General features: G+C 44.4%; 7 protein-coding genes across 13 annotated transcripts; 4 read left to right on the top strand and 3 right to left on the bottom strand.

Annotated features, from left to right (window-relative positions):
• The first annotated feature begins 35,399 nt into the window (after positions 1-35,399).
• On the top strand, positions 35,400-64,487 carry LOC123729256 (uncharacterized). Of its 2 annotated transcripts, none has more exons than XM_045703550.1 (6): positions 35,400-35,713; positions 36,636-38,008; positions 52,654-52,773; positions 55,730-55,866; positions 62,177-62,244; positions 62,362-64,487. In XM_045703550.1, exons 2-6 carry the CDS (start codon positions 36,737-36,739, stop codon positions 62,412-62,414), a joined length of 1,650 nt encoding a protein of 549 aa, XP_045559506.1. In that variant the 5' UTR covers positions 35,400-35,713; positions 36,636-36,736; the 3' UTR covers positions 62,415-64,487. The 2 variants fall into 2 exon arrangements, with proteins under 2 accessions (XP_045559506.1, XP_045559505.1); XM_045703549.1 differs by having other exon boundaries at positions 36,484-38,008.
• Positions 64,488-68,625: 4,138 nt separating this feature from the next.
• Positions 68,626-70,468, top strand: tmem160 (transmembrane protein 160). The gene is made up of 4 exons (XM_045703548.1): positions 68,626-68,921; positions 69,094-69,118; positions 69,399-69,491; positions 69,663-70,468. Exons 1-4 carry the CDS (start codon positions 68,706-68,708, stop codon positions 69,965-69,967), a joined length of 639 nt encoding a protein of 212 aa, XP_045559504.1. The 5' UTR covers positions 68,626-68,705; the 3' UTR covers positions 69,968-70,468.
• Positions 70,469-81,054: 10,586 nt separating this feature from the next.
• Positions 81,055-139,198, bottom strand: npas1 (neuronal PAS domain protein 1). Of its 5 annotated transcripts, none has more exons than XM_045703543.1 (14): positions 139,145-139,198; positions 136,572-136,665; positions 125,992-126,098; positions 106,540-106,706; positions 105,014-105,252; positions 92,481-92,548; positions 91,016-91,105; positions 88,015-88,189; positions 87,804-87,922; positions 87,069-87,265; positions 86,769-86,875; positions 86,459-86,606; positions 84,091-84,203; positions 81,055-83,783 (listed from the first exon to the last, which is right to left on the bottom strand). In XM_045703543.1, the coding sequence occupies exons 4-14, from the start codon at positions 106,632-106,634 to the stop codon at positions 82,789-82,791; spliced, it is 2,346 nt and encodes a 781-aa protein (XP_045559499.1). In that variant the 5' UTR covers positions 106,635-106,706; positions 125,992-126,098; positions 136,572-136,665; positions 139,145-139,198; the 3' UTR covers positions 81,055-82,788. The 5 variants fall into 5 exon arrangements, with proteins under 5 accessions (XP_045559499.1, XP_045559503.1, XP_045559500.1 ...); XM_045703547.1 differs by having other exon boundaries at positions 87,810-87,922; XM_045703544.1 differs by lacking the exons at positions 125,992-126,098; positions 136,572-136,665; positions 139,145-139,198 and adding an exon at positions 117,725-118,930.
• LOC106612388 (calponin homology domain-containing protein DDB_G0272472) lies at positions 130,720-132,936 on the top strand. The gene is made up of 3 exons (XM_014213476.2): positions 130,720-130,825; positions 131,031-132,360; positions 132,522-132,936. Exons 2-3 carry the CDS (start codon positions 131,035-131,037, stop codon positions 132,885-132,887), a joined length of 1,692 nt encoding a protein of 563 aa, XP_014068951.2. The 5' UTR covers positions 130,720-130,825; positions 131,031-131,034; the 3' UTR covers positions 132,888-132,936.
• Positions 139,199-154,480: 15,282 nt separating the features above from the next.
• Positions 154,481-239,696, bottom strand: LOC123729254 (rho GTPase-activating protein 35). Its single transcript, XM_045703542.1, has 7 exons — positions 239,028-239,696; positions 180,253-184,068; positions 175,313-175,451; positions 166,260-166,337; positions 162,442-162,573; positions 159,319-159,424; positions 154,481-158,979 (listed from the first exon to the last, which is right to left on the bottom strand). Exons 2-7 carry the CDS (start codon positions 183,967-183,969, stop codon positions 158,532-158,534), a joined length of 4,620 nt encoding a protein of 1,539 aa, XP_045559498.1. The 5' UTR covers positions 183,970-184,068; positions 239,028-239,696; the 3' UTR covers positions 154,481-158,531.
• Positions 239,697-245,436: 5,740 nt separating this feature from the next.
• Positions 245,437-250,987, top strand: ap2s1 (adaptor related protein complex 2 subunit sigma 1). 2 transcript variants are annotated; one of them, XM_045703540.1, is made up of 5 exons: positions 245,438-245,699; positions 246,679-246,828; positions 247,232-247,345; positions 248,699-248,758; positions 249,423-250,987. In XM_045703540.1, exons 1-5 carry the CDS (start codon positions 245,697-245,699, stop codon positions 249,522-249,524), a joined length of 429 nt encoding a protein of 142 aa, XP_045559496.1. In that variant the 5' UTR covers positions 245,438-245,696; the 3' UTR covers positions 249,525-250,987. The 2 variants fall into 2 exon arrangements, with proteins under 2 accessions (XP_045559497.1, XP_045559496.1); XM_045703541.1 differs by lacking the exon at positions 247,232-247,345 and having other exon boundaries at positions 245,437-245,699.
• A 381-nt stretch (positions 250,988-251,368) lies between these two features.
• Positions 251,369-269,639, bottom strand: rab4b (RAB4B, member RAS oncogene family). Its single transcript, XM_045703539.1, has 8 exons — positions 269,443-269,639; positions 259,903-259,983; positions 259,219-259,333; positions 259,035-259,097; positions 257,907-258,061; positions 257,577-257,672; positions 253,756-253,932; positions 251,369-253,673 (listed from the first exon to the last, which is right to left on the bottom strand). The coding sequence occupies exons 1-7, from the start codon at positions 269,456-269,458 to the stop codon at positions 253,817-253,819; spliced, it is 642 nt and encodes a 213-aa protein (XP_045559495.1). The 5' UTR covers positions 269,459-269,639; the 3' UTR covers positions 251,369-253,673; positions 253,756-253,816.
• Between the last annotated feature and the right edge of the window lie 408 nt (positions 269,640-270,047).

The raw sequence follows: 270,047 nt of genomic DNA, 5'->3' as shown, positions 1-270,047 counted from the left end.
AATGCGGGGCACCGAGGGATAGGTTAGCAGTGCAGTGCACGTAACAATCACATTTGTTTTACACTTGCAAGATGTTATTGAGTTAAGTTGAAAAACCCTCCTTTCTCATATCCATTACATGTGCCAGCTATGAGTTTAACGTACTCTAGCTGAAGGCCTCATGACCCCCACACATCATCTGCAATGAGATCTCTCCCTATGATAGAGAATAGGTCATTTAGTTCACCACCACTCCACAACAGCACACTCAGCAGCCAGAGTCACTTTAAACATAAACCAGGAGTACAAGAGGGCCACAGAATCATTACATAATGCGTAAGGACAGCTAGATGAATAGGAGGCCAAGGCTTCGATGCCTGTAGAAACAGGAACACTGTCTTCCCAGAGGAAGGGTCAGTGAAAACATCAGCCTGCCTACCTGCACAGCCCTAGGCTCACAGCTAACCAGAGACAGGGGGGGCTTGTGATTGGCTGAGACAAACACGCCCGCTTCACCACCCCTCCCTCTCCACAGTCATGTGATAGGGCCTAGAGGACCTCTGCAGTTTTTGTCACTCCCATGCCTACTAATCTCTTTCCATTTCTATTATTCACATGAGAAATGAGCAGACAGAAATGTGTGCGGACAGAAACGTGTGTGTTAGAAATATGATAGTCTAATGGAAATGGAAAGAATAAGAATGACAGACTATTACTCTCTCCATCCAACTTGTTTTCCCCTTTCTCTTCTTCTATGTCTCTCTCCCTCTATTCGCTCATTATCCAAAAAAAGAAAAAAGCAGCAGGAATGAGAGAGAGAGAGTGAAGGAGATTGAACAGTTGAAGGAAGAGATCTAGAGATTGAATACATAACAGCACTCTTCCCCCCCAGCTGGAGATGTCATGTGCTCATGACATGCATGTGCTCTGTCTAACTTTGGCTTTTATTGACATCATGAAGCCACTGTGCTGCCCAAACAGCCGCCACGAAGTCAGTCAGCAAGTCTGTAATTAAGTCTTCATTTGTTGTAAAGCCACTTTCCTCTGACTTTGTTTGTACATTCTGGGGTGTATGTGTAGCTCTGATACCTGGCCCTGGAAAGCACAGAGTTCCAGTGTCGGTCTCCCCTCTCTTTCAGGGTGAGGCCACATGACCACAGGGCGTATTGTGATTGGCACTGTGGCAAAGTCAGATACTTCATAACTGTTTTTCACGGCCCTTGTTTGGTGACCAAAGGGTTATACTAAGAAGCAATCTAGATCTACTCAAGCTTTTCTAAAGCTAGCCAGCTTCAGATAGCTTCACATTCTTCATCCGTAATAAGGCAGATATTGCTAGTCCGCCTGCCGCTAACTTTAGCAAGCTTGTAACTAAGACAATCCTGAAACATCAACCCATGTGAGAGTCACACCTCAATTCAAACTGTTAGAAAATAAAACTTGTTTGAAAAAAATTGGAAATTGACAAGTTTAAACATAGATAATAGATCATAGATCATTAGCAGGCAGCGTGCCTTGGTTTGAGGGCAGGGTGGGTTAACTGTCCTGTGAAATAAAAATCACATGTTGGAACAATGAGTACATTCTGACATCAAGCGCATAAAAAAAAAAAACTCATCCTGGGGCGACCAATAGAGATATTTGGAACAAACATGTGAAAAGGTTAATCGACCTACCAGAGTGTTTACAAACGCTACAGGAACAAGATCATCCACATGTATTGATCACATTTTTATTAATACTGTAGAACTTTTTTATCTAAAGCTGTATCTGTACCCTTTGGATGCAGTGATGACAATAGTGGCTATTTCCAGGAAAGCTAAAGTTCCAAAAGCTGGGCCTAAAATAGTATATGAGATCACGCAGAAGATTTTGCTGTGACTCTTATGTGGATGATGTTAAAAATATTTGTTGGTCTGATGTGATTAATAAGGAGCATCCAGAGGCTGCACTTGATGAATTTATGAAATTGCTTCTTCCAATTATTGATAATGTCAAGAGGTGAGTGTAGCTGGTGCATGGAAGTCAGGCGCAGGAGAGCAGAGATGAGTGGACAAAGCACTTTACTGAGGGAATTATATGAACAGAATGCAACCGCGTCACAAAACGAATGCCCAAAGAACAAGTGAGGTGGCACAAAGTACAAAGTACCGGCTGCCACAAAGCACGGGTGTAAAACAAAATCCAGCGCAAACCAGCCGGAAACGTGCCCACCTGACAATAAACAATTTCACACACAGACATGGGGGGAACAGAGGGCTAAATACATGACAAGTAATGAGGGAAATGTAAACCAGGTGTGTGGGAAAACAAGACAAAACAAATGGAAAATGAAAGGTGGATCGGCGATGGCTAGAAGACCGGTGACGTCGACCGCCGAACGAACAAGGAGAGGAACCGACTTCGGTGGAAGTCGTGGCAGATAAACATGCGCCTGGTAAGAAACTGACTGTTAGAACTGTTAAGGCTCTATGGAATTGAAAAACTGTATGGTTGAAAGAGATGGGGCAAAAGGAGTGGCTGATAAGTCTGGCTGCACATCTGAATGGCTGATTTGAGAAATTATGTAACTAAACTCAACAAAAAGAAGAAGGAACTGCATTATGAAGCAAAGATCATTGATATAAAGAATAATGGAGAATTTTGAGGGGGAGTACATTAAATGAAATTATGGGTAGAAAGACAAATTCATCTTTCATCAAATCAGATGATTTATTCATCACAAAACCATTTGATATTGCCAATGATTTTAATGATTACTTCATTGGCATAGTGGGCAAACTTAGGCAGGAAATGCCAACAATGAACAATCAGCCATTGTACTCATGCATCAAAAAACAAATGAAAGAAAAGCATTGTAAGTTAGAATTTTGTAAAGTTAGTGTAGGAGATGTGGAAAAATGAGTTTTATCAATCAATTATGACAAACCTGGCATTGACAACTAAGATGGAAAGTTACTGAGGATGGTAGCTGACTCTATAGCCACTCCTACAGTATTTGCCATATCTTTAATCTGAGTCTAGAAGACAGTCTTTGTCCTCAGGCCTGGAGGGAAGCCAAAGTCATTCCGCTACCCAAGCATGGTAAAGCGGCCTTTACTGGTTCTAACAGCAGACGTATCATCTTGCTGCCAGCTCTTTGCAAACTGTTGGGAAAAAATGGTGTTTGATGAAATACAATGCCGTTTCTCTGTAAACAAATTAACAGACTTTCAGAATGCTTATAGAGAAGGGCACTCAACATGTACTGCACTGACACAATGACTGATGATTGGTTGAAATAAATTGATAATAAGCAGATTGTGGGAGCTGTACTGTTAGATTTCAGTGCAGCCTTTGGTATTATTGACCATAACCTGTTGATGAGAAAACGTACAGTACCAGTCATAAAGTTTGGACACACCTACTCATGGCCTCCACAATCCACAATCACCAAACCTCAACCCAATTGAGATGGTTTGTGATGAGTTGGACCACAGAGTGAAGGAAAAGTAGCCAACAAGTGCTCAGCATATGTGGGAACTCCTTCAAGACTGTTGGAAAAGCATTCCAGGTGAAGCTGGTTGAGAGAATGCCAAGAGTGTGCAAAGCTGTCATCAAGGCAAAGGGTGGCTACTTTGAAGAATCTACAATCTATTTTGATTTCACTTTTTTTTTAGTTACTACATGATTCCATATGTGTTATTTCATAGTTTTGATGTCTTCACTATTATTTTACAATGTAGAAAATAGTAAAAATAAAGAAAAACCCTTGAATGGTTAGGTGTGTCCAAACATTTGACTAGTACTGTATGTGTTATGGCTTTTCAACCTCTGCCATATCATGAATTCAGAGCTATCTATCTAATATAATTCAGAGGGTTTTCTTTAATGGAAGCTTCTCTAATGGAAAATATATAAAGTGTGGTGTACCGCAAGGCATCTTTCTTTTCTATTTTTACCAATTACCTGCCACTGGCATTCAACAAATCATGTGTGTCCATGTATGCTGATGATTCAACCATATACGCATCAGCAACCACAGCTAATGAAGTCACTGAAACCCTTAACAAAGACTTGCAGTCTGTTTTGGAATGGGTGGCCAGTTATAAACTGGTCCTGAACATCTCTAAAACTAAAAACGTTGTATTTGGTACAAATCACTCCCTAAATTCTAGATCTCAGCTGAATCTGGTAATGAATAGTGTGGCTGTTGAACAAGTTGAGGAGACTAAATTACTTGGCGTTACCTAATATTGTAATCTGTCATGGTCAAAACAGATTCAATGGTTGTAAAGATGGGGAGAAGCCTGTCCATAATAAAGAGATGCTCTGCTTTTTTGACACCACGGTCCACAAAGCAACTCCTGCAGGCTCTAGATTTATCTTATCTTGATTATTCTCCAGTCACATGGTCAAAAGAAAGAAAGACCTAGTTAAGCTGCAGCTGGCCCAGAACAGAGCCACACGTCTTGCTCTTCATGTAATCAGAAGACGAATATTAATACTATGCAAGCCAGTCTCTCTTGGTTTAGAGTTGAGGAGAGACTGACTGTGTCACTTCTCGTTTTTATAAAAAACATTAATGTGTTGGAAATTCCAAATTGTTTCCATAGTCAACTTACACACAGCACTGACACACACACACACACTTACCCCACCAGACATGCCACCAGGAGTCTTTTCACAGTCCCCAGGTCCTGAACAAATTCAAGGAATTGTCTAGTATTATACAGAGCCATGAGTGCATGGAACTCCCTTCCATCTTATATAGCGCAAATGAACAGCAAACCTGGTTTAAAAAAACAAATAGAGCAAAAGTCAGGCGCAGGAGAGCAGAGATGAGTGGACAAAGCACTTTACTGAGGCAATTATAATAACAGAACACAACCGCGTTACAAAACGACTGCCCAAAGAACAAGTGAGGCGGCACAAAGTACAAATAACAAAGCACACAAAGTACCGGCTGCCACAAAGCACGGGTGTAAAACAAAACCCGGCGCAAACCAGCCGGAAACGTGCCCACCTGACAATAAACAATTTCACACACAGACATGGGGGGGAACAGAGGGTTAAATACATGACAAGTAATGAGGGAAATGTAAACCAGGTGTGTGGGAAAACAAGACAAAACAAATGGAAAATGAAAGGTGGATCGGCGATGGCTAGAAGACCGGTGACGTCGACCGCCGAACGCCGCCCGAACAAGGAGAGGAACCGATTTCGGCGGAAGTCGTGACAGATAAACATGCACCTGTTAAGAAACTGACTGTTTGAACTGTTAAGGCTCCATGGATTGATGAGGAATTGAAAAACTATATGGTTGAAAGAGATGGGGCAAAAGGAGTGGCTGATAAGTCTGGCTGCACATCTGAATGGCTGAGTTACTGAAAATGGAGAAATTATGTGACTAAACTCAACAAAAAGAAGAAGGAACTGTATTATGAAGCCAAGATCATTGATATAAAGAATAATGGAGAATTTGGAGGGGGAGTACATTAAATTAAATTATGGGTAGAAAGACAAATTCACCTTTCATCAAATCAGATGATTTATTCATCACAAAACCATTTGATATTGCCAATGATTTTAATGATTACTTCATTGACAAAGTGGGCAAACTTAGGCAGGAAATGCCAACAACAATAAGCCATTGTACTCATGCATCAAAAAAACAAATAGTGAAAGAAAAGCAATGTAACTTAGAATGTTGTAAAGTTAGTGTGGGAGAGGTGGGAAAATGAGTTTTATCAATCAATTATGACAAACCTGGCATTGACAACTAAGATGGAAAGTTACTGAGGATAGTAGCTGACTCTATAGCCACTCCTACAGTATCTGTTATATCTTTAATCTGAGTCTAGAAGAAAGTCTTTGTCCTCAGGCCTGGAGGGAAGCCAAAGTCATTCCGCTACCCAAGCATGGTAAAGCGGCCTTTACTGGTTCTAACAGCAGACGTATCATCTTGATGCCAGCTCTTTGCAAACTGTTGGGAAAAAATGGTGTTTGATGAAATACAATGCTATTTCTCTGTAAACAAATTAACAGACTTTCAGAATGCTTATAGAGAAGGGCACACAACATGTACTTCACTGACACAAATGACTGATGATTGGTTGAAATAAATTGATAATAAGCAGATTGTGGGAGCTGTACTGTTAGATTTCAGTGCAGCCTTTGGTATTATTGACCATAACCTGTTGAGGAGAAAACGTGCAGTACCAGTCAAAAAGTTTGGACACACCTACTCATGGCCTCCACAATCCACAATCACCAAACCTCAACCCAATTGAGATGGTTTGTGATGAGTTGGACCACAGAGTGAAGGAAAAGTAGCCAACAAGTGCTCAGCATATGTGGGAACTCCTTCAAGACTGTTGGAAAAGCATTCCAGGTGAAGCTGGTTGGGAGAATGCCAAGAGTGTGCAAAGCTGTCATCAAGGAAAAGGGTGGCTACTTTGAAGAATCTACAATCTATTTTGATGTAACTTTTTTGTTGCTTACTACGTGATTCCATATGTGTTATTTCATAGTTTTGATATCTTCACTATTATTTTACAATGTAGAAAATAGTAAAAATAAATAAAAACCCTTGAATGGTTAGGTGTGTCCAAACTTTTGACTGGTACTGTATGTGTTATGGCTTTTCAACCTCTGCCATATCATGAATTCAGAGCAATCTATCTAATATAATTCAGAAGGTTTTCTTTAATGGAAGCTGCTCTAATGGAAAATATGTAAAGTGTGGTGTACCGCAAGGCATCTTTCTTTTCTATTTTTACCAATTACCTGCCACTGGCATTCAACAAATCATGTGTGTCCATGTATGCTGATGATTCAACCATATACGCATCAGCAACCACAGCTAATGAAGTCACTGAAACCCTTAAAAAAGACTCGCGGTCTGTTTTGGAATAGACAGTATACACTTCCTCAAAACAGACAGAATTAATCTAAGATAACTCTAGAAATCTGTTATTAATTTTGACGTTTTGGCCGAGGAGATCTTAGTCGAGCAATTTTACATAATAAATGTGGATTAAAAAACGCGTCGTCTCTCATTGAATGATAACAAAGACTTTATTGGAGAACCCCTACCGTTGACCAATCACCGACGAAGTGGCGTAGACTTCAGCTCCGAACTTCGGCTTGCCTCCTGAAAGAATTCTGTGTTCGCAAACAGCCGAAAAAACCCCCACCGAAGTCCAAAACTAACAAAAACGTCAAACAATATCGTCATAATACAGTATCTGCACAAACTCTTCCGAACTGGTTCCGCTGTGAGACCTCTTTAGCCTGCACCGGAACAAGTTCGTTTGGAAGGATTCGTTGCCATAGAAATTTAACTGGTTAAAAAAGTAATCCACTTTCGTGGTTTTTGTTATCGCGAGTTGAACTGAGAGTTGACCAAAATGACTTCGCTAACTCCTCAAGCCTGATTCGTAACATAGGGCTCTAGGCGTTTATAGGCAACAAGCAAACTTTAGAATATAGGTTGAGAATTCACTCATTTGCAACACAAGAATACAAACATTATACAGTAAATACACCAAAGATGCAGACTAATGTTATAAATGTGTCGACGACTTTTAACACAGTGAGCTGTTACTTCTGTGCATGTACTTGGTTGGGGGTACAGTCTGACTTATTTGACTTCAAAACAGGAAATGCTGTACAAATATCCACAGGTTTAGCTAAGACCCTCCAATCATTAAAAGTTAAGTTACCCAACAGGATAGAACTAGAGTAGGGGGGGGGGGACCAGGTCCTCTCTGGTAAGGAGAACATGTTGGTGTCACTGAGTGCACCCAGGCCTTTGGGCTATATAGGTTTCTAGGGGAGTTCTATGTTTCTTAAAGGAGCTCTTTGGGACAGAGACTCATTGTCCCATTACATCAGTAGGGCAACTATAAATCTATAAACACAGTGAAAACACCAGAAAAAGTTTTAAAACCATTCATAACACATATATTTGCTATTAAAGGCGTTTTTCTAGTGCGGATATGAAGTATTCAACAAATCAAAAACTTTGTTCAAAAGGGCTGTATATTAACCTAACAGTACAATATTTGGGCAGCAGCCAACACATTCTGATTAACTTCTATGGGCTAGGTGGGACACTAGCGTATTCAACAGCCAGTGAAATAGCATGGCGCGAAATACAAAACAGCAAAAATCTCATAATTTCATTTTCTCAAGCAATAAACTATTTTACGCCATTTTAAAGATAAACTTCTCGATAATCTAACCACATTGTCCAATTTCAAAAAGGCTTTACGGCGAAAGCATAAAATTAGATTATGTTAGGACATAAACTTCACAAGAAAAACCACACAGCCATTTTCCAAGCAAGGACATGCATCACAAAAACCAAAAATACAGCTAAAATATTCACTAACCTTTGATGATCTTCATCAGATGGCACTCATAGGACTCGATAAAGTTCATATTTATATCCAAAAACCCCATTTTACATTGGCGCGTGATGTTCAGAAAATGTATTCCCACCAAAACTTCCGGTGAATGAGCACATCAATTTTTTAAAAATACTCATCATAAACGTTGATAAAATTTACAACAGTTATTGAAAGAATTATAGATATACTTCTCGTTAATGCAACCGCTGTGTCAGATTTTAAAATAGCTTTACGGAGAAAGCACATTTTTCAATATTCTGAGTACATAGCTCAGCCATCAAAGCAAGCTATATAGATACCCGCCAAGTTCTGGGGTCAACTAAACTCAGAATTAGTATTATAAATATTCTCCTACCTTTGCTGATCTTCGTCAGAATGCACTCCCAGGACTCCTACTTCCACAAGAAATGTTCGTTTTGTTAAAAATACTCCATATTTATGTCCATATACCTCCGTTTTGTTCGCGTGTTCAAATCACTATCCAAAGGCATAACGCGCGAGCGTAAATCCAGACACGAAAAGTGAAATAGTTCCATTACCGTTCGTAGAAACATGTCAAATGTTGTTTACAATCAATCCTTAGGGTCTTTTTAACATAAAGCGTCGATAATATTCCAACCGGACAATAGCGTATTCATTACAGAGGAAAAAGAAGGAGCGGCGCGCCAAATGTGCCCGCGCAGAAAACAACTCACTGGTCCCAGGCAGTCCACTCATTGACTGAGCTCCTATTTTCTGCCCAGTAACAGGAGAAGGATGAAACACGTTTCTAAAGGCTGTTGATAGCCAATGGAAGCCTTAGGAAGTGCAACGTGACCCCACAGACACTGTAGTTTCGATAAGGATTCAAAAGAAGAACTACAATTCTCAGATTTCCCACTTCCTGGTTGGATTTTTCTCAGGTTTTTGCCTGCCATATGAGTTCTGTTATACTCACAGACATCATTCAAACTGTTTTAGAAACTTCAGAGTGTTTTCTATCCAAATCTACTAATAATATGCAAATATTTGACTCTGGGCCCGAGTATTAGGCAGTTTACTCTGGGCACGCTTTTCATCCGAAAATGAAAATACTGCCTCCTATACCTTAAAAAGTTAATAGCAGATGCAACACACCAAGGTGGAAAGAATTTGAACACGTGGAAGAGTGAGAGGAGATATCTTCTGCTGACCTAATAATGTATATCTAACACACATATATCTGGGTTATCATGATGCAGATTGTTTGAGGGATTGAGCGTTACGGCAAAATGTAGGATTTCCGCCTAAAAAGACATCCCAAAAGTACAATATTTTTTCATGAGATGGCCATAAACAATAACTAGTAATGCTGCATAGTTATAGAACGTTTTGGAACTCAAAAAATCATGCTGATGACAGGTAGCCCTTTGCTGGGGGAAAGGAGTTCCAATGACGGGCCTTAAGCCCTTAGAGTTGATGTCTCTAATTAGCATAATACAAAACTACCCATCGAGATCCATCTATTTAAGCTAGAGGTCTCAGTTTTTTTGCAAGGGCTGCGTCTCAATCCACCGCATCCAAGATATGTCTCCTGCCTAGATTTTGATGGTGGCCTTCTGGTCTTCTCACGAAAATGTCTGAACGGTATGGCCTAGAAAACATTTTCCAATGACGGGCCTTAACGGTAGTATAGCTAGCTGGTGGCGGTGGAAGGTTATCAAAAACTGTTGCTGAAAAACAGCAAGTGAGAGAACATGAGTAAGTTCACGTATGAATACACCCCAAGGTTTCCGCCCGTTGGTTGAGAGAGAGGGAAGTGATAATTGCAAGAGTGAGCCCATAGGTTAAAAAGCAGCGTGCGGAATCTGCATTATCGTGCAGTGCTTAAAGGCTAAAGGTCAATCCGCACATGGCTAATAGGAAGAGGAGAAGAACGAGACGCTATGCCGATGACACGTTTGTATTAATTCCCTCTATGCCTGTATAATAGGAAATAGACTGAATTGTTATGCTGCTTGATGAAGTTAAACAAGCATTCAGACCAGCCTTCCTGATTGAACTTTCCTAAAGTACATTTGCGTGTAACAGGTAAACATTATGAATGTCTATGTAACATCATGGTGGGCAGCACCTCTCTGCACCAATCCCTCTGGTCCACATGCCTCCACGGTGATGTTGAGGAAGCTGAGCCAGGCTGCTATAACCACCAGCAGTATCCATGTTGATAGTGGCTGTGTCCCAATCCAAAGGCACCTACAGTACCTTAGTAGATAGCACTTTCCCAGTAGGTAACTGCCATTTGGGATGGGATTCAAAGGCAGCATCATGTGACAACACATTCGCATTCTGCCCGAGCGCAAAACGTTTATTTACATTGTAGCCACTTTAGCAGCTTGAGCAACTAGCGCTAGCAATTCAGTGAACAACTAGCCCAAAATGAAAAATGTCTGACACGAACAACAAGTAAACATGTAACAGAATCAATCTCCTCGGTACCTGTTCATGAATGAAGTTGACACCGACCAGAATAATTACCCTACGGTCTAAGGTCCTCCTCTCGCATATTGCTTAGTCTGCTGAGACGTCGTTTTAGACAGACAAGCAAGCTTGCGTGCATGATACAGGATAGGATTTTTGTTAGACGGCTAAATACGATATTTTACTGACTGTTTAAGAATGATTAATAGCCAAAATAGTAGTGTTTCACTGTGAAGCTAATATTGCATTAGAGCTGCTAATGTGTCTTCTCGTGCACAAGAGCAGAGCAACTCTCTAGTTCATATTCTGTCATTAGGTCCCGTTACGAAAGGAAGACAGACTCAACTGACTAAATTACTGGCAAATGATTCTCCCTTTCCTAGAACAAGAACAGGGTAGTAGCTCTAAATTAGCCTAAACTGGCAGAGTTGCTCTGCTTTAGTTCATTAGTACTGACTGACAACAGTAGACATTGATAAAATCAATGCTGTCTTGTGCTGTGACATCTTATTAACGTCCAGTCAATGCCCTTTCTGTAAAAATATGCTTTGACTGACCAGTCGGTTCCCAGAACAGTCCATTTCACGAAGTTATTCCTTATTCTTCTGGAAAATGTTCTCCCAAGCGAGGACTTGTGTCTCTCTCCCCCTCTCCTTCCCTCCCTGTGTTATGGGATAGCCTCCCTGGCGAAGGATAAATGGGATGCTGTCTTCAAAATTGCTGGAATGAAGGCACCTAAGAAAGTAGCATTTGAAGGTACCTTTAGATTGGAACATGCCAATTTTGACGTCCTGCCTAGAAATGCTGCCTCAAAAGGCAGCATCCTTGTCGATTTGGACACAGCCAGTATCTCATCTTTACCTTGGATCACCATCTTCGATGGTCTGGTCCTACAAATCACAAAGTAAGTGGGCGTGGGCAGGGGGTCTGGGACTAACATTTTAGTTACATTTCCATCCATTCCATAATGCTGGGGATAAAGGGCTGAGAAACTAATTTCTTCATGTAACCCACTGAGTTTGTTTCATATCCTGTCATTAGGCACGATTAGATTTTTTTTTTTTTACTTTTTTTTTTAATACCTCCTCGGTATTAAAAGGACTTTAGGTATTAAGGACGATTATCTTCTATCCTGTCCTCATTTTAATGTTTGCGTTTTTCCTCTTTCTCCTTTTTACCTGTTCATCCTAATGATATCCACACACAGTCAGTTTTGTCATGTTGTGTGTTGTGTGTGGGGAAAGGGAACATCCATTGGCACTTGAAGTTGTTTTTCTAGATTCCACACATTCCAGAGCACTGGCCAATGCTCCTGAATTCAAAGGAACATTGTGCTCACTTTTTGAAGGACTATAAACTCATGTGTAATTAAATGTATCCTGGTATCCACAACCATATCTTCTTGGAGAGAGAGAAGGGCATGCATGTGTGTGCTGCACTTTCACAACCTTTTCTTCACTTCCATACTGTTCATGAACCTTATTCTGTAAGATTTATGTCAGAATGAACCCTCAGCAAACGCATCCATCAGTACAGTATGTCCACCTGATATAGATGAATATCTTGGGCCTGTAGAAAACATTACTTCAACCATGTCCTTTAAGGTCATGGCTGTAGTTTCCATGGTGACAGGTTTTTATTGTCCAGATAATCAAGTGAAAAGTGATTTCTATTCTGAGGCATCGTTTACATTACTTTCTCCCATGGGGTCTATCTGTTTGATTATAATCAATAGTATGCTTCCTTACTTGTGTGTGTGTGTGGATTTGTGTGTGTGTGTAATTATGTGGGTATGTATGCGTTTATCACGGCAGAACAGGTTATGTAGCTGTTCGCGCAGGCCAGCGTGTGGCCGACTCCCACACAGGGCCGCTTAGACAGGCTGACCCCTCGTCTGACCCCACTCTGGGCCACTGGTGAGCCACTCACTCCCAGACCCATCCCTCTCTCCATCCCAGCCCCATCCCTTTCCCTACCTAGTTAACCCCATCGCTGAGCTAAAATTCCACCCTACATCCCTATCTAACTTTCCACCAAAAGAGTTGGAGAGACTGGTACATCTGCATATGGTCTTTCAACCGACTTAACACAAGCAACAACGTCTCCTTCCTCTACCAAACACCCTACAAGCACTCCACAGACAACTACGCGTCAGCACACACCTTGCATGTATTGCCACCTCTCCTCTTTACAGCATCAGCCTTCACACCAGGCCCTGTACAGGTCTGCGTGGACGTGGAGGCTGCGAATGTTTACAGAGTGAATGTTTGCAGAGTTGCTCTGCTCTTGAGCACTAGTACTTACTGACAACAGTAGACATCAAGAAATCAATGCTGTCTTGTGCTGTGACATCTTATGAACGTCCAGTCAATGCCCTTTCTGTAAAAATATGCTTTGACTGAACAGTCGGTTCCCAGAGCAGTCTCAGTTTTGGCTAATTTAGAGCTAGTTCCCTGTTCTTGTTCTAGGATATGGAGGATCATTTTCCAGTCATTTAGTCAGTTGAGTCTGTCTTCTTTTCATTTTGAGCAGAATCCCTTCCTAATCGTTTTCCTCCAAACATAACGATGGTCATTATGGCCAAACAGTTCTATTTTTGTTTCATCAGACAAGAGGACATTTTTCCAAAAAGCACAATCTTTGTCCCCATGTGCAGTTGCAAACCGTAGTCAGACTTTTTTATGGCGGTTTTGGAGCAGTGGCTTCTTCCTTGCTGAGCGGCCTTTCAGGTTATGTTTATATAGGACTCGTTTTACTGTGGATATAGATACTTTTGTACCTCTTTCCTCTAGCATCTTCACAAGGTCCTTTGCTGTTGTTCTGGGATTGCTCTGCACTTTTTGCACCAAAGTACATTCATCTCTAGGAGGCAGAACGCGCCTCCTTCCTGAACGGTATGACGGCTGCGTTGTCTCATGGTGTTTATACTTGCATACTATTGTTTGTACAGATGAACGTGGTACCTTTAGGCGTTTGGAAATTGCTCTCAATGATGAACCAGACTTGTGGAGGTCTCCAATTTTTTTCTGAGGTCTTAGCTGATTTCTTTTGATTTTCCCATGATGTCAAGCAAAGAGGCACTGAGTTTGAAGGTAGGCCTTGAAATACATCCACAGGTACACTTTCAATTGACTCAAGTGATGTTGATTAGCCTATCAGAAGCTTCTAAAGCCATGACATCATTTTCTGGAATTTTCCAAGCTATTTAAAGGCACAGTCAACTTAGTGTATGTAAACTTCTGACCCACTGGAATTGTGATACAGTGAATTATAAGTGAAATAATCTGTCTGTAAACAATTGTTGCAAAAATTACTTGTGTCATGTACAAAGTAGATGTCCTAACCGACTTGCCAAAACTATAGTTTGTTACAAGAAATTTGTGGAGTGGTTGAAAAACAAGTTTTAATGACTCCAACCTAAGTGTATGTAAACTTCCGACTTCAACTGTATATACTGTATTTTATACCATCTATTGCGTCTTGCCTATGCCGCTCGGTCATTGCTCATCCATATATTTATATGTATATATTCTTATTCCATTGCTTTACTTAGATTTCTGTGTATTAGGTAGCTGTTGTGGAATTGTTAGATTACATGTTAGATATTGCTGCACTGTCGGAACTAGAAGCACAAGCATTTCGCTACACTGGCAGTAACATCTGCTAACCATGTGTATGTGACCAATAACATATGATTTGATTTGATTCGTGAAAATAATCAGGGTGAAAAGAGAATGAGAGGGTGGAAGGCAGAAAGACAAGGCTTGAACGAGCGGTTGAGAGCGAAAGCAAGAGAGAAAAGACAAGGGTTGGAGAGGGGCTAGAATACCAGGTAGGGCCAGATGTCCAAGTGTTTCACAGTCCTCTCGGAAGCCCGTCTAAGGCCATGGTCTCTGCTGCTGCTTGACAGAAAACAGAAGGCACTCCAGCTATTTGACGTATGCAGGATGTTCATCAAAGTAGGATTCAGAGCCAAACGTCACATTTCCTGATTTGCACATCTCAGGGCCATAGCGCATATTAATGCCAGTGTATTGTGTGCCTCCTCTCCATGCCTGCCTGTTAAAAGAATATCAATGCGCGACGGCTAGCACTTACTCTGGTTTGCATGTCACTGTGTAGCGTTCATGTCAGTTCATAGTGACATCAAGACATACAATGGAATCATATCCCACTAGTGCTTACTAAACAGTGGTGCATGCATATAATTAGGAATTTGAATATTAGAATGGACATTAACCTTCTTATGATAGGGTAAAAGTCAGTCATTTTGGTCAGGGAGTTTTGTCAACTATGGCTAGCCTGTGCTGTGATAAGATTGTGTAAAATAAAATAATGAATTTGAAGTATTTATCTGCACTGTATGTTTATTAGCTAGCTAGCCAGACAGTTTTAGAGAAACTGGGGGGGGGGTACTGTCACATCCTGACCAGTAAAGGGCCTATTTGTTATTGTAGTTTGGTCAGGACGTGGCAGAGGGTATTTGTTGTACATGTTTTTGGTTATGTGTTTATATAGAGGGTTATTTTGTGTAGAGTGTTTCTGGGTTTAGTGGTGTATCTATGTAGAAAGGGTATTTGATTTAAGTGGTTCAGGGTTTATTAGATATGTATTTATGTAAGATGGGGTGTTTGATTTATGTGTTCCGGGTTGTTGGGTATGTTCCTGTATTGTATTTCTAGGGGGCTGGTCTAGTGTTGTATTTCTGTGTTGGCCTGGTCTGGCTCTCAATCAGGAACAGCTGTACATCGTTGTTGCTGATTGAGAGTCATACCTAGGTCACCTGTTTTCACCTGTTAGTTTGTGGGAGATTGTTCTTGTTTAGCTGTTTGCCTGTCCAGTTCGTTTTGTGTTTTTTGTATACGTGTTTTGTGTTTTCCTTCTTCACCAATAAAAAGAAGATGAGTGTACATTTCCCCGCTGCGTCTTGGTCTCTACCCTACGACAACCGTGACAGAGTGTTGGAGTGTGCCTCTGGCTATCTGATTTATACTTTTACTTTTAACCTGTTTAGGATAGGGGGCAGTATTTACACGGCCGGATAAAAAACGTACCCGATTTAATCTGGTTATTACTCCTGCCCAGGAACTAGAATATGCATATAATTATTTGATTTGGATAGAAAACACCCTAAAGTTTCTAAAACTGTTTGAATGGTGTCTGTGAGTATAACAGAACTCATATGGCAGGCCAAAACCTGAGAAGATTCTATATGGGAAGTGCCCTGTCTGACCATTTCTTGTCCTTCTATAGCCTCTTTATCGAAAATACAGGATCTCTGCTGTAACGTGACATTTTCTAAGGCTCCCATAGGCTCTCAGAAGGCGCTAGAACGTGGAATGATAACTCTGCAGTCCCTGGGCGAAAAACAGTAGGGGTTTTGGAAAGTGGTCGTTCTGAGAACAATGACACTGGCGCACGCGTGCATGTGACGACTCCATTTTACTTCTTTCAGTGTTTGAACGGATACAACATCTCCCGGTTGGAATATTATCGCTATTTTACGAGAAAAATTGCATAAAAATTTATTTTAAACAGCGTTTGACATGCTTCAAAGTACGGTAATGGAATATTTTGACATTTTTTGTCACGATACGCGCCGGCGCGTCACCCTTCGGATAGTGTCTTGAACGCAAGAACAAAACGCAGCTATTTGGATATAACTATGGATTATTTGGAACCAAAACAACATTGGATGTTGAAGTAGAAGTCCTGGGAGTGCATTCTGACGAAGAACAGCAAAGGTAATCCAATCTTTCTTATAGTAAATCTGAGTTTGGTGAGTGCCAAACTTGGTGGGTGTCAAAATAGCTAGCCATGATGGCCGGGCTATCTACTCAGAATATTGCAAAATGTGCTTTCACCGAAAAGCTATTTTTAAATCGGACACCGCGATTGCATAAAGGAGTTCTGTATCTATAATTCTTAAAATAATTGTTATGTTTTTTGTGAACGTTTATCGTGAGTAATTTTGTAAATTCACCGGAAGTCTTCGGTGGGTATGCTAGTTCTGAACAAAACATGCTAATGTAAAAAGCTGGTTTTTGATATAAATATGAACTTGATTGAACAAAACATGCATGTATTGTATAACATAATGTCCTAGGAGTGTCATCTGATGAAGATCATCAAAGGTTAGTAATGCATTTGGCTGTGGTTTTGGTTTTTGTGACATTATATGCTAGCTTGAAAAATGGATGTGTGATTATTTCTGGCTGGGTACTCTCCTGACATAATCTAATGTTTTGCTTTCTCTGTAAAGCCTTTTTGAAATCGGACAATGTGGTTAGATAAAGGAGAGTCTTGTCTTTAAAATGGTGTAAAATAGTCATATGTTTGAAAAATTGAAGTTTTTGGATTTTTGAGGTATTTGTAATTCGCGCCACGCTCTACCATTGGATATTGGTGAGGCGTTCCGCTAGCGGAACATCTAGATGTAAGATTAAGGAACATTGCACACCAAAACTATATTTTGTTATTTGTTTCATTAGTCTATTGTTGACATAGTCTTAAAATGTTTTGCTCGTCAGCAGTCCAGTTTTCAAGATATGTAACTTTAGAAATATAGAAATCATCCAGTATGATGCATTTTGCATCCTATAATGGTGCGTTTTGAATCATATGTTGCAAAATGCATCATACAGGATGATTCCTGTATTTTCAAAGTTACACATCTTAAACTTGAGTGCTGACAAGCAAAACATTTTTGGAACTATGTCTACATACTACTCAAGTATGACAATGAATTCCTTTTTCCACCACTGCTTTTACACAATTTCTGATATATCAGATGTCTTAGGACTACTTTTATGATTATGTCTCTACTGACATTCATTTTAAATAGACTGGTTTGGATTTCTCCCTCACCAATATGGCTGCCATTTTCACCCCATTCTGGAACTTTGTGGATTTATGACATAACCCCTTTAGTAATGTAATAGGATCTTTATTTACATTACATTTACATCATTTAGCAGACGCTCTTATCCAGAGCGACTTACAAATTGGTGCATTCACCTTATGATATCTAGTGGAACAACCACTTTACAATAGTACAGTTTATGGTTGCATGTGTTTATACAGACCCATGTACACGCGCACACACACACAGAATTAGATGCACACACACCAACTACTTTATGCATTCTAATCCTATTCCAATTCCATTAAACGGATGGTTATAATCCACCTTTAGCCACTCTACCTCAAAAGTAGTGTTGCATGATTACAGAGACACTGCACTTTTACTAACAGAGTACTAATAACAGTCACTGTAGATGCTTCTATGTCAAGTACACTCAAGTATTATTTTATTATCCAATGAAGGCCAATTCATTTGTTTACATGGTTGGAAAACTCATTTCTCTGTTTTCCCAAAATGAAAAAAATACTCAACATACTGACAACCTATACCACTGATATTGTTCCTAAATGTCACTTCATCCATTGTGTACCAATATGGCAGGAATGCAGCATCCACATAGACTGTCTTTGAAGCTCAGTTTTTTACATATTTCCTCAATAAAGACAGAAATGCAAAGTCATCACTCTAAATCCGGTCTTTGAATCCGATTGAAAGCGCCGAGACACAAGCACGCTAACATGCATGCAAACACACACCTCTGAATGAGCAAACACCTAAAATAATGATGAGTGTTTTCTCCCACTGAGCACCAAGGGATCTGTGAGTAGAGAGAGAGAGAGAGAGAAAAAGAAAGACAAAGAGAGAGAGCAGGACCATAGGTCCTAATCAACAGAAACCCACAAAGTGGTACTGAAACAAACACAACAACAGAGACATTATGTCAAACCACAACTCACTGAGCCAAAACAGAAGAATACAAGTACAACAATATGTCCTCTTCATCTTTACCTCTCCCTCTTCCTCTCTCCCTCTGTAAAGAAAGAGTTGAAAAAGGAGGCAATTCACAATGAAATTCCACACATTCGATGGGGACATTTTCCTGACAACAGCTTGGACATCTCTTTCCCCTGTTCCAATCTCCCTCTGCGGCCATGGCCTTGCTGTGTCTCTGTCATAACTCATAAAGTCCCATCAAGTCTCAGGGGAGAGATGTTCCGTTTCCAGGGAAGATTTACTGTAGCACGGGACTTGAGTCTTACACTGCATCAATCAGACACAGACACACTGCATCTATGGCTGCTGCCAGGGTTGGGGAGGTTACTTTTGAAATGTAATCCGTTACAGTTACTAGTTACCTGTCCAAAACTGTAATCAGTAACGTAACTTTTGGATTATCCAATCTAAGTAACGTAATCTGATTACATTCAGTTACTTTTAGATTACTTTCCCCTTAAGAGGCATTAGAAGAAGACAAAAATGTATCTTACCAATTGAACGACATCTATTGCAGGATAAATCAATGTTAAAGTTTACATAGCTGGCCATATATGGATGTTACATTTTACTTTATGGGTTGGTTATGTAGGCTTCTTTTAAGCCCTTGCTTTTTACTACATACAATAAAATGATTAAATTGTATATTTACATTAATATATATAATTTATAAATCCAAAAATGGATCAAATATTTGTTTATCAAATATTTGCGAGTTTGAACGTGTCCATTTTTTTTTTATCAGCGTGAATTAGAATGAGCAATAAAAGCCCCACTTTTATTCCATAGGCTGGGATCCGCACTGTGCTGCTGTTGCAAGAGCGCATTTTTCACTGGCTGTCCACTGGTTTCAAAAACAATGATTGATAGGCAGCTTAAACTTCTTGAATTCAACAATTTTTGGGTTCAAATACACATTTAGATTTGTGAACAGCCCTCCACAACAACCACAATCAAATAGCTAAACGAGAGCGCAGCCGTGTGATTCACATCAATCCACTATGTAGACATCAATAATAAGTGATATCCGTATGCCGTAGACTACACCACTGCTGTCATCCTTACCTCCAAGCGTTTATTCAAGTTGGATAATCTTTGGATGCCGACAGCAGTCGCACCATTGGAAGTCATAGCTTGGACTGTAGCCTACAAAAGCCTATTCCTGCTCTTTTCCAGCAATCCATCAAACACATTTGGTGTGCCATCAAGGTGGTATCTGACTTGTGGTCACACTCACTCAATTGAAACAAACTTAAACGCCTTTTTGTCAATGCTGATTTGAATGTCATTGAGAAAACAGAGAAGTGTCAAAGATATTTAAAAGTAATCCTTCGAAGAAATCGTCTAGTTTTTCAAAAGTATCTGTAATCTGATTACAATATTTTAGCTGGTAACGTAATGGATTACAGTTACCGTTTTTTGTAATCCCTTACATGTAACGGACTACATGTAATCCGTTACTCCCCAACCCTGGCTGCTGCATGGGCAATGGAGCTGGGCTACGTGATTTGTTACACCACAGCACAGGTGTCAGATCACAAATAATTTGTGTCGCAAACACAGACGGACAGGCAGACTGACAGACAGACGGACGGATGGACGGACGGACGGATAGACAGACGGATAGATCCAGGGTGTGTGTGTTGACCACAGATTAATAAACAGACGGGACAGGACACAGAGTTAGATGCTGAATATAGTGTCAGTACAAGTGAATGTCCTTTATGAGCGTGCTGCTGAACTGAAACTGTCGATTTAGGGAGTCACGGTACAAATGGTGCAGCCAAACAGGAAGAACACAAAACAATCCCTTCTGGGGTGTTATGAAAACACTTCCAATCTGATTGAAATTCTCTACCTGGATTAAAGTTAATCACTGTCATCTTCATAACAGCTATTCAACAAGGACCTGAAGCTGGTAACAAGACATGATACAGTAATGTTACATCCATACCTGTCGTCTGTGATATGTGATAACATATGTGATAATGATTGGAACCAAAACCTGCATACAAATGGCTTTGCATGGTGCCAGAGAAGGGAGGGGAGGGTCAGCTGGAAGGAGATGGTTTATATGGTGTGCATGTAAGGTTGCCTGGCTACCAAAACTTGGCCAAACGCCATGCCCACGAATGCTTCTTCTCCGAAATGACTATGGACTTGAGTCCCTCCTCTGCGATTTCTAGAACACAAACACATTGTAACCGTTCTGATTGGTCCCAGAAACCGATGGGTTGGGCCAGAGCCAGAACACACGTGGGTAAAGCGGCGTTTGGAAAATGTGTCATTGACTTTGAGACTGGGATTCGAGACGATCCAATCGCTGATGACTTTGTTTTGTACAACACCCCTCGTTTTGACGTCACCACAAACGACTTAAACAGTGGCAGTCTCAGACTGAAGTATGTAGCGAAAATAGAGCAGCAGAACAATTCAGTTTGAGTCGTCAGGCAAAGGTCAGAGGGTGAGAGTAAAACATCCCCTAACAACTCTCCCCCCGCACTGACTAGAAAGGAAACTCCTGCTATGAAATCATGTTGCAATTAACAGCTGTGTTACATTAAAGAGAGAAAGAAAATGAATCACGATAGGATAAGGGGAAATAAAAGCTGCTTGATGGCCAAGAAACAGAAAGGCCTTCCAGAAACATTACATTGCAAACTCATTACATCGGAAAGCTCCCTGAGTAACCATTCAAACATTGATCTTCCAGGAATTGCATCAGTGTTTGCCTGTAAATGGATGAAGAGGAGACCCAAGTTAGACCAATGAACAGTGACTTATGTAGGCGTGTGCATGTGTGTGTGAGTGTGTGAGCGTAAATGTGAGTGTGCATGTAGCAGTGGAGGCTAGTGGGAGGAGCTATAGGAGGACGGGCTCATTGTAATGGCTGGAATGGAATTATTGGAACGGAGTCAAACGTGGTTTCCATGTGTCTGATACCGTTCCAATTCTTCCATTCCAGCCATTACAACGAGACCATCCTCCTATAGCTCCTCCCACCAGCCTCCACTGTCACGTTGGCACGTTTGAGAATGTGGTCATGTGTGGACTACCGGTAATTGCATGGTGTTTTGTGTATCTAATATATGTGAATGTATTGAGTGAGCGAGCGAGAGAACGATTCTGAACGTATGAACAGATGCAGATTTTCCTCTAGGGGAGCACACCGACACTAAAAGCCTTCTGTACACAACAACACGGAAAACTCACTCACCAAACACACACCCATGTGCTGTACCCCCCCCCCCCACCACCACCCACTATCACACTAAAATATAACATAAAATTGGTCAAAAAATGCATGGGTGCAACTTTGGTTTAGAAGTGGGGGGGACATATAAAAAAAAAAAGCACAGTCGGATAAACACTACAAACAGCCTACCCGACCGCTCAGAGGCATCTGCATGGTCCTAAAGCACACCGTTGCCTCCTTTTGTATCACATTCCAATGATAAAACTGGGGGGGGGGGGCAAAAATGCTATTTCAGAATGTCACCAGTGAAAGATGCGCCCCTGATAAAATGCGTCATTAGGCTATGTAGTCAACTAACAGTTTGAGTTACATCACACAATCAAACAGACATCATCAGAACACTAGGCTGCATGGGGTATACTAGCTATTCCGGCAGTTTAGTTTCTGTGACAAGAGGCTTGACATCCAAACTTTTGTCGTCTCGCCCTGTCCTCTAGTGGACATATTACGTAACTATAGCAGGATTCAATTGGCTTCACTTGAGAAATAGGAAATATGAATGTCCTGTTTTCCATAGAAATTCTCAGTTTTTGTCATGTGATTTTGTCACAATCCTGCTACCTGAAAAGGCAACGCAGACTGCCCAAACGTAACTACAGAACCTAATATTTGTATCTAATATGTGGACCTATTATGATTATCCGTGTTGATTAAATCAAATTGAAATGAAAATAAAACACAAGGAATTAACCAAAACTATGTTTTTCTTATGTACTTCCTCTAATTAGTATCTAGTTTACAATTTAAGTCATCTGTTCTTCAAACTGCTGTGGGATGAGTACTCACCAGAAGGTGGCATAAGACAGCAGTACAACACAGTGTTCCTGAACAAGGCTTGCTTCTGAGCTACCTGTATTTCCTTTTCCATGTGGAGGTAGTAATACACTATAGAGCATCTCTGTGACACTCCACAACAGAGCCGCATTCAGCAGGACACAATGTTGGCCAACAATCAGATAGAAATGTATTATGTAGAACAAACATGCCTCTCTGGCATGTAGAATAACAATCTCTATTGATGACATGTCTATCAGCAACATTCAGATAGAAATGTATTACGTAGAACATGGCCCAGGTAAGTGGGCCATGTTCTACATCTCTATTGATGACGTTTCTATCTGCAAAATTCCACAATGTTTGTGTACTGAGCATGGCCCAGGTAAGTGAAGAGGTGTGCTGAATAAGAGAGAAGGCCCATGTTAAAAATGTTAAACCACAAAATATGGTTACACCCGCATGTGCCCGCACATGCACACGTACACACACACGTACACTCACACACACGTACACACACATGTACACACACACGTACACACACACACACACACACACACACACACACACACACACGCTTATAGCTCCATTTCCTATACTGTAGGTGTGGTCCAGGCAAGCAGGGTTCCCAAGATCCTTTGCAGGACAAATTGTATTTCATAGTGGAGTCTTGCCTGATATAGTGACGTCACATACACTACCGGTCAAAAGTTTTAGAACACCTACTCATTCAAGGGTTTTTCTTTATTTGTACTATTTTCAACATTGTAGAATAATAGTGAAGACATCAAAACTATGAAATAAAACATATGGAATCATGTATTAACCCCAAAAATATGAAACAAATTAAAACATATTTTATATTTGAGATTCTTCAAATAGCCACCTTTTGCCTTGATAACAGCTTTGCACACTCTTGGCATTCTCTCAACCAGCTTAACCTGGAATGCTTTTCCATCAGTCTTGAAGGAGTTCCCACATGTGCTGAGCACTTGTGGGCTGCTTTTCCTTCCCTCTGCGGTCTTACTCATCCCAAACCATCTCAGTTTGGTTGAGGTCGGGGGATTGTGGAGGGCAGGTCAACCTGATGCAGCACTCCATCACTCTCCTTATTGGTAAAATAGCCCTTACACAGCCTGGAGGTGTGTTGGGTCACTGTCCTGTTGAAAAACAAATGATAGTCCCGCTAAGCGCAAACCAGAAGGGATGGTGTATCGTTGCAGAATGCTGTGGTAGCCATGCTGGTTAAGTGTGTCTTGAATTCAAAATAAATCACAAACAGTGTCACCAGCAAAGCACCACCACACCATAACACCTCCTCCTCCATGCTTTAGGGTGGGAAATGCACATGCGGAGATCATCCATTCACCCACACCGTGTCTCACAAAGATACGGCGGTTGGAACCAAAAATCTCCAATTTGGACTCCAGACCAAAGGACAAATTTCCACCGGTGTAATGTCCATTGCTCGTGTTTCTTGGCCCAAGCAAGTCTCTTCTTATTATTGGTATCCTTTAGTAGTGGTTTCTTTGCAGCAATTCGACCATGAAGGCCTGATTTACACAGTCTCCTCTGAACACTTGATGTTGAGATGTGTCTGTTACTTGAACTCTGTGAAGCATTTATTTGGGCTGCAATTTCTGAGGCTGGTAACTCTAATGAACTTATCCTCTGCAGCAGAGGTAACTCTGGTTCTTCCTTTCCTGTGGCGGTACTCATAAGAGCCAGATTCATCATAGCGCTTGATGGTTTTTGCGACTGCACTTAAAGAAACTTTCAAAGTTCTTGAAATGTTCCGTATTGACTGACCTTCACGTCTTAAAGTAATGATGGACTGTTGTTTCTCTTTGCTTATTTGAACTGTTCTTGCCATAATATGACTTGGTCTTTTACCAAATAGGGCCATCTTCTGAATATCACCCTTACCTTGTCACAACACAACTGATTGGCTCAAACGCATTAAGAAAGAAAGAAATTCCACAAATGTACTTTTAAGAAGGCACATCTGTTATTTGAAATGCATTCCAGGTGACTACCTCATGAAGCTAGATGAGAGAATGCCAAGAGTGTGCAAAGCTGTCATCAAGGCAAAGGGTGGCTATTTCAAGAATCTCAAATATAAAATCTATTTTGATTTGTTTAATACTTTTTGGGTTACTACGTGATAAAGAAAAACCCTTGAATAAGTCGGTGTTCTAAAACGTTTGACCGGTAGAGTACTTAAGTGAGAACAAGGCTGTATGTGTGTTGTGTGTGTTTTGTGTGTGTGTTTGTTGTGTGTGTGCGCAAGTGTGCGTGCGAGTGTGCGTGCGTATGTCAGTGTGTGTGAAGTGGGAGGTGGGACGGCAGCTCATGGAAGCTCTCTTCCTGCTATTGATAACATTTCCCTGTCTACTGGAGCATTAAAAACTCTGTTCCCACTATACTGCCACCAGCAGTGAAATACACCACTATAAACACAAGCTATCAGGAAATGATTAAACTCACAAACACACCGATGGAAACAGACACAAGGCACATACACACACACGCACAAAGATGTTCTCACACCAAGTGTACGATGTAGGTTTGATTCCATTTCCATTCTAATTCATATAAAATGTATAGAAATAGACAACAACAGCTAGCTGACAAAAGAGAGCCTGCTGATGCTCATCTTTGACATCTGATCTACAGCCAAAACAAAGTCATTAAAGCAGGAAGGAATCGCAGCCTGACAACAGGCAATAATGTAGGGTTTTGGCTGGGCCATAACATTTCTGCAACGCTTGGACAATGTTTCCACAACATTACTAAACGTCTGGCTGCAAGTCATATTGAGGACACTGAACAGTATGGTAAAGCTTCCATCCTGGCCTCTCATCTGACCATGTAAGAGCAACAGGATATAATGTATTAGGCTACATATTATTATATATCTCTTTCCATCACATGTAGCCCTATGCGTCCTACTTACTGGCATTCGGAAAGTATTTCAGACCTCTTGACTTTTTCCACATTTTGTTACGTTACAGCCTTATTCTAAAATTGATTAAATTGTTTTTTTCCCTCATCAATCTACACACAATACCCCATAATGACAAAGCAAAAACAGGTTTTTAGATCTTTTTTCAAATGTATATATATTTTCTAAATTACAGAAATATAAGTATTCAGACACTTTACTCAGTACTTTGTTGAAGCACCTTTTGCAGCGATTACAGCCTCGAGTCTTCTTGGGTATGACACTACAAGCTTGGCACACCTCTATTTGGGGAGTTTCTCCAATTCTTCTCTGCAGATCCTCTCAAGCTATGTCAGGTTGGATGGGGAGCGTCGCTGCACTGCTATTTTCAGGTCTCTCCAGAGATGTTCGATCAGGTTCAAGTTCGGGCTCTGGCTGGGCCACTCAAGGACATTCAGAGACTTGTCCCAAAGCCACTCCTGCATTGTCTTGGCTGTGTGCTCAGGACAATGACCTTCGAACCAGTCTGAGGTCCTGATCACTCTGGAGCAGGTTTTCATCAAGGAGCTCTCTGTACTTTGCTCCGTTCATCTTTCCCTCGATCCTGACAAGTCTCCCAGTCCCTGCCGCTGAAAAACATCCCCACAGCATGATGCTGCCACCACCATGCTTCACCGTAGGGACGGTGCTAGGTTTCCTCCAGATGTGACGCTTGGCATTCAGACCAAAGAGTTCAATCTTGGTTTTAGAATAAGTTCAATCCATTTTAGAATAAGGCTGTAATGTAACAAAAATGTTGGGTCTGAATAGTTTCCCGAATGCACTGTACGTATTGACACACACACACACCCAGACACACACACACACACACACACCCAGACACCCACACACACACACACACACCCAGACACCCACACACACACACACACACACACACACACACACACACACACACCCAGACACACACACACACACACACACACACACACACACACACACACACACACACACACACACACACACACACACACACACACACACACACAGACGTTGAACCGATGAACAGAACATTCTTATCTTTCAAAACATCCCAAAATAAACTATGAAATAAAGTAAAGGAAGAGCAAAAGGAACCTGTCAGAATTAGATGAGAAAACAAAGGATGGAACACACACTTGTGCCCATATATAATTCTTCCCACAGCTTCCTGTTCCCTGTAGCGTTCCAACTGGAACACGACTTACAGTATCTGTTTGAGAGGAGAAAAACACTAACAATAAAACGTAGTTACATTTTAATAAGCTACCTAAACCATTAACTTCGATCTGATAACTGAAAGCAAATGTTTTTGTGTACATCTATGGAAACAAAGTAACAGATGAGTGCACACACATTGGTTGTACAGTGTTTATTTATTTGACCTTTGTTTAACTTGGCAAGTCAGTTAAGAACAAATTCTTAATTTCAATGTCGGCCTAGGAACAGTGGGTTAACTGCCTTTGTTCAGGGGCAGAACGACAGACTTTTACCTTGTCAGCTCGAGGATTCGATGTTGCAACCTTTTGGTTACTAGTCCAACGCTCTAACCACTAGGTGCCGCCCCAAGTGTAGACTACATATCGACCGACACTTATCTTTAACATTTATTTCCCGGAGCAGAAAAACATTGTAACAATCTCCAAGGTCACTGCTCCCTATACAGCTGCACTGGAGTCCCCCAACCTGCATTTCACTGAGGAGTGCTGCTCAGCACATCTAACTGCCCCCCCCTCTCGCTTTCTCTCTAGCTGTCTCTGTCTCAGTCTCTGTATCTCTGTGTCTCTCTCTGTCTTTGTCTCTCTCTCTCTCTCTCTACATATATACAGTACCAGTCAAAAGTTTGGACACAGCTGCTCGTTCCAGGGTTTTTCTATATTTTCTACATTGTAGAATAATAGTTGAAGACATCAAAACTATGAAATAACACACATGGAATAATTTACTAACAAAGTTTTAAAGTCCATATTTTGGCAAGAACAGCTCAAATAAGCAAAGAGAAACGACAGTCCATCATTACTTTAAGACATGAAGGTCAGTCAATTCGGAAAATGTCAAGAACTTTGAAAGTTTCTTTAAGTGCAGTCACAAAAACCATCAAGCGCTATGATGAAACTGGCTCTCATGAGGACCGCCACAGGAAAGGAAGATCCAGAGTTACCTCTGCTGCAGAGGATAAGTTCATTAGAGTTACCAGCCTCAGAAATTGCAGCCCAAATAAATGCTTCACAGAGTTCAAGTAACAGACACATCTCAACATCAACTGTTCAGAGGAGACTGTGTAAATCAGGCCTTCATGGTCAATTTACTGCAAAGAAACCATTACTAATGGTGTGGGGGTACTTTGCTGGTGAATTCAAGGCACACTTAACCAGCCATGGCTACCACAGCATTCTGCAGCGATACGCCATCCCATCTTGTTTGCGCTTAGTGGGACAATCATTTGTTTTTCAACAGGACAATGACCTAACACACATCTCCAGGTTGTGTAAGGGCTATTTGACCAAGACGGAGAGTGATGGAGTGCTGCATCAGATGACCTGGCCTTCACAATCACCTGACCTCAACCCAATTGAGATAGTTTGGGATGAGTTAAACGCAGAGTGAAGGAAGAGCAGCCAACAAGTGCTCTGCATATGTGGGCAATCCTTCGAGACTGTTGGAAAAGCATTCCAGGTGAAGCTGGTTGAGAGAATGCCAAGAGTGTTCAAAGCTGTCATCAAGGCAAAAGGTGGCTACTTTGAAGAATCTAAAATCTAAAACATATTTAGATTTGTTTAACACTTTTGTGGTTACTACATGATTTCATATGTGTTATTTCAAGTTTTGATGTCTTCACTATTATTCTACAATGTAGAAAACAGTAAAATAAAGAAAAAACCTGGAATGAGTACGTGTCCAAACTTTTGACTGGCACTGTATATTGGTACACTTGTTTCAGTTTCTGAAACGGCTTTGATAGAAACAAAATACAGATAACCTTGCACAGATTTATTTTATAAAGTAGTGTGTAGGCCTATGTGGTGAAAATATTGTCCATGAGTATCAAAGGAAAAATCCACCGATTTTTGATACAGTCCCAACATATTTTGCATGGCAGCAGTCAAGTTTTCAAGATGTTGGATTTTCAAGACGCAAAATGTCACTTGCCACATCATCATGATGCTGCTTTGTGCTAGTGACATTTTGTGTCTCAACAGTCAAATGATGTGGCAAGTGACACTGCTTGAAAGTCCATTATCTTGGGACTGTATCAACATGGGACTAATGGAAATATACCAAAAGATTGTTTTGGAATGGAATTTTCCTTAAGCCTGAAGGCTGTGGAAAGTCCCTAAGGAAAGCCCAATACCATGTATACCACTTCCTAATGGTCATGAGTGTCAGTCACAGAGTTGCTGACCCTGTAACCTATGACATCACGGTTTGTTTGGTTTCCCCATTGATCCCTGTGTCTAGCCTGTAGGCTTACACTATCGGGCATATCTCCTCTCTAGACTTTGCCTTATTGTCTCTCCATCTCTCCGTCTGTCTGTCTGGTCTGTGTGCATGTCTGTCTGTCTGTTTTTCTGTCTGTATTGTCCTGTAAGTATTGCACATGTGCCTGCCTGTCTCTCTCTGTGTGTGTGTGTCTACTGAGGTGTGATGATGGACAGTGAGGCTGGTAACCCAGTCACTTCACACGGCCCCTGCCCGTACCATTGTTCCTGGAAAATGGTAGACGAGAGTGGCATGCTCTGCGGTGACAAAACACCTCCCTGTCTTTAATCCCACAGAGTGGAGCACTAATCCACGGGCCACAGGGTCACATTATCTCACCTCCTCCTTCAACACATATACAGTGGCAAGAAAAAGCATGTGAACCCTTCGGAAATACCTGAATTTCTGCATAAATTAGTCATACAATTCATCTGATCTTCATCTAGGCCTCAACAATAGACAAACACAGTCTGCTTAAACTAATAACACACAAACAATTATACGTTTTCATGTCTTTATTGAACACACCGTGTAAACATTCACAGTGCAGGGTGGGAAAAGTATGTGAACCTTTGGATTTAATAACTGGTTGAACCTCCGTTGGCAGCAATAACCTCAAACAAACGTTTCCTGTAGTTGCGGATCAGACCTGCACAACGGTCAGGAGGAATTTTGGATCATTCCTCTTTACAAAACTGTTTCCGTTCAGCAATATTCTTAGGATGTCTGGTGTGAACTGCTAACTTGAGGTCATGCCACAGCATCTCAATCGGGTTGAGGTCAGGACTCTGACTGGGACACTCCAGAAGGCCTATTTTCTTCTGTTGAAGCCATTCTGTTGTTGATTTACTTCTGTGTTTTGGATCGTTGTCCTGTTGCATCACCCAACATCTGTTGAGCATCAATTGGTGGAAAGATAGCCTAACATTCTCCTGCAAAATGTCTTGATAAACCTGGGAACTCCTTTTTCCGTCAACGATAGGAAGCTGTCCAGGCCCTGAAGCAGCAAAGCAGCCCCAAACCATGATGCTCCCTCCACCATACATTACAGTTGGGATGAGGTTTTGATGTTGGTGTGCTGTGCCTTTTTTTCTCCACACATAGTGTTGTGTGTTCCTTCCAAACAACTCAACTGTAGTTTCATCTGTCCACAGAATATTTTGCCAGTAGCGCTGTGGAACATCCAGGTGCACTTTTGCAAACTTCAGACGTGTAGCAATGTTTTTGTTGGACAGCAGTGGCTTCTTCCTTGGTGTCCTCCCATGAACACCATTCTTGTTTAGTGTTTTACGTATCGTAGACTCATCAACCGAGATGTAAGCATGTTCCAGAGATTTCTGTAAGTCTTTAGCTGACACTCTAGGATTCTTCTTAACCTCATTGAGCATTCTGCGCTGTGCTCTTGCAGTCATCTTTGCAGGACGGCCACTCCTAGGGAGAGTAGCAACAGTGCTGAACTTTCTCCATTTATAGACAATTTGTTTTACCATGGACTGATGAACATCAAGGCTTTTAGAGACACTTTTGTAACCCTTTAAATTATGTATTCAATGTAGATAATTTGAGTGTTATTAGTTTAAGCACACTATGTTTGTCTATTGTTGTGACTTAGATGAAGATCAGATCAAATTTGATGAAGAATTTATGCAGAAATCCAGGTAATTCCAAGGGGTTCAGATCATTTTTCTTGCCACTGTAGATGTATGATCTTCATTTGATCACGCTGTTGTTGTAGGAAATGTCCTGCATTGCAGGAAATGCTAACCTTTAGTGTATTCTAGGTTTTAAAAAGCTTCTAAAATGTGTAATTTCCTCTTGCTTCCATTCAGCCACAAAAGCATTAATGAGGTTGGGCACTGATGTTGGGCAATGATTAGGCCTGGCTCGCAGTCGGCATTTCAATTCATCCCAAAGGTGTTCGATGAGGTTGAGGTCAGGGCTCTGTGCAGGCCAGTCAAGTTCTTCCACAACGATCTTGACAAACAATTTCTGTATGGACCTCGCTTCATGCACGGGGGCATAGTCATGCTGAAATAGGAAAGGGCCTTCCCCAAACTGTTGCCACAAAGTTGGAAGCACAGAATCATCTAGAATGCCATTGTATGCTGTAGCGTTAAGATTTCCCTTCACTGGAACTAAGGGGCCTAGCCCAAATCATGAAAAACAGCCCCAAACCATTATTCATCCTCCACCAAACTTTACAGTTGGCACTATGCATTGGGGCAGGTTGTGTTCTGCTGGCATCTGCCAAACCCAGATTGGTCCGTCAGACTGCCAGATGGTGAAGCGTGATTAATCACTCCAGAGAAAGCCTTTCCAGGGTCCAAAGGCGGCGAGCTTTACACCACTACACTGATGCTGCTCGGCCATGGAAACCCATTTCATGAAGCTCCCGACGGTAGTGAGTGTTGCAACCGAGGACCGACAATTTTTACACGCTACACGCTTCAGCACTCTGCGGTCCCATTCTGTGAGCTTGTGTGGCCTACCACTTCGCCGCTGAGCCGTTGTTGCTCCTAGATGTTTCCACTTCACAATAACAGCACTTACAGTTGACCGGGGCAGCTCTAGCAAGGCAGAAATTTTACGAACTGACTTGTTGAAAAGGTGGAATCCTATGACGGTGCCATGTTGAAAGTCACTGAGCTCTTCAGTAAGGCCAGTCTACTGTCAATGTTTGTCTATTGAGTTTATTGAGTTTATTTTATTTTTACAGGGACAGTGCACATTAATCAACGTTTCAGTAAAAGTGCCGGTTTTAGCCAGCCGGCTAATTTTCAACTGCAGTCCCTGGGGAGATTGCATGGCTGTGTGCTTGATTTTATACACCCGTCAGCAATGGGTGTGGTTGAAATAGCCGGACCCACTCATTTTAAGGGGTGTCCACATACTTTTGTATATATAGTGTATAATAGTTTAAGTAAAACATTTTCAATATAGTAGTGCACCCATAGCAATACTGTAGGCCTACTTTTAGGCCCAATCCATAACAAATCCAAATTTCGAGGTTGTAAATGTCAGCTTTAAGTTCAAAAGGTTTCAAAGGCTTTTCGTCATCACACTGGGAACAACTTAATAGCCACTGACTATCATTGACTTTTGGACCCATTTCCTACAAACAGGAATGTGATAGCCTGCATTGTTGCCAAACTCATGATAGGCAACTTCCTCAAAACAGTTAGTTACATTGTATCACAGAGGTTTTCCCTGCAGTAGCAGTGCTTAGGTAAAATCACTGGGGAAGCCAGGCCATTTAAAAAGCCATATTACAACCCATGTTGTGATATTTGCGTTGCTTGGTCTATAACCCATTAGTTCATACACCACAATAAGGCTGTGACAACAAAAATACAACATTCACACAGTGGTGGAATACATTCAACTACACAGTGGTGTAAAGTACTTAAGGAAAAAGACTTTCAAGTACTACTTAAGTCGTTTTTTGGGGGTATCTGTACTTTACTTTACTATTTATATTTTTGACCACTTTTATTTTAATATATTCCTAAAGAAAATAATGTACTTTTACTCCATACATTTTCCCTGACACCCAAAATGACTTGTTACATTTTGAATGCTAACAGGACAGGAAAATATGGTCTAATTCACATACTTATCATGAGAACATCTCTGGTCATCCCTACTGCCTCTAAACTGGCGGACTCACTAAACACATGCTTCGTTTGTAAATGGTGTCAGAGTGTGCCCTTGGCCATCTGTAAATTTAAAAAAAACTAGAAAATGTGTCCGTCTGCTTGCTTAATTTAAGGAATTAAAAATGTTTTATACTTGTACTTTTACGTTTGATACTTGCAGTTGAAGTCGGAAGTTTACATACACCTTAGCCAAATACATTTAAACTCAGCTTTTCACAATTCCTGACATTTAATCCTAGTAAAAATTCCCTGTTTTAGGTCAGTTAGGATCACCACTTTATTTTAAGAATGTGAAATGTCAGAATAATAGTACAGAGAATTATCTATTTCAGCTTTTATTTATTTCAGCACATTCCCACTGGGTCAGAAGTTTACATATACTCAATTAGTATTTGGTAGCATTGCCTTTAAATTGTTTAACTTGGGTCAAACGTTTCGTTTAGCCTTCCACAAGCTTCCCACAATAAGTTGGGTGCATTTTGGCCCATTCCTCCTGACAGAGCTGGTGTAACTGAGTCAGGCTTGTAGGCCTCCTTGCTCGCACACACTTTTTCAGTTCTGCCCACAAACTTTCTATAGGGTTGAGGTCAGGGCTTTGTGATGGCCACTCCAATACCTTGACTTTGTTGTCCTTAAGCCATTTTGCCACAACTTTGGAAGTAAGCTTGGGGTCATTGTCCATTTGGAAGACTCATTTAACTTCCTGACTCATGTCTTGAGATGTTGCTTCAATATATCCACATAATTTTCCTTCCTCATGATGCCATCTATTTTGTGAAGTGCACCAGTCCCTCCTGCAGCAAAGCACCCCCACAACATGATGCTGCCACCCCAGTGCTTCATGGTTGGGATGGTGTTCTTCGGCTTGCAAGCGTCCCCCTTTTTCCTCCAAACATAACGATGGTCATTATGGCCAAACAGTTATATTTTTTGTTTCATCAGACCATTGGACATTTCTCCAAAAAGTAGGATCTTTGTCCCCATGTGCAGTTGCAAACCGTAGTCTGGCTTTTTTATGGCAGTTTTGGACCAGTGGCTTCTTCCTTGCTGAGCGGCCTTTCAGGTTATGTTGATATAGGACTCGTTTTACTGTGGATATAGATACTTTTGTACCGGTTTCCTCCAGCATCTTCACAAGAGGTCCTTTGCTGTTGTTCTGGGATTGATTTGCACTTTTCGCACCAAAGCATGTTCATCTCTAGGAGATAGAATGCGTCTCCTTCCTGAACTGTATGACGGCTGCGTGATCCCATGGTGTTTATACTTGCGTACTACTGTTTGTACAGATGAACGTGGTACCTTCAGGCATTTGGAAATTGCTCCCAAGTATGAACCAGACTTGTGGAGGTCTACAATTTTTTTTTCTGAGGTCTTGGCTGATTTCTTTTGATTTTCCCATGAAATTATGTCAATTAGCCTATCAGAAGCTTCTAAAGCCATGACATCATTTTCTGGAATTTTCCAAGCTGTTTAAAGGCGCAGTCAACTTAGTGTATGTGAACTTCTGACCCACTGGAATTGTGATACAGTGAATTATAAGTGAAATAATCTATCTGTAAACAATTGTCAGAAAAATTACTTGTGTCATGCACAAAATAGATGTCCTAACCAACTTGCCAAACTATAGTTTGTTAACAAGATATTTGTGGAGTGGATGAAAAACAAGTTTTAATGACTCCAACCTAAGTGTATGTAAACTACTGACTTCAACTGTAAGTATATTTTAGCGATTACATTTAATTTTGATACTTAAGTTTATATAAAACCAAATACTTTTAGACTTTTACTCAAGTAGTATTTTACTGGGTGACTTTCACTTTTACCTGAGTCATTTTCTATTAAGGTATCTTTACTTTTACTCAAGTATGAAAATTGGGTACTTGTTTCACCACTGCAACTACACATACATTTGCTTCATCACAAAACCGAAGAGCAACGTCTCTCCAGCAATGTTGCCTCAATTATTTTGTTTTTGGGGCCCTGAGCAAATTTTAGGTCTTGTGAGCAGAAACTTGAACCTTGTGAGAATTTTGTGCAACTTCTGGCGCCCGTTTACAGTGAACACTGAGGCTGAACCCTTACAGTTTAAGACAGTAGCCAATAGTCTATTGTGGCTATTTGAGCATAATGTCGGCCTAGTGGCCTACCAACAAAAGCCATAACATTTTCACATGGAAATAGCTTTGATTTCTATGATATAGCCTACAGTAGCCTATATGCGGTATTCAATGCAGGCCTACATTGCATGAGACTTTTAAAACGTTTTTACATTATAAAAGGGCTTGACATTAATGCATTTTTTTACTTAGTCTGTAACACATTGGGCCAAATAGATTACTGTAAATTGCATTGTTGTATGATGCAAGAAACCACTTTACAAAAATATATATTATTACCATACAGACAATTATAGTAATATATGTAGGCTACCCCATTACTGACCTATACTTATCTAGAACGGAGCTGATAACTTGCAAACTTGCAAAGAATGTCAACAACTGTGCACTCAACCCGCCCTGATTTGAACGGTTCTGAATGACGTGTTCATGTGCACGTGGAACTGACAGGGTCGTTCATGGACAGGAGAGGGCGAGCGAGCGAGCGGAGAGAGACGCTGTGTGGAGTTACCAGCGGAGAGACACCGTAGAGAAATGGACCGTACTTTCTGGTGATTGAGGGGGACCTACTGTGACTCCCGAGGCAGAAGCGGTCGTTCTCTCCTAAGGACAAGCATCTGTTTCCAAATTCCACCCTGGGTGGTGGACATATCGGGATATTAATTAGCTGAACATAAAGAAAATCGTCTGGAACAACAGCAAGACAATCCCGGAAATAACAGACGTACCCTCAGCCGGTCACGTAGGCTACTCTACTGGAGCTTTGCGTTACAGATCGGTAAGTGTACAACCAGCTGACAGATAGAGGGGCTATACTTTACCCGGGTTACTATTATTATGCACTTTATTGAATTGATTTCAAATTCATAGCTAATCTCACTCAAATAATCCAATATAGGCTATTTGTATCTTGGAAGGGACACAAAACACGTGTAGGCTATATTTCTAAGTTATAGACTATGAATACAGGCTAAACATTAAGTAATAGGGTTGAATAACAAGGTGGAGTGGCATGTGTTCAGAGTAGCTGCTCTCACAATGTGCTTACCCCTTCTTCGTGACGTGGGGAATTATTCTTACAGATATCCGTATTATTACTGTAATGTGTTGTTATTGCCTGAAATATTTCATGTAAATGTAGACGCTTCACACAACCCCTTTTGTAAGCGACTCTTGCGTTGATATTTTAGAATTGAATTGCCGTAACAAATCAATGACTATTTAACTACCCGAGCCACTATAGCCCAATGTCTGAATATAATATATTATTCGAATATTATATAAGAATATTTAAAGCAATTTCGACATATTTAAAGTTTGTCAATAAATGTAGGCCACGCTACATAACATATTGGGTCTACAATTAAATGTGTCTAGCAAGTTTCGGGTCCCTTACAGGTTTCTTCATTTAGGGAGTGTGAATAGCCTAGGCCTGGTTTGAAAATTAGGCTGCTGTGTGTTTAGCTTGAGTATTTCGTCCCAAACCTGTGGGTGATACGATTTAGCCTAACGGTAATCACAGTAAGTAATTATTGTATTTTGTTTTAGAAACATCTCAAGCTTTGGAATATCAGAAAACATTTCAATAGAAGACAAATGTGAAACCATTTCAAGACAAACCACGAATGAAAGAAACTGAGGCGTATTCGGAGCTATTCGGACTTTTTAATATGAAACTTTCCAACGCTCCTCTCTCGCAGACTCGGCAGTTGTACTACACACTCCCTCTCGCACAGTGGCTCTGGTAAAAAATGAGGCGAGGACGTGGGCTACGTGCACATCCAGCACTAGACGAGATGAAATGGAGAGCTTGGAACACACGGACCTTTTAAATCCAAGCTCTTCCCACGGACATCACCGTCTTTCAGCCTCGCATGAGAGAGTGACAAACGGTGAACACATATTCGGAGCTGCCGAGCTTCACCCTTTCCAGACCAACATGGGACTAAATGGGTACTGCCCGGGCATGACGCCTGTTGGGAGCGCCACGGCTGCGGAGTTACTGTCAGGTCTGGCTTCCAAAGCAAGCTCTTCCGGAATCATGGTATTAAAGAAGCAGCCGAATACTGGGCTGCCGTTCTATAACGGTGGGATCGTGTCTCCGTCCGCAACCAATGAGGGCAACCACAGTGGGGTTTTGGCGCAAACTCCCAACGGTTGTCCTCCGCAAGTGAGGGGGGTGGGGGAGACACCGAATGGCCTTGCGCAACCCCTCGGCAACAGAGCACGCCTCGTGGAGAATGGGGACAGAACACAACATGAGAAATGTGCTCTTCTAGTGAAGAGGGCCAATGGTGACCCGCAGGTCAAACAGCACCATCGGAAGCGGAGAGGCGGGGAGAACCGGGACATGGGTCTGGAGACGCCCAAAGGATGTGGCTTGTCAGTGGGGTCAGGTTTAGGATCTCAAGGTATGATGTTCTACGGACCAGGAGAGTCGATAACCCTGGACTGCAAACGGAGACTAGTGGCAGAGAGCGACGTTCACAAAGCAGAGCCCTCCAAACCAGGCAAGGCGGTTCCGCTCGCTGCTAATGGCGACAACGGCATCAACAATAACCTTAGCAACCACAACCACGGGGCCACCCCTCACCCCCCTTTGCCCGCCCCTCACAACAACAAGCTGCACCACAATGTACACAAGCTGACACTGCTGAACACTGGGGCCGTTCCAGACCAGACGTCCCCAGTAGAGTCCAACAGCATCCCGTCTCTACGGTTACAGGCCGGGGCGGGCTGGTCGGCGGAGCATATCGCCCAGAAGTACATCGTGCCCTGTATGAATTCCTATGGTATCTGTGTGAAGGACAGTTTCCTTGGGCCACGGCTGGGTGAGTCGGTGATGGGCGAGGTGGAGAGTCTGAATCGCAGCGGGAAGTTCCGCGGGGGTCAGCTGGTTAGCCAGAGGAGCATCCCTTCGCGGAGTATCCGCGGAGACCAGATCGCTTGGGTGGAGGGGCACGAGTCGGGGTGTGAGGGCATCGCCACGCTGATGGCACACATCGACGAGGCCGTGATGCACAGCGCTGCCAACGGGCAGCTGGGGGACTGTGTCATCAACGGGCGCACCAAGGTGAGTGAACGGGGAGGGCGGCGGGAGGACCGAGGTGGTGGGTTTGGGGACAGGAAGGGATGGCGTCATCAATGGGAGCACCAAGATGAGGGGAGATGGGGGGAGAAGCTGGGGTAGAGAGAAATAGAGAATTGTGGAAGGGAACAGTGTGAGCTGGGGACTCATTGTCATCAAATGCCATATCCTGCTGAGAGGAGAATGAGGAGGGGAGGCTGACTGAAATAGAAAGGATTAGTACCAAAATCAACGTTTTATATAATTCTACTCTATAGATAGGGGGTGATTAGCTGTGGAGTCCCATTTTGATTACATCATCTATTGTGATGTTGAGCTGTCACTGTCATCTCACTGACAAAGGGTAGGTATGTAATCCCATCTGTTCTGCTCCCTGTCTGATTCATTGTGATAGGGCCACACCCTCAGGTAAGTGGGGCCATAGCTGTCCTATATGTCCCTGACTTCTCCCATGCTACTGTGTATGCCAGTATGCCCCTATTGTCATGCCACTGTTTATGCCAATGTTTCACTAGATTTGAAGGCAACTCAATCTATATCTCTCACCCGTACACAAACAAGGTATTCTTGTGGCTGGTTTGGTAAGAGTGTGTGTGTTTGTTTGGTAGTTGGTGTCTGTTTGGATGGCTGTGTACAGTATGTTTGACTGTTTGCTTGCCTAGCCAATCGAAGCTATTTGTATGGCCATGTGTGTATGCGCTTGTTTGGATTGTTTTCGTCTTTGTGCGTTTTGAGAATATGAATGTATGAAAGAGGGGTTCTTTTTAACCTTCCTTAGCATAGCATCAAACTTTGATTTTACAAGCTTAGACAATGGCCAGACATGACAAACAGGGTTGACAATTTGAACTGAATTCAGGAAGTAAACAAACAAAGACAAAAATAACATTTTCAAATGAGTACTTTCTCCTTTTAGGTTTATTGAGAATTCACTACAAATAAAATGCCTTTTTCAATTATTGAATTGGAATTTCAGTTTACTTCCTGAATCGACTGACTTCAATTAGAATTGACTCCAACCTTGATGACCAAAGAGTGGTAGTTGATTTTGCCCCATCCCTACTAGCCGTACAGAGCCTAGTTGGCTGCAGTGCTGTAAGCTGTCAGTGACCTTACTCAGTGACGCAGGTCTGGATATTTGAGCCAGGTTATGTCACGGTCCTACGTCGGTCTCACCCACTCTCACTGCATTCCCCCAGGTTTCCACCCCACCCTGAACCAGTTTCTCAGCCCACTCAGCCCTCTCCTAAAGCAGGGTTCAGACCTATCTAGTCCTCGTTCAACAAGACTAAGCATGGTTTGAGTCCTGCATAAGCCGCGCTACATTATACTGAATATAACACTATGTGTTGACTGTAAGTCGCTTTGATACAATCTGCTACCTAGTGACTATGTTATATTAACATATTATCTCAGTTGTTCACTACTGCACCTTGACCCCAGGGTCTACCTCTTATCAGTGGTGTTAGCCATTGCAGAACTGTCTAGACTCTGTTACGCCACATTTACTCTAGGAGGTTGGAGTGGAATATTTAATAGAAATATTTAGAGTAGCAGAAGTAGTGGTGGTGGGGATAATAGTCATTCTAGAAGTAGTAGAGGGGGTCGTAGTAATAGTTGTGGTAGTTGTAGCCTTAGTAGTAGTAGTAATAGTTGTGTTAGTAGTAGCTGTAATGTACTGTAGGACAGAACTATTTGAGGTAGTTGTAGCCTCACTAGTGGTAGTAGTTTGGCAATTCCATGGTAAGGCAATTATGCCGAGACTCACATTTTCCCTTTAAAATGTATACCAAACAAAAACCATTGATTTCAAAGTTTACTTAGAAACATTTCATGCAGAAAGTTTTACAAAAATGCATTACATGAAAAACTGTGCCAATACAAAGTTTGGTAACCGAGAAAAAAAAACGGGGATGTTACCGTAGCTCTGTTATCAAGCTTTGCATCGGCACAGTTTTTCCTGTAAATGTGTTTATTGATTTACTGTGTAAATTGTTCAAAGTAGCCTTCGAGCTTTGAAATCAATGTTTTTTTGTTTGGCGTACATTTTAGAGTCTCAGTGTAATTTTCTAACTGTGGAATTGCCCAGTAGTAATAGTTGTAGCCTTAGAAGTAGTATTAGCTGTAAGGTAGGGTAGTAGTAGTGGTAGTTGTAGCTTTAGAAGTAGTAGTAGCTGTAAGGTAGGGTAGTAGTAGTGGTAGTTGTAGCCTTAGAAGTAGTATTAGCTGTAAGGTAGGGTAGTAGTAGTGGTAGTTGTAGCTTTAAAAGTAGTAGTAGCTGTAAGGTAGGGTAGTTGTCGTAGTGGTACTGCAGTAGTTGTGGATTTAGGCTAGCGTGAGAGCAGGGCACCAGTTCCAGGGTGTGTGCAGTAGAGATGTGACGGGTAGCAGCAGTACCAGTGTTCAGTGGGTAGGAGCTGTCAGAATACGTTTGGGATCTACACCTCACCTGGGCTGCAGTCAATTTCACCCCAGTGCGTGTGTGTGCGCTCGCGTGCACACAACATAATCAAACCATAGCTGTGAGGTGACCCAGTCGGAGAAGTAAAGAGGCACACCTTACTCCCACAGTGATGCACTTTGTGTAATACCCAGACACCATGTGTTTTATCAGAGATGTCACTCTCCCAGACATCAGCCCTTTGCTCCTCTGTCATGGAACTGACTATTATGCTTCTAGGTCAAATGTTACGCTTGCTCTGCTCCATAAGTGTGGCAGGCAGGCAGCTGATGGTAAATGGGTTAGTTGAGTCTCAAGCCAATGTTGCTACCTATATGTTCCATACCCAACTCCTCTAATCTAGCTTTGGCATACTGTGCCATCTTGAATGGAAAGAATGTCCTTGCTGGGTGTTAAATAGTGTGGTGGAAGTTGATCGAACAGTAGGAATGAGTCATAGATCAAGGAATCAATTGAGGGGGTGGAAGTGCGTGAGGCAAAGGTTAGACTGAGGAACAGAAAGGGAAGGAGGCGTGCTGCTAAATTACAAGGTCATTGTACCAGCAGTTCTATTCTCTCTAATATACAGTTGAAGTCGGAAGTTTACATACACCTTAGTCAAATACATTTAAACTCAGCTTTTCACAATTCCTGACATTTAATCCTAGTAAAAATTCCCTGTCTTAGGTCAGTTAGGATCACCACTTTTATTTTAAGAATGTGAAATGTCAGAATAATAGTAGAGAATTATTTCTTTCAGCTTTTATTTCTTTCAGCACATTCCCAGTGGGTCAGAAGTTTACATACACTCAATTAGTATTTGGTAGCATTGCCTTTAAATTGTTTAACTTGGGTCAAACATTTCGTTTAGCCTTCCACAAGCTTCCCACAATAAGTTGGGTGAATTTTGGCCCATTCCTCCTGACAAAGCTGGTGTAACTGAGTCAGGCTTGTAGGCCTTCTTGCTCGCACACGCTTTTTCAGTTCTGCCCACAAATGTTCTATAGGATTGAGGTCAGGGCTTTGTGATGTCCACTCCATTACCTTGACTTTGTTGTCCTTAAGCCATTTTGCCACAACTTTGGAAGTTTGCTTGGGGTCATTGTCCATATGGAAGACCCATTTAACTTCCTGACTGAAGTCTTGAGATGTTGCTTCAATATATCCACATAATTTTCCTTCCTCATGAGCCATCTATTTTGTGAAGTGCACCAGTCCCTCCTGCAGCATGGAACCCCAAGAACATAATGCTGCCACCGTGCTTCAGGGTTGGGATGGTGTTCTTCGGCTTGCAAGCCTCCCCCTTTTTCTTCCAAACATAACGATGGTCATTATGGCCAACCAGTTCAATTTCTGTTTCATCAGACCAGAGGACATTTCTCCAAAAAGTACGATCTTTGTCGCAATGTGCAGTTGCAAACCGTAGTCTGGCTTTTTTATGGCGGTTTTGGAGCAGTGGCTTTTTCCTTGCTCAGCGGCCTTTCAGGTTATGTTGATATAGGACTTGTTTTACTGTGGATATAGTTACATTTGTACCTGTTTCCTCCAGCATCTTCACAAGGTCCTTTGCTGTTGTTCTGGGATTGCTTTGCCCTTTTCGCACCAAAGTACGTTCATCTCTAGGAGACAGAACGTGTCTTCTTCCTGAGCGGTATGACGGCTGCGTGGTCCCATGGTGTTTATACTTGCGTACTATATTGTTTGTACAGATGAACATGGTACCTTCAGGCGTTTGGACATTTCTCCCAAGTATGAACCAGACTTGTGGAGGTCTACAATTCTTTTCTGAGGTCTTGGCTGATTTCTTTTGATTTTCCCATGATGTCAAGCAGAGGCACTGAGTTTGAAGGTAGGCCTTGAAATACATCCATAGGTACACCTCCAATTGACTCAAATGATGTCAATTAGCCTATCAGAAGCTTCTAAAGCCATGACATAATTTTCTGGAATTTTCCAAGCTGTTTAAAGCTTAGTGTATGTAAACTTCTGACCCACTGAAATTGTGATACAGTGAATGATAGATGAAATAATCTGTCTGTAAACAATTATTGTGCATGACACAAGTCATTTTTCCAAAGTAGACTCCGGGATGCTGGCCTTCTAGGCAGAGTTCCTCTGTCCAATGTCTGTTCTTTTGCCCATATTAATCTTTTATTTTTATTGGCCAGTCTGAGATGTTACTTTTTCTTTGCCTAGAAGGCCAGCATCCCGGAGTCGCCTCTTCACTGTTGACGTTGAGACTGGTGTTTTGCGGGTACTATTTCATGAAGCTACCAGTTGAGGACTTGTGAGGCGTCTGTTTCTCAAACTAGACACAAATGTACTTGTCCTCTTGCGCAGTTGTGCACCGGGGCCTCCCACTCCTCTTTCTATTCTGGTTAGAGCCAGTTTGTGCTGTTCTGTGAAGGGAGTAGTACACAGCGTTGTACGAGATCTTCAGTTTCTTGGCAATTTCTCGCATGGAATAGCCTACATTTCTCAGAACAAGAATATACTGACAGGTTTCAGAAGAAAGGTCTTTGTTTCTGGACATTTTGAACCTGTAATCGAACCCACAAATGCTGATGCTCCAGATACTCAACTAGTCTAAAGAAGGACAGTTTTATTGCTTCTTTAATCAGAACAACAGTTTTCAGCTGTGCTAACATAATTGCAAAGGATTTTCTAATCAATTATCCTTTTAAAATGATAAACTTGGATTAGCTAACACAACGTGCCATTGGAACACAGGAGTGATGGTTGCTGATAATGGGCCTCTGTGCGCCTATGTAGATGTTCCATAAAAAATCAGCTGTTTCCAGCTACAATGCTCATTTACAACATTAACAATGTCTGCACTGTATTTCTGATCAATTTGATGTTATTTTAATGGACAAAAAATGTGCTTTTCTTTCAAAAACAAGTACATTTCTATGTGACCCCGAACTTTTGAACGGTAGTGCATAGAAGACGAAAAAATAAGGTGTAATATGCAGAAATTGTTTTCCTATTTTCAGTTTGTGACAAAACAAGCAATTTATAGTGTGGAGCATCATTGGACCATCTAATCCGCTGTGAATATCTTTTCAATAACCCAAAATATTGTATTTTCAGCTGGTGCACAAAACCAAAAGTAAAAAAAAAAAGCCAAATTAAACTTGAGAAGCATAGAAATAGCGCACATAGAACATATCTACCGCTTCTTAGACCTGCTTTCAGTGAGAATGACAGATCTATAACTCACATTTCAATGTGAATTTAGTCGGGTCTCCCAAACAGTTACATATTGTAGCTTTAATACTTTTTTTATTTATATATTTTTTTTTATCACAACAAAATATATACACATTTACCCCCTTTCCCCAATCTGAAACTTGCTTTCCTTTTCCTATGTCGATCTGTACGTAGCGCCAATCTGTAATAGCCTACTGTCTATATGGTTCAGTAAGTACTATGTCCCCCACTATGGTTTCTCTCTATTGTTGTATATTCATTCCCTTGTCCTTCTTTCTCATTGTTCCCTCTCCCCCCTTCTCTCTTTCTGTCCTCTCTCCCACTCCCTTTCTCCTGCGTCTTATCAGCCCCTCTCTAGCTTGTCTGCCAAACTATTTCCCCTCTGTTTCCTTGGTAACGGGGCCATACAGAGCATAGCACTGCAGTGTGTGTGTGTGTGTGCCCAGAATAATGCCACCAATGGCACCAGCTAGAGCTCAACCCAATGTGCGCTCGACAAACACACACCAGCTCGAGCTGCATCCAAGCGCAACGCAGCAGCGCCGGTATATCACCAGAAAAGAGGCAGAGAGAAAGAGCGGCGGAGAGAGGGATGGATAGAGAGAGTAGTAGTAGTAGATGAAGAGGAAGAGGGAGATGTGTTAGGGCGAGACGGATGTGCTTATCGAAAGCGTGAGATGAGAGGAGAGATAGATGGAGCGTGATGCGGCAGCCGTATCATAATGAGTGTCTGGTGCAGCGTGCCCTCAGATGCCCCTCCCAGAGAGCCAGCCGCGCCGCTGCACACAGGATCAGCCAGGGAGATGCTTGCAACTAGCGTTTTGCCTTGCGAACACACGGTGCAGTACCATGCTAGCTGCTAAGACAAAGAGAGATCTAAAACCAAATGATGAGAGCTTCATCTAGGCTTTAAGGTACTGAGAGGATCACACTGCTTTCACTTTCTGTCCTAACCCATTCAGTTTACAGAAGGCAGAAGGATAATGTAACCATTGCACTTGAATGCAAAATAGTTTTAAAGAGTATTTACTTTTCTCTGGGTGGCCTCCTAAGAGATTTTAGTGCTTGTTGTTTCTCCAGGGAGAGTAGGCTTTGGATGGGCCTGGTTCATGTGATCTCATCTTGTTTTGGAGCTTTGCACAGCAGGGGTTGATGACTCATACGGACTCTGAGGGCAGTCCGGGAATCTGGTTCGGTGTCCTATGCTAAACATTAACCCACCCACCTTTTTTTCAAGTGATTCTCACATACAGAGAGCACTGGCCAAATGCATTCCATCTTGGGTTTCACATTGTGTGTGTTTGAATGGTGTTTGAATGTGTGTGTGAATGCCGGTGCATTTTAGATTGTGTTTGTTTGCGTTCCGATCTCGAATTAAATTGAGAGTGTACATAGTGTAAATGACTGCTTTGCCATGTTAGTGGGGGAAGCGCGCTTACACACACACACACACACACCCTCAAGCCTGTGGTTAGTGTGACTCACGCAAGATGGGAGGGGGTCCATCACCAGGCATGACTCATCAAGGCTGATCAGTTGTTTTCTACTTGACATATTAACAAGTATACACTCAGCCGCAGTGGAGGGAAAGTGAGAGAGTTGATTTTTAGTATGGAAACGAAGATTAGAGAGGTGAGGAGAAAGATGGAAATATAATTTGATTTAATGGTTGAATATCCAATAGTTTCTATCACTAGAAATAAACCTGTAACAATGCACTCCTATTTTTTCCTATTTTCTTCCAATAATTCAGACAGGCATGGTGCATTACTTCATCAACATGTCAATGTCAGCTCAGCTGGTTATTCAGGCTCGAGACAGACGGCTTACAGTAGGTCCACAGTAGAGGTCGGCCGATTAATCGGATTAATCGGTATTTTTGGATGCCGATTTGGCCGATTTTTATTTTTATTTTTTACACCTTTATTTAACTAGGCAAGTCAGTTAAGAACACATTCTTATTTTCAATGACGGCCTAGGAACGGTGGGTTAACTGCCTTGTTCAGGGGCAGAACGACAGATTTTTACCTTGTCAGCTCGGGGATTCAATCTTGCAACCTTACGGTTAACTAGTCCAACGCTCTAACCACCTGCTTTACATTGCACTCCACGAGGAGCCTGCCTGTTATACGAATGCAGTAAGAAGCCAAGGTAAGTTGCTAGCATTAAACTTATCTTATAAAAAACAATAAATCATAATCACTAGCTACACATAACTACACATGGTTGATGATATTACTAGTTTATCTAGCCTGTTGCTCCAACGTGTACCTAACCATAAACATCAATGCCTTTCTTAAAATCAATATACAAGTGTATATATTTTTAAACCTGCATATTTAGTTTATATTGCCTGCTAACATGAATTTCTTTTAACTAGGGAAAGTGTGTCACTTCTCTTGCAACAGAGTCAGGGTATATGCAGCAGTTTGGGCCGCCTGGCTCGTTACGAACTGTGAAGACTATTTCTTCCTAACAAAGACAGCCGACTTCGCCAAACGGGGGATGATTTAACAAAAGCGCATTTGCGGAAAAAGCACTATCGTTGCACGACTGTACCTAACCATAAACATCAATGCCTTTCTTAAAATCAATACACAGAAGTATATATTTTTAAACCTGCATATTTAGCTAAAAGAAATCCAGGTTAGCAGGAAATATTAACAAGGTGAAATTGTGTCACTTCTCTTGCATTCATTGCACGCAGAGTCAGGGTATATGCAACAGTTTGGGCCGCCTGGCTCGTTCCGAACTAATTTGCCAGAATTTTACGTAATGATGACATAACATTGAAGGTTGTGCAATGTAACAGGAATATTTAGACTTAGGGATGCCACCCGTTAGATAAAATACGGAACGGTTCCGTATTTCACTGAAAGGAAAAATGTTTTGTTTTCGAGATAGTTTCCCGGATTCGACCATATTAATGACCTAAGGCTCGTATTTCTGTGTGTTTATTATAATTAAGTCTATGATTTGATAGAGCAGTCTGACTGAGTGGTGGTAGGCAGCAGCAGGCTCGTAAGCATTCATTCATACAGCACTTTCGTGCGTTTTGCCAGCAGCTCTTCGCTGTGCTTCAAGCATTGCGCTGTTTATGACTTCAAGCCTATCAACTCCCAAGATTAGGCTGGTGTAACTGATGTGAAATGGCTAGCTAGTTAGCGGGGTGTGTGCTAATAGCGTTTCAAACGTCACTTGCTCTGAGACTTGGAGTAGTTGTTCCCCTTGCTCTGCATGGGTAACGCTGCTTTTAGGGTGGCTGTTGTCGATGTGTTCCTGGTTCGAGCCCAGGTAGGAGCGAGGAGAGGGACGGAAGCTATACTGTTACACTGGCAATACTAAAGTGCCTATAAGAACATCCATTAGTCAAAGGTATGTGAAATACAAATGGTATAGAGAGAGATATTCCTATAATAACTACAACCTAAAACTTCTTACCTGGGAATATTGAAGACTCATGTTAAAAGGAACCACCAGCTTTCATATGTTCTCATGTTCTGAGCAAGGAACTTAAACGTTAGCTTTCTTACATGGCACATATTGCACTTTTACTTTCTTCTCTAACACTTTTGTTTTTGCATTATTTAAACCAAATTGAACATGTTTCATTATTTATTTGAGGCTAAATTGATTTTATTGATGTATTATATTAAGTTAAAATAAGTGTTCATTCAGTATTGTTGTAATTGTCATTATTACAAAAAACAAAACAAAAACGGCCGATTAATCGGCATCGGCTTTTTCGGCCCTCCAATAATCGGCATCAGCGTTGAAAAATCATAATCGGCCGACCTCTAGTCCACAGAGAGCCATAGAACCCGAAGAGGCTCCGTCTGTCCTTAGCTCAGCCTTACTGACTCATCAGGAAATACACAAGCCAGCTGAGCACACAGAGTTCACCTCAGTCTAACATTTATCACTGTCTGATCGACGCAGAATTTGCCAGCACAGCTCACCTCATTCCAGTCCAGTATAACTCACACATGCCCACTTCAGCTAAGCTCAGCCTGGCAAATCCCCAGCCCATCCCAGCCCAGAATACACCAACCTATCCCAGTGCTACCTAGTTAGCGTAGCACTACCCTGATGCTCTCTCCTGTCTGTCTGTGTGTCTGTCTCGTCAGCATCAGGCCCTGTATTTGTTCAGCCCTGCCCCCCTCCTGCTTCTGTCCTCCATGCTTCTTATCTGCTGGCAGTATGCTATGCCTGCGTGCTCAGCCCTTTTATTTTCCTTTCCAGGAACAGCCTGTTCTCTTTCTCTCTCTCTCTCTCTCTGGCCTTCATCTTGGCAGGCAGGCATGCGGGCTGAGACAGGAGGCAACGCTATTAGGGCATTAATGCTGGTGCCAGTGGTGCCCATTAGATTGGCAAGGAAGTGCAGAGAGATTGAAGAAGGCTGATATGATCGCGACACGTCGGGTCACGCTGTTCGACTGACTCGAGGCTGGGAGCAACAGGAGAGTCAAGTGACTGGGATGCCGTTGTTGGTGACGGCGTTTGTGACATTCGTATGCCGGTTTGACTGACTCTCACAGTTCTGGTTGACTACTGGTTTAGAACTGAACTAGCTCTGGTTTGGACTGTCTCATGTCTATGTGTGCGCTGGTGTACAATAACTTTTATCAGCTGTGTGTGTGCGTCCACGTGTATATCCTCCAGGCTAGGGCCGTGCTGTGGCACGGTACATGTTAATTGTGGTTAAGTAGGGTCATCAAGACTGCGACAGTTGCACATGCTCTCATGCCAAGAAAGACGACTTGTAAAAGATTAGACACTAATACATACAGTGGGGTCAGTGCAAGCATCAAACATCTATTGGCTGTATATCTACCTCTATAGTGCTTTTCCCTTTTTGTTCCGTTGACATTTTTGTAAGGTTAATGAGTGAGGTTAGAGGACGCGAGGTTAGAGGATGTGACTATTAGCGACTAAAACATTCTGGAAGCCCGCTGGCCGCGCTTCACAACATATAAATGTTTACCAGCGTTTCTCTGTGCCCTGACACTGATTGCTTAGCAACAGAGCAGAGTGAATGGAGACGTTGGGATTTTTCATCTCAATCCCAGATAAAGAGCTCTGCCACAGCGGAAGTCAGACGCAACGCAAATGCCTTAGTAAGGCCATTTCTTTCCCAGAATGCAACACCACCACCCATGGTGCTGAGGACGTCGCATTTCCCAGAAGCAGCATGGCCCACTAAGGGGGTCACCCTGACCCTGGCGTGAACACCGTTGACTAACTGTGAGCCTCGAACCCCCCCCCCCCCACACACCCATCTGTCAAAACACAATACATAAGATTTGAGCAACCTGCCCTATTCTGAGTGTTTTTACTGTACTGATTATACTGTATATGTTCACTTGCCAAATCCTTAATCAAGTCTTACTTACAGCCCATGTCCTGTGTGTTATACGCAACAATGTTATCAGTTGAGTTATGTAGCCACGTTCAACAGTCCCAGTACAGTAAATCACTGGATTACGGTCATGTGTCGGTCCTCTGACTCCTGGAGGGCCTTCAGATGAGCTTGTGTGTGTGTGTGTGTGTGTGTGTGTGTGTGTGTGTGTGTGTGTGTGTGTGTGTGTGTGTGTGCGTGTGCGTGCGTGCAGGACTTGTTGGAGGGTAGAGATCAGCGGGCTGGGGTCAGAGGTTAATGAACTCCCACAGCATGTGAGCGTCGCGCGGTAATGAGGCGAGACAATGGCGGCCGGCAGGCTGGCCAGAGAGTCACACAGACAGAAGGGAACACTTGTACTTTGGCCTGTATCACTCTTCCATAATGAGACTGAGCCAGATTTCATGGTTTGACTACAGATTGGCATATTTGCGTGTCATTTTGGTTTCCTGTGACTGTTCTCTATGTCGGATCTGATTATTGAGGTGTGTGTTTGACACAGCTGCTTTTCACCGGTCAGTATGCAAACGGCTGACCGACACTGTAATGGATTGTGTGGATTTGAAAGTGAAGGACTTTGTCGTCACTTTGTATTGAAGCTTCTGGGCTTGCCACTTCAAGGGGTGACACTGAATGACACTATGTTCTCTCCCTGCTCGCGCCTCATTGTTTGCTGATAACTGAGCCAATACTTGTGTAAGCGAGCCTAGCTGGAGTGAAAGAGGAACGCAGTCCACCGCTCTTCCCCAGTGTTTACTCCTCCCCCTAGTACTCGGTGATGGGCTGGGAGAGGGGAAGAGAGAGAAAGGAACTATGGAGGAACAGAGGAGAGGGAAGGTTAAGACCGAGAGGAAAGAAGAAGATATCATTATTAAGAGGAGAAGGGAAGACTAGGTGAGAGAGAAAACAAAGGAAGAGAGGAAGAGAGAAAGTTCAGAGTAAAACGAAGGGAGAAAAGGTTGTTGTTTTAGAGTCGGTGAGGGGATGAGGTGTCCTAGACTCTCCAGGGTCTGATGAGTTCTGACCTGTATCGTGATAAAGTATCAGTGCCCGGTCAGAACACCACGTCACCGGGACCCTGATGGCTCACATTCCTACACACACACACACACACACAACCTGACCCAAACAACCTCCCCAGCAGAGATACAAAGGCTAGGGGACCGTGATGTAAATAAATGTTTATGCACTTCTCTGTGCATATTCTGACTTTTAAGCGTGAGGATAGCGTGCTATTCACCTGCTATTCGTTTTGGGCGGAAATGGAATAAATGTAGGTGTGGCAGACGTATCTACAGATCCGCCGTATTCTGACCTTGGTGTGTTTCTGTAGAGCTGACTAAGACTTGACTTGGGGCCAGTTCTACGGACACAGATTAACACTAGTCCTGGACTAAAAAGCAAGTTCAAAAGAGAATCTTTTGAAAATGCTTTTTAGGCCAGGACTAGTGTTAATCTGTGTATGTAGAACCGGCGTCAGGTAGCCTAGTGGTTAGAGCATTGGGCCAGTAACCGGAAGGTTACTAGATCGAATCCCCAAGCTGACAAGGTAAAAATCTGTTGTTCTGCCCCTGAACTAGGCAGTTAACCCAGTGTTCCTAGGCTGTCATTGTAAATAAGAATTTGTTCTTAACTGACTTGCCTAATTAAATAAAGGTAAAATAATCTGTGTCTGGGAAACCACCCCTTGGTGTTGGATCAGAGCCTTTGTTACGCAGTATTATTATTAGGATTAGTATTGAACAAGGATTTGGACATGATGTGCTAATATGGCTAAGTTTACACAGGCAGCCCAATTCTGATCTTTTTTCCCGCTAATGAGTCTTTTCGCCAATCACATCAGATCTAATCAGAGATGATCTGATTAGTGAGAAAAAAATAATCAGAATTGGGCTGCCTGTGTAAATGCAGCCTGTGTGATACGTGGCGTTAGTGTCTGTGAGCTTTTCACAGAGTTGCGTGCAGCGGAGGAATGTGTACTCCCAAGCCCATTCAGACACACACATCCCTAGAGAAGCACATGGACATGATGTGCTTTAACACAGCCTTGCCTAGCAGGGGGAAATGCCAGCCAGAGGCCATTGTTACTCTACTAATACTCAAAGGACTGTTTCCAGTCCAGTACAGATGCGGTTGGAACATTAGCTGAGTAGCTACATGCTCACTGTCCTGTCCTCCACAGGACCAGCTAGTTAAGAGTTTTGGAGTACCGTCTTGTGAAGACGATAGCCCATTTCCTTCTCCGTGATAAAGTTCTTAGAACAGTCAGGGTTTATAGTAATGTGTGACCTGTAATGTAGAATTGTAGCCGGCCTACACAACAGTGTTTTAAGTCACAGAGAAATCACTGGAACGTTGACTGTCTCTACAGAACCACGGGACTGTGAGTGAGTACAGTAACCTATATGGTTCCCCATGGAGTGGAATTTCATCCCTACGAACACCAGTGAAGGGGTTAAGTAACCGTATACACAGCAGAGCCATACCACTGCCACTGCTCACCGCCTAAAGTCTCTTACCTGATTGGTGGGTAAAGGGTTCCGCCCACTGATATGGTACAGGTTCAGTGGAATGGAGGTGGCAACATGGCTGCCATACCCGGCCATCGTGGCTTAAAGGTACAGCATTTCGTTTCACAGCGCAGACTGGGTGTGCGTGCTTCACACCCAGTCTGGTGTCTTAAAGGGGAACTGCACCTTCTGATTTGGCCTAGTTTTTTAGCTTGCTCCTCAAGAAATGCTTGTGGCCATGACAGAAGCCAAACGTGAGTTTGCTTGGGGGTGTGGTTTGATGTGGGTGTTTCTTTCTTCCTTGCCACCACCAACATACACCATAAAGTACCACAGTATGAGTCATAATACCCATTAAACCTAGAGATCAAACAGGGAAATGGTTCCAATAGTTTTTCCACCATTCATTTTTTGCAATAGGAGATTTTAGAAACAATTAAAATAAAAGGCAATGTTTTGTGTAGGCTTACCCTGGCGTGACGTTCTGATAACCATGTAAATCTCTCGGACAAGGGGACTTTTATCAATATATTCAGCTCTATTTACTCTCAGATTCGAAAATGCTAATTAGCATCAAAGTAGACATCATGCAAAACTACAAATCTATGGGACTTCCAATCATGGCTGGTTGAGATGCAGCCTGGATGGTGATAATGATTATCAAAATATACATAACCAGCAGTCTGTCTGGCTACCAGTATACTCACCGCCACTGGGGACCAACGAAATCCAACCACCTATTCTGCATGATATAGGGTCCTTCGGCAGGGCATACAAACCATAGTGGCTGGCAGGGGGGGGGAGCCCCATTCAATAAAGAAAAGCGAAGTAGGTGGAGGTCCCAAACACCATTTTAGACGAGACTGACCTTATGACCAAAATGATCATATTTACAATTTGTAGTCAATTTTGACACTAGAATAAATGTTTCTGACTCACATCGATGCAGTTTAAGGGGATTCGTTTTTTTGTTTTGTTTTTGTGGTAGTCACTCTTTTTAAGGGCAGTCTTGAGAGGTGTGTGTTCTTACTGTAACCGACTGTTAAACATTCCTGCCTTCTCTCCTCAGGCTATGGTGGCCTGTTACCCAGGTAACGGCACGGGGTACATCCGTCACGTGGACAACCCTAACGGTGACGGCCGCTGCATCACCTGCATTTACTATCTCAACAAGAACTGGGATGTCAAGGTATAATGGAAAATTGAGTCTCGTACATCCAGAAATAAGTCTCTCACTGTTGCTGATTGTTATAGACCCCCTCAGCCCCCAGCTGTGCCCTGGACACCATATGTGAATTGATTGCCCCCCATTTATCTTCAAACTTTGTACTGTTAGGTGACCTAAACTGGCATATGCTTAACACCCCGGCCGTCCTGCAATCGAAGCAAGAAGCACTCAATCTTACACAAATTATCTAGGAACCTACCAGGTACAACCCTAAATCCATAAACTCGGGCACCCTCATAGATGTCATCCTGACCAACCTGCCCTCTAAATACACATCTGCTGTCTTCAACCAGGATCTCAGCAATCACTGCCTCATTGCCTGCATCCGTTATGGGCTCGCGGTCAAACGACCACCCCTCATCAATGTCAAACGCTCCCTCAAATAGTTCAGCGAGCAGGCCTTTCTAATTGACCTGACCCGGGTATCCTGAAAGGATAAAGACCTCATCCCATCAGTAGAGGATGCCTGGTTATTCTTTAAAAAGTGCTTTCCTCACCATCTTAAATAAGCATGCCTCATTCAAAAAAATGTACAACTAAGAACAGATATAGCCCTTGGTTCACTCCAGACTTGACTGCCCTTGACCAGCACAAAAACATCCTGTGGCGTACTGCATTAGCATCAAATAGCCCCCGCAATATGCAACTTTTAAGGGAAGTTAGGATCCAATATACACAGTCAGTTAGGAAAGCAAAGGCTAGCTTTTTCAAACAGAAATTTGCATCCTGTAGCACAAATTCCCAAAAGTTTTGGGACACTGTAAAGTCCATGGAGAATAAGAGCACCTCCTCCCAGCTGCCCACTGCACTGAGGATAGGATACACTGTCACCACCGATAAATCTACGATAATCGCTAATTGAAATAAGCATTTTTCTACGGCTGGCCATGCTTTCCACCTGGTTACCCCTACCCCGGCCAACAGCTCTGCACCCTCCACAGCAACTTGCCCAAGCCCCCCCCCCCCCCCTTCACCCAAATCCAGATAGCTGATGTTCTGAAAGAGCTGCAAAATCTGGACCCCTACAAATCAGCTGGGCTAGACAATTTGGACCCTCTCTTTCTAAAATTATGAGATCCCTAAAGATTGGAAAGCTGCCGCGGTCATCCACGTATTCAAAGCGGGAGACACTCTAGACCCAATATCTACCCTGCCCTGCCTTTCTAAAGTCTTCGAAAGCCAAGTTAACAAACAGATCCCCGACCATTTCGAATCTCACCATACCTTCTCCGCTATGCAATCTGGTTTCCGAACTGGTCATGGGTGCACCTCAGCCACGCTCAAGGTGCTAAACGATATCATAACCGCCATCGATAAAAGACAGTACTGTGCAGCCGTCTTCATCGACCTGGCCGAGGCTTTTGACTCTGTCAATCACCGCATTCTTATTGCCAGACTCAACAGCCTTGGTTTCTCAAATGACTGCCTCGCCTGGTTCAACAACTACTGTCAAATCGGAGGGCCTGTTGTCCGGACCTCTGGCAGTCTCAATGGGGGTGCCACAGGGTTCAATTCTCGGCCTGACTCTTTTCTCTGTATATATCAATGATGTCGCTCTTGCTGCTGGTGATTCTCTGATCCACCTCTACGCAGATGACACCGTTCTGTATACTTCTGGCCCTTCTTTGGACACTGTGTTAACAAACCTCCAGACGAGCTTCAATGCCATACAACACTCCTTCCGTGGCCTCCAACTGCTCTTAAATGCAAGTTAAACTAAATGCATGCTCTTCAACCGATTTGCTGCTTGCACTCGCCCACCTGACTAGCATCACTACTCTGGACAGTTCTAACTTAGAATATGTGGACAACTACAAATACCTAGGTGTCTGGTTATACTGTAAACCCTCCTTCCAGACTCACATTAAGAATCTCTAATCCAAAATTAAATCTAGAATCGGCTTCCTATTTCGCAATAAAGCCTCCTTCACTTATGCTGCTAAACATACCCTCGTAAAACTGACTATCCTACCAATCCTTGACTTCAGCGATGTCATTTACAAAATAGCCTCCAACACTCTACTCAGCAAATTAGATAGTTATGTAGTCTATTACAGTGCCATCCGTTTTGTCACCAAAGCCTCATATACTACTCACCACTGTGACCTGTATGCTCTCGTTGGCTGGCACTCTTCATATTCGTCGCCAAACCCACTGGCTCCAGGTCATCTATAAGTCTTTCCTAGGTAAAGCCCCGCCTTATCTCAGCTTACTGGTCACCATAGCAACACCCACCCGTAGTACGCACTCCAGCAGGTATATTTCACTGGTCATCCCCAAAGCCAACTCCTCCTTTGGCCGCCTCTCCTTCCAGTATTCTGTTGCAAATGACTGGAACGAATTGCGAGAATCACTGAAGCTGGAGACTTATATCTCCCTCACTAACTTTAAGCATCAGCTGTCAGAGCAGCTTACCGATCATTGCACCTGTACACAGCTCATCTGTAAGGCCACCCAACTACCTCATCCACATATTGTTATTTATTTTTTCTCTTTTGCACCGCAGTATCTCTACTTGCACATCATCATCTGCACATCTATCACTTCAGTGTTAATGCTAAATTGTAATTATTTTGCCTCTATGGCCTTTTTATTGCCTTACCTCCCTAATCTTACTACATTTGCACACACTGTATATAGATTTTTTTCTATTGTGTTATTGACTGTACGTTTGTTTATCCCATGTGTAACTCTGTGTTGTTTTTGTCGCACTGCTTTGCTTTATCTTGGCCAGGTCACAGTTGTAAGTGAGAACTTGTTCTCAACTGGCCTACCTGGTTAAATAGAGGTGAAAAAAAATTACATCTGATATACTGTACTTTACAGTCCCACCAGATTGTCCTGCCTCTCTAACCTCAAGGCTATGGATAAGACACTCTGCATCTAACAGGAAACCTATGTGTGTGTGGGGGGTCAGGTTCAAGGAGGTCTGCTGCAGATCTATCCAGAGGGGAAGAGTGTGGTGGCCAACATAGAACCGCTGTTTGACCGTCTGCTTATCTTCTGGTCCGACCGCAGGAACCCACACGAGGTTAAGCCAGCCTACGCTACACGGTGAGTAACCACTGTGACCACACATGCAGCCACGCACACAAGAAAGGCTATATACGGACACGCTTGGTGCCCAAATTGATGACGTATGTCACGCAGCTGAGAGTCGAGTGGAGACGAACGGATTTGTTTCAGTCAGTCGTCCTGATGAGCCCTTCCCAGCCAGCTAATTTATGCTTGTGGCTAGAAAGTTCAGTGAGAATTCGAAACCTGTCTGCCGAAGTTCTGACTTGGGAGAGTGTTCAGAATCCTTTTTTTGTAGACGTTAATGCCGTAGTTGTACATTTTCGGTGAAAACCATGCTTTACCTGTCATCCTGGCCTGATATTGGCTACGCTATTTAGCTACTTCCCTCTCCTCACTGCCAGACAGCAGTGCTCGTCGAGCGGGAGCAAAGGACATTGTGCGCCTTTGTGTTGTTGTGTTGCCAGCATGCGACACACACTCTCCCCGTTGAGCAGTAGCGTTAGACTGTATCATGGTGACATCCAGATGATTACTACCAATGCAGTATTACAAGTTCTTCTTGTGTAGGCTGCTATTCTACTCTAAGTAAAATCAAGTTGGATGGAACAAATTGGCTACATGAACTCCCTCCAGCGACCATGTGGTACAGCTGCCGAGTGGGAAGCAACTACATAGCACCTCGATACAACACCGTTGCAATGGTCATTTGCACCTGCCTGTCGTCACATTAGCTAATTGGCTTGTCACGGTGACATTCAGATGGTGACCAACACGACAAGTTATATCTCCCTCGCCAATCGAAATAAATATCTCTTTCATTTACAAGTTTGAACTAGCACCATACTGCTGCTGTTGTTGCCAGCATAAATTAGCTAGTTCAGTTCCGAAGGGCATATCAGGATGACTGACTGAACCTATCCACTCGACTCTCAGCTACGTGACATTCGTCATCAGTCTGGGCACAAGGCGTTCCGTATGGCCTCTCCCAACACACACACACACACACACACACACACACACACACACACTGACATAGACTCACACCGGGTCAGATAGGTGATACAGTATGTACGCTTACATAGTCACTGCATGCTCACTGAGACGCACTGTATTCAATCACACACACACAAACACACACACATACACATGTCCCATTGGTACTGTATATAGGGCTACATAGTGGCGAGTTGGTAATCTGCCATCAGTCCTATTTGCCAACATACAATCATTGGATAACAAAATAGACGAGCTACGATCATGGGTATCCTTCCAACGGGACATTAAAAACTGTAATATCTTATGTTTCACCGAGTCGTCTTGGCTGATTGATGTCATGGATAAAATACAGCTGGCAGGGTTTACGCTGAATCGGCAAGATAGAACAGCTGCCTCCGGTGAGACGAGGGGTGGCGGTCTATGTATATTTGTAACAGCTGGTGCACAAAATTTAATATTAAGGAAGTCTCGAGGTTTTGGCCACCTGAGGTAGAGAATCTCATGATAAGCTGTAGACCACATAGCTGTCTATTTACCACCACAAACCGATGCTGGCAGTAAGTCCACACTCAATGAGCTGTATAAGGCCATAAGCAAACAGGAAACGCTCATCCAGAGGCGGCGCTTCTAGTGGCCGGGGACTTAAAGAGGTCAAAGATGTGGTCAGATGACGCAGATGCTAAGCTACAGGACTGTTTTGCTAGCACAGACAAATATGTTACGGGATTCTTCCGATGGCATTGAGAAGTACACCACATCAGTCACTGGCTTCATCCATAAGTGCATTGATGACGTTGTCCCCACAGTGACCGTAGGTACATACCCCAACCGGAAGTCGTGGATTACAGGCAACACGCTCGTTGGATGTGATGGGGCTTACAAACTATTACAGCCCACAAAGGGAAGCACAGCCCAAGCTGCCCAGTGACACGAGCCTACCAGACGAGCTAAATGAATTCTATGCTTGCTTCGAGGCAAGCAACACTGAAGCATGCATGAGAGCATTAGCTGTTCCGGATGACTGTGTGATCACGCTCTCCGTGGCCGATGTGAGTAAGGCCAACATTCAGATGAATTACCAGGACATGTACTCCGAGCATGTGCTGACCAACTGGCAAGTGTCTTCACTGACATTTTCAACCTGTCCCTGACTGAGTCTGTAATACCAACATGTTTCAAACAGACCACCATAGTCCCTGTGCCCAAGAACACTAAGGTAACCTGCCTAAATGACTACTTACCCGTAGCACTCACGTCTGTAGCCATGAAGTGCATTGAAAGGCTGGTGATGGCTCACATCAACACCATTATCCCAGAAACCCTAGACCCACTCCAATTTGCATACCGCCCCAACAGATCCACAGATGATGCAATCTCTATTGCACTCCACACTGCCCTTTCCCACCTGGACAAAAGGAACACCTATGTGAGAATGCTATTCATTGACTACAGCTCAGCGTTCAACACCATAGTGCCCTCAAAGCTCATCACTAAGCTAAGGGCCCTGGGACTAAACACCTCCCTCTGCAACTGGATCCTGGACTTCATGACGGGCCACCCCCAGGTGGTAAGGGTAGGTAACAACACATCTACCATGCTGATCCTCAACACGGGGGCCCCTCAGGGGTGCGTGCTCAGTCCCCTCTTGTACTCCCTGTTCACCCATGACTGCATGACCAGGCACAACTCCAACATCATCATTAAGTTTGCCAGCGACACAACAGTGGTAGGCCTGATCACCGACAAAGATGAGACAGGTCAGAGACCTGGCCACGTGGAACCATAATAACTACCTCTCCCTCAATGTGATCAAGACAAAGGAGATGACTGTGGACTACAGGAAAAGGAGGACCGAGCACGCCCCCATTCTCATTGACAGGGCTGTAGTGGAGCAGGTTGAGAGCTTCAAGTTCCTTGGTGTCCACATCACCAACAAACTATCATATCACCCCTAACGAAAAAATTACATTAAAAAACAATCATGGTCCAAACACACCAAGACAGTCGTGAAGAGGGCATGACAAAGCCTATTCCCCTTCAGGAGACTGAAAAGATTTGGCATGGGTCCTCAGAGCCTCAAAAAGTTATACAGCTGCACCATCAAGAGCATCCTGACTGGTTGCATCACTGCCTGGTATGTCAACTGCTTGGCCTCCGACCATCTGGCACTACAGAGGGTAGTGCGTACGGCCCAGTACATCACCGGGAAGCCAAGCTTCCTGCCATCCAGGATCTCCCTTCAGATGAAGGCCCTAAAAATTGTCAAATACTCCAGCCACCCTAGTCATAGACTGTTTCTCTCTGCTACCGCATGGCAAGCGGTACAGGAGTCTAGGTACAAAAGGCTTCTTAACAGCTTCCACCCCCAAGGCATAAGACTCCTGAACAGCTAATCAAATGGCTACCCAGACTATTTGCATCCCCCCCCCCCCCTCTTTTACGCTGCTGCTGCTACTCTGGTTATTATCTATGCATAGTCGCTTTAACTCTACCTACATGTACATATTACCTCAACTAACCGGTGCCCCCGCACATTGACTCTGTACCGGTACTCCCTCTTTATAGCCTCGCTACTGTTATTTTACTGCTGCTCTTTAACTATTAGTTTTTTACATTTTTTACTTATCTATTTTTTTACTGAACACTTATTTGTTTTAACTGCATTGTTGGTTAAGGGCTTGTTAGTGAGCATTTCACTGTAATGCCTACACCTGTTGTATTCGGCGCATGTGACAAATACATTTCATTTGGAATTGTGCCACATGGTTTGAACATAACCACATCCACTCACCACCCCCACACTTCTTCTCTCTGCTGAGCCCTTACAACCTCTAACCCACTTTACTTCCTTCACACACAGTACAGTATATGTTCACTAAAGGCTCCTAATGTTGTTGGGGAAACGTTTACCTGCTCTATTAAAGGGATACTTTGGATTTGTCAGATGAACTCATGGATACCATTTTTATGTCTCGGTATCCAGCATGAAGGAAGTTGGAGGTAGTTTTGCGACTCAACGCTACTTAGCGTTAGCGTAATGACTGGCAGTCTATGGTATCTACTAGCGTGCGCTAACGCTAGTTAGCAACTTCCTTCAAACTGCACGCAGAGACATACAAATGGTTTCTGCGAGTTCATCTGCCTCTGGAGAAGTAGATAAAGGGCTTCATTGCCAAAATCCCAAAGTATCACTTTAACAGTTTATATATCCACTCTCACTGTTAAGAGAAGTATGAACTCAGACAAAGCTTATTCCTGCGTGATGTTGTGATCTTGCACAAGATTGTTTTCATCTACGTGCTGAATCCTGGAACGCATTAGTCAGAAGAACACCACAAAAATGTGACACGTCATTGGCTTGATTCTAGTTCATTAGTTAGTCCTCTCCTACTCTCCTCTCTGTCTGACAGCTGAGGGGTGAGGTGGGGCTCAGGACAGGAAGAACGTATTTCCTGACTGGGATTGGGTTCAGGGGTGGAGGGAGGGAGGGAGGTAGGGGGGCAGTCGTCGGTTCAATTGCAGCTCTCGGGCTTGAGGGAGAGAGACAGGAATAAACAACACAACCCCACTGAGAAGCCTCACAGGAGAGGCAAGAACCCTCACTTAACCCTCCACTGTCCAAAACCAGCTCTGACTTAACCCTCCACTGCCAATACAGTATACTGTGCATTTGGAAAGTATTCAGACCCTTTGACTTTTTCCACATTCTGTTGCATTACAGCCTTATTCTAAAATAGATTAAATACTTTTTTTCCCTCATCAATCTACACACAATACCCCATAATGACGAAGCAAAAACAGTTTTTTTAGAAATGTTTGCTAATTTATTAAACTGAAATCACATTTGCATAAGTATTCAGACCCTTTACTCAGTACTTTGTTGAAGCCCATTTTGCAGCGATTACAGCCTCAAGTCTTCTTTGGTATGACGCTACAAGCTCGGCACGCCAGTATTTGAGGAGTTTCTCCCATTCTTCTCTGCAGATCCTCTCAAGCTGTGTCAGGTTGGATGGGGAGCGTCACAGCACAGCTATTTTCAGGTCTCGCCAGAGATGTTCGATCGGGTTGAAGTCTGGGCTCTGGCTGGGCCACTCAAGGACATTCAGAGACTTGTCCTGAAAGCCACTCCTGCGTTGTCTTGGCTGTGTGCTTAGAATCGTTGTCCTGTTGGAAGGTGAACTTCACCCCCAGCCTGAGATCCTGAGTGTTCTGGAGCAGGTTTCCATCAAGGATCTCTTTGTACTTTGCTCAATTCATCTTTCCCTTGATCCTGAATAGTCTCCCAGTCCCTGATGCTGAAAAACATCCCCACAGCATGATGCTGCCACCACCATGCTTCATCATAGAGATGGTGCCAGGCTTCCTCCCGATGTGACTCTTGGCATTCAGGCCAAAGAGTTCAATGTTGGTTTTATCAGACCAGAGAATCTTGTTTCTCATGGTGTGAGAGTCCTTTAGGTGCCTTTTTGCAAACTCCAAGCAGACTGTCGTGCCTTTTACTGAGGAGTGGCTTCCGTCTGGACACTCTACCATAAAGGCCTGGCAGGTGGAGTGCTGCGGAGATGGTTATCCTTCTGGAAGGTTCTCCTATCTCCACAGAGAAACTCTGGAGCTCTGTCAGCATAACCATCGGGTTCTTGGTCACCTCCCTGACCAAGGCCCTTTTCCCCCGATTGCTCAGTTTGGTCGGGCGGCCAGCTCTAGGAAGAGTCTTGGTGGTTCCAAACTTCTTCCATTTAAGAATGATGGAGGCCACTGTGTTCTTGGGGACCATCAATGCAGCAGAAATGTTTTGGTCCCTTCCCCAGATCTATGCCTCGACACAATCCTGTCTCGGAGCTCTGCGGACAATTCCTTCAACCTCATGACTTGGTTTTTGATCTGACGTGCACTGTCAACTGTGGGACCTTATATAAACAGGTGTGTGCCTTTCCAAATCATGTCCAATCAATTGAATTTACCACAGGTGGACTCCAATCAAGTTGTAGAAACATCTCAAGGATGATCAATGGAAACAGGAAGCACCTGGACTCAATTTCGAGTCTTATAGCATAGGGTCTGATAACTTATGTAACTTTTTTTATACATTTGCAAAAAACTGTTTTCGCTTCGTCTTTATGGGGTATTGTGTGTAGATTGATGAGGGAATTTTTTTAATTTAATCCATAAGAGAAAAGGCTATAACGTAACAAAATGTGGAAAAAGTCAAGGTGTTTGAATACTTTCCGAATGCGCTGTATAGCACAACCCTCTCCTACTCTGTACTGTACTATACTGTACTGAATTGGTCTGTACTTCCTCCTGAGCTGAGAATCTCTGTTGTCAGTCTGATCAGATCTGTGTGTTACAGCTATGCCATCACTGTCTGGTACTTTGATGCCAAGGAGCGGGCCGAGGCCAAAGAGAAGTACAGATTGGGTGAGTTACAGTTCTGAATGTCTGACTTACATGCCTGAAACGGTTTATGCACTTTGTACAGTCCATTTTTCAAAAAGTATTCAGACTCGTCTCCTCTGCCATTTCTTGTGTCCATAGCAACCGGGCAGAAAGGTGTTCAAGTGCCCGTCACTCAAAACAACAAAACCTAAATCTCGTCCAATCCCCCCCTCCCCCTGAGTGCTTTCTGGATGTGCATGTGCCTACCTGTGCTGCTATTGGACATTTTATTCTGAGGGGGGGCGCTGTAAACCCAGCAGGCCCTGCCCACTCTGTCAGTCATCTGAAACAGCTCTTGATTGGCTGTGAGGAAATACGGCAGCATCTGATTGGGCGGTTGAAGGAAAGGGGGCGGAGATGGAACACGGGGAATCAGTTGGTGAGAAGAGCGAGGCAGGGTCAGACAAACTCAGGTGGCATAAGGGCCGAACAGGATAAAGATGACTCCTCTTCATCAGAGAAGTCAAAAAATCATTTGAGACAAGAAACCGATTGGACAGGTTCTTGTTTTTCAGTTTTTGCCCTTTCAATAATCATCGCTGTTATATTATAATCAGAAAGCAATCTTCTCTGCTCAGCTCAGTCAAAAGATAAGGGTATTTTGTCCAATCAGAAAGCAGGCCTAAGGAGACAGGAGCACCCTCTGTAGGGTCGGAGGAAAACGATTGCATCCGGTTTTCAGGGGAAATGGAAAGAGAGCCTGTGACGCGACTTCCACTTTTGGACGTTAACAATCTTAACTCCTCCTCCAAATTTACTACATTGGTTCAACAGTGCAGAAGATATCCTCCCCCAACATTTGTTTTGTTCTCTCATCAGGACAGTTAGGGAAATGTGTTTGGAGGTCCTGACCATCACACACATCGTGACACATCCAGCATGTTGCCTCAGCTACATCCAGCCATCAATCAACAACGCTCCGTTAAAGAGGAAGTGACCTCACAGGAAATGGTCCTTTACATATCATACAGTAGGGTGGCATTCAGCTCTCCCAGCAGTCATGTTGTTGGAGAAACTTGTAGGGTAGCCACCTGCCACCAGTGTACAGAGAAGACTGAAGACTCTCTTTAACGCAGAGAAGCATGAAGATTCTCTTTTAACTCGACTTTTAACTCAACTAGTCAACAGATAAAGTGCTTTCACAGCCTCATCAATAATGTTTGTTTGTTCATGCGACAGTCGGTGAGAAACATACTGAAGAATCTACGGAGTGTGTAATGTCGGAAAGCAATGTAACAATTCCAAGAGCGTGTTTTTGTTTGTGAAATGTTTTGAAGACAGCACCTACACAAAGCTCACACAGACGCTTCCATAAAAACACTGGAACCTGTGAAAGCCGTCGGTAGGAATGTCGAAACAGGGTTTGCTGAATGTTATAGGGTGTATTCTGTTGACGTGTATAGGACTGTGTGTATCTGTGTACGTGCGTGAGGGAGTGTAAGAAAATGTACTGTACAAGCAAACCTGTTACTAGTACTTTAGTGGTCCCAAATGCACCTGTAAGCCCTACCGGTACTTGTACCAAGACTAGAGGCTGCATCAGCACTATCAACACCTACAGTGCATTCTGGTCTACTCAATCATACAATAGATTAGACACGGTTTACCACAACATCTGAATCTAACCTAACCCAAAACCTCAGTCAACCTTGTTCCACAGAAGCAAATGTTAATGCGCAGAAGGGTCTGTGTGAAACTACTGCAGGGTGTGTGTGTGTTGGTTTAACTGTACTTGTGGGGACCAGAAGTCTCCACAAGAATAGTAAACAAACAGAAATTTGACCAATTGGGGACATTTTGTTAGTCCCCATGAGTATAGTTCTATGGGGTTTAGGGTTAAGGTTAAAATGAGGGTTAGGATTATGGTTAGGGGTTAAGGTTGGGTTTTGGGGTTAGGTTTGGGAAAATAGGATTTTGAAAGGGAATCGTGTGTGTGTGTGTGTGTGTGTGTGTGTGTGTGTGTGTGTGTGTGTGTGTGTGTGTGTGTGTGTGTGTGTGTGTGTGTGTGTGTGTGTGTTACAGACTGGGTAAGAGAAGTAAAAAATATCACTTTTCAGAAATGCTATCTGTAAATGATAACAATGGCAATTTTGAAAATGCTTTTATGCTGTGGATAATAAGGTTATTGAGATGCAATAGTAACTAAAACAATGAGAACAAAAAAAGTTGCCTCATTTTTTTCAGAATTTTGCAGTATTTAATTAAAATGTGTTTTTGTATAAGAAGACTTGTTTTTTTGCCTTCTTGAATATGGAGTACTGCTTTCTGATTCTGGACAGAGTCACTGATATCACACAGAGCATGGACCTTCACTGTGGACGTTCAGGGGAATTATGGATGCTATTTATATACACACACACACACACACACACACACACACACACACACACACACACACACACACACACACACTGAGACCATACAGTAAGAAATCCACTCTCTCTAACTACAATCATGCAGCCATTTCCTCTCCCAGACCTGTCTCAGCAGGAGTGAGGGAAGAATAGGGAGGTATAACGATGGCACGAATGGCAAGAAACAGAGAGAGGAATATAAAACTGTGGTAAGGTTGGCAGATTGCATGTCACTAAAGAGTTGAGATTACAATGTGGTCACACATTGTAATCACACATTGTTTTGAAGAACGGAATGAACTCTAGGGTTCCATTCCAAATGACACCCTATTCCCTATACAGTGCACTATTTTTGACCAGTAGTGCACAAAGGGAATAGTGTGCCATTTGGGACGTAGTCTATGAGATCCCCTTAATCTGCCCCTCCCCATATACTAACCCCATTCCTGCTCGTCTCTAGTACCTCTTTTCATAACCCCGATGCTCATAGCCTCAGCCCCCTTTACGTAACCATATCACGTATCTACCAACACGGCTGCTACAGTATGTGCCAACATAAATCCATTCACACACACACACAAAGATGCACACACGGAGAGAGACACACACACACCCACACATAATTTGAAAGATTAACACAGCCACACAAATGCACACAAATGGTCCTAGTGCCTCTCACTTCTCGTCTGGAAAGAAACTTCATTCACATCCACTTATTTTTCTGCTCACGCCTGGAGCCAGTCCAGAAGTATATAGTCACCACACAAGCACTTCTTCTGATAACCACAACTGCACAGTGTTCAGGGCCCCATCTCCCAAAGCGTCTCAGAGTAGGAGTGCTGATCTAGGATCAGTTTAGCCTTTAAGATCAGTTTATAATCTCATTAATATGATCCTAGATCAGCACTCCTACTCTGAGGTGCTTTGTGGATATGGTCCCAGACATCCAGACCAGTAGGCTGCCTTGTTGAATGGACTGTTCCTGTTGGAATAATACCGTGGTGTATTGCCCTTCAATTATCACAGTATAAAAGCATTTACATTTTAAAAGTGTGATCAGAATAAATTAAAACCCTGGCATCTTCTCATTTACAGAATTTAGCAGTTGCTCTAATCCAGAGCGATTTACAGTAGTAAGGACATTTTTTAATACTAGTCCTCCATGGGAATCGAAAGCCACAACCCTGGCATTGCAAGTGCCATGCTCTACCAAGTGAGCCACACAGGACACCTATTTAGTCTAACCCAGGATATTGACTGCTGAGAGGTCTAGGTATGTTCTGTACTGGAGCACACTTCTGCCATTGACTTCAACTAAAGAGGTTCTCCCACCTAAAGCTTTCACCTACTTCATATGTTCATTCCATTACTTTTGGTTTCTAATCAGATTTCCTCCAGTCCCTAGCCCTGCACATTATTCAGGTAAACACTAAAACTGATCTTAAAACTGGTGTGTGTGTGTGTGTGTGTGTGTCCAGCATGGTCAGTAGTAGGGTGGCGTGACTGAGACCAGAGTGTCAGCTGCTCATCACATCAAAGGGTTGTTGGCCTTCCTGAAAGCCCCTTGTTAACAAACACACACACACACACACCCTTGTTCCTGAGAACCCCCATCTGCCTCCCCGTGCTCCTCACGCTAAACAATTGTCAGGTAGGGCGGGCATGGTCGGTCGGTGTCCCCAAGGACTGCAGGGAGACAAAGGGCCCACCGCACAGAGAGACCGACAGGAAGAGGTCCCCCACTTCTCCTACAGTGACCAGTCACACATGCATGCACACACACATCCAAAAGCAGCTGTAAGCTACACAGTCATTGACACATACAGTGCCTTCAGAAAGTATTCACACCCCTTTACTTTTTCAAAAACAATGTTGTGTTACAAAGAGAGAGAAACATTTATTTAATCCTCTTTTTTTTCAACAATCTACCCAAAATACTATGTAATGTCAAAGTGGAAGAAAAATTCTAGCAATTGTAAAAAAAAATGTTTTTAATAAAACAAATATATCTTGATTAGATAAGTATTCGACCCCAAATTACCTTTGGCAGCGATTACAGCTGTGAGTCTTTCTGGATAAGTCTCTAAGATCTTTGCACACCTGGATTGTACAATATTTACACATTATTTATATTTTTTTAATCTTCAAGCTCTGTCAAGTTGATTTTGACCATTGCTAGACAGACATCTTCAAGTCTTGCCATAGATTTTCAAGACAATTTAAGTCGAAACTGTAACTAGGTCACTTAGGAACATTCAATGTTGTCTTGGTAAGCAACTCCAGTGTATATTTGACCTTGTGTTATAGGTTATTGTCCTGCTGAAAGGTGAATTTGTCTCCCAGTATCTGGTGGAAAGCAGATTGAACCGGGTTTTCCTCTAGGACTTTGCCTGTGCTTAACTCTATTCAGTTTCTTTTTATCTTTAAAAAAGTCCTTAGTACTTGCCGATAACAAGCATACCCATAACATGATGCAGCCACCACCATGCTTTAAAATACATACATAACGCTTTGTATTCAGGACATGAAGTTAATTTCTTTTTTGCACTTTTACTTTAGTGCATTATTGCAAACAGGATGCATGTTTTGGAATATTTGTATTCTGTACATGTTTCCTTCCTTGCACTGTCATTTTGGTTAGTATTGTGGAGTAACTACAATGTTGTAACTGTTTTAAAGTCACCATTGGCCTCATGGTTAAATCTCTGAAAGGTTTCCTTCCTTTCCGGCAACTGAGTTATGAAGGATACCTTTGTCTTTGTAGTGACTGGGTGTATTGATACACCATCCAAAGTGTAATTAATAACATCACCATGCTCAAAGGGATATTCAATGTCTTTTTAATTTTTTTTTACATCTACCAATAGTTGCCCTTGCGAGGCATTGGAAAACCTCCATGGTCTTTGTGCTTGAGTCTGTTTGAAATGTACTGCTCGACTGAGGGACCTTACAGATAATGTATGTGTGGGGTACAGAGATGAGGTAGTCACTCAAAAATCATGTTAAAAACTTATGGCACGTAGAGTGAGTCCATGCAATTTATGTGATGTAAGCAAATTATTACTCCTGGACTTATTTAGGCTTGCCATAACAAAGGGACTGAATATGTATTGACTCAAGACATTTTGGCTTTTCATCTTTAATTCATTTGTAAAAAATAAATAAAAATACTGACATTATGGGGTATTGTGTGTAGACCAGTGACAAAAAAAAATCTACATTTAATCAAGTTTAAATCCAGGCTGTAACAAAACAAAATGTGGAACAAGGGGTGTGAATACTTTCTGAAGGCACTTTACACGGCCTTGCATAGGTTCAAATGCAGAACATTCACACCCCTAACATCAACACTTCTGTAACATATTTAGAGTCAGAGATTCTAAGCACATTTATAAAGCCTATCCAAACACAAACCAACTAGAAACTAAAAAGCATTACCGTAGAGGCATAACTTTACAAAAACATTGGAAATGTTGTTAAACAAAAAACACTGATAACCAAATTCAACACATAACTTCTCACTACAATTGACCACATTTCGTCTCAATCAGAATGCATGGTCCCCAAAATGGTTGCCCACATGTGCGTAACAGCCGGGCACAGCAATAAAGCAGCACAGACTCTACACTGAACCTTCTGGAAAAAGCTTCACCGTGTCCAAGGGTTGTTTTTATACCTTTTACATGTTCCCCACTAATTAGGGTCCTAGGAGAAACCATGACACACAAACAATTTCAAACCCTAAAACTGTTTAGTTGGCCCTATGATAATGGAATCCATGTTGTAGTCTAGCGATGCCCTCTGGTGGCTAAATGCGCTAAACACAAGGTGCTTGTAAAGTAGAAGGTTAACAGGATGCGCCTAGAGAGGAAATCTGGTAGTCAAGGAGAAACAGCCTACGTTAAACATTTACAAAATAAAATACACATGTCATAAAGGAAGAATATGTCACGGTTTATTTTACAATAACAAACGCTGGACGGCGCTACAATAATATGTTTGCACGGGGACACCGCCTCCTTCCGTGTGTCGTTTGCAGTGTGAAGGTTCACAGGGCGTGCAAAGGTCGTGTTGTGTTTTTAGCGAGCTATGGCTGCCTTGAGTTGGTTTACGCGCAGACAGCTGCCGCGGATTGTAAATCGGTTCGCCTGGGTTGTGAAGCACGTCAGACCTCAGTACCTCGGGGGACTGCCGGTGAGGAGAGTCCACGGGTCTTCGCGGAAATGGGTGGCTGAGAAGGGGCCATGGGGCAAGGCTCGGATGCCAGAGTATCATCTGACAGAACTCGATAAGGCGGATGCCTTGGTAAGTTGAAAGTGAGAGTAAAGTCTTGCCATTCTAGGAAATCATGTTCGACTTGATTCACCTTTTTGCTTTTCCAAATGACTTGATTATACTCCTGCATTAGAGAAATTATCTGTGCGTGCTGACATGAACCACCTTTCTAAATCACTGGTATTTTTGTTTTGCTCTGCAGATGCTGAAAAAGTCCCACGAAACTGGTAACTGCACATTTAGATTAGGAAGAGGTTGAAAGACGTAGACTATTTATTGAATTACTTTGCTATGCATTTTGCTAGAATTCCTGTTGGCCCAGTTAGACCAGTTATTGTAGTGAAATAAGATTTACATGCATTAGTAGGCTATGTGTTTTACACATCTGAATCCAGAAACATGAGCAATCTGGGAAAAGCTCCTGACTGCAAACACTGGTAGGGTTAGAGAAAGAGGTGAGGGGTTGTTTTCAGACTGGGCTGTAAGCTCCGTGTTGTTCTGTTCTAGGGTTCCTGTCTTGGTTTCGGAACGGACTCCTGGCCACCGGGATCGGGGTCATCGCTTTCGTCCAGAGTGATGTGGGACGAGAGGCAGGATATGGTAAGGAGACTAGGAGGGCCAGGAGTGTGGTTCTATTCTATTGGAGAAAAGCTTAATTATGAGGGGAAAAAAACTTAAGGTTACTGAAACACACCCATTATAAACACAAGTTACTTCTTTAGGTCATCAGTCTTTCCACCTCTCTCTCTCTCGCTCTCCCCCCACCCCCAGCCTTCTTCATCCTGGGTGGTGTGTGTGTATCGTTCGGCGGGGCGTCCTACGTGGGCAGCCTGTTTTCGCTGAGGAGGATGATGCTTCTCTCCCTGCCAGCGGTGCTGCTGAACGTTGCCGTGGTGAGCAGCATCGCCCTCTTCTGGCTGTGTGCGGTATCTCTCTACATCGGACGCCTGGAGGTGGAGATTATACATGAGGAGGACGAGGACGATGACGGAGCGGAGTGCCCAGACTGTCGGGACCGCGGCAACCACTCGCATGGCAACAGGCACCACGGCAGCAACAAAGGCCAAGACAAGTAGAGAGTGTGAGTGGCAAAGGTGACGAGGTGTGTGTGTGAGTGAGACAGAGAGAGGACTGAGAGGAAGTGTGTATGACATTCAAATTCATAATATCAATGTTAGATTATTTTAATTTAGTTTTATTTTGCACACACACTCTGTGAGAGTGCCTGGTTTGAGTATATTTACTCCTGGTAATGTTTACTTTATGAATCAAAGTGCCCTGTACAATTCCTAAGCCATACTCTGAGCCAACTCATGCTGTGTTCACCTAAATATGGTTTTGATTGATGTAATTTTTTTAATCAGTTTATTCTATATTTATACAAAGGACTACTTGGATTCTCTGTAGTAATCCATGCTGGTGATGTAGAATATAAAGGACTACTTGGATTCTCTGTAGTAATCCATGCTGGTGATGTAGAATATAAAGGACTACTTGGATTCTCTGTAGTAATCCATGCTGGTGATGTAGAATATAAAGGACTACTTGGATTCTCTGTAGTAATCCATGCTGGTGATGTAGAATATAAAGGACTACTTGGATTCTCTGTAGTAATCCATGCTGGTGATGTAGAATATAAAGGACTACTTGGATTCTCTGTAGTAATCCATGCTGGTGATGTAGAATATAAAGGACTACTTGGATTCTCTGTAGTAATCCATGCTGGTGATGTATAATGAGATGTAGTCCATGTTGCGGTGTTGAATGGATGAACTAGCCATATGTGAATTTGCGATATAGGGTATAAATACTATAGGTAAGTAATTAGCAATGGTCTATCCTTGTGTAATCGATTTTCTCTGTGTGTAAAAGTCTGTGGGTTTTTCTTCTGTGTTCTGTTATTTTAGATTGCAAAGTTTATTTTAAAGGCTTTGACTTATGTTTTTTTCCAAAGGGTTTTGTGATTCATATAGTTTTGTCACAAAGCAAATGACAAAAAAAAAAAAAACATGGCAAAGTGCTATAAGTTATAATATTTAATTTAAACATGTTCAATGCTATCTTGATAGTCGATTTCTATAGAGTAGTTTAACTGTAAAGTAACGTTATTTCATACCTTTACTCAGTCGAGGATTGAAAGCTGGAGCCACAACTTAATCAAAATACCACCATGAACCTTTTGGAGAGATTTTAGTGAGAAGCTATAATATTTGTATAACCCGTGTGTTTGTGTGAGATGATGGAGTACATTTACAGTGCATTCGGAAAGTATTCAGACCCCTTTTTTCCCACATTTTGTTACATTATAGCCTTATTCTAAAATTGATTAAATAATTTTACCCCCCTCGTCAATCTACACAATATTCCATAATAACAAAGCAAAAACAGGTTTTTAGACTTTTTTTTTTTAACCACCTTTGGCAGCGATTACAGCATCAAGTATTCTTGGGTATGACGCTATAAGCTTGGCAAACCTGTTTTTGGGGAGTTTCTCATTCTTCTCTGCAGATCCTCAAGCTCTGTCAGGTTGGATGGGGAGCGTCACTGCACAGCTATTTTCAGGTCTCGCCCGAGATGTTAGATCCAGGCTCTGGCGGTGCCACTCAAGGACATTCGGAGACTTGTCCCGAAGCCACTCCTGCATTGTCCTGGCTGTGTGCTTAGGGTCATTCTCCTGTTGGAACCTTTGCCCCAGTCTGAGGTCCTGATTGCTCTGGAGCAGGTTTTCATCAAGGATCTCTCTCTAGTTTGCTCTGTTCATCTTTCTGTCGATCCTGACTAGTCTCCCAGTCCCTGCCGCTGAAAAACATCCCCACAGCATGATGCTGCCACCACCATGCTTCATCGTAGGGATGGTGCCAGGTTTCCTCCAGATGTGACACTTGGCATTCAGGCCAAAGAGTTCAATCTTGGTTTCATCAGGCGAGAAAATCTTGTTTGTCATGGTTTGAGAGTCCTTTAGGTGCCTTTTGGCAAACTCCAAGTGGGCTGTCATGTACCTTTTACTGAGGAGTGGCTTCCGTCTGGCCACTCTACCATAAAGGCCTGATTGGTAGAGTGAGATGGTTGTCCTTCTGGAAGGTTCTCCCATCTCCACAGAGGAGCTCTGTCAGAGTGATCATCGGGTTCTTGGTCACCTCCCTGACCAAGGCCCTTCTCCCCCGATTGCTCAGTTTGGCCGGATGACCAGCTCTAGGAAGACTCTTGGTGGTTCGAAACTTCTTACATTTAAGAACGATGGAGGCTACTGTGTTTTTGGGGACTTTCAATGCTGCAGACAATTTTTTTGGTACCTTTTCCCAGATCTTTTCCTCGACACAATCCTGTCTCAAAGCTCTATGGACAATTCCTTCGACTTCATGGCTTGGTTTTTGCTCTGACATGCACTGTCAACTGTGGGACCTTTATATAGACATGTGTGTGCCTTTCTAAATCATGTCCAATCAATTTAATTTACCACAGGTGGACTCCAAGTTGTAGAAACATCTCAAGGATGATCAATGGGAACAGGATGCACCTGAGCTCAATTTTGAGTCTAGTAGCAATGGGTCTGAATACTTACGAAAATAATTGTTTTCAGTTTTTATACATTGCAAAACATTTTTTAACTGTTTTTGTGTTATATTATGTGTAGATTGACAAGGAAATGTTAGCATGTATCCATTTTAGAATCAGGCTGTAACGTAACAAAATGTGGAAAAAGTCAACAAGTTTGAATACTTTCCGAATGCACTGTAGGTATGGTTAGCCTCTAGCCTGATCCACCATCCTGACCTGACCGCTGCGCTACAGAACATTAGCATGCGAGACCTGGATGGTGGAACGAGGCAAGTTAGTCACTGGGTCAGAGATAATCTGTATGGAGTTGCAGTGTGATGTATTTGATTTCTGCATGGCCTTCAGTACAACTTACTGTATATCATTAGACTTTATGTATGAATATGTACATAAACACAGTTACAAAATCAAACTGGTGTTGTGTGTTTGACCCCTACGTGAAAAGACTAATGTATGTTTGTGGTCAATACTTAAAGGTGCTTTGCAGGATTTCTTGAATTTTTGCATTGTAATTTCAGGAAATGTCCATAATATATTTTGCGCTAATAGTGGAATGATTGTTTTTCACAATATTACTTACCCACCGGTATTGTGATTGGCTGTGATATTCGCCTATTGATTACTCCCTCCGGAGCGGCATCTGTTGTCAAAATGGGGAAGCTGTTCTGACTTTGTGGCTGCGTTATATAGTGGAAATCGCTCTGTAATTTCCTTGGTTGATAAAATTCTACACTGTTCGCTCAATTTCAGTTTATGTGCGAAAACAAGCACTGAATAGAGTAGGGAATCATTGTACCATCTAAATTGCTGTGAAATTATAACACCTTTTAAAGAGATCAGAATTTTGCACAATCAAATGTAGGCTTATCTAGATGTGACACCATAGAAATGGAGTGAGAATATGAAATCAAAATGGCTGACATTCCCTTCATTTAAAATCGTGTTGTCGTTCGTTTCACTCAACCAAGCATTGATGCCATGTATTCCTCCATCCTCCTCTCTGGGTACACTACACACAGAGCAGCACCTCAGTGCTGTCTGGATAACACAGGGAGGGTGATGATAGTGATCACTTAATAGGTTACTGCCCAGGTGTGGGTTATCTCTCTCATCCATCGATTGATTCACTGGAGAGGTGAGAAGGTTTGGGTCGAGGCATGAGCTGCTGAGACTCCTCTCTGTCCTGAGGTCAGATGCCCATCCGCTTTTTCGATTAATCCCACTTTTTCTCTCTCTATATCAGTCTGTGTCACTCAGGTAAACTCCAGTGCATCTTACTAACCATCCCTCTCCTCTTTCCCTCTCTCTCTCTCTCTCTCTCTCTCCACCCCCCCACCACTCCAACCCAGGCGTTTTGGCGCAGTTTGTTTCTCATGCAGGGTGTGTCTGGGTGCTGCATCCTGCCCCCCCCCCCATCCCCTCCTCCTCGGGTGCGTCTGACTGCGCAGGCGGCTCTGTTTGGCATGCAGGCGGCTCCTGGGGCCTGGCGCGTCTAAAGGGCATGGCTACCCAGCAACACGCGCCCACACTGACAAACACCCGGACCATGGACTGACTCACAACACCCATCACCAACCCACCTCACGGCACCATGGCAGGTTATAGATGAGCATATTACCCTCCCCTCACAATCTGGACAGAATAGAGGAGGGGAGAGGGATGGGGCTGCAGCAGTGAAAGACTGAGTGGAACAGGCGGTGTGGATGGGGATGGAGAGATTGAAGGAGGAGGGTTAATAGTGTAAAGGAGAGGTGGTACGGGTGGTGTAGTTGGGGATAGGATGGAGGGAGGAGAGGGGATGTAAAGGAACCTTCAGTTCTCACTCAAATATTTCCCCTAATGTTTTCAGTTTCAGTGGCAGGCCCATGTGCAAAGGTATTTCCCTAGAGACTGCCCTTCCATTCAGGGGCTGAGATAACAGAGCATTCGGGAGGTATTTAAACTCCTTGACTTTTTCAAATTTTACAGCCTTGTTCTAAAAATGATTAAATAAAATGTTTCCCTCAATCTACACACAATACCCCATAATGACAAAGCGAAAATAACTTCATTGGACTCTGTAAACTGGAAACCATATATCCTGAGGCTGCATTTATTGTAGCTGGGGATTTTAACAAAGCTAATCTGAAAACAAATTTGATCAGCATATTGAATTCGCGACCTGGGCTGGCAGCATTCTGGATCATTGCTACTCTAACTTCCGCGACGCATACAAAGCTCTCCCTCACCCTCCTTTTGGCAAATCTGACCATGACTCCATTTTGTTGCTCCCATATAGACAGAAACTAAAACAGGAAACGCCCGTGCTCAGGTCTGTTTAACGCTGGTCCGACCAATCGGATTTCACACTTCAAGATTGCTTCGATCACGTGGACTGGGATATGTTCCGGATAGCCTCAGAGCGAGTTTATTAGCAAGTGAGCGAGTTTGGTTGAGAGAATATATTAGCAAGTGCATCGGTGATGTTGTACCCACGGTGACTATTAAAACCTTCAGAAACCGTGGATTGATGGCAGCATTCGCGCAATACTGAAAGCGTGTACAACTGCTTTTAATTATGGCAAGGCGGCCGGAAACATGACCGAATACAAACAGTTATTCCATCCGCAAGGCAATCAAACAAGCTAAGCGTCAGTATAGAGACAAAGTAGAGTCGCAATTCAACGGCTCAGACACAAGACGTATTTGGCCGGGTCTACAGTCAATCACGGATTACAAAAAGAAAACCAGCCCCGTCACGGCCAACGTGAGTAAGACATTTAAATGTGTTAACCCTCGCAAGGCTGCCGGCCCAGACGGCATCCTTAGCCGCGTCCTCAGAGCATGCGCAGACCAGCTGGCTGGTGTGTTTACGGACATATTCAATCATTCCCTATCCCAGTCTGCTGTCCCCACATGCTTCAAGAGGGCCACCATTGTTCCTGTTCCCAAGAAAGCTATGGTAACTGAGATAAACGACTATCGCCCCGTAGCACTCACTTCCGTCATCATGAAGTGCTTTGAGAGACTAGTCAAGGATCATATCACTTCCACCCTACCTGACACACTAGACCCACTCTAATTTGCTTACCACCCCAATAGATCCACAGACGACTCAATCGCAATCACGCTGCACACTGCCCTAACCCATCTGGACAAGAGGAATACGTATGTAAGAATGCTGTTCATCGATTACAGCTCAGCATTTAACACCATAGTACCCTCCAAACTCATCACTAAGCTCGAGACCCTGGGTCTCGACCCCGCCCTGTGTAACTGGATCCTGGACTTTGACGGGCCGCCCCCAGGTAGTGAGGGTAGGAAACAACATCCTCAACACTGGGTGGCCCCACAAGGGTGCGTTCTCAGCTCTCTCCTGTACTCCTTGTTCACCCATGACTGCGTGGCCATGCACACCTCCAACTCAATCATCAAGTTTGCAGACAACACTACAGTGGTAGGCTTGATTACCAACAACGACGAATAATAGTGAAGACATCAAACTATGAAATAACACACATGGAATCATGTAGTAACAAATGTTTTTTAAACAAATAGATTTTTAATTTTAGATTCTTCAAAGTAGCCACCTTTTGCCTTGATGACAGCTTTGCACACTCTTGGAATTCTCTCAACCAGCTTCACCTGGAATGCTTTTCCAACAGTCTTGAATGAGTTCCCACATATTCTGAGCACTTGTTGGCTGTTTTTCCTTCACTCTGCGGTCCTACGTATCTGAAAACATCTCAATTGGGTTGAGGTCGGGTGATTGTGGAGGCCAGGTCATCTGATGCAGCACTCCATATCTCTCCTTCTTGGTAAAATAGCCCTTACACAGCCTGGAGGTGTGTTGGGCCATTGTCCAGTTGAAAAACAAATGACAGTCCCACTAAGCGCAAACCAAATGGGATGGTGTATCGCTGCAGAATGCTGTGGTAGCCATGCTGGTTAAGAGTGCCTTGAATTCAAAATAAATCACAGTGTCACCAGCAAAGCACCATCACACCTCCACCTCCATGCTTCACAGTGGGAACCACACATGCGGAGATCATCCATTCACCTGCTCGGTGTCTCACAAAGACACAGCGGTTGGAACCAAAAATCTCAAATTTGGACTCACCAGACCAATGGACATAGTTCCATTGGTCTAATGTCCATTGCTCGTGTTTCTTGGCCCAAGCAAGTATCTTCTTCTTATTGGTGTCCTTTAGTAGTGGTTTCTTTGCAGCAATTCGACCATGAAGGCCTGATTCACACAGTCTCCTCTGAACAGTTGATGTTGAGATGTGTCTGTTATTTGAACTCTGTGAAGCATATATTTGGGCTGCAATCTGAGGTACCGTTAATTGCCAGTTTCTGAGGCTGGTAACTCTAATGAACTTAACCTCTGCAGCAGAGGTAACTCTGGGTCTTCATTTCCTGTGGCATTCCTCGTGAGAGCCAGTTTCATCATAGCGCTTGATGGTTTTTGCGAAAGCACTTGAAGAAACTTTCAAAATTCTTGAAATTTTCCAGATTGACTGACCTTCATGTCTTAAAGTAATGATGGACTGTTGTTTCTCTTTGATTATTTGAGATGTTCTTGCCATAATATGGACTTCGTCTTTTACCAAATAGGGCTATCTTCTGTATACCCCCCTACCTTGTCACAACACAACTGATTGGCTCAAAAGCATTAAGGAAAGAAATTCCACAAATTAACTTTTAACAAGGCACACCTGTTATTTGAAATGCATTCCAGGTGACTACCTCATGAAGCTGGATGAGAGAGTGCCAAGAGTGTGCAAAGCTGTGATCAAGGCTGGCTAATTTGAAGAATCTGAAATATAAAATATATTTTGATTTGTTTAACACTTTCATAGTTTTGATATTTTCATTATTATTCTGCAATGTAGAAAACAGTAAAAATGAAGAAAAACCCTTGAATGAGTAGGTGTCTCCAAACTTTTGACTGGTACTGTAAATATTCATACCCTTTGCTATGAGACTCGAAATTAAGCTCAGGTGCTTCCTGTTTCCATTAATCATCCTTCAGATGTTTTTGCAACTTGATTGGAGTCCACCTGTCGTAAATTCAATTGATTGGATATGATTTGGAAAGGCACACACCTGTCTATATAAAGTCCCACAGTTGACGGTACATGTCAGAGCAAAAACCAAGCCATGAGGTCGAAGGAATTGTCCGTAGAGCTTCGAGACAGGATTGTGTCGAGGCACAGATCTGGGGAAGGGTACCAAAACATGTCTGCAGTATTGAAGGTCCCCAAGAACACAGTGGCCTCCATCATTCTTAAATGGAAGAAGTTTGGAAACACCAAGACTCTTCCTAAAGCTGGCTTTCCGGCCAAACTGAGCAATCGGGAGAGAATGGCCTTGGTCAGGGAGGTGTCCAAGAACCCGAAGAGCTCCAGAGTACCTCTGTGGAAATGGGATAACCTTCCAGAAGGATAAATATTTCTGCAGCACTCCACCAATCAGGCCTTTATTATAGAGTGGTCAGACGGAAGCCACTCCTCAGTAAAAGGCACAGGACAGCCCGCTTGGAGTTTGCCGAAAGGCACCTAAAGGACTCTCAGACCATGAGAAACAAGATTCTCTGGTCTGATGAAACCAAGATTGAACTATTTGGCCTGAATGCCAACATCACATCTGGAGGAAACCTGGCACCATCCCATGGCTTCAGGACTAGTCTCTGAATGTCCTTGAGTGGCCCAGCCAGAGCCCGGACTTGAACCCGATCGAACATCTCTGGAGAGACCTGACAGAGCTTGAGAGCATATGCAGAGAAGAATGGGACAAACTCCCCAAACACAGGTGTGCCAAGCATACCCAAGAAGCTGTAATCACTGCCAAAAGTGCATCAAGAAAGTACTGAGTAAAGGGTCTGAGTACTTACATAAATGTGATATTTAAATGTTTGCTTTGTCATTATGGGGTATTGTGTGTAGATTGATGAGAGAAAAAAAAATATTTCATCCATTTTAGAATAAGGCTGTAACGTAACAAAATGTGGAAAAAGTCAAGGGTTGTGAATACTTTCCGAATGCACTGTAAGCCTTCAAAGTCCCTGACAGACAGACAGCCAGGGCATAGAGTTGAGGAGAGACGCCCATGTCCCCACAAACCCACAGTCCCTATCTGAGATGTAGAGACACACCTTTACACCCACCATGGAACAGGCTATCAGCTGAAGAACTCACACCTGAGAAAAGAAGAGATAGAGGAACCTGAGGTCATTTCTGAACTCTCTTTACACACACACACACACACACACACACACACACACACACACACACACACGCACACGCACACAGCAGACGTGCACATAAACACACACGGCAGACACACGCACGTACACTCAAATGTTCTCCCCAACAACTGCTCTTGTTTAGTATGCACTTCCTTTGGTCTTGAGGAGGAATGATCCTCACTCTAATGAACTGGGGCCTGCCACTTGAATGTAAAACAAGATTTAACCCGTCTTCAATGTCAGAGCCCCTCCCTAGGGCTGCCTGGAACAACACAACACCCGCTCTGGAACATACGCACGTACGACCCCTCGGTAACACACACACGCTCGCATACGCACACACAGATACACCGGCCATTCAAACAACACACTCTATGCATACACACGGCCTCAGGCAGACAGACACGCACTCACACACACAAACACTTCCTCAGTCACACACATGCACGTGCACACACACACACCCTTTGTCTATATCTTCCGAGCTATTACTTAGAGAGCTTTGGCTCATAAACCTGGATATATACTGTCTAATGGGCATGTTCCATCTGCACCACATCAGGCCATGGACACTCAAACCTGGTCCACAGGGACCAATTTGGATGATGGATATTACATCAGGTACTTTTTCATTAATATTGTTGTGTGGGCAGGTGTACAGTACCAGTCAAAAGTTTGGACACACCTACTCATTCAAGGGTTTTTCTTTATTTGTACAATTTTCTACATTGTAGAATAATAGTGAAGACATCAAAACTATGAAATAACACATATGGAATCATGTAGTAACCAAAAAAGTGTTAAACAAATAGATTTTAGATTCTTCAAAGTTGCCACCCTTTGCCTTGATGATAGCTTTGCACACGCTTGGCATTCTCTCAACATGCTTCACCTGGAATGCTTTTCCAACAGTCTTGAAGGAGTTCCCATATTTGCTGAGCAATTGTTGGCTGCTTTTCCTTCACTCTGCGGTCCACCTCATCCCAAACCATCTCAATTGGGTTGAGGTCGGGTGATTGTGGAGGCCAGGTCATCTGATGCAGCACTCCATCACTCTGCTTGTTGGTCAAATAGCCCTTACACAGCCTGGAGGTGTGTTGGATAATTATCCTGTTGAGAAACAAATGATAGTCCTACTAAGCGCAAACCAGATGGGATGGCGTATCGCTTCAGAATGCTGTGGTAGCCATGCTGGTTAAGTGTGCCTTGAATTCTAAATAAATCCCTGACAGTGTCACCAGCAAAGCACCATCACACCTCCTGGTGGGAACCACACATGCGGAGATCATCCGTTCCCCTACTCTGCGTCTCACAAAGGCACGGTGGTTGGAACCAAAAATCTCACATTTGGACTCGTGAGACCAAAGGACAGATTTCCACCAGTCTAATGTCCATTGCTCGTGTTTCTTGGCCCAAGCAAGACTCTTCTTATTGGTGTCATTTAGTAGTTGTTTCTTTGCAGCAATTCGACCATGAAGACGAAGTCTCCTCTGAACAGTTGATGTTGAGATGTGTATGTTACTTGAACTCTGTGAAGCATTTATTTGGGATGCAGTTTCTGAGGCTGGTAACTCTAATGAAATTATTCTCTGCAGCAGAGGTAACTCTGGGTCTTCCTTTCCTGTGGCGGTACTCATGAGAGCCAGTTTCATCATAGTGCTTGATGGTTTTTGCGACTGCACTTGAAGAAACAAAGTTCTTCATGTCAAAGTAATGATGGACTGTTGTTTCTCCTTGCTTATTTGATCTGTTCTTGCCATAATATGGACTTGGTCTTTTACCAAATAGGGCTATCTTCTGTATTCTACACCTACCTTGTCACAACACAACTGATTGGCTCAAACGCATTAAGAAGAAAAGAAATTCCACAAATTAACCTTTACCAAGGCACACCTGTTAATTGAAATGCATTCTAGGTAACTACTTCATGAAGCTGGTTGAGAGAATGCCAAAAGTCTGCAAAGCTGTCATCAAGGCAAAGGGTGGCAACTTTGAAGAATCTCAAATATAACATATATTTTGATTTGTTAAACACTTTTTTGGTTACTACATGATTCCATATGTGTTATTTCATAGTTTTGATGTCTTCACTATTATTCTACAATGGAAAGAAATAGTCAAAATAAAGAAAAACCCTTGAATGAGTAGGTGTGTCCAAACTTTTGACTGGAACGGTACATACTCAGCCATCCCCTTGTGACATCTTGAGATGAAGTTGAGACGACTTGAGACACTTAAGAGACCTTTCAAGACATCTTAAGATACATTTTGAAGGCATGTTTTCGAGCCAGGCGGTACCTCGGCCCACTCTTATCGACAGTCAGTCAGATACTAGAACAGATACTAGAACAGATACTAGAACAAGGATATCAGAAATCTTTCTTGTGCTCCTCTAATGGAATATTTTATTATCGTCATCAGTATGATAGTTTTTATACATTGGTTCATTTTAATTTGAAGATCAGAAGTGTATATTCACAAATATTTGAACAGAAACGGGTTAGAGTCACAGTGATGCTTAGTGTTTTTATCTGGTCATATTGTAGTAGCGCCAGTGGAATTAGAACCGACGCACAGACATTCCCTTGTACGACAGATAATGCCTTGTACAGCCGACATCCAACCCAGTCCATCAGTACCGCTTCATTTATGACCAGGATAGCGATTTAGGATCGGGACATTTTAATCTCTCTTTAATATCAGTTTGGGATGTCTTTCTTTTATGACCTCACAATATTTTGGATGGAATTTCTGGTGATGAGTATAAAAATGTATATATTTGATATGATTTAATATATGAATATTTGACCCCTGTTTTCCACCCCACCTCTAATGACCTAATATGGATGTTTCACTTTGAGAGAAAAAAGTTAGTTATTTTTTATTGACCACCAACTGTACTAAATCCCCACGGTCATATTTGAATGCCCACACGTTTAATGACCATGTATTAAAGTCCTGTGGTCTTTCTTTAATGACCCTACATTTTGTGGTCTGTTTATGGTATTCATCTTGACCACTCTTGTATTTAATCCTTAATACACACAAGGAAATTCAAAAGATGAAGTGCTATGTGTTCATAACAAATTTCAGTAAGTGCTCGGGACAAATATTGTAAAAACAAAAAAAAAGATTCCACCCCTCCCCAAACCCTTTATTTCTAATACATTTGTTGAGGGTTTCTGAATTGAACTGTGGCATTTCCCAACGTATGTCCTCTAGTAAGACAATAGTTTTTACACCTCTCCCACTTCACCCTATGACAACAACATGACAATATAATAGGAATATGGCTTTCATCTCGTACACAGCACAGCCCAGCGTCTTTAACTTTCACAACACTTCATTCTGTAGGACCATTTTCAGTTTTTACAAGACTGAAAACATTACAAAGTGACCAGCCAGTAGAGGTATTGTACGTTCCCCTCCCATGCCTTTCTTTCCCAGACAGAACAGTCTCAGAGTGGAATGGAATGTATCTGGGACTCTCTCACTCCTCTGTGCTTTCAGTGTTCCAAACCCTCTTCAAACCCTCTTCAGCGGGGTTCACATTATGGAAGGAAACCCGAGATGTGTTAAAATATTATTTTGGGCGTCCATGAGATAGGCTCAGACCTCTATATTTCCACTATTGTGTCAGAGTATAATTTCTAACTCTGTTTAAGAGATGATTCAGTGTTCCACACAAACAAGTGAAAAAATGTCATCCATTTTTTTCCCTTCTCTTTTTTTCATTCACACAGAAGTCAGTCTGACAGGCTCAGGAACAGTTGGTATAATACTGAGGATGGAGTAGTGAAGGTATGTATGGTCCTGTCTCTATGTACAATATGGCTTTTCTGAGTGGAAGAAAGGGACATGAAACACTGCACAGTCATTTAACAGCAGTGGAGAGAGGATATGGTAGAGCAGAGAGGGGGACAAAGCTTGGACAGCTAGTGGGGTAAAGTCAAGTGTCAAAGTCCACTTTGAGTGTCACCCATCCTGTCACCTGTGTTGGACACCATCTGACTCCCCATGGAAGCTGTGCAAATGGTCCTTTGTTCAGTTTCCCAACCCCACATGTCCCGATGTCCTGCCCCCATGTCTCTCTCTAGCCCCTCCTCTCTTTCAGTCCTCCTCGGACCCTGTGGCCCCCCTCAGTCCGTTCATACAGAAGGGGTTGAAGGGATTGTCCGAGGCAGAGAACCCACTGAAGGAGGGCAGGCCGGCCAGCCTCTGGAGGTGGGGGAAGAAGGCTGGAGGTCCCTTGTGGTGGTCGGAGCGCAGCCCCTCAGCACCGGGGTGAGAGGGGGGCAGCTCTGGGGGCGCATAGCGGATGGTACTGGGGGCGTACAGGCTCTGTGGCCCCTGGGGGCCGAGGGTCAGGGGGTGGAAGAGCACCCGTCCTGCAGCACCCCCCGCAGCCAGTCTCTGCAACAGCTCAAAGTCAGGCCCGCCCCCCCGGCCTCCAGACAACATTCCCCGCTCCTCAAAGGGTAGAGGGGAGGAGCCGGACATGGGAGGAGACATGGCGGGGGAGGGAGGGGTGAAAATACCTTTGGGTGGGGCTTCACTGCTGGAGGAGGAGTCTGGGATAGGGGTCGGGGGACTGTCGCCGTTCAGGCTGCCGCAGGGGGTGTGTGAGGGTGGGGGTTGTGTGTGTGAGGAGGTGTGTGTGTGTGTCCAGCGACCCCCTGCAGCCAGTGCCTCATGTTCAGTCTTGATGTTGTGGGGACCAGAGAGAGGCGAGGACACTACACTCTTCAGGTGCTGGATTACCGCACGACCGTTGTGCACCCTGCCACCCCTCTCGCCCCTCACTGGGGTCTCCCCACCTCGTTTCGAAGGCCCCTCTTCTCGTTTGACCCTCGCGCTGTCTCCCCCCTGCTCCCACGCTCTCTCCTCTCCCTCGCTCTCACTGCCCAGGTCTGAGGAGGCGGACACACTCCCCTCTCTCTGGCGGAACTCTTCCAGGCGACGCCGCGTTTCCGGTAGAGCACCTTCAGAGTCAGACCGCAGTGGACGCTTCCTCTTGTCCCCTGACTGGACTCCGGGATTATAGATCTCTCTCAGTTTAGAGTCAGGGTCACCTTTACACACAGAGCTTTTCATTGGCTGTGGACCTGGGGAGGGGAAAAGAGTTAGATATGTTTTTCATGAGGAAAAATGTGGATGTGTCATTACATTTGATGTTTTAGTCATTTAGCAGACGCTCTGATCCAGAGCAATTAGAGTTAAGTGCCTTGCTCAAGGCCGCATTGACAAATTGTTTACCTAGTGGTCTCGAACCAGCGACCTTTCGATTACTGGCCCATTGCTCTTAATCACTAGTCTACCTCCCATCCCATCAAGTATGTTTGTGTGAATGATTCAATGTACACTATAAATGTGTGAGTGATTGCATGTGTGTGTGCCTGTGTGGTTCCCTACCCCGGGCTTGTGGCGAGAGTTCCGAAGGGGAGGAGCTGGCTTTCAGACGCTCCGCCCTCAGACTCTCTGGGAGCTGCAGCAGATCGAGGGGAGTGTCTGGGAGCTCTGTCCGACTGAGAGAGAGAGAGGGAGAGAGAAAGGGAGGGAGAGACGGTAAATAAAAGACAATAAAGTCACCTTTTACAGCTCTTAGTGTTGCAGCAAACCACTGTTTATGTCTCCTGATTTAGCAAGATGGGTGCAGTGAGTACTTTACAGAGAGCCGTATATGGTCTTAGATTAAATTGTGTATTTTGTTTTGTCTCCCATCAACTTCCTTCTAACCATTACCCTCATCTATCAACAACAACCAGCCTCTTCTCCATGAATACCCCCCCGTCAGCTACCCCAACCCGCAATGCTGTATCCAACAACCCCCCCACTTGTGTACACACACACACACACACACACACACACACACACACACACACACACACACACACACACCCAGCCACCCCTGCTCTCCCATAGCCAGCCTCGCTCCACTCAGGAGCACACCCGTAAAGAACAGAGCCCAGACAGGATCAGGGGGGGCTGCTGCTGGAGAAGTTAATGAGCTCTTGTAATTACAGCACTAATTAACTAAAACACCATTCAGACCCAACATTCTGACATCCATTTGTTGTAATTATAAAGCGCTGCTCCAATTAGTATTGTAATTCAGCCTGTTCCCCTTGTTTTTGTCTGACTCCTCTCTTGCTCTGTACGTGCATGTGTGTCTGTTTGTCTTTGAGTGCGTATGTGTGTTTAGAGGCTGGGGGGTTGTGGGTCCTGAGACAGAGACAAAGGAAAATATAGAATTTCCTTGAATCCATGTGCGAATACTTGTATCATATCGGTGTTGTAAATGAACAAAGCTATACATTATTCTGTAATAAAATGTATATACTGTCATTAAGGTTTAGTATATAAAAATTACGGTAGACTGAAGGAGTGGGACGACTTGTCTAGGAGCATAATGCTGGACATGTTGTGCACTGTGTTTGACCTGCTACTGTGGTGACGGGGCTGACTGGAGACGGGGCTGACTAGCGACGGGGCTGACTAGCGACGGGGCTGACTGGAGACGGGGCTGACTGGAGACGGGGCTGACTGGGGACGGGGCTGACTGGAGACGGGGCTGACTAGCGACGAGGCTGACTGGAGACGGGGTTGAATAGCGACGGGGCTGACTGGAGACGGGGCTGACTGGAGACGGGGCTAACTAGCGACGAGGCTGACTGGTGACGGGGCTGACTGGCGACGGGGCTGAATGGCGACGGGCTGACTGGCGACGGGGCTGACTGGCGACGGGGCTGACTGGAGACGGGGCTGACTGGCGACGGGGCTGACTGGAGACGGGGCTGACTAGCGACGGGGCTGAATAGCGACGAGGCTGAATAGCGACGAGGCTGACTGGAGACGGGGCTGACTAGCGACGGGGCTGACTAGCGACGGGGCTGACTGGAGACGGGGCTGTCTAGCGACGGGGCTGACTAGCAACGGGGCTGTAGAGCGACGAGGCTGAATGGCGACGGGGCTGACGGGACGGGGCTGACTGGGGACGGGGCTGACTAGCGACGGGGCTGACTAGCGACGGGGCTGACTGGCGAAGGGGCTGACTAGCGAAGGGGCTGACTGGAGACGGGGCTGACTAGCGACGGGGCTGACTAGCGACGGGGCTGACTGGCGACGAGGCTGACTGGCGACGGGGCTGAATAGCGACGGGGCTGAATAGCGACGGGGCTGACTGGAGATGGGGCTGACTAGTGACGGGGCTGACTGGAGACGGGGCTGAATAGCGACGGGGCTGACTGGAGACGGGGCTGAATAGCGACGGGGCTGACTGGAGACGGGGCTGAATAGCGACGGGGCTGACTGGAGACGGGGCTGACTGGAGACGGGGCTGACTGGAGACGGGGATGACTGGAGACGGGGCTGACTGGAGACGAGGCTGACTGGCGACGAGGCTGACTGGCGACGGGGCTGACTGGAGACGGGGCTGACTAGCGAAGGGGCTGACTAGCGAAGGGGCTGACTAGCGACGGGGCTGACTAGCGACGGGGCTGACTAGCGACGGGCTGACTGGCGACGGGGCTGCCTAGTGATAGTGACGGGCTGACTGGCGACGGGGCTGACTAGTGATAGTGACGGGCTGACTGGCGACGGGGCTGACTAGTGACGGGGCTGACTGGCGACGGGGCTGACTGGCGACGGGGCTGACTAGTGACGGGCTGACTGGCGACGGGGCTGACTAGTGACGGGCTGACTGGAGACGGGGCTGACTAGTGACACGGCTGACTGGCGATGGGGTTGACTAGTGATGGGGCTGACTGGCGACGGGGCTGACCTGATGACGTAGTTGACCCAGATGACGTTGCGTTCGTGGGGGGCTTTGTGGTTGATGGAGACGGTGGCACAGGACTGGACCCACAGATAACCCCCTCTCCTCTGGAGCCAACGGTAGTACCCGGTCACCACCTGACCCTTCCTCAACACTGGGGGCGGAAGAGAAAGAGAAAGAAGAGAGAGTAGAGTGAGTTGGCATAGAACTACAGGGCTTTAGCAGCAGAGGGCGCTGATTGCAAAATATGAACTTAGTCAAAAATGTTAGCAGTTCAAAAGGCACACACGCACACACAGGGTGGGCAGTGACTCACAGTCCTCATGGCTCTGTCTGATGTTATCCAGGTCTTCTACGTGGATGAAGTGGTAGCAGGTGTTTCCCACCACCTCTGCCGGGCTCAGGTCCATGTACTCTGAGATCCTACAGGGAACAACGATGGTATTATCCACATGATGTAAACACACAGACACAGGCAAACAAACGCATACCATCTTAACTGAATCGAATACAACCACATACATCTTCACAGTACCACCATATATGCACCCCGTGCAGACATCTGTCCCTGTGTGTTGTCGTGTTGTTGTGTCGTTGTGTGTCACTGTAGCTGTACCTGTTCTCGCAGTAGGTGACCTGCAGGTCCATGTTGACCCTGAAGACAAACATTTGGCTTTCCATGCGCACCTCGTTCAGCGTGGAGGGAGGGAGCGTGTGCGCAAGGGCCACCAAGCCCATTGGCCGACGCACCGAGCGGGCGGAGCCTGGCACCATGGCAGGGCGACAGCGGATTCGCCCGGTCACATGGATCACCTGACAGGAAGAGAATAGAGTTTACAACAACCTGCATGGTTGTATATGTACAGTGTCTCTACTAAATGAATGGTGAGGTGTACATTACTAGAGTTGCAACATTCTTGTAACTTTTCAAAAATTCTCTGATTATCCAGAAATTCTGGTTGGAAGATTCCTGGGTTTACGAGGGAATAAACAGGAAATCTGGGAATCCTCCAACCAGCATTTCTGGAAAACCAGGGAATTTTGGGAAAGTTGCTGGAATTTTGCTACCGTATACATTACACACAGTCTTCATGATTTCTAGGAATGGAGAGTTTGATATCTCTATACATTACACACAGTCTTCATGATTTCTAGGAATGGAGAGTTTGATATCTCTATACATTACACACAGTCTTCATGATTTCTAGGAATGGAGAGTTTGATATCTCTATACATTACACACAGTCTTCATGATTTCTAGGAATGGAGAGTTTGATATCTCTATACATTACACACAGTCTTCATGATTTCTAGGAATGGAGAGTTTGATATCTCTATATATGTCTCTTACTCTGACCTTGTAGCCCGAGGACTTGACGTGGAGGCCTCTCTTGGTGAGGGTGGACTTCATACGGATGAAGAAGCCTCGGTCAGGCGGTTCGTTCCCTGGAGAGAGAGGGCTTGAGGGGGCTATGGAGAGAGACGGGGTGGGGGGACAGAGTTAACTTAGGAACAATCACATTTGGACCACATTCGTCCAGGCCTACGGACGTGAGACGTACCAGGCTCAGGGGTCCCTGCCAGGGAGGATGTGGAGGCAGAGCTGGAGGCGCTCTCGGGGGCCACGTGGCAGCCAGCCTCGGCCCTCAGGTGGGGCCTGATGCCCAGACGCTCTGCCATCTCCACATGGTCCGCTGGGTGGATGTAGTCAAACACACTGCTGCCCATCAACTCCACCTAAACACAATCAAATGTAGAGATGAGACAGGTTGTAGCGCAGACACAAACACACGTGCATGACCACCACGCACGCATGTCGCACACACACCCCTGAGTTGGGGGCCAGACACAGATTACACTAATACACATATGAAATCGGAAGGATAAAAATCTATTTGGTGATTAAAGTAAGCGAAGAGACACCAGGCATGCAGCATCTTTGAAGGTCAGATTTGACTATTTTAATCTGTTCATTCATTCCCTATTAATTCATAGGCATGAGCGTATCCAGCCCACTCTCAGAGAGGGATAAAGACCACTAACACCTCCCAGCTATCATCCTCCTGCATCATAGTATCCTACTCTAAACATTGAAGGTAATAATAACAGCATTTAAGGCTCTGGAATGGCATCCATAAAAACACAATGAGAGCGGGTTAGATTCCATCCATTTGATAAAGCGCCTGCCTTGCTCCCGGCCTGCCTGCCTTGCTCCCGGCCTGCCTGCCTTGCTCCCGGCCTGCCTGCCTTGCTCCCGACCTGCTTGCCTTGATCCCGGCCTGCCTGCCTGCCTGGCTGCCTGCTCCCTGCTTGGCTGCCTGCTCCCTGCTTGACTGCCTGCCTGCAGCCTCACACCCTTGTCTGTAGGACAAACCCATTTATTAAGGATTAGATCCATTTAGTGTGGGCTTTATGGGATTTCCAGCAGGCCTTCAAGGACATCACAGCCAGAGAGCTGAGCGAGGGAGCACAGATTAAGTGTGAACAAAGAGAAAAAAAGGAAGGCTAGCTCCTCTAAAGTGTAAAAAAACAGAGGGGAAGAGGAGGGGAGTAAGTAAGAGGGATCAGTGGAGAGATAAAAGTTTTAAAACAGCCCGATGTTAATGAGTTGCTAGAGCTAAACGAGACGTAAACGGACCCAAATCCCCTGGCAGAGACAGGAAGTCAGCCATGGTGTACCCCAGGCTTCCCACAGTCATTTTGCCCTCCTTCAGTAAAGAGCAATACAGACGTCTATGGTACTTTACCTGTCAGTCTACAGTCACAGGGAGGAAAGAGAGAGAAAACTATTGGGAAAAGAGACAGCTGAAAAATAGAGGAAGAGAGAGAGGAGAGTGAAAGGAGAGAGAGGGAGACAGAGAAAGACACAGGTATAGTGTGGGGGGTGGGTGGGGAGACCTGATATAAATAATAGCAGGGTGCTTTAATATGTATGAGGCATCCGGGCAGTCGTCCACAACACACTCTCAGCCCGCTGCTGACGGATGGAAGAGGAGAGAGGGAGGGGGAGTGATAGGGGCTGCATACTAACCAGTCCAGGATCAATTCCCCCATCCTCCATTCCTCCATCCTCCCTCCTGCCATGTAGGAGGTAAGGGGGGTTGAGTAGTAGGACCTGGGGTCCCGGGTTCAGAGCTGGCCTCTCCGGCTAGGAGAACCGGGGTGAGGGACATGATCACCTCCAGGTAGCAGGGGAGCGGACGGTGGGCTGTGCCCTTGGTCAAGGTGCCTGACCTGGGATAAGCCTGTCTAAGAAACCCCACTGTCTGGAGAGGGGCCCCGTGGGTAAGCCGGGGCAGAGGGGTTAGGCTGGGGGACAGGACAGGGCGGTCCACAGGGAGATCCATGTCCTCCAACAACAACCACCAGTTACATTTCCCTTCTCACTTGTTTTTCTTCTCTCTCTCTCTCCCCGTCTCTCCTCCCTGAGACAGGGATTTGTTCTATTAAAGTGTGCATGCCCTTTCTCCCACCTACATCCCTCTTTCAGTCTCTCTCTCTCTTTTTGTCTTTCAGTCCTTCTCTCTCTGTCAGTTTCTAAATGTGGTAGTGTGTGTTTTGGAGTTAAGGTAAATCTCGATTGTAATTTCGTTTTAAGGCCGGTGGGTTTAGTTCTGTTTGAGGAGATTTGACTAGTGAGGCCATCTGTTTAATGAATAAGAATGGCCTTTGTTGTTTACCTATTCAGTCCCATGATGCATTTCACTTCAACTGCACATTTAAGCTCTATTTGCATACCAAAATCCCCAGTGCGCTATTTCTTTCTCTCTATCCATTGCCATTTGGCTGTGTAGTCTTTTCACATCTGTTCAGATATATTTCATAATTAGATTTTAAGTTTGTGTTTACCAACAGTTAACAGGAGAAATACCGAACTGTGACGCAAGCAAACCGGCACGAACACACGCACACGCAAACACCGCTATCTCCAGGACAGTCCAACTGGGGCGGACTCCCAATCACACCCAAATTACCCCTTTTAAAATCCACTCAAATACCACCGCTATTGTAATATCCTCCCTCTTTTCTCTCTCTCATTCTGTATCCTCCATGTTTTTTCTTCCAAACATGTCTTATCACTCCTCTCTTCTCCTCCTTCTTTCTCTCTATCCCTATCTGTCTCCCCATCCCCCTTGGTGTTTTTTTCTCCTCCCCACAATCAATGGGGCTTTTAAGATGCCTATCGATTTGCTCCCCTAGACAGGCCCTGCGCGCAGGGGCGACACTTTGATTGCTGGGCCAGTAATTACTGTTATTATTTATGCATCTGGTCGAAATGGCAGGTCTTAACATTCACAGTGCAAGAGGCCACAGGCAATCAACAGAGGTGAGCACCTGGAGGTGGGGGGGAGAGAGAGAGAGAGAGAGAGAGCGGGGGAACTAGAGAGACACGCACAAGAAAACAGTCAAAGACATTCAGACACACACAAAGGTGGGAACACCTCCAAACACATTACAACATCTGATATGAAAAGAGAGATGATGGGAGTAGCCTGTATGAGTGACAATGTGAGTGACTGTGTCAGTGTGTGTGTGTGCGCGCATGTGTACAGAAGGCCTTACCTGTGAGAGGCCCAGGTAGATGGAAACAGTCTCTGATATGTAGAGGAATCGTCCCTCCGAGCTTACCACAAACACAAAGCCGTCCAGAGACTGTGGAAGCAACACAGACACACACACGCACAGCCAGACAGACAAATTAGAGCAATTAGTGTGTATTGAGCAAATTACAATGAGCTGCTGCCTGCCGCTGGAGAACCACCAACAACCAGCCCTTCACCGCTCAGTCTCCCCCCCATCAACAGTCCTGTCTGGCTGGCCCCTCAGGTACACACGACACACTACTGGTAAACACCACCAGCCTTTTCAGAGAGTCAACAAGGCACATTAAACACAGAGCAGGCAGACACCAACGGAGCTCTTTCAATCAGTGTTAATAACAGTAGGACGCCATGGTGTTTCCTGTTGTGTTGTGTCTGTCTGCTGACCAGAGACACCGGTAGGTAGGTAGAAACAGAGGTAGAGCCAGGGAGGGGTGATTATGATGAGAAGTGATAAGATATACAGCCACCCTATTAGGAAGGACTCCTTCACAGAATAATATTTGTTGTAATAACAAGCTTCCACACAACTGAGTAGTGGTGTGCTGGGAAGCTAGGGCCACTTTGCCCCGAAGAAAGATTGCTATTTTGGCGGTGGTGCTAAAGTGGCGGTAATTTATGCAACTGACACATTCAGTATGCAAATGCAGTGGCCGGGGGGTGGGGCGCGGCGAGCCCGGCTGAATGGCAGAGAAATAAAGTGCAATTATCAAGCTATTACTGACAGAGGACGGCAAGAGGAAAGAATCCTAGCGTGTTCTGAAGCGCTAATTTGATTTCCATCAGTGCCGTTCCCCCTCAGAACGTTCGGCGCAGACGGCAGCCTTTTGTCTTGGCATACCTCTCTCATTCAGGACATTCTATACACCCCGCCTCTTTCACTTCTATCTTCTTTCCCCTCCCTCGCTTTATCGCCCTCTTTCTCTTTTCTGTACTCCACAGTCATTTATTGGTGTTTGGCGGTCATTGACAGTACTACGGCGGGGCGGCGCCGGCTGTTTTGTTTCTTTTTACGAGTGTTGACTCGCTGGAGTGCAGACGGTTAGCGAGCACTGATCACAATGAGACATCAGAGGGGGTTCACGCACGCCTGTAAACGCAGGAGGAGACGCAACACAGAGAAGCAGCATCACACTGTCAGACTGTCACGGGAATAAATATGGCTACCTTATCCCATGAACAATTACAGCATGTTATAACAATAATCATATTTACATGGTTGAATATTTGAATATTGTTGGAAAAACATTTAAATAGATTAAACGTGGCAACGAACAAAAGTTCAGAGAATGTACCTCTTGAATAACCTGGCTTAATGTGTACTATTCTAAAATACTGTTTGTTCTCAATGACACGTGAATAAATATTAATTTATTAATTGATTTTAGAGGAGCCTGTGTGTGTGTCCGCGTCCGTGTGATGTTTACCTGTAGCAGGTGTGCTCCCAGGTGCTGTTCGAACATGTCAGTGGCCAGAGAGTGGGAGGATCGTCGCACTGCAGGGACACAGATCAACACACACTGATCAACACACACTGATCAACACACACTGATCAACACAGATCAGAGACACGAGGCAGCTAATCACTTTTAACAGATGCTTCATTGTTAGCCTGCAACTTAAAGTTATGCTTTCAATCTTTTTTTGGAATAGTAGTGTAGTTGATTTAGCTGGTCCTTGGGAAATGGCTGTGTTTTTAACACACACACACACACACACACACACACACACACACACACACACGCGCAACCATGCGCACACGCACGCTCCACACAGCCTCACCAAACACAAGCTATCACAGAAGCATTGCCATCAAAGTAGACCTGTTTACAGAGGTAATTACAACTGACAGGAAGAGAGAAGTAGAACAAAAAGAGACGGAGAGAGAAACCGAGATAGACAGCGACAGAGAAGGAGAAAGATGGACAGAGAGAGTGTGTGTATGTGTGTGAGACTGTGTAAGAGAGGGAGAGAGAGAGAGAGAAAGAGAGGAGACGGGGGATGAATCCACAAATTACGTTTTTACCGTTTTATTTCATAAAGAGTGCGTGTGTGTGCGTGCGTGCGTGTGCATGTGACTCTACCAGATTTGTTTTTGAACACTGCTCTGAGCAGGCAGCGGCAGTGTGTGTGTTAATGTGTGTGTGCATGCGTGCGAGTGCGTGAGTGTGTGTAGGGATCGCCAGACGTCCATGTGTCGTTGCAAGGCTTTGGGAAATCAATACACGTTATGACAGCAAAATTAAAGTGCTGTTCTGGGTTACAACTGAACACGGAGGTGGGGGTGGGGGGGCACACATCCATCCCCCATCCGTCTCTTTGTCGTGTCCCTGCCATCGGTCAGCCAACAGAACAGAAGGCATTCCAGTAGACTTGTACACACATACAAATCCCCCCCACACACACACACACACACACACACACACACACACACACACACACACACACACACACACACACACACACACACACACACACACACACACACACACACACACACACACATAAATACACAGTTGCCGGACAAAGCCACAGTGCCATTGTGAGATTGGGCTCCCCTTGTGTGAAAGCGTAGGAATATCAATGAGGCTGGTCCATTCAGGCTGAAAGGGGGTCTGAGGCTGGGGACCTTACAGCCACAACTCAGAAGCTAACCCAGAGGGGGAGGGGACCCTGTCGCTCTGCCTGCCTGCCTGGACCCAAGTGGGGCTACGGGGAGAGGGCTGGCCCACTGGGGGTATGGTACCAACCCCCATCATCATAACACACAGCATCACACCCCCCCGTGTGTCCCTGGAGATGCTGCTGGTGATCAGTGGCGATGAATACTGTCAGGGGGCCTGAGGAAATGGTGGGTGTGACATGAGGCCAGTGGGGCTGACGGATGAGTCTACACACAGATCCATTTACTAGTCACTCCACCCGCCTGCCTGCCATGCCTGGGGTCACACAATTGGGTGGCCATGAAACCAAAACAGCCTCAACAGGTTGTGTGTGTGTGTGTGTGTGTGTGTGTGTGTGTGTGTGTGTGTGTGTGTGTGTGTGTGTGTGTGTGTGTGTGTGTGTGTGTGTCATAGGAGAGCTCTTGGGGTACTTTCTATCACATTGACTTTTCATTAGCTTGGCTAGATTTGCTCTCCGTGGTTTAATTTCATTTGAGGAATGGGATGAAACGTCCACGTTAATTACAGTGTGACTCGCAGGTCAATGTTGGGGTCTTCCTGACATTCTGCACTGATAGAAGAGAGAAATTTGATTGCTTGACTTTTATGCTTCTGTTCTATACATAATTTAGTCCAAGTTCACTCATCTTCCCCACCTCTCTTTCTTTTACTTTCCACCCCCCTAGCTGTCGACCTTTTAAACAAGTTATGAAGTTGCCACGGGAACCAAATACAGTCAGGTCCAAAATTATTGGCTCCCTTGAAAAAGATGAGCAAAAAAACGAGTAAATAAATAATACAAATACTGAGCTATATTGTATGTACGCAAAACATTTGTTGACTATTATAGTATTTTATACCATTACAATTGCTCAGATAAATAGTTTAGTTTAACAAGTCATATAAGGGTCTACCTTATAGGGGTCTACCTTATAGGGGTCTACATTATTGGCAGCCTGTTTTTTAATACCGTTCAATACCTCATCATGCGAGGATAACGGCACTGAGCCTTTTTCTAAAAACAAAATATGAGATTGGATAGTAACCAGTAGCCGAAAAGTTGCTGGTTCGAATCCTCGAGCTGACAAGGTAAAAATCTGTCGTTCTGCCCCTGAATAAGGCAGTTAACCCACTGTTCACTGGTAGGCCGTCATTGGGAGAGGAAGGAAACCGCTCAGGGATTTCATCATGAGGCCAATGGTGACTTTAAAACAGTTACAGAGTTTAATGGCTGTGATAGGAGAACACTGAGGATGGATCAACAACATTGCATTTACTCCATAATACTAACCTAAATGACAGAGTGAGAAGAAGGAAGCCTGTACAGAATAGAAATACTCCTAAACATGCATCTTGTTTGCAATAAGTCACAAAAGTAAAACTGCCAAAATTGTAGCAGAGAAATGAACTTTATCTCTTGAATACAAAGCATTATGTTTGGGGCAAATCCAACACAACACATTACTGAGTACCACACTTCATATTTTCAAGCATGGTGGTGGCTGCATCATGTTATGGGTATGCTTGTCATCGGCAAGGACTAGGGAGTTTGTTAGGATAAAAATGAACAGAATAGAGTTAAGCACAGGCAAAATCCTAGAGGAAAACCTGGTTGTCTGCTTTACAACAGACAATGGGAGACATATTCACCTTTCAGCAGGACAATAACCTATAACACAAGGTCAAATATACACTGGAGTTACTTACCAAGACGACATGAAATGTTCCTGAGTGGCCTAGTTATAGCTTTGACTTAAATCGGCTTGAAGGTCTATGGCAAGACTTGAAAATGGCTGTCTAGCAATGATCAACAACCAACTTGAAGAAATTTGAAAAGATTGATGTGCAAATATTGTACAATCCAGGTGTGCAAAGCTCTTAAAGACGTAACCAGAAAGAGTCACAGCTGTAATCACTGACAAAGGTGATTCTAACATGTTTTGACTCAGGGGTGTGAATGCTTACAGTAAATTCGGAAAGTATTCAGACCCCTTGACTTTTTCCACATTTTGTTACGTTATAGCCTTATTCTAAAATGGATTACATTTTCTTTATCAATCTACACACAATACCCCATAATGACAAAGCGAAAACAGGTTTTTAGAAATGTTTGCAAATGTATATAAAAAAAACTGAAATACCTTATTTACATAAGTATTCAGACCCTTTGCTATGAAAATCGAAATTGAGGTCAGATGCATCCTGTTTCCATTGATCATCCTTGAGATGTTTCTACAACTTGATTGGAGTCCACCTGCGGTAAATTCAATTGATTGGACATGATTTGGAAAGGTACACACCTGTCTATATAAGGTCCCACAGTTGACAGTGAATGTCAGAGCAAAAACCAAGTCATGAGGTCGAAGGAATTGTCCGTAGAGCTCCGAGACAGGATTGTGTCGAAGCACAGATCTGGAGAAGAGTACCAAAACATTTCTGCAGCATTGCAGATCCCCAAGAACACAATGGCTTTCATCATTCTTAAATGGAAAAGTTTGGAACCACCAAGACTCTTCCTAGAGCTGGCCGCCCGGTCTGAGCAAACTGAGCAATCGGGGGAGAATGGTATTGGTCAGTGAGTGTCACGAACGTGATGAGAGACGGACCAAGGCGCAGCGTGATTAGAGTTCCACATCTTTTAATAAACAGTGAAACTTCTACAAAACAATAAACCAACAACGAAATGTGAAAGTAGTGGTGCTACATGCACATACACAAAACAATATCCCACAAAGCAGGTGGGAACAATGGAGAACTTAAGTATGATCCCCAATTAGAGACAACGAACATCAGCTGCCTCTAATTAGGAACCATACTAATATACCAACAGAAAATACAGACTAGAACACCCCCCTAGTCACGCCCTGACCTACAACACCATAGAGAACCAAGGGCTCTCTATGGTCATGGCGTGACAGTACCCCCCCAAAGGTGCGGACTCCGGCTGCAAAACCTGAAACCAAATGGGGAGGGTGGGGGGGTGACTAGTGTCGGTGGCGGCTCTGGTGCGGGTCACCGCCCTCGCCCAGACCCCAGATCCGGCCATGGCGCTGGGCTGAACGCCGTGCCTGGACTGAGCATCGGCGCAGAGGAAGGCTCCGGCCATGGAGCTGGGTTGGACGCAGCCTGGACTGGGCACCGGCGCAGAGGAAGGCTCCGGCCATGGAGCTGGATTGGCCGCCGTGCCTGGACTGGGCACCGGCGCAGAGGAAGGCTCCTGCCAGGGAGCGGGACTGGACGCCGTGCCTGGACTGGGCATCGGCGCAGGTTGCACCGGACTGATGACACGCTCCTCAGGTTGAGTGCGTGGAGCCGGCACAGGACGCTCCGGGCTGGAGAGGCGCACTGGAGGCCTAGTGCGTGGAGCCGGTACAGGTGGCACCGGACTGTTGACACGCACTTCAGGGCGAGTGTGGGGAGCTGGCACAGGACGTACCGGACTGGGGAGGCGCACTGGCGGCTTGGTGCGTGGAGCCGGCACAGGTGGCACCGGACTGGTGACACGCACTTCAGGGCGAGTGCGGGGAGCTGGCACAGGACGTACCGGACTGGGGAGGCGCACTGAAGGCCAGATGCGTGAGACCGGCACAGACTTCACCAGACTGCTGACAGGCTCTTCAGGTCGAATGTTGAGCAGAACACACTTGACCAACATCTCTCTCTCCCCCAACTTCTCCATCGCCTTCTTGACGGTCTCTGGCTTTTCAGGGCGAGTGCGGGGAGCTGGCACAGATGGCACCGGACTGGTGTCACGCTCTTCAGCACGCCTGCGCTGTAGCATACTCCTCGCCAAAGTCATTCTCCGATATCTCTCATCACACTGCTCCATTGACTCCCAGGCGGGCTCTGGCTCTCTCTTTGGCTCGGCCGACCACCCCTCGTGCCCCCCCCCCAAGAAAATCTTGTGGTTTCTGTGGCCGCGGCCCCCGGCGTCATCGCTGTCCTTCCTGATTTCCTGGCGACTCCCGCCAAGGAAGGGTCTCGCATCCTCCCATGATCTCTTCCCAGGTCCAACTCACTTTTCCCTCCGTTGCACGCTGCTTGGTCCTTGTTTGGTGGGATATTCTGTCACGATCGTGAGGAGAGACCAAGGCGCAGCGTGATTAGAGTTCCACATCTTTTAATAAACAGTGAAACTTCTACAAAACAATAAACCAACAACGAAACGTGAAAGTAGTGGTGCTACATGCATATACACAAAACAATATCCCACAAAGCAGGTGGGAACAATGAACAACTTAAGTATGATCCCCAATTAGAGACAACAATAAACAGCTACCTCTAATTGGGAACCATACTAATACACCAACATAGAAAATACAGACTAGAACACCCCCCAAGTCCTGACCTACAACACCATAGAGAACCAAGGACTCTCTATGGACAGGGCGTGACAGGGAGGTGACCAATAACTCGATGGTCACTCTGACAGAGCTCCAGAGTTCCTCTGCAGGGATGGGAGGACCTTCCAGAAGGACAACAATTTCTGCAGCACTCCAGCAATCAGGCTTTTATGGTAGAGTGGCTAGACAGAAGCCACTCCTCAGTAAAAGGCACATGACAGCCCACTTGGAGTTTGCAAAAAGGCACCTAAAGGACAGATCATAAGAAACAAGATCCTCTGGTCTGATAAAACCAAGATTGAACTCTTTGGCCTGAATGCCAAGCGTCACATCTGGGGGAAACCTGGCACCATCCCTACGGTGAAGCATGGTGGTGGCAGCATCATGCTGTGGGGATGTTTTTCAGCATCAGAGACTGGGAGACTAGTCAGGATCAAGGGAAAGATGAACGGAGCAAATTACAAAGAGATCCTTGATGAAAACCTGCTCCAGAACACTCAGGACCTCAGGCTGGGGCGAAGGTTCACCTTCTAACAGGACAACAACTCTAAGCACACAGCCAAGACAACGCAGGAGTGGCTTTGGGACAAGTCTTTGAATGTCCTTGAGTGGCCCAGCCAGAGCCGGACTTCAACCCGATCGAACATCTCTGGAGAGACCTGAAAATAGCTGTGCAGCGACGCTCCCCATTCAACCTGACAGAGCTTGAGAGGATCTGCAGAGAAGAATGGGAGAAACTCCCCAAATACAGGTGTGCCAAGCTTGTACAATCATACCCAAGAAGACTCGAGGCTGTAATCACTGCCAAAGGTGCTTCAACAAAGTACTGAGTAAAGAGTCTGAATACTTATGTAAATGTAATATTTCCGTTTGTTATTTTTAATACATTTGCTAACATTTCTAAAAAAACAGTTTTTGCTTTGTCATTATGGGGTATTGTGTGTAGATTGATGAGGGGAAAAAAACTATTTATCCATTTTAGAATAACACGGAACCCAAACCGGCCGTGCGCGTGCGATATCGTGCATAAATGCATTTTGTCCCCCTACACCAAACGCGATCACGACACGCAGGTTAAAATATCAAAACAAACTCTGAACCAATGACATTAATTTGGGGACAGGTCGAAAAGCATTAAACATGTATGGCAATTTAGCTAGTTAGCTTGCACTTGCTAGCTAATTTGCCCTATTTAGCTAGCTTGCTGTTGCTAGCTAATTTGTCCTGGGATATAAACATTGAGTTGTTATTTTACCTGAAATGCACAAGGTCCTCTACTCCGACAATTAATCCACACATAAAATGGCCAACCGAATCGTTTCTAGTCATCTCTCCTCATTCCAGGCTTTTTCATCTTTGAACTTATATGGTGATCGGCATCTAAACTTTCCTCGTATTACCACGATGACCGGCAAAACTGTTCATCTTTCAATCACCCACGTGGTTATAACCAATGAGGAGATGACACGTGGGTACCTGCTTCTATAAACCAATGAGGAGAAGGAAGAGGCAGGACTTTCAGCGCGATCTGTGTCAGAAATAGAAAGGTGTTCTATTTTAGCCCTTGGCATCGCAGACGCTCGTTGGCGCGTGCGAGCAGTGTGGGTGCAATAATTGAATAACATGGATTTCTAAATTTATTTTGCGACGCTTGCGCACATGACGTGTCCGGTCTGGTCAGCATGTAAGGTTGTAACGTAACAAAATGTGGAAAAGTCAAGGGGTCTGAATATTTTCCAAATGCACTGTATGTAAATGAGATATTTATGTATTTAATTTTCAATAATTTTGCTAAAGATTCCAAAAACATGTTTCCACTTTGTAATCATGTGGTATTGTGTGTAGATGGGTGAGAAAAAAACATATACTTAATCCATTTTGAATTCAGACAGTAACACAAAATTTGAAATAAGTCAAGGGGGTCTGAATACTTTCTGAAGGCACTGTATTATTAGAGATCTTAGACCCTTCCTCCATACAGAATCTTTCCAGTTGATATTCCTCACCTGCCCTCTTCAATTCAAACAACAGATTTTCAATGCGGTTCAAGGCCGGAGACTGAGATCGCCATTGCACATTGTTGATTTTGTAGCCAATTAACCATTTCTTTGCGGATTTTGATGTGTGCTTGGGGTTATTGTCTTTGCTGGAAGATCCACTAGTGGCCAAGTTTCTAAAAGAAGCAACCAGGTTTCTGGCTAAAATGTCCCAGTTCTAGGTAAAGTTCATGATACCGTTATAACCTTAACATCGGTGCCAGGACCAGTGGAAGAAAAATAACCCCATAACATCAAAGATACACCACCATATTTTACAGTAGGTACGAGGTACACATTTGGGAGGGATCTTAGACAATTCCACTGCTGTGCGTTGCCAAAGGACTGTATTTTCATGTAATTTTACCATAGCATCGGTTCAAATCCAAGTGCCAATGCCGTTTAGCAAACTCAAGGCATTTACATTTGTTGGATGACATGAAAATAGAGCTCTTTGGCCACGCACACCAGTGGAATTGTCTAAGATCCCTCCCAAATGTGTCCTCCAATTTCGTAAAACATTTCAGAAAATGTCTCAGTGAAAGTTTTTAAAAACAGGGATGGCAATCATTTTTACCCCTATATTTTTGAGAATTGTTCTCTGAGAAATTGTTTAAAATAATATAGTTTTCCATTTTTTTAAGCATACATTATAGCTTATTGTATTATTTATTTGACACAGTCTTTTCTTTCTCATCTTTATCAAGGGTGCCAATCATTTTGGACCTGACTGTAGATAAAACACGTGGTGGGCTATCTCTTTCATTTTCTCTTTTTTACTCAAGTTTGCTTATGCTAGTTGTCTTTTCATATGTGAACCTCATCACATAGAAACTTGTTTACTGAGCTCCAATTTTGATGGTTATCCAAGAGTGTGTGTGCGTGTCTGTTACCCCTGTAGGAACAGACAGAGTTTGAGGCGACAGACGGGTGAGAAAGAGCGGCCATAATCGCAACGTCCTTCTCCACCGCAATTATCCTCTCACTCCGCAATCCCTCTCTCGCTCGCTCCCTCCCTCGCTCCCTGTGTCTCTTTCTCTGTCGCTCCCTCACTCCTTCTGTGGGCGACCATAATTTGAGTGCAATTAACTTCCCTTAAAAGCCATCGCCACTTTAAACGCTGAGAATTAGGGGAGAGGCAGACATTGTGAAAGTGAAGAGAGAGACAGAGGAGAGGTGATCAGGAGACGGTAAGACAGAGAGGGGGAGAGAGAGAGAGATGACAGAGAGATAGAAATGAGAGGCAGACTAAATGTCAAGAGACAGCTAGACAGAGAGAGAGAGAGAGAGAGAGAGCGAGAGAGAGAGAGACAGAAAGAGGTAAGTTTGACCTCACAACCAGTTGGTCCCTAATTGCTGGATGTAGTCCTTAGAGGATCTGAGAGGCTTGTGTTGTCTGTCAGTGTATTCTGTCATGAGAAAACATCTCTACAATATTGTAAAACGGCTAAATACTGAGATGTTTCTGAAAATAGACAGGTTAATATTTGGCATTTCTACAAGGTGGAAGTCATATCTGAAAGAGAGATTCTCTCAAAAGCTCAAATCACCTGTGCATATACAGTAGTCTTGAATAATACATGAAATGAAAGGTTCAGGACTAACGCACTCCACTGTAGACCCAACCCCCACCACAGACAATTTGTGAAAAAAACATTTTACTTCACTGGTCCTCTCCCTTTCTACCGGTACTTCTTTTCGTCTTCCACCACCTCTCTCTCTCTCTCTCCCCCCCCTCCCTCTCCAATTTAACGGCTTTATTGGCATGGGAAACATATGTTAACATTACCAAAGCAAGTGAACTAGATAATAAACAAAGGTGAAATTAACAATACAAATTAACAGTAAACATTACACTCACAAATGTTCCAAAAGAATAAAGACATTACAGGGAAAATAAATAAACATACATATGGGTTATATTTACAATGGTGTTTGTTCTTCAATGGTTGCCTTTTTCTTGTGGCAACAGGTCACAAATCTTGCTGCTGTGATGGCACACTGTGGTATTTCACCCAATAGATATGGGAGTTTATCAAAATTGGGTTTGTTTTTGATTTCTTTGTGGATCTGTGTAATCTGAGGGAAATATATGTCTCTAATATGGTCATACATATGGTAGGAGGTTAGGAAGTGCAGCTCAGTTTCCACCTCGTTTTGTGGGCAGTGTGCACATAGCCTGTCTTCTCTTGAGAGCCAGGTCTACCTACGGCGGCCTTTCTCAATAGCAAGGCTATGCTCACTCAGTCTGTACATAGTCAAAGCTTTCCTTTAAGTTTGGGTCAGTCACCGTGGTCAGGTATTCTGCCACTGTGTACTCTCTGTTTAGGACCAAATAGCATTCTAGTTTGCTCAGTTTTTTTGTTAATTCTTTCCAACGTGTCAAGTAATTCTCTTTTTGTTTTCTCATGATTTGGTTGGGTCTAATTGTGTTGCTGTCCTGGGGCTCTGTGGGGTCTGTTTGTGAACAGAGCCCCAGGACCAGCTTGCTTAGGGGGCTCTTCTCCAGGTTCATCTCTCTGTAGGTGATGGCTTTGTTATGGAAGGTTTGGGAATCGCTTCCTTTTAGGTGGTTGTGGAATTTAACGGCTCTTTCTGGATTTTGATAATTAGCGGATATCAGCCTAATTCTGTTCCGCACGCATTATTTGGTGTTTTACGTTGTACATGTAGGATATTCTTGCAGAATTCTGCATGCAGAGTCTCAATTTGGTGTTCGTCCCATTTTGTGAATTATTGGTTGGTGAGCGGACTCCAGATTTCGACAACCCTAAAGGCCAATGGGTTCTATAACTGATTCAAATATTTTTTAACCAGATCCTAATTGGTAAGTTTAATTTTATGTTCCTTTTGATGGCATAGAAGGCCCTTCTTGCCTTGTCTCTCAGATCATTCACAGCTTTGTGGAAGTTACCTGTGGCGCTGATGTTTAGGCCGAGGTATGTATAGTTTTTTGTGTGCTCTAGGGTAATGGTGTCTAGTTGGAATTTGTATTCGTGGTCCTGGGAACTGGACCTTTTTTGGAACATCATTCATTTTGTCTCACTGAGATTTACTGTCAGGGCCCATGTCTGACAGAATCTGTGTAGATGTAGGTGCTGATGTATCTAGGTGCTGATGTAGGCCCTTCTTGATTGGGGACAGAAGCATCAGATCATCAGCAAACAGTTACACTGCAAAATTACTGCAGTAAAAAAAATGGTGTCACTTGGACGCAGTATTTGCAGCATACTGCGGTTGTACTGCACTCGACCTGCAGTTGTACTGCAGTGTAATGCAGTCATAGTGCACTCTGACTGAAATCTTTTTCCGAAAGGGCAGCAACCAAACAAGCCGCCTCGCACTATAGTAGACCATTATTTATCCTCAAATATCATCACATAGTACTTATCTTGACTGCATCAAACCGGGACTAGCTAATTAAGCCCGCTAACGTTAGCTCGCTATGCTAATTGAGGCTGCAGCGCATGAGCTTTCTCATCCTACAGTTACAACTACCCGAGACAATCATATCAGATCCGACCCAGACCTGTGTCATTATTTAGAATTCTGGATCCGGAACCGCTCGGGTCTCGGGTACAGGTAGATGACATCCAGTCCAGCATCACGCTCAACATTAACCTATGTGCGTGCGTCATACTTTCCCGTTTGTTGAAGGCTGATGTATAGAGGAGAATTACTTCTTTTTTTCCCCCAGATGGAACTTCAGTATAGATTTCAGACATTAAAAATAGATCAATGGTTAGATGTACTGCGTACATACAGCAGTACGGCTCTAGACTGCCATAGATGCATTTGTAAGGCTTTGTTAGAACATCTGCTAGCGGATTGAACGCGTTTCCATGGTACATGAACGTCAATTGAAGATTGATCGAAGCATTGAATAGAGAGATGTGCTTTTCAATGAGATGTCCACGTCTTGCTTTCACCAGGCCTCTTCCAAGGCCGGCTCCTCGAAAAACATATTCACCAAACAATGGTAATAAAATCGCATACAGTAAGTCTATGAGTCCTTCAAAGACTTTCTTGTAAAATAAGCGAACGTATGGGCATATGAGAACTGGACTGCCCTTGTTTGTTAGGTACATACTTATCCATATCTCCATATACGTTCATATCATACAGTATCAATGAGCTATCATGGGTTCGTCCCATTACAGGAGGACTTGCTGAGAGTAACGGGGACACACACACTGGTGCAAAAAAATGATAACACACCCACACAGACAAACACTTCTGCAACCATTGACACAGCCACGCACACACACACACTCCTCACAGGTGCTCTTATAAAACACACACACACGTACACACACACACTCCTCACAGGTGCTCTTATAAAACACACACGCACACACACACACACACGCACACGCACACGCACACGCACACACCTAATTGTTGCTGAGTTGTTTCCCCTCAGTAACAGTAGCAATTAGACAACCTTTATAATCACACTCTCCTCATTATATAGCTAATTTCTGTAATTACCAATCGCACCAATAGGCTCCTCCTTCCTTTGTGTATCATCTCTCTATCTTTGTCTCTCTGCTTCTCGCTCTGTCTGTCTCTCTCACTCCCTCTCTCTGTCTCTTTGTCTGTCTGTCTCTCTACTTCTCTTTATTTCTCTCTCTGTCTCCCTCTCTCACCCTATCTTTCTGTCTCTGTCTCTTTCTCTGTCTCTGTCTCTCTCTCTCTCTTTTTCTGTGATGAGGGGAAGGTAAATCAGGTATAGGGAGATGTGTGTCTGTGCGGTGCGTTGGGTGAGGGACTACATAGAATATTATAGTGCTGTTACAATGCTGATACACCTACAGTAACATTTGCAAACTGCTTTTGTTTGCACCATCGGTCACTGAGTTTTCCAGTCATTCCAGGTTAAGGTCATGGGTAAGGTAAGGTAAGGGTGAGAGCTCACCTTTGCTGCAGTGGTTCTCCCCCTCCAGCAGGGGGCACCAGGGCGGGTCTCCCTGGCTGGCGAAGGTGCACATGTGCAAGTAGCTGATGGTGAGGCGGATGACCGAGGCCTTGTCCAGCTGGCTGGTGATGGCCCCGGGGAGAGGGAGCATCTTGGCCAGCTCAAAGAACTCAAAGTTCTCCTTGCCGCGACGGGAACGAGCGGCATTACGAGACTTCTCCTTCCGCAGGTTCTGCAAACTGAAGGAGGAGAGGAATGATAGGAAACAGAAGGTAGAGGGGAACTGTAGGTGAAAAGGGTGTGTGGTTCATGCCAAAACTGCACTGATAAGGAATCCTAACTGACCGCAGAACGACCACCTGTGGGCTTGGTCGTGTATGCTAACGATGACCCGAGAATAGTCATTTAAAAAGGTATATAATGACACCTGCAATGTTAGTGAACCAATCTCAATTCTAACCGTCTCCAGCAGATTGTCTGTCTGTGTAATTACAGACAGAAAGTGCTCTATCTACCAGGGTCTATTCCCCTGTCACACTGGTATACACATGACTATTACACAGCACAGCTAGAGTCTCTGCCTCCAACACACACACACACACACACACTAGCATCCACACTCTCTCGCTCTTTCTCCGTCTCACACACAGCCATGCGACTGGCTGGCGGATCCTGGGCTGCAGTGGTGATTGAGGGATCAATTGGAGGGGGAGGGGCCGTGTGGCAGTGGGGGCCCAGGTAGCCTGTCTCTCTGATTGGGTATCGACTCCCCTCAATGGGGCCTGAGTGGTAGAATTATGTTGTCACGGCGACTCCACAGTTTGTGTCTGTGGTAGAATAAAGAAACAGCATTTCTCCCCCGTGTCTGTGACATCGATTCTCATTCCGGGCCTGCAGACTGCCTGCCACGGGAGGGTGTGTGTGTGTGTGTGTGTGTGTGTGTGTGTGTGTGTGTGTGTGTGTGAGAGAGAGAGAGAGGGCAATAGAGAGAGAGAAATTGAGGAAATAAAATGTGTGTGTACGCATGTTTCCGTGTGTGTGTGTATGTTTGTCTGCTATTACATGCATGTTTGTGGTATTTGTCCTCATCGGCCAACACATCCGTGTTTCCCCAGTCGGTCTGTGTTCTCCAGGGTGTGTAAACAGCTGTGTTTAGAATAGATCTGTCCTCCACAACGTCTCATTATTATACGAGCTCAACTCACCTGAGAGAACAATCGATACTCACCCATTGATTCTGCTTAGTTTTTATATCCGCCTATAAATGACCGTCCCATTAATAATCCCAGCCAAATGTACATAATCTCCCACTAAGGGAAAGGGATTAACAGCCATGACAGCCAAGGCTACAGAGCGATAACCATTTTACTATACAGTACAGAGTGTGTGACAGGGGCTGTGTGGGTGTGATGGTTTAGAATATGAGTAAGTATTTGTGTGTGTGTGTGTGTGTGTGTGTGTGTGTGTGTGTGTGTGTGTGTGTGTGTGTGTGTGTGTGTGTGTGTGTGTGTGCGCGTGTTTCTCACCAGGGCAGGGTGGGGGGTTTGGCCAGTAGTCCCTGTAGGAAGTCCCACTCCACGCTCACACACTTTCCCTCGCTGATGAACGGCATGGTCGCCATCCTCCAATCACACGCAGCCGCCACCTCTAACGGAGGCTGCGATTGGCCGAGGCTGTGACAGGCTCAGACCCCCTGCAGGAGTGAGGAAGCGAGAGAGAGAGAGAGAGAGAGAGAGAGAGAGAGAGAGAGAGAGAGAGAGAGAGAGAGAGAGAGAAAGAAAGAGCGAGAGGAGGAATTATGGTTAGTTAGGTATGCATGTCTCTATAAAAGCTTTGAAGAACGTCCAGTGCTAAAAAAAGCCATTCAGTACAGAAGTCTCACACCGGTTAGCAAAGACAGGGCAAAGCAGAGACAGTAGAAGATCCCCCCCTGCCTCCCCCACACACTCACCCTCTGGCTCCCAGTTCTACCAGCGATGCCAGTTGGCTGGCCTCCCTCTCCCCTCCCCCTCTCTGCCTCTGTGCTCTGGTGACCTTTAAAAGGTCAACGTGGCCTGCAGCAGCATGGTGTCCTGCCCTGCGGCCAGGGGTGCCCTCTCTACCGCTGGGTCAACAGTACCAGGGAACCAGGCTGGGCTGGGTAGAATAGAGTCAGGCTGGTGTAGGGAGCTGGGATATGTAGAACCAGACCGGGCCGGGCCAAGCCATCACGTTACGTTGAGATTTCAATAAAATGACTTTCTATTTAATCTTGGTAATCCAGAACTATAATTTAGCATCATTTGGTGAGATGTTTACTTAGTCGGTCTACATGAGAACACTTTCTAGTGCATTTAACATGACTGTGACCACACATGCTGTACCTTCCAATTCCCAACCCGGCATCACATCACTGTAGAATCTCTGTAGCCGACACACCATCCCTGAGCCGTGTGTAACAATGACATTTTACATCACCCTCCCCAACCTTGCTAGCTGAGTACATCGCATTGTGTGCTGGGGAAATAAAAATCACACAATGCATCTTCCACTCATCTCTCACACACACACACACACACACACACACACACACACACACACACACACACACACACACACACACACACACACACACACACACACACACACACACACACACACACACACACACACACACACACACACACACACAGCCCCTCTGTCCCGTACCTGTATGTTTATCTCTTAATTGACCCTATCTGTCCTTATCTAATCTGTGTCTCTATCGACCGGGCGTCTCTATCTCTATAGACAGAAGGCCGGCAGCACATCAGCGGCGGCGTGGGCTGTAATGGACGGGGCCTCAGCGCTAATTATTCAATCAGCTTCATAACCTTGTCGCAGGTTGGGAGGCTACTAATGCACTCCCCCCCCAAACGGACCTCGCCAAACGCTCTCTTATGTCAACCGTGTCATCTGTGGAGGGTTATTGAAAACAACAAAAGATTATTCAGATATAAAACATACTGTGATGAGGCTCTTACAGTAGCCTTGCCAAAACAGCATGACTTTGGTATACAGAACCTAAAAGTATTATGGTGTGTGCGTACGTACGTGTGTATCCAAGCACCTGTGTGTGGGACATGTGAGTGCATGTGCTTCCATCTGTGTGTGTATCTCTGTGTGATCCCCTCATGCTGTGGTTGCCCTGCTCTCTGCTCTGCGGCTGGCTCTCGTGTAGACAGCACAGGGCTGGGAGGGAGGGCGTTCGCCGTTCAGAGCCTCTCCGTCGGGTTGGTCGGTCGGTGAGTTAGTTCGTTTGGCCGCTCCGCTGTCTGTTTTCAGCGGGGGACGTTTAATTAGAGCCTCCAGCTGTCAGAGGTTCGTTAGAGCGCTCCGACCCTCCCCACGGAGCTCTGACTGGGGGAGTCGGGCAAATGAACACATTTAAGGCAAACAGCACGCAGACAATTGCCTGCTGGAATGCCACTGGCTCCCCAGGCTGCAGGGAAATGGCTGTTGTATGCCTCACATTTCTCCCCTAGAGCCCCACAGATGACCTGGCCAAGGCTGGGGGGAGCTGGGTCTAAATACCAGCTAAGACCCCCACCCACCTAACTGTACACCTCAGGGACACAGTCAGCCCTGGTAATGTCAGTTGGAATAGAATAGAATAGGATAGAATAAAATAGAATGGAAGTGAACGGAATGGAATGCGCTCGTTAAAAAATACAAAATAAATGAGTGCCCGCAATAGCCGAGTAACATTGGCTGGTGCAGCGATACAGTTAGGCCGTCTGCTTTGACACTGGGAAAGACAACAGCCGCACCCCTCTCCTTATCTTCCCGTTTCCCCTCTTTCTACTCCTCCTACCACGATGAAATACTGTCTGTTTTAAAATGTTTACTATACGGTATGACTGGTCCCTCAACCACCTGACAGGACAGCTGGTTCCCCATCTCACAGAAGGAGAGAGAGAGAGCGAGGGACCGTAGAGGTGTGAAAACACCCAAACCATACAGAGGCAAAAACTCATCCATATCAATTATGTAGACTAGCGCAATATTTCACTTGTAGAATGTGAAATGTTTTCTTTCAGTGGGGGATATTATCACATAGGTGAATAGACCTTGATGAGTGGCTGGAGTGTCCATAAAGAGGTAGCTCAGTATTCTGGTCTTCCATGGGTAGATGTTTCTCTATTTACTTTTTACTCAACTACTGATCAATCCACTGCTACACTGGATCGTTGGACATTATGATTTCTCTCCCTCTCTCGCCTCTCTCTCTCTCTCTCTCTCTGTCTATACTTTTCTCTTGCTCTCTCTGTCTCTCTAAGGTTCGGTATTCCGGTCCTCAGCCGGCAAGCCACCTCCACATCGAAGCGCCGGCTGCGTCTGACCTTGACTCATTCCTGGACCAAGGTTCTCTCCAACTCTCAAGGGCTTAAGCACTTCCCTCTGCCCACTGCACCCCTCCCTGTCCTCCCCAACCCCCAACCAGGTCATTAATTATCTAATGGAATCAATACGCTGTTAGATTAGACCAGAGTGACCCTGCCCACCCCCAGGTATCGTCACGGCAATGAGGAGGGAAGGAGGGATGGAACGGAACGAAGAGAGCGGCCACGAGGGAACCAGAGCAGTTTGGGTTAACCATTCATTCCTAAAACAGGCCCTACCTACAGCTGAATGACCACAGAACCAAGAGGTCTACTGTAGAACCTTCCAGAGAGAAGGATGAATGGAGAGGAGAGGGGTGGATAGATGGAGAGTGATGGAGAGATAAAGAGAGAGAAGGATCGGTGAAGAGAACGAGAGAAGGGAGATAGAGAAAGGGGTGGATAGAGAGAGCAAAACGAGGAGAGGGAAGTTTGCTCATGTTTACCTCTACTAATCGATAGCTCTCTCCCTCCTCTTATTTCATAGGGCCTCAGTAGGCTTTCTTTGATGTCCTAGTCCTCACGGACACGCTGCAACAGAAAATCCATGCTTTTCAATGATGATGATCCACCGTGGGGCTGGAGCTCTGAGATAGCATGGTAATACTGTACGTGAACACTGTCGATACACCACAGACCAACTTTAACAGTCCTAGATGAAAGTAGTAGCCCTGACAGCTGGTAGATTAATATCAGAGAGGGGAATAAGCAGGGAAATAAGATTTATTATGAATACAATTGCATTAGAGTTATATAGATATACAGAAGTATTGGTAAAGGCTTTAGAAATCTAACGATATAAAGTTGAAGCAAAACTTCTGAGTCAGAACTGTGACAAATTCACCAAAGATCTCCTAAACCGTCCGAAAGGAAAAGAGAAAGGACTTAAAGATAGAGAGAGAGAGATGCATAATGTTGCTGAACCTGATCATTTTTTTTTTTTATCTGGGAACAGTTTAGAAGAAAGACACTAAATCCACTTCCCTCGGGCAGGGAGAACATCACCACTGACCTTTAAATAACCACATGCCATAGCCCAGCACACAGTGTAATGCGCGGGTTGACTCATAACCCCGCAGGGCGGGTTTAGGGTCATGAAATATTGTGTGGGTGAAGGGCGGGTGGTTGGCGAGCGGGTTGAATGAAGAGAAAAAAAGGCATAAAATATCCATAAATGTATAATTATTGTGCAATTCATGTCTATAGACTACATTGAAGTTTTTCGTTCATTATTTTTATCTGGCATTAGTGCATAAGCCTAAGCTTTACGGCCTAACTGTATGTGTACGCCAGATACACACCATTCACCAAATGCTTTTGGGAACTTGGGGAGAAAAAGTTACACGGGAACTGTTCAGAGAATTTTCTATATTGGCGGGTTGGAGGTCGGGTTGGGGTCGGGCCTCAGATTTTCACTTTATTACAAATAGTCGGACGGTTGCAGATGGGTTATTCGCACATGCGGGTGGGTTCGGGTGAACAAACAGCTGAACCGTGCATCACTAGCACACAGGGTCACACACACACAAGTGCTGACACATTAACATAGAAATACATTTAAATAGAAATACATGTATACAAATATCAGAGAGTTCAGTCCAGTATCAGTGGCTTACAAGGGTTGCACAAGTTGTGTAGGTGACTTCCAGTGCAGAATGGATTTCAGTGCACCTGCCCTGTACTTGGTTTAGCACATGTATGTCTATTCACGTTGTCTGTTCTTTCTTGGCAGATGTACTGGTCTGTATTTCTGTGGGGGCAGTATGTAAGAGTGAGCAAGAATATTTACGTAATTTTTCAGTATGTATATACTGTATCCTTGTCCTTTATGTACAGTACAATATTTTAAAGAGAGTGTGTTTGAATATCCTCAGTGTACATTTATACTGAACAAAAATGCAAACACAACATGTAAAGTGTTGGTCCCATGTTTCATGAGCTGAAAAAGCTGATTTCTCTCAAAGTTTGTGGACAAATTTGTTTACACCCCTGTTAGTGAGCATTATCCTTTGCCAAGATAATCCATGACAGGTGTGGCATATCAAGAAGCTGGTTAAACAACATGATCATTACACAGGTGCACCTTGTGCTGGGGACAATAAAAGGCCACTCTAAAATGTGCAGTTTTGTTACACAAAACAATGCCACAGATGTCTCGTTTTGAGGGAGTGTGCAATTGACATGCTGACTACAGGAATGTCCACCAGATTTGTGCCAGAGAATTTAATGTTAATTTCTCTACCATTAGCCTCGTTTTAGAGAATTTAGCAGTATGTCCAACTGGCCTCACAACCGCAGACCAGTACCTCCACAACTGGCTTCTTCACCTGCGGAATCATCTGAAACCAGCCACCTAGACAGACGATGAAACTTAGAAGTATTTATGTTTGTACTAAAGACCTTTTGTGGAGAAAAGCTCATTCTGATTGGCTGAACCTGGCTCCCCAGTGGGTGGGCCTATGCCCTCCCAGGGCCACCGATGGCTGCGCTCCTGCCCAGTCATGGGAAATCCATAGATTAGGCCCTAATTCATTTGTTTCAAATGACTGATTTCCTGATATGATCTGTAACTCAGTAAAATAGTTGAAATTGTTGCATGTAGCTTTTATATATTTTTTCAATATACAGGTAAATACTATTCGTATTGAGTGATTCCTCACAAAACCCAGAAAAAAAATACCATGATTTGGGGGATTTTTACTTAGTGTAATCCATAGAATGGTCCTTTGGAGGATGGATTGTTGACGTGTATTAGAAATGTGTATTTAAAAGCATAATTGAGAAATAATTGATCATAGTTTATGACATTTTGGCCTTACCCAGGCCTCCTTTAAGACTCCATAGTGTTTATTCTGTAGGTGCTGCAAATATGAGTAGTATTTTCATTTCAATAAATATTTTTTTTTAGAGTCATTTACAAATATTGAAAAATATAAACATGAATATTTCAATATATTGTTGAACATAATATACTCTATGGGCATATCAAAGTTCGAGAATGGGATCTCTGCTAGTTTTAAAGTTATGGCCCATTTTAGAGAGAGAAATTGGCATAGTAGGCAATGTAACCAATCACAGCACTCCTTTTACTTGTATCATTGAATATCCTGCAAATCACCAGCAGAGGGCGGCCATTTTGAATCCATTTTCACATTCACTCTGTTGGTAATGCTTACAAAAGGTATATTCGTAAATTCACTCTGGAGTGCCAGAGTGCGTTCAGAGTGTGCTCTGGGTATTTGTAATTTCAGAGCTTTGTCAGATTGCCTGTTTGTAAATTGGACGTTCTGGCCGGGGAGTAAGGTTGATCCGAGCGTTCCCAACCTCCCAACGCCAGTCAAGCACCCAAGCTAACTGGCTAAAGTTGCTAGCTACTTCCAGACACAAATGAGAGAACACCTCACTCTGACCATTTTACTCGCCATAGCAGAGCTGGTTAGGCTGTTTTCACGTTGCCTAGAGCGTTGGTGACTGCGACTGTGCTCCTGGGAGAAAAAAATATACAAATCTGCCCTCGTTTACTGACACCGGTCATATTCAACAGGTGTTGCGCGTTCGTAAATTCATCAGTTATTCTGCGCTCTGGCACACTCAGACGAGAGTGCTGTGAAATCGGAGTAGATAGCCAGAGTGAATTTACGAACGCACCCAAATTGGATCAGAACTCAAAGTAGCAGAGATCCCACTCTGGAACTTTGATATGTTCGTAGAGTATATTTTGTTCAACAAATATATAAAAACATTTGCCAATTTTTATTTTTTTATGCTATGTTTATATCTTTAAATATTCATAAACGAATGTAAAAAAAAAAAAGTATTGGAAATCAAAATACTACTCATACAACAGAGCAAGCAGTCAAGCTTCATATTACTCCAATGTTGCTTTGTAGCCTCTACAGATGAAACATTATGGAGTCTTACAGGAGGCCTGGGTAAGGCCAAAATGTCATAAATATGTCAACTTTGATCAATTATTTCTCAATTATGCTTTTAGGTACAAATGTCAAATATATGTCAACAATCTTTCCTCCAAAGAACTATTCTATGGATTACATTTAGTGAAAATCCCTCAAAATCGTGGTCTTTTTTTGTCTGGGTTTCGTGAGGAATCACTCTATTAGTATATAAATACCGGAACCAAATGTTTGTAAATATAGCTTGATTTTCAGCCAAATGGTGACAGATTCTCATGCAAATAATTCAAAAATCTGCAAAAAACAATATGCTCATATTCCCACCAGAGATGTGTTTCCATCAAATTGACTTGTTGTGGATAAAAGGCTATGCGTGATGACAAAGTACACATAAAAATAACTTGTACGGTTAAATTCCCATGTACTGAAAAAAACAAAACAACAAGTGAAATGTGTTTCCATCACATTTTCAACTCTACTGATGGTTTTGTCACAAACAAAATGGTTATATAGTGCAGATGTGTCCACTCTGTTCTTGGCACGTGTGCAGGTATAGTTTACTACACAATGAGGTTATTATGGACAAAATGGCAGCCAAGCACAGATCATCATGTCACCAGAATAAGACCCTCGATATTTATTGGAAGGGAGCGTCAAGCTCATCACCGTGCACTTTCACCACCCTGTGAAGTTCATCGTAACTTATTTCATCTGTAGCTTAATAAACTGCAGCTTTCCCCAGTCCTAGCGGAAGCCTGGGAGAACCACACAACATATCGTTGCGTGACTCCAAGTTTACTTCGATGATACTTACATCAATATTAGCACATAAAGGCGTTTCCACCGCCGTTTCACGGATAATTCATTTTACAGATCCCACCTTGTCTAGCGCATTTCATTTTGTCGACATTTGAAAATATTTGTGTGTATGACGACACGCGTGTGTACATGTACATTTACATTTACGTCATTTAGCAGACGCTCTTATCCAGAGCGACTTACAAATTGGTGCATTCACCTTATGGAACAACCACTTTACAATAGTACATCTATATCTACGTACATCTATGTACAGTCAGAAAAAAAGGTGCTATCTAGAATCTAAAAGGGTGAAGGCTGTCCCCATAGGAGAACCCTTTGAAGAAACCTTTTTGGTTCCAGGTAGAATCTTTTTGGTTCTAGGTAGAACCATTTTGGGTTTCATTTAGAACCCTTTCCACCGAGGGTTCTCCATGGAACCCAAAAGGGTTCTACCTTTAACCAAAAAGGGTTCTAGCTGTAACCAAAATGGCTCTCCTATGGGGACAGCCAAATAACTCTTTTGAAACCCTGTACAGTGTACAGGTAACTGCCAAAATAAAGGAAACGCCAGCATAAAGTGTCTTAATAGGGCGTTGGACCACCACGAACCAGAACAGCTTCAATGCGCCTTGGCATAGATTCTACAAGTGTCTGGAGCTCTATTGGAGGGATGCGACACCATTCTTCCACAAGAAATTCCCATAATTTGGTGTTTTCTTGATGGTGGCAGAAAACGCAAGTCTCAAGCGCCGTTCCAGAATCTCCTATAAGTGTTCAATAAGGTTGAGATCAGGTGACTGAGACGGCCATGCTATATGGTTTACAACGCTTTCACGCTCATTAAACCGACCGCTCATGCCCTGTGGATGGGGGGCATTGTCATCCTATGGGGACATAGCCATGGTAGCCAAAATAATGACCTGCCCAGCATTTTTATACATGATCCTAAGCGTGATGGGATGTTAATTGTTTAACTAACTCAGGAACCACACCTGTGTGGAAGCACCTGCTTTCAATGAGTTTTGTATCCCCCATTTACACCAGTGTTTCTATGATTTTGGCAATTACCTGTATGTATGCATGTTTGCATCCGTGTGTGTGTGTGCGTGAATGTGTGTATCTATGTGTGTATGTGTGTGCATGCGTCCGTCCGGTGTGTGTATGTATGTGTGTGTGTCTGCGTCCGTGTGTGTGTGTGTAAATCTTCGGGCCGCTGGCTCCCTGCAGGACAGTGTGTGAATGACAGCATGGGTTATGTAAGGAGCCACAGCGGGACAGAGTGGACAGCCTGACCGGAGATCAGGTCAGCAGAGTGTGACACTAAACACATCTCACTGACACTGAGCTGACACCCTCTGTCACTGACGCAGCCAATCGCACACTTCTCTCGCTCGTTGTGTGTGTGTGTGTGTGTGTGTGTGTGTGTGTGTGTGTGTGTGTGTCAACAGTCAGACATCTCTGTGTGTGAGTGTCTGTCTGTCCTCTTTGACGGTGAATCAACAGTCAGACAAACGAGAACGTCTACCCGTCTGTCTACATGTTTATCTATTCTTGGCCCTGAAGAAAGTCTTCAGAAAAGGCCATTTCAATGACTATCTGATGGTCTTCAAACATGTCTTTCCACATCCACAACTACTGACGCCATCCCAATGTCAACCTGTCAGATCTAGAATGGTTCCTGACATCTCCGACCCTCTACGTGACTGTTGCCTCTCAGACCCCCGTTCACTGCAATAAGGTTAGTCCACTGACATGTCATTCAACAGAGCAAAATACATCACGGCCCGGTTGCCCAGGACGATCCCTTCACCCGAGCGTCTCTCCATATCGTGGAAAAATGTAAAAGTCATTTTGCGAGCTCGACTGCGTATTCTCGCTAGTACAGAAAAGGACACGGTCCAGAATGTCAAATCCCCAAAACAGACAGAGATAGAAACAAATCAAAAAAAGACAAGTTCTGGTTTGAACACGGTCCGCGGTCAACAAGGACTAACGTTAGCTATTACTGATTGACGGACACAATGCGCATCTTCTCCTTTCAGAGCCTATAGGAACGAGTGACCTTAGAAATAGCCAGCGTCTGTGAGACCAATCATGTCTGGAGCGGTTTTCAAATATTTTTGGTGATACAGACACAACCACCACAGCCTGAAAACATCTTCTGAAATCAACACTTTTAGTGTGGTCTATGAAGTGGTTGTGTATTATTGGGTGGAGGGATTTCTCATCACAGCTGCAGTGACTGAGCAGGTGGAGCTCTATAGATGGTGGTGGTGGTAGGATCATGTGCTGTTATACCTCACAACACACTCACACAGCACAGAAACATTCAATTACCGTCAACAAACAACACACTCCATGAAGGCGGACCAGGACACACCTGGGTAAAAACACTGGTCCCTGTGTTTGTTTGTGCACACACACACACTTGCTTGTTAACGTCTTTCCTAAGTCACTCTTCCGTCCTCCCTTTTATATAGTTGTGCTGCGTCTCTACAAACACACAGCTAACAGAGCCTTCGATGAACAACATAGTCAAGCATAACATACCTGATGATCCCCGTTCTGTTGATTGGTGTCATTATATAAAAACATTGGTGATATTTACTATTTTATCACTAGGCACCAGATTACACAGGCATTTTGTAACAGTCATTTACCCAATTATGGCCACCTGCTGTTAGTGCCCTAAAGCACTACAATCATCCGTCCAGCCAACTGGGCTTTTCTCTCGTTCCTTTACAGCAGCTCACTAATACTATTCTGAACGAGCTACAGAGGACAGGAAATAAACATATTTGTATAGAAAAAAACGATAATGGCTTAATGATAATAATTATAATAATAGATGTTGACCGTTCAGCGCGCTGGCAGAAATAAACAACTTAGGAAGCAAGTACTTTTCTTATGTCTGTTATGGAAACAACTTTTATCCAGTTTACTTTAGAGAGTGAGGGTAAATACACAGACAATACATCCAGTCCCGAACAGACAAAAGAAACTAAGCAGATATTTACACATATATTTATATCCAATGTGTTTTCATTCTCCATGACCAAAAATATCACATATCCATCCAGTTCTAAATCTAAAATACACTATTTCACATTTCTTGTAACTATATTGTTTTCCTGTCCAAGGTAAACTGAACTAACGATACACACTGATATTTCCACAGACGCTATTAATCCAGTTCAAAGATGAATATTTACCCGTAAATGGCGTGTTGTTACGGCTCAGACACTTTTCTAAGAGCAGAGGACTATCATGTGTCAGTACGTATGACATCTCCCAAACTTTGCTTAGAAATGAGGAGAGTAGACGACATGCAAAAAGGGAGACTTCCCCTAAAACGCTCTGAAACAAGTAACTTTGTCATTATTCAATAAACGTGACATCTTAAATACACTCTCAAACTGACATAACCATCTAAGTACATAACACTCACATAACTGTTGGAATGTCATCCAGTTTCTACATCAAATCAACTTCATCAAACAGTGGAAGTGTGTGTGTGTGTGTGTGTGTGTGTGTGTGTGTGTGTGTGTGTGTGTGTGTGTGTACACTGACCAGAACTTGTTCCAGGATGGCCTCACCTGATGGGCATTTCCAGCGTTGACTCCCCTACTCTGAGTGGACGTACTTTTTCCTCTTCGTCCTCTATCCTTCAGACTCCTGTGCCCCCCAAAACGGCCCGGCTGGGGTCCCCTGCTCCCAAACGCACTGGGGGTGGGCTGGCTGGGCTGAGAGGCTGGACCGACTGGAGGCAATCCCCTCACACTCACAAAAGACCTGGACACGCAGGCAGGCGGACCCACCGCGGAATCTGTTGCAAGTGTGTGTGTGTGTGTGTGTGTGTGTGTGTGAGTACGCAAGTGGTGCTAGCTGGTGGAGAAGAGAGGCTATGCTGGCTCAGGATCACTTCACTAACACTCTGCTCCCTCTGCCACTTCTTAGAGATGGACTAGGATTAGGAGACAGCCAGCGTGAGATTCTCTCTCCCTCGCTCTCTTGCCGGCATGCTCCCTCTTGCTCTCACTCCTCCTCTCCCTCTCTCTCTCTCCGTCTCTCTCTCTCTCTCTCTCTCTCTCTCTCTCTCTCTCTCTCTCTCTCTCACTCACTCACTCACTCTCTTTGCTGAGCTTCTTTCTTTTAATTTCCTCTTGGGAAAGCTGCGCACACCGGTTGTCTCTCTCTTCACCCTCTCTCGCTTTCTCTTCCCCTCAGTCGCTAGTAAATATAAAAGGCATGGTTGTACAGCTCTTGCCTCGGTCTCCCTCGCTTTTCCTCTCTCTCTCTCTCTCTCTCTCTCTCTATCGCTCTCACTCACTGTCTCTTGCTTTCGTTTACCCCCTCCTCCCACAGCCCCTCACTTTCTTTCTCTGTCAAAGCTGCCTTTCAAATGCTGATTAGCAGGGAGAGTAAAAGACAAGCAAAAGAGAGGGAGAGAGAGGGGGAGAGAGAGAAAGAGGGAGGGAGGGAGAGAAGGAAGTAAGGAAGGAAGAAAGGAAGGTAGGGCATGTGTAACTGAAGCAAATGGGAGATTCCATCACATACAAACACATTGTAAACTGTTTCCCTGGTGTTATACAAAGTCTATCCAACAAACACGTCCACATTACGCACCCAAGTGAGCATCTGCAAAACAATCACACAGAGGGTGCACGTGAACAATCATTTACACACACACACACATGCACGCACAAACACACACATATGCGCACACACACACAAGCATGTGCATACATGAGCAAATAATCACATTCAGAGACTCACTCAAGTACTCTCCCGCCAACCTCCCTCCCTTCCTCCACCCTCGGTCCCCCCTTCCCCCCCTTCCCTCTGTTCGTTCCCCTTGCCCTCAAACACTACTCAGAATATTGATACATCCCCCTCCTTTTTTTCTCTCCATCTCTCTCCCTCCATCACTCACTTTCTCCACTGAATACTGATAGGCTGTCTACTCCGTGGTCTGGGTCTCAAATCTCCCCCTCTCTCTCTCTCTTCCCCGCTCTCTCTCCCTCTCTCCCTCCATCTCTCGCTCTCCCCCCTCTCTCACTGCACTCACCAAAAAAAAGAAAAGCAGCTACATAAAGGGGAAATAGCTGAAGTTAATGCATTGAGGTGGACATAAAATCAGATAAGTACCATTTTAGATTATGTCAAGCTAAAAATGAGCTTAACATTGTGCGACGGAAAGGGACAGAAGGGAGAAGAAAAGTGCTACTTTGGTAGCGGGCGACGGAAACGAGCTGACTCGTAGCAACAAAAAGAGAGGCGTGTGAAAAGTTCAGGCAAATGAAGACGCATTCAGTGTTTTGGTCTCCCTGGCTCATTGATGTGAAGGCAGCCACGACCGTGAATGAAAGAGTGAGAGAGAGGGGCCAGTAAAGTCCTCAAACACCCCCAGTGGACCCCCACCCCTCAGCAGTTTAAACAGCCGACAGCCCAGCCACTAGAACAAAAACAACACTGAGCACGGGAGTAAAAAGTTCCCCCACTCAAAAGAAGAAGCCCAAAGCGAGAGAAGGGCCTTTTGGGGGTTGTGTTTGTGTGCGTCTACTCCTCTCTTCTGTCTGTTTTAGAAGAGATCCGCTGTGAGACGGAGAGACAGAGTGGGTGATTTTGCCCTCCAAGCCTTCCTGCAACGCCCTTGAAGGAGTGACTCATGGGGACTTGTGTCTGTCTCCATATATAATCATCATGCACAGGGTTCGGAATACAGGTCTGTACAGAGTTGCCAGGCACTCCCATATCAAAACAAGGAACCCCCTTGTGTCTTAAAAATATCACCTTGGGAACAGTCATGAGCACAAGTATCAACATTGCCTTAGGGCACCCCCAGGAGTTAGTGTCATTCAGACTTCAATGACCCATATCAAAGATGGTGAATAAATGAAGATGTCCCACTCTGTTTACATTGGAAAAACTTTTCAGTTCCAGTACACTTAACGTACTTATGGCTCTCCCATAGGCACCAATGCATTAGCAGCTGGGTCTGGTCTGCTTATTAGTTAATTGACTGTGTATGAACTTTAGCATTTTTTGGGGAGTGGGACGTCTCGCTTCCTCTTTCGTCTCTGCCCATATGATCACTGATATTGATGCGTGTGACCCTATTGGATGCTAAGAGAGACCCGCCCCTATACCCTCTGACCTCACCTGGCTCCGCCCAGCACGCTCAAAACGTATTCTGGGGAAATAGATAAAAAAAATATCCAACAAAGTCTTGAGAAATATTATATTTGACTAATAATACAAATGTGTCATTCTTTTTTAATAACAAGAAGTGAAGAACCTTAATGTGAAGTGTTACATTCCTCAAATCTGTTTACTTAGGTTCCCAGTGCCAAAAAAAAACAAAAAACAGATGTGTTGTTATCCGCTGTGACTATAAAACAAAACCGTAAAATACAACGACGGTGTTAATGACTGTAAGAGCCCTATAAAATACATTGCACCAGGTGGCATATAGCAAAATAACAATACGCTTTCTATATTATCCCTGGCCTGTATGCAATATGCATGAGGGAACATGGAAGACAGGATCTGCTTCATGGAAATGATTCCAAATCTTTCAGAAGATATTCTTAGAGGACATGTACCCATTAAACCGTTTTTTCCCCCTTTGTTGAGCGAACTGCTCTACATTTCATTGAGATGTGTATCTGTCTCGCCCACTGTCTCGTTGATCTCCTGTTCTCCATTCAACAGTGACCCATTGCTCTCCGCCACACAATCCTTCACTTCTTAAAAGTAATTACCGCTTTCATTTGCTGTCCTCGTTTGTAATAGCCTGAGTGGCTCGTAAGCGCCTGGATATTTGGGTGTGTGTGTGTTTGCATGTGTGTGTGTGTGTGTGTGTGTGTGTGTGTGTGTGTGTGTGTCTGCATGTGTATACCGTATGCACTAGTGTATGTGTGCATGCCTGTGTATGATTGTGCATGTGTGTGCATTAGCGTATGGTTAACCTCCCCTTGGTCCAATTACTCCAGAACCAAACACTTCTGGTTCCCTCCTCCCCTTTAAATTCCTCCCCCCTCCCACTCCACCATCCCCAGTGACAGACCGCACAGCCCCAGCCCCATAAACCTCCTTGGCCAGATCGCACCCCAACCTACCCTCCCCTTCTAACCCTTTCTACCCCTCCTCTCCCCAATCTGCCCTCCACCATATCCCCTTCCTCCACCTCTCCCCCTCAGCCCTCCTCAGCCCCAGGTGAGCTGACGACACAAGGAGGGCAGAAACACCAGACGCATATTAATCCATCGATCTGAATATTAACAAACCATGCATCCTAATGAGCTAAAAACACAGAGCCAAGTCAAACAGGGCCAGACTCACACGCGCAGGCACACACTGTCCTATAACAGTGTGGTGTAGTGAAAGCCCGATCCTCTGACCCACTGCATACATGCTGAGCGTCACGTCCAAGAAAAACGTGTTGTCTTTTTACTTTTCACTCAATTAAGACACCTCTCCGTTCCCACGTCCTTCTCCTCTATCCCCTCCTGTTGCTTCCTTTGGTTTTCTTTTTATCTTCTCTACTCTCCCTCGGTTCAGGCATCCTCTTCCCTTCTCTCCCCCTCTCCCTCACTCCCTCCCTCCCTCTCTATGTATCTCCCGATCTCCCCCTCATCCCGACCCTCTCCCTCCCTACTCTCTCTAGATTACCCCATCTTACGCTCCCCATCTCACTCTACCTCCCTCCCTTCTATCTCTCCATCTCTCCCTTTCTCTCGGTCTCACCTACTCGATATTCCACCCTTGTTCTCCTGCAGTCTCCAGCACAACTTTTTGACCCAGTTCCTCTCTCCTCCCTGGCCCTCTGATCAAAGCCTGCAGGACGGCATTGCCTTGGGCGGAGGACAGAGAGATGGGGGGGATGAAGGGATCCGAGGAGAAGAGAGGGGGAAGAGGAAGAGAGGGATAGAGGAGGGATAGAACGCACGAGAGGGAAGGAACGGAGGGATCACAAGGACGGGAGAGGAGCCAGGTGCCCTCCCAGCCCAAGGACAAAAGCTCTTCCTGCTGGCTGATCACAAGTGTGTATGTGTGTGTGTGTGTGTGTGTGTGTGTCCTGTCACTACTGCCATTCTTGGTGAGGTTAATGAAGTATGACAGAGTTGACGTTAATAGACGTGATAAGAAATGCTAACAGTGATAATTCATACCCAGTCTTTCTACACCAACAACCAAAGCAAACCTAGAAACGAACACTCTGCACTAACACGTTCACATTTCACTCAGGACCCTTTTCAAATACGCCCTAAATAATGTTCAAAATTGCAACGCAATAACAAACACCTATTACTAACGCAGAAAAGCAGTCTGTACGTCGCTTTCCGTTCAGTCTCAACCATTTACCGGTAGATCTGTGTGAGCGTGTGTGCATATGCCCGCGTCCGTCCGTGCGTGTACGCGTGTGTGTGCCGCTGCGTCCGAAGGTGCTGGCCTTTGTCTGGGGCTGTGGTTGCGGCTAGCAGCAGAGCTCTCCCTACTGGCCGGTGGGTCGCTATGTTGGTGGGTTGAGGAGAGGCAGGAACACTAGCCCATTTGTACCCAGAGCGGAGTGGCTTGTACTTTAACATTCCCCGCGCATCCCGACAAAGAGCACTAATTATAAATAAATTAGGGACACGACACGGTGTGCCACAGGGGGACCAGCCAGAGGAGCCAGAGAAAAGAGAGACCGATAGAAAGACAGAGAGATAGAAAGAGAGAGAAAAAGAGAGAGAGAGAGAGAGAGAGAGAGAGAAAAAGAGAGCGAAAGAGAGGAATAGAGAAAAAGAGAAATAGAGAGAGAGGAATAGAGAAATAGAGAGAGAGAGAGAGAGAGAGAGAGAGAGAGAGAGAGAGAGAGAAAAGAGAGAGGAATAGAGAAAAAGAGAAAAAGAGAAATAGAGAGAGAGGAATAGAGAAATAGAGAGAGAGAGAGAGAGAGAGAGAGAAATAGAGAGAGAGAGAGGAGAGGAGGAAAACATAAGAAAATAGAGGGATGGAGCATGGGGAGATGTGGGGCTGGAGTGAGGCGAATGTAAGTGAGATGATATACAAGGCTGGAATGTTCAATGTAAACCTTCACATACAGCGTACGGGGGATGATATGGACCATATGGGGATGATTTGGACAACAGAATGTATTTGAATGAAGTCGAAGGCAATGAGCAGGCATTGAAACTGATCGAAGTTGAAACCCTGAAAATAAAACACTATAATGGTGTTATTGCTTGTCTATTTTAAAACTGTAAATAGTATAAATGTACCTAAAGAAGCATATAACCATAACATTTACATTTACATTTGAGTCATTTAGCAGACTCACGACATACACTTTCCAAACATTTACTACCTGTCTGTCAAGCTTATCTGGGATGACTTTCAACCAAAAAAACTGCATGACTGCGTGTACGTGATTGTGTGTGTGTGTGTTTGTCCGGGCACACGTGTGTGTGTGTGTGTGTGTGTGTGTGTGTGTGTGTGTGTGTGTGTGTGTGTGTGTGTGTGTGTGTGTGTGTGTGTGTGTGTGTGTGCGAGTGGTTGTGTGCACAGGAAGAAAGTAACCACTATCTAAATGGATCACACTTCAAGAGTCTCCAACCTCTGAAGATGCCATGGGCTTGCTGAAAGCCAGGGGGAGATGGGGGGAGACGCTAGACTCAAGGTTACGTCCTGAAATTTAACAGATGACAGTTAGAACAGCAGGGCTCTGTGCATTAGTTCAAGGGAGAAATAATACTCGTTTTTACTGGGCAGGGGCATTGCGCTGTGATGTGAATGCTTCAAATGATAGAATGACTGGCTTGGGTGTTTAAACAAACAGACATTTATCCTCTTGGATGTCTCACGAAACAACTGCTCTCTGTCTCATCTTTCAGACGGGGCTGCAAGGCACGGGTCAAAGGTGACCACCCTGTGACACAGACAGATAGTCAACTACGTGACCTGCGATTGGCCCCTGACCCCACGATCTCCCACCGACAACACTGTCGCCATGGCCACTGAGCCGCAGACAAACCTGATGCCTGCGAATGAGCCGAGGGGTGGGGGTGAGGGCAGATTGGGCTGTGGAAGTGGAGCAAGGAGATAGGGAAACCTTTAGGATGGAGGGAGAGAGGTGGAAACAAGGAGGGTGTAGAGGTGAAAGAGTGTCTGTCCCAGACTACAAACACAAACACGCATGCACGTACACACACACACACACACACACACACACACACACACACACACACACACACACACACACACACACACACACACACACACCTTGTTTCATCATGTATGTTAGTGGCAGCACCATCATCCTCATCAAAGCCCATAAAACAGTCTCGTCTCTGAGAAAGGAGAAGAGAAGTAAAATGAGAGAAAAAGAAACAGCTTGTTGAATTAGCATTCCTGCAGCGGAGTGGCTGTCTGTTCGCCTCTGGCGGCAGCGGAGAGAGGCGGACACTCTCTTGCGTCCTCACTTTCTCGCTCTCTTTTTCTGCCTCTCCCTTTCTCTCTCTTCCCCCTCTCACTCTCTATTTACCTATTTCTATCAAGAACTCTTTGCCTCGTCTCTCTGTCTCCCTCTCTCTCTCTTCCTGCCTCTTTCTGTCTTTTTCTAATCAGCTAATGTTGTTCAGTTGGGAGAGCTGTGGGCGAATAGGATGCCTCAAGCCACGATCGCTGGCTGTGTGTGTGTGTGTGTGTGTGTGTGTGTGTGTGTGTGTGTGTGTGTGTGTGTGTGTGTGTGTGTGTGTGTGTGTGTGTGTGTGTGTGTGTGTACGTGTGACATTGTGGCTGTCTTGAGTGGTATTAACACAGATCTGTCTATCAGACAGTGCCAGAACTAATCAATAGATATTCACATTTACTGACACATACTGCTAGAGCAAGCTTAGGTGACAGACACACAGACACGCACACACATACAGAATCGTGCTCTTCTCCCGTACAATAACGCTCTACATTAGAGGTGACGTTAAACGCTGTCACACAGAGAACAACTGTAAAACATGACGTTTTGTAGGTCACTGTACCGAGGTCGAGGACTCATAATACTGCAATAAGGAATCAATGTATTCCATTCATAAAGCACTTTTCCCAATCCCCAAAATATGACATTTGTATTTAAATTAGATTGTTGAGATAGAATGAAAGCTTCCCTAAACGCACTTCAGCCCAGCTTCAACAAAAACATTTTAAATATGTGCCTCGGCTTCTAAACGGTACAAATCATACAACTGAATGTGCAAATCATAAAGATGAATGTGCAACGGTAGCTGAACTAAAGGAAAACAAGTACATACTGTAGGAGTAGTCAAAAAGCAGGCACAAATGCATTAAAACAAACAAATAGTCTATTAACAAAGCTCTAGATAGTGCCTTCGGAGCATATTAGCGTTGGAATAATGAGACACTCGTGGCTCATCCATCCATCGACCTATTAATTCACAAGAACAAAAAGACATCTGCTGAGGGGCTGCGCTTCCTCCTGTCACTTCTAAATTTTTACACTACATATTCGAGCAGATACGCTAACCCTTTACTTTAATGGTACCTAATATACAAATTCCACAGATGATTATGCCAATACACAGCCGTGCTCTTTCTCTGTCTTTCACTCTTTCCCTTTGTCTCTCTATCTCTCTTTGCTTCTTTTTTCTTTCTCTTTCTCTCTCTCTCTCTCTCTCTAGGGCTCTACTCCTGTATTCCCAAAGTCATCTGCAATCAGCCATCTTAAATTGATTAATTACACTGGTCTCAGCACAGCTTGATGGAGAATCTAACATCCATCCACATACAGCCTCAAGAAGACCCCCCCCCCCAGCACCCCCACCCCTTACTTGCCCGGTGAGGTCCCCCTCTCCCCTGGTCTCACCTGGTCCACGAGGCCTCGCTAATTGGACATCGATTGGCGGGCCCTCCGATCTTCCTCGAATATCTGGCTCATGCTAATTGAAGAATTAACTTGGGTGTGACTTCAACCTGTAGGGGGAAGAGATAGAGACACCGACAAATGCTTCAGCTTAAAGAAATACGATAACACACACGGCAAGGGAGCGTCCTGGCAAACCGTGGCTAACACATTCACATGCATGAGTGCACCCACGTACCATGCTGTACACATACAGTTGAAATCAGAAGTTTACATACACATAAGTTGGAGTCATTAAAACTCGTTTTTCAACCACTTCACATATTTCTTGTTAACAAACTATAGTTTTGGCAAGTCGGTTAGGACATCTACTTTGTGCATGACACAAGTCATTTTTCCAGCAATTGTTTACAGACAGATTATTTCACTTATAATTCACTGTATCACAATTCCAGTGGGTCAGAAGTTTACATACACTAAGTTGACTGTGCCTTTAAACAGCTTGGAAAATTCCAGAAAATGATGTCATGGCTTTAGAAGCTTCTGATAGGCTAACTGACATAATTTGAGTCAATTGGAGGTGTACCTGTGGATGTATTTCAAGGCCTACCTTCAAACCCAGTGCCTCTTTGCTTGACATCATGGGAAAATCAAAAGAAATCAGCCAAGACCTCAGAAAAAACATTGTAGACCTCCACAAGTCTGGCTCATCCTTGGGAGCAATTTCCAAATGCCTGAAGGTACCACGCTCATCTGTACAAACAATAGTACACAAGTATAAACACCATGGCACCACGCAGCCGTCATACCGCTCAGGAAGGAGATGCGTTCTGCCTCCTAGAGATGAATGTACTTTGGTGTGAAAAGTGCAAATCAATCCCAGAACTACAGCAAAGGACCTTGTGAAAATGCTGGCAGAAACAGTTGAGTCCTATATCATGAGTCCTATATCGACACAACCTGAAAGGCCGCTCAGCAAGGAAGAAGCCACTGCTCCAAAACCACCATAAAAAAGCCAGACTACGGTTTGCAACTGCACATGGGGACAAAGATCGTACTTTTTGGAGAAATGTCCTCTGGTCTGATGAAACAAAAATAGAACTGTTTGGCCATAATGACAATCGTTATGTTTGGAGGAAAAAGGGGTGGCTTGCAAGCCGAAGAACACCATCCCAACCATGAAGAACAGGGGTGGCAGCATCATGTTGTGGGGGTGCTTTTCTGCAGGAGGGACTGGTGCACTTCACAAAATAGATGGCATCATGAGGAGGAAAATTATGTGGATATATTGAAGCAACATCTCAAGACATCAGTCAGGAAGTTAAAGCTTGGTCGCAAATGGGTCTTCCAAATGGACAATGACCCCAAGCATACTTCCAAAGTTGTGGCAAAATGGCTTAAGGACAACAAAGTCAAGGTATTGGAGTGGCCATCACAAAGCCCTGACCTCAATCCTATAGAACATTTGTGGGCAGAGCTGAAAAGGCGTGTGCGAGCAAGGAGGCCTACAAACCTGACTCAGTTCCATCAGCTCTGCCTGGAGGAATGGGCCAAAATTCACCCAACTTATTGTGGGAAGCTTGTGGAAGGCTACCCGAAACGTTTGACCCAAGTTAAACAATTTAAAGGCAATGCAGTGTATGTAAACTTCTGACCCACTGGGAATGTGATTAAATAAATAAAAGCTGAAATGAATCATTCTCTCTACTATTATTCTGACATTTCACATTCTTAAAATAAAGTGGTGATCCTAACTGACCTAAGACAGGGAATTTTTACTAGGATTAAATGTCAGGAATTGTGAAAAGCTGAGTTTAAATGTATTTGTCTAAAATGTATGTAAACTTCCAACTTCAACTGTATGTGTACATTTAGACAGTGGAAACACTGAAAGGCAAAAATACACACACATACACACACACCACATAGAGTCAAACCACAGTTCCTAACCATTCAAGGAAATGTTTGTATAACATAATGAGAAATGTTGCAGTGACGGTTACAAATTGATTTACAGAAACCTTTATAACAAGAGTCTTCCCATAAGATAAGATCTCTAATAACACAAGAGAACCATTCTGGGAACCTATACTTCCAAGCTGGGCAGTCCACCCTGATACTCCCATCTCCCCTGCACCACACACACACACACACACACACACACACACACACACACACACACACACACACACACACACACACACACACACACACACACACACACACTACACCAGCCTCCATGTCACATCAATCACAGCTCCAGACAATAACCCCAAAAACATAGCGCTGCTGTGAGTCCATCTGAAATCATGATGGATTACAACTTCCCAAAGCAATCCCTCCATCTGCCACCATCATTTAGCTAAAGGCATCAAACTGCCCTGACCAATACAGGTCTTCCCTCTGTCTCTCTCTGGACTGGGCTCAGTCTCCAGGACCACTGTTCCTAACCATCAGGGCCTGTATTCACAAATCATCTCACAATTGGACTGCTGATCTAGGATCAATTTAGCCTTGTAGATCACAAAGAGTGAAAATGTGGGGGACCTGATCCTAGATCAGCACTCCTACTCTGAGATGCTTTGTGAGTACGGGCCCAGCTCCCTGGCTAATGCAGATCCTCACTCTCTCCCTCTCTCTGTTGGCTGTCTCCAGGTAAACTGTTCCTAACTATCAGATCCTCACATCATCAACCCAGTAACAGGGCCTTAAACAGAGACATCTCGACCAGACCTGTTCCTGAATAGCTACAGTAGCCTCCTGTGTTTTTTTCTTCTCCAACCCCAGTTGTAACTAACCCGATTCACCTTATCAAGCGGCTGATTATTAGAATCAAGTGTGCTAGATTAGAGTTGGAGTGTAAACCTACAGGACAGTAGCTCTCCGGGAACAGGTTTGGAAAGCCCTAATCTGGACACATCTCAATGAATGGACTATACATGACAAACGATACATGACCATTTTCCAAAAAAAAGAACGCTAAGGCCTTTTATTGTTAATGAATAATAACAATCATAGGAATATTTTAAATAGAGCGTTTCATACAGAATGACAAAGTTGCTTTAAAAAAATACAGCGGAAAAAAATTGTCTTTCACCTCTACATGATGATACAGTTCAGTAAAGGCTTGAGTGGAGGAGGTGTCAATGGACCAGCCAGGGAGTGAGAAACATTCGTCAGACAGGCAGGCCTACAGCTCTTCATCAGGCTCCTCCGTAAGAATAATACTAATCATTATTGGTATTATTTATTACATTTGTAAAGTATTTTTCATTATACTATGATAACCTCGAAGTGCATCAAATAAAACAAAAAATAGTAAAATAAATAAATAAATAGTTAAATAAATAGTGCCTTAGGAAAGAATTCAGACCCCTTGACTTTTTCCACATATTGTTATGTTACAGCCTTATTCAAAAACGGATTAAATAAATAAAAATCCTCAGCAATGTACACCAATACCTCATAATGACAAAGCGCAATCAGTTTTTTTGAAAGTTTAGCAAATGTATTAAAAAAAAACAGAAATACCTTATTTGCTTAAGTATTCAGACCCTTTGCTATGAGACTCGAAATTGAGCTCAGGCGCATCCTGTTTTGATTGATCATCCTTGAGATGTTTCTACAACTTGATTCGAGTCCACCTGTGGTAAATTCAATTGATTGGACATGATTTGGAAAGGCACACCTGTCTATATAAGGTCCCACAGTTGAGTTTGAAGGTCCCACCAAGCCATGAGGTCGAAGGAATTGTCCATAGAGCTCTGAGACAGGATTATGTCGAGGCACAGATCTGGGGAAAGGTACCAAAACATTTCTGCAGCATTGAAGGTCGCCAAGAACACAGTGGCCTCCAACATTCTTAAATGGAAGAAGTTTGGAACCACCAAGACTCTTCCTAGAGCTGGCTGCCCGGCCAAACTGAGCAATCGGGGGAGAAAGGACAACCATCTCTGCAGCACTCCACCAATCAGGCCTTTATGGTAGAGTGGCCAGGCGGAAGCCATTCCTCAGTAAAAGAGGCACAAAAGCTCGCTTGGAGTTTGCCAAAAGGCACCTACAAACTCTCAGACCATGAGAAACAAGATTCTCTGGTCTGATGAAACCAAGATTGAACTTTTGGCCTGAATGCCAAGCATCACTTCTGGAGGAAACCTGTCACCATCCATACGGTGAAGCATGGTGGAGCCAGCATCATGCTGTGGGGATGTTTTTCAGCGGCAAGGACTGGGAAACTAGTCAGGATAGAGGGAAAGATAAAAGGAGCAAAGTACAGAGATATCTTTGATGAAAACCTTCTCCAGAGCGCTCAGGACCTCGGACTGGGCGAAGGTTCACCTTGCAACAGGACAACGACCCTAAGCACACAGCCAAGACAATGCAGGAGTGGCTTCGTGACTACCTAGGCGTCCTCAGGGCACCATGACAACCAATACTTACAAAGTCATCTTTATTTTGAATCTTTTTGAAATAGATGACATTTCTTTGGCTGAGAATGTAAGATTTATAACTTTGAGACAGCATCCATGGGCTAAAATGTTGTATATAGAATGTATGAGACAACCAAGAATTTTGAAATATAATTCTAAAATCTTCAGAATTCTGAGATTTTTGGCCATAATAAAGAATTCAAGCCAACATTCCAATCTCATTATGACTCAACAATTAGGCTTGGCTACAACCATAGAATTCGGAATTAGAACTTGGCTACAAGAAGTTCAAAATCAAAGAAAACAACCAGCATATCCATTCACCACACCATAACTACTGAAGTGAATACCTTATTAAATCTTCATAACTGGACAGAAATCGCGGAGGAGAGGTGACACTGAAACAGGTGAGTCAGAAAATAATAATGTGTAAAAGTGTTTGACTTCTAAGCAAATCCGTGAAAGTAGGCCTACTTATTATTAGCATTTAAGAAATGATACAAATTAGCTTGAGGGTAACTGAAGTTGGAAAACAGGCATGGCCAGACAGTTTTAAGAAAATGACAGGAAAAATAATTTAAAAAAATAAGGAATACATGTTTCTCAATATAGATCGATGCAGAGAGGAGTCAGTGAGACGGAGAAAAACATGACTGAAAGTGAGGAGATGGAGAAAGGCAACAAGATGAGGACGGAACGAGAGAAAGAAAGACAAAGAGAAATAGAGGGGCTGCATAGAATGAGAAAGGAGATTGAGACTTGTAACAAGGTAGACCACAACCGATGGAAGCTGGAGAGAGAGGTGTTGGAGAAAGTCACCAAGGTGAGGGTGGAACCAGAGAAAGAAAGAGAAAGGCTAATTGAAGAGTTGCTGAGGCAGAGAAGGGTGACTGAGGCTTCTATTGAGGTACACCTCAACCAACGGAAGCTAGAGAGAGAGTTGTTTGAGAAACAGAGAGAAAGCGTAGTGTCAGACAGAAAGAAGATGGAGCTCAAGATGGAAAAGCTGAAGGTGCAGAACATACTGAACTTGGCCAAGAGAGGAGAGGTGACAGTGGAGAGTACTAAGCTGTTAGCTGAGAATGAAAGGGAGAGAGAGATGTTGAAGAAACAGAGAGAAAGCTTAGAGGCAGACAAAGAAAATCTAGAAGTCAAGATGACAAAGGTGACGATGCAGAACATACTGCACTTGGCCAGGATAGGGAAGTTGACCGTGGAGAACACGAGGCTGTTAGCAGAGAATGAAAGGCAGCGAGACGTGTTGGTCAAACACAGAGAAAGCGCAGCGGCCGACAGACAAACGTTGGTGGACAAGATGTCAAAGGTGAACATGTCCTTGGCCAAGTTATGGAAGTTGAGAGTGGAGAACAAGAAGAGACTGTTAGCTGAGAATGAAAGGGTGGTGAAGGAGAGGGTGAGAGAGAGGAATGGATGGAACCTCATAAGAAATGGTTTGAAGACAGATTTGGCCAAAGCAGACCTGGAGAGGAAACAGACCTTAGTAGGCTGGAAGGAGGACAGGGGGAGATGGGCCAAGGCCAAGGCTAGCCTACAAAGAATCTGGGATCAACAGGGGGAAAGATGGATGAAGGAGAAGGAGGAGATTAATAGAAGGAGCACACAGGCAGCAGAGGAGTGGATGATTGAACTGAGAGAAAAGGAGAGAGCGATAGAGGCTTTGGAAAGAGAAAAGATGAGGATTCTTTGCCTGCATGGACAAGAGAAGAAGGGATGGGAGATGGAAAAGAGAGTGATGGAAAAGGAGAAGTTGGAGATTACAGGGGAGCGGGAGAGAACGAATAGTGAAATTGAGAAAATGCAAAGGGAGAAAGACAGATGTGCAATAGAGAAGAAAGATATGGTGGAGAGGATGAAGGAGGCATACATAAAGCTGTACCAGATGCAGACTGCCCTGAGGTTCGGAGAGCAAGAGCAGCCACAGGTACAGTACTCCATTTAACCAGTCACACTTCAGGGCAGTCACAAGTCACCTCCTTATGGTTATACTATCAGATTCAATAGATTAAGTTGACTGCATGCTAGAGAATGACTAATAATAATATCTCAGATCACTGATTAACATGTATGGACTTTCTCTTTCAGAAGGAAACTAAAACTGCCCAGAGAGTCAGGGCAAAGCTCGAGAAAAAGAAGAGGAAAGAAAGAGAGATGTTGGAGAAGAACAACGTGAAAGAGCTGCTCAGAGCTAGAAAAGCAGAGAGTAAGGAAGAAGTGAGGAAGAATAAGGAGAGGGTGAAAGCCCACCTGGACGAGGTGTCAAGGAACTATAACGAAAAGAAACAGAGGGAGAAGGAAAGAGAAAAGCTGTTGAACAAGGCACATGGCAAAGAAAATCACATGGCGTACATCCCAGACATCAAACTGAAGATGTCAGAATGCAACACAGATGGAAAAGTAAATACTCTCAGCTGGCATTGGTCCAAATTTAAATTGTCTTCTTTCATTTAGTGGAATACATCATCAATAAAATATTATGAGCATTTGAGTTATTTGTCAGTATTCATTGCCATATGGGAAGAAAGAACACACAAAATCTAAGAAAAGTATAAGATACGGATTAAAGGTTGATGTGGTTACTGTATAATGCAATGTGAAAGGATAGATTCTATCAGATCGGAGGTGGAACTGCGTTAAAGAGGTCAAATCCACAAGCAGCGCATTGCATTAGCTTATCGCGTACACTGCCATTGGATGCAACGAGAGAGAGAGAGAGAGAGAGAGAGAGAGAGAGAGGCACCTGGGCTCTGTATCAGACTGAGCTTAATAAATACATAGCGAACAGGCCACTAATACTGCTGCTGTGAACATGTCCAACAGCAACACTTACAACCTGGACATTTCTGATTATGAGTGCTGCTTGCCACATGGTATCGTAGGAAATATGTTAATGATACAGCTACTATCTCTGTAAATTACCAATACATACAGTACCAGTCAAAAGATTGAACACATTCAAGGGTTTTTCTTTATTTTGACTATTTTCTACATTGTAGAATAATAGTGAAGACATCAAAATTATGAAATCAAAAATATGGAATCATGTAGTAACCAAAAAAGTGTTAAACAAATCAAAATATATTTTATATTTGAGATTCTTCAAAGTAGCCACTTTGCCTTGATGACAGCTTTGCACACTTTTGGCAATCTTCATCAGACCAAAGGACTCTATGAAACGTTCAAAGTTCTTGAAATGTTCCGGATTGACTGACCTTCATGTCTTAAAGTAATGATGGACTGTCGTTTCCCTTTGCTTATTTGAATTGTTCTTGCCATAATATGGACGTTTTTTACCAAATAGGGCTATCTTCTGTATGCCAACCCTACCTTGTCACAACACAACTGATTGGCTCAAACACATTAAGGAAAGAAATTCCACAAATTAACCTTTAACAAGGCACACCTGTTAATTGAAATGCATTCCAGGTGACTACATCATGAAGCTGGTTGAGAGAATGCCAAGAGTGTGCAAAGCTGTCATCAAGGCAAAGGGTGGCTACTTTGAAGAATCTCAAATATAAAACATATTTTGATTTGTTTCACACTTTTTTGGTTACTACATGATTCCATATGTGTTATTTCATAGTTTTGATGTCTTCACTATTATTCTACAATGTAGGAAAAAGTCAAAATAAAGAAAAACCCAGGAATGATTCGGGGTGTCCAAACTTTTGACTGGTACAGTACATCAGAAACGCATCAACAGTAGTACATCAACAGAATACCCTTAGGTGCATGAATGCCTAGTGTGTTTATGTATATGTATGTGTCAGAGGAGGCTGGTGGGAGGAGCTATAGGAGGACGAGCTCATTATAATGGCTGGAATGGAATTAATAGAACGGAGTCAAACATGTGGTTTCCATTTGTTTGATGTGTTTGACACCGTTCCATTTAAGCCATTACAATGAGCCCATCCTCCTATAGCTCTTATAGCTCTTCCCACCAGCCTCCTCTGGTGTGTGTCGGTGGTGGACGTGCCTCCGGTGAGCAACACTGCTCTTACTTCCTCATCCCCCATCAATGGCTCTCTCCTGTCCCCTCTCCTCCATCCCTCTCTGGCCCTCTCTCCTGCTCCCTCTTCACTCTCTCCTCTACCCTTCATTTTTCTCTCCATCTCTCTCCTCCTCTCTCCTGAGGGTTGACTCTGTGGTCCTGTAATCCTGGCAGTGGCCCCGGCCAAGCCCCCATCAAGCCCCCATCGGCCCCCGTCAGGGATTAGTTAGGGTTCACACTGGGGCCCCAACACAGAACAGAGACAGACACACCAGGGACCAATGGCTACACACACACACACACACACACATCCTTATTTGCATAAGTGTAAACAGAGCACTGCTTAATGCCTTCGAAAACACATACACACATTTACATACTGTGTACACAGGCCACAGCTTAAAACCCCTAACTACCCTGAAACACACGTACGCTCACACACTGGTCTCACAATGGGTCCAGCATCTTGACCTCTACACTACAATAGACAGGGAACAATTTCAGGTTCAATGTTAGCTATCCAAGTCATTAAAGTGCAAATAACCCCATGCAGGTACCATATGTTAACAACCATCTTTTCTGTATGTACCAAATTCTATATCTTCTTTTCTTCCAGTTACCATTTATGAGGGAACCCAACATATGTGGTAGCATGTAGAAATCCAGTCTGTTGTGCTAACATTCCACTTCTTGTCACTCCTTGTCATGCAATGTTTGGAATGACAAGGATTGTCAAGGAGTGGAATATCCTACTCATCGTCATACAGACCAGTGTTAAATAGTCATTTGAGAGGTCCCACAAGACACCGTGTTCTCCCTCACAGAGACAGCCTCCACCTCTGAGAGAAGACAGAGGGAGAGAGACAGGACCGGGGGATGGTTGGCAGGGAAGAGAAGGAAGGAAATATCACTCCAAAACTTTCAAAGACAATCCTGCTCAGGGTGTTAAACGCTCCCCCACCCTCTTTCCCTCCCTCCCTTCCCCTCTCTCTGTCTCGCTCTCTCCATCTTTCCCCTTCTCCTCTCATCCCTTTCATGAATTAAAAGTACGGGCGGTCTGTGGGGAGCAGCATAGTTAATTCAGATCAGATCTCCTCTCCACCCCCTGCCTCCCTAACTCCTCTTCCACCCTGCTCTCTTCCCTCGGTGATGGTTGCCGTGGCGTCTGACAGACGGAGATGGGATCTGACAGTAAACAGGCGTGCGGATGCCCGGGCGCGTGATTGACACGTAGGCAGGTGGGTGGGTGGGGACGGGCACCCTCCTAATCTTGCCCTGTCAGCTCTAATTGGGGAGGTGGGGCTCCGTGTCAACAGGGTGACTGATTGGCAGGACCCCGGCTTTGCATAGATATGAGCCACGGAGGATAGGTGGTGTTATGCCACTACTGCTAATAGAGACATGTGTGCTGGTGCGTGTATATGCTTGTGAGTGTGTGTGTGTGTGTGTGTGTGTGTGTGTGTGTGTGTGTGTGTGTGTGTGTGTGTGTGTGTGTGTGTGTGTGTGTGTGTGTGTGTGTGTGTGTGTGTGTGTGTGTGTGCGTGCGTGTGCCCATGTGTGTCCGCATAGGCATGCATGCTCGTAGTCATACCCATGCACACCAATCTACACGTGTTAATATAGATTAAAATGCATATTGCACATATATTACAATATGCATACATTGTACAGTACATACACATAACAGGACACGCACACACAGAAACAAAGAGTCTATGATGACTCCTTTGCCTGCTGGGTTGAAAAACAGAGGTTGTGGCCCAGTGACTGATGAGCTACAGTGGGCTGGGAGGGACATTAGGCAGGGCCTCACCTGTTCACAGGGCAGTGACACAGGGGGTATGGTGGGACTGGGGGGGGCAGTGAACTCTGACCCTGTATATCAGTGGGGCACACTAACGATGTAGCCAATGAGCCTTACTTTACAGTGTATTTCAGATAGGTCAAGAAGGAGTGTGTGTGTCTAACTGCGCTGTGGTAAATCCGACGGGGCCGCAGGTGCTGTGCAATGCAATGTATTTGCAGTGTGAGTACATAGACATTACGGTGAGTATACTTGTGGTTTTCGTGTGTGTGTGTGTGTGTGTGTGTGTGTGTGTGTGTGTGTGTGTGTATGTCTTTGATTGACAGCTGCCACTGACCTGTGGCAGTCAGAGTGGCATGCTGCGGGTGCTGGGGTCGAACGCTACGGAGATGACCTCCGCCCTCATCTGCATCCCGTCTTCATTAGCACAGCTAGGCAAAGAGAATAACAACCTGATAAATTAATGAAGAGGAAGAGAGACGGTGAGAGGAGAGGGAGGAAGCGAGGGGGAGGGAGAGAGGAAAGAGAGGGAGGGAGAAAGAGAGGAGAGGGAGGAAGCGAGGGGGAGGGAGAAAGGAAAGAGAGGGAGGGAGAAAGAGGGGAGAGGGAGAAAGCGGAGAAAAACGTAAGGTGAAAGGAAGAAGGGAGAGCGAGGGACGGCAGAAGAGAGGAGAGCGAGTGAGGAAAGAGATTTTAAAAAAGGAGAGAGAAGGGTGAGAAGAGAAAGAGTGAGAGTGTGAGAGAGAGAGAGTACAGCAACCTGTTTAAAAAGAACAGTATAAGAGGCAGGCCAAGTTCATAAAACATCCCAGGCTATTCAGTCATGTAAAACACTGATAACTCTTTAACCCCTTACACTTGTGGGAATTGGCCTGTATGAATAGGGCTAAATTGAAATGTTTCTTACAGAATAAATATGGAAAGCATATGCACAACTATGGTAGCAATTAAAAGGGAACAGTTTGGAGATGATGGGCCCATTATTAGACTAAAGGTGAGGACACAGCAGTCCACCTGACAACCAGGAAAACCCTAGTGTATAACGCCATGTAACTGTACATCTAACATAGTGATCATAAACATTGAAACTGTAAATGACATGAGTTTTATGATTTGGAAATGTGAAGTGCACATTTGAACTCACGGGTGTTTGGCTTGCTTGTATGACATCAAAGCGGTATTTATTATAATCCTCAACGTCTCATCTTTCAAAATATATCAAGTCCTTGTAATTTACATAATTTCCCTCACTCACAAAAGTTGGCCAATTAGCGGGAGGAATGAGGGCAACTTCTTGTCTCGCGCAGTGCTCAAGATCAGAAAGGCTGTCAGTCAAAACCCATTCAGAGCTGTGAAGCGGAGAGCCAGAGAGCTCTGACATCATCTATAGCATGTTACTGTACAGCCACTGTGTTCCAATTTAGCCGCTTATCAAATCTGCCATTTTCAACCTGTATACGGGTACGAGTGTAAAGGGCTACCAGACACAAAGTGTAGTACATCCGCTCTCAATAAAAGCAAGGAAGTATTTCTAGTGTGCAGGAACCGTTGCTAGGTAAAACAAACTTGGGGTTTCATACTTAAATGATGACCATGTATGTATCATTGGAAAGAGTGTTGGTTGAGACTTTTCCCGAGAGGAGTGCAGACAGCCATGAGACTCATGCTTCTAGAGAGTTCAACAGACCAGCTTCATTCTCTATCATCATCATCACTGTGTGTAGGGATGGAGGAGACCTTCTTTATGGCAGATGAACTGAAGCTCAGTCTATAGCTAGCTTGTATTCAGAAGAACTCAAACACAAGCCTTCTCGCGCTATAGAAGAAGCTGTTTCGGCTCATGCAATCAAGAGAATAATGTTTAAGCTCACAGCATTAGCCTACTTATCCTGTAAAGTCTGTCACCTGTTTTGATAGTATACATTTACAGTAGACATTTTTGTCATTCAGCAGACGTTCTCATCCAGAGAAAATTACAGTAGTGCATTTTACATTTTCTTACTTTTATAAAGTATAAGGCCGTGGATTGTTGGTGTTGTAGTTGAAGAAGCTCACACAAAGCATCATCAGTGCATTAGACTGAAACCTTTAATGCTGAGACTCTGCATAACTCATAAGGGGATATAAACTTAAAAAGGGGAGCGGTACTCGTCTCACCTCCACACATTACATCCCTCAAATAAAATGTTGGACATCGAAGCCAGTTCCGCTGCTTTTTTCCCCATCGCTCTAAAATGGGGAATGATTTAGACCTGGGACACCAGGTGGGTGCAATTAATGATCAGGTAGAACAGAAAACTAGCAGTAGTCCAGACCTTGTAGGGTAAGATTTGAATAACCCTGCACTACATCAAAGATTGTCTATTATATTGACAAGATAGACATGTGACCGCTCAAGATCAGGTGGGACCATTGTAGCCAATGAGAGGGAAAATAAGCATGTGAACAACAGGCCATAGACATAGATAGAGTACTCATCTGTATGAGCGTCTGTGACAGCATTGGCAGCGCCATTGAGGCTATCTCTCTACTTAAAAACGGTAGAAGCCCTCAAAGGCAAGGTCCATGCTAAAACAGGCTATATCCATGAGGAGTCCTCTATCTAGCTCTATGACAACAGGCACATGTAGCGGGTCTGAAATGTACCACAGGAGAACCAAGAAATGAAGAGCGACATCACTGCTGTCTTTTTGGCTTTTATGTTGATCTGTAATAGTATTGTGAAAAGACAGGACAGGAACACATCAGTCTCCAATGCACCATCTGACAAGTTGTTCTTTCTCTCTCAGTGTTTTCTCGGACTCACACAAATCCCATTCATACATAAAGCCATAATGTATAGTATAAAATAATATCCAGTCCTTAATACAACGAATGTATAATCTTAATTCTTAGACAATAGAACCATACCTGCAATAGTATTGTGAAAAGACAGGACAGGAACACATCAGTCTCCAATGCACCATCTGAAAAGTTGTTCTATACAGGAGCATGAAGAAAGGTAAAACACATATCCTATCTCACATCCCCAATACATTGCTAGGTGCTTTCAGTGTTGACAGTTCCAAAATACAATAACTCATGTACAAAAACACTGCAACACAAACAAGTTACAACGTGAAATCGCCTCTATCCCATTCAGACCTTAGAGGGCCAGAACTACATATCCCATAATGCAACGCCATCCCCAGTCTGCAGCTCAGCTAACCATCTGCATCATAGAAAGGCATGCTAGCTAGCAACAACAGCATTTTTAGCACTCTGTAAACTATATTAATAACAACAATAAAACTCTGAAAGTTACATGTTTCAACAGTCTCACACTCCCTTATAACAACATCTACAGCATTAACCTTGGGATGTTTTATTTATTTCACGTTATGGACTTCTACAAATGAGGTATCTGCAACACATACCTTTCTCTCTCTGTGTTTTCTCGGACTGAGAACGTGAGCTACGGGTAGTACCAGGGTGTTAGTAGGTGATGCAAGCACCCAGATGAAATAAAATACATTTAATGAAACAAAACCCGAAGATGTTAACATCATTCAGCTACTGTAGCTGCCTATCTAACATCAACAGGCAGCACCAGTAGCGCAACAATTAAAAATGGACTCAAAAAGTAAAGTTCCTGGCGATCATAGCGATCTGACTCCCCCTTCTGTCTGAACTTGGAATATTCCTGTTCGCGGGCTTTGGCCACTGACCCTCAACCTGGTTGTTCTGTTCTGCGTTGTGTACTATTCTAATCATTTGAAGTTTGATGGAATATCCTTTTTAGCTCTCCCACACACAACTCCCCCCCAAAAATCTAAGTTACTGAAATGCCTTGTGCGTCCACTTACAGTACCAGTCAAAATTTTGGTCACACGTACTCATTCCAAGTTTTATTTTTACTATTTTATACATTGTAGAATAATAGTGAAGACTATGAACTATGAAATAACACATATGGAATCATGTAGTAACCAAAAAAGTGTTAAACAAATCCAAATATATTTTATATTTGAGATTCTTCAAAGTAGCCACCCTTTGCCTTGATGACAGTTTTGCACACTCTTGGCATTCTCTCAACCAGCTTCGCGAGAAATGCTTTTCCAACAGTCTTGAAGGAGTTCCCACATACAGTTGAAGTCAGAAGTTTACATACACTTAGGTTGGAGTCATTAACCTGTTGGGGGTAGGGGGCAGTATTTACACGGCCGGATAAAAAAACGTACCCGATTTAATCTGGTTATTACTACTGCCCAGAAACTAGAATATGCATATAATTATTGGCTTTGGATAGAAAACACCCTAAAGTTTCTAAAACTGTTTGAATGGTGTCTATGAGTATAACAGAACTCATATGGCAGGCAAAAACCTGAGAAGATTCCTTACAGGAAGTGCCCTCTCTGACTATTCCTTGAGCTTCTTGTCTCTGTTTATTGAAGACTGAGGATCTTTGCTGTAACATGACACTTCCTACGGCTCCCATAGGCTCTCAGAACCCGGGAAAAAGCTGAATGATATCGAGGCAGCCCCAGGCTGAAACACATTAGCGCGTTTGGTAAGTGGCCGATCAGAGGACAATGGGCTTAGGCGCGTGCACGAGTCGACCCCATGCTTTATTTTCTTTCGTCTTTTTACCTAAACGCAGATTCCCGGTCGGAATATTATCGCTTTTTTATGAAAAAAATGGCATAAAAATTGATTTTAAACAGCGGTTGACATGCTTCGAAGTACGGTAATGGAATATTTAGAATTTTTTTGTCACGAAATGCGTCGTGCTCGTCACCCTTCTTTACCATTCGGATAGTGTCTTGAACGCACAAACAAAACGCCGCTATTTGGATATAACAATGGATTATTTTGAACCAAACCAACATTTGTTATTGAAGTAGAAGTCCTGGGAGTGCATTCTGACGAAGAACACCAAAGGTAATAACATTTTTCTTATAGTAAATCGGACTTTGGTGAGTGCTAAACTTGCTGGGTGTCTAAATAGCTAGCCCTGTGATGCCGGGCTATCTACTGAGAATATTGCAAAATGTGCTTTCACCGAAAAGCTATTTTAAAATCGGACATATCGAGTGCATAGAGGAGTTCTGTATCTATAATTCTTAAAATAATTGTTATGCTTTTTGTGAACGTTTATCGTGAGTAATTTGGTAAATTTTTTATAAATTCACCGGAAGTTTGCGGGGGGTATGCTAGTTCTGAACGTCACATGCTAATGTAAAAAGCTGGTTTTTGATATAAATATGAACTTGATTGAACAAAACATGCATGTATTGTATAACATAATGTCCTAGGGTTGTCATCTGATGAAGATCATCAAAGGTTAGTGCTGCATTTAGCTGTCTTCTGAGTTTATGTGACATTATATGCATTAAAAAAGTCTGCCGTTTCCAGCTACAATACTCATTTACAACATTAGCAATGTCTACACTGTATTTCTGATCAATTTGATGTTATTTTAATGGACAAAAAATTTGCATTTTTTTCAAAAACAAGTACATTTCTAAGTGACCCCAAACTAAGTGACCCCAAACGGTAGTGTGTGTGTGTGTGTGTGTGTGTGTGTGTGTATATATATATATATTATTATTATTTTATTTTATTTTTCTGAGCTATATCCCAGTAATGCTCAGGAAAGATCTCATGTCAAGTGTTAATGAAGTATTGTGGCTGCAGGTTCACCTGCCTCATCGAAAACCTATTATTTTGGGGTGTTGCTATAGGCCACCAAGTGCTAACAGTCAGTGTCTAAATAATGTGTGTGAAATGCTCTCTGATGTAAACAGAGAGGTCTACTTTCTTGGGGACTTGAATATTGACTGGTTTTCATCAAGCTCAAGAGGAAGCTTCTCACTGTAACCAGTGCCTGTAATCTGGTTCAGGTTATTAATCAACCTACCAGGGTGTTTACAAACACTACAGGAACATGATCATCCACATGTATTGATCACATTTTTAATAATACTGTAGATCTCTGTTCTGAAGCTGTATCCGTACCCATTTGATGCAGTGATCACAATATAGTGGCTATATCTAGAAGAACCAAGGTTCCAAAAGCTGGGCCTAAAATAGTGTATATGAGATCATATAAAAGTTTTTGCTGTGACTCTTATGTGGTTGATGTAAAAAATATTTGTTGGTCAGATGTGATCAATAAGGAGCATCCAGATGCTGCACTTGATTAATTTATGAAATTGCTTCTTACAATTATTGATAAACATGCATCTGTTAAGAAACTGACTGTTAGAACTGTTAAGGCTCCATGGATTGATGAGAAATTGAAAAACGGTATGGTTGAAAGAGATGGGGCAAAAGGAGTGGCTAATAAATCTGGCTGCACATCTGACTGGCTGATTTACTGCATATTTATACGATATGTGACTAAACTTAACAAAAAGAAGAAGAAACTGTATTATGAAGTCAAGATCAATGATATAAAGAATGATGGAGAAAAAAACTTTGATGTACAAATTCAACTCTATCTTTCATCGAATCAGATGGCTTATTCATCACAAAACCATTTGATATTGCCAATTATTTTTATGATGACTTAATTGGCAAAGTGGGCAAACTTAAGCAACAAATGCCAACAATGAACAGTGAGCCATGGTATTCATGCATTGATCATTTACTGTCATATCTTTAATCTGAGTCTAGAGGAAGGTGTTTGTCCTCAGGCTTGGAGGGAAGCCAAAGTCATTCCGCTACCCAAGCAAAGTTGATAGAGAAAGGCCGATAGCCGATAGACTACAAAAGGCCAATATCGGCCCAGCATATCGGCTTGGACGATTATCGGTCATTCTCTAACGCATATGCCACATCACATTCCAGTCCCAAAATAGAATAGGGCTTATAGTGCAAACAGCTAGGCCCATAGTTTATAACGGTTCTGATTTGAAAAGACGTGCTGTTTCGCAGCAATGGGTCTTTGCTATTTTGATTATTGATCACCTGAAAATAAAATAGTTTAGCCTATGAGAGTTTGAGATACATGTCTGAGAGTTTATGGTCGCATTCACCGATATTGGTTTTGGCGCTAAACCTTTGTTTGGGCTCATTAGATATTCCTACTCTGTTTCCATTCTTGCATTTGTTAATTAAAAGTTACAACTACGATGTGACTATGTTTAACATTTAAATCATTGAGCTACATTTCCCTTGAAATTGGGATTCGTCATGTTTCCGGTCGCAGTTTGACAGGCAAACTGAAGTGCATTTGAGGGTAGGTTTATCCAGTGTTGCTGGTCAGGCTAATGTTTCTAATTCCCAGGGAGGGCATGTTTCTATCCTTATGTTCTATTTTTGCTTATGGTTAATTAGGAAATTGATATGCTCTGGTTGCATTCTGGGTAAGGTGTGTCTTATTTAAACCTGGTCATTACCGTCTTGGCCTGACAAGGGGACATGTCAGCATGTTTGAAGCCTGTGTCTTCTTTTGAAAGAGTGCTAGCCTACTTCTATTTTGACTCAGTTCAGTTTATGTCCCTTTCATCATTCTGCTTGTGATTTTCGTTGAACAAGCCAATACTAAATACCGTTTTACCGGCTTTATATCTTCAAATTTAATGTTAACAAAAGCCCCATCCTGGGCAATCACACCATAGGCTACCATCATTCTCTGTCATCTCACTGCAACATCCACCGCGACGGCCTACCTCACACAGCTGAAGATGCTAACATCGGTTGCCTGTGGTTACTGTTTGAATCTGTTGCAGACACAACCCTGGAAGAGGAGAGCCTCTGATCACAACTATAGATAATTGCAAGACACCATCCGCACCTGCCAGAAATGTACAATGACTGTTCCAACGACACAATATTAAACAAGGCAACAATAAACGTGTCGTCCACCACGAATGATGCAACGCCCACTTAAAAAAATCTGCAAAACCTTTTACCCTTTCTCTATGTCTATCTCTCTCTCCCTCTCCTTCACTTTCTGGGAGCAAGTGGTAGGGTCGGGGAGTGTGTCTGTGCTGTGGAGTGGAGGCTTGCTGTGCCCTGGAGGAAATTCTCAGGGCGATCGATGGGGCGGATTAGGGCCGGCTTTGGGGCTCAGAGGCCTGGATCTGAACAGTACTCTCAGGAGGGACCAGGGAGAGCCAGAGGGGAGAACCAGGGGGAGAGAGGGGGGAGAGTCATGGGTAGAGAAGGGAGAACAAGGGGGAGAGAGGGGAAAGGCTAACTTGTAACTGTCAGCAGGCAGCGGGAGGGGCGGCCAGCCTAGGAATGGTAGGGGCAGGTTGATGTGAGTGGCACTCTGTGTCTCCCACATAAGTATGAAGTATTTTTTCATGACTTGAGGGAAGGTGTGGATAAAGATACAAGCCTATGTTTGTTCTGACTTTACGAGAGCCACACCACAGATGCCATAATGTTGCCTCACAACATGATGAGCCAGGTCATTTTCGGTCTATCTGTGTGTAGAAACTCTGTTTCTCATGATCGGTCAGCTCATTTGCTTTCACGCCATTCTCCCCTGGGTGGGCACGGTTGGAGCCATGATTGATTTCGGAATGGAGAAAGGGAGAGAGGGAGAAGAAACAGTAGAAGACCATGGGGAAATTACGGCAGAGCTTGGTGGACCTAGAATTAAACAGCATAATTAATCAAGCAAAAAACAAGCACGTACTGTAGCTCATACATTTATTATTTGCATTTTTTCCACTTCAGGAAAATGCAATCAGCACACATGTTGGGACCAACTAATACACGCACACGACAGTTAGACCAGCCATCCATTTTGATGGACCACTGACCCCTAAAGGTGCCCCTGTATCAGTTCGACTTAATGGTTTATTATTCACATTATCCTCTTCACTCTCCCCCCCTCATGACATGGACGTAACTACCAGCACAAGTCCCAAAACTTGTTGTTTGGTCTTTACTATTATGTTACGTTCCATTTGCACATTTTACAGACAACGGCATTGGCCTATTAGAAAACAGTGGAGGTTATTCAGAGGAGGAAGCAAGGGCCATCCTAATCAGTGAATTTCATAAAAATAAAAATTGTGAAACATAAAAAAATGTGATCCTTTTTAGATAAAACTATACTAAATATATTCACATCAACAAATAAATGATTAAAACACACTGTTCTGCAAAAAAAAGGTCTACAGTAGCCTCAACAGCACCCTCTAGGGTAGCACCATGGTGTACCCGGAGGACAGCTATTTTCCGTCCTCTTCTGGGTACATGGGTCATGGTTCTCACACCCTTCCATAAACTTACACAGTAAATATGACGACTTCTGGAGGATGTCCTCCAACCTATCAGAGCTCTTGCAGGATGAACTGACATGTCCATCCAATCAAAGCATCAGAGAATGAATCTAGTACTGAAAGTATAAGCTACAGCTAGCTAGCACTGCAGTGTACAAAGTGTGGTAAGTTAGTTGACTCAAAGAGAAAGACAACAGTTGAACAGTTTTGAACATGTTCATTTCTTCAAAGAATTACGGAGAAGCAGGAGAGAGACAGCTATATTTCGTTGTATTTTGTTCTTCTTCTTAGTTCACCTTTCAGTTACTTAGCTAATGCAGCTAATTTAGCCTACTCAACAACCTGAATCAAACAGAATGGAACGCTATTTATGTTAGCTAGCTGGATAAGGCTATCCAACTCTGCAACTCCTCCAAGTCAAGGTAAGCTTTTGGTTTTATTAATTTATTGCCACCGGGTCAATAACTGCTAAACTGCTTGCTGTACACTGCATGATTGTAAACATGGACTGGATTGTGGGTTTACTAACATGTTCATTCTAATAGCGAGCTATGTTGACTTTGGCATTAGCTAATATGGTGACAATGATGTAGCGGTTAGCAGTTGTGGTTTGAAGGTTTGGCTTGGAGGTTTTTTTTGCCTGGTCAGAGACAGCTGAAGTGATGATGCTGTATGTGGCTGCTATGAAAATGAACTGTGTGTGCAGGTGATCAGGGGTGTAGTCCGCCAATTCTGTTGCAAAACGTTTCATAAATGGAAGCAAACAGAACAAAACTGGGATGGACCAACCTGAATTTGTCCAAAAGAAACTCTTGTTTTAGTTGCAAAACGGAATGCTTTGCAAGTGTTTGGACTAATGATTACACCCCAGATCAGCGAGATGCAGGCAAATGTTCAAGATGGTATTGAATGTAGAGTTGAAGTCAGAAGTTTATAAACACCTTAGCCAAATACATTTAAACTCAGTTTTTCACAATTCCTGACATTTAATCCAAGTAAAAATTCCTTGTCTTAGGTCAGTTAGGATCACCACTTTATTTTAAGAATGTGAAATGTCAGAATAACAGAACAGAGAATGATTTATTTCAGCTTTTATTTATTTCATCACATTCCCAGTGGGTCAGAAGTTTACATACACTCAATTAATATTTGGTAGCATTGCCTTGAAAATGTTTAACTTGGGTCAAACGTTTTGGGTAGCCTTCCACAAGCTTCCCACAATAAGTTGGGTGAATTTTGGCCCATTCCTCCTGACAAAGCTGATGTAACTGAGTCAGGTTTGTAGGCCTCCTTGCTCGCACACGCTTTTTCAGTTCTGCCCACAAATTTTCTATAGGATTGAGGTCAGGGCTTTGTGATGGCCACTCCAATACCTTGACTTTGTTGTCCTTAAGCCATTTTGCCACAACTTTGGAAGTATGCTTGGGGTCATTGTCCATTTGGAAGACCCATTTGTGACCAAGCTTTAACTTCCTGGCTGATGTCTTGAGATGTTGCTTCAATATATCCGCATATTTTCCTCCTCATGATGCCATCTATTTTGTGAAGTGCACCAGTCCCTCCTGCAGCAAAGCACCCCACAACATGATGCTGCCACCCCCGTGTGTCACAGTTGGGATGGTGTTCTTCGGCTTGCAAGCCTCCCCCTTTTTCCTCCAAACATAATGATGGTCATAATGGCCAAACAGTTCTATATTTTGTTTCATCAGACCATAGGACATTTCTCCAAAAAGTACGATCTTTGTCCCCATGTGCAGTTGCAAACCGTAGTCTGGCTTTTTTATGGCAGTTTTGGACCAGTGGCTTCTTCCTTGCTGAGCGGCCTTTCAGGTTATGTCGATATAGGACTTGTTTTACTGTGGATATAGATACTTTTGTACCTGTTTCTTCCAGCATCTTCCCAAGGTTGTTTGCTGTTGTTCTGGGATTGATTTGCACTTTTCGCACCAAAGTACGTTCATCTCCTTCCTGAGCGGTATGACTGCTGCGTGGTCCCATGGTGTTTATACTTGCGTACTATTGTTTGTACAGATGAACGTGGTACCTTCAGGCGTTTGGAAATTGCTCCCAAGGATGAACCAGACTTGTGGAGGTCTTGGCTGATTTCTTTTGATTTTCCCATGATGTCAAGCAAAGAGGCACTGAGTTTGAAGGTAGGCCTTGAAATACATCCACAGGTACACCTCCAATTGACTCAAATGATGTCACTTAGCCTTTCAGAAGCATCTAAAGCCATGACATCATTTTCTGGAATTTTCCAAGCTGTTTAAAGTCCTAACCAACTTGCCAAAACTATTGTTTGTTAACAAGAAATGTGTGGCGTGGTTGAAAAACGAGTTTTAATGATTCCAACCTAAGTGTATGTAAACTTCCGACTTCAACTGTATCACTGTCTGTAACTTTGATTAGTCAAATTTGTCTCTACACATGTGCACCTACTTTATAAATGTTAAACTAGGCTAGGTTGTAGCAACCTCATGATGGGTAGGCCTATAGGGCAAATTCATGTATTATTTAGTAGCCTAAACATATCGATGTTACATTGAGCGTGAATGGAATATGAATGACAGTCATCCAACATGCTGTAACAGAAATGTGTCCATCCTCCTTAATCTTAATCGGCATTGACTGCCACTGGAATTTGACAAGTGTCCATGACCCTTCTTGCTGCCACCACGTATATGTAACCCTCAACTCCCATTAACGTGTACATCCATCCAACCATCTCACTTTCAGCTGGTCAATAGGGCCCGTTCCCAGCGAGTGCCGTCATCAATCGAGGTATCAATACCGAAATACCACAGTGACCCAGACAATCAATGCCCACCTCGGGGAGAGAGAGGGCACCAAAATGCATCAATGAGAGTGATCGGCCCCAAGTCAGGCACGGACAGCTCTATTGATAAGGCCATTTCCACCTGTAGGGATGGGAGCGCGTGAGCCGGAGAGGGCCGCATCTGAATTCAATACCCTCAGCAGCTTCGAGTGAGCTCCAGAAAGACACGGATGAACGGAGATACGTGCCTCGACTGATCATAAGAGCAGCCGGACCAGAACGAAGAATCTTCTCTCTGTTTCTCCTCCACTTTCCCCAGACTTTTCAATCACACCTTGTGGCGTAAAACAACGGTACGTATGTTTTTGTATTTTAAAGTAGGTTAAGTATTCTTTACCATCTCTGGAGTGAGCACTGTGCAGAGGGCCTACCTGCTGCATTTACCGTTTTTAGGGTTTAACTTCACGGTTCATGCTGTGAGAGAAGTAGTCAAGGTTTAACGTCAAGATTATAAATCTGATATGGGCCGTATTAAATTATATTGATCCCAATGTGCGGTATAAAGCGTTGTCTCCCGAGTTAACACCCAAACATCGGCCCACGCACTCCTGTCTCATAGGGAATAATGCACAGAAGCAATAGGACAGAATATCTAAACGTGTGACAAGGAAGCCGCCCAATGGTAGCCTTGTGTAAGCGCAGCACACCCCCGTAGTGAGTACAGACCAATTACCGGTATATATATCTGTGGTGCGCGGGTCAGCTGTTTGTTCATCCGCAACCGCGGGACTATTATAAAATTAAATCTGAGGCCAGCTATAGCCTGCAATTAAAAACGTCGAAACGATTTTTTCACAGGGGTGCAGGATTTTTGGGGGCATGATTTAGATATGTTTCGGCTTAGAATTTCCGACATTTCGACATTTTGTTAGTCAATTTAGATACGTTAGTATTAGTCTATAATTAGATACATGCAGCTTCTCTTCTGTTACTCTAGAATACGAAATAAACCCTTGCTCACCAGAATAAATCCATAGAATGAATGCTTCAATCTAGTTGACATCGGTACAATTTTATCTGTCATCTTCTTTTGCGGAGAAAAGACGTTTAGGGACCGGGAAAAAATGAAATACTATCAGCTTTTATGATGCTGATAAAGACAGCACCTCTACAGATGGTATTTAACTGAGCATTTGCATTCTCTCAAGATGCTGAAATAAAAATCACATTTCTACACACCTCTTACTGAGTAAACATTTTGCCTACATTTGGTGTATAATTTTACTGCAACAAATGCTGAATTCTGATGGAGTTAAAATTAAGGCTACCTGAGTTAAAGACCTACAGTCAGTGTCCAGATTTTTAACCCATAGGAACTGTAATCTACAGATACCTTGATGTGCCATAGGCCTATTTGAGGTCTTGTGACTGTCGAATTTGTATAGCGCCTCACAATCATCACACATAACACTGCTATCGTCCACTTCACCAAATCTGTCCCAAACATGACTTTTCTGATCCTCCCTTCTCTTTATTTTCAACTCTCCTTTTGCAGCTTTTCTCTTATTGAATTTAAACTCTGACCAGTATAGGCTCCTCAGCGGAGGAAGGGAAGGACCATCCTCCTCAGTGAATTTCATACAAGTAAAATAGTGGAACATAAAAAAAGTTATGTCAACAAATAATTAATGAAGACACACTGTTTTGCAATGAAGCTCTAGAGTAGCCTCAACAGCCTTCTCTGGGGTAGCATCATGGTGTAGCCGGAGAACAGATAGTTTCCATCCTCCTCTGGGTACATTGACTTTAATACAAAACCTAGGAGGCTCATGGTTCTCACCCCCTTCCATAGTCTCACACAGTAATTATGACAACTTCCGGAGGACATCCTCCAACCTATCAGAGCTCTTGTTGCATGAACTGACATGCTGTCCACCCAATCAAAGGAACAGAGAATGAATCTAGTACTGAAAGCATAAGCTACAGCTACCTAGCACTGCAGTACATACAATGTGTTGAGTAGTTGACTCAAAGACAGACAATAGTTGAACAGTTTTGAACAAATTAATTTCTTCAAAAATGAAGGAGAAGCAAGAGAGAGAGACAGCGAGAGGGATGTTTAGTTATCTTTTTTTCATTTTCACTTCCTTAGCTAACGAATAGAGCTAGCTAGTTTAGCTCAAAGAGAGAGGGATGTTATGTAAGCTAGCTGGCTATGGCTATCCAACACTGGAACTCTTCCAAGTCACGGTAAGCTTTTGGTTTTATGAATTTCTTGCCACCGGGGCCTGCCGGTGTAACTGCTAAACTGCTTGCTGTACACTAAACTACATGATTGGAACAGGTTTACTGACATGGTAGTTCTAGTAGCTACGTTGACCATGACATTCGCTAATATGGTGACAAGGAAGTAGGCAGTGTGTAGTGGTTATTGGTTGTGGTAGTTATTTTTTTGCCTGGTCACAGACAGCTGTTGTGTTGTGCAATGAATCCACAAGTGAAGGGAAAAGGTAATAGGAGGAGAGCACGTAGATGTGAGAAGGAATTATACGACAAGGAAAGTGTATGTGGCTGCTATGAAAGTGATCTGTGTTTGCAGGTGATTTTATCCAATAGAAACTCTCGTTTGCAACTGTTGGACTAATGATTACACCCGAGATCAGCTAGATGCAGGCAAGAGTGCGCAAGGCGGTATTGAATGTGTCACTGTCTGTCACCTTGATTACTAAAACTTTTCTCTCAACCAGTGCACCTACGTTATAAACTCTCATTTGTAGGCTAGGGTATAGCAACCTCATGATGGGTATAGGGAAAATGTTAGTATTATGTAGTAGCCTAAACCTATTGATGTTACATTGAGTGAATGGAATATGAATGAAAGGGAAAGGGGGATACCTAGTCAGTTGTACAACTGAAAACCTTCAACTGAAATGTGTCTTCCGCATTTAACCCAACCCCTCTGAATCAGAGAGGTGAATGACAGTCATCCAATATGCTGTAATAGAAATAAGGCCATGCTCACAATTTTTTTTTAATGATTTTATCTTAAATGGCACTGACTCCAACATTGTACTTTTTGTCTCTGTGGATTGACATGAGCTTTTTCAGCTTGTTAGCAACAGCATTTGGCGATTGGCTTGTAGGCTATTTGAGCATGTAGTTAGGCCCTAAAGCTTATGCACTAATGCCAGATAGCCTAAAATAATGAAAGAAAACCCTCAATGTAGCCTATAGATATAAATTGCACAATAATTATACATTTATGGATTTTTTTAAGGTATTATTTTCTCTTTATTCAACCTGCCTGCCAGCCAACCGCCCTTCATCCACACAATATTTAATGACCTTAAACCTGGCTGCCCAGCGTATAAAACCATGGGTTATGAGTCAACCTGTGCATCACTAATATATAAATCATTGGTGTGTAGTCCAACACATGGGTAGGTATCAGCTGTTTTCCTTTTGAATGTGGTAAAATACATGTACTTTACTCTCAAAATCTAACTATACTGAACAAAAATATAAACGCAACATGCAACCATTTCAACAATTTTACAGAGTTTCAGTTCATATAAGGAAGCCAGTCAATTGAAATACATTCATTAGGCCCTAATCTATGGATTTCACATGACTGGGCAGGGGTGCAGCCATGGGTGGGCCTGGGAGGGCATAGGCACACCCACTTGGGAGCCAAGCCCACCCTCTGGGAAGCCAGTCCCAGCCAATCAGAAGGAGTTTTTCCCCATAAAAGCGCAGAAATACTCCTCAGTTTCATCAGCTGTCCAAGGATGTCAGGGACAAGATTGTAGACCTACACAAGGCTGGAATGGGCTACAAGACCATCGCCAAGCAGCTTGGTGAGAAGGTGACAACAGCTGGTGCGATTATTCGCAAATGGAAGAAACACAAAAGAACTGTCAATCTCCCTCAGCCTGGGGCTCCATGCAAGATCTCACCTCGTGGAGTTGCAATGATCATGAGAACGGTGAGGAATCAGACCAGAACTACACAGGAGGATCTTGTCAATGATCTCAAGGCAGCTGGGACCATAGTCACCAAGAAAACAACTGGTAACACACTACGCCGTGAAGGACTGAAATCCTGCAGCGCCCGCAAGGTCCCCCTGCTCAAGAAAGCACATACACATGCCCGTCTGAAGTTTGCCAATGAACATCTGAATGATTCAGAGGACAACTGAGTGAAAGTGTTGTGGTCAGATGAGACCAAAATGTAGCTCTTTGGCATCAACTCAACTCGCCGTGTTTGGAGGAGGAGGAATGCTGCCTATGACCCCAAGAACACCATCCCCACCGTCAAACATGGAGGTGGAAACATTATGCTTTGCGGTGTTTTTCTGCGAAGGGGACAGGACAACTTCACCGCATCAAAGGGACGATGGACGGGGCCATGTACCGTCAAATCTTGGGTGAGAACCTCCTTCCCTCAGCCAGGGCATTGAAAAGGGGTTGTGGATGGGTATTCCAGCATGACAATGACCCAAAACACACGGCCAAGGCAACAAAGGAGTGGCTCAAGAAGAAGCACATTAAGGTCCTGGAGTGGCCAGTCTCCAGACCTTAATCCCATAGAAAATCTGTGGAGGGAGCTGAAGGTTCGAGTTGCCAAACGTCAGCCTCAAAACCTTAATGACTTGGAGAAGATCTGCAAAGAGGAGTGGGACAAAATCCCTCCTGAGATGTGTGCAAACCTGGTGGCCAACTACAAGAAACGTCTGACCTCTGTGGTTGCCAACAAGGGTTTTGCCACCAAGTACTAAGTCATGTTTTGCAGAGGGGTCAAATACTTATTTCCCTCATTAAAATGCAAATCAATTTATAACATTTTTGACATGCGTTTTTCTGGATTTTGTTGTTGTTATTCTGTCTCTCACTATTCAAATAAACCTACTATTAAAATTATAGACTGATCATTTCTTTGTCAGTGGGCAAACATACAAAATCAGCAGGGGATCAAATACTTTTTTCCCTCACTGTATCCAGACCTCCAAAAATGAGGAGGGGAATACTAGACACCACCTCTATTCTAACCGAGTCCCTATACCCTGATCATTAATGCGATGGTGGCTCCATCTCAAGGTCATCAAACCATCCACGGCTCCCCCTTGACACCCCCTAAAGGCCAGAGGTCAGTCTTCCTGTGTGCTCATGAGGCTGCCCTTTTCAGTCCCAATCAGCACCTCTTTTTCCCCGCACCAGAATGAAGAGACGCGTGACAAAGGTCATGGAAATGGATTTACTTTGCATTTGACTGGATGAAAAGGTCAGAGGAAGGGCACCCCAAAATGGCACACAACCCTGCAACCTCACGGGAACTAGGGGAATTGCTGTGCCACTGTGACCTCCAAACAGACCCATCATAGGAAGAGACCAGTGGTGGAAAAAGTACCAAATGGTCATACTTGAGTAAAAGTAAAGATACCTTAATAGAAAATGACTCAAGTAAAAGTGAGTCACCCAGTAAAATACTACTTCAGTAAAAGTCTAAAAGTATTTGGTTTTAAATATACTTAAGTATCAAAAATAAATGTAATTGCTAAAATATACTTAAGTATCAAAAGTAAGAGTAGAAATCATTTCAAATTATATTAAGCAAACCAGACGACACTATTTTCTTGTTTTTTAAATTTACGGATAGCCAGGGGCACACTCCAACACATCATTTACAAACGAAGCATGTGTGTTTAGTGAGTCTGACAGATCAGAGGCAGTAGGGATGACCAGGGTGATCTGTTGATAAGTGTGTGAATTGGACCATTTTCCTGTCCTGCTAAGTATTCAAAATGTAACGAGTACTTTTGGGTGTCAGGGAAAATGTATGGCGTAAAAAGTACATTATTTTCTTTAGGAATGCAGTGAAGTAAAAGTAAAAGTTGTCAAAAAATATAAATAGTAAAGTACATAGTAAAGCTATTCTAGTGTTCTAGGCAGTTTTCATTGGGAAAAGTCACTTGACTACACTAAAAGTTAATAATGATTAAACACCTGTCAACTTTAGAAAACTACTTACTCAGGCCCAACGCCCCATGAGGAGCATAGGCCATCAATGACGCCGGCTTCTCCAGCGAACTCGACATTGGGCAGTTTTCTGAATTTCATTCCAGGAGTAGCCAATCTTTCTGTGGAAATAAGTTGTATTAATTCCTTTCATTCATTCGTTCATTCATTTCCAGAAAGCCATGGATGGTTTGATGAGTCGGCGGGTTTGCACAGACAGACAGGAGGCAGGTTTTACAAGATTGATTTATTAACTATAATACAGGTCATGTAAGGCCTTGCTGTATACACCATTCCTATTGAGACAAATTACCATACTCTTAGCAAATAATGACAGCATTTTTTTGTGTTGATGTATTTTTTCAGTTTACTTTTTTACTTTTTTTTTTCTCAATCTTTTATACAGGTTAAATTGTTTTCCATCATTTAATTTTTTATCTTCTTGTCTTAAATACTGAGAGTGGTCGAGCCCCCTCGCTTGCCAGGGCAAAAATCATGCACTATACTGGGCTGGTCTCTTCACCATTCACAAAATTGATAAAAAAACATTTTTTTGTTTGTTTTTTTAATTATTAAAAGAAAAACAATTCTATCACCATTGACTAAAGGGCAAAGTGTTAGACCCCCTAACATACAAATAAACAACCATTTGAATATAGTTTGCTTGTTTCTCATTTTAACTTAACAGACCACCTGTCACCATTGTTGCAAAGAATAAAAGAAAAAGTAAAGCGACGCAGCCACATTAGATCGCAGAACCAAAGTCACATTTTTAATACGATTGTTTTTTTTTCTCTCTCCATTTGTCGCTTTGCTTCCTCTCTCCCCCACCCCTTTTTTTGCACAGTCTTTGGCTGCCTCACAGTCTGTTCAGTATTAACACATTGATATACACAGGGAATGCCACTGACCGGCATTCAAAAGTACCAAAGTTTTCCCCCCCTCCACCTCCCAAATAATGATCCCATTCACATCTCTCTCGCTCTCGTTCTCACTCACTCACTCACTCACTCACTCACTCACTCACTCACTCACTCACTCACTCACTCACTCACTCACTCACTCACTCACTCACTCACTCACTCACTCACTCACCATCTGTGAAAAGTAAACCTATAGCTAGCTAAGGGGATAACTGTGGTCAGGTCCAGGTTACATTAAGTAGGGTAATGACCGTGAGGATAAATGCAGTCTCCACTGTAAGCGACATGGTCTTTCTTTAGGGTTGAGTTACACTGACGTCTGGCTACTACTGACAGCTCAAATGACATCAGTCCCTAACACAGACAAGCCAACATGTCATATAGGTAGTGTATACCGACAGGAGGTCATTGTGTCGGCGTCAGGGTATAACTTCAGTGATTTGCAGGGAGGCCTGTCAGTCAAGACAATGGGAGCTGGAGAGACGTGGAGACAGGCATGAGTGTGTAAAGCCGATGGTCAAAATGAAACAAATTACATGACCTTGGTTTCACTCTTTCTAATGTGTGCGGACACACACACACACACACACACACACACACACGCACTAACGATCAAACAGGTTTCTATGACAACCACAGACAGAACCATGGAATTCCGCAGTCATCAACACAGATGAATAGACTGTCTGTTCTGCTCCATCCCGGAGCGTCTCTCTGGACTAGGGAACAAAGTCGTGTCAAAAGAGGGCAGGGATACCAAGTGGTGCCAACCAGGAAGTGGGATACCAATAAACATAGGATGGCACTGAGGGACTATCAACACCATTGGCTGCGTTTCAATACTCTAAACTTGCTTCCTCATCTCCTTTCCTTCGTGTGCATCCCGGTCACACTCAGCTGAATGGATGTGAACAGCTATCCTGAGCCATCCTCAGTACAAAAACACATGACTACACATCACCAAGTACTGCCAACTAGCAGTTGCACAGCTGGACACTAGACTAGTCACTGGACTGTCTGCATCATGGACAGCTGACATGAACATCTATGTTGTCATACACTTCCTCAACACCACACTCTGGAGAGTATATATCTGTAGCAAAGTGCTGGCAGCCTAGTAACACAACAGATATGATCATCCACAGGCTAATCTCAATGCAGTTCAAATGGCTTTCATAGTATAGACTCTCCATCTATGTTATATACAAAGAATTCCTATTGGGCTCAATATGTCCATTTGACTTGACATTCAATAGATAAATATGGGGGATTATGCATGTAGAAAGATCTGTTACACACAAGGAGGGGGGTAGTGTTCCGCCCATGCAGTGGTGGGTGAGGTCATAGCTGCAGTAACTATGTTGTCCACCAGATGGCAATGGTGTGTTCTCAGAGAGGTGGCTACATGACTTCACAACTCATTAGACGTGGTGAGAAAGTGTTGTCGCACTTCTCACTAAAGAGGCTCCCAAAAGTGCTCTGCAGTCCCTCAATCTCAATAAACTTCAGAGAGCTCTACACTAATGATTCTCCTGCTCTCTACCATATTAGAAGCATGTGCGCGCGCGTGCGCACACGCACGCACGCACACACACACACACACACACACACACACACACACACACACACACACACACACACACACACACACACACACACACACACACACACACACACACACACACACACACACACACACACACACACACACACACACAGGTCATGCTCCCATGTCTCTCCAGGCTTCCAAACCCCTCATGGGTAACAGGAGGAAGAGGGAAATCCCTGCCACCACTTCCCAATGCCTCCTGAGATCCTTAAGGGAATCATTATGGCTGTTCCTCTCTGCATTCCGTGTCAAAGAGCCCTAAATGCTTTTCAGAGTCCGTAAAGTGCATCCCTGAATCCCACCCCTTGCCAATCCCTATCCTTATCCCTCCTAATTCTCCCTGCCAGTTATTCCCGCCCTTCACAGAAAGCAGAAGGGCCAATGAGAAGTAAGCATGGACATCTGGCAGGAGGGACTTGCTGTGTGAGAGTGCATTCTAATCGGTCAGTCATCAACGGAACACTCTCCAAAACTGATCCACAGTTTGAAAATCAAAATGGAAGCATAGGGGGTAAAGAGAAAGGAAGGGTGGAACAACATTAAACATCAGGAAGAAATGGGAGTAAAGATATCCTCTTCAATCAAAAGAAAAACAGCAGTCTTCCAGCGTTGCCTGGAGGCTCGGGGGCATGGGGTCAGAGAAGAGAGAAAGGAACGGAGGAGGTCTCCCAAGATGCCGAGGGTGTGGGATCACCCAAAGTTCTGTGCTCCAGCCTCCCTGCAGATCCAGTTAGCTGAGACTTTTGTTCTTAGCGTTATCTCTGGTTGTAACGGACACTGAACGGAGGGGGTGGGAGTTTAGGAATGAGTCTATTGAAGTGGAAGCTGGTCCATGTGGGAGAGGTGACGCCTGCCTCTAGTCCATTTCCTGGCAACAATGGTCAAATAAACGCTGAGAAGCTACTGGTTAGGTCCTCCCTCCACATTGACCCAGGATCAACCTGGGGGGACAGGGCAGTCGCTGGCAATCCACAGTCCCATCGCGGTGAGCGGTGGTGAGGCGAGGAAGGTGGGGCACTGGGGAGTGGTTTTAGAGTCCAGCTAGAAGGTCCATATAGTTCATGTTCTTCCCACACTTCCCCCAAAGATACCCTGCCTAGCTACGGTCAGAAGTTCTGAAGGTTTCTTTATGTTTCGGGGAGGGACATGACACATGGTGTTTCCCTGGGTGTTACTCCCTCACTGAGCCCAAATGACACGGGCTGGCGACACAGGGGTGTCCGGGCGAGGCTCCAGTGGGAGGGCAGCAGAGTGTGTGTTGGAGGGGAAGGTACTCTCTAAGGCAGTGGAGAAGGGGGCAGAAGAAGTGGTAGAGAAGAGAGAAGAGTCAAGAGACTACAGTGGTATGGGAGGACAAGTCGTGGCTCTTGTGGCTCAAAAGTTCCTCTTTCCCACCCCCTCCCCTGCGTTGTGTGTGTGTGTGTGTGTGTGTGTGTGTGTGTGTGTGTGTGTGTGTGTGTGTGTGTGTGTGTGTGTGTGTGTGTATATCTTTAAACGCAATGGGGGTTGGATAACCCCCTCTCCCAACAGTTTTTCCCTATATGTACTGCATCTCACTCACGTGCTCATCTTCTTTTGCTTTCCCTGTCCCTAAAACTCACTCTCTTCTCTATCCCTCCATATTTCTCACCACCCCTTCAAAATCTCTCCCACTTACGTTCTTCTCTCACCGCTCCCTCATACCTCCCTCTGAATCTCAAACTCTTTGCATCTCTCCCTCGCTAATCTCTTTCTTTCCTTCCATCCCTGGCTCACAGCATGTGTTGTTCCGTGGGGGGGTGATGGGGGTGCAGGGGGGGCAGCAGGGCCTGGATGGGGGACTGGGGGGTGTGTGGTGGGGACATCTGGGTATGGGGCATCCCGTAGTGGGGGATGACGGGCGGCGTGGCGGGCATAACGTAAGGGGCCGGGGCGGGTGTGAGGGAGGGAGAGCTGTAGGCCAAGGAGGAGTAGGCTGAGGTTCCCCCGTGGGAGGAGAGGGTGGCAGTGGGGGAGGCGTGCCCGCTAGGGGTGTCAGACAGGGGCTGATTGTAGAAGAAGAAAGCACACTGGTGGATGAAGGACTCGATGATTGTCTGGTAGGTCCGCGTGGCCGTCAGGGCGTCCATGGTGGTGAAGTCGGGCCGCATCAGAGTGGGCCAAAAACAGATGGACAGATTCTCACTGGTCATCAGGTTCAAACGATTATTCTGGCTCACCCTGGGGGGGAGGGAGAGAGAGAGAGAGAGAGAGAGAGAGAGAGAGAGAGAGAGAGAGAGAGAGAGAGAGAGAGAGAGAGAGAGAGAGAGATAGAGGAAAAGAGCGTTATGGGAGAGACAGACAGGGAGAGAAATAGAAAACACAATGTAAATTGTTCAAGAAATCATAAAGTGACATCATCTAGAAATCTAAACTACCGGGTTCGTGCCTCGACTGAATTTAAACCTGACTCATTGGAGCCAGGGGTGTAGTGGGCAGGGTGGAAGGTCAAAGGTTGCAGGGTGGACGACTGTTACTGTAGTCAGCGTGGCTGTCACAGCTGTCACCTAAGCCACTCACTTGTTCAAGTGGTTGATGACGTATTTGAAGACGTCGTAGTTTTCCCTGGGGAAGCGGCGCAGGATGTCCTTCATGGCGTGAACCCGCTGATCCCTGTCGTTGATCTCTGATTCGGCGACAGGAGACAGGAGAGGTTATAGAGAAAGAATGAAAGCACATGAATGCACACACACGCATACACACACAACCAGAGGAAGGTCCCACACATGCAGGGACAGGGAGGGGGAGAAGCATGGCACAGACTGACACAAACTGAAATCGCAGCTGAGAGTCAGCGTTGACTTAACAAAGCATAGCAGTGATCACACACACACAGTTATAAACCCAAACACACATGAACACACACAGGTCCTCTGGGTGTGCTGAGCCCAACGGTAGGAGTGAGTCAGACACGCTGATATCAGCACTCCAACACAGCCTGTCTTGTGTGTCTCCATGTGAGCGAGGCAGATGGAGTCTCTCACACACACACACACACACACACACACACACACACACACACACACACACACACACACACACACCACACAGCCTTTCACATGTTATCCAGCTCCTTCAAAACCCAGCTGTGTTCACTTCTTCTGCAGTCTACAGTTATACACAGAGTTCTGCAATCCACCCTGTAAGCGTTTCTTTTTTAACTACTCTTTAGACACTGTGTGTAGTGTCTCTCTCCTGCTGCAGGCTGCAGGGTTTCGTCAGGGCTTTGTCATGGCTCAAGGGCCTCGCACACACAATCCGCTCACTGAGTGACGGCCGGCCTCCAGAGTACAGGTACATCTCTGGGCCGCGACGCTACACCTTAAATCTCCACCACGACGGATTACAAAACGTAATGGGAGTGACAGAATGGGAGTGGAAAGAAGTGCACTTGTTAATCTGACATTCTGTATCGTTGTGTTTGTCTTTCTTCACAGGAAATGTATGCGTCTTCAATTGGAGGCTCCTCAAAGAGGAAAGGGGAGGACCATCCTACTCAGTGAATTTCATAAAAATAAAATTGTGAAACATTAAGTGATCCTTTTTAGATAAAACTATACTAAATATATTCGTGTCACCCTATATGTACTGCATCTCACTCACGTGCTCATCTTCTTTTGCTTTCCCTGTCCCTAAAACTCACTCTCTTCTCTATCCCTCCATATTTCTCACCACCCCTTCAAAATCTCTCCCACTTACGTTCTTCTCTCACCGCTCCCTCATACCTCCCTCTGAATCTCAAACTCTTTGCATCTCTCCCTCGCTAATCTCTTTCTTTCCTTCCATCCCTGGCTCACAGCATGTGTTGTTCCGTGGGGGGGTGATGGGGGTGCAGGGTGATGGGGTGTGTATATCTTTAAACGCAATGTTGGGTTGGATAACCCCCTCTCCCAACAGTTTTTCCCTATATGTACTGCATCTCACTCACGTGCTCATCTTCTTTTGCTTTCCCTGTCCCTAAAACTCACTCTCTTCTCTATCCCTCCATATTTCTCACCACCCCTTCAAAATCTCTCCCACTTACGTTCTTCTCTCACCGCTCCCTCATACCTCCCTCTGAATCTCAAACTCTTTGCATCTCTCCCTCGCTAATCTCTTTCTTTCCTTCCATCCCTGGCTCACAGCCAGCATCAACAGTACAGTAGCATCAACAGCACTCTATAGGGTACTGTGGTGTACCCGGAGGACAGCTTGCTTCCGTCCTCCTCTGGGTGCATTGACTTCAGTACAAAACCTAGGAGGCTCGCGGTTCTCACCCCCTTCCATAGACTTACACAGTAATTATGACAACTTCCAGAAGACGTCCTCCAACCTATCAGAGCTCTTGCATCATGAACTTACATGTTGTCCACCCAATCAAAGGATCCGAGAATGAATCTAGTACTCAAATCATAACTACAGCTAGCTAGCACTGCATAAAATGTAGTTGACTCAAAGAGAGAGAAAGACAATAGTTGAATAGTTTTGAACAAATTAATTTATTAAAAAATGAAGGAGAAGCAAGAGAGAGATAGCTATATTTAGTTGTATTTCTTTTCACTTAACTTAGCGAGTGAATGCAGCTAGCTAGATTAACCTACACAAACAACCGGCTCAAACAGAGGGAAACTGTTAGATAGCTGGCTATAACTATCCAACACTGGAACTCGTCCAAGTCAAGGTAAGCTTTTGGTTTTATTAATGTATTGCCACCGGGGCCCACCGGTGTAACTGATAAACTGCTTGCTGTTGACTGTACACTGTACTGCATGACAGTAGCGAGTTTACAAATGTGTTAGTTCTAGTAGCTATGTTGACCACTACGTTAATATGGTGACAACAATGTAGGCCGCTGTGTGGAGTGGTTGGCGGTTTGGCTTGGAAAGGTTTTTTCTCCTGGTCACAGACTGCTGATGTGTTTGTGCACTGAAGTCCACAAGCGAAGGGAAAATGTGAGAGGAGGAAGGCAGGTAGATGCGAGCAGGAATTATACAGCGATCAATGGGATCATGCTGTTTGTATGTGGCTGCTATGAAAGTGAACTGTGTTTGCGTGTGATCAGGGGTGTATTCTTCCCACCGATTCTGTTGAAAAAATGTTTCTTAAACGGAAGCAAACGGAATGAAACTGGGATAAACGTACCTGAATATGTCCAACAGAAACTCTTGTTTACAAGAGTTGGACTAATGTTTGCACTCTAGATCAGCTAGATGCAGGCAAGAGTGTGCAAGGCGGGATTGAATGTGTCAACGTCTGTTACCTTGATTACTCAAATTTCTCTCGACCTGTCTACGTTGTAAACTTTCATTCATAGGTTGTAGCAACCTCATGATGGGTATAGGGAAAAATGTTGTATCATGTAGTATCCTAAACCTATATATGGTACATTGAGCTGGGTGAAGGGAATATGAACGACAGTCATCCAGTATGCTGTAATAGAAATAAGGCCATGCTCATAAAAAAAAGTGTCCTCCATCTTAAACGGCACTGGTTTCTTCATAGAGACCAATTAGGTTAAGCAAGGACAACCCTAATCCATTCTCTCCCCAGCCCCAGATCCCCTCTCCCCACCCCCTCTCTCCCCAAACCTCTTTCCCCAGCCCCCCTCTCCCCAGTCCCCCTTTCTCTGACCCCCCCACACCCCAGCCCAGCCCCATGTCTTACTGAAGGCCTCCACCAGTTCAATCTGATGGCTGTAGGGCACCAGTGGTTCAGGAAGCTCAGAGAAGAAGGCCTTCATGGCCCCGGCCACCGTGTTGATAGTGAAGTCCTTCTCCACCAGGTCTAGGTTATGGTCTAGCAGGGAGACAGAGAGTGAGGGAGAGACAGAGACAGAGAGAGGGGATTCGTTAGAATAAGACATGGAAGAGACCCCTGATGTAGGATATGATCTGCAAGAGACAACAATATGAAACACACACACACTCGAACGCACACACACACACAAAAGTCTGCCTTAAACTCATTAGTTTTACTGCTATAGTATCATCCCACCTGGTGATAGACTGAAATACCTGAATAAACAAACCCCAACATAAACAAAACCCAACACAACCAAAGTTCTGTATAACGGGAAATCCAGATCACTGCTTATCCTGTTAGAAGGAACTGCACCCAATTGTCTCCAGCTCCTCAGTGAGTCTCTCTTATTCAGTGTGTCAGCTCAGTATAAAGGACCACATGGGAGAGACTGGGAACAAAGTTCGCAGCACCAGAAGCAAACTGATTATTAAAACTATAAACCAAGAGTAATCACAGGTGACCCCTGCCCTGCTGACACAGGCTTGTTGTACAAAACACAGAGAAAGAGAAAGAGTGTGAGAGGGGGAGAAGCATAAGAAAATGAGACTATTAAAAACCCTCTCCTATCTATGACAAACGTAGAGAAAGAGATCTAGGGAGATGGGGGAAATAGAATGCGGGGGGGGGAATTGACATTGGAAGAGAGTTAGATAGACAGCAATGGTGAGGGGATAGCAAGGAAGAATGAAAAAGAGATGGGGGAAAAGAGGACCTGTGGTGAACATAACAGACCAGATTCAGTGATAACACTGGTCCCAAGTCAGTTCTGACCCAGTAATGCCTAGTGCTCTACGGTTCAGACCAGTTTCCAGACCAGGCCTCAGAGTGAGCTCCAGATCTCAGTGCTCCTAAAGCCCGGTTCAGATACAACAGCCGACATAAGGAGAGACGAGACAAAACTAGCCAGTTTTAGAATTTTGTGTTGAAGAACAGCCGACTAAAGACAGGGCATTCAGACCAAGAAGAGGAGACGAGCGGTTGAGACTGTTTCCATGGTAACAGTGACTCAATGACTCGATACAACTTTGATACGTTTCCACTTGTCGTAGCACGCTGTTGTAGAAAACGAGTATCATCAAATACATGCACCAGAAACAGGGCACATTCTGTGACTTGTGAGATAAATATCAGCAAGCTGGGCTCACTAACAGCAGCAAAATAACTAGCTAGCAGTCTGCCTGGCTAAACGCACAACGTCAGCACACTGCTCTCTGATTAGCTAAACGGATCTGTCTCATCCCAAGTCTTTAGCTAAGATCTGACATGTTGAGCCTCCAACAACCGACATGAGACGTTCTAAAACTAGACGGTTCGGATCAAGAAAACTTAATTCCATAACTGCATAAAACCGTCTTGTCTGAACTGGGCTTTAGGGCCCTCCAACACAACAGGTGTGTGGTTCTATCGCTATGGGTTACCTGTGCTGTAAGGGGTGGCTAGGCGATAGCTGATTTGTGGCTATGGGTTACCTGTGCTGTAAGGGGTGGCTAGGCGATAGCTGATTTGTGGCTATGGGTTACCTGTGCTGTAAGGGGTGGCTAGGCGATAGCTGATTTGTGGCTATGGGTTACCTGTGCTGTGAGGGGTGGCTAGGTAATAGCTGATTTGTGGCTATGGTCTACCTGTGCTGTGAGGGGTGGCTAGGTAATAGCTGATTTGTGACTATGGGTTACCTGTGCTGTGAGGGGTGGCTAGGCGATAGCTGATTTGTGGCTATGGTCTACCTGTGCTGTGAGGGGTGGCTAGGTAATAGCTGATTTGTGGCTATGGGTTACCTGTGCTGTAAGGGTTGGCTAGGAAATAGCTGATTTGTGGCTATGGGTTACCTGTGCTGTAAGGGGTGGCTAGGCGATAGCTGATTTGTGGCTATGGGTTACCTGTGCTGTAAGGGGTGGCAAGGTAATAGCTGATTTGTGGCTATGGGTTACCTGTGCTGTAAGGGTTGGCTAGGAAATAGCTGATATGTGGCTATGGGTTACCTGTGCTGTAAGGGGTGGCTAGGCGATAGCTGATTTGTGGCTATGGGTTACCTGTGCTGTAAGGGGTGGCTAGGCGATAGCTGATTTGTGGCTATGGGTTACCTGTGCTGTAAGGGGTGGCTAGGTAATAGTTGATTGTTGGCTATGGTCTACCTGTGCTGTAGGTGTAATTGTATTGTCACCTTGTTCTAGCGTCCTGATCGATTGGACACAGGACTTCGCTTCTGATTACCTCAGCCTGGATTCAGCCTTACTGATGTGCAGTGGTATGTGCAGTGGTATATACCAGGAAGCATGCTTCATTAACCAAACCAATCTGGAGGTAATTAACGGCCCACACCACACATACTCATGGACACACACACAGAAGCTACGCTACGGAGGAAGGCCTCTCCTTCCTGTAGATCAATGCTACAGATGCTCCCAGGTTAATTAGGTGAATCCATTGGACAACAGGCTTCTGGATAGATACAACACACTAACACTGCACCTCTGTGGCCTGTTTGTGCCTAGGTATGGGAGTGTGTTTCTGTGTATTGGTGAGTTTGTGTGTGTGCATAGGTCAGTATGTGTACATGTAGACACTGACTACAGGTGGCATGGGGTCTGACAACCCTACAATAATTACACTCAGTGGCCAGTGTACTAGGTACATCCATCAAGTACCGGGTCAGTCCCCCCTTTTTCCTCCAGAACAACCTGAATTCTTCGTGGCATGGAAACATTGCTCAATTGGTATAAAAGGACCTAATGTGTGCCAGGAAAACATTTCCCACACCATTACACCAGGATGGGACCATGGACTCATGCTGCTTACGCCAAATCCTGACTCTACCATCTGCATGACGCAACAGGAACCAGGATTCGTCGGACTAGACAATGTTTTTCCACTCCTCAATTGTCCAGTGTTGGTGATCACGTGCCCACTGGAGCAGCTTCTTCTTGTTTTTAGCTGATAGGAGTGGAACCCGGTGTGGTCGTCTGCTGCAATAGCTCATCGGTGACAAGGACCGATGAGTTGTGCGTTTACGAAATGGCGTTCTGCACACCACTGTTGTACTGCGCCGTTAGTTGCCTGTTAGCTTGCAGGATTCTTGCCATTCTCCTTCGACCTATCATCAACGAGCTGTTTTCACCCACAGGACTGCCCCTGACTGGATGTTTTTTGTTTGGCGCGTCATTCTCAGTAACCCTAGACCAGCGTGCAGGGTTGCACGTTTCGTTTTTTTAGCCTAGCACTTACACAGCTGATTGAAATGATCAAAACTTGATGACTAGTTGATTATTTGAATCAGCTGTGTAGTGCTAGGGCAAAAAACTTAAGCGTGCAACCCTTGGGGTCCCGAGGACCGAGTTTGGCAAACCCTGCCCTAGACACTGTCGTGTGTGAAAAGCCCAGGAGGATGGCCATTTCTGAGATACATACCACACTCAGTCACTGAGGTCACTTGTTTTGCCCATTCTAACATTCAATCAAACAGTAACTGAATGCCTTGATGTCTGCCTGCTTTATATAGCAAGCCACAGCCACGTGACTCACTGTCTGTAGGAGCAAACCATCTTCGTGAACGAGATGTAGGTGCACCTAATAAACTGGCCGCAGAGTGTAATTTGTAGCATACTGTTGACAATTTATATTTTTGGTGTGTGTGGGTTTTGTATTCAATGTCTACGGTCAAAAGAGAGGTTCTGGTGTCTCACCCTGGTCAAACTGCCTCTGCATGCTCTCCATCTCTGACTTGTTCCCACTCACCCTGTAGATCCCTTCAGTAGTGATACCTGAGAGAAGAGAGAGAGGAGCGAGAGAGAGATGAGAGAGAAAAGAAGCGGAGAGAAGAGAGATTCAGTACACTTTATCCACAACAGTACACTTTACTATTAACATAACATTTTTCATCCATCCAACTCACAGTCAGAACACACACACACAGACATCAACAACAACACAAGTCCTCCTATAGCCTCTGTGTAAGGACTTCCAATAGAGAGTGCTGTTAGAAGCAGTGTTCTATGCAGAGATTGTGTAGTAATGACAGTGGAGACTATTGGTGGCCTGGGCTTGTGTGTCCCCCCCACCGAGACAGAACATAAGCACTATCAATGAAACTTATAAAGCATCAGTGCAGGCTAGCAGAAAGTGTTCCGGTGAGGCTTCTATAGTTCAAGATCCATAAACATGACTTAATGAACTCTGGTCCCATTTGTTCATCATCCCTCTCTTTCTCCTCCCCTCTTTGCTCATCATCTTCTCCTCTCTCTGCAATCCATGCCTTTACCACAGACATGGAGAGGACAAGGGTGTGGACAGACAGTGAGTGAGAGAGAGTGAGAGAGAGGGAGGGAGGAAGACAAGGAGGGAGGGAGGGAGACAAAGACAAATCCAGAGACAGGGAGAGATGGCTCTCTGTCAAGACGAGCGGCATCGATCCCCTCCTTCTGCCGATCAATTATCCACAAAAGCTTTTCTAGCCAGACTCCAGGGGAACAAGGGATGGAGAGAGAGATAGAGGGGGGAGGAGGAAGACAGAGGGGAACGGAGGGGAGACATGGAATGCGTGGAGGAAGAGAGAAATAGAAGAGAATAACAAAAGGAGAGGAGGAAGAGATATACTACATAATAATACATGCCATTTAGCAGAGGCTTTTATCCGAAGCGACTTACAACAGTGAGTGCAAACACTTTCGCATTAGTGGCCCCAGCAGGAACCAGACCCACGACCCTGGCGTAGGGCTGTTATGGTTACCGCCACACCGGCAGTCCCGAGACATGAACAGAGTCACGAGTCACGACCGCAATCGAATTCCACGTGACCGCTGGAGTCACGGGTAACTAGTCTTCTCCAAAACTCCGCTCTGATGCTGCTGCTGGTCATTAGTAGCCTACCAAACTGGCTAACGGCCAGTCGCTAATGGCCTGTCGTTAATGGCCTGGTACTCAGGGCTCTATTGTCCCTCTAATCACTCTGACATCAATGCAAATACAATCAAATCAATCAAACACTTAATTAGAGCCCTGGCATTCAGAGTTTGAGCGGAATAGGATCACCTGTTGCGCAGCGAGAGACAGCTCCTCATAGCTGCTTGATGCATGGAATGAAATAAGTGTTCCTATAGCCCAAAGTTGCTCAACATTTCTATAGGGTATGCTATGCAATTGCGTGAGAAATGAGAGGTTTGATGGCCTCTATTAAAAAGAGGAGGATCTAATACATTGTAAGGCTGCATGATGAGACTAATGATGATTTGAAAAAAAGTAACTTGAAAGGGATGAGCTCTGCTTTGTTTTTTTGCACAGGCTGTACATACTCCAATAGTCTACCATTCACAATTTAACAAGTACTTGATAATTCCTCGAATTTCACGCGGTATCCCCTTTGTGGCTGTAATGTCACCCTAAAATAATCCATGTCTTTTGCGGCCCGGAGTGCTGCGTTGCGCCCTTCTCCCTGAGTGTGCTGCGCAATCCGAAGCGTCTCTCACTCCCACGGCTCTCCGTCACGTGATCAAGTCTTTCTCACAGGCTACAAGTGAAGACAGACACACCAGGGGAAGCAACTGCACGCGTCCTTATCCAATTCCGAGCTGCGTATTGAAGATATTGAATGAACTGTCCACATTTACTTTTCGTCAGCCAACAAGATGAGTAGGCCTAACAAAAAGCAAAAGCACTAGCTTATGTCAATCTACTATACCCCACAGTACAAAAGTCCCTATCCTATTCTGTGCAATAAATAATTATTCCAAACAGTCTGGGACAGTTGTGGGAGGCGATAGATCCCAAATTAATACAACCACTAGCTTCAACAAAGCTTTTTTAGGCAATGGGGCTGATGCAACAGATTAGAAAGTTTAGTTTAAAATGTTGATAAACTATTAGGCTATTTATTCACATTATAAGCACAGCAATGCGCACATGGTAGTAGGCTATAAGCGTGAACGTTCCATTAGCGGAAAACAGCATTATCAAAAGTGACCGCAAATTATGCATGCATTTTCATGGTATAAATTTCTAAAACTTGAAACTCACTCGCTGGTTATATATGCCAATTAGGCTCTACACCCCTTGTAAAGCGGATTAATGTGCTTAATTTTAAGAAGTTATTTGGCCACTTTAGTTGTAATACAAACCTTATTAAAACATTGGCCTATGGGCCAGCCTACATGAGGTGTGATTTGAACAAGTCGCAAAAAAAAGGCATAGTTTCTTATCGCATCATTCACAAGTGATAATATATCATTCACAAGTGACAGGCTAATATTGTCACCCATCAGACTATTCTTGATTTAATCTTCTCTATACATGTACTAAATAATATATGTGCGACAATTGTTTTGATTTAGAATGGACCATTATCATGCACCTGTATTGAAACATGTCATCTATGCACTTAAATAGCGAATGGAGGACGCTTTTCCCCGTGGTTTGTTTTCATGCCAGCCAGGTAGGCTATACTCCTGTTGTAAATATAAGCAATGTGCTTAATATTAGGAAAGTTGAGAAATAAATATGGTGACCTAGCCTATAGAAAGCTGATGGGATCCTCTTTTTATTAGTCGCTATCCCTCTGTTTTCGCTCGCAAGTGCATAGCCTACATAAATGGTGCGCAACATGGGCTCTCATGAGGTGTTTGATTAGATTTTCAAATACATTTGCATTGACGTCAGAGTGATTAGAGGGACATTAGAGTGATGAGTATCAGGCAGTTAGCAAGTTTGGTAGGCTACTAATGACTATCAGCAGCTTCAGAACTTGGAGAAGCCTAATTACCGTGAATTTGACTGCCTTCGTGACTTGTGACCGCCGGTGTGGCGGTAATACGGTCACCGCAACAGCCAGATTGTGTCAAGAACTGCAACGCTACTGGATTTTTCACGCTCGATAGTTTCTAGTGGGTATCAAGAATGGTCCACCACCCAAAGGACGTCCAGCAAACTTGATACGACTGTGGGAAGCATTGGAGTCAACATGGGCCAGCATCCGTGTGGAATTCTTTCGACACCTTGCAGAGTCAATGCCCTGGCAAATTGAGGCTGTTCTGGGGGGCAGGTGTTCCTAATGTTTGGTATACACCTTCCTCTGTCCGGGCGTAGCGTCGGATGGAGCCACAGTGCCTCCCGAACCCCCCGTCTCAGTATCTATGCTGCAATAGTCTATGTGCCGGGGGGCTAGGGTCAGTATGTCCTATCTGGTGTAATTACTACCTAGCCTGACGACTCCTGGCTGCGCCAGTCTCCAGGACCGTCCACCTGGATGTGCTGCTGCTCCAGTTTCAAATTTTCTGCCTGTGGCTATGGATCCCTGACCTGTTCACCAAACGTTGTACCTTTTCCCGGACCTGCTGTTTTTGACTCTCTCCTCCTCTTCCTCCCCTGCTGTGTTGACCTTTGAATGTTTGCTATGAAAAGCCAACTGACATTTACTCCTGAGGCACTGACCTGACCTACAACCACTGTGATTATTATTTGACCCTGCTGGTCATCTATGAACGTTTGAACAAATCTTGAAGAAAGATCTGGCCTTAATGGCCATGTACTCTTATAATCTCCACCCGGCACAGCCAGAAAAGGACTGGCCACCCCTCAGAGCCTGGTCCTCTCTAGGTCCCTACCTTTCTAGGAAGTTTTTCCTAGCCACCGTGTTTCTACATCTGCATTGCTTGCTCTTTGTGGTTTAAGGCTAGGTTTCTGCATTTTGTGATTTAAAAGGGCTTTATAAATACATTTGATTTGATATATTGGTAGGTTATATGTAAAGACTAGATTAAACTGAGAATAGTCTGATGGGTGAGAATATTATGAAGTGCTTGTCAAATTGTGAATGAGAGACTGATGAAGTGTGTGCAGCCTGTGCAAGAAACATAGCAGAGCTCATGCCTTTAATGCAACTTTATAATGTATTACAAATCAAAACATATAGCCTAATGTTTGTATCACAACTAAATTTGCATAAATATTTAAATTAAGCTTATAGAAGGACCTGTTTCTTTGTTAACCACTCAACACAGGATAGCCGCATGTGCGCACTCCCATGGAAATTATTTCTGAAAAATATAATTTACATTTGATTCAGCTATGTTCAAATGTATTCTTCTTACTATAAAATAATGCCCTGGAAATTATAGGCAAATCAACTAGTGTAGCCCACAACCATATGGCATAACCAGATCAGGGCCTAACAAAGACGACTCAGAATATGCTATTCTGTCCTCCTTCATATCATGTTTTTTTTAGACCTGCCTCCATGAAGCAAATGGAGGTAGGTCTAAAAATAAATCATGGATATATTGTTATGGTGTAGGCATGACAATCACCGGCTGACAAAATGTAATGACCGCCACAGCCCTACTCTGGCATGCTACCTTCACGCTCGTACCATAGAGAGCCAGAGTGAGGCAACAAGGACAGGGGAGGGAGGGGGAGAGAGATATAGACATGGGGGAGGATGGCATAGGAAATTCAGAGGTCAGAGAGCGTGATGTAGAGGTTAACTTCCATCACCTTCTTTGTTCTGAGAGCAGCTCTGGACCGGTTTCCTTTCATCTGCAGCGACCGGTGTCAAACCAAACACGAGCACTTCCTGTGTACAGGTAACCTACATCCTGTCTGAGCGATCATCTCTTGCTTCTACAGGACTATCCCATCTTATCACATAATCATGACAATATTATATTCGCATGACATTTTCTTCCCCTAATCTCACCCATTTCTCTTCCATCTACAGAATAACATCGACACCATTAAGTGACGTCCCAAACACATACATCCATGATAAGCATTAAACCTGTGTGAACAGCTCTCTCTCTCGCTTCCCAACACTCATTCATCGTTCCAATTCATGACAACTGCTGTGAAAAGCAAAAACTCTCACTCCACAGACAGACAGACAGACAGACAGACAGACAGACAGACAGACAGACAGACAGACAGACAGACGGATAAGAGAGGGGCAGTTGGCTCCGGCGTTGACCTCCGGAGGCGTGATGGCACAGCGTCTCGGACAAGGGTCAGACTGATCCTCAGTCCAGATGTGGGGTATGTCTCAGGGTCCCCGTTGCCGCCGGCAACAAGCAGCGGTTTTCACAGGCCACCACGGAGACACGCCATCACTGGCTGCTGCCCTTTACGTCACCGTGGAGCTCGCTAGAACGAGGAGACGTGCCCACGCATGCTAACACACGTTCATCGTCTCAATACCCACAAGGAGAACACAGAACTCACTGAGTGGCAACAGAAGCACTACTCCGTCTGGAGACTGTGGAAGGGATGGAGAGAGAGAGAGAAAGAGACGGTGGAAGAGAGAGAAAGTAAGATCAGAGGAAAAGGAGTGGGAGCGCAAAAAAGGAAGAAGTTCAAAAAGGGGGAGGTGGATGGAAAGAGAATAACAGTAGAAAAAGTGTGAGAGGGATGCAGGTAACGAGGAGGACAGAGGGAGAGACTGATGGAGGACGAGAGGGTGGTGGAGAGAGCGTCCTTACACAGACATTGAGAGGGGGATGGAGGAAGGATAAGAGAGGCTGTGTATAGGAGTACAGTGGGCTGCTCAGACAACAGTAGGGTGGGTATGTATTTTTGGTACAGGCTAGGGAGAGGGAGGGAGAGGGAGAGGGGAAGGATGTCGGTCTGCCATAACGTCACTTATCCCCCTAACGCCCTGGACACCTTTAGAGTTACAGTCACAGGAGAGTCCTCTGCCTCTCCTCTGTCATACTCAGCAAAAGTGGGAGGCACAAGAAAGACACAGGCACACGTACACACACACAGGGAGACACATGCACACCCACACACAAACGCACATTTGACCCCCGACTAAGTTTATTTTACAGCAATAACATTACAGTACATTACCGTAATAAGTAAAGACACACTGTAGATCATTTTAGTGAGCATGTTGGTATGTAAGCTCTGGACACTAACACCATTGAATGTCAGGATGCCGTAATTAACCAAAAAAATGTATGTCACGTTGGCAACAACACCCTTAAATAGCCTCCATGACTTATAAATCTGGACGGCACATTTAAGTTTGAGTCGGAGTGTGCATGTCAGTGTGTGAGTGTGTTTGACATTGTGAAGTGTTTCTAATGCTTCTCATGTAAAGCATTTGGGTGTGTCGTCACCTGAGCGCGTTTGCGTGTTTACGTATTTTTGCGCATGCCTTTTATTTATTTGCGTTTGTGTACTGACTCCGTAGTGAGAGTGTAATCGGAGGTTGTGGTGAAAGGCTGTGTGTTGTGTTGCCGCAGTGGGTCCCTTCTCCCTCCTGGTGCACGCAGAGAAAAGAGCTGAGCCCAAAGGTTGATCTAATTTCCTGCTCTGTGGTATCGATCTGAAGGAGGGAGCTATCGGCCCCGAGGATTACCACTGCCCCACTGCCTCTGAACACAGACAAAGACAGAGAGAGAGCAAGAGAGAGAGTGTGAGAGAGAGACAGAGACAGAGAGATGCAGGGCGAGACAGAGGCAGCGCGACACAGAGGCAGCGCGAGACAGAGGCAGCGCGACACAGAGGCAGTGCGACAAGGAGGCAGGGCGAGACACAGAGGCAGGGCGAGACACAGAGGCAGGGCGAGACACAGAGGCAGGGCGAGACACAGAGGCAGGGCGAGAGAGGCAGGGCGAGATAGAGGCAGGGCGAGACACAGAGGCAGGGCGAGACACAGAGGCAGGGCGAGACACAGAGGCAGGGCGAGACAGAGGTAGCGCGAGACAGAGGCAGCGCGAGACAAGAGGCAGGGCGAGACAAGAGGCAGTGCAACAAGGAGGCAGCGCGACACAGAGGCAGGGCGAGACACAGAGGCAGGGCGAGACAGAGGCAGCGCGAGACAGAGGCAGCGCGACACAGAGGCAGCGCGACACAGAGGCAGCGCGACACAGAGGCAGCGCGACACAGAGGCAGTGCGACAAGGAGGCAGGGCGAGACACAGAGGCAGGGCGAGACAGAGGCAGGGCGAGACAGAGGCAGGGCGAGACAGAGGCAGGGCGAGACAGAGGCAGGGCGAGACAGAGGCAGAGAAAGGCAGGGGCAGAGAAAGGCAGAGGGGGCAAGGAAAAGAGACGGGGGGGTATAGGAAAACTATGAGGACAGTGGGTAGAGAGGAGTGGTGAAAGAAAGAGACTAGATGGAGAGAGGGGAAAAGGAGGACATGAGGGAATCTGCAGGGGAAGAGAGGAGAGGAAATGGTGGATTAGGGGAAAAGAGAAGGAGGCAGGCAGGAGAGAAACCAAGGAGGTGGTGTGTGTCCCACTACACTATGCCCCTTGTGGTAGCTAAATGCACTCAGGTGGGCGAGGGTGGCAGTGAGAGCCTCACTGGTGCCCTGACTCAAATGCGTATCTCTGCTCCCTTTACCCACATATAGCAGCACAGATGCGCCTGACTTTAATCCGTGTGTGGGAATGGTTTAATCCGACAAGAGCTTGCCCAGGAATGCACTGCCAAAAATGTCAATAAGGCACGTCATTGCTTTGGCATCCACACACAAACACAACAACACGCAGAATACTGTGATCTCCACTGTGCATTCTACACCGAATGCACTCATTTGCTTCATGGAAGCATTTTTTTCGGCTTGAGAATCAAAGGTGTTTCATATAATAATGCCCGTGTATTCAGACCTGTCACTTCAACCACCTTCCCGACACACACACACACACACACACACACACACACACACACACACACACACACACACACACACACACACACACACACACACACACACACACACACACACACACACACACACACACACACACACACACACACACACACACACACACAAGTCTCCTAGGGTGCTTGAGTAACAGCTGGTGTTAGGCTGAGCGACGTGCCCTTTGTGGGCCCAGGGCAGAGGTAGCATGAGGACCATTAGGGCAGAGCGTGGCAACAGGGTTAACTGAGCCCAGGCCCATCTGTGCACCCCGTTCCACAGGGAGACAGAGAGAGAGAGACACAGAGAGAGAGACACACACAGAGGGAGGGAGATACACACACAAACAGAGAGACAGTCAAAAGAGACAGAGAGACAGTCAACCTACTCCACACACACACACGAACACACCCTTTCAAACTCTCTCACACATCAATGTGCACGCGCATGCGCACCCACGCAAACACACACTAACCCAGAAGCACTGCATAAAACTCTCCCTTGTACAGAACTAATGCAGACCACACAGCACCACGAACACTGTTATTAGGAGGTGTCCAACACAACACAGAGGCCGCTTCCCAAATGGTAACCTATTCCCTATATAGTGCACTACTTTTGACCAGGGCCGCTGCTGACTGTCACTAAGGCCACCTACAGCGCCACAGGCAAACACGAAAAGCAGAACAACTCCAACAGAGAGGGAGAAGCAGAGGGGGGGAAAAGAGAGATACATCCTGCTCTCTTATCACAGGAACAGCTCTGACTTAGAGAAAACTACAGAAGCTTCCTCTGGGGAGAACCACAGTCCTACCAGAAACTACTGATAAATCACTGACTGGGGATTCTTAGGAGAGGGAGAGGAATAGAACGGAAAGGTAGAGGTACGTGGGCTGAAAGTGAAAACTGTGAAAAGGGGAGAGAGCGAGAGAGCGAGAGAGCGCGAGAGAGAGAGAGGGAGAGGGCGAGAGAGAGAGCGAGACCTTGCTGATACTGAGGTCAGAAACTGCTTGTGACCTTTGTATAGATCTCCACAGTCTCAGTAATCAATAGCATCCACTCAAAACAACAATTGTAGCCTCTGTGTAATACGTGTAAGCTTACCTGTTGCCTCAATATATCGGATGCACTTGTCGATGAAGAGCGGGATGGGTCGGTCAGGTGTCACCACGTTGGCCAATGGCACGCCAAAGTAGTTGCTTTCTACTTTGGATATGGAATGCCTGGGCTTGGGCCGCGGTTTCTGAGAGAGGGACGGAGGGAGAGATCGATGAGAGCAGCGTTTTCGCTCCTGTTCATTATCCATCCAAGACATGGATTGATTTTCAGAGCATAGACATGGGCACAATATTAACACACACATCACCATACTTTCATTCTTGACATGGGCATTGACTGTATCAGCCAACACAACACAACCCACATACGCATTCCTTGCAGTAGACTCTTCTCAAGGCCTAAGCTGATAAGAATCATACATTCCTGTCTCGAGCTGTGTGCGTGATACACGTCTCCGTTCCACTTTTTTACCTCTCTATGTTTTCTTTATCCTCCGCACTCTCGTTCCTCTCCCTTGTCATACTCCCTTTCCATGACACCGCATCCCTCGGGAATTACCCCAACCCGGAAAACATTCATCGTTTCTAAGAGGTCCCTAACTTACTGCTGTTATCAGAATTCAATTCTATCTTGTAAGCTACTACAGCTACTTCTGTGCCATTCAAGCCTTTCAGACAGACTGAGCTGAGAACTGAGGCAGAGCTCCATGGTTGGCTAGGGACTGGGGCCGGAGAGCCGTAGGACTGTCAGGCAGAGAGCAGAGCAGAGCGGAGCAGCATGATACTCGGAGTGAGCCTAGCCGCCCTTGTCCGGCCGATCTGCTCCAGTTACCCCGCTCCATTACTTTACGCACCGCCACCGCCCTGCCCACCACCCTACATTCCCCTGGCTACAGTCACAACCCCCAAAACGCTGCTTTTCTCGCCTGCCTTATTGTTCTTGTTTTATGAGGCCCCGTCCTTGCAATCTGTCTCTCCTTTTGTTTAACTGATTTGAGAACAGTGCCACCTCTTTAGCCAATTACGCATTGCAATACACCCCCCCCTCCCGGTGGACAGAGCGAGAGCGAAGAGAGAAGAGAAAGAACAAGATAGAGAGAGACCTCTGGCGTGGTGAATGTATATGAACAGGGAGAGAGGGTTAGCTCGTTTCCACTGTGTACTCACTGCTGAGGCCTAACGGCAGCCAGGCAGAGACAGAACTGGCTGGTTCTACCCTGACCTCAGGTCAGACTTACAGGGACACTCTTTGTTGATTATAATGACCCACATGTGTGGTGCCCTAAGGGCACGCTAGGCTACAGCTGGTTCTATGGTGACCCTCATCAATAGAGAGACAGCTGATCTGGGAACCTGATGACCTTGTTTTGGCTCCCATTAAGTAATAAAGACTCGAATGTAAGTGGAGCGGGGGCACAGGCTCCAGATCAGCCCGATGGCTGTGCTCTGCAGTAAGGGGAGTAGCTAGCTTAGTCCCATTAAGCAGTTTTGTTTTATTTGTTTTAGGTGGTTAAATTAATTTCCCCCTATACTGGTTCCGCCAACTAATTCTCTCTAGATTTGTGATGTTACGGAGCATCATTCAGGATATATAAAACAAAACACTCTTATATAGTTTATGGTGTAGAGGGACATCATCACTGTGTGTGAAAACATAAATCACCTGTCCTCCCTACTGACACCAATGGTAATTATCACCCACAGCCAGGCATGCAGACACACAGCGACAGGGTGGTTTGTGTCTCTCTCCCAGCCAGTCTAATCATATACACTGCCTTCGCTCCCACTTAGGTGGCACTTATGTCAGCCTTTCTGTGTGAACGGGAACTATGGCAGGCAGATACGACTGACTGCGCTGGGTCAAATGTTTCACTGCAGAATGTCTGAGGAGAGGGAGGGTGCAGAGTGCGCAAGAGAGGGGAGGGAGGGCAAAGTGAGGCTGATGCCCATGTCTGAGTCCTATATTCCCTCAATCCCTCTTCATCAGCAGGGAGGTAAAGAGAGGCAGAGTCGGGGAATGAGGAAGGGAAGGAGAATGTGTGGGAGGAGGAGAAAATAAACCCAGGGCATGTCTCACTAGTCTCTGGGCATGTTTTTCTGCAGCACTAGAGCACTACTGAAAACATGCCGCACAGTTGGACCACTCAGCTGCCAATCACTCTCTATTCACTTTATTCAGTGAGACTGCCCCCTATCACGCTCTTAGGGCAGGTCTGACTTCATGCACTGATGCAACAGGGAACTCTCTGGATTAGAGAGACAGCCCACCTGTGAACAGGGCATGTCATAAACCTGTTGGGTTTACTCTGCACAGATCTACCTACCGAAGAGAGCTTTTTAAAAACTAGCCAGCCTATGGGACTGCAACTAGGGCTGAAGCAGTAACAGGTTTGTAATTTGGGATGAGTGAGTGGGTTAGAGCTAGGGATGCTTTTATCTGAGATCAAACACAACGGCTGTACAGAGGGACAGTGTGGAGGAGGGAGAGTGTGGAGGAGGGAGAGGGGGCGGTAAAATAATTCTGTCCTTTTTACTCTCGTTAATGCCCTCATTCAGGTGACCAGTGAAAGAAATGGAAAACTAAACTGGCAAAAATGTAACTTCAGTTTTAATGGTGTTTGTGTCAGATTATAATGTCAGCATGGGTTAAAGTTTGAGATCTTTGTCCATTTGTGAAATAATGACAGCACCACACACATAAACACATGTACATTCAGGGAAACACATTAAACAGTTTCTCTGAGCTGGATGAGATCAATAGCTGAAGTTTCCCTCTGCTTCCGGGCCATGATTGGGCTAGTTTGGAGGACTCCAGCGGCGCAGGAGAAAAGTAGGACCACAGAGCGAGAGAAGGCAGAACCGATTTAAAGAGCCTGGAAGGATACCTAGACCAAGACCCTCTATAGCCTGTCAGACTCAAATCAGATGGGCTCCAGTGATCAGAGAGACAAGCACAGAAGCCTCCCTTTGGCAACACATTTAGAGCACAGTGCTAATTATTCTGAGCACAGCTCATATACGCACACAGGTGAGGAAAAACACAGCAATAAACACTGAACAATGCAATAGAAACACTGCTGCTAAGTAACTTTTATAACGGTGGTAAGTGAAGACAACACTATTAAACAGATGAAACTTATTAACCTGTTAGGGCTAGGGGGCAGTATTGACACGGCCGGATAAAAAACGTACCCGATTTAATCTGGTTACTACTCCTGCCCAGTAACTAGAATATGCATATAATTATTGGCTTTGGATAGAAAACACCCTAAAGTTTCTAAAACTGTTTGAATGGTGTCTGTGAGTATAACAGAACTCAAATGGCAGGCCAAAACCTGAGAAGATTCCATGCAGGAAGTGGCCTGTCTGACAAGTTGTGTTTCATCTTGGCTCTTTTTATTGAAGACTGAGGATCTTTGCTCTAACGTGACACTTCCTACGGCTCCCATAGGCTCTCAGAGCCCGGGAAAAAGCTGAACGATATCGAGGCAGCCTCTGGCTGAAACACATTATCGCTTTTGGCAAGTGGCCGATCAGAGTACTATGGGCTTAGGCGCGTGCCCGAGTCGACCGAATGCTTTATTTTCTTTCGTCTGTTTACCTAAACGCAGATTCCCGGTCGGAATATTATCGCTTTGTTATGAGAAAAATGGCATAAAAATTGATTTTAAACAGCGGTTGACATGCTTCGAAGTACGATAATGGAATATTTAGAATTTTTTTGTCACGAATTGCGCCATGCTCGTCACCCTTATTTACCCTTTCGGATAGTGTCTTGAACGCACGAACAAAACGCCGCTGTTTGGATATAACTATGGATTATTTTGAACCAAACCAACATTTGTTATTGAAGTAGAAGTCCTGGGAGTGCATTCTGACGAAGACAGCAAAGGTAATAACATTTTTCTTATAGTAAATCTGACTTTGGTGAGTGCTAAACTTGCTGGGTGTCTAAATAGCTAGCCCTGTGATGCCGGGCTATCTACTGAGAATATTGCAAAATGTGCTTTCACCGAAAAGCTATTTTAAAAACGGACATATCGAGTGCATAGAGGAGTTCTGTATCTATAATTCTTAAAATAATTGTTATGCTTTTTGTGAACGTTTATCGTGAGTAATTTAGTAAATTCACCGGCAGTGTTCGGTGGGAATGCTAGTCACATGGTAGTCACATGCTAATGTAAAAAGCTGGTTTTTGATATAAATTTGAACAAAACATGCATGTATTGTATAACATAATGTCCTAGGGTTGTCATCTGATGAAGATCATCAAAGGTTAGTGTTGCATTTAGCTGTGGTTTGGGTTTATGTGACATTATATGCTAGCTTGAAAAATGGGTGTCTGATTATTTCTGGCTGGGTACTCTGCTGACATAATCTAATGTTTTGCTTTCGTTGTAAAGCCTTTTTGAAATCGGACAGTGTGGTTAGATTAACGAGAGTCTTGTCTTTAAAATGGTGTAAAATAGTCATATGTTTGAATTTTTTTTTTAGGTTTTTGAATAACGCGCCACGGGATTACACTGGCTGTTACGTAGGTGGGACGATTTGGTGCCACCTACCCTAGAGAGGTTAAGTAGTCTATAATAGCTTAATAGAGATTGTGCCCGAGTGGCGCAGCGGTCTAAGGCACTGCATGCTTGAGGCGTCACTACAGACACCCTGGTTCGATTCCAGGCTATATCACAACCGGCCGTGATTGGGAGTCCCATAGGGCGACGCACAATTGGCCCAGCATTGGACGGTGTAGGCCATCATTGTAAATAAGAATTTGACTTTCTTAGTTAAATAAATAAATACATTAAAAAAGATTAAGTCATTCATAGGGGGAAATCTCAATGAATCACATCTCTTTCTCTATGTACAATATGTGACCGGTATGAAGAATAAAAACTGAAAGTATGCAATCTGATGTGACCGTATTGATGAACGATACACAAACGGACACACAAACACACACGCACCCACCCACCCTGGGGCACATACCTTGGTGTTTCTGCGCAGGCTCCTGAGGATGTTCCTCCTCTTGGGGTCCTCACCCTCCTCGTTAATAGAGTTGTCCCCCTTATGCGCCCCGCCCAGCTCCTCTGGTGCCTTGGGTGGCCCCAGCTCGTCATCACTGCCGATAGAGAAGCTAGTGCGGAAGCTGCTGAACTTGCCCAGGCGTTTCGAGCGGTCGCGGTACAGCCGCGGCTTCACCCCCAGAGCAGACATCTTCCGCCTCCGCTCCAGGGAGCTGCTGTCAGCCTCGCTATCCGAGCCATTGCCCCCACCGTTAGAATGCTTGTTGGCATTGCGGATGGTGATGATCTTGCCCTGAGTGCTGTCGTGGGGAACCGAGTAGATGCTCTCCTCCTCCGTGGGCCGCTGTTTGATCACGGCATCCACGGGCTCGGCGTAGTCTGAGGGGTCATAGCCACCGTCGCTGCCCGGCACCCAGGTGACAGCAGGGGGTAAGGAGCGGCGGTTGGTCCCTTGCTGGTCCATGTAGGGCCCCAGGTTGACTTTCCGTACGGGGGGCTTGGGCCGTACCTGCGGGGGCACCTTGTTGTTGAGCTTGCTTTCGAAGGTGCTGATCTCGGAGATGACCGAGAAGGCGTCGCTGGACTCCAGGTCAGGGAGCTTGAAACCCCCCAGGTGGGAGGTGGGGGTACCATCGGGGTAGGGGGGCGAGGGCTCCACATCCTCCTCAGAGTCTAGCAGGGTGTTAATGGGGCTGGGGGAATTGCAGCGGGCCGGGCTCATGCTCTCAGTGGTGCAGGCCTCTGCTACATTATCGTACATGTGTGTGGCCTCCACTATGGTGCGTTTCTCCACAACCTCCTTCAGGAAGGGCTGGAAGAGGTCTATCCTGTGCAGGCCTCCCACCACCCCTCCGGGCCCACACACTACTGTGTTAAACCTGGCCTCGATCTCCCGGGCCAGCTCCTCCCCCTGGCTCACCTGCTCCCTGGCCGCTTCAGAGTCCGACAGCTCAGCCTGACTCTCCCCCACCGCCAGCAGCTGCACGGGGATGATGTCCTGCACCTCGCACAGGAACGCACACAGGGTCTCCATGGACGCCTTGCGTCTGGCCGAATACACAGCGATGTAGCCGTGCACCAGCCGGCTTTTCCGTAGGGCAAATGAGGAGTGGAAGGAGAGCAGGGAGAGGTCGATGGTGTGCCTCTGAGCCCCCACTGTGAGCTCTAGGAGCACGGACGTTCCACTGCTCAGGCTGGAGGCCGGCCGACAGTGCTGGGGCAGCAGGAGAGGCGAAAGGAGCTGCTCCACGTCATAATCGTCCCCACACATCAGGCACATGACTATCCGCAGGTCTGTCTCGGGGATGGGCTGGGAGTGAGAGTCTCTGAAAGAAGGGGGTAAAGGAGGGGAGCTGCTGCCTATGCTCCCAGGGGGCCTACGGCATTCTAACAGACCTTTTAACACCTGGTTGATCTGTTTTTCGCTCACATTGCGTCCATAGCCCACCCCAGGGGAGGCGGGGTCTAGGTAACCACACTGTAGCTTCCCAGCCACCTGCTGCCCCTGGAGGATAAGTGTGTGGGCCGTCTCCCCCCCAATGTCCCTGACGGACCCTACTCCCCGTTTGGTGACTAGGAGAAGGTTCATGGGCAGCTGAAATAGACTGTTTTCCCTTCGGCCTAGCGTTGACTCTCTGAGCTTTTCAATGCTCTCCACAATGTAGGATAGTGACTCCTTAGAGTTGTAGAGACACAGGACGCCATGGGGGGTGAAGGTAGGTGTGTGGAAGGAATTGACCGGCAGCCGAACGTTGCCCTCTATGGGCCGAAGGGACAACTCATACATTTTCCCATCCAGCACATACCGGTCGTCATTAGTGCACAAAGCCCTGATCTCATTGGCCAGTTCTCTCCCCAGGCCGTCTTTACCCAGAATGACCAGATTAATCCGATCTGCGTTCCCGTCACCCGGTTTATGGCTATCAAAGAAGGAGTATCGAGTGGGGAACTTGGAGGCTAGAACCTGTTCGATCTTACAGTCCACACAGTGGGGGCTATTTGGGCAGGTCTCCTTTGTGGGGTGGTAGACAAAGTGGATATGCTTGAGCACCAAAGCGTCCCTCTCTGCCTGTAACTTCTGCAGGGCCTTGAACCTTTGCTCCTCCCCCAACACCTCCTGGATGGCCCCCATCTTCTCCTTACTTGGCTTGGCGTCTACCTCCAGCTCATAGAAGAGCTCTGAGTACTCCAGCAGTAGCTCCTGGAAGTCCTCCTTGGCTCGGTCGATGATCTCCTTCTGGTGCCTGTTGTAGATATCTAGATACTCTTGTTCCTCGAGCCACTGATAGAAGTCTTCATTCATGATGAAGCTGCGTGCCTCCTCCCAGGGCTTGCCTGCTGTGATAAAGGGAGAGGCACTGAGCTTTTCCTTGAACTCCCACTTCATCTCCGCCTTTTTGCGCTCGTTTCTCAGGTGCTCCAGGTGGCTCTCGTAAATCGTCTCGGCCACAGGCGTCTCCAGGAGATCCTCTGGAATCCTCTCATCCTCCATGTTGTCTATGTGTGGCGTGGTCTCCCAGGGGGTGTCGTCCAACACAACGAACCAATGGGAGAAGTCCCGCTTGGTCTCCAGAACCTTCTGGACCCCGGACCAGCTCAGGTGATCGATCTCGTCCAGCTCAGGGACTAGGGAAACCAGTGCCTGAGGCAGGGTGCTGAGATAGACCTTCCGCCTTCGCTCAATGTGCTCCTGTTTGAGCCTGTGGACATGCTGCTGGAAGAGCTTCTTGGCTTTGGCCGTGCCCTCCAGGAAGACATACTCCTTGTACTCTGGGGAGGTCTGCATGCGCCGGTTTATGTTGGGCCACGTCTCATTGTGGTTCTTCACAATGCGGCTGACCTGCCATTCGTAGTGGTCTTTAGCCGAGGCGATCTGCTGGCTCTGCTGCTTCAAGGCCTCAAAGTAGGGGATGATCTTGGGTTTGCCCCGGCCCTTGTCTATCAGCTGCACCAGGGTGAGGAAGGCCAGGTCTACGTTGACGTTGGAGCGTGCTGACGTCTCCACCACCTGGAGGTTCTTCTTGGCCAGGGCGAAGGTGTGCGAGTCCTTGATGTAGCGCTCCACCCCCTCGTCGCACTTGGTGAGCACCAGAACCACTGGCTTCTTGTTCTTGGCTAGCTGGTTGTAGAGATTAGTGATGAACTTCATCTGTTCGTCAAAGTTGCGGTTCATGCCCCTGCTGACGTCCACACAGAGGAGGAAGCCATCCACCATCAGCTTCCCCTCGGGCATCTGCTTCTGCTCAAAGTCCTGCTCCAGCCCAAGCTGGTCTGTGCAGAAGTACATCAGCTTTTCTGCAGAGGCCAGCTTGTTGGAAGCTGCTCTCTTGATGTAAGGCTGGAGGGCTGTGGAACGGTGCGGCTGGAACGTCTGGTCATCAATGAACTCTGTCTGTTCCACCACATGCATCCTGCACTCCGGCCCCTCCTCCAGCACCCGCCCCGTTTCCCCCCAGAACAGGAAGTGGTCATTGTTCACCACGCGTCCTCCGAAGTCGCTGGTGCTTAGCACGGAGGTATGGTCCAGGTAAAAGTCATCTGCGCTGGGACGGACGAAGCGGTTGCACAGGCAGGACTTGCCCACACCACACTGCCCCTTCTCTTTCTCTGTGCCAGACAGGCCCACCACGACCAGGTTGTAGGTGGGCGCCTTTGCATCTTGCTTTTTTGCCATCATCATCGAACGCAGACACTCATCCTGCCATGCCCACAAGCTCTAGGGAGGAGGCTGCAGGACGGTCTTTCCATGCAAAGATTCTTACTGGCCTTGGGTCCGACTCTACAAGAGAAGGAGAGAAAGATAGATTTTTTTTAAATAAATAATATAAAAGACTGTGGAAATATTCATTGTCATTATTCAATTCATTATGTGTAGGCTGTTCCATGTCTCATTTAAAATTCCCACATCGTTGCTGTGTGATGTTAATAATGTTTAATCTGTGATCCCATTTCATTCGCTGAATGTTTCCTGAAGAGATTGAGGTCAGAAGCAAAGCTGTTGGAATGCTACAACTTACTTAAGACAACTGCAGTACAGTCAGTAACTATTAACTGATGCATTCCTTCACATTTAACCTCTTTTTGACATTCTACTACCCACCATACTAAAAGTAGTTTCCTGAGGCTTGTTCGCTACATTCTTCCCTGCTTTGTACGTTTCAAAACAGCAGAACAGGATCTTATGTGAGGATACATAATTATCTCACATCTAACAGTGTTGTCTTTAAGCCAGCAGCAGTTCTACAAGACGCGATGATACAGTTCTCACTAACAAACAAATCCACATACGTAGAGAGGAGAGAGACTAATTGGGCAACTAGGGAAGCCCAACTGCCTTTCAAAAGGCTGCATTGAATGTTGGCTGCTTTCCTCTCCATAAAAAAAAAAAAACTACAAAAAACACATTTTCTTCTGGTTCCTGAAAAAAAAGACTCCGCGGACAAATTGGACTGGCTGATGTAGCATCACTAATTATGATCTCAAATTGCATGTCTCGTAACATTTACCTAGATGTAATAGCTGTTCAATTTGGTATCACACTGTCTGGAGATCACTTGCAGATGTTTCTTTCCAAGCCCCACACACTGTTCTCAGAGCAAGCACTTTCACCACTACACAACAGATTCTATTGGCAGAACACAGGCCTACAAACCATAAATAAAGCTCCTATTGGCAGAACACAGGCCTACAAACCATAAATAAAGCTCCTATTGGCAGAATACAGGCCTACAAACCATAAATAAAGCTCCTATTGGTAGAACTGAAGGAGGGAGATAACATTCATACCATTTTGATAGACGGGCCCTTTCTAAACAGTCAGGCTTGTAGTGAACAAGAAAACCACTAGACAAAGCCCCAAAGCACTAAACACAGCTGTGTACAGTAAAAAGAACCCACACCCAGTTCATGTTAATTCGTCTATGTATTTAGTAAACACATTAAAACCACTGTTAATGATGAATGAATGGGGCTTTTGAGGCAGGGTTTGGAGAATACTTAATACTCACTGAATTGAGTTAGTCATAGAGAGTCAGTGTGAAGACAGAACAAAGAGGAGAGAGGGAGAGAGAGAGAGAGAGAGCGAGAGAGAGAATCCAAACACTGTAGATAATATATACACACCCCGACCACAGGTAGGACGGTTGTAGGTTTAATAGTAGAAAGGGGACAATAAAATGGGGGATTCAAAAGTTAGTGGAAAGCAAGTTCTACCTACCCAGACTCTGTTTACTGTAACACTACAGCAACGCACACCTACTACACTAGGTGCATAACCAAGTGGCAGCGCAAAAGAGATCAATATATATTTTTTTATATTTGCAGAGTAAAACATGTATGAAAAAAATGCATCAAAAGGGGGCCGGCTGAGAGATCCAGGACAACCAGTCTCTGTAACGAAGGGAGGCTGAGTGTGGAGCCTTTGCCTGGGCTGCAGGTCGATAGAGAGCTGGTTGGTGATAAGACCTGGGCAGCCATGGTTAATTCATGGTCCTATATCCTGCTGCAGGGCTCTGGGCTGGCTGGCAGTGATTAGCCCGGAGATCAATGAGCCCTTCACATAGAACAAACAGCACAGAGGAGAGTGGAAGAGAGCAGGACAACACACATTTTGCAGACACTCTTATCCAGAGCGACTTACAGTTGTAGTGCATTCATCTTAAAGCTGGAATCCTTAATGGTGAAACAACCACGTCCGATATTACAACAACAAAGAAGTTACGGAAAACAACAAACACTGTTTTTCCCCCTCTGACATCATTGCACGTGAGATAATAGAGCACAATATAGACACTGCAATTTTTCGGGGACCATGTAGGACAACACTCCTCAGCTCAACAAACAATAACAATGGTGGTGGGGCGGCCAGTGGTTCCGTTTCCCCCTACTGCGGATTACATATATAAGATAACTAGGTGAGACAACCACATCACAGTCGTAGTAAGTACATTTTTCCTCAATAAAGTAGCTATCAGCAAAGTCAGTGCTAGTAGGAAAAGACAAGTGAATTTAATTGTATTTTTATGGGGGGGATAAGACAGATGTCTTATTTAAGATATTCTTTGAAGGGTAGGGTTTCAGACATTTTGGCAGGGACTGTTGTGAAGGAAGTTGTCAAGGAAGTGAGTTTGTGTTCATACTGGACCTCCCACCCCATCTACCGTTAACCAATCATGTCAATGCGGAGCTATACGGTGCCCTCCGCAACGTTACAAAATGTGGGAGGCACACAGCGATGCGGTACGGAACTCAATTTGGCTTCTGTGCGCCTCCGCAATTGCGTCACACCCTCCATACGGAGCCTCCGACCACATTTTCACAGATCCAGCATAAATTGACTTTGAGCCATGCCCACTGCAGGGCCGTGCTCAGTTGATAGAATGTTCGACAATACTGACAGGGCATAGAAATTGAGAGCATAGACAAACGCATTCCAGGTGGAATAAAGAGCCATAACCATTCCAGTTTTATATGACCTTCAGTATAACGCCGTCATCATCAGCGGGGTTAACTGGACCTTTACCTCAACACTGACCGGGTCCTGACCAGACTACAGAGATCATCGTCTCAATTAGTTACATATTAAACTGGCCTGTGACCTGCTTTGAGCTGAGCCTAATGATAGGCTGAAGGACAACAAGGCTCCCCCTGCTTTCATCCTCGCTACCTGTCTACTTACTCACCGACCTGGTTCAGATCAGAGGCACGAGTACCCGTCACATAGACAAACGTTAGTTCATTAGATGTACAGTATTTATCAGTCCCCCGTGTTACGTTACCACTGATAATAGTACACTGATGACAATTCCTGGGCTGACCTGTCCCACTGTGGTAAACAGGTGGCACATAACACCATGAAGCAAAGAAGGCAGGCTACGCTAAATATGAACAGGGTTGTGATCTGAAAATGGTGTCGCTATGCGAGAGTGTTGCTATGGCATGTTTTATAGTAGGGCAGTTCCACAAAAACGGAATTGCGCCGAGACTCAGATTTCTCACTTAAAATGTATGCCATACAAAAACCATTCAACAAACCATACAACTATGCACAAGGACCACTTTTAACAATTGACACTGAACATTTTACAAACACATTTACTGAAAGAACTGTGCAGCTGCAAAGTTCGGTAACAGAATTTTGGTAAAATCTCCATCAGTTTTTTGTTTCCACGTTTTCCAAAAACTCTTAAATATCTTCTCCGAATTAAGATTCAACGATGTCTGCAGAAACAATGGGGTGTCAGCTATAACATGAAACATTGACTTTGAAAAAAAAATCTCTTTTGGATATTGAACTACAGTAAGTGAAGTGGATTTACACCCGGTAACAGAATTGTGATAACTGAATTTCATCATGGGTCCCTGGTCTGTAATACACAGAAAGGCATTATTATGGATATGAATGTCATTCTCTTCAGGTGATGTATCCTACCCAAAAGGTATAAATGTGCAATATCCTCCTTTGGGTATTATTGTACACACTGGCTATTATTTTAAATGAGCTCTGCCCCTAAACAAGACCGAATTTGGTTGGTCCGAACCAAATCTGAACCAATCATAGACGTCTATGTATTAGTTTGGACGTCAAAGTACAGCACAGTACAGCTAAGTAGAGTTCAGTGGAGTACAACATTGACCTTTTGCCACATTGACCTTTGCCAAGTAAAATACTGCACTGATATAAAACACATGTGGTTCGTCAACCCTTCATCTGGAAAGCTACTGGGTGTGCAGGCTTTTGATCCAACCCTGCTCAAACACACCAGAATCAGCTTATCAAGATTCTACTGAGAAGCTGACTTCTTTTACAATGTGGTGTGTTTGAGCAGGGCTGGAGCTAAAGCCTGCACTCCCATTAGATCTCCTGGACTTTCCAGGAGGATGGTTGGCCACTCTACAAAATTACAATTACAACAAATTACTTCTTGTCTTTATAAAATGATTCACTCCTTCAATGAACCAGGGATCAAATGGCTACGGTAAGGTAGTTAACTAAGATGTTTATCTATTTGTAAGGTTAAAATATTCAGTATTCAGGGGTGATCTTGGTATTTAATTAGGATGCCCATTAGCTGTTGCAAAAGCTGCAGCTATTTTTCCTGGGGTCCACGCAAAACATGGAACATGAAATAATACATAACTTTAATAGACAAGAACAGCTCAAGGACAGAACTACATCAAAAAAAGGGTTTAAAAGGCACACGTAGCCTACATATCAATACATACACAAACTATCTAGGTCAAATAGGGGAGAGGCGTATCTTGACAGCATAGGAGTTACTTGTCAATTAGGCTATTGTAAGAATATATATTTTTTAAACTTTGTGCACTTGAGAGGTCTTACAACCAGAGTAAGCAGCATTGGTTTCATGAACTGCACACCCATATTAACTACGTGTTGGCCATCTGCGGTAATACACGAGTGTTGGTGGAAAGGTATTTTAGAAAATCAGACATGACAATAAAGCATGCAAAATACTGGAGTGCCGTGGAAAAGGCTACATTAACAAATAACTATGACAGCAGCAGTAACCACAGATTGCGCTAACCACACACACACACACACACACACACACACACACACACACACACACACAGAGAGAGATCGAGGCACTAATCATCATGCACTCATTTGGGTCAGATGTATTGACTCAGTTTAACATGGCCTCAAACTGAATTGAGCGAGTCACTGGTGTAAATGAAGGGACCTCTCCTATAGTTTCCCCTCAGGTCTGAGGACCAGCCATCCCAACTGTTCAGCAGACGCTGGAGACATGCTGCTAACATCTACTTGACTTATCCCAGCTGTACATTTACAAGTGCTTCCTCGGTAGCCAAAAGGAGTGCGTGTGTGCGGGTTTGTGTGTGTGTTTGCCTGCGTGTTTATAACTGCCACAATACTTGAGCGCGGGTATTTCAGCAATATTTTCAGCAAAAACCTTGGGAAGAATGCCAAACAAAACAGGTTTTCCTGTTTTCCAGGCTGTTCTAGTGACAGGTGAAATAAGAACTAGAACAAGCAGCATTCCATCTAAACTGTTGTGACACAGTTAATAGCACAGAGATAAAGGAAAATCGCCACTGACACATTAGCATGCTAACCGACAAAATAACGACCATTACCATTAAAAAACAAACTGCATAAACTGTTACTGGTTAAATAGCAACTACGAAATAAACCAAACATTTGTCTTGAGGCTTTTGCCTTAACCTTACCTGCGAGAGTATATACCACAAGACAGATTACCAAGCTATCTGTAAAGGACAGAATGTACAGTGCTAGCTAAATACTAACCGGCCTCGGTTTGTCCAGCCAGAGACAGTGTTCCAGTGCAGCCTGAGGCCCTCTCTGTGTGAATAGTGTGCATGTCCTGCCACACTCACCGCTAGCTCCTGGCTGAAGGGGATAGGTTAGGGCCTGCATTCTATCTACCTCCGACCCAGAAATACATGGATGAGGGAGTGGGTCGGCCGGGGGAGTGGGGCGCTGGGTCAGAGAGCTGGGTCATGTGAGCTGATCTCCTCCCCTCGGGGATGAGGGTTGGGCTATGCCTGGCGAGGCGCATCACTTCTTCCATAATCAGAAGCACAGGAACGATAGGGACCGGGCACTGGAGAGTGGCCACCAGGGCGTGAAGTTTACTAACACACGTGTCAGAGGGTGGCAGGGGGAGACACAGCCTTAACTAGCCAGAGGGCCAAGCCCACAGGATCCAAGCATTCCAATGGTTCATTACAGGGCTTCAGCCAGAGACCGTCAACAAGGCCTGACTCTGAGCACAGCGGGTCTCCTGAGGCCTGTCAAACAACCCATAGCCCTGAGAACCAACCGCCATGAAAACTAAGACAATGTTAGTCTAAGCCTATGTATGCAAGGCATACATCTTTATGAGCTGTGCCTGATTGTTAAGAGGGGGAAAAAATACTTCACTGTGCACACTGACTGAGATTCCGATATTTCACACTAGACTATATATAAAGGAAACATGTAAGAGAAAACTCTCTCGCAGTGGTTTCTGAGAAAGAGCTGCCGCTGTTTCCATATATCCGGGGGCTGTCATTGTCAATACAATATTTGATAAAATAATCATAAGCTCTGTGATGGTGATGACAGATTGCTACAACAGGAGGTAAACCCCCATTACTGAGAATGATGCATTCTCTGGGTCTCTCTCTCTCTCTCTCTCTCTCTCTCTCTCTCTCTCTCTCTCTTTTCTCTCTCTCTCTCAGCCTGCTCTAATGCACTGCTAACAGCCAAACTGGCCCCCATTAACATCGACGGGGCTGTTGTGGAGCGGGTCGAGAGTTTCAAGTTCCTTGGTGTCCACATCACCAACAAACTGTCATGGTCCAAACATACCAAGACAGTTGTGAAGAGGGCACGAGAAAACCTTTTCCCCCTCAGGAGACTGAAAAGATTTGGCATGGGTTCTCAGATCCTCAAAAGGTTCTACAGCGGCACCATCGAGAGCATCCTAACCGGTAGCATCACCACCTAGTATGGCAACTGCTCGGCTACAGATGGTAGTGCGTACGGCCCAGAACATCACTGAGGCCAAGCTTCCTGTAATCGGCGCATGTGACAAATAACGTTTGATTTGATACTCATCCATCCTGTCTCCGTTTCCTTCTCCCTCTCCCGCCCTCGATTTCTCCCTGCCAATATCTATTTCTTTTATTTGCTCTCCCTCATCCCCTCCATACCACTCTCGCTCTCATCTTATCCCCTCCTCTTTCTCGCTCTCTCTTCGTCTTCCTTCTCTCTTTCTCAGGAGACCTGCCTTCCATTAGTGAGGGCATAAGGGAAGAGAACTCTCACACGGACACCACTTCCTGCCGAGGCGAGGTTCTCTTGACAGAGAATGGATGGAGGGAAGAACGGAAGGGGTGTGGAGAGAAGGGAGAGATGAAAAATTCAGAGTGTGTGTCGGTGATGACAGCTCTGCATAACCAGAGCAGAGAATGTACTCCCTGTGTCGCCTCTTAATCTGCAAACATAATGGTCATGGATTCTCTACACACACACACTTATGCAGTGCAACACAAACACATGCACTGTAATACATTAATACAGTGACGCAAGCACAAATAACTCATTACCCTCTTTCACTAATGCAATGAATCCGTATTCCATTTACACTAACACTTACTATCACCAATGCAGTGTATAGACGCAAACACTAAAACAAACCACAGACATTTCCATATATATCACACACACAAATTGTTCCTAGTAAACAAACATGTACCACTAAAACTCAGCACAGGTCATGTATTCACAAATTCCAGAGGTCACCATTGTACTAGTGTATTGATGTTATCTTAACCGACACACACACACACACACACACACACACACACACACACACACACACACACACACACACACACACACACACACACACACACACACACACACACACACACACACACACACACACACACACACACACACACACACACACACAGAGCGAGAGAGACATAACACACTGCAGTGCACACACACACGCAGGGCACCCACATCACAGGGGCAGTAATCCAGGCAGGATAGTCAGATCTCGGTGGGATATTACACACACACACACACACACACACACACCCTGGATTACCAGGGCTCTTTGCATCTTCACAATTCCTGGATCGCAGTATGTATTAGTATGATCTGATGCTCTGCTCACGTAACACGGAACATCAAGCCAGAGATACGCTCCCCAAATCCCCTTATGATGCTCTGTCAAACCACTGGATAACACACACACACACACACACACACACACACACATATCTGTAATGCTTTAACACTCCTTAATAAAACAAGCCTGTAGTACATCAAATCCTGGCAGGGTTCTCTGTGGAGCTCTCTGCAGTGGCTTTTCTCCCAGCTAGCAGCTTGTTTACTAGCCGAGTACGGTGTGACCTTTTCCAGGCCAAAGTCCAGCAGCTATTTCACTGGGCTTTACCCTGCCATGCCCTGTCACACAAGGCACCACACTGCGAGGTCATTTCCTTTTCCTCCCTGCCTGGGGCATCAGAGATAGAGTTGGTGTTAGGGCAAGCCACTGTGTTCTTATATAGCGAGAGATGGAAGGAGAGCGGGAAATACGGCAAGGGGGGGGATTGCTTTGTTTCAGATCAGGAGATAAAAAGGAAAGAGAAAAAGATCATTCATGTTTGGTTAAAGATAGAGAGGTGGCTAGAAGGACGAGGGGGGGAAGAGAATGACTGTTGCACAGCAGGAAGAAAAGGGTAAGGGATAGAGGAAAAGGAAGGTGTCACTGATGGTTGACACAGAGAGGAGCAGAGAGGGAGGAAGAGGGATAAGAGCCTACTAGAGAGAGAGAGAGAGAGAGAGAGAGAGAGAGAGGGGAGAATGAGGGAGAGGCTGAGTGGGGCAGATCAAAATGGCGTCACAGAGTTGAACCCTTCCACAGCATCAGGGGGGCCTCTTCGATAACACAACTAAAATTAACGCGTCAGGAACATGCACGGCGACAGCTATTAATCCCACAGACCCACACACACACACACACACACAGACGACACATTCTACAGTGATGAGCCTTCCCTCTCTCCGACCACATGCACGAGGTGTGTGAGTGGAGGAGTGCCGGGGCAAAAGCGTTGGCTTAGCTACGACGCGACTCCCTACAACGACCCGCAGCCGACATTAACCCACTGCATACCGCGCCCGCTAAACATGCTACCCAAGATCCTCCGGGTCACTGTGCATTTAAAACAAAACACTCAAATTGCCCTTGTCGACACGGTAAAACAGGTTTGAGCGACAACAACAGCAGCTGCCACGTCAGCAGGTCAGACACCTCCAGGACAGAGAGTCATTTGTAGGTCTCTCTCCCAGCAGAGCTGTGCGTCTTCCTGCCTAACCTTACAGCCCCAGTCCCTGTCAGACCAGCAGACACGCTGAGCTTGCATCAGCACACATCTGAACTCACTTCGGAGCAAAGGGGTTGTCAGCTGAACGCGGTGTGAAGAGACACCGAATACAGCCATTCTCCCAGTCACACGCAATACACGGAGCGCAAACAAGCCGTGCACCTCACAGACAGACAGGCACAGATAACTGGTAATACACACAGGCACACAGCTTTCACACTCACATAGCCACACAGAAAACAAAATGGGGACAAGAGCGAGAGAGAGAGAGAGAGGTAAATATTCCAGCATCCCCCTCCTCCTTTGGGGTAGCTATATCTCCCCATCCAGATGCCAGTCGCCCACATGACTGTCAGAGCTTTGCAGGCTAATTGCTTGTGTAATTGGTCTGACAACACAGGTGTTGTAGAGGGGGCGTACCTCTATAACCCCCACAACACTGAGGCTCTGCTTACATCAGAACCACTGTTAATCGCTTACCTCACACCTGCTGATCCACATCTAAATGGTAACCCAAACTATTAGCAGCAGAGATGTGAAACTGAACCAGAGTCAGGGCTAATGAGAGCTGTCAGGGGCATTTCCCAGCTTGTTCGAGGAGACAAAACTGCTGAAAATAGTTTTTTGCTGTTATTTCTTATAATCATTATGATTAACAGACTGCACTCCTACCAGAGTGACTTGTATCGGTAGACAGTTTTCACAAAGTGTCCACTCATATTCACCACAGCAGGCTATCTAGGTTGGGAGTCTTACCAAGCAGTAACTCGTCTGGACTTTGAACCCACAACCATTTGTGGGAACCAAACATGTGTTGGGAAGTCCTGGGGGAGGTTTTAAAGAGTAACACCAATGAGAGAGCTCTGTACCTACAGCTAGGTGACAGATGGCCTTCACACACACACACACACACACACACACACACACACACACACACACACACACACACACACGCACACACACGTACACACACGTACACACAGATTCACACATACAAACTCATGGCACGCCATATGCTCAAAGATACCAGCGATTCACACCCGCTCACACACAAGCCCCCACATTAACTATCATGCCCTCTACTTAAAATGGGAGCGTTTTAGATAAAATGTTTTTTTTCTCCTCCACCAAGAAACGTTCATGCACTACTGAATCCTGAGACCAATTAAAACAGAATATGACAGGAACGAGGGATGGAGGGAGAGAGAAAGAGAGAGAGCGAGGAGGGAACGAGTACAGCAGAATAAATTAACATGTTGCATGTGACAACACTGCACGGTGACGTCATACATATGGTACGTTCATATTAAATGTTTTTTTTTTGTATGAGACAGCTATGGGCGCCAACATGGTAGCCTGGACCACTGCCATCCTGTGTTACCTCTTGCCGTCAATGGAACAGGAAGCAATAGAGGCACCACTTCCACTCCAATCTCTACTCCATTCCCTCCACTCTACACAGGAGTAATGGAGCCTGCTGCAGGAGCAATAAAGCTAGTCCACAACACTAGGTGTTAGAAGCTTTCTGATACACAGCAAGGGCAGGCCCAATACATGATGTACCAGACACAGGCTACAGGGAGCAGGACATAGGATGGAGAGGGAAAGAGAGCAAGAGGAACTGCACAAAGAAAGCGAACAAAAACACAGAGGAAGACTAAATGAGGAAGGAAAAAATAGGAAGACAAAGTGAGGAGGAGGATTAACAAAGGCTTCTGGTAAATACTTAGCGTTTGGTTAATGGAAACACAGGGCTACTTAGTGCTCATGCGCTGACAAGCCCCGATGTCGAGGAAAGCTCCTGAACCAGGAACCGGTGTGTTCTCTCTCTCTCTCTCTCTCTCTCTGCGTGTGTGTTTAATAACATTGACGAGGCAGTGGGGCGAGGGACCTCACAGACAGCGACGAGAGGGACCAACGCCCTAAATCACTCTGCGCTGCCAAAAGATACACACCGCGCACAGAAAGTGAGGGATGAAAAAAATTGAAAAAACATATTTATGGAGGAGAGGAGCCAAAGAAGACGGTGAGTCACTCTGCGGTGGGAAAGGCAAACGATACAAATGAAAACACCTGAACCTGCCATAGTGTCAATTAGCGATAATGACTTTTTACTTGTTGCCACAGTAACCAACTCTTGGTGCAAAGGCAGATGGCTGCAGATCCCCCCCCCCCCACTCATTTTCTTCTGAGAGCTTTTCTCATCTCTCTTGTCCTTTCCCTCTCTCCCCAAAGTGTGATTCATGTAGGAGGAACTAAAAGGCAAACAGATAAACAGCCCATTTCCCTGCTTTAATAACCCCTCGCTAAAATGGCATCCTCTTCTTGGTTCATGTCAAAGAAACCAGACCTGAAACAACTGAGCTTGAAACCCAGAACGAGGGGGCACTACGTGGGTTTCTCCTGCAGCCTAACTCGCTCTCCAGTGTGTGTGTGTGTGTGTGTGTGTGTTTGTGCGCGTTTTTCTCCACTCTGTTGCGGTTTGTTCTCCCCTCCAGCGTGAGCAGACACAGGAGGAAGCTGACAGGCCCTGGGGCAGACAGCAGTCCAGAGGTTGGAGGGTTACGCTTACTCATCCATTTTAAAACGAGCCTCCAGACAGAAGAGACGAGCACGGCCATTAGAGGCTCTGACTGCCCTGCTTCCTGCCTCCTCTGCTCTCTGAGGCTGCTTCTTCTCCGTCTGCCGGTCGAGGGCTAGGGTTCACTTCGGCCCTGTCCACTGCCCAGCTGACTCAGCCTCCAACAACACACTCAGAGGAATGTTGTTCGCTGGGGTTAAAGGTCATCTCTGGTGTGGGGTTGGGTGGGGGTGTTAAGGGAGGCTTTCACTGTTATGGGCATGTCAGGGACTAACACCACAAGAACAAAAACTAGCCTCGGTGCCAGTCTGTTCCTGCTGTCTTGCCAAATCCTTATGAATTTTGTCATGCCATGTTTGGCTTGCCAATTACAATGGAGTAGGCAAAAGCACAAACAGATCTTGGACCAGGCGATACAAACACCTAATGTTGTGTGAATTGTACAATTATCAGGTCCAAATCAATCAAATATCTCCTATCCCTCTCCCCTCTTCCCTCATGACTATGGCATTTGGAGGCCACCAGCACCCATGGAGCCGTTCCACAGTGTCTGTGCAAAAACCCACACTCCTCTGCCAAGGGTTGCTATGGAGCAGAAGAGGTAGGGGTGTTAAACCAGTGAAGCGTAGACACCACCACCATCACCACCCAGCCTCCCTCTTCATTCCTCAGCCAAGCAGGCTCACTCTGGCCTGTCTTCGTGGCCAGTCTCAGAAGACAGAAGGGGAAGGGGAGAGAGAACGGGGAACGGCATGAAAAACATTATTTTACAGCAGCCTTGGTTGTGTTGATCCGTGTGGTTTTGAACCCCTCCTGTTGAATTCCTTCGCTTGGAGTCAGCACGCAAAGGCCAACCCCCTCTCCTCCCTCCTTTCCCCTCATCTCCTATCCCCCTCAAACCCCAGTCTGTGCCTCATGACTGGCACCGCTGCTCCCCGTTACCTCATTTCCCAGGGTTCTCATCTTGAATCACCAACCAATCAGCAGAGCCTACTATGACATCAAAGGCTTCTGGAATGGAAAATAATGTTGTCGTTGGATGAGGGGTCATACACACATTTCAAACATTGTGTAAAGCCTCATGGAGGTCAGAAAGGCCAGAGTCTCCAGGAAATCAAGTTTGAAGATTCTTGGTCAGCCAAAATAAAGATCAATTTCTATCCTGTACTCTACTAACCAAACAAACACAGATCCAACTGCATCCTCCGCAGCCAGTAATGCAACAACACGCCGATACTCTGTCGTTGATGTGATGTCACACACACACCTGGGCCTCCACCTATAAGCTCTCTAATCCAGGAGCTCAGATATAGGAGAGGCCAAAGTGCTGTCAAACACCCCCCTAAAACTCCCTGCCATTGTCTGATTCTATCTCTCTATCGATGAGCCCTGGCTAAGGTCATTATTGTGATTGTCATGTGGTGGAAAAGAAGGATTATGCTGCGGGTGTCTGCTCTGCGCCAGGGGACTTAAGGTTCTCTCTCTCTTTCGCTCTCCCTCTCTCCTCTGTCTCCATGGGGATTTGAGAACAGAGGGAGTGGAGGGGGGTGTTGGGTTGGAGACAGTCAACAACTTCTAGATTTTTCTCTGAGATAAGGACAATATGTGCAAGCTCTTTGTAAGACTTGCAGGCACACTGACCAAACAACCTTGAGCGAGTTCATTCACAACGCCAGCCGTAGGAGGGGGGAAAAAACAACTAAATGTGATAAAATCTACTCTGAGGGAAAAGGACCGGAAAGAATCAAATAAACGAATTAAGCCAGATAAACCTTCGCTCCCATTGCACTCTGGAGACCAAATGCCATGAATGAGAGAAGAAGGAAGGAGGAAAGAACGGGAGAAAGAAGGTTTTCAAAGGAACTGGGTGAAAGAGAGAAAGAGTGGTGAGAAGCCAATGGAAGTCTTCCCTAGAGACCGAAAAAACTGTTACAACACCCATTCTAACACAACTTCACTTCCCTAACATCAGTGAAATGTTCTTATATGCTATCTCAACGTTCCTAGAATGTTCCAACTATGTTTTAGTGGCTATGGTAAACGGTGTGGTAACCAGCAGAATGTGGCTGGCCTATATCCCATGAGGGCCACTCCTCTAGTGTTGAGGTCTCCAGCCTGAGAAAAACAGCTAGAAACCTTAGACAGACATGAAAGATCTAAGCCCGTCTGGTGTTCAACCTTCCCAAGTTCTCTCACGTCACCCCGCTCCTCCGCTCTCTCCACTGGCTTCCAGTTGAAGCTCGCATCCGCTACAAGACCATGGTGATTGCCTACGGAGCTGTGAAGGGAACGGCACCTCCATACCTTCAGGCTCTGATCAGGCCCTACACCCAAACAAGGGCACTGCGTTCATCCACCACTGGCCTGCTGGCCCCCCTACCTCTGAGGAAGCACAGTTCCCGCTCAGCCCAGTCAAAACTGTTCGCTGCTCTGGCACCCCAATGGTGGACCAAGCTCCCTCACGACGCCAGGACAGCGGAGTCAATCACCACCTTCCGGAGACACCTGAAACCCCACCTCTTTAAGGAATACCTAGGATAGGATAAAGTAATCCTTCTAACCCCCCCCCTCTTAAAAGATTTAGATGCACTATTGTAAAGTGGTTGTTCCACTGGATATCATAAGGTGAATGCACCATTTTGTAAGTCGCTCTGGATAAGAGCGTCTGCTAAATGACTTAAATGTAATGTAAATGTAAGCGAAATAAAACACTCAAAGAAATCACAAACATTTTGATTGAAATAAGTGACCGTGGCAAAAAATAAACCCATATATCTGGACCAACAGAACAGCTGAGGCAAGATAAACTAAATGGTAAGAAAATGTTGCCTTATTGCAATAAATATCCAGCAGGTCGGGAACCTATACATTTCCTCCTGTGCCTATTGGCCCATTTCAGCAGTCAATTACTCGGAGTAGCCAATAGCTATCAGCCAGTCTGTCAGTCTCTGTGTGTGCCATGCACCTCATCAAGCCACGTCCACCCACAGATTCCCATTTAGATTCCCTAAAAAGCAAAGAGAAGCACAGCCTTATCCCCAGGCCAGGCACTAACCCAGGTAGCTATGCCCCCCAGTCCCATTGATTCCACTCCAATAGGCATATTATAATGGGGTTAGCTAAGGCACTGTTTCGCCCAGGAAGGTCAAAATACGCAGCATTTAAAGAAAAAAAAAAGAAATAATACAGTGCTGGCTTTATTCTTCATAACAGACTGTAGTGTTTTCAGAGAACAAGGGCGTCTTACCACGAACAAAGCATCTACCTGATATGCAGACAGATGTCAGTTAAGGCGTGTACCATGTGCAAAGACACCAACAGCCAAAGCATTTAAAGCCAGACCTGTATGTGTTCAATCAAGCCCTTATCCCCAGGGGCATGCACAGTCTACCGGAGTATGTACACACACACACAGTGGTTAAATTGGGATTTGAGGGGGGGGGGGGTTAGAATAGCCTAAACAATAAAATACTGATAAAAGCACATATCCCAGCATACTACAGGTACTGGAGGGACCTAGATGATACAAGGTCATTTGACTCCAAAATGTATGAAAATATAATTCTGCTGATATCTACAATATAATTCCCCCCTCCGGAAATGAGCCCAATAACATATTGGTCCGTATTATCATCAAGCAGGTTTGACAATTAGCAATAAGCATTAGCACCTGATGTAGGCCATCTGATGCAGCATACTGGCTATAAATATGCTGAGGGTTGCCCATCTGCATTTACCCCATTGGGCTAATCACAAACTCTAAAAAGTCTAAACACGAGGCTAACATATTGATGACTTGAATGTCCCAACAACAACAACAAAAAACTTGCCACTGGCACTCAGCCAACCAAGAATTATATACTGTGAATATAATGTAGCCTGTTACACCTGACCCTTGTTACACTGGGCTCCCGAGTGGCGCAGCGGTCTAAGGCACTGTATCTAAGTGCTTGAGGTGTCACTATAGACACCCTGGTTCGAATCCAGGCTGTAGCACAACCGCACAAGTTGTCCGGGTTTGGCCGGTGTAGGCTGTCATTGTAAATAAGAATTTGTTCTTAACTGACTTGCCTAGTTAAACATTAAACCAAGGTCATCCATTGGCGAGCGATAATGCGCATAAACATGCCACTGCTAAAATGACTCATTTTTAGCCTAGTAATGTCTTGGGTTTGAGAAATAAGTGTAGCCTACGAGTAACACTATAAAGCTCTGTGATCTTAACGGTGGCCATCAAAACTTCTTTCAAATGTGTGTTTTCCCTCAACTGCATTAAGACAATGACTGGGCATGCGTATCTCTTTCCCTGTGTGACACTCACAACTCACAACTTGAAGGCGCCAGGCTGAACAATTGAATAGGCAAACAAGGGCGCGTTTTTGGCTGTGGAAAATGAAATGCGGACAACCATTTTTCGTTATATAATTCAAAGAACCAAAGCAGGTACCAGGTCTCTGCCTGGCTCTAATTTGGAGAGGAGTCGAGTCTCGATAATTAGAGCTGGTGTGAGAGAGGCCCCTGGAACAGCCCTGTTAACATGGAGTCCTACACCAGACTTACAGACAGAGGTTCCTACACACCACTGACCGGTTACAGACAGACAGGTTCCCACACCAAATTGACAGGTTACAGACAGACAGGTTCCTACAGCCCAGTGACAGGTTACAGACAGACAGGTTCCTACAGCCCAGTGACAGGTTACACAGACAGGACTAACCCATAGACACAGTTTACCGGCCGACAAGGCAGACACAAACAAGCATACAGACAGACAGACAAACGGAGATAGGACAGACAGACTCTCAGAGCCACAGTTCCAAAGTGTTGAGAAACATTCCTTTCGTAGTCTAATCTAGAGTGATCTACAGAATGTCGGAGAAGAGGGAGACCACAGAAACAGGAGTTTCATTCTCCTCTCTTGAAGCAGTTCTGATGCTAATTGAATACAAGCGTCAAACAGTTGTAAAAAAAAAAAAAAAGACATGTAAAAACAGGAGATGCACCCATTTCACATCAGCCATTAATCATGCCGCCTCCGTATGGCAAATGTATGCATACCACCTTTTCTCAATGTGTGTGTAGACATACTGTCATTTGCCATGACACCACTTTTTAAGGTTCCTTCACTCACAGACGTGTGACAGAGAGAGAGAGACAGGGGTCCATCTCTCCCCCATCCCTGCCTACATTACTCATGCAAGTGGACAGAGCATTCATTTGATCCAGCGGGCGTGACCACAGGCGTCACATGCTACTATAGGTGTGACTGCGACAGAACAGGACGTCACACGAGCACAGGCAGGGAGGCACACATACACTACATACAAGGCAGCACGTGAAGGCACAAATTCATATTTGCCAAGAGAAACTCCCCCCACAAACATACAGTACATAACACACTTTAAGACATGCACGCACGCACGCACGCACACACACACACGCACACACACAAAAGGGAGCTGGACCTGACAACTGTGACAACACTCCCATTCATCACCCTGCCTGCCTCTGGAGACAGTGCATCCCCCTCATAGTGACAGGAGTCAGAGTGCTGGGAAGACACAATACAGCATCACACATGCACAGAGCTTAGCATACAGCACACACAAGCACAAGGCACAGCCTGTGTGTGTGCATTCGCTACCACAGAGCTAGCGCAGAGGGGCGTGTGTGTGGTGTGTGTGTGTGTGTGTGTGTGGAAAGGGGGCGGGGAGACATATATTATTCATTTGCATGCGATCGCATGAACTGAGTCTCTGGTGGGGAAGATAAGCGGCTTCTTTATTTCAGTCTTCCGTGTGTGTGCGGGTGTGTGCGTTCTCCCCCCTATCTGACTGTACACGGAAGCGACAGACAGAGACAAACCGAGACGGAGAAGTAAAAAGGGGGGGGGGGGAATTACAAAAAGGGAGAAGGGGAAGCTGAAACAAAGGAAGGAACTAGGAGGCAGAGGATGAAGGGAAAGGGAAGAGAGGAAGGAAACCAAAATGGGGAGAGAAAGATGAGGGAGGGATAAGAAAGGGAGATCAAAAGGATAATCTCCCTACTTTCTCCAAAATACACCTTTGTAACACCAATGAGGTTCTGGGAGAACTCTGAGACACTCCGGAATATATGTGACCCATCTGTAACACTGCTTTGACTTCTCAGTCTAGCCAATAGCACTCACTATACCTTACCCCATCAACTGTCAACCTGACCCTAGAGTCTCTCATTTCCCCTGATATGAACTGGACTTAGTGAGCAGGGGCACAGACAAATATAAGACAGTGATAACCGGATGGCTTTGTGATAAAAAACATTTTATGACAGAGCGAAAACAGGTTTTTAGATTTCTTGACAAAAAACTGAAATAACATTTACATAAGCATTCAGACCGTTTGCTATGAGACTCAAAATTAAGCTCAGTTGCATCCTTTTTCCATTGATCATCCTAGAGATGTTTTTGCATCTTGGAGTCCACCTGTGGTAAATTCAATTGATTGGACATGATTTGGAAAGGCACACACCTGCCTAGGTCCCACAGTTGACAGTGCATGTCAGAGCAAAAAACAGATCTGGGGAAGGGTACCAAAACAATTCTGCAGCATTGAAGGTCCCCAAGAACACAGTGGCCTCCATCATTCTTAAATGGAAGAAGTTTGGAACCACCAAGATTCTTCCCAAAGCTGGCCGCCCGGCCAAACTGAGCAATCGGAGGAGAAAGGCCTTGGTTAGAGAGGTGACCAAGAACCTGATGGTCCCTCTGACAGAGTTCTAGAGTTCCTCTGTGGAGATGGGAGAATCATCCAGAAGGACAACCATCTCTGCAGCACTCCACCAATCAGGGCTTTATGGTAGAGTGGCCAGACAGAAGCCACTCTTCAGTAAAAGGCACATGACACCCAGCTTGGAGTGTTCCAAAAAGGCACCTAAAGACTCTCAGACCATGAGAAACAAGATTCTCTGGTCTGATGAAACCAAGATTGAACTCTTTGGGCTGAATACAAAGAGTTACATCTGGAGGAAACCTGGCACCATCCCTACAGTGAAGCATGGTGGTAGCAGCATCATGCTAAGGGGATGTTTTTCAGCATCAGGGACTGGGAGACTAGTCTGGATCGAGGCAAAGATGAACGGAGCAAAGTACAGAGAGATCCTTGATGAAAACCTGCTTCAGAGCGCTCAGGACATCAGACTGGGGTGAAGGTTCACCTTCCAACAGGACAACAACCCTACGCACACAGCCGAGACAAAGCAGGAGTGACTTCAGGACAAGTCTCTGAATGTCCTTGAGTGGTCCAGCCAGAGCCCAGACTTGAACCCGATCAAACATCTCTGGAGAGACCTGAAAATAGCTGTGTAGAAAATAACACTCCCCATCCAACCTGACAAAGCTTGAGAGGATCTGCAGAGAACAATGAGAGAAACTCCCCAAATACAGGTGAGCCAAGCTTGTAGCATCATACCCAAGAAGAATAGAGGCTGTAATCCCTGCCAAAGGTGATTGAACAAAGTACTGAGTAAAGAGTCTGAATACTTACGTAAATGTGATATCAGTTGTTTTATTTTTAATAAATAAGCAAACATTTCTAAAAAACAGTTTTTGCTTTGTCATTATGGGATAGATTGATGAGGGATTTTTTTACATTTTTATAAATTTGAAAATAAGGCTGTAACAAAATGTAGAAAAAGTCAAGAGGTCTAAATACTTTCCGACAGCCCTGTATGTCCGATGCGTCCTGGGCATAAAGTGTGTATGGTGTTTAACTGTGTTTAACATGGTGTTTAACATTGTGTATGGTGGTATTTAACTGTGTTTAACATGGTGTTTAACTGTGTTTAACATGGTGTTTAACTGTGTTTAACATGGTGTTTAACTGTGTTTAACATGGTGTTTAACATTGTGTATGGTGTTTAACTGTGTTTAACATGGTGTTTAACTGTGTTTAACATGGTGTTTAACATTGTGTATGGTGTTTAACTGTGTTTAACATGGTGTTTAACATTGTGTATGGTGTTTAACTGTGTTTAACATGGTGTATGGTGTTTAACTGTGTTTAACATGGTGTTTAACATGGTGTTTAACATGGTGTATAACTGTGTTTAACATTGTGTATGGTGTTTAACTGTGTTTAACATGGTGTATGGTGTTTAACTGTGTTTAACATGGTGTTTAACATGGTGTTTAACATGGTGTATGGTGGTATTTAACTGTGTTTAACATGGTGTTTAACTGTGTTTAACATGGTGTTTAACTGTGTTTAACATTGTGTATGGTGTTTAACTGTGTTTAAGATGGTTTATGGTGTTTAACTGTGTTTAACATGGTGTTTAACATTGTGTATGGTGGTATTTAACTGTGTTTAACATGGTGTCTAACATGGTGTTTAACATCGTGTATGGTATTTAACTGTGTTTAACATGGTGTTTAACTGTGTTTAACATGGTGTTTAACTGTGTTTAACATGGTGTTTAACATTGTGTATGGTGTTTAACTGTGTTTAACATGGTGTTTAACATTGTGTATGGTGTTTAACTGTGTTTAACATGGTGTATGGTGTTTAACTGTGTTTAACATGGTGTTTAACTGTGTTTAACATGGTGTTTAACATTGTGTATGGTGTTTAACTGTGTTTAACATGGTGTTTAACATTGTGTATGGTGTTTAACTGTGTTTAACATGGTGTATGGTGTTTAACTGTGTTTAACATGGTGTTTAACATGGTGTATAACTGTGTTTAACATTGTGTATGGTGTTTAACTGTGTTTAACATGGTGTATGGTGTTTAACATGGTGTTTAACAGTGTGTATGGTGTTTAACTGTGTTTAACATTGTGTATGGTGTTTAACTGTGTTTAACATGGTGTATGGTGTTTAACATGGTGTTTAACAGTGTGTATGGTGTTTAACTGTGTTTAACATTGTGTATGGTGTTTAACTGTGTTTAACATGGTGTATGGTGTTTAACATGGTGTTTAACATTGTGTATGGTGTTTAACTGTGTTTAACATGGTGTATGGTGTAGCCTAGTGGTTAGCCTAGTGGTTAAAGCATTGGGCTAGTAACTGAAAGGTTGCAAGTTTGAATCCCCGAGCTGACAAGGTACAAATCTGTCGTTCTGCCCCTGAACAAGGCACTGTTCCTAGGCTGTCATTGAAAATAAGAATTTGTTCTTAACTGACTTGCCAAGTAACATAAAGGTAAAAAAAAAGTGTTTAACATGGTACATGGTATTTAACTTTGTGCATGGTGTTTAACATGTTGTATGGTGTTTAACATGGTTTGTAACTGTGTGCATGGTTTTTAACTCTGTGTAAGGTGTTTAACATGGTTTTTAACTGTGTATGGTTTTTAACTGTGTGTATGGTTTTTAACCGTGTGTAAGGTGTTTTACTGTGTGTAAGGTGTTTAACATGGTTTTTAACTGTGTGTAAGGTGTTTAACATGGTGTTTAACTGTGTGTACGGTGTTTAACAGTGTGTATGGTGTTTAACTGTGTGTAAGGTGTTTAACATGGTGTTTAACTGTGTGTATGGTGTTTAACTGTGTGTAAGGTGTTTACCATGGTGTTTAACTGTGTGTAAGGTGTTTAACATGGTGTTTAACTGTGTGTATGGTGTTTAACTGTGTGTAAGGTGTTTAACATGGTGTTTAACTGTGTGTACGGTGTTTAACAGTGTGTATGGTGTTTAACTGTGTGTAAGGTGTTTAACATGGTGTTTAACTGTGTGTAAGGTGTTTAACATGGTGTTTAACTGTGTGTACGGTGTTTAACTGTGTGTAAGGTGTTTACCATGGTGTTTAACTGTGTGTAAGGTGTTTAACATGGTGTTTAACTGTGTGTACGGTGTTTAACTGTGTGTAAGGTGTTTACCATGGTGTTTAACTGTGTGTAAGGTGTTTAACATGGTGTTTAACTGTGTGTATGGTGTTTAACTGTGTGTAAGGTGTTTACCATGGTGTTTAACTGTGTGTATGGTGTTTAACATGGTGTTTAACTGTGTGTATGGTGTTTAACTGTGTGTAAGGTGTTTAACATGGTGTTTAACTGTGTGTATGGTGTTTAACTGTGTGTATGGTGTTTAACATGGTGTTTAACAAAGTAACAGGCTAATGTGACGCTGGTATTTGTCTTCACACAGAGGAAGTACTGTACAGACCTGGCCCGTCCCTCAACAGTTTAGAGTGGCAGGTAGCCCAGCGGTTAGACCATTGGGCCAGTAACTGAAAGGTTGCTAGTTCGAATACCCGAGCTGACAAGTTGAAAAATCGATGTCTCCTTAAGCAAGGCAGGGGTGCCGTAATACTATGGCTGACCCTGTAAAACAACACATTTCACTGCACGTACCTGGTGTACGAGACAATAAAACATTTTTTTGATCTTTTTTTATGTTTACTTAAAAGAAAAGCCAGGAAACCTCCCCATGCATGTATTAAAGTCCTGCAGTGCAGGGATTCAGTGTGTGCGTGTGCGTGTGTCTGTCCCGTAAAAGAGAACGCATTACCATGTAATAAGAACTGAAGGGTGTTCTCTCTTGTCCAAAGCAATTGCACATGTGCATTTCACCCTGACACACGCGCGCACACACCGAGTCAATGAATAAAAAGGGAAGGAGGCAGGCTACCAGGTGTTGTGTTTGTGGAAGATATGGCTTTTGTCCACCTAAGCATTTCTAAACACACAGAGCCATCTTCCCCCTCCGAAGGAGTAGAGGTCATTGCTCTCCTCCTCTCCTCTCGGTGGAATGGCACATTCAGCAGCAAAGCAAAGCAGCCTCCCGCATCACACACAGTAATGAGTCTAATCAAGTAAGACCACAATACAGCAGCCCTCTATGCTTCAATGAGTGGTTATGTGATATTATAAACTGGGTGGTTCGAGTCCTAAATGCTAATTGGCTGACAGCCGTGGTATATCAAACCGTATACCACGGGTATGACAAAACACATTTTTACAGCTTTAATTACGTTGGTAACCAGTTTATAATAGCAATAAGGCACCTCGGGGGTTTGTGATATATGGCCAATATACCCCGGCTAAGGGCTGTATCCAGGCACTCCGTGTTGCGTCGTGCGTAAGAACAGCCCTTAGCCGTGGTATATTGGCCATATACAACAACCCATCGGGCCTTATTGCTTAATTATGGAACTGTGGGAATGGTCTCCATCCTTAAAACGAGAGGGAGAAAGAGAGAAGGGGAGAGAGAGCGAGAGAGGCAGAGAGAGAGTTGGATAGGTGGTGCACGGAAGAGATGGAAGAGAGGAGGACGGGTAGCTAGAGAGAAAAAGAGGGCCTAAGAAAGAAATGTAGGAGGTGTTCTCTCCACCAAAGCTCTGCATTCATTCTGACGATGAAACTCAAATGGACGACTGAAATCTCTCTCGGACAGCTGATGTATGTTTGGAGCGAGCGCAGAGGCCACTCGTCTGAGACAAAGTGATTGCGGTTCTAAGAATAACGGCTAAGTCACAAACGCCACACAAGAAAACAGACTGTCGCTGCAGAGCTTGTTATGATCATTTATAAGACCATTCGTTGCAACTAGTGGGTCTTAAGTGAGGCAATCAAGGTCTGTAGGGGAAGAGGGAATGAAGGACGAGAAATGCATCCTACATACATTTTTGCATCCTCCATCCTACGTTTCCCATCTTTATCCTTCATTGATCGTTTGGGATGTTAGGATGTAGCCTCTTTCAGAAAGCGTTGAGGGAGGGAAAGTAAAGACTACAGTCCTTATGATACAGAGTGGGGGAGGGGATAGAGGGATAGACCTAGTTAGGCCTACAGTGGGTAGAGATAGAGGAGAGAGCAGCCCCAGGGAAAGGAGAACAGGACAAACACTCACACACCAGTGGGCAGGGCCAAGGCAACCTTTGGGTCAGACGGGAAAGGCAGGAAGTGTGTCACTAACAGGAGAAGCACTTCCACCATGGGGGGAGGGGAGAGCAGGGCAGCCACAGCCCCAGGGCAGGATCACTCACAACACAGAAAGGGTTAACGGCCTATACAGTACACATATCACTCCTAATACACACACAGACCCCGACACAAAAGCATGTACATATAGCGGGCCTGAAATGGTCATACAAGGTTTGGTGTGGTGCCTAAATAGCCAATGGGACAACTATCCTATCAAAACCATGACCATTTTTATCATCCTCTCACTCCACCTACACATTCTATCTCCTTGTGCTGTCCCCGCTCCCTCCTCTTCCTTCCTCCCTCCCTCCTTCTGGGTCTCTCCATCTCTCCTCCAGTCATGTCCAATTCCAGGCGGCGGGCGGGCGGCAACGCCGGTGATGGTGGGATGGGATTTGCGTCTTTAAACTTCATTAGTTCCGCCTCAGCCTGGGGCCTGTAGATTATGACTAATTAAGCAGCTTAACGTGGCTTAAAACCGCCACACAGAAAGGAGAAGAGCCTTATCTGTCAACCTGCTCAAAAGATTTCGTCATTCTTCCTTTTCTTCCAGTGGCAAGCTACACAAATTCCTTCTGCGTGTCCTTTATATGCCAAGGAGATTAGCTTCATGCTCAGGCGGCTGCTTTCGGAGCAGGCAGACACTTCGACAAGACAACAGGGGGCGTGGATGTGCGCAACATGGCGGGTCGTCCCTGGCAACCTCCCTCTTACCAATAACAAGCAGTAACAGCCTTTATAATGACATCGTCTACACAATGTCATATTTGACAACCAAGGCTGAGGCTACTACTCACCGCCAAAGAAACAACCACCTATTTAATGTCACCATTGACGAAAGGTGGTTGATAACCTGTGACATTGGAGAAACAAGCAGTTTGTGTCGTTATCACAACTAGGGACCTCTGTCTGTGCTACCTGGAATTAGCTGGCTGGTGGCGGTTAAAGGCGCAGAGGGAACAGCAGGCCAGCGGGGTTGGACGGCTGACGTCAGCTGCCATATTTCACCCTGGAGCCGGGGCCGTGTCGGCTTTACGTGGCTGCCGGCATTTGAAGGCGCCGTTCAGACATCAGGGGGTCAGAGGGGAAGTTTTGCTTCAGCGTGTTTGCCACGCCAGGCCACATTCCCTCCCTCAGGCCAGCTTGGAAATTAAACATGTACACACAGGCACACACACACACACACACACACACACACACACCCTCGCCTAAACACAGGTAGTACCTCCGTCACCGAGACAGGATGTTACTTCATCAATGGATTATACCACTGGGCCTGGCAAGATTGCCACCGCCTCAGAAACTGGTATGTCCTGTTAACGGGATACTTCAGGACTTTATCTACCTCCCTAAAGTCAGATGAACTTGTGGATACCATTTCTATGTCGCTATGTCCAGTATGAAGTAAGTTATATGTAGTTTCGCTATCCAATGCTAACTAGCGTTAGCGCAATGACTGGAAGTCTATCTACCAAAATGCTAAAAATAGTATCCACTAGTTCATCTGATTCTGGGGAAGTGGATAAAGGGCCTCATTGCCAAAATCCCGAAGTGTCCCTTTAACCGTAGTTCAACACTCACTGACTGGATCAGAAGACAAGAGTTAGTAGGACTGATGAGAAGACTGTATGAATCCACATAACTTCATCTGTGAAGCTCCATTTCAACCTCTCAAATGGAAGCATTTCCTGCCATGGAGAGAAGAGAAGAAATGGCCCAGAGACATATTTGGCTGAAAGAGACATCACTAACACCACACAGGCCCAAATACAAAAAGGAAGAAATAAAAACAGAGAGAGGTGGGAATGAGAACACGTGAGTAGAATGAGATAGAGATAAAGACTCAACTAGAGGCAGAGATGAGAAAGGGAGAGAGCGGAACAAAGGCGAGGTAGAGATGGAGAGATAATGTCAGAGGCTGACTATGTAGTAAAGAGAAAGAGAGAGGGACTTGGAGGGGAGAGATCATATCTGATAGGAGGGATTTGCCCATTGCTGGAACAGTAACTTGCTGAAGCCATTCTGCTGAAGTCCATCAGTCCCGATCTGCCGCCAGATTAGAGGACAAAACCCCCATCCCTCGCTTCTCCTCCGCCTTGTCTCTATGAGCTGAATTTGAGAGACAAACACATCCAGGAGATAGTAATAACAGCTCTATCAAATCCTGTCTTAAGCCCCAGGATACAACACACTGATGGTGTGTGTGTGTGTGTGTGTGTGTGTGTGTGTGTGTGTGTGTGTGTTTCTGAAGGTTTGACGTGTATAATCAGTTTTCTCCTCGAGTTCCTTCCCTCGCTCGCTTGTCCTTTTTCAGTTTGTGTCCTGCGCCGCAGGCTTTTACAGCACACCTGCGTTCTCGCTCTCTCTCTCGCTCTCTCTCCCAGCTGTGATTACGTTGCATTATTTACCATAGTACATCAGCCAGCCCCTAGAGCACAGCCCACAGCCCCACAGTCTCTTTCAGCCCTACAGCAGTCTGAGCCATCAACAACCCCTGCAGCATGCAAAACAACAACTCCCCCACCCTCCAAACAACACAACAGAATATAGATGATAAAAGAACAAACAAACAAACTGCAGACCAAGCTGTGCAGACATAATCCTGGAATCGGGTCAATTACGTCATAGAGGAGGAGTGAGACACGGGTGGCTTCCTAAGCACGCGTTTCATGGCAAATCCGAACCCCGTCCCTTTCGCTAACATTTACTTACTCAAACCCTCAACCAAGAATAAATAGTATGTGCCCTTGGACTTTTTTATTATACTTTTTGTTTTCTAGCATGGCCATCTAGTCATCACTGCTCGTCTGGGCCTTAGAGGTCAGGGGTTAGAGGTTATAGGATCCCAGTAAGAAGCAGAGGGTCTGCACAAAACGCAAATGCTCATTACGTCAAATATCCCTACAGACACTCTCTCCACCCGTCTCTCTCACACACACACACACACACACACACACACACACACACACACACACACACACACACACACACACACACACAGTTCAGCTGAAACAGTTCGTAAGAGTTTGTGCATATATTATGATGACATTTTTGTTCGTTTTAGTCTTTGTTAAGGTTTTTATTGGTTGTTCAGGCACACACACAAAAAAAGTGTGAGGCAAGTCTACGCCCCTTCATCCGCTATTGGTCAACAGTAGGGATTCTTCAGTAAAGTCTTTGTTGTCGTTCAACGAGAGACGACTCGTTTTCATGCACATTTTTTCATTTAGAAATACTGCACCAAACGACTAAGATCTCCTCGGCTGAAACGTCAAAATTAATGACAGATTTCTTGAGTTATCTTAGATTAATTCCGACTGTTTGGATGCAACTGTGTCTCAAAATGGACAAACAGTACTATTGCCACTTCTTTCAAGTTTTTGAAGCGAATGTCTTTTAAGGGAGTATGCGAGTACACCCGTTCAGTTCGCCTAGCCGACTTCGGCTAGTCGCCAGCCGCACTGAAGCATGCCGACGCCTTTAGAGCGCAGCCCAAACCTGACAAACTCTGAGAAACAGCAAGCTGCTCCTCCCCCTCCACCACCACTTCCCGCCCTTATTCCGGAATTACATCCCGACCCATGAGGACTGCCAAATCCCAAGGGGGCCATGATATCGTCCGTCCATGTCTCCTACGAACTCTGACCCCCAGTGATGGTGGGAGAGGCCCCATGGATGTGTTATTGGGCTCAGAGCTACATAAGTTGGATGTGTGTGTACTAAGCATTGCACAATTTCCCAGAAACTGTTCTGCTATGGCAACATAGTGGGACTTTCTGGTAGTGGGCACTATAGGATGTAAAGATGACATAGCATGAGTATGTAACTTTGTGCACTCAATGGCCCTCTATTATCAGTGTAAAACTGAGTGTAAAATGCTGTGTGTATCTGAGTATGTACAGAGGGCCTTCGGAAAGTATTCAGACCCCTTTACTTTTTCCACAATTTGTTAGCTTACAGCCCAATACAAAAATGGATCAAATAGTTTTTTCCCCCTCATCAATCTACACACAAAACACAATGACAAAGCAAAAACAGGTTTTTAGACATTCTTGGGTGTGATGCTACAAGCTGTATTTAGGGAGTTTCTCCCATTGTTCTCTGCAGATCCTCTCAAGCTCTGTCAGGTTGGATGGGGAGTGTTATTTTCTACACAGCTATTTTCAGGTCTCTCCAGAGATGTTTGATCGGGTTTAAGTCTGGGCTCTGGCTGGACCACTCTAGAACATTTAGAGACTTGTCCCGAAGCCACTCCTGTGTAGTCTTGGCTGTGTGCTTAGGGTCATTGACCTGTTGGAAGGTGAACCTTCACCCCAGTCTGATGTCCTGTTTTCATCAAGGATCTCTCTGTACTTTTCCCCATTCATCTATCTCTCAATCCTGACTAGTCTCCCAGTCCCTGCCGCTGAAAAACATCCCCACAGCATGATGCTGCCACCACCATGCTTCACCGTAGGGATGGTGACAGGCTTCCTCCAGACCTGAGGCTTGGCATTCAGGCCAAAGAGTTCAATTTTGGTTTCATCAGACCAGAGAATCTTGGTTCTCATGACCTGAGAGTCCTTTAGGTGTCTTTTGGCAAACTCCAAGCGGGCTGTCATGTGCCTTTTACTGAGGATGCTTCCGTCTGGTCAATCTACCATAAAGGCCTGATTGGTGGAGTGCTGCAGAGATGGCTGTCCTTCTGGAAGTCTCCTCCATCTCCATAGAGGAACTCTAGTGCTCTATCAGAGTGACCATCGGGTACTTGGTCACCTTCCTGACCAAGGCCCTTCTCCCCCGATTGCTCAGTTTGGCCAGGAGGCCAGCTCTAGGAAGAGTCTTGGTGGTTCCAAACGTCTTCCATTTAAGAATGATGGAGGCTACTGTTTTTCTTGGGGACCTTTAATGCTACAGAAATGTTTTGGTACCCTTCCCCAGATCTATGCCTTGATGCAATCCTCTCTCGGAGCTCTACGGTCAATTCCTTCGACCTCATGGCTTGGTTTCTGCTCTGACATGCACTGTCAACTATGGGACCATATATAGACAGGTGTGTGCCTTTCCAAATCATGTCTAATCAATTTCATTTACCACAGGTGGACTCCAATCAAGTTGTAGAAACATCTCTAGGATGATGAATGGAAACAGGATGCACCTGAGCTTAATTTTGAGTCTCATAGCAAAAGGTCTGAATATTTATTTACATAAGGTATTTCAGTTTCTTATTTGTTACAAATTTGCAAAAATGTCTAAAAACCCATTTTGTCTTTGTCATTATGGGGTGTTGTGTGTAGATTGATGAGGATTTTTAATTTTTATTTAATCCTTTTAAGAATAAGGCTTTAACATAACAAAATGTGGGAAAAGTAAAGGGGTCTGAATACTTTCCGAAGGCACTATGTGCACCAATATATAATTCAGGCAATCTCTGGTTCAAGGGCAGGCAAGTCACAAAAAAAACATGAATATAAAACCTCCACACAAACAGGCAACTGACCTACACTCAAAGCAACGTGACAAACCAGACATGTCTATGTCAACACCCCATACCTCCCTCTCTCGTCATCACACCCTCCCGTCACCAAACCAGTCAGTCACAGTGGAATAGAACAACAGGCCTGGCTCATCCCAACCAGACGGACAGCATTCTGAACCACCTTTAACCTGATTGGGTGACGAGGCCTCCGTTTAGATCCCCTGCATGGCCGTGACTAATCCAATCCATTGCGTGGAAGCTTGCTAGCGCCCTGAACAGCCCCCTCCACATTTCAAAACAACCGTCCCACAGGAATGTTTTCATTCTTCAGCCATGTTTCCCCCTTTTATATCTGTGACTTATACATGACCAACATGGTGGAAAATAACCTCAAACAGAGACAACAGAGTTCTGGTCCTTTTCCTCCCTTGAACCAGACAATGAGTATGTTTACATGCACACTAATAATTTGCTAAACTAAGTATGGCAGTAGGCCGAGTATGGCATTAGTCATGTAAACACCTTACTCGGCTTATCTTAAAATCGGCATTAGGTCAAAATCGGAATAAGCATACGCCGATTAAAACACATGGTTTTCTGAGCAATCTTTCAAACGATTAGGACATGTAAACCCCTTAAAATCAGAGTTCCGGCCTCCCTCTTTTGTGTAAGTGAAATGAGTTTGGAAAAATGGAAAGTATGCGTCTTAGAAATAGTTCACATAAAAACGTGTTATGTCCGAACTCAGAAACAAATCAGCTTCCCTTAAATAACATGGTCGCTGTGGCATGACATTTATTCTGATCGCCAATTTTCTGCATTTATAAGAGTGCCATCAAGTAGCCTGATTTCAGATGTGTCCATGTAAACAGTGTCCATGTAAAAGGATGAAATCGTTCTTGCAAAGGCTGTAAACGATTTAATCGAACTAGCTATTATATTAATCTGTACTCAATGTCTATATCTGAGTTTCAGTTCAACTAGGTGCCCTCCCTGGCATGGGGGTGAACTCCAATGATGAACCATTTGCAAAAGACGGTCCTGACATTATCTGCCTTTAGTCTTTGACCTAGTATCTACTCGCTAATGTGATGTTTTACTTGCTCCATCAACCAAGTCACAATTTCTTCAGTTTTCACAGGGCCGTTACAAAATGGTGGCGCTCCAAATCCTCCAAACTACACAGGAAATGAACTGTGGCGTAAGAGCTTTGGACCTTGGGAGTCCTGCTGCATCCTGGGAAATCGGGGTACTGAAAGATCATTTCCCTCAATAGATGAGCCGCATCACCTCCCCAACACCACAGCTAGCCTAAAGCATAGGCCTGTAAGGGTTACTTCGTTGGGGTAATAATGGGTTTGACGTGACAACGTGTTATTTGTTGCCACTACACTGTATCTCACAGCTATCATTCAAAATGTATTCTTGAACATATCAACAACAAAGAAGAGACTTCTAATACAGGGTATTTGCACAGGATGGTCTGAGAGACACTAAAGCGCGAGGGCGAGAGAGGAGAAAGGGGAGAGGAAAGAGATGAGAGAGAAGAGAGAGAGACAGTTTGAAGCGGGCGTAGTCGAGCAGCACATGACTCCTGTCCGCGGAGCGCCCCATCCATCTTCCGGGCGGCGGCGCTTGCGGTTTTATGACCGTTTTCCCTGCTGCACGGTGATAGCACTGACATCATTAGCTAAGTGGTGGCGGGATGGCAAGACGTGTTGGGCCGATCGATAACGCCAGGCAGGCCATCCTCAAGCAGAGGTCTGCCAGCCCTGGGCCTGGCCTGGAACCGGGACAGATAAGGGATGTGGATGTGTCGACCGCTATGCTAAAGAATGGCTATGAACATCCACCTTATCTTCTACCCTTAAAAAGGATATGATGTCCTCTGTCACACAGTCATGTAACAGCCATAACAACTCTGAGCAATACGTTATGGAGCAGTAAGAGGGTGGGGGAAGGTAAAGATGGGTCAGTGGTAAAGCTGTGTGTGTGTGTGTGTGTGTGTGTGTAATGCGTTGAGGCCACTATCACCTGTGCTACCTAGATGTACTTATGATTGCTTTAAAACAAAAATCCAGCTGTCCCTGGACTTCATTGACAACATATCAGTGTCCAATCCCTGAGTATCTGTGCTCCGAGATGAAATCCACTAGGTAAAAGAATTATCCATCCCTAAATAGGTAATCATTTGGAAGGTTAAAGTGCATTGAGCAAGCTTCCAGTTACAAATAGATCCTCACATGCCACCACTATTCCCTAAATGTTATTTTTGTGTGTGTGCACAGCTGATTTTGTACGTTTGCCCACTGACAAAGAAATGATCAGTCTATAATTTTAATGGTAGGTTTATTTGAACAGTGAGAGACAAAATAACAAGAACAAAAAATCCAGTAAAAAATCCAGGGGATCAAATACTTTTTCCCCTCACTGTACGTGTGTTAGGGGCAATTCCACGGTTACAGAGTGACGATGACTCACGTTTTCACTTTAGAATGTACGCCAAGCAAAATCCTCTGATTGCAAAGTTTAACAAACCATACACCTATATGCAGACGTCTTCCTTTAACAATTGCCACTGAATATTCTACAAAAACACATTCACTTGAGGAACGGTGCAAATGCAAAGTTTGGTAACAGAATAACAGTAAAATCTCCCTCTGTTTTTTATGTGACCAATATCTACTCCGAATTAAGACAAAGATGTCTGCAGAAAGAATTGGGCATCAGCTACAGTTGAAGTCGGAAGTTTACATACACTTAGGTTGAAGTCATTAAAACTAGTTTTTAAACCACTCCACAAATTTCTTGTTAACCTCTCTTGGGTAGGGGGCAGTATTTTGACGTCCGGATGAAAAGCGTTCCCAAAGTAAACTGCCTGTTACTCAGGCCCAGAAGCTAGGATATGCATATAATTGGTAGATTTGAATAGAAAACACTCTAAAGTTTCTAAAACTGTTACAATTATGTCTGTGAGTATAACAGAACTGATATGGCAGGCGAAACCCCGAGGACAAACCATCCCCCACAAAAAAATTCAGCCTAACTCTATTTTCAACAGCTATCACTTTCATTATAAGGCCAAGACCTCCCAGATTGCAGTTCGTAGGGCTTCCACTAGATGTCAACTGTTTTTATAAAGAGTTTCAGGCTGGTTTTTGGAAAAATGAGCCAGAAATTGTAGTTTTTCTAGGTGGCTCCCATTTTGGCTGTAGTGTTTCCAAGCGCGTGGAAGAGAGCGCATTCTTTGGTATTTTTCTCCAGTAAAGACAATAACGATTCTCCGTCTTAAATTTTATTGTTTATTTACGTATAAAGGTACCTAAGGTTTGATTATAAACATTGTTTGACTTGTTTGGAAAAGTTTATTAGTAACGTTTGGCATTCATTTTGTATGCATTTTGATGGAGGGAAACTGGATGGATTATTGACTGAAGCGCGCCAGCTAAACTGAGTTTTTATGGATATAAAGAAGGACATTATCGAACAAAAGGACCATTTGTGATGTAACTAGGGCCTTATACTTTACATTTTACATTAACGTCATTTAGCAGATGCTCTTATCCAGAGCGACTTACAAATCGGTGCATTCACCTTATGATATCCAGTGGAACAACCACTTTACAATAGTACATCTATATCTTTTTTTGGGGGGGGGGGGGGGGTTAGAAGGATTACTTATGCCTGGTATTCCTTAAAGAAGTGGGGTTTCAGGTGTCTCCGGAAGGTGGTGATTGACTCCGCTGTCCTGGCGTCGTGAGGGAGCTTGTTCCACCATTGGGGTGCCAGAGCAGCGAACAGTTTTGACTGGGCTGAGCGGGAACTGTGCTTCCGCAGAGGTAGGGAGGCGAGCAGGCCAGAGGTGGATGAACGCAGTGCCCTTCTTTGGGCGTAGGGACTGATCAGAGCCTGAAGGTACGGAGGTGCCGTTCCCCTCACAGCTCCGTAGGCAAGCACAATGGTCTTGTAGCAGAGCACCATGGTCTTGTAGTGCCAACAGAAGTGCCAACAGAAGAAGATCATCAAAGGTAAGGCATTTTTTATATCGCTATTTCTGACTTTCGTGTCGCACCTGCCTGGTTGACATATGTTTTTCATGTGTTTGTATGCGGGGCACTGTCCTCAGGTAATCGCATGGTTTGCTTTCGCTGTAAAGCCTTTTTGAAATCTGATACCGCGGCTGGATTAACAAGAAGTTAAGCTTAATTTTGATGTATTACACTTGTGATTTTATGAAAGTTAAATATTTATAATACTGTAGTTTGAATGTTGTGCTCTGCAATTTTACAGGATGTTGGCCAGGTGGGACGCTACCGTCCCACCTGCCCATAAGAAGTTAACAAACTATAGTTTTGGCAAGTCGGTTAGGACATCTACTTTGTGCATTACACAAGTCACAAGTTTCCAACAATTGTTTACAGACAAATTATTTCACTTATAATTCATTGTATCACAATTCCAGTGGGTCAGAAGTGTACATACACTAAGTTGACTGTGCCTTTAAACAGCTTGGAAAATTCCAGAAAATGATGTCATGGCTTCAGAAGCTTATGTTAGGCTAATTGACATCATTTGAGTCAATTGGAGGTGTACCTGTGGATGTATTTCAAGGCCTACCTTCAAACTCAGTGCCTCTTTGCTTAACATCATGGGAAAATCAAAATAAATCAGCCAAGACCTCAGAAAAAGAATTGTAGACCTCCACAAGTCTGGTTCATCCTTGGGAGCAATTTCCAAATGCCTGAAGGTACCACGTTCATCTGTACAATCAATAGTATGCAAGTATAAACACCATGGGACCACGCAGCCATCATACCGCTCAGGAAGGAGACGCGTTCTGTCTCCTAGAGATGAACGTACTTTGGTGTGAAAAGTGCAAATCAATCCCAGAACAACAGCAAACAACCTTGTGAAGATGCTGGAGGAAACAGGTACAAAAGTATCTATACCCACAGTAAAATAAGTCCTATATCGACATAATCTGAAAGGCCGCTCAGCAAGGAAGAAGCCACTGGTCCAAAACCGCTATAAAAAAGCCAGACTACGGTTTGCAACCGCACATAGGGACAAAGATCGTACTTTTTGGAGAAATGTCCTCTGGTCTGATGAAACAAAAATAGAACTGTTTGGCCATAACGACCATCATTATGTTTGGAGGAAAAAGGGGGAGGCTTGCAAGCCGAAGAACACCATCCCAACCGTGAAGCACGGGGGTGGCAGCATCATGTTGTGGGGGTGCTTTGCTGCAGGAGGTACTGGTGCACTTCACAAAATAGATGGTATCACGAGGTAGGAAAATTATGTGGATATATTGAAGCAACATCTCAAGACATCAGTCAGGAAGTTAAAGCTTGGTCGCAAATGGGTCTTCCAAATGGTCTTCCAAATACTTCCAAAGTTGTGGCAAAATGGCTTAAGGACAACAAAGTCAAGGTATTGGAGTCGCCATCACAAAGCCCTGACCTCAATCTTATAGAAAATGTGTGAGCAGAACTGAAAAAGGGTGTGCGAGCCAGGATGCCTACAAACCTGACTCAGTTACACCAGCTCTGTCAGGTGGAATGGGACAAAATTCACCCAACTTATTGTGGGAAGCTTGAAGAAGGCTACCCGAAACATTTGACCCAAGTTAAACAATTTAAAGGCAATGCTACCAAATACTAAATACTAATTAAGTGTATGTAAACTTCTGACCTACTTGGAATGTGATGAAAGAAATAAAAGCTGAAAGAAATCCTTCTCTCTACTATTATTCTGATATTTCACATTCTTAAAATAGAGTGGTGATCCTAACTGACCTAAAACAGGGACTTTTTACTGGGATTAAATGTCAGGAATTGTGAAAAACTGAGTTTAAATGTAATTGGCCAAGGTGTATGTAAACTTCCGACTTCAACTGTATAATGACACCTTGAGTTTGAAATAACCTCTTTTGTTTTAAGAACTACAAGTAGGTAAGTGGATCAACACCAGTAACAGAATGAAGGTAACAGAATGCCATCATGGGTCCTTGATCTGTACTATACAGAAATACATAATTACACTGAACAAAAATATAAACACAACATGTAAAGTGTTGGTGCCACGTTTCATGAACTGAAATAAAAGGTCCCAGAAATGTCCCATATCCACAAAAACTTTATTTCTCCCACAAATTTGTTAACATCACTGTTAGTGAGCATTTCTCCTTTGCAAAGATAACTAATCCACCTGACAGGGAGCATGCAATTGGCATGCTGACTGCAGGAATGTCCACCAGAACGGTTGCCAGAAAACACTGGCAGGCTGGAGAAGTGCCCTCTTCACGGATGCATCCCGGTTTCAACTGTACCGGGCAGATGGCAGACAGCGTGTATGGAGTTGTGTGGGCGAGCGGTTTGCTTATGTCAACTTCGTGAACAGAGTGCCCCAGGGTGGCAGTGGGGTTGTGGTATGGGCAGGCATCAGCTACAGAAAATTAACAAAATTGCATTTTTTCGATGGCAATTTGAATGCACAGAGATACCGTGACGAGATCCTGAGGCCCATTGTCGTGTCCTTCATCCGCCTCCATCACCTCATGTTTCAGCATGATAATGCCATGTCACAAGGATCCATACACAATTCCTGGAAGCTGAAAATGTCCCAGTTCTTCCATGGCCTGCATACAACACCAGACATATCACCCATTGAGCATGTTTAGGATGCTCTGGGTCAACGTGTACGACAGCGTGTTCCAGTTTCCGCCAATATCCAGCAACTTCGCACCTCCATTGAAGAGGAGTGGGACAACATTCCACAGGCCACAATCAACAGCCTGATCAAATCTATGTGAAGGAGATGTCGCGTTGCATGAGGCAAATCGTGACACCAGATACTGACTGGTTTTCTGATCCACGCCCCTACCTTTTTTTAAGGTATCTGTTACCTTATATATATTCCCAGTCATGTGAAATCCATATAGGGCCTAATTTATTTATTTCAATAGACTGATTTCCTTATATAAACTGCGACTCAGTAAAATCTCTGATATTGTTGCAAATTTCATTTATAGTATGAATGTCATTCTTTCATGGTGATGTATCCTGAATAGGTACACAAAAGGTATAAAAATTGAATATCCTGATATATCCTGATGGTATTATTCTACACACTGGCTATAATTCTAATGACCTCCAACCCAAACAAGACCAAATTTGCTTGGTCCAGACCGGACAAAATCTGTACCAATCATAGATGTCTATGTTTCACAAGTTTGGGCATCACAGTATAGCACAAGAGAGTACAGTACAGGAGTAGAGTGCAGTACAGTAGAGCATAGTACATTACAGTAAAGAAAAGTAGAGTACAGTACAATAGCGTTTATTACATTATACTGTACTCTACTCGTGTGCTCTACTATTCTGTACTCTACTGAACTATTCTCTACTTTTCTTGAATGTACTCTACTGTACTATGCTCTACTGCAACTGTGGTTTCTGACTACTACACGCACCCTACGTCCAAACTGCCTCATACCCCAAGGACCCAGCGCCGCACAATGGGGGACAGTGTCTTTTCCTCCCACGCACATAGAACGCCCTTCCAGATAATCTCAGGGCCGTTCGGACTATTTGAGCTTTTAAAGCAGACCACAAAAGAGGAGCTGACACAGATTTAGCACCATCAAATCCTATTAAAGTCACAATATTTAACTTTTTGGGCGACCCGAGCAAATTCACATAGAAATGTCAGTTATAGATCTGTCATTCTCATTGAAAGCAAGTCTAAGAAGCTGTAGATCTGTTCTATGTCGACTATGCTTCCTGTTATTAAGTATAGTTTTTGCGTCTTTTACTTTCGGTTTTGTACACCAGCTTCAAACTGATGAAAATACGATATTATTGGTTATGGAAAATATATAAATGATTCTCTACAATATACTAGGCTATTTTGTCACATACACTGAAATTAGGCTAACTATTAGAATTTTAGCAACCAGGAAATGGCAGAGCGATTTCTGCATAGTGCAGCTTGGGAAGAATATGCCGCTTTTATTTTTGTGACAAGCAAGCACATACTTTACAGTGCATCGGAAAAGTATTCAGAAACCTTGACTTTTTCCACATCTTGTTACATTACAAACTTATACTAAAATATATTAAATACATTTTTTTTATCATCAACCAATCTACACAATAGCCCGTAATGACAAAGCTAAAACCGTTTTTTAGAATTTCTTGGAAATATATTTTAAAAAATAAACAGAAATATCTTTTTACATAAGTATTCAGACCCTTTGCTATGAGACTCAAAATTGTGCTCAGGTGCATCCTGTTTTCATTGATTATCCTTAAGATGTTTCTACAACTTAATTGGAGTCCACCTGTGGTTAATTCAATTGACTGGACATGATGTGGAAAGGCACACACACCTGTTTATAGAAAAGGTCCTAAAGTTGACAGTGCATGCCAGAGCAAAAACCAAGCCATGAGGTCGAAGGAATTGTCCGTAGAGCTCCGAAACAGAATTGTGTCGAGGCACAGATCTGGGGAAGGGTACCGAAAATGTTTTGCAGCATTGAAGGTCCCCAAGAACACAGTGGCCTCCTTAATAAATGGAAGAAGTTTGGAACCACCAAGACTCTTCCTAGAGCTTTTTGGCCACCCGCCCAAACTGTGCAATCGGGGGAGAAGGGCCTTGGTCAGGGAGGTGACCAACAACCCGATGTTCATTCTGACAAAGCGCCAGTGTTCCTCTGTGTTGATAGGAGAACCTTCCAGAAGGACAACCATCTCTGCAGCACTCCACCAATCAGCCCTTTATGGTAGAGTAGCCAGATGGAAGCCACTCCTCAGTAAAAGGCACATGACAGCCCGCTTGAAGTTTGCCAGAAGGCACCTAAAGACTCAGACCATGAGAAACAAGATTCTCTGGTCTGATGAAACCAAGATTGAACTATTTGGCCTGAATGACACGTCGGAGGAAACACGGCACCATCCCTACGGTGAAGCATAGTGGTGGCAGCATCATGCTGTGGGGATGTTCCTCAGCGGCAGGGACTGGGAGGCTAGTCAGGATTGAGGGAAAGATGAACGGAGAAATGTCCTGAGATGAAACTTAATGAAATTCTGCTCCAGAGCACTCAGGACCTCAGACTGGGGCGAAGGTTCACCTACCAACAGGACAACGACACTAAGCACAGAGCAAGACAACGCAGGAGTGGCTTCGGGACAAGTCTCTGAATGTCCTTGAGTGGTCCAGCCAGAGCCCGGACTTGAACCTGATCGAACATCTCTGGAGACCTGAAAATAGTTGTGCAGTGACGCATCCAACCTGACAGAGCTTGAGAGGATCTGCAGAGAAGAATGGGAGAAACTCCCCAAATACAGGTGCCAAGCTTGTAGCGTCATACCCAAGAAGACTTGAGGCTGTAATCATTGCCAAAGGTGCTTCAACAAAGTACTGAGTAAAGGGTCTGAATACTTATGAAAATGTGATATTATACATTTTTTGTTTTTAAGAAATTTACAAAAATGTAAAGAAAAACTGTTTTTGCTTTGTCATTATGGGATATTGTGTGTAGATTGAGGGGAAAAAACAATTTAATCCCTTTTAGAATAAGGCTGTAACGTACCAAAATGTGGAAAATGTCAACGGGTCTGAATACTTTCCGAATGCATTGGAGATACGCTATTTTTCAAGTTTTCATACATTCATGGAATGTTTTGAAATTACGTTGAGTTGGGTATTTGTGAAAATTCCGCAGTTATATGAATAGGGAACCTGCCATGTGTTTGGGCAATTAAGACACTCCGGTAAATAAAAACGTGTCAGTGTTGTCCAGGTCAGGACTCATACAGACTGGTGCGCCATAACCAATCACAGCTAGAGTAGGCCTATCATGCAAATAGGCCATGCCATACAGGCATGTGCCATTCACTTTGCAATTACTGCTGCACTGCAATGGACTGTTTACAGGCAGCAGAACAGCGTGACTTTGTTTAGAAAGCAGTAGCAAAAGTCACAAGAAGAAACCTGAATGTTTTTTTGCGAATATATAAAATACCATGGGAGTCTTACTTCTGGGAAATGTAGTCCAATTGATCAAACAACCAAAAAGGTAGGCTCTCTCTCCCTCAGTTGCCTATGCACAACAACAACGATGATGTTAGCCTCAGCCAGATGAGCAAAAATGTTGCACAGGGGATGGTAGATAAACCCCCCTAAAAACTTTTTCAGCCCGTAGTTGACGGTCAAAATTACACAGTGAAAACAATGGGGAGTAGTAGCATGTTCGGCCTCCTGCAGCCTGCCCCCAATCCCATAATAACCCACAATTAAGTGGGATTTACAGCTTGCCTGCCTGCTCACTTGATCGATGCCAAATACATTTTGATTGACAACTAAGAGAAATGCTTACAGTGGTTCAAGATTGATTAAATGGGTAGTTTAGGGAGTCACATTTCTTGGTAGCTAATCCCAATAACTGTAGCCACCAACGCTGAAAATAAAACGTTGGGGGAAAGGTCTGCCACCCACCCACTTGTCCAGGCGATAACATGACATCCTTCCAGCAGCTAGCTAGCTACAGTACAAGGCTCCGTGTCCGTTTAGGTTCTAGCTAGCTAAATGACTTAGCAAGCTAGCTATATTTTATTTTTATTTAACCTTTATTTAACTAGGCAAGTCAGTTAAGAACAAATTCGTATTTCACAATGACGGCCTATATGGCTTGATAACTAAGTAAGTAGGCCTGCATAAATAGATAAGCTAGGTTAAGACACGTAACGGGACTGCATAGCTAGCTAGATTGTTGTCCTGACCAGTATAAGGTTAATTGGTATTGTAGTTTGGTCAGGACGTGGCAGAGGGTATTCGTTTTATGTGGTTCGGGGTGGTGTGTTTTGTTGAAGGGGCATTTGGTTTAAGTATTCCGGGGTTTTTGGGCACTGTTTGGTTTTCAGGTATTCTATGATTTTGTCTAGTATGTCTGTTTCTATGTTTGGTTAATTGGGGTTGGGACTCTTAGTTGAAGGCAGGTGTTGTCTATCTGCCTTTGATTGAGAGTCCCATATATGAGGGTGTGTTTGTGTTTGTTATTTGTGGGTGATTGTTCTGTGTTGAGCTTTATGCTTTGCCAGACTGTTTGTTGTTCGTTCTAGTTCTTTGTTAATTTGGTGTTCATTTTGTATTTATTAAAAAACAAGATGAGCATACACATACCTGCTGCGTTTTGGTCCTCCATTTCCAACGACAAGCGTGACAGAATCACCCACCAACTATGGACCAAGCAGCAGAAGAAGGAGCAGAGGGACTTCGAGTTGGACTGGCGGGAGAAGTGGACCTGGGAGGAAGTACTGGACGGGGCCGGACCTTGGCACCAGGCTGGGGATTATCGCCGCCCGCAGTGGGAAATTGAGGCAGCCAAGGCAGAGAGGCGGAGGTACGAGGCCAAGTACACGCTGAGGGTGAAGCACGAGAGGCACCCCCAATAAATTATTTTGGGGGGGGCACACGGGTAGTTTGGCTAGGCATAGGAAGAGCCGGAAGCCAGCTACCCGTGGTTATATGGAGGAGCGTATGGGGTGGAGAGCGCCATGTTTCGCTGAGGAGCGCACTCTCACCCATACGCACGCACAGTCCGGTGCGCGTTGTTCCAGCCCCTCGCAGGTGCCGTGCTAGAGCGGGCATCCAGCCTGGTAGGAGGATGCCTGCGCAGCGCATCTGGTCGCCGGTACGCCTCCGAGGACCAGGCTACCCAACTCCCGCTCTACGCACGGCTACCATCAGGCCCCTGCACAGCCCAGTCTGCCCTGTACCAGCACCCCGCTCGTACAGGGCTACTAGTTCCATCCAGCCAAGACGGGTTGTGCAGGAGGTAAGATCAAGACCGACTGTGTGCCTCCATAGCCCTGGGTTTCCAGCTCCTGTCTCTCGTGCGGACCCGGAAGTGCGTCAACCCAGTCCGACTTGTCCTGTTCCCGCTCCCCGCACTAGCCTTCAAGTGCGTAAACCCAGCCACGCCAGTCAACAGTCGTCACCGGAGCTGCCCGCCAGTCAACAGTCGTCACCGGAGCTGCCCGCCAGTCAACAGTCGTCACCGGAGCTGCCCGCCAGTCAACAGTCGTCACCGGAGCTGCCCGCCAGTCAAGTCATCACCGGAGCTGCCCGCCAGTCAACAGTCGTCACCGGAGCTGCCCGCCAGTCAACAGTCGTCACCGGAGCTGCCCGCCAGTCAACAGTCGTCATCAGAGCTGCCCGCCAGTCAACAGTCGTCATCAGAGCTGCCCGCCAGTCAACAGTCGTCATCAGAGCTACCCGCCAGTCAACAGTCGTCATCAGAGCTACCCGCCAGTCAACAGTCGTCATCAGAGCTGCCCGCCAGTCAACAGTCGTCATCAGAGCTGCCCGCCAGTCAACAGTCGTCATCAGAGCTGCCCGCCAGTCAACAGTCGTCATCAGAGCTGCCCGCCAGTCAACAGTCGTCATCAGAGCTGCCCGCCAGTCAACAGTCGTCATCAGAGCTGCCCGCCAGTCAACAGTCGTCATCAGTGCTGCCCGCCAGTCAACAGTCGTCGGAGTTGCCCGCCAGTCAACAGTCGTCGGAGTTGCCCGCCAGTCAACAGTCGTCGGAGTTGCCCGCCAGTCAACAGTCGTCGGAGTTGCCCGCCAGTCAACAGTCGTCGGAGTTGCCCGCCAGTCAACAGTCGTCGGAGTTGCCCGCCAGTCAACAGTCGTCAGAGCTGCCCGCCAGTCAACAGTCGCCAGAGAGGCCAGACTGCGCTGAACTGCCGGAGTGGCCAGACTGCGCTGAACTGCCGGAGTGGCCAGACTGCCCTGAACTGCCGGAGTGGCCAGACTGCCCTGAACTGCCGGAGTGGCCAGACTGCCCTGAACTGCCGGAGTGGCCAGACTGCCCTGAACTGCCGGAGTGGCCAGACTGCCCTGAACTGCCGGAGTGGCCAGACTGCCCCGACTGTCCCGAGTTGCCAGACTGCCCCGACTGTCCCGAGTTGCCAGACTGCCCCGAGTTGCCAGACTGCCCCGACTGTCCCGAGTTGCCAGACTGCCCCGAGTTGCCAGACTGCCCCGACTGTCCCGAGTTGCCAGGCTGCCCCGACAGCCTGGAACGGCCTGAGCCGGAGCCACCTCCAGAGATAGGTGGGTTGGGGAGGGGGGGTGTAGCACAGTGCAGTCGTTGACGGCAGCCACCCTCCCTTTAGTAGGGGGGAATTTTTCTTTTTGGTGTTGCTTGGGGTTATTTTTGTTAAGGTGCTTCCGAGGTTAGGACCTTTAAGGGGGGGGGGGGGGGTACTGTCATGTCCTGACCAGTATAAGGTTAATTGGTATTGTAGTTTGGTCAGGACGTGGCAGAGGGTATTCGTTTTATGTGGTTCGGGGTGGTGTGTTTTGTTGAAGGGGCATTTGGTTTAAGTATTCCGGGGTTTTTGGGCACTGTTTGGTTTTCAGGTATTCTATGATTTTTGTCTAGTATGTCTGTTTCTATGTTTGGTTAATTGGGGTTGGGACTCTCAGTTGAAGGCAGGTGTTGTCTATCTGCCTTTGATTGAGAGTCCCATATATGAGGGTGTGTTTGTGTTTGTTATTTGTGGGTGATTGTTCTGTGTTGAGCTTTATGCTTTGCCAGACTGTTTGTTGTTCGTTCGTTCTAGTTCTTTGTTATTTTGGTGTTCATTTTGTATTTATTAAAAAACAAGATGAGCATACACATACCTGCTGCGTTTTGGTCCTCCATTTCCAACGACAAGCGTGACAATTGTGTAGAGATTCCCAATTACTGCCCTTTCCGTACGTTTTGTCCTCAGATATTGGGTCAGTGAAACTGAAACAGTTCATCCCCTAAAAGGCTGGAGGCAGCAAACAATGTACTGTTCCCTCCTAGACTTTGTTTCTTTCATGATATGGTTAGATATGTTGTTTTTTAAAACTATTTTTCTATTTTATTCACTTAGATTATTCTTTTATTATTATTATGATTTCCCATTGTGGCTAATTCAATTGCTGTCATTCTGTTAATGATTTTTTTGTCATTCTGTTACCGATTTGGTAATAGAGTGATGCATTTGAATCACTTAATTCACAAACAAAATTGTTATCAGTAAAAACACTATAGCTAAATTGGTAGGTCTACCTCATGAAGGAAAGAAATTAAGGGTCAGACACTAGGGCTGGGCGATATGGCCAAAATATCATATCAGAGTATTTAAAAAATATATTTGGATGATATGATGGTATTTTATGTTTTTTAATAATAAAAGTTCTAAATTTGCTTTATGAGTAGTGCGTGACCCTAGGGTGGCAACACATACATTTGAAGTGATTTCAAATGGTTCTTTCTCCACTCTGTTTTAAACTGTTCAATTCAACCAAAATAATTTTCAGCATTCATACATTTCTGCATTTCCTGCACAACATTTGAGGTCATTTCCACACTGCCACATAGGGCTGTGCTAATGCTAATGATAGCTAGCTAGAATTTGTAGCAAGTCCTTGTTGATAATAGCCAGATGGCCACAACTAAATAAATAGCATAGCTATAAACATTATAATTAAATCACAATAGATTTTCTTTTTTAATGATGAAGCAGCTGCTTGTAAACTGAGTGAATTTAAGTAATTTCTTCATCTTGCTAGATAATTAATGCTTTACCAAGCTAGCTAAGTCACAGAGTTTCTAAACCCAGAAGCGTAACACTGCAAGACTTCTGGGAACAATTGCGAAACAGACCAGGCCAGGCCGGGATTTGGGAAGTCAATGAGAGACGTGAAAAATTCTTCCTTAGCTGTTAATTTCCTCGGAATCTAAAGGCAAAATCTAGAGTTGAGCCAATATCTTAAGTAGTTGAACATGTTATGACTCCAACCTCGTGAAAGTGATAAGCAGACACGTTTTCATTAGTCAAAAACTACATTCGATTTGATGGCCAGCACGTGCTCAGTTCGGCGCGAGACGACCGGTAGACCCAATGACATATTTCTGCTCACGAGCTTAGCTAGCCAACGTCACAATGACGTCACCAAGTGTGATCGGGATTTCTATTGGAGAAGCAGTTTCCGCCCATCTCCACATGTACGGTCTTTGAATAAGAGTTGTGTGCCTTGTGCTGCACTTACCAGCCCATCCGTTTCATAGGAAGTGTGTGTGACTGCCTTGCTCAGTTAACAAGCTAACGTTATGACAATATTTCTTAAACTAGGCAATGTTTCTTAAAACTTCCAGAAGGAAAATTATTTCTGCAAAATTAAATGTTGACATTAGTTGGCAGGGTCCTTTACTTCAACATTGTTTTGATGTATTTCTAATACAGTAAGACCTTTTCTAGTTTTTTTTTTTTTTTAAAAGACCCCTTTTCCATCTGTGTGACCAGAAATCAAAGCCTTTGCTTATTCCACATTTTTGGGATGGAAAATGTATCTTTCATTTGACACGCTCCTATAAACGTCACATGTTGGTGCTCATGTGTCCTTTAACGTGGAAATGACCTTAAGACATAAAACATGATTGCACGCTTGGTGTGATAGGAAACCTGTGTGTGCCCATTTCCTCCCCGTCTGCCTGGGCCAATGGGGAGGTGGTAAAGGGAACTCCCCAAAATGGCATCCCACACTAACGCCTTGTGACAAGGTGGTGCCCTTCCACTGTCCAGAGCCACTGCTGACACTAATGTAGCGCCACGATTATCTGAGAAGATGGGGAGTGATGGAGGGAGGGAGACAAATGGGGGGAGAGAGATGGAAAGAAAGCGCTAAGGTCAGAAGAGTGTCTGTTTAAGGCCTCCAGTCGTCTGTGGGCTCTTTTCCCTCCTCTCCCGGCAGCTTATCAGTCTGTGATTAAACCTTTCATCTTTAATTAGAATATGGTGGAAGTGGAACAGTTCTCGCTCGCTCTCCGTGCTGCAGGTATAGGGTTGTACCAGACAGTTAGAATAAAGACTGTACATAGGAGAAACTGGATTCCCACAGATGCCGGGTACAGGTAATACAAACTAAACATCAGTAAAGGTCATGTTCTAGAACGGTTCCCAAATTCAGAAAGCACATAGTACAGTCACCAGGGGAACGGTCCCAAATCTGGGAAATGAAGGCCTCATTCCAGTGTTTTCCCTATATTCATTTAGTAGCGGTGGGATGGTCAAATGTTTTCAGTGTAAACCTAAAAACAACTCAAACCAGATATAAAGTATGTAGAAACGATATTGGAGAAATGTCGTTTTTAAAATAAGATCATCTTTGAGAAGTAACAATCACCAAAATAAAAATATTAGACAGTCAGGGAGAATCACAAATTCAAAAAATGTCATGGCATGATTTTGTTATCATGTTTGAGTCATTCAGATGGCTTATGCTGTCCTCTTATGCTATGGCAAAATGTATAGAATTGCAGGAAATTAGCTATGAAACCGAATTGTTTTCTCTCAGCCCCATGACAAAATGTGTAGAATTGCAGGAAACTAACTATAAAACTGAAATGTTTACGCCCCATTGCAAATTGATGTGTAGAATTGCAGAAATTTGTTTTAAAACAGAAATATTTTGTCTCTGCGGTCAAGGGGAGGGCCTCTAAAATTTTGGTTGGAAACAGCGGAATTGGCCACACCCACTTCCGCGCCTCTCCAACCCCCCCCCACACTAAATTTGCCACCGCGGCTGAAAAAAATCCTAAGGGAAACACTGTATTTAACCCATTGCAGATAATAGGAGAGGAGAGAGCAACTATCCTCAACTCCTCAATTAGGTCCCTACCCTCTGCTGTTGACTCCCCCTCGTCCTACCCTCCTCTCCTGGCCCCCTTAGGTGGGCTTCCTGGAGGAAACCCAGGGGCTCCGTTGCGGAGAATCTCCAGTGAGAGTCGAACAACAACATGACAGACTCACACACAGGAAATAGATGGAGAGGACTGGAGAAATGAAGAAGAAAGAGGGGTAAAACAACACTACAGGGGTCTGTATCTTCAAACACACATACACACCTTTGCAAAGCAAAGTACCATCTTATAGAAAAATATGGACACATTGGCTACATGCAGAAAGATGCATTTATGCACATGCAGGTAGGTAGACACACACGTGTGAACACACAGACACAATCAAACACACAAAAGTGCTCCGGGTTAGCCTGCTAACTCTGTGTGGGTGGAAAGCATCAGAGTTCCTCTGGCTGGGAGCTCTTCCCATGATCTCGCACTCTACTGTGCTTCTGTGGGTCTCTATCCTCTCAGAAACAAAGTGCCCCAGATAAAACAGCTGACTCACTCAGTCGCTCACAAACACAGACAGAGGCTCCTGAGCCCCAATAAGATATACTGGAACTGTACCGATTTACGCTGAGATATACTTTAGGTTGCATTTGCTGTCAATCATTCACTGCTGTAGGCCAAAAAATGCTTCAGAAAAGAGGACGTTAGAGAACTCCCATTGGATGTCTACATCGCTGATCCTGCCCATTAAAGTTCAGAGCCCTCATCTTATTCGCCAGCATTACTCATAGCCACAGCTGAATGTTGCTTAGTAATCCCCTGTGGCAAATAGCCAGACAGCAGGGTTACTGACAGTTGCCATTGATTGCTGATCCCTTAGCACAGAACTGAGGACACATACCAGGAACACAGCCTGAAAGGCCAACTGTGCCTTACATCATTGGAACAGCTCACTAAATGTGCATTTCTCTCTGTCAGTCACTTTTTCCCCCTCGCTCACCATCTCATTCCTTCTTGTTACTCCTTTCGAATTCCCTCTTTCTTGTTATTTTTCCTTGTTTATTAAATCCTGCATTCTCTCTTGCTCCTTCCCTCTCTTGTTTCATCCATCCTTTTTCTCTTGCTCTCGTTTCTAATCGCCTTCATTCCCCTTTCTCCCTCTGCTCCAATTTTATCTTGTCTCGAGGAGCACTGCAGCAAACAGTGGCCCACATCCTGGGCCTTCATCTCCATGGTCACCATTCATCCAAACATCATGGCCCCCTTTTGTCACCCAGGACATGGCGGGCAATTCAAACTGCCCTCACAAAGGCTGTTAACCCCCATTCACACAAGAACTCACCCATACCTTTCACTGGCATGCTCCATTCGCAGTATTTGTAATGTGGGCATATACCATCTTTGCAATTCATGGAGGGATGGGGATTTGTGATCGATAAGAGACCTTGCATACCCTTTATTATTGATTGATGTCCTCTGAAATGTTTTACACACTTATGGGTGGACACAAAGATTTCTAGGAAACATTGGTTATATAGGCTTCTGGAGGACAGGACCAATTATCACTCAACCCCATAAAACCCTGAGGAGATATTGTCCTCTATGCTGCAATGGGATCCGTTTTTCCTCCCCCAACTCTGGCCTTGACCACTCAAAGACAGAGATCAAACTGACTGTGGACCAGCACAAGAACCTGGAGAACCTTTGTAACAAGCTATCATCATCCATGAATCGACAATGATGGAGGGGGAAAAAACGTGGAGAAAACAACCTCTCAACACAAGCACACTTTCTAATGGTGCAGATACAATCGTTCCTTAATGCCGTTCCCCTGCATTATACTCGGGTCTCAAACAAGGCAGTCATTCAGAAGCGAGCCACTGTAATCTGGCCAACAAATTCTAAAGCTGCTGCCTATAATTAGCTCCTTTCTCCATCAAACACAGGCTTCCACTTTCAATCAAACTTTTCAACATCACTTTTCCTAGTAAGACACAGGGCCGATTTAACAGCTCCCGCTCTGTGGCTGGCCGGCAGCAATGTGAAATCTGTGAATGAACAGGTGAAAATCTACTATTTCATTCAGTAGCAAAGTGGTTTGAAGAACTAGAGTCTGTGTCCTCATCATCACTTAATGAGATGTCGCACGGCTACTGTTGGATAGAGTTAAGGGTTTTACAATACATTAAGTGTGTGTATTGATTCTGCTGATAGTGTTCTGCCCACAATTCAGCTAATTAATGTTAGTCTATACCGAAGGCTGGACAATAGATGTTAGACCCCATTGATTGGTCATTGTTAGAACCAACAGGACTGGATGTGCATGGCTGTGAGGGCTAGTAGATGGGGAGATGAGGTTTCAGAACTAGTGGACCTCGTGATTTACAGCATTTATGGTATAGGCCTTAATGGTAATAACTCTCCTGAATCTATTACAGGTGTATTGTGAGGGTCAGGACCTGCTAATAAACAGGACGATGATGAGAGGTGGAGTGGTGCTCTTGTTCCTAGAGAAGTTGAAGACCTCTGATGCTCTTCTCCCCTGAAACATGTGAGGTCTCGCATAAAAAAAATCCCCCCCAAAAAAATCACTGTATCGACCCAAATCAGTATGTCCCGGACTTGGTGTCTATGACATGGCCTGGGCCCTCCGCTGTGTGGATGAGGCGGCAGACCAGGGACTCGCGGCACAACCTGCGGCCCAGGGAGGGGCAAGGGTGAGCGGGTACAGCAGAGCGGAGGGCCTGCTGCTCGAGCAAATGGCACAGCTATTAGTGAGGAATGAGGCTTCCTGGTGAGGTGTGACTGCGCTGCAAAGGGCCCAATCAGGCTGAGACCAGGAGGTCCTGACTGCTAATACATTACCTGGGAGCGGAGAGGCAGGCTAGCTGAGTGACAAACCAAAAGTGTGTTTGTGATCGGTTCAGTGGAAGAGCAACTAACAAAAAGAGTGTTGTTGAATTCACCGGAGTAATATAGCTTGTGACCCTTACTGAGAAGAGTTGATCGATAAATGGATAAAACGTAGAATGTAGGCGGCCTCCCGAGTGGCGCACAATTGGCCTAGTATCGTCCGGGTTAGGGGACGATTTGGCCAGTGGGGCTTTACATGACTCATCGTACTCCAGCGACTCCTTGTGGCGGGCCGGGTGCCTGTGGGCTGACCCCGGTCGCCAGTCGAGTAAGGACTCCCAATCCACGTTAAGCTGGCAGGTGTTAAGGAGCGCGGATAGGTTGGTCATGTTTCGAAGGACGCATGACTCCACCTTCGCCTTTCCCGGGCCCGTTGTGGAGTTGCAGCGATGAGACAAGATCAGAAATTGATGAGAAAAAGCAGGTAAAATACAATACAAAAAATAAATGTTTTATGATAAGGATTTTGTACAATTTAAATACTGGTAAAGTGTTTAGAGTAGTTACATATAGCCGCTCCATGCCATTGGTGGTAATTGCATGAGTCTGATACATGGGTTTGTGCAGTGTCCATTGAGAAAAGTATTTTCTATGAACTTGATTGAGATCAAGAAAATATTCAGTCATCCATTTTCCAATATTGCAGAAAATCATAGACCAACATACCAGAAAATGATTCTACATGTCCACCTTTACTCTATCTGGAACAGGTTTCTTGAATTTGCCTCAAGAGAAAGCAAAATCGACACATACATCTCTGGTATAACCAATGATCTGGTGTGGAGACTCTGCTACAGTGCCTTCAGAAAGTATTCATACACCTCAGCTTTTTCTCACCCATCTACACAAAACGCCCAATAATGAGAAAGTGAAAACATGTTTTTAAGAACTTTTAGCAAATGTATCGAAAATGAAATACACAAATATGTAATTCACATAAGTATTCCCTGAGTCAATACATGTCAGAATCACCGTTGGCAACGATTACGGCTGTGAGTCTTTTTGGGTCAGTCTTTAAGAGCCTTGCACACCGGGATTGTAAAATATTTACCCATTATTCTTTTTGTTTAAATCTTCAAGCTCTGTCAAATTGTTTGTTGATCACTGCTAGGCAACCATTTTCAAGTCTTGCCATAGATGTTCAAGTAGATTTAAGTCTAAACGGTTTCCCTCTAGGATTTTACCAGTGCTCAGCTCTATTCTGTTTATTTTTAATCCTAAAAAACTCCCTAGTCCTTGCCGATGACAAGCATACTCATAACATGACGCAGCCACCACTATGCTTGAAAATATGGCGAGTGGTACTCAGTAAGGGCTCCCGAGTGGCGCAGTGGCCTAAGACACTGCATCTCATTGCTAGAGGCATCACTACAGACCCTGGTTTGATTCCATGCTGTATCACAACTGGCCGTGATTGAGAGTCCCACAATTGGCCCAGTGTTGTCCGGGTTTGGCCGGGGTAGTCCATCATTGCAAAAAAGAATTTGTTCTTAACTGACTTGCCTAGTTACATTTTTTTTAAAGTGTTGTATTGGATTTGCCCCAAACATAACACTTTGTATTCAGGACAAAAAAGTGAATTGCTTTGCCACATTTTTAGTGCCTTGTTGCAAACTGGATGCACGTTTATTCTGTACAGGCTTATCACTATCAATTAGGTTAGTATTGTGGAGTAACTATAATATTGTTGATCCATCCTCAGTGTTCTCCTATCACAGCTACAGGTGAAGTCGGAAGTTTACATTCACCTTAGACAAGTAAATTTAAACTCAGTTTTTCACAATTCCTGAAATTTAATCCCAGTAAAAAGGCGCTGTTTTAGGTCAGTTAGGATCACCACTTTATTTTAAGAATGTGAAATGTCAGAATAATAGTAGAGAATGATTTATTTCAGCTTTTATTTCTTTCATTACATTCCCAGTGGGTCAAAAGTTTACATACACTCAATTAGTAGTTGGTACCATTGCCTTTAAATTGTTTAACTTGGGTCAAACATTTTGAGTAGCCTTCCACAAGCTTCCCACAATAAGTTGGGTGAATTTTTTCCCATTCCTCCTGACAGAGCTGGTGTAACTGAGTCAGGTTTGTAGGCCTCCTTGTTCGCACACGCTTTTTCAGTTCTGCCCACAAATTTTCTATAGGATTGAGGTCAGGGCTTTGTGATGGCCACTCCAATACCTTGACTTTGTTGTCCTTAAGCCATTTTGCCACAACTTTGGAAGTATGCTTGGGATCATTGTCCATTTGGAAGACCCATTTGCGACCAAGCTTTAACTTCCTGATGTCTTGAGATGTTGCACCAGTCCCTCTGCAACAAAGCACCCCCCACAACATGATGCTGCCACCCCCATGCTTCACGGTTGGGATGGTGTTCTTCGGCTTGCAAGCCTCCCTCTTTTTCCTCCAAACATAACAATGGTCATTATGGCCAAACAGTTCTATTTTTGTTTCATCAGACCAGAGGACATTTCTCCAAAAAGTACGATCTTTGTCCCTATGTACAGTTGCAAACCGTAGTCTGGCTTTTTTATGGCGGTTTTGGAGCAGTGGCTTCTTCCTTGCTGACCGGCCTTTCAGGTTATGCAGATATAGGACTCGTTTCACTGTGGATATACTTCTGTACCCGTTTCCTCCAGCATCTTCACAAGGTCCTTTTCTGTTCTTCTGGGATTGATTTGCACTTTTCGCACCAAAGTACGTTCATCTCTAGGAGACAGAACGCGTCTCCTTCCTGAGCGGTATGACGGCTGCGTGGTCCCATGGTGTTTATACTTGCATACTATTGTTTGTACAGATGAACGTGGTACCTTCAGGCATTTGGAAATTGTTCCCAAGGATGAACCAGACTTGTGGAGGTCTACAATTTTTTTCTGAGGTCTTGGCTGATTTATTTTTATTTTCCCATGATGTCAAGCAAAGAGGCACTGAGTTTGAAGGTAGGCCTTGAAATACATCCACAGGTACACATCCAATTGACTCAAATGATGTCAATTAGCCTATCAGAATCTTCTAAAGGCATGACATCATTTTCTGGAATTTTCCAAGCTGTTTAAAGGCACAGTCATCTTAGTGTATGTAAATTCCTGACCCACTGGAATTGTGATACAGTGAATTATAAGTGAAATAATCTGTCTGTAAACAATTGTTGGATAAATGACTTGTGTCATGCACAAAGTAGATGTCCTAACCGACTTGCCAAAACTATAGTTTGTTAACAAGAAATTTGTGGAGTGGTTGAAAAATGTAGTGTATGTAAACTTCCGACTTCAACTGTATTAAACTCTGTATCTGTTTTAAAGTCATCATTGGCATCATGGTGAAATCCCTGAGAGGTTGACTTCCTCTCCAGCAACTGAATTAGAAAGAACACCTGTATCTTTGTAGTGACTGGATGTATTGATACACCATCCAAAGTGCAATTAATAAGTTCACCATGCTCAAAGGGATATTTAATGTCTGCTTTTTTATTTTTACCCATCTACCAATAGGTGCCCTTCTTTGCGAGTCATTGGAAAACCTCCCTGGTCTTTTTGGTTGAATCTGTGTTTGAAATTCACTGCTCGACTGAAGGACCTTGCAGATAATTGTGTGGGGTACAGAGATGGGGTATTTTGTGTAAGCCAGTGACACATTTTTTAATCCAATATAAATTTAGGCTGTAACACAACAAAATGTGGAAAAGTCAAGGGGTGTGAATATTTCCTGAAGGCACTGTACTTCCTCTTTTGACCTTTGTGTAACTTTCTCCTCCTCAAATAAAACCTGAACACCCTCTCTGCTCCTCTCCACACAGAGCGAGGAATGAGAGCTCAATCCCTCCCTCCCTCCCTCCCTCCATCCATTTTTGTATTCAAAGAGACTGAGATTATTTTTGTAATTAAAAGCAATATAACATTTTTTAAACATAAAGCACAGAGCAGAGCAGGCCAAACCCTTCCTGCATTCCTTTCTTAGCAGGCGCTTCATATCACAGACCCTGGGTGGTAGGTCGTCTAGTTAGATCCTACTATCTGCAGAAGCAGGGCTGAGAGACAAGGGAGCCTACTATTTCATTAGTCAAACGGCCTGGAAGCACTAGGAAGGAGAGAGGCTATAGTGTAAGTGTAGGCCAAGGCTGTGTGTGTGGGGTGGGTCATGTTAGGAAAGTCCAGCCTTTGACACCCAAACCAACAACTCCATAATGGTATTGTCATACTTGCTGATTCATCTGAAGCAGCATAATAATGAGATGACTAATAGAGTACTCCAATAGACATAGAATAGCTGTATGAATAGGAATAGGTAGGCTGTAGAGGAGGCTGGTGGGAGGAGCTATAGGAGGACGGGGTCATTGTAATGGCTGGAATGGAATTATTGGAACAAAGTCAAACGTGGTTTCCATATGTTTGATCAATTCCATGTAATTAATTCCAGTCATTACAATGAGCCCTCCTCCTATAGCTCCTCCCACCAGCCTCCACTGATCAGCATATATATATTTTTTAAATAACTCCGCAATGGGCAAACTCACCAAACACGTCATGGTTTGATAAACTTTTGACTGCGTGACCTTAGCTGAGGAACGTGGACTCATTTCAACTCAATTATCCGTGGTCACAAAATTCCTCAAACGCGCAGGCCTGTATAATGTTACATAACCATCTGACTATTCATTAAAACGAAACGAATGAAATCCCCTAATAACAAACACGGCTGAAGAACTACAAAACAGTCAGACTTGACTCAGACCTCTAAAAGGCAAAGAGATTGGTTACAAAACGACAGAAAATCTCTAGGCCCCAATAGCCTACACTTCACCAAAACTCGTAAAACTAGAAGTGTGTCTAAATACAAGACCGTCTCGAACTTGATAACTGGCAGACAGAAATACAACAGTGACAATTTGACAGAGTGGAGAACAGGGACGGCAAGCAAACCGTGGCTGTTTGTCAACATGTCAGAGAACCTTTATAACGTAGAGGAAACCGTCACAAATCCACTGAACTCTACAACATTGAGTGATCTTGGATAGCGTATTCCACGATTCAACGTGCACTGTAACATAGGAGTGGCCACAATGCGGACTTGCAATCTCAGCAAAAGCGTTTCTCGTGTGAGTGCAAACACAAATTAATGCCTTTAAATTAAATGGCAGCGTCATCCTATTTGTGTAGCTACATTACTGGACGCAACATTCGCTTCTGTATGTCACTTAGATACACAATGGTGCAACTCGCGTCACTGAAACAATGATCGATATGGTGCGCAGTCTATATGAACATTCCATTTTGAAGTTCAAAATTCGTGTTCACTGAAAACAGAAACTCAAGAACTCGGGACATGCAACTTCGTAGGATTGGGAATTGTAGCCTAGATTAAAATTAAAATAAAAAAAGGTCATAACATTTCGATGTGTAAGGCTATAAAAACGTCCTCCCGAAACGGTTCAGTTTGTGTAGGAAACAAATGTCAAAACATGTTGACGGATTAAAAACATGCCTTGCACTCCAGCTGTCCCAACTAGTGGGCTACTATGTACCTATTTGCATTAATCTTTGAAACAAGACCGGCATAGAAATAAAATGTCGAAATATCTATAGGATAGTCTAGCCAATAACTTATTACGCAGTAACTAACGAATGCTATGCGTCCAGAGCTATCTTATGACATGGGGCCTTGACTGACCACTAGTCCAAAATTATCCTTGAATAGAGGGGAAATGACAGCAGATTGTTGGGCGATGTAATGTAGCCAACAAAAAGACAGGATTGTATTTGTTATACGTCAAAAAACATTTACACGTTCTCTGCCCATAACATAGGGCTATTACGCATGGCATGGGGACCTTATGTTTCCAAATTGATCCAGACATTTTAGTCCATGAATGCTCCCTTCTGTCCATTCACATGTAATTGTGAACAAATGAAAGAAAAACGATGGAACATAATTGGAACGTAATTGACACAGATAAATCACCCTTTGACAACCATCTATTGCAGAATGACATTCGTTTTATTTGGGCACATGAATTAAGAGGTGATTTTTGGTTTTGTGCAAGAGGGGAAAATCTCCCAGAAGAGCTTGGCCTGGCCTGACAAACCCCATTCCACACAGAAAGATTGCAGACCCGTTTGCTGCACATTTTTTTTTGTCTGAACGAGATTCACTTTTTATTACCCCCACTTCACTCCTACTACCCATTTAACCTTGGGGAATAACTGTTATACGGAACATTGTTTTCATTGCCACACCATCATAATCAGTTTAAGTAAATTGTTTTCATTTTAAACCCGTTTAGCCAAATAAAACATTGGCAAAATGAACTGGTACATACCATAGCATTCCTCCCTCTTCTCTCGTTCACTCCTTTCTCTCCAATGTCCTCCGTCGCAAGTCGCTAAAACAGCACTCCCAACGTCTCGAGAATATAATTAATAAAGAGAGGAAATTCTACTCCTCTAACAGTCACATAAATATTTCCCTTTTTGACACTTGGTATATTTCTTTCCCCTGAAATCAAGTCTCAATTTTCACAAGTAGCGTATTAAGTTTTCGGTACCATCTGCATGTTGAGTTCCTCCTCTTCCCTTTGCACACAACTAAATTATCTAAATTATCTCGAAAAATGCAGTCGAACTTCAGTTTCTTGTCCGCTGAATGTTCGCGTTAGGAAAGAGAGGGCGTTAGAACGGCTTGAGTCGTTGTGTTTGCCTCTTGGTTCACCACGTTGTTTTGACCAATTGTTATTTCCTTTGTTGTGTCCAATATACACGTCTGCCCATACGCGTACACAGAATATGCCGTGTTAGGTGATGCGCAGTACTCATTTAACAATAGCAACCCTATATGTTGTGTTTCCTATGAGTATCACTTCCCAGACTGTCCAAATGTATGACAGTGTCTAAGTGTATTTTTTACAGCTTCCCAATAATGGCGGCCCGGCCCTTCTCCGGAATACAGCCTCTCTCCTCCTCTGTCCTATTCGGAGAATAGAGAGAGAGAGCTGTAGCCTACCACAGCGTAGTCTCGCCCAGCGGCGCTTGGACACAATTACAACACACAGACATTCTGTTTCTAAATAACATAATTGCTTTTATTCTCCTAATAGTTAATGTTATTCATCATACTTCGTTTTATTTTATTTTGCTGTATTAATTATACACTTCAATTTAAAGGGGCAATCTGCAATAGTTTTTGTACCAGTTTTTGGACACAAATTAATGATGCTCCCATGAATTCTTGAAGAATATAGCTTCTAAATGTCTCACGAACTTAGTTTAACTGTCATACCCCATCAGAACGCAACATATAAGCTTGTTTTACTACAATGTTTGTAAACAAAGTAATTGTAAACAAACACTAACTCAAAACATGGTCAAATTACACTGAGCATACAAAACATTAAGAACACCTGCTCTTTCCTTGACATATCCAGGTGAAAGCTATGATCACTTATTGATGTCACTTGTTAAATCCACTTCAATCAGTGTAGATGAAGGGGAGGAGACAGGTTAAAGATGGATATTTACGCCTTGAGACGGTTGAGACTTGGGCCTTCGAACGGGTATGGTAGTAGGTGCCAGGCAAATTGTATTTGTTACATGCGCCAAATACAACAGACCTTACAGTGAAATGCTTACTTACAAGCCCTAACCAACAATGTAGTTTATATATTTTTTTGTTTTTTTAAATACCCCCAAAAAAATAAGAATAAGAAATAATAGCAAAAAATTATTGAAGAGCAGCAGTAAAATAACAATAGTAAGGCTAAATACAGGAGGTACAGGTACAGAGTCAATGTGCGGGGGCACCGGTGTCGAGGTAATTGAGGTAATATCTACATGTAGGTAAAGTCATTAAAGTGACTATGCATAGATAATAACAGAGAGTAGCAGCAGTGTAAAAGAGAGGGGGGGGGCAATGCAAATAGTCTAGGTATCCATTTGATTAGATGTTCAGGTGTCTTATGGCTTGGGGGTAGAAGCTGTTTAGAAGCCTCTTGGACCTAGACTTGGCACTCCGGTATCGCTTGCCATGCGGTAGCAGAGAGAATAGTCTATGACTAGGGTGGCTGGAGTCTTTGAACATTTTTAGGGCCTTCCTCTGACACCGCCTGGTATAGAAGTCCTGGATGGCAGGAAGCTTGGCCCGAGTGATATACTGGGCCGTATGCACTACCCTCTGTAGTGCCTTGCGGTCGGAGGCCGAGCAGTTACCAGTGATGCAACCAGTCAGGATGCTCTCGCTGGTGCAGCTGTAGAACCTTTTGAGGATCTGAGGACCCATGTCAAATCTTTTCAGTTTCCTGAGGGGGAATGGGTGTTGTCGTGCCCTTTTCATGACTGTCTTGGTGTGCTTGGACCTTGTTAGTTTGTTGGTGATGTGGACACCAAGGAACTTGAAGCTCTCAACCTGCTCCACTACAACCCCGTCGATGAGAATGGGAGCGTGCTCGGTCCTCCTTTTCCTGTAGTCCACAATCATCTCCTTTGTCTTGGTTACGTTGAGGGAGAGGTTGTTGTCCTGGCACCACACGGCGAGGTCTCTGACCTCCTCCCTATAGGCTGTCTCGTCATTGTCGGTTATCAGGCCTACCACTGTTGTGTCATCAGCAAACTTAATGATGGTGTTGGAGTCGTGCCTGGCTGTACAATCATCAGTGATCAGGGAGTACAGGAGGGGACTGAACACACACCCCTGAGGGGCTCCCATGTTGAGGTTCAGCGTGGCAGATGTGTTGTTACCTACCCTTACCACCTGGGGGCGGCCCGTCAGGAAGGCCAGGATCCAGTTGCAGAGGGAGGTGTTTAGTCCCAGGGTCCTTAGCTTAGTGATGAGCTTTGAGGGCACTATGGTGTTGAATGCTGAGCTGTTGTCAATGAATAGCATTCTCACATAGGTGTTGATGTAAGCCATGACCAGCCCCTTTCAAAGCATTTCATGGCTACAGATGTGAGTGCTACGGGTTGGTAGTCATTTAGGCATGTTACCTTATTGTTCTTATGCACAGGGACTATGATGGTTTGCTTGAAACATGTTGGTATTGCAGACTCAGAAAAGGAAAGGTTGAAAATGTCAGTGAAGACACTTGCCAGCTGGTCAGCGCATGCTCGGAGTACACGTCCTGGTATTCCGTCTGGCCCTGCGCCCTTGTGAATGTTGATATGTTTAAAGGTCTTACTCACATCGGCCACGGAGAGCGTGATCACACAGTCATCCGGAACAGCTGATGCTCTCATGCATGTTTCAGTGTTACTTGCCTCGTAGCGAGCATAGAAGTAATTTAGCTCGTCTGGTAGGCTTGTGTCACTGGGCAGCTCTTGGCTATGCTTCCCTTTGTAGTCTGTAATAGTTTGCAAGCCCTACCACATCCGACGAGCGTCGGAGATGGTGTTGTATGATTCGATCTTAATCCTGTATTGACGCTTTGCCTGTTTGATGGTTCGTCGGAGGGCATAGCGGGATTTCTTATAAACTTCCGGGTTAGAGTCCCGCTCCTTGAAAGGCACACCAGTTTGTGTCGAGATCTGCAACGCTTCTGGGTTTTTCACACTCAACAGTTTCCCATGTGTATCAAAAAGGGTCCCCCACCCAAAGGACATCAAGCCAACTTGACAAAACTGTGGGAAGCATTGGAGTCAACATGGGCCAGCATCCCTGTGGAATGCTTTTGACACCTTATAGAGTCCATGCCCTGATGAATTAAGGCTGTTCTGAGGGCAAAATTGGGGTGAAACTCAATATTAGGAACGTGTTCCAAATGTTTGGTATACTCAGTGTATGATTTTGATATCATGGATGGTCAGTCCTTGCATCCATAGCTCTGTCTATGAATTTTAGAGTGGTAACATTTCTCCAGCCTCATCCATCAGCTTTGGACCAAAACAGGGGTTGGGAAAACACTTTGTTATTGTTTCAACTGCTGATTGCCCCTTTAACTGCACATACCCTTAATTGGTAGAATAATACAAAAAATAGGTAAAGGCAATTTAGGACATGAAATTAGATGCAACGTGCAAGAACTGGAGAAAAACACTTCCAGCAAATTAGTATTTCTTTTTTTAAATTCATTGCATTTGAATCCATTTCCTGGAATTGACCCCAACTCTCGCAGGAGAACAGATGCATCCATGTCTGGCAATTATAGACATAAACCATTTTCACAATGTCATGTCAGTTATGCCTTCACCACACAAGTACACTCAGTTCTCTCTCCAAACTAGTAAATAGCATACTTGTATTGCATTTGATGTATTTTATATAAAATGCAACAAATGCCTAACTTACTGGCTTCACTGACTTCCGTGCACAAATAATTAATGTACGACACTCCCATATCTTCCTTTCCAATATTAACGAATCATATATCTCATCCAGCACACAGGGAGAATGGGAGAGAGAGTATTATTTTTTTAGCCATTCAGAAAATCAATAATCTCAAAGCTCATTCCCGGTCCTCTAGACTTACTCATGCCACATCACTCATATGGCTGTTTATTGAATTGTTGGAGATAACTTTTCACCTGAGAAGAATTCAGTAGTCCTGATTATAGTCCTGATTTAAGTGATATTGCCTTCTCCAAGAGGATATGACTTGACAATATAAAACCACAAACACATGAAAGTTAAAGATAGAGATTCCACAGAGAGAGAAATGATGTATTGCAAGCTAAATATGATTGTTGTTCTACAACTCAAACAGATATTTAGTGGCTTGGGGACTTTGTCACACATTGAATCTCTCTCTCTGTCTCGCTCTCTCACACACACACACACAACAGTGGAGGCTGCTAAGGGGAGGACGGCTCATAATAATGACTGGAACGGGGCAAATGGAATGGCATCCAACACATGGAAACTATGTGTTTGATGTATTTGATACCATTCCACTAATTACTCTCCAGCCATTACCACAAATTAAGATGCCACCAACCTGTGATACACACACACACACACACACACACACACACACACACACACACGCACACGCACACGCACACGCACACACACACACCGCAGTTTTGCGAGGCCCCCCGCAAGGTCTGAGAACACCCCCCCACACACACACCTTACAACATGTAGTCTGAATCAGGCTGTGACTAACTGATCCTTATGTATTCTTCGGGGTGGTTCACCCATACAAAGTAACATCCAATAGGGTTGGATAACTTTATTTATTTATTGGCAGAACATTTTATCATAATTACTTTGCTAAAAATTCTAAACAGTCCACATACTCTACCAGTTACTCTTGATCTGTGTATTAATGTTTTATGATAGGTGAACATCCTCCCTTTAAACACAAAGTTGAAAGTACAGCACTCCGAGTCAACAAGCTGCTTGTGGTCCAATCATATTAGCCAGTGAGTTCACAGCAATATTTACATGACCTCAGTCACACAGAGCAAGATTATCAGGGGTCAAAGTTTCAGTCATAATCTGTCCCTGTTTTACATTTTCTCCTCTACTACTGAACTACTACTGGCCACTCACTGCGACAAGCTGGCCCAACTATACCGATCTCTCTGACCAAGACCTTCCTGAACGTTGTTCGGTTTTTAACCAAAGTATGACATTTGGGAAATGCTCTGAGCTGTTTCATACTCTCCTATTCATTTAAAGCCACAACAGCATTGGAAAACAACACAGCAAAGCAGTCTAACGAGAGAAGAACTGCCCTGTTTTCTACTTGGTTTCCCCCCTTTTTCTCTCTCTATCCCACCTCAACTCTCTCTCTATGCAGCTGAAATATTTCTGGGTCCCAGGGGCATGCACATTCCTCCCACTCACAGTTGTGCAATCCCTGACAATCAACCGCCCTCCCCCCTTCGGCCTCCCTGGCCCAACGCACGGCACAGAGGAGCTGTCCAAACTGTCTGGACAATGTTCTGCAGTGGATCGACTACCCACCAGACCAGTTAACAAACTCATGGGCCCTGACTTTGCAGAAAACAGCCAAAGTGATGTAACACAAATGGCTGACCCTCCATTTTGTCACTTCTTGGTGTGGGGTTGGGAAGAAAAGGGTATCCCTGCCTTCGGTGTGAAAGTCACAGGCTCTGAAAGACAACATGTGTGTTGTTGTTTTTGCTGAGATTTAGTGTTGTGCCCCAATCTTCCTGTATAATAGCCAATGTTACACCCTGCAAATAGGCCTTGTGGTTGAAGGCATGATGTCGGAGAGTTTGTAATGTATGTTTCATTTGGACTATGGAAAATTTTTAAAGTAGCATGGTTTCTTCCCTCGGGTTTAATAGGGTCAACAGAAATCAATGATAATTGAATAGGTCAAAATTATATGAGACATATTGATTATATATCTGTCTCTTTTTTCCTTTTCATAGTCAAGCACAGTGGTAGCCTATAATATTTTATTTTTTATTAAGATATTTTTATTATCTTTATTGAACAAAGCAAGTCAGCTAAGAACAAATTCTTATTTACAATGACCACCAACACTATAACGCAATTTTCAATTTTATTTTAGATAATTGAATTCCTCCTAGCTTACGACAACTCACAAAAACCATATCACTTAGCTTGAAGTGATACTTTATCAACATACTTGAAGTGATGTCAACAAAATGTAATGTGCCATAAGTTACAATAATAAGTCAAAGTGCCTGTATGATTAATACTGCTTAATTTGCACTTTCCCTTTCTGACTTTTTTTATTGCTTGATTGGTCAAACCTAAACCAAATATTCATGTGACAGGACCACACGAATCCGCAGCTGACACAAGAAGGCAGAGAGGGGTGCATGCTGGTTCTAGTAGGGAAATACCATTTTCTTTACTTTTTATCAAACGATTTTACTGGTCTAATAAAACGACATTTCCCACAATGCCTTGCACCTTTCCTGTACATCCTGCTCGTGAAGATAGCGGGCAATCAGTCGTCAAAACAATCCTATCATTTTGAGAATTGATGTAAAATCAAATATATAATCACCAGGCTACGGGAATTGATATCGTTTAAAACAACCGACTCAAAGAAAAGACAATGGTATGTTTGCAATTGGGTACATTTTGTGGCCAATTGCTTTGCTCTAACGTTAGCTAGCTAGCTCGCTAATGTCGTTCGCCAGTCTCATGTGAAATGTATGAGACGCCTAGAAATCATAGCCAGCTAGATAACGTTATATATTCGAATTAAACAAACCTATCGATTTAAATGAATCAATTAGCTATATCCGGCCCCCGACTTTGTTTTACGATGCAACTGCCTGGCTTGCATTTATGTCAGCAGTAACGTTAGACGAGTTAGCCACCTAGCTAGTTAACGCTACCTACCTATCTAACATAACTAGCTAGCTATATATCTTTACCTGACAGGGCGTGGCTAGCCAGGCTAGCCAACGTTAGTTAGTAATCTAGGTGTTGTAAAGGAATGCACATCCGTCTGCACACTCTTAACCAACCAACCAGCCATGCTCAGAAATGCACTGTTGGGCTTTATAGTATGAGGTGAAACTGATGATGCATAGGAGTGCTGATAACGTCCAGTGAAGCCATAGTTAGATCTGAGAAGGCATATCCAAGACAAGGCTAGCGAGGGTTCAAGGTTTCAGAATGTAAAAATGGAAATGAGGTGTGTAGAACTCCTATGACTCTCTGACAAGAGAAACGGCGAAATCAAGTTCTATAACTACATTACATTAAGGCCTAGGCTAGCTTGGCTAACGTTTTATGCTGAGTAGAGAATATTGGGCTGTAACTAGCCACGTTACTATAGCAGGGATGTAACTAGTTACGTTACTATATCAGGGCTCTCTAACCCCGTTCCCGGAGAGTCACTCAACCCTAATCTAACACACCTGATTCTAATAATTAGCTTGTTGATAAACTGAACCAGGTTAGTTACAACTGGGGTTGGAGTGAAAACTTACAGGAGGGTAGTTCTCCAGGAACAGGGTTGGAGATCCCCTGTACTAGAGTGCAGAACACTTCTCACGCTTCATTTTCTCTCCTCCCCTGTCATACAGATCCGCTTCATCCTGATTCAGAACCGAGCAGGGAAGACCCGACTGGCCAAGTGGTACATGCAGTTTGATGACGACGAGAAACAGAAGCTGATTGAGGAGGTACATGCTGTGGTGACTGTCCGTGATGCCAAGCACACCAACTTTGTGGAGGTAAGGCAGAAGGATTTGCATGATGCCACGTCTGTGCATTGGTGTGTGCCCTAATGTAGGCTATTGGTTTCTGGAAATTGATTTCGTTGTCACTATCTGGCCATTCTAGAATGGCTGGAAGCAACCAGGGACTATAACTCAAGGTCTGGAGCTGCATTTGGCCAACAGTTTACTTGGCTTTACAGTGACGTAGGCCTAAATTGTAGTATACATTGTGACACTGAAGAGACGGTGGATAAAAGGCTATACTTTCTACTGATATGCTGTAGCACTAATTGGTTAACCAAGTTTAATTTAATATTTCATTGTAAATGGGGAAAAGTACTGCTTGCAAGTCAATTTCAATTCTACTGTAATTCTTAGATAAAATCAAAACCACATTGAGATGCTTGTCTGTCTCCAGTTCAGGAACTTCAAGATCATCTATAGGCGCTATGCAGGTCTGTACTTCTGTATCTGTGTGGATGTGACAGACAACAACCTGGCATACCTGGAGGGCATTCACAACTTTGTGGAGGTATATGACACTAACACGTAGACTCATTTATTATGATGCCATACAATGTGGGAGCTGTTTTAGGTCAATGACTCTTCGGCTGGTTATGTGAAGGAATGTGGGCTAATCAAATTTCCACCTTAATAGCTGAATGATTAGGCATATTTTATTAGTAAACTATCGTAACGATGTGCTCCTACAGCTCTTTGGAATACGGAGTACCACAGCATGAGTCATAATACCCAGGAAACGGAGCGGTCAGACAGAAATGGTTCCAATTGTTTTTCCACCATTCATTTCTCATAGGAGGTTTTAGAAACACTTAAAAAATACGGGCTGTGTTTCGTGCAGGCTTACCCTGGCGTGACATTTTGATAACTGTAAATCTCTCGGACAATGACTTATCAATATATTCAACTATAAAGAAAAAAAATGAAATGCTAATGTGGCTATCATAAAGAACTACAAATGCCATGACGATCTGGACGAGACTGCTGAATCGAGGCAAATCTCTGGATTAACTATCTAAATTTAGACATTGATTAAATTGGCAACATTTCTTTAAATGGACAATTCTGTTAACTGTCTGGTACAAGTTTTAAATTGACAATACCAGTTAGCAAAGGTGTCAGCTAGGGATGACATGCAGGGATTTGTAGTTTTGCATGATGTCTACTTTGATGCCAATTAGCATTTTTGACTCTGAGTAAATAGAGCTGAATATATTGAAAAGTCACCTTGTCCAAGAGAAATTTACTTCATCTAAATGTCACTCTGGGGTAAGCCTACACGAAACAACCCTTATTTTAAGTGTTCCTAAAATCCCCTATGGGGGAAAAATGGTGGGGAAATTATTGGAACCATTTCCCTGTTTGACCGCCAGGTCTTATAGGTATTATGACACCTCCACTGTGGGGCTCTATTTTCTATGCATTCTTACCCGGTGTAATACGCCCCCTATAGAGTATGTTGCCTCGCTGCAAAAGACCAAAACAAAGTGGGGGGGAATCTCTGGTGTTCTTTGTTCATATTCCCTGGGTGGCATTCCTCCCGGGTCGAGGGGAAACAGCAGAACAGCTCGCACTGTTCTCCCCGTCCGAGGGACAGGCGGAATGTGGCTGTGAAGGAAAACAGCTGAGATTTCCGACACTGTTCAAGAGCACCGTGTCCTGGAATGCTGGACTTCCTCAGGCCCTTAAATGACCAAGGCTTCATCTGAAATGATTCCCTATATAGGCTAGTGCACTACTTCAGACCAGAGCCTTGTACTATGGATTACACTGTATCCTAGCTATGTATTATTATTATTAAATGTAATTAGACTAAATTGTTAATGTAACAAAACCTGACCTCTTCCTTTTCCCCCTTTTTTAGGTGTTGAATGAGTATTTCCACAACGTATGTGAGTTGGACCTGGTGTTCAACTTCTACAAGGTAAGAGTAAAAGTGTTGATTTAATTTTAAAACCAAACACTCTGTGCTAAGAGGAAAGACAGAAAAGAGCGGAAGAAACCCAGGGGAGGTGAAGATACAATTTCAATGTATTTTCTTTCCTTGCAATGGGGGGGTGCCATGGCAACAAGGATGGGACGCATAATTACAACAGTCAATTAGGCTCATCCACACTAGTTTGGCGGCGATTGGTTTTCCTCTACAGGAAATGCTAAGCAATTAAGACTCTCCTGACTGCCCTTTAAGCAGTTATCGTGTCAATTATGTAAGGTATTTCTGAATATTCGCCCACTCGCTGAAACTTAAAGAAGCGCGGCCCACGGTGGAAGTTGCTGCGCTCTGCGATTTTCTTCTGAGTCAAAGAAAACAGAAAGCGACATGATGGCAAACATCAGCTCATCTCAACATCAACCCCCTCTCTATTAGATGTAGTGCCACAGCAGCAAGGCCTGCGCACAGCTAGAAAGACCTATTTACATAATGGGGTGAAGATGACTCTGAAGGATCTGTACAGTTCTCCAACGCTTCTGTTTTTAAAGCTGTGTGGGGGGGGTGCATACATGCAAGTGTGTACAGGGAGTTTGCGTGGTGCAGTAGGCTGACCTCTGACCTGTGTCCTAACCCGCTTCTACCTGTTCTGTCCCAGGTGTACACGGTGGTGGACGAGATGTTCCTGGCAGGGGAGATCAGAGAGACGAGCCAGACCAAGGTCCTCAAGCAGCTGCTAATGCTCCAGTCCCTCGAGTAGCCAACAGAGCAGCCATCTTGAACAGTCCATCACCTACCCCCATCAATGTCACTCTGGAATGGACCCCTCTCATTTGCCAGCCTCCATGGAGCAGGCTCCACCCCTTACAGAAACCAGGGGCTTATTCACGAAGCTGCAAAGTCACAGAAGGTTCAGATAGAAATGCATGGTGTTGAACAGACATTTTCTGTCATGCAGAATTGGGAATCTAGTCAGCTCTACACATTACATTTCTATTTGCAACAATAAGAGTTTTTCAACCTCCTGATTATGCCCCATAAAGACTATTTTGGTGATGGGTGGCAGATATATGGCCCATTTCATTTCTTAACCACCAGTTCAAGTAAAATCTGGATGAGTACATTTACAGCACAGCATACAGCTGTACGCACCACTGAAAATAAATGTTCTCTCTATTCCCTGTCTCAAGCTGGAGGCTGCACTTACGGCAGACTAGGGTTGCCAGTTAATCACCTGTGTATCCCACCTATACTAGTGGAGAGAGGATAACAAGGATGCACTGTTCTGGCAACCCCAGAGCGGCACTAAAGTAGCTAACAAGAAAACCCTTGTAAACTGCCTGTGATATCCCTGTCTACTTTGCACCCTACTTCTGCCTGGGAGAATCAGTTTGAGCTGCAGAGTGACTAAACCACCACTACGAATGCCCATTGAATCCATTGACCTCGGGTGGTGGTTCACAGTTCAATGGAGTGCACTTACTAAGAGTGCTGTTGAGAGGTCTGGTAATGGCAACCTGTAAAGGGTCGCATCTACTGTGATATTAAATAGGAGATTCTCTGGTCTTAACTTAATATCATGTCAGGTTGTATATCAGACAATGCGTCTCCACTCCACATATGGTGCTTGTTAGTCACACCCAGATGTGTTCAAATTTAAATACACACTACTACTTTAAGTTAAAGGAAACTCAACAGAAAAAAATTACTGATAAGGAATCTAGTTAATGGAAATATAGTCATATATTTTACGTAAAGCAGTACTGTGAAGTTTGTTTTGTATGGTGTACCAATATAGTGTGAAACCATTGTCGTCCATTCCAGGCCTTTCCCCAGCTTCTCCTGCCTGCCTCGTCACTGGGTGTTTAATACACAGATCCGAATTGGGGGAAATTCCATTAATATTCGCTGGTCACCTCATTGATACTACAAAAAATGGGTTTCTAACATCAACCAGAGGTACTTATCTAGGTCTGATGCCACCTTGTACCGCTTCTCATTGTAACCATGTCCAGTCTTGCACCTCCCAACATATCACTATTATGGTCTGTTAAATGTTTTTTGGGGCTATAGTGAGAGATGTACTGCTCCTCTCTGTCATGTGAGATTGATGGAAGATGTGAGTTTAGGTGTTAGTCTCCTGTTGGTAAACTATCCAGTCATTTTATTCCAGTCAGTGTATATACAAAAAAAATCTAAGTACTAAATAAAGTGTTACAAATATCTTGTGCTTTTTATACTGTAGATAATGTATATATATTTTTTTGTGATGAACATAAGTACATTGGAAACACATTCATGCTTGTAGTGATATCACCATCTAGTGGTATTAATCCAGCATAGCCTTCACGTTCTGGAATCTGCCCTCAGGTCATTCTAGCAGCCTCAGTGATCAATATATCCACTTCAGATACATTAACTCACTCTGCCTGTTACTCCACTGACCCACAAACAGAAATTCAGACAATTAGACACTCAAAGCTTTCACCATGAAGTCTTCCCTGATACACTAACCGTGGTCTGGCTTCCATGGCGGACAGGCAACCGGGTTGAACCAATGAACGTGTGTGCACATATTTAAAAAGACATGATCATCAAATTCACCACATTTAAAAAGCCGAGTTTATTTAGAATAGACCTTTAAAATGAACAAGCAACCCTTCCCTGCCAAAAATAACCCAATAGACAAATATGTACAGCAGAGATTATTCAGATGTACAGTAGTTCTTATAATGATTCCATCACATTGGTTACTAAGCAACAACTGAGTTTCTGCTCCGAGTTGAGAAATGACAGGAGACTGAAGATGATAATAGGCTGATGGCCATGGGATTAAGTTCTTACGATGCAGCCAATGGAATACTCAGCATGCATTATTGAGACCAGGGTTCAATGGTATTAGGGTCAAGCAGCATGGAGTGCAACACTACTGTTGTGAGACATGGCGGTCAGTCTGGTCTGCACACAAGCACGGGCTCCGGAAGTCACAGTAATCTCCCAAGTGTTACATCGTCCCAACAACGGCAGCAGACAAATGGGTCAACATGAAATTGCAGAGGGAATCATTTTACTACAACCCTGGAGAGCGTTAATAGAACAGCTGGCTGGTCAGTCAACACTTGGAGAGAAAGGACAAAACCTCAGTTGTTCTTCAGTAAGGAATGACTAACTCCAATTGCTCTTTTTAATTACAGCATATTTTTCAATTAATACAAATCTTACAATTCTATGGATACAGTATATAAACAATCTCAATAAAAAGTGCACTTGCAAAAGAGAAACAAAAATAACAAAAGCAGACTTTTTAAAACACAAAATGGGACCATTCTTTCTCAGGATGATGTCACAGTGGCATTTTGATAGCCATCTTTTCTACGCTGGTTCAGTGTAACGACCTGTTAGTGGAGTGCAAACAGTAGCATTGCTTAAGAATTAGGTAAGGCTACATGGGGCCTGAAATTCTAAATGGTTTCATAACCCGATTCTATACGACAGACAGAAAATGATAGGTGGATGAGGCAAGACTTCATGTGTAAGACATGTAAAAACAACAAGCGCAGTTGAATCTTAGACAGCAGCCTGGCCCTGTAACCTGAATATTTCCCACTAGTGACACTGAAAGCAGTCTAGCTTCCGGTGACCGGTCTTTACACGTGAACAGAGCAGCAGAGAAATGAAGAGGGCCAAGATGGGGGTACAATTCTCAGAGATGACCTCTCCAGGGGCGCGATAGAGCCGGAGAACGAGACAAGAGCGTAGCCTTTTACATGGCAAAGGCAAGCAGTAGATATGCAGCTGATAATGGGGAATAACAAGTGGTCATTGGGGTCCTTTGGAAAACCATAAGACTGAACTGAAACCTTAGTCACCCTTGTGCTTTGGACACGACCCGCAGGCCTTTCTGATTGCCTCATGGAGTGAATTGATTTCCCTTTGAGAGGTGCTAGTAATGACAGTTTAGAAACATGTGGACTGGGGGGGGGTTGAGGGGATAGTATACATCCACAATGTCAAGAAACATTCCTCTAAGGCCAGTACTCCACTTGATAAATTGCATGAATTGAAAACAAACCTTGGACAAGTTGTCCATTAGATTAGAATCAATACCATTTATACCCAAGGTCGAGTTACATGTGGTAACATTTAGACCGGTGGAATCAGTTACAAGTGTACATCTGAAGTCAGGAGAACAATCAAGGGGAATGGTATGACAATAACTGAGGAAGCATTCACAACTGACCCAATATCTGCTCATGCTTGGGTGTTGTGGGTAAATGGCTCTTTTCGGGGTTGCAGAGCAGTCAAGTTCGGGTTGGGGAGACTTAGGTTCGCAAGCAGGCTTGTTAAGAAGTACAGTGCAAACAAAGGTTCAAAATCAGCTCATAAAAACATAAGAACGGGGAGTGCTCCCGCTGTGATGGGTAAAACATAAGAACTTCAATCATCAAGCAACCTGATAGTGCAGTCTAACAGGCTGTGTATGAATGAGGAAGTTTGTTTTGCATTTCATCCTTCATGGACTTTGTTACAGGTGGTGTGGTGTGGTGTGGTGTGGTGTGTGTGTGTGTGTGTGTGTGTGTGTGTGTGTGTGTGTGTGTGTGTGTGTGTTGATAAAAACCACACAGTGAGGGTAAAAAACAGGAAATCTCCTACACATAACCCCTGACCCTGACATCATCACAGATATGGACTCTTCTTCTTATGATCCCAGCACAGTTCACACCACAGGGTTTCCCAGCCTAGGACCCAGGAGCCTGGGTAACCTCTCTTGGCAGGAAGTATAGTCTCTTACCAATGGTCATGAGTTGCAGGTCATCTCTATGGCGACTGGTCAAGGTATGCTGTACGTGTGTAAGTGGTTTCAGAAGGGATAAGGGGAAGAGTCCTGCACATCCCAAAACACCTAGAGCTGAGAGGGAGAGAAATGTTAATACATTCTGATCAATTATTCTCGAAAGACACATTTCATCGAAGCATGGCAGTCTACTGACCTTTAGGGCACGTTCTGTGCGTGTAGGAGTGGGGCTGAAGAGTGAGGGTGGGGTCCGGCCCCTAGCAGTTACACTGCTGCTTGGTCTGTGCGGTGGAACCTCTGGGCTGTCTCAGCTGCCTCAGAGAAGAATCTCCATACTGGATACCTGAACCCATCCGTTCTGGGTCCAACTCACCTGACAGAGGCAAGGCACATTAGATTTTTTTTTAAACCTTTATTTAACCTGGCAAGTCAGTTAAGAACAAATTCTTATTTACAACGACGCCCTATAGGACTCCCAATCACGGCCGGATGTGATACAGCCTGGATGTGAACACACATACAGTGACTTCGGAAAGTATTCAGACCCATTGACTTTTTCCACATTTTGTTTATGTTACCACCTTATTCTAAAATGGATTATATAAGCGAAAACAGGTTGACATTTTTGCACGTAAATTAAAAAAATACTTTATTTACATAATAATTCAGACCCTCGAAATTGAGCTAAGGTGCATCCTGTTTCCATTGATCATCCTTGAGATGTTTCTACAACTTGATTGGAGTCCACATGTGGTAAATTCAATTGATTGGACATGATTTGGAAAGGCACACACCTGTCTAAACCAAGCCATGAGGTCGAAGGAGTTGTCCGTAGATCTCCAAGACAGGATTGTGTCGAAACACAGATCTGGGGAAGGCTACCAAAACATTGAAGTTCCCCAAGAACATAGTGGCCTCCATCATTCTTAAATGAAAGATGTTTGGAACCACCAAGACTAGAGCTGGCCGCCCGGCGAAAGTGAGCAATCGGGGGGAGAAGGACCTTGGTCAGGGAGGTGACCAAGAACCCGATGGTCACTCTGACATGGCTCCAGAGTTCCTCTGTGGAGACGGGAGAACCTTCCAGAAGGACAACCATCTCTGCAGGACTCCACCTATCAGGCCTTTATGGAGTGGCCAGACGGAAGCCACTCTTCAGTAAAAGGCACATAACAGCCCGCTTGGAGTTTGCCAAAAGGCACGTAAAAGACTCTCTGGTCTGATGAAACCAAGATTGAACTCTTGGCCTGAATTTCCCAGCGGAGGAAACCTGGCACCATCCCCCTACGGTGAAGCATGGTGCATCATGCTGTGGGGATGTTTTTCAGCGTCAGGGACTGGGAGACTAGTCAGGATCGAGGGAAAGATGAACGGAGAAAAGTACTGAGATCCTTGATGAAAACCTGCTCCAGACCTCAGACTGGGGCGAAGGTTCACCTTCCAACAGGACAATGTCCCTAAGCACACAGCCAAGACAACACAGAAGTGGCTTCGGGACAAGTCGTTAATGAGTGGCCCAGCCAGAGCATCTCTGGAGAGACCTAAACATGGCTGTGCAGTGACACTCCCCATCCAACCTGACAGAGCTTGAGAGGATCTGCAGAGAAGAATGGGAGAAACTCCCCAAATACAGGTGCGCCAAGCTTATAGCGCCATACCAAAGAAGACTCAAGGCTGTAATCGCTGCCAAAGGTGTTTCGGCAAAGTAGAGTAAAGGGTCTCACTTTTGTGAATGTGATATTTCAGTTAAAAATGGTTTTATTAAATTTGCAAAAAAATTTAATAAATGTTTTTGCTTTGTCATTATGGGGTATTGTGAGGGAAAAAAAGTTAATCCATTTTAGAGGGCTGTAATGTAACAAAATGTGGAAAAAGTCAAGGTCTGAATACATTCTGAATACACTATGTATAGGGGTAAGTAAGGTGACTAGGCAACAGGATATAAGATCAACAGAGTAGCAGCAGTTTGTTTGTGAGTGGGTGTGAGTGTGTAGAGTCAGTATAAATGTATGTGCATATTATGTGTTTGAGTGTGTACGGCCCTGCGAGTGTGCATAGAGAAAAATATAAAAAAGGCCAATAAAGATACAAGATTAACTCAGATGGTCTTAGCTTAGCTATTTATCAGTCTTATTGCTTGGGGATAGAAGCTGTTCAATAACCTGTTGGTGCCAGGCTTGATGCACCGGTACCGCTTGCTGTGCGGAAGCAGAGAGAATAGTGTATGGCTTGGGTGGTTGGGAGTCTAACGATTTTCAGGGCCTTCTTTCCACACCGCCTGATATAGAGGTCCTGGATGGCAGGGAGCTCGGCCCCAGTGATGTACTGGGTTGTCCACACCATCCTCTTTAGCGCCATGCGATCGAGGGCGGTGCTATTGCCATACCAGGCAGTGATGCAGCCAGTCAAGATGCTCTCAATGGTGCAGCTGTAGAACTTTTTGAGCATTGGAGGGCCCATGCTAAACCTTTTCAACCTCCTGAGGGGGGGGGGGGGGAGGAAGAGGCGCTGCTGTGCCTTCTTCACGACTGTGTTTGGACCATTTTAAGTCTTTAGTGATTTGGACAGAGGAACTTGAAGCTCTCAACCTGCTCCACTGCAGCCCCGTCGATGTGGATGGGGGCGGTCTCGCCTCCTCGTTTCCTGTAGTCCACGATCAGGTGGTATTACTGACATTGAGGGAGAATTTGTTGCTCTAGCACCACACTGCCAGGTCACTGACATCCTCCCTGTAGGCTGACTCATTGTCGCCCGTAATCAGGCCTATCCCCGTAGTGTCTTCAGCAAACTTGATGGTGGTGTTGGAGTCATGTGTGGCCACGCAGTCGTGGGTGAACAGGCAGTACAGGAGGGGACTAAGCACACACCCCTGTGGGGCCCGTGTTGAGGGTCAGCGTGGCAGAGGTGATGTTGCCTACCATCACCACCTGGGGTCGGCCCATCAGAAAGTCCAGGATTCAGTTGTAAAGGGAGGTGTTCAGACCCGAGTCCTAAGTTCTGTGACGAGCTTGGAGGTGACAATAGTGTTGAAAGCTGATCTGTAGCCAATGAACATCATTCTCGCATTAGGTATTCCTCTTATCTAGGTGGGCGAGGGCAGTGTGGAGAGCAATTGAGGATGTATCATCTATGGATCTGTTGGGGCGGTATGCAAATTGGAGAGGGTCTAGGCCAGGGTGTCTGGGATGGTGGAGTTGATGTATGCCATAACCAGCCCCTCAAAGAACTTCATGATTACTGAAGTGAGTGCTACTAGGTGGGAGTCATTGTGGCATGAAGCCTTAGAGTTCTTAACAACAGGGATGATGGTGGTCAACTTAAAACATTACAGACTGGGACTCATCTTCATGCTGAAATACCTCAAATTTCAGCACGATAATGCTGAGGCCCCATGTTGCATGTATCTGTACACAATTCCTGGAAGCTGAAAATGTCCCAGTTCTTCCATGGCCTGCATACTCAACAGATATGTCACCCATTGAGCATGTTTGGGATGCTCTGGATCGACAGCGTGTTCCAGTTCCTGCCAATATCCAGCAACTTCGCACATACATTGAAGAGGATTGGGACATTCCACAGGCCAGAATCAACAGCCTGATCAACTCTATGAGAAGGAGGCAAATGGTGGTCACACCAGATACTGACTGCTTTTCTGATCCACACCCCTACTTTTTATTTTATTTTTTAAGGTATCTGTGACCAACAGATGCATATCTGTATTCCCAGTCAAGTGACATCCATAGATTAAGGCCTAATGAATTTATTTCAATTGACTGATGTTCCTTATATGAACTGTAGCTCAGTAGCAAAAATGAAATTGTTGCGTTTATATTTTTCTTCAGCGTACATTAAAACAAGAAAGACAAAGGCACACAGAGCACACACATATAGCTAGGTGTAAACAACATGTGACATCCCAAAACCACACACATTGAACTTGTTTGATAGTAAGATTGAAAAGCAAACGGATACACCTTCTTAGCACACACAAACCTCATAAGTAAACTGTTTGTTTACCTGACTCTATCTTGTTGAGGATGTTCCGGGCAGTTTTGAGGAAGGCCTCCTCCACATTCTCCCCTGTCAGAGCGCTGGTCTCCAGGAACATCAGCTCTGTAACAGTCAACACAGTCAGTCAACTTGATACTCTAATCCCTATGAAACTAATACAGGTTTAAAAACTAGCGGAAATTACAACTATCTGAGATTAGAGAGTTGACTAAAAAGGGGGGAAAGGAAAAAAGGGGAGCGATGGAGTGCGGAAAGGGTGAGAGACCGTTGTGAAATGAGAGCCAGGGAAACGGCCTGAGGAGAGGAGGGCGAGAGATGGACAAACAAGACAGTTACCGTTCTCCTGCGCGAAGCGGGACGCCTCGAGGAAGGTGACCTCTCGGTCCGCGTCCAGGTCCTTCTTATTCCCGCACAGGATGATGACGATGTTGGGGCTGGCCAGCGTCCGTGCGTCTGTCAGCCAGTTGGTCAGGGCGTTGTACGTCTCCCGGCTAGAGGAAAGACACAGGAGGGGAGAACTGATTCAAATCACGTCTCCTTAGGAAAGGCATGTTCAATAGGGAATGGGACGTTACTTTTGAAAAAGCAGAGTTGTGAACTGTGTGCTCATGACAGCATCAGATGTCAAATACAAGAAGTAGATGAGGGGGGGGAGATGATAGGTTGAGAATATTAGCAGTTTTTCAACTTACACTTTTCAATCTCTCTCGGTGGGCTAATGTTCTTTTTGCTCCAAATGAGAAGGGAAATATGAAACGTCATCCCTCCCTTTCCACTCCTCAAGGACAGATGGAGTCCGATACCACGTCACACATTAAATCATTTTGTTGTTGTTGTTGCGAAGTCCCCGATCCCCATGGTGACAGCATGCTGGTGTCCATGGCAACGTGAGAACAATGGGCAGAAGGGTGTAGACTAATGTCCCACAGCTGCAGCAAGGCGGCTTAACCATGACGTCAGCATGGTTAAGTCTTCTGCCTCGGTGTAGCCCTCTCACACCACACGCTTCCATCTCTCCCTCTCCCCATATTCTCTCCCTCCCTGCTCTCTTCTCTCTCGCTCGGTTGACACTCTGGCTAATACAGTTTTGCTTTCCGGGCTGCCTGCCGCCTGTCTGGAGATGCCACTTTATTACAGGCCCTGTCATTCTGCATCACGCACTTTATTAAAGCTCACCTGACAGTACACCATTCACTCTATCTTGATTATGAGACAGGCAGTGCCATTGCAACTCTGGGCTTATTAAATAAAAACTCTTGGCTTGGTGCTGCCATACAAATGTCTCCATCTCTGACTCGGAATGTCTTGTGCTCCTGACAGACTCTCCATAGGCCTGTTGAAATTCAACATCTCTAGTCGGTCTCTCCGTGCTCTATGCTAACTCCCATGCCTGTGTGTGTGTGTGCACAAGTGACCTGTAAAACCAGTGTGCTTTCGTCATGGGACGATCATTGGTTCACCTACCTTGTGATGTCATAGACGAGCAGCGCCCCTGCCGCTCCACGGTAGTAGCTACGAGTCACAGACCTGGGGGAGGGCAGACAGAAGGCACTGTTAACCAATCACAGAACCAGAATACAATCTGTCAACCAATGAGAGCACGGGTCAGCGGTAACGGCATTCAGGGTAACCAATGGGAGATCTTTACCTGAAGCGCTCCTGTCCGGCTGTGTCCCAGATCTGTAGTTTAACCGTCTTACCCCCGACGTTGACCACCCTGGACCCAAACTCGACCCCGATGGTGTGGTTGGAGTCCTGCTTGACTGCACAAGCAGAGACAAAAAAAAAAAGAGAAAAATTCGGGAAAGAAGCCACAATCATCACCGCACTGTTTGTTTATGTCTCATCTTTTATTAAAATGTCTGTTTTTACAGATGGCTGGTTTGTGAAAGACAACCTTGACTAAAGAGTAGGTGTGACTGCCTAGTTATTAGGCCTAAGTTGCCAAGACTTCACAGAAACATTTCCTGGTTAATTCCCAGAGCTGATCTATATTGTGCTGGTGCGTTGTGCTTGTTTAAAAGACCAGAACAGTTAGCTTCAGAAGCCTCTTCAGAAGTCTCATCAGCATACCAGAGGGTTAAGGAGGGCTCTCCCAGGTCCAGAGATTAACACAGTCAAAGCCCTTCTCTCATGCTACTGACAGGACTGGGAGATAAAGACCTCTATCTCATTTACACATCAGTGTGCGTGGACATCCTCTACATGAGCGCATGTGTGTGTGTCAGTGTGCGGAGATGCATGTAACGTTTCTATATTATTGTACATAAACGATGCATGTGGGTGTTGTTTATTTGCAGGACAAGGGGCGACCAGCATCGGCACTACTTACACTTGGTCTCAATGAATTGGTGCAGGAGGCAAGATTTCCCTGCCCCAGCACTACCAATGACCAGGAACTTAAACAGGAAGTCTGAAATGAGAGAGAGCGGGGACAGAAATCAATACAACGCCAGCGGCTCAAACTGTTGAACTTGAGACCAATCCTTAAGTCGTCCTGTGATCGTGAGCTGCTCACTGTCACCGAGTTGCCAACGGTCCCAAATTAGCTGGCTAATCGCTACCTGTGTGTGAGTGTGATGGCATGTTAACATTGATGCTAATTTGCAATGCAACTTGTTAAAAGGATGGAGGTAAAAGAGACTTCTAAAATGAACAATGAGAGGTTGTGTTGTCAACCACTGAGAGATGTAATCCCATAGGTCATCACTCCTCGCTATGAGAGAGATTGAGTTGTATCATCCGGTCGGTCTCCTCAGGCTTTGGAATTAATCTTGATTTCCCCCAATAAAAAGCCGAGCTTATCTGTATAGTGTGGCTTGTCTCGGAGTGGACGCTGAGTGACAGTGATAGCATCCAGGAGCCCTGCCCAAACAGTCTCCCAGCCTCTAACCTCATACCACCCTCACCAATCTGATCAAAGGGCTCGATGACTCAATGTTGCAGCGCAACCCCTGACTAGACAGACAGGCTCCTAGCTAGGTGAGCTCCATACAACTAGCCTGAGTGTTCCACTGACATTCAGATGTAGTGTTGCCCCTATATTCAAATTATGGCAACCACAACATTTTTTTTTTTAAATAATACTTTTAAAAACACTCTCCCTGTGACTGTCTATACAGTTGAAGTCGGAACTTTACATACACCTTAGCCAAATACATTTAAACTCAGTTTTTTATAATTCCTGACATTTAATCCTAGTAAAAATTCCCTGTTTTAGGTCAGTTAGGATCCCCACTTTATTTTAAGATTGTGAAATGTCAGAACAATAGTAGAGAATTAATTATTTCAGATTTTATTTATTTGGGTCAAACGTTTCTGGTAGCCTTCCACAAGCTTCCCACAATAAGTTGGGTGAATTTTGGCCCATTCCTCCTGACAGAGCTGGTGTAACTGAGTCAAGTTTGTAGGCCTCCATGCTCGCACACGCTTTTTCAGTTCTGCCCACAAATTTTCTATAGGATTGAGGTCAGGGCATTGTGATGGCCACTCCAATCCCTTAACTTTGTTGTCCTTAAGCCATTTTGCCACAACTTTGGAAGTATGCTTGGGGTTATTGTCCATTTGGAAGACCCATTCGCGACCAAGCTTTAACTTCCTGACTGATGTCTTGAGATGTTGCTTCAATATATCCACATCATTTTCCTCCTCATGATGCCATCTATTTTGTGAAGTGCACCAGTCCCTCCTGCGGCAAAGCAAAAATGATGCATGATGCTGCCACCACCATGCTTCACGATTGGGATGGTGTTCTTCGGCTTGCAAGCCTCCCCCTTTTTCCTCCAAACATAACGATGGTCATTATGACCAAACAGTTCTTTTTTTTGTTTCATCAGACCAGAAGACATTTCTCCAAAAAGTATGATCCTTGTCCCCATGTGCAGTTGCAAACCGTAGACTGGCTTATTTAACCTCTTGACGGTCGCCTAGGATAGGGGGCGCTACAGCGATTTTTGAAAAAGATTTGTGCCCATTTTAAACGGCCTCCTACTCAAACTCAGAAGCTGGATATGCATATAATTAATACTTGTGGATAGAAAACACCCTAAAGTTTCTAAAACTGTTTGAATGGTGTCTGTGAGTATAACAGAACTCATATGGCAGTCAAAACCCCGAGACCGATCGTAACAGGATGTGGAATTCTGAATTGTGGACTCAACTTTATCACTTTGCCTATAAATCACACCGTGAGCAATGGTTCATTGAGCACTTCCTATTGCTTCCACTAGATGTCCCCAGTCTTTACAAAGTGGTTTGAGTCTCCTACTGTGAAAACTGACAGAATGAGAGGCTGTGGAAAGTGGTCACATGAGGAGGGCCATCACCATTATGACGCCGGCGCCCCTGGCTACCCTCCCCTTTCGAAACGTTTAGAAAGACAATGCAATCATCCCCCTTGAATCTTATTGGAGCTCTTGTTGAAAAAGGCCCTAAAGATTTATGTTATACAACGTTTGACATGTTTGAACTAACCTAAAAAAAAAAAAAGCATTTTATTGAAAGAGGAATCCCGCGGCCGACGGAGCAGCCTTCAGAACGCGCTAACAAGAACAAGCTATTGGGACATAAAGGATTAACTTTTTCGAACGAAAATACATTTGTTGTGGACCTGGGATTCCTGGAAGTGCTTTCTGATGAAGATAATCAAAGGTAAGGGATTATTGACAATAGTATACAAGAGTAGATTTGATATGCGATTGTTCCAAGATGGCGCTGACCTGTAACGGTAGCCTATTTTTCTGAGTATCGCATCCCCTTTTATCGCAAAGTGTGATTACCCAGTAAAGTTATTTTTAAATCTGGCATTGCAGGTGCTTTCAAGAGATGCTAATCTATAAATCTTAGAATGACAATATTACATTTTAAAATGTTTTTGAATAGTAATTTAGTAAATTGTAGAGCTGTTTCACCGGACGCATTTGAGGGAAAATAGTCAACGTTACGCGCCGTTGTAAAATGCTGTTTTTAATATATAAATATGAACTTTATAGAACAAAAGAATGCATGTATTGTGTAACATGATGTCCTAGGAGTGTCATCTGATGAAGATTGTCAAAGGTTAGTGCTGCATTTAGCTGTTTTTTGGTAATTTGTGATGCATGTGGTTGGTCGGAAAATGGCTATGTGGCTACTTTTACGATATACTCCTCTAACATAATCTAATGTTTTGCTTTTGCTGTAAAGCCTTTTTGAAAATCGGACAACGTGGTTCGATTCAGGAGATGTGTATCTATAAAACGATATAACATAGTCCAATATTTGAAAAAAATATATATTACATTTTGTTATGCTAATGGAGATAGGATTTTTCACTGGATGTCCGTCCCATATGAGCCCTACCAGGGGTTAATGGCGGTTTTGAAGCAGTGGCTTCTTCCTTGCTGAGCGGCCTTTCAGGTTATGTCTATATAGGACTCATTTTACTGTGAATATAGATACTTTTGTATCGGTTTCCTCCAGCATCTTCACAAGGTCCTTTGCTTTTATTCTGGGATTGATTTGCACTTTTTGCACCAAAGTACATTAATCTGTAGGAGACAGAATGCGTCTTCTTCCTGAGCGGTATGATGGCTGCGTGGTCCCATGGTGTTTATACTTGCGTACTATTGTTTGTACAGATGAACGTGGTACCTCCCAAGGATGAACCAGACTTGTGGAGGTCATCAATTTTTTTTTCTGAAGTCTTGGCTGATTTCTTTGGATTTTCCTATGATGTCAAGCAAAGAGGCACTGAGTTTGAAGGTAGGTCTTGAAATACATTCACAGCTACACCTCCAATTGACTCAAATTATGTCAATTAGCCTATCAGAAGCTTCTAAAGCCATGACATCATTTTCTGGAATTTTCCAAGCTGTTTAAAGGCACAGTCAACATAGTGCATGTAAACTTTGACCCACTGGAATTGGGATACAGTGAATTATAGGTGAAATAATCTGTCTGTAAACAATTGTTGGAACAATTACTTGTGTCATGCACAAGGTAGATGTCCTGACTGACTTGCCAAAACTATAGTTTGTTAACAAGATATTTGTTGAGTGGTTTAAAAACCGAGTTTTAATGACTCCAACCTAAGTGTATGTAAACTTCCGACTTCAACCGTATATTTGTTTTATAAGATCATCTTTGAGAACTAACAACCACTGAAATAAAAACGAGACAACCTAAAATCTAAAATTCCTAAAAATGTCATGGCATGGGGGCGCCCATTGATTTTGTTATCATGTTTGAGTCACTCAGATAGCATTAGAACACAGCATAAACCATGGCAGAAATGTGTAGAACTGTAGAAAATGTGCTTTAAAAACAGCAAGTCAGGCAGTCTATTCACAAACAGTCTATGTATAGCCGACCGGCCGAGTACATCTGCACAACACAGATGGGTTACACTGGGCAGCTGCACAGATCTAGTGGTGTGTTGGACCGGGTCTGGTACTTGACCCATCCTACGCACATGACCGTCTGGCTGAGGCCCTGACGTGTGGGACAGAGAGCGGTCCAAAGACGGCCTTTGTGCCGTGACCACAGATAGGCCAGGGGCCATTTGCATGCGTAGGCCAGGGTTCCACCAAGCCATACAGGGAACAATGGGGAATTGAAGAGGGAGAGGCTGGCTGTGTGTGGAAAGGGGCAGCAGTAGTGTAGAGTGAAGGATGCACAAGTCTCTCTCTCACACACACACACACACACACACACACACACACACACACACGTGAGTCAAGCTGCAGGAGAAACACACAGGCCCCTCACTGAGTTTCAAGGCTAGTGGTTGCATTTACTAGGAGACTACAGTACCAGTCAAACGTTTAGACACACCTACCTATTCCAGGGTTTTTATTTTAATGTTGTAGAATAATAGTGAAGACATCAAAACTATGGAATAACACATATGGAATCATGTAGTAACCAACAACAAAAAAAGAAGTGTTAAACAAATCAAAATATATTTTATATTTGAGATTCTTCAAAGTAGCCACCCTTTGCCTTGATAACAGCTGTGCACACTCTTGGCATTCTCTCAACCAGCTTCATGAGGTAGTTACCTAGAATGCATTTCAATTAAAAGGTGTGCCTTGTTAAAAAGTACATTTGGTGAATTTCTTTCCTTCTTAATGTGTTTGAGCTAATCAGTTGTGTTGTGACAAGGTAGGGTTGGCATACAGAAGTTAGCCCTATTTGGTAAAAGACCAAGTCCATATTATGGCAAGAACAGCTCAAATAAGCAAAGAGAAAAGACAGTACATCATTACTTTAAGACGTGAAGGTCAGTCAATGCAGAACATTAAGAACTTTGTAATGTTTCTTGAAGTGCAGTCGCAAAAACCATCAAGCGCTATGATGAGGACCGCCACAGGAAAGGAAGACCCAGAGTTACCTCTGCTGCAGAGGATATGTTCATTAGAATATCTGCACCTCAGATTGCTGCAAAGAAACCACTACTAAAGGACACCAAAAAGAAGAAGAGACTTGCTTGAGCCAAGAAACACGAGCAATGGACATTAGACCCGTGGAAGTCGGTCCTTTGGTCTGATGAGTCCAAATTTGAGATTTTTGGTTCCAACCGCTGTGTCTTTGTGAGACACAGAGTCGGTGAACGGATGATCTCCGTATGTGTGGTTTCCACCGGGAAGGAGGTGTGATGGTGGTTTGCTGGTGACACCGTCTGTGATTTTGTAAGAATTTAAGGCATGGCTACCACAGCATTTTGCAGCATTACGCCATCCCATGTGATTTGTGCTCAGTGGGACTAGCATTTGTTTTTCAACAGGACAATGACCCAACACACCTCCAGGCTGTGTAAGGGCTATTTGATCATGGAGAGTGATGGAGTGCTGCATCAGATGACCTGGCCTCCACAAATCACCCAACCTCAACCCAATTGAGATGGTTTGGGATGAGTTGGACCGCAGAGTGAAGGAAAAGCTGCCAACAAGTGCTCAGCATATGTAGGAACTCCTTCAAGACTGTTGGAAAAGCATTCCAGGTGAAGCTGGTTGAGAGAATGCCAAGAGTGTGCAAAGCTGTCATCAAGGCAAAGGGTGGCTATTTGAAGAATCTCAAATATATTTTGATTTAACACTTTTTTGGTTACTACATGATTCCATATGTGTTATTTCATAGTTTTGATGTCTTCACTATTATTCTACAATGGAAAAAAAAAAAAAAAAAAATAGTACAAATTAAGAAAAACCCTTGAATGAGTAGGTGTGTCCAAACTTTTGACTGGTACTGTATTTCAATTACATTTCCAACTCTGTCAATGCCCGACTCTTCACCTCAACTTTCTGACTGACTTGCAGATTGCATGCTGTTGACCGCTCTGCTGCTAGGAGGCTAATCAGCTAGGCTACAAAGCAGGCCAGTCAAATAGTCAATATTGTAACTCGAGTAAATGACTCGACTCCCACTGATGAAAGGAAAGAGCTGGGGCTGAGATAGCTCCTTTGTTCTTCTGTGACATTTAAACACATTAAGTTCTCCTGCAGCCAGCCATTCTCCAACCCATAAATCAACCACGGCCTATTTCTGCTAGCGTGTGTGGTTTACTCAAGCAACATAACCGTGAGGACACATTCATGGCAAGGTAGGTACCCACTAGAGGCCTTATCACACCTTTTTTTCTGTCTCTCAACAGAAACACTTATCAAAGACAACCTGTGTGTGAATGTGACCGATGGAAAAGCCTGTCTAGGCCTTACCCCGGAAGGGAATATTTGAGTCATATTGTATTTACACCATAATAAACACCACAAGTATTTTGCTGGGTATAAGCTATAGTAAACAGCAGGCGGGATTTGGTAGGAATAACAGCCTGACCAGTGACCACACACACACATCCACCTGTTCTTTACCTGCGCTGAATCAGACCCCTGTGTTACCTCTAGAGCCAAGCCATATAATATCTTACTGTGCTGGGCTTGTAGTGTACACACCAAATCAGCCAGTCCCCTAACCGAGAGACTGTGATGCGTTTTGTGTTTAGGTAAAGAATAAAGTACAGGAGGCCCAATCCTTCACTGAGAGCCAACATTAATTAGTGGACGCAGCTTCTGCTACAGTCTGCTTTGTGTAGTCACGTGTCTCCCCTGTGACACTGTTGTTCTGCCCTCCTTTCCTTTATCCCTTCTAGTACTTAGAAGGGGGAAAAAAAGGCCATGAGTAAAATCAATGAAGACTATTACAGCTGTGCTCTATATACCATTAGTGTAGAGCACTTCACCTCTAATGTTGACCTGCTGGTGTAGCATTTCAGAGAGAGAGCAAAAGAGAGACTATATAATTATCGAGTGAGGGAGACAGATGGAGAGACACTCCTGCTGCAACAGGAGAGGGTTGAGTATCCAAGGTGCGCTGTTACACAAACAAAAACCAATCCATTCGCCACAGCATAAGAAAATGAATAGGCCTGGCTATAGTAAAACACTTGGCTACCATTAGACAGCATGTCCAAAGCATGTTTACAAGGTTCAAATGTATATTTCAGCATAAAGATTCCAAGACAGAGGTGAAAGGAAGATAAAACTGAATTTTTTCAAATGGTGAGAATAACAAGCGCGGTTTAAGGCACTGCATCGCAGTGTCAGAGGCATCACTACAGATCCGGGTTCGATCCCGGGCTGCGTTGCGACCGGAGACCCACGAAGAGACGCACAATTGGCCCAGCGCCGTCCGGGTTAGGGGAGGATTTGGCCGGCTGAGATGTCCCATTGCACTCTAGCGATTCTTGTGGCGGCCGGGTGCATGCACGCTGATTTTGGTCGCCAGCTGTACGGTGTTTCCTCCTACAAATTGGTGCGGCTGGCATCCGGGTTAAGCGAGCAGGGTGTTATGAAGCAGTGCGGCTTAGCAGGGGTCGTGTTTCGGAGGACGCATGGCTCTCAACCTTCGCCTCTCCGGAGTCCGTACGGGAGTTGCAGCGATGGGTCACGACTAACTACCAATTGGATATCACAAACAAAACAAAGGGGTGTAGAAAGTTCCAAAAATTATAAAATATAATTAAAAAAAATTAAAGTAGAAAAACAAGATTGTTTGTTAGTAACACCAACATAAATGTCTTTGATTGGCCCCCATGGAATTGGACATGTAATGGACCAACAAACACCTAGCTTGTTTTGATTTTAAAATATGTAGGTTACATTGTCGTTTAAAACGTGACATGAGAAGAGTTAACATTCAGGATATTAGATTAATGTGGAATAGAATTAATAGAATCCCCATTCTAGCTGACAAGTCAAGCAAGCGTACATGCATGCACAAAAAACAAGATGTTTGTTTTGGGATTTCTACAGTTCTTAAAAACAGTCAGGCTTTTAAACCTCTTAAAAATGAGTATGTTTACATGCACATTAATCATTTGATATTAAACTGATTATGGCAGTAGGCAGATGATGCAATAGTCATGTAAACACCTTACTCTACTTATCTTAAAATCGGTGTACGGTCCAAATCGAAGTAAACATACAACGACTAAAACACCTGGTTTTCTAAGCAATCTTTCAAATTATTAGGACACATTAACACCTTAAATCAGCGTTCCAGCGGTGTATTTGATCTGAGCAAGTGCAAGCACCAGCCAAACGAGCCTTCCTCTTTAGCGCGAGTGAAGTGTGTTCAGAACAATTTAGCAGTAATTTAAAAGTAGCCTTAGAAGTAGTTTCCACATACAAACTGTACATGTTCGAACCGAGAATCAAATATGCTTCCCTCCCAAAAAATAGCCGATTTCAGATGTATCCATGTAAAACAGGATTATTATGGAAATCGTTCTTCTTGCAAAGCATGTAATAGTTTTAATCGAACTAGCTATTATATTAATCTGACTATCCACAATAATCGCATTATTGTGTGCATGTAACTCAAAGACATCTTTGTTAAAGTTCAGAGGAAGTCACATGCAAACAGTATTACAGTCTTGTTTGAAATGTTTATATGATTTCCAGATATGATCTCATATAGCAAGGTAGTTATGAAGGTGACGAGGATGCTGTTATCTGCACCTCGGGGCTGTGGTGTCATTGCAAATGCATCAGATCAAGGCTCTCCAACCCTGTTCCTGGAGAGCTACCCTCCAGTAGCTTTTCGCTTCAAAACGAACCGGATTAAGTTCAACCAGCTAATTATTAGAACCAAGTGCGCTAGATTAGAGTTGGAGTGAAACAGGGTTGGAGAGCCAAGTAGTTCGCAAAAATGCATCACTTGAGAAGTTAGCTAACCCCACCACTTCCAACTTTGAAATCCCAAGGACACATCACTAACTAGCTAAATCAAAAGGTCTGTTAAATTAAGCCAAAGGACTGCAAATACAGCTTCTAGCTATGACTACATTTACTGCCGTAAACTAGCCACCCAAATTAGCTATACCAATTTTTTGTTGGTAATATTTCAATATAAATGTTACTTAGACTAACTTTGGGACACAACTCCCTCTGGGAGTGAAACCAATACAAAATACTCGATGTTGTGTACCAAAACTACTTCTTGACAATTTTAGGAAGCACACCACGCTACTCTCTACCCACTCCTTCTGGCTACGAGACAGTGGTGACACGACACAGTGTTGATTTCAAGATACATAGTGGAAATTACGGTTCTGAATGCATTTGCAAACACAAACAAGCGTCCTGATCCCAGCAGGTACAAGTAGAAGTTACACACGTAGCTAGCTCCAAGACGGAAGAGAAAGCGAGACACTTCACTCAGTCTTTTTCTGGTTTAATGAACTAAGTAGACCAGCTCCAGCTGCTATTCTATGTGATACCCACCCCGTTAAGTAGACCGGAACTGATCATTTTTCTTCAACGGTAAGCGGCCTGAGTCAACTATCTTCATTTCTCCACCATCTTCGGCTAGCTAACAGGCTAACTAAACGTACCGTATGTTTCAGACATGTCGGCCCCCGCTTTAAAAACGATGGACTCTGATGGCTTTTCTTCGTTGATTTCTTCGTACCGTATGTAAATGATGTTGCGTTGTTTTCTAATGTAGCAATTACTCCTCTTTTTAGATTTCTGACTTCGCCACACCGTTTCCTTTCCTCCCTCCAACAACACAACTTATTCTTCGATGAGGTTTAAAAGCGGTTGGCATCCCAAAAAATGTTGCATTACCGCCACCTACTAGACTGGAGTATAACATTGCTTGAAACAATATATAAAATATGAACTGCCATCTAACACTACACTCACTATTTTTTTTAAATATACAAAATAAATAAATCAACACCATACTCCAATATTTAGTCCTACTTCAGGCCAACAGCCTGAAAGGATGGGACACCACCACTTAACACACCATGTAACTCTTCTGACGTCAAGTTTCACACACCCAAATACATCTCTGCAGCTGCCACCATAACCTCAATTTTATGCAACTTACATTCCATCCCTGCAGTACAGTTGATAACCATTGCTAAAATGCTAAATCTTACTGAAACATATATCACTTGTTGGTTTATCACTCTGTACTGGTACAGATCTA

Source organism: Salmo salar, chromosome ssa20 (assembly GCF_905237065.1).
Source record: "Salmo salar chromosome ssa20, Ssal_v3.1, whole genome shotgun sequence".
Taxonomy (NCBI): domain Eukaryota; kingdom Metazoa; phylum Chordata; class Actinopteri; order Salmoniformes; family Salmonidae; genus Salmo; species Salmo salar.
This window is presented reverse-complemented; position numbering and strand designations above follow the sequence as displayed.

What these genes read in the sequence shown, in the direction of transcription:
- LOC123729256 (XM_045703550.1), top strand. Translation starts at nt 36,737, where the DNA reads ATGGAGAGCTTGGAACACACGGACCTTTTAAATCCAAGCTCTTCCCAC. An exon ending in TCATCAACGGGCGCACCAAG is followed by an intron (nt 38,009 to 52,653) that starts GTGAGTGAACGG and finishes TTCTCTCCTCAG; the next exon opens with GCTATGGTGGCCTGTTACCC. An exon ending in AAGCCAGCCTACGCTACACG is followed by an intron (nt 55,867 to 62,176) that starts GTGAGTAACCAC and finishes TGTGTGTTACAG; the next exon opens with CTATGCCATCACTGTCTGGT.
- tmem160 (XM_045703548.1), top strand. Translation starts at nt 68,706, where the DNA reads ATGGCTGCCTTGAGTTGGTTTACGCGCAGACAGCTGCCGCGGATTGTA. An exon ending in TCGATAAGGCGGATGCCTTG is followed by an intron (nt 68,922 to 69,093) that starts GTAAGTTGAAAG and finishes TTTGCTCTGCAG; the next exon opens with ATGCTGAAAAAGTCCCACGA. An exon ending in GGGACGAGAGGCAGGATATG is followed by an intron (nt 69,492 to 69,662) that starts GTAAGGAGACTA and finishes CCCCACCCCCAG; the next exon opens with CCTTCTTCATCCTGGGTGGT.
- npas1 (XM_045703543.1), bottom strand. Translation starts at nt 106,634, where the DNA reads ATGGCGACCATGCCGTTCATCAGCGAGGGAAAGTGTGTGAGCGTGGAG. An exon ending in GGAGAACCACTGCAGCAAAG is followed by an intron (nt 92,549 to 105,013) that starts GTGAGCTCTCAC and finishes GTGTCCCTGCAG; the next exon opens with TGCGACGATCCTCCCACTCT. An exon ending in TGGGTCAACTACGTCATCAG is followed by an intron (nt 84,204 to 86,458) that starts GTCAGCCCCGTC and finishes TCTCTCTCTCAG; the next exon opens with TCGGACAGAGCTCCCAGACA.
- LOC106612388 (XM_014213476.2), top strand. Translation starts at nt 131,035, where the DNA reads ATGCAGAGAGGAGTCAGTGAGACGGAGAAAAACATGACTGAAAGTGAG. An exon ending in GAGAGCAAGAGCAGCCACAG is followed by an intron (nt 132,361 to 132,521) that starts GTACAGTACTCC and finishes TTTCTCTTTCAG; the next exon opens with AAGGAAACTAAAACTGCCCA.
- LOC123729254 (XM_045703542.1), bottom strand. Translation starts at nt 183,969, where the DNA reads ATGATGATGGCAAAAAAGCAAGATGCAAAGGCGCCCACCTACAACCTG. An exon ending in TGAACTGGTGGAGGCCTTCA is followed by an intron (nt 159,425 to 162,441) that starts GTAAGACATGGG and finishes TCGCCGAATCAG; the next exon opens with AGATCAACGACAGGGATCAG. An exon ending in GTCATCAACCACTTGAACAA is followed by an intron (nt 158,980 to 159,318) that starts GTGAGTGGCTTA and finishes CCTCCCCCCCAG; the next exon opens with GGTGAGCCAGAATAATCGTT.
- ap2s1 (XM_045703540.1), top strand. An exon ending in AGCACACCAACTTTGTGGAG is followed by an intron (nt 246,829 to 247,231) that starts GTAAGGCAGAAG and finishes GTCTGTCTCCAG; the next exon opens with TTCAGGAACTTCAAGATCAT. An exon ending in TGGTGTTCAACTTCTACAAG is followed by an intron (nt 248,759 to 249,422) that starts GTAAGAGTAAAA and finishes GTTCTGTCCCAG; the next exon opens with GTGTACACGGTGGTGGACGA.
- rab4b (XM_045703539.1), bottom strand. An exon ending in CCGCTTCGCGCAGGAGAACG is followed by an intron (nt 257,673 to 257,906) that starts GTAACTGTCTTG and finishes TGACTGTTACAG; the next exon opens with AGCTGATGTTCCTGGAGACC. An exon ending in CCTCAACAAGATAGAGTCAG is followed by an intron (nt 253,933 to 257,576) that starts GTAAACAAACAG and finishes TGCCTCTGTCAG; the next exon opens with GTGAGTTGGACCCAGAACGG.